This window comes from Lepus europaeus, chromosome 12, assembly GCF_033115175.1.
Source record: "Lepus europaeus isolate LE1 chromosome 12, mLepTim1.pri, whole genome shotgun sequence".
Lineage (NCBI taxonomy): Eukaryota > Metazoa > Chordata > Mammalia > Lagomorpha > Leporidae > Lepus > Lepus europaeus.
The window spans coordinates 33,207,077-33,495,434 of NC_084838.1; the positions used below are offsets into that span (position 1 = coordinate 33,207,077).

Sequence of the window (288,358 nt, forward strand, 5' to 3'; positions counted from 1 at the left end):
TTCTCCTACTCTGCTTGATCATCACCACCAACACAATCATGTTCTAATGACAAGGAAGGGAAAGGGGAGGGGAGGAGAGAGGAAAGAGGAGAGAGGAGAGGAGCTTTACCCACTGCACCACATGCTGGCCCCAGTTTTCATAATTTTTATTTTAGAGATAGCATAAATGAGTTGAAGAAACAGAGTTTACATGGTTACTACACAGCAGACCCAAGAGATAGGCCTATTGGTCTGATCTTGAGCCCCAACACATAATCCCTATGCTATTCTGAATTAACCAGCAAGGTAAGAACTGGCCAGATTCTCTCAGATAGTTGTCTCTGGATGTATGTCTCAATGGCTTAGTATATGTGGCTCCCAGTGTACCTGCCTGTTCTGAGATATTTAGATGGTTTACGTTTATTCCAGAGCTTTTACTATAAAGAAGTTTCTGCTTCGGTACTTACTCAAAGACCTGATATCCTAAATCCCTCCAAAGCTATAACAAATTTTGGCTGATGCAGGACTCGACTGTTTGATGCCAGAGCTCCCTGGTTCCCCGAGCTGGGTGCTCAGCAGCTGGGCTCTCCTGGCCCTCACTTGTCCCCCGCTCTGGTGCTGAGCTCTGGCTGAAATATTAGCATATTTCCAGTTCTTTGAACATGAAGAGCATCTATCTGCTTGGGGTGGAAAGTTAAAATGATTGCCTCATTGGATAGAAACATGGAGAGAATGACATTTCTTTTAAACACCATTTTCTAACCGCACATAAAATGCTCAATTACTTCATGCCCTATTTTGAATGGGCTATACTAGAGGACTATGATAGGGAACATGGATTTTCCATTCCATTTGGTAGACTCCAAATAGAAAACATGTCAACAAACGAAATAATCAGGTGCTTTCACTTCTTAATGCCTTCAACCCTGCAGCTCAGAACAAGATCATCAGTTGTGCTTTCTCAGAGGGCAATAGTGCCCTGGATCAGAGGGCAATGCATTTGTCTTTCTATGTTTTGGCATTGACATTTGGCCATTTACAACAAAGGAGGTGAAGGTAACAGGGATAAAAGAATGTATGGTTCTGCTCACTTTTTTTTCTACCAAAAAAATACTAAAATGTACATGTCCTCAAGGTCATATGTTTTTGCTTTGAGCTCACATTATTGGGATATTCAAAAGAGCCTGGGAGAAATCTAGCCCAGGGAAAGAGAAAGTCACCATGATAAGTCAGGATCACACTTTCAAGCAGATATCTTTTTTAAAAGCCAAATTAAAAGGCATACGAACAAGGAAAATGTTAAAAAGCTAGAAATTTGCATCCACATTCAAATCATTAAAATCTCCTGCCATATTAAATGTAGCACAGGTAAATTCCCAGACGGAGGACATGTAGCTTTAAGAAAATTAAGGCCCTAGACCTATTAGAAATAGAGCCAGTCACAACTATCAAAAACAATTCACATCTAGGTTGCTTAGGGCACAAGACATTGCTTATATCCAAAAAGAAATAATAGAGCTTTCTCATGTGGCGGCTCTTCACAGCCGTCAGGTGCCAGTTTCCTTATCAGTCCAGCAGGTGTAATTAAAGGCAACAGCCAGAACAACTGCATTGAAAAGCAAGTCATTTGTCTTCCCCCTCCCCCAGGGTTTCTGCTCACGTGGTTCATCTGAACAGAACATCAGCTCCATCGGTCAAGCCTTCTTCAAAAGGCAAAATAAAAGGAAACTCATCTGTTTCAAACTGTGGCTTGCAAACCTTAAAGAGATATTTCTTATCTTGCTATTATGTTATACAAAATGCAAGTAATTTAGGTCTAGAAATTCCAAAGTTTCTGAGATAGGGCAAGTTTTGGAGAATAAGAAAAATTATCTTCAGGGATGGAGAGAATCTAAAAAAAATGCTGCAAGCCCAGTGGTGTTCTAGAAAATGTTTAACAACAGACTTTCCAGGAGTAAAGCCCTGATTTGCAACATTCTCCGATTTCTGTGGCATAAATGCTCCCACAATGGCTCATTTCCGGATACCAGTATGGCAGCACTGAACACAGAGAATCTGAATACACACTTGGGGAACAGATGCATTGTAGATGCCAGCGTAGAGCATCTCCACCACACAGCTAGAACAGATGTAAATAACCTCAAGGATATAGAGAATAGTGAAACATAGTAAAATAACTAGGAAGTAGTGAGTTTTCAGGACCTGGCACCTCCGTTGTCAGTGTAACTCACTGAAGTGCCCTATAACTTAATGCTTAATAACAGCTATGCTTAATTACTGAAAACAATGATCCCTCAACAAACTAATACCAGTTGTCTCCAGCCCACTGATATCTATATCAAATTCTGGCTGGCATGTTATTAGAATTAATAAATAGCCTTCTAGTTGCAACATTTGAAAGAGAATACATAACAAAAATATTTTTTCAATAGTGGAATTTGGTCACTTAACAATTTTCCCAGGCCAACCTTTCCAGAATGATGTTCCTGAAGCCACAAAAAGACAAAGTCAGGAACACACATATGTGTTATTACTAAACAATGAAAATCCAAATTCTTTTTGTCATTAGGAGTGTTGAGACAGTACTGTGTAGCTCTTTTTCACATGTATGTAAGAGGATGGTAATAGAATGGTCTTTTTTTTTTTTATTTGACAGATAAGAGTTAGAGAGAGAGAGAGAGAGAGAGAGAGAGAGAGAGAGAGAAAGGTCTTCTTTCCACTGGTTCACCCCCCAAATGGCCGTTACGGCTGGAGCTACGCCGATCCGAAGCCAGGAGCCAGGTGTTTCCTCCTGGTCTCTCACACGGGTACAGGCACCCAAGTACGTGGGCCATCCTCCACTGCCTTCCCGGGCCACAGCAGAGAGCTGGACTGGAAGAGGAGCAACTGGGACTAGAACCCGGTGCCTATATGGGATGCCAGCGCCGCAGGCAGAGGATTAACCAAGTGAGCCATGGCACCGGCACCCTAGAATGGTCTTGACTAAAGCACTGAGACACTGTATTCCAAGTGCAAAGTTGTGCTGAGAACTTGAAGAAGAGGCAGCAATTTAAAAAAACCAATGATATGGACTTCCACTTCTAGGAAGAAGGAGATGATGTGATTTCCCATAGCCCTTCCACTAAGTACATCCAAAAACCCTGAAAAATGTAAATCAAATAAAACAAGATGCTGAATGGCAGAAAAAAAGGAGATAAACTAGGATATAACACAAAGGTGAGCTCCCTCAATCTCCTTTTTGCCTCATATACCTCAGACTAGGAACTGAGGAAGTCAGCCACCTAAAACCAGCAATGGCACTGTAAAAGGAAAATTTCCTTAGACCAATTAAATTTAATATAATTTACTAGTGTGAAACAAAGTCAATTTGCAGACTGAGCAGCTCCCAGAACCACAGCTAGTTCTCAGAACTCCAACCAATGTGATCAGACAACATTTCTAGGAAAACAGAAATGAGAACTAGAAAATAACCTCACTACAGCCTACTGAATCAATCAATTGGGTAGAACTTAATTCATTAATCACTCCCAGCCCAATCACTTACCTGGTTAGAGAGCCTCCTGCAACCAACCAAACCTAGTTACTACAATCAGACTCTATATTGGATTGGGCTGTTGGGTCCAGTGCAGGTGTCCAATCCAAGTCCATAGGCTGCCACAAATTATTACTTAATAGCACAGAGTAAAAAGGCCCCCTAGTTTGGGGCTCTCCAACCAAAAGATCTTATGATGATAAAACGGTTATGGTCTGCACTGTATTTATAGAAAATTCTAGCTGTGATCTTGCCATTATCACTGGAGGATAACTTGGTAAAGAATACAGGGATCTATTTCTTACAACTGATGTAAATCTATATCCAAAAGTATAATTTAAAAAAAAAGCCAGCTAAATATCTCCTACTCCCTCAGCAATACAAAGATATAAGAAGATCATAAATCAAACATTAGGAAATTCTGGAGAAAGCTGTTAAGTATATTAAGATGCCTTTTTTAAAGAAAAAAAAGAATGAAGTAGAAACTGTACCTTGTTATATCACTGACAAGAGCCTACTCAGTAGAAGACAAAGAAAAATATTGCTAGAGAAACCATTCTGGCCCTTTTTCCAACCTCCAAGTTGAAAGCTAGCTGTATGACAATGGTACCCCATTATTTTCTCATTTAACAAATATTAATATATCCAGTGGACCTACCATAAGTCTCTACCCACAGGGGCTTTAGAGTTACATCTACCTGTACTGGTTGGACCAAATAGTCAACATCTGAGTCATAGTAATAACAACACTTACTGGGAAATCACTGGGCACCAAACATTTAACATGAATCCTTGACTCAATCCTTCAATCACATGTACTATTATTATACCCACTTTACAGATGAGAGAAGTTGAGACCTATAGAGAGGTTGACACCTTTCTTGTGGTCATGTTGCTGGTGAACTGTAGAACCAGAACCAAAAGTCATGCCATCTTGACTTTAAATCCCAAACTCCTCCTCCATTCTGGGCTGTATTAACAGTCACATGTAAATTTCAAAGCACATAAGCTGAGGCATGAAGCCAAGGTAACACAAGGCCAGCAGCGAGAGGGACTGGACTGACATCCAGAGGTGCCTTATTCTCCTGGACATCAAAAGTAGCCTGATGGTAAGCTACCCACTGCAGAAACTGGCCTCAGGGAAGACACATTCAAAATCCAGCCTGAAGCAAGGTTTAATTCCGAGTTTCCCAAAATAGGGAGGCAGAGACTGCTGCTTCCCGTGTCCCCAGCTCAAATCTCAAGCATTTAACTGGTTCTGAGCTACAGAACTCCAACTGCAGAGAGTTGAGGGAGAAAATAGAGTTGGGGACCCTGTGTCCAGGGAAGGTATGAAACAGAGAAGCCAGTTACAAAGGTTTCTGATAGTTTTGAAACCCATTATCTAGTCCCCACTCTGCTAGAAAGAACGCACTGTGGTCTTGGGAAATGCCACCGCATTTTCTGGAGGACACGACTCCGTAACATTTATGTTTCCTGGAGAGTTAACAGAAGACAACTTCAGAAGATCTATTGTGTTGAAAGCACGAGAAGCTCAAGTTAAATGGTTTGAGGTATAAACTCCTGAAGGGTACTCCTAAGCTGTAAAGCAGATGGATGAGCAGTGCCAAAAAGATTCAAGGATATCTGCACCCACTTACTAGCAGACGCAATTTCTTCTAAAGAAAAGATATTTTAAAAACTCAGACCAAGTGGGCTCCAGTAAAATTATTACATCTAAATGGAGCGTATTATACAGAGAACAGCCTTAAAATCTCATTTTAAATGTTTATGCCACTGTTTGCCATGTATAAAAATTCTACCCAGAAGAATTAATACAAAAAATTTTACACATTCCTTTTTTATTTTTATGTCATGTGAGAGGCAGAGAGAAAGATGGAGACAAACATACAGAGCTCGTATCCACTGACTCACTAGCCACTTGCCTACAACAATCAGGGCTGGGCCAAACCAAAGCCAGGAGGAGGCAGAAACTCAATCCAGGTCTCCCCCATAGGTGACAGGGACGCACCTACAGCTGCCTCCCGACCTGCTGCCCCCCCCTCCCCACGGTGTGCATTAGCAGGAAGCTAGCATTGGGAATGGAACTGGGACTTTAATGCAAACACTCTGATGTGGGATATGAGTATCCCAAGCAGTGTCTTAACCACCGTGCCAAACGCCCATTCCTGTATACATTCCTTGATAACTCCTGCTCTTGAGTATTATGGAAATAGACATGATGTGATTACTAAACTATAGGATTATTGCCCGGGGTTGATTAATCTCAGGAGAACTCCAGACAAGGTGTTAATGAAGTCATGGCCAGGAGTCAATCGTTATGAAGGCTACCCAGGGTCACTGTGCTTGATAACTTCCACCTGACCCCTCACCGCAGCAGGACAAGGGAGGCAAAGAAAGAGGGGAGGAGGACAGGGCCCTCCTGACAGCAGAGTGACACTATCTATATATAGGAAATGCATCATTAGGTCATGGCTGACATTTACTAGGTAATTCACTCAAATGACATACCATTTCATACTCTGTAATTTGAAGTGGTTCTCCATTGAACAGCACTCACAGCAGACATTTGCTTCGTATTTGCATTAAAAAAAAAAAAAAAAAGTAGTTCTCTTTCTACCCATATGGCTCTTCTGAAGGATGAGGAAGGAGGAGGTGAGTACATCAGGCAAGCATGCTGACCTCTGGCCTCAGCTGTCTGTCACCTCAGTACTCTGCCCCCACCCCCCTCCGCCCTCTTCGCCTCCAGGAGCTCCGTTAGCCCCACATCCAGGCTTTGCCTGCCTTCCCTTCTATTTTCAGGCTACTGGCACCTGGATGCTTTCTTCAGGAACCTTTTTTCCCTTTGTGCTGCAGTATAGACTCTGCTTCCTGCTCCCTGTGATCTCCCAGAGCAAACAAAGGCACTTTGAAGGTGTGGCTGTTTACAAGAAAACAAACATGATTTAACCCAGCAACAAACACAAATCAGTTACAAACTGGAAAGGCTCTCCTGAAGTCCCCTAGTGATTGTGCTTTGACTGAAACACAGTTCCTGAGATAGAAAAAATTCCATACAGAGTTCCAGAAACAAAAACACTACCTATGAGTAGGTTAGGGAGTACATGTCTCTGCAAAGCTGGCGTCAAAAGGAGACGGGGGCCGGCACCGCAGCTCAATAGGCTAATCCTCCACCTTGCGGTGCCAGCACACAGGGTTCTAGTCCCGGTTGGGGCACCGGATTCTGTCCCGGTTGCCCCCATTCCAGGCCAGCTCTCTGCTGTGGCCAGGGAATGCAGTGGAGGATGGCCCAAGTGCTTGGGCCCTGCACCCCATGGGAGACCAGGAGAAGCACCTGGCTCCTGCCATTGGATCAGCGCGGTGCGCCGGCCGCAGCACACCAGCCACGGTGGCCATTGGAGGGTGAACCAACGGCAAAGGAAGACCTTTCTCTCTGTCTCTGTCTTTCTCACTGTCCACTCTGCTTGTCAAAAAAGAAAAAAAGGAGATGGGGAGGGAACCCTTTGTATATTTACATTTTACATGGAATGATATGACAGATATATTAAATGGAGAACAGATACATTGGTGTATAAAAGAGAGAAATATATTTATTTAAATGTATGTCTATAAATGCCTCAAATACCCCAAGAATGTTACGCTAGAAACAGGCCATGCAGGTTGCCTCCATGAGAGGGATCCTTGGCAAAATGACGTCTTCTTAGAATTCCTTTTATATTAGGGGGCTGGATTATTCTTTCCAGTCGCAGCCACTTCATATGTTAACATATATGAACTCACTACTCATCAGACACAGATGACAGACTTGACAGTAAAGAATCTGGAGAAGTCATCCAGTGCTCTGGCATGAGAAAAGTGACCTGAGAGAGGTCTTCCATCCACTGGTTCACTCCCCAGATGGCTGCAATGGCTGGAGCTGCGCCAATCCAAAGCCAGGAACCAGGAGCTAATTTGCCATGAATGGAGAGCGCTCATGAATGGGATTAGTGCCCCGGACAGAGGGGCCTCCGGAGAGCTGCCTTCCGCAGGATGAGGACACAGCAAAAAGATGCCATCCAGGGAATAGAAAGCAGGTCTTCTGCAGATACCAAACCTGCCAGCACCTTGATCTTGGACTTAGCAGCTTCCAGAACTGTAAGAAATAAATTCCTGGTGTTCATCATCCACCCAGTTTATGGTATTTTGTTATAGCAGCCCCAAAAGACTAAGACATGTACCATCAAGCACTCTTCTCCATCTATTCTCCCTGATGATTAAGTTGAAGGCCTACAAGACCACTTTCAGAGGAAAAGACGACAGCAGTCCCTACACATCGTGTTCCCCTTTCAGCACATTTGTCAAGAGACAATCTGATTCAAAGGAGAACAAATTACCACAGATAGTTCTCAGTTTGATGCTGCTTCAAAAACACACTTCCTGGATAACCCAAAAGTGGTCTGCTATTGTTAATCCAATACAAACTAAAACTCAGGCTGGTCATAGAAAATAGAGCAAACACAATATCTTGCAATTTTGCAAGGTTTGAATTGAGAAAGCACAAGAGAGCCCCTCACCACCAAAAAAAAAAAAAAAAAAAAAAAGGCACCGTATTAAAATACTTGTCAAGCAGCAGGCATTTGGCCAAGCAGTGAAGATACCAGGAAGGATGCTCATGTCCCACAGTGGAGTACCTGGGTTCATTCTTATCCTGGCTCCTGATTCCAGTCTCCTAAAAATGCAGAACCTTGAGAGGCGATGGTGATGGATCAAGTAGTTGAGTTCCTGCCATCCACGTGGAAGGCCTGGACTGAGTCCTGGCTTCAGCTCCAGCCAGGGGCAATTGCCAGCAATTGGGGAATGAGCACTCTGTGTGTGTGTGTGTGTGTATCCTTCCCTCTCTTTCTCTGTCTCTTAAATAATTTTTTTAATTTAAAATACTGTCAACTGCATGGTAGCTCATATTATCATTACCAACTTTTGCTTTCTAGCCTGCAAGACAATTATACATCCTTGTTGTTTATCGTGACTCCTGCAAGCATAGCCCATCTCACAGAGCCCACTTGCCAAGAAATATCAGCAGAAATGACAGCGCACTCTTATATAAGCTCTTGCTTATTTAAGAGCCCTGTTCTTGTTTTTTAATCTCCACTTCAAGAACAGTATGTCCTAGATGGTATGTACCTTCTGTCTGGATTCCAACATGAAGACTCATGGAAAAGAGCCACAGGGAATGGAGCCTCAGCCACAGGTACAACTGCAGGCCATGGCAGGAGGAGGAGAGCTCCAGCCGTCCACTGAGGACACGCAATGAGATAAGTCTTGGCTGTTATTAGCCTCTGAGATCTAGGGGTTGCTTTTTCTCATAAATTAGATGATCAGCACAACCAATCATCATGTGCCCATTCCAAGGATGAAGAAACTAAGTCTCTGTGTGCTAGGGAAAGAGGAAAATAAATTATTATTTACAGAACATTTGCTCTAAGCCATCTACTATTCTAGAAGTTGTCATAAAATCACCCTACCCCCAACTTCATGCAGGAAATAACTATTAGCATCTCAAATACAAAATGAGAGAGGATGGCTCTGCGGCCTCCAAGTAATTTTCCAGAGATGGCATTTTATTTTATACGAGTTCTACACCATAACCTTTCACAAAAGTAAAGTCCCCTGCATAACTTACAATCACCACACGGGTGAGTATCTGGCCTAGATTAATCCTTGTAATTTTTAATAACATGACTGGTGTCCCATAAATTATTAGTGCCATTTTCAGAGAAGATTGTCTTCCAGTTCATTAATGCCTGAAACTTTTCATTTCAGAGGAAAAAACCCTTTGTAATTTTCTATTTTTACATACTTGATACTGCCTAGCCATCAAAACATCTTGGAAATTTTCCATTTTTGTTAACAATCTTCAATTAAAATTTGGCTTCCTCCTACATTGTCATGTTTTTTATTAGGATGCCTATAATTGCAATTTATTAACATGCCTTTTCTAAAAGTGTATCGGTGATAACAGAGATATCTTCACAGGTTCACAGGATTTCAACTCACTGGAGTCTAATATTATTAAAGATCAATACTGTTGCTACCGATGACACACAGGCATTATTCTGGGAAAGGAAGTGCATGTGGAGTTTGATAAATGATTTTCACATAAAGGAAGAGCAGAAACCAATCTATACAGGGTGAGAGGAAGCTTTTAAAGACAGGCAAAGTTCAGTGTAATATTCTGAAGCAAAATTCTTCTTAGGTCTTTTCTGATCTGAAGGAAAGACTTCTATAGAAAAATACCAAGTATATCTTCTAATGATATCATTATTTTTCACCATTTTATATGTCATTTTAACTTTATACCTTTTAGACACAACAAGAAATCTATAAGCCTAATACTTTTAATTCTAGGTAATAATGGTAAGTTAATGAAGTGGACTGGAATGATACTCATGGTGTTAAGAAAAATATATGATGGGGCTGGATCTGTGGTGCAGTGGGTTAAAGCCTTGGCCTGAAGTGCCAGCATCCCATGTGGGTGCCAGTTCTAGTCCTGGCTGCTCCTCTTCTGATCCAGCTCTCTGCTATGGCCTGGGAAAGCAGAAGATGGCCCAAGCCATTGGGCCCCTGCACCCACGTGGGAGACCTGGAAGAAGCTCCTGGCTCCTGGCTTTGGATCGGCACAGCTCTGGCCACTGCAGCCATCTGGGGAGTGAACCAACGGATGGAAGACCTCTCTTTCTCTGTCTCTACCTCTTTCAGTAACTCTATTTCAAATAAATAAAATAAATCTTGAGAAAAATACATGGAGGCTGTTACCGGAGAATGGCAGGGTTCTTGTCTTCACGCAAGAAAGAATTCAGGCGTGAGACAGAGTAGTGGAAAGTAAAAAGCAGCTAAGTTTATTAGGGCAGGGACATCCGCAAGAACGGCTGGGCACCTCTCCAGACAGGACCTGAGAGAGAGTGCAGTCACTCGGAAGGGTGGGGGGAGCGAGGTTACATGGTTGAGTGGAGAGATTACACTTGGCCAGGCAGGCGGGCAACTCAGCAGAGAGGCAGAGGGCTGAGTGCGCAATCCGGTTGAGGCCAGGGTTTTTAAGGAGATGGGTCTTTGTCTTCACACATCTCCTCCTGAAACAAAGGCTTTTATGGATGTAAATATTAAGAATCTCCAATCTGAGTTTTCCCTTGAAGGTATCAGACAGGAGGAAGCCTAGCTGGCACCATCCTGGGTTCAGAGGAAGGGTAAGCAGGACCCCTTGGAGAATCAGGATCCGGAGCACAGTGTTTGAAATGCAGATACTGGGCTGCATCTGGGAGATTGTGGAGGATTTGTCAGGCAGAAGGGGCGGGGACCCCCACCTGGCAGGTTATCAGGTAGAAGGGGGCAGGGCAGGATACGAGGGCCAGGCTGCCCCTGAAACATTATCGGGATGCCTTTGAGATGCTGATGCATATGCTGGACATAGACATCTTTTCTTTAGGCCTGTTACGCACACATAAGCTCATATCTGACTTCCTACCTAACAGAGGCTACATTTCCTCAAAGTATTTCGTGAAAATTAAATGCTATGGACATTTCCTTATCATGGTCAGAGTTATATCAGTATAAGAAATAAAGGCACAGCCTAAAAAATTGTAAAGATGAAAGGATTTGAAGTGATTTATTGGCATATATATCTTTTATATATATAATATTCTTAATTACAAATAAATGCTGCTTTTAGTGTCAGTTCATATATTAATTTTAATGTCCTGTTTATAAGTGTTAATTTTAATAAATAATAGCAATTCATGTCTTTCTCAGAAGACATACATCAGTGCCGGCACTATGGCATAGCAGGTAAAGCCACCGCCTGCAGTTCCAGCATCTCACATGGGCTCTGGTTCAAGTCCTGGATGCTCCACTCCCAATCCAGTGCTCTACTATAGCCTAGGGAAGCAGTGGAGGATGGCCCAAGTCCTTTGGCCCCTGCACCCGTGTGGGAGACCAGGAAGAAGCTCCTGGCTCCTGGCTTTGGATCTGCTCTGGCCGCTGCGACCAAATGGAGAGTGAACCAGTGGATGGAAGACCTCTCTCTCTCTCTCTCTCTCTCTCTCTCTCTCTCTCTCGGTCTCTCCTCCTCTAACTCTTTCAAATAAAGAAATAAATATTTTAAAAGAAAAAGGCATACATCCAAGTGAGAAACAAAAGCACCCATAATTCTAGAAAAGTTCTCCATTCTTTGAGTCAATTATCTGTGAATATTTGTATGAATAGAGAAGAAAAGAGAAGTTCCACTTCCAGCAATGGATGATGCCTGCCATTGGAATAATCTTCCTGTAAGAACAATTAAGGATGAGTTAATATGTATGTTTGAAATATATGCAGGCCCCAAAGAACTAAAAAGGAAGTGAGAGATCATGGTACCAAGATCTAGGAGAAGGGATACCTGGAGAGGTAATTTCAGAACCTGGGCAACTTTTCCCCTGAAGGAAAATTGCCAGGTTTTTTTTTTTTAAAGGTATACAAGTTTCATGTATTTCATATATACAGATTTAGTAATACTTCCCACACTATCCTCACTCCTGCCCATGTTCCAACCCTTCTTCCTCCTCTCTCTCCTATTCCCACTCTTAATTTTTACAGAGATCTATTTTCAGTTTACTTTATATGCAAAAAGTTAACCCTACACTAAGTAAAGAATTCAACAAACAGTATGAAGGAAAAAAACACTGTTTCTCCACAGTAGAGACAGGCCTATAATATAATCAATTCTCAAAATGTCAACTTCACTCCAGTATATTACATTTTAGGTACACTTTAGTTGCCCCAGATCAGGGAAAACATATGATATCTGTCTTTGAGGGACTGGTTTATCTCACTAAGTATAATGGCTTGCAGCTGCAGTTATTTTATTGCAAAAGAAAGCATTTCATTTTTTATAGCTGAATAGTATTCCAAGTGTGTGTGTGTGTGTGTATATATATATATATATACACACCATAATTTATTTATCCAGTCATCAATTGATGGACATCTGAGTTGATTCCATACCTTAGCTGTAGTACACTGACCTGCAATAAACCTGGGGGTACAGATCACCCTTTCATATGCTGATTTCTTTTCATTTGGGTAAATTCCCAGGGGTGGGATGGCTGGGTCATATGCTAAGTCTATATTCAGATTTCTAAGGTATCTCCATACTGTCTTCCACAGTGGCTGTGCCAGTTTACATTCCCAAAAACAATGGGTTAGGGCACCTTTTCCCCTCCACCCTTGCCAGCATTTGTTGATTTCTGTATGAAAGCCATTTTTAACTGGATTGAGGTAAAACCTCATTGTGGTTTTGGATTGCATTTTCCTGATGGCTAGTGATTCTGAGAATTTTTTCAAGTGTCTATTAGCCATCCAAATTTCCTCTCTGGAAAAATATCTGTTCAAGTCCTTTGCCCATTTCTTAACTGGATTGCTTGGTTTGTTGTTATTGAATTTCTTACACTCTTTATAGATTCTGGGTGTTAATCCTTTATCATTTGCATAGTTTGCAAATATTTTCTCTCATTCTGTCAGTTGTTTCTTCTTTGCTGAGTGTTTCCTTTGCAGTGCAGAAGCTTCTCAGCTTGATGTAACTCCATTTGACAATTTTATCGTTGATTGCCTGTGCTTCTGAGGTCTTTTCCAAGAAGTCTTTTCCTATGCCAATGTCTTGCAGAGTTTCCCCCATGTTCTGTAGTAATTCAATGGTATTGGGTCATAAATGTAAGTCTTTGGTTCATGTTGAATGAATTTTTGTGTAAGGTGTAAGGTAGGATTCTTGTTTCACACTTCCTCATGCAGAGATGCAGTTTTCCCAGCACTATTTGTTGAAAACTGTCCTTGCTCCTGGGATTCATTTTAGCTCCTTTGTCAAAGATAGGTCAGTTGTCCTGGAACCAACCCAAATGCCCATCAACAGTAGACTGGATAAAGAAATTATGGGACATGTACTCCATAGAATACTATACAGCAGTAAGGAACAATGAAACCCAGTCATTTGAAACAAGATGGAGGGATCTGGAAAACATCATGCTGAGTGAATTAAGCCAGTCCCAAAGAGACAAATATCATCTGTTTTCCCTGATCAGCGACAACTAACTGAGTACCAAAGGGGAAACCTGCTGAAGTGAAATGGACACTATAAGAAACAATGACCTGATCAGCTTTTGTCCTGACTCTAGATATACAATGTAATACTTTATCCTTATACTTTGCATTTCTGTGTGGGCACAAACTGATGAGGTCTTTACTAATTATATATTGAAGTGATCTTCTGTATATAAAGAGAATTGGAAATGAAAAAAAAAAAACAACCTGGTGTTAAAATGGAAATGGCATAGAAAATTAATTAATTTGAAAAAAAATTATGTAGGTTCTCTGTCTTTAATGTGCTGTAGATTGCTATTTAATGCTATAATTAGTAATCCAATGGTAGTTTTTTCACTTTATGGGCAAAATGTTGAAATCTTTACCTAATATATACTAAACTGATCTTCTGTATACAGAGAGAATTGAAAATGAATCTTTACATGAATGGAAGGGGAAAGGGAGCGGGAAAGGGGAGGGTTGCGGGCGGGAGGGAAGTTATGGGAGGGGGGAAGCCATTGTAACCCATAAGCTCTACTTTGGAAATTTATATTCATTAAATAAAAATTTAATAAAAAAAAAAGATAGGTCAGTTGTATATGCATGGATTGATTTCTGGAATTTCTGTTCTGTTCCATTGGTCTACCTATTTGTTTTTTTGTTGGTGGTAATTTTTTTGCCAGTACCAGGCTTTTTTGATGATAACTGTCCTGTACTATGGCTTGAAATCTGGTATTGTGATGCCTCCAGCTTTGTTTTTGTTGTATAAGATTGCTTTAGCTATTTGGGGGTCCCATGTTTCCATATGAATTTTAGCGTCATTTTTTTTTTCTAGATCTGAGAAGAATGTCTTTAGTATTTTGACTGGGATCACATTGAATCTGTAAATTGCTTTAGGTAGAATGGACATTTTCTGAAAACAAAGAGGACAAACAAGAGGCCAAGAGAGTAAGCACAATTTTCTTCATTCTCACAGGGCTAGGGGAGACATTTGAGTTCAAGTTCTCCCAAAGAGAAGGGCCACAGTGAAACACTGCACCAAAAGAGTGAGGATACACTGGACACAGACCAGCTTTGCAAGCACGAAGCCCTGATTTGAATCCTCTCAACAGATGAAAGGATTCAGCTGACCTTTCCAGAGGAGCTGTCTGCAAAAGCTAAGGGAATCTTCCTTGGAGAAAAATAACAATGCCCAGAGCCTCAAATTTTCTCTAAAATCCATCAAAAGCAATCCCTGGCACTAAAACAGAAGAAAAAACATAAAAGAGGACAAGATTTATCTGAAAAAAAGAAAAAAAGTAATGGAAACAAACTCACAAGAGATAAAAAATATTGAAACATCTAAAGCATAAAAGAAAACCATTGTTAAGTTCAGTCAAGTAAATGAAAAGGTAGGCAATCTCCACAGAGAACTGGAACGTAGATAAAAAATGAAAAGTCTATAACAAAGATAAAACATCATAAAATGAGTGTATAATTGGTAGATTTACCAGGAGTGACACACAGCTGAGGAGACAATTAGTGAACTGGAACATCACAAGAAAGTACACAGGCTGAAACATAGTGAACCAAAATGATTTTTTAAAAATATAGAAAAGCACATCCAAGACACATGGGATATGATGAAATGACCCAAGGAAAACAGGAAATAAAGCAGAAGCAATATTTGAAGAAATTAAGGGAAAAGCTTTCCCAACAATGATAAAAAAAAAAAAGAAAGAAAATACCAATCAGTGCTACAAACTCCAAGGCAGAAAAAAATAACTACACCCAGGTACATCATGGTTAAAATGCTGAAAAACAAAGACCAGGAGAAAAATCTTAAAATTGGCTGAAATTTTTTTAAAAAGATAGATATATCATCTATACTAACTGACAGAATAAAAAAGGGAGAGAATGATCCAACATGGGAAGGGGGAGACACAGCAGAATGGCAGATGTCCTAAACAGCACTCTGGCCTCAGAATCAGCCCTTAAGGCATTTGGAGCTGGCTGAAGAGCCCATGAGAGTATTTTAGGCATGGAAAGCCAAGACACTCTGGCAAAAAAAAAAAAAACCTAAATGAAAGATCTCTGCGAGTGAGATCCCAGTAGAAAGAACGGGCCCTCAAAGAAGGAGGTACCTTTCTCTGAAGGGAGGAGAGTACCTCCACTTTGACTATGACCTTGTCTAAATAAGATCGAAGTTGGCAAACTCAAAAGGCTTCCATAGCCTTGGCAACTCATGACAAGAGCCTAGGGAGATTACTGATGCCATAAACAAGAGTGTCAATTTGTTAAGTCAACAACAGCACCTACTCCTCATGTAGGATCTCTGTCCTTAATCTGTTGTTCAATGTGAATTAATGCTATAACTAGAACTCAAACAGTATTCTACACTTTATGTTCTGTGTGGGTGCAAACTGTTGAAATCTTAATATATACTAAATTGATCTACTGTATATAAAGATAATTGAAAATGAATCTTGATGTGAATGAAATGGGAGAGGGAGCAGGAGTTGGGAGGGTTACAGGTGGGAGGGAAGTTATGGGGGGGGGGGAAGCCATTGTAATCCATAAGCTGTACTTTGGAAATTTATATTTGCTAAATAAAAGTTTTAAAAAAATCTTAAAAGCAACCAAGTAGAATAAACTTCAGTAAAGTTAAAGCGTAACACAGACTTATTATAACAATACTCACATAGGCCAGAAGATAATAGGGCATTATCTTCAAAGTAATGAAAGGAGACATTTCTTATAATTCTCTACTGAACTGCACTGTTATAATATATTATTAGTTCACCTGTGCTTGTGTATTTGTGTGTGCATATGTATATACATATAGCTGTAGAAATAAATATGAATATAGCTGTAGAAACATGGATACAGTCATGGGTATACTGATAATTTTTAATATAGACACACCTAGAATGTAGGCTGGAAGCAAAGTAATGGAAAAAGTCCTTATAAAAGACACTAGGCTAATCCTCTGCCTGCAGCACCAGCACACCGGGTTCTAGTCCCGGTCGGGGCACCAGATTCTGTCCTGGTTGCCCCTCTTCCAGGCCAGCTCTCTGCTGTGGCCAGGGAGTGCAGTGGAGGATGGCCCAAGTCCTTGGGCCCTGCACCCCATGGGAGACCAGGAGAAGCACCTGGCTCCTGCCATCGGAACAGCACGGTGCGCCGGCCGCAGCGCACCTACCGCAGCGGCCATTGGAGGGTGAACCAACGGCAAAAAGGAAGACCTTTCTCTCTGTCTCCCTCTACTGTCCACTCTGCCTGTCAAAAAAAAAAAAAAGAAATAGATATAGTAACACTAAATTATGACAAAATAGACTTTCATCAACAGACTGTAACAAGCCTGAACTGGTATGTAGCCAAATGAAAACAAAATTAGATCCATATAAATTTCACTAGTCACTAAAAATTAGTAAATATAACCATAGTGAAAAATGTAATATACCCTCCCTTATAACTTATACGTGAAGGTGACAAAAAATAGCAATAATAGAATTTGATACCATAATTTGTGTACTTAGGTAGGATCATGCATGAACCCGGCACAGAACAATTGGAAAATATTCAAGTTCAAATGGCTCATTTTAAAAACTGACCACATAACAAGTCTCCAAAGTAACTCTGATAACAATGCAATTACTTCCCCATTTCCAAATTTGATATGCTTGAAAGTAAAAAAAATCTGCTTCTAAATAAAATAACGCATCAGAGCAGAATTTATAAGGAAAAGTCCAGAATGTTTAAAACTTTACAAAAACATTACATAATAAATGATTTCAGATGAAGCTAAAGTTCTTTATAAGAAAGTATAGGCATACAAAAAAAAAAAAGAACAAGACTACAGTCAATTTATCAAAAGGACTATTGTTTGGAACAGTGTCACTTGGAACACTCACATCCCATATTAGAGTGCCTTGGTTTGTGTCTTGGCTCTACTTCTGATTCCAACTTCCTGCTAATGTGCACCCTGGTAGGCAACAGGTGATGGCTCAAGTACTTTAGTTCCTGCCACCCATGTGGAAACTCACAGTGAGTTCCTGAATCTTTGCATCCACGTGACCCAATCCCAGCTGTTGAAAGTCTTTGGAGAGTAAATCAGTGGATAGAATCTCTCTCTCTTCTCTTCCCCTCTCCTCTCCTCTCCCCTCTCTCCCCTAGTGTGTGTGTGTGTGTGTGTGTATGTTTAAAAAAATTTTTAAGATAGAGAAGGCATGAAAGGAATGCAAGGGGCCGGCACTTCAGCACAGTAGGCTAAGCCTCCACCTGTAGCTTTGCCTGCATCCCATATGGGTGCCAGTTTTTGTGCTGGCTGCTCCTCTTCCAATTCATCTCCCTGTGAAAAGTGTAGGAAGGCATTGGAAGATGGCCCAAGTGCTTGGGCCCCTGCACCCTCCTGGGAGACTGGATGAAGCTCTTGTTTAGGATCATTGCAGTTCTAGCAGTTAAGGTATTTAGGGAGGGAACCAGCAGATGGAAGATCTTTCTCTCTCACTGTCTTTAACTCTACCTCTTAAATAAATAAAATCAAAGAAGAAGAAGAAGAGGAGGAAGAAGAGGAAGAGGAGGAGGAGGATGAGAAAAGAGGAGAAGGAGGAAAGGGAGAAGAAGGAAGAGGAGGAGAAGAAGGAGAAGAAGAAGAAAGGGGAGGAGGAGGAGGACAGACAGACAGACAGAACAAATAAAGAACACAGACCAGTAGGAAAGGTAAAAATTAAGATTATACATATCGAGGCCAGCTCTGTGGTATAGCGGGTGAAGCCACCACTGGAAGCGCCGGCATCCTATATGAACGCGGGTTTGAGTTCCAGCTGCTCCACTTCTGATCCAGTCTGCTATGGCCTAGGAAAACAGTGGAAAATGGCCTTCCGGTAGTGCAGTGGAGGATGGCCCAAGTGCTTGGGCCCTGCACCCACACAGGAGACCAGGAGAAGCACCTGGCTCCTGGCTTCAGATCAGCGCGGTGCACTGGCTGCAGCATGCCGGCCGCAGCGGCCATTTGGGGGGTGAACCAATGGAAAAGGAAGACCTTTCTCTCTGTCTCTCTCACAGTCCACTCTGCCTGTCAAAAAATAAAAAAAAAAAGAGGTTGAGGAAATGCCAGAAACAGAATTCAAAAAACTAATCATTGGATTACTTAGAAGCAATCAGAAGCAAATTCATGAATTAAAGAAATCTATATATGATATGAATGAAAGTTTTTCCCATGAAATTGAAATATTAAAGAGAAATCAAAATGAAATGCTAGAAATGAAGAATTCAATAGACCAAATAAAAAATGCAGTGGAAAATCCCAGCAACAGAGTAGGTAAGGAAGAAGAAAGAATATCTGAGCTAGAAGACAAATTTCTGGAAATTTTAGACAAAAAACAAGAACAAATTAGAAAACTAACAAACACTGTTAGAGACCTAGAAGATACTATAAAATGACCCAACACACAGGTCTTAAGAGTTTTGTAAGGTGAGGAAAGAAAGGATTAGAAGGCCTTTTCAATGAAATAATAACAGAAAACTTCCCTAATTTGAAGAAAGAAAGGACATCCACTACAAGAAATACATAGAACTCCCAATAGATATGACCAGAAAAGATCTTCACCATTACACATCGTAATAACGTTCTCCACAGTAAAACATTTTTTTAAAAAAAGGTTATAAGATGGGCATGAGAGAAATGCTGGATTACATTCAGAGGAACCCTAACTAGACTCATAGTAGACTTTTCAATCAGAAATCCTACATGATAGGAGAGAATGGCATGATATATTCCAAGTCTTAAGAGGAAAAAAAACCCCAGAATGCTAGTCCCTGTAAAGCTCTAATGTATGATTGAAGGTGAAATAGAGACTTTCAGTAACAAAAAGAAATTGATTTATCACTACCAAGCAAGCCCCACAGAAGATGCTCAAGGATGTGCTACATACAGAAACACAGAAAGAGGGACATTATTATGAAAGGAGAAGGCAGAAAATCTCCCAGAAGTACAAAGGAAATCCAAAATAAAAATAGGAATATTAATGGAAAAATGGCAGGGCAAAGTCAATTCTTAACAATAGTCACCCCAAATGTAAATGGCCTCAACTCTCCATTTAAAAGACACAGAATGGGCCGGCGCCGTGGCTCAACAGGCTAATCCTCCGCCTTGCGGCGCCGGCACACCGGGTTCTAGTCCCAGTCGGGGCACCGATCCTGTCCCGGTTGCCCCTCTTCCAGGCCAGCTCTCTGCTGTGGCCAGGGAGTGCAGTGGAGGATGGCCCAAGTGTTTGGGCTCTGCACCCCAGGGGAGACCAGGAGAAGCACCTGGCTCCTGCCATCGGAACAGCGCGGTGTGCCGGCCGCAGCGCGCTACCGCGGCGGCCATTAGAGGGTGAACCAACGGCAAAGGAAGACCTTTCTCTCTGTCTCTCTCTCTCTCTCACTGTCCACTCTGCCTGTCAAAAAAAAAAAAATTTGACACAGAATGGCTGAATGGATTAAAAAACAAAACCCATCTATTTTCTGCCTACAATAAACACATCCCACCAAAAGATGCTCACAGCCTGAAAGTGAAAGGATGGAAGAAAATAATCCATGCTAACAGAAACTGAAAAAGAGCTGGTGTAGTATCCTAATATCAGACAAAATACACTTCAACACAAAAACTGTTAAGAGAAAAAGAAGGGCACTATGTAATGATTAAGGGATCAATCCAACAGGAAGATGTGACTATTTTGAATGTATATGCACCTAATTACAGGGCACCTGACTATTTAAAATAAATGTTAACAGATTTAAAGAGAGAAGGGCTCAAATAGTATTGGGGAGATTCAATACCCAACTTTCAGCAATGGGCAGATCGAATAGACAGAAAATCATCAAGGAAATGGATTTAATCAACATTATAGACAAAATGAACCTAACAGATATCTACAGGACTTTCCATCCTATAGTTACAGAATACACAAATACATATTATTCTCTCCAGAGCATAGCACTTTCTCTAGGATTGAACACATGCTAGGCCATAAAATAAGTCTCAGCAAGTTCAAAAAAACTGAAACCATACCATACATCTTCTCAGACCACAATGGAATAAAGTTGGTGACCAACAAAACAGGAATCTCCAAAAAATATGCAAACACATGAAGATTGAACAACATGCTCCTGAATGAACAGTGGGTCATGGGACAAATCAAAAGAGAAATCAAAAAATTTCTGGAAACAAATGAAGATGACAATACAACATATCAAAAGTTATGGGATACTGCAAAAGCAATGTTAAGAGAAAAATTTATAACAGTTGGTGCCTACAATAAGAAATTGGAAAGTCACCAAATTAATGAGCTATCAATGCATCTCAAACATCTAGAAAAACAACAGCAATCAACCCCAAAATGAGAAAATAAATAATTAAATTTTGAGAATAAACAAACTTGAATCCAATAAAATAATATAAAAGATAAGCAAAATGAATAGCTGTTTTTTAAAAAAAAAAATAAACAAAATTGACACACCATTGGACTAATTAACCAAAAAAAGGAGGGAGAAGATCCAAATTAATAACATCAGAGGTGAAAAAGGAAATTTAACAACAGACATCACAGAAATAAAATGAATCATCAGAAATTACTACAAAGAGCTGTGTGCCAACAAAATGGGAAACCTAGAAGAATTGGATAGATTCCTGGACATATGTGACCTACCTAAAATGAGTCATGAAGACATAGAAAGCTGAAATAGACCAATAACCAAGACAGAAATCAAATCAGTAATAAAGAACCTGCTAACAGAAGGAACAGGCCATCAAGGAGACAGGCGCCTTTCTCTGAAGGGAGGAACGAACCTCCACTGTGACATGGCCTTAACTAAACAAGTTTAGAGTCGGTGAACTCAGGGACTTCCATAGCCTAGACAGCTCATAGCAAGAGTCTCGGGTGATTGCTGACATCATAAATAAGAGTGCCAATTGTTAAATCAACAACGGGAGTCACTGGGTACATGCTCCCCACGTAGGATCTCTGTCCTTAATGTGTTTTACTATGAAACTTAAAAACACTACTAGTCGAACAATACCCTATACCTTGTGCGGTTGTGTGAATGCAGCCTGTTGAAATCCTTGCTTAGTATATACTAAGTTGATCTTCAGTATATGAAGGTAATTGAAAATGAAACTCGATAAAGGGCAGGATGGGAGAGGGAATGGGAGAGGGGAGGGCCACGGGAGGGAGGGAGGTGGGGAGGGGGAGCCACAACAATACAAAAGTTGCACTTTGTAAATTCACATTTATGAAATAAAAAATTAAAAAAAAAGAAATTGTAAAAGAATGAAAATTTTTTAAAAAGACCCTGCTAACAAAGAAAAGTACAGGACCAGACAGTTTCACTGCTGAATTCTACCAGACATTTAAAGAAGAACCAACTCTAAATCTTCTTAAGCTATTCAAAACAATTGAAAGGGAGAGAATCCTCCCAAATTCTTTCTATAAAGCAGCATCACCTTAATTCCTAGATCCAAAAAAGATGCAGCATTGAAAGAGAATTACAGACCAATATCTCTGATGAACATAGATGCAAAAATCATCAACAAAATACTAGCCAATTGAATCCAATAGCACATCAAAAAGATCATTCACCCAGATCAAGTGGGATTTACCCCTGGTATGCAGGGTTGGTTCAACATTCACAAATTAATATGATATACCACATTAACAAATTAAAGAGCAAAAGCCATATGATTATCTCAACACATGTAGAGAAAGAATTTGACAAAATACAACACCCTTTCATGATGAAAACTCTAAGCAAATTGTGTATAGAAGGAACATTCATCAACACAATCAAGGCAATTTATGACAAACCCATGGCCAGAGTCCTATTGAACAGAAAAAGTTGGAAGCATTCCCACTGAGATCCAGAATCAGACAAGGATGCCCACTCTCACCATTGCTATTCAATATAGTCCTAGAAATTTTAGCCAGAGCCCTCAGACAGGAAAAAGAAATCAAAGAGACACAAATTGATAAGGGGGAAGTCAAACTATCTCTATTTGCAGATGACATGATTATATATATAGGGCATCCAAAATACACCACTAAGAGACTATTGGTACTCAGAGAGGAGTTTGGAAAAGTAGCAGGATATAAAATCAACACACAAAATCAACAGCCTTTGTATACTATACACAGACAATGCTGTGGCTTAGAGCTCTTAAGATCAATCCCATTCACAATAGCTACCAAAAAAAAAAAAAAAAAACAACCTTGGAATAAATTTAACCAAGCATGTCAAAGATCTCTATGATGAGAACTACAAAACATTAAAGAAATAGAAGATACAAAAAAATGGAAAAATCTTCCATGTTCATGTATTGGAAGAATCAATATCATTAAAATGTCCATACTACTGAAAGCAATTTACAGATTCAGTACAATATTAATCAAAATATCAAAGACATTCTTCTCAGATATTAAAAAATTATGCTGAAATTCATATGGAAAAACAGGATACCCCCCAAATAGCTAAATCAATCTTACACAGCAAAAACAAAGCCAGAGGCATCACAATATACATTTCAAGACATACTACAGGGCGGTTATAATCAAAACAGACTGGTACTGGTAGAAAACCAGATGGATAGACAAATGGAACAGAATAGAAACTCCAGAAATTAATCCAACATCTATAACCAACCTATTTTGACAAACAAGCTAAAATCAATCCCTGGAGCAAGGACAGTCTCTTCAACAAATGGTTCTGAAAAAACTGGATTACCACATGCAGAATCATGAAGCAAGACCCCTACCTTACACCTTACATTAAAAGGAAATTTCACTAAAATCCACTCAAAATGGATTAAAGACCTGAAACTATGACCTGAAATCATCAAATTATTAGAGAACATTGATGAAATACTATAAGACATCAGCACAAAGAGTTCTTGGAAAAGACCTCAGAGGCACAAGCAATCAAAGCCAAAATCAACAAATGGGATTACATCACATTGAGAAGTTTCTGCACTCCAGAAGAAACACTTGGAAAGTGAAGAGGCAACTAACAGAATGGGAGAAATTATTTGCAAACAATACAATGGATAAAGGATTAATAACCAGAATATATAAAGAGATCAAGAAACTCAATAACAAACCAAACCACCCAGTGAAGAAATGGGAAAAGGACTTGAACAGACATTTTTCAAAATAGGAAATCCAAATGGCCAACAAATGCATGAAAAATGCTCAGGACTGCTAGCCATCAGATAAATGCAAATGAAAGCCACCATAAGGTTTCACGTAACCCCAGTTAGAATGGTTTTCATACAGAAATCAACAAACAACAAATGCTGGTGAGGATGCAAGGAAAAAGTACTCTAAACCATTTTTAATGGGAATGTAAACTGATAAAGCCACTATGGAAGACAGTATGGAGATACCTCACAAGTCTGTATATAGACCTACCATATGACTCAGCCATTCCACTCCTTGGAATCTACCCAATGGAAATGAAATCAGCTTATGGAAGAACTATCTGTTCCTCCATGTTTATTGCAGCTCAATTCACAATAGCAAAGACATATAATCAATCCAAATGCCTGTCAACTGAAGACTGGATAAATAAATTATGGTATACGTACACCATGGAATACTAAACAGCAGTAAAAAAAAAAAAAATGAATTCCAGGCTGGCGCCGCAGCTCAATAGGCTAATCCTCCGCCTGTGGTGCCGGCACACCCGGTTCTAGCCCCGGTCGCTCCTCTTCCTGTCCTGCTCTCTGCTGTGCCCAGGAGTGCAGTGGAGTATGGCCCAAGTGCTTGGGCCCTGCACCCACACTGAAGACCAGGAGAAGCACCTGGCTCCTGGCTTCGGATCAGTGAGGTGCGCCTGCCGCAGCACGCCAGCCACAGTGGCCATTGAGGGGTGAACCAACGGAAAAAAAAGGAAGACCTTTCTCTCTGTCTCTCTCACTGTCCACTCTACCTGTCAAAAAAAAATGAATTCCAGTAATTTGCAACAAAATGGATGAAATTGAAAAACATCATACTTAGTGAAATAAGCCAGTCCCAAAAGGACAAATGCCATATGTCCTCCCTGATCTGTGATAACAGATAGAGCACCTCAAAGGCAACCTGTAGAACTGCATTTGTCACTCTGAGAAACAATGTCCTTGAACAGTCCTTGTCTTGACTGTTGAGGAACAGTTTTTTTTTTCTTTTCCTTTATCATATTGTCCTTATCTTACCTCTTTCATACTAATCATTGAACTTTTACTTAACATAAAGTTAACTATATGTGTATAAAGTTAACAGAAAATAGATCTGAGAAAAAATAAGAGTGAGAACAAGAGAGGGAAGAGGATGGGGGGGGGGGTGAGGGTGGGAGGGTGAGCACAATGGGAAGAATCACTATGATCCTAAAGCCGTAATTGTGAAATATATGCAGTTTGTAACTATAAAGCCATATAGTTCGCATAAATTCCTACAGACTGATTTCTAAAAGTACAGTTTTAAAACTTGCCATGGGAACCCAAATCCCCTTAAGCTGGGTGGTGAAAATAACACTTTAAGTATTATAGAGATCATATGGATAGGATTAAGTGTTAAAGTGATCATATAAATAGGGCCAACTGTTCAGTAATAATAATAGAATTAAAAAGAAGTGAACATTCCAACATGAGAAGCAATCCATACAGCAGACTCATAGAATGACAATTGCTTTAAGCAGCATTCTGACCTCAGAATCAGTCCTTAAGGCATTCTGGCTTGGCTGAAAAGCCCAGGGGAGCATTTCAGGAATAGAAAGCCAAGACACTGTGGCAAAAATGTTCTACTTGAAAGATATCTCTGGTGAGACCCCAGTGGAAAGAAGCATCCACCAAAGGATGTACTTTTCTCTGACGGTAGGAAAGAACTTCGACTTTGCTTGTGGCGTTGTTGAAATACTGAAGTTTGTGGATCCAAAAGGCTTCCATAGCCTAGGCAGCTCATGTCAAGAGCCTTGGGTATTTGCTGATGTCATACATAAGAGTGTTAATTGTTAAGTTAACAACAGGAGTCACGGTGCACTAACTTCCCATGCAGGAACATGGTCCTCAAAGAGTTGTATTATGAGACTTAATAATAAAACTTGTTCTCAAAGAACTACTTCATTTTAGTGTATTAATTGGAGGATATTCTCTTGTCTCATAAGTGATAATTATGTCTAAGTGCTCACAAAATATATGTCATTCTTGCATTCTTCATTAAAGATAATTGTTTCTAAAAATAAAAAAGGCAAAATTACCTTGGAGATGCAATGACTTTGAACAACCCTTGTCTAGACTGTTGAAGAATAGTTTTTGTTTTTGTTTTTTCTTTCTCATACAAAGTGTTGAACTCTTTACCTAGAATAAAGTTAATATGCTGTGTATAAAGTTAAATGAAAATAGATCTTAGTAAAAAAAAACAAGACTGGGAACAGGAGAGGGAAGAGAAAGAGGGATGGGAGTGTGGATGGGATGGTAAGTATGGTGGGAAGAGTTACTAGGTTCCTAAAGTTGTATTTATGAATACATGCAAATAAGAAAATTTAAAAATTAAAAAATAGTATATGAAAGGGGTTAGCATTGTGGCATAACAGGTTAAGCCACTGCCTGCAGTGCTGGCATCCCTTATGGGCACGTGTTCAAGCCCTGGCTGCTCCACTCTTGATCCCAGCTCCCTGCTAATGCACCTGGTAAAGCACTTGAAGATGGCCCAAGTTTTTGGGCCCATACACTCATGTGGGAGACCCAGAAGAAGCTCCTGGCTTCTTCTTGGTACAGCCTCTACCATTGCGATCATTTAGGGAGTGAATCAGCAGATGGAAGATTAATCGATCTCTCTCTGTAACTCTCCCTCTCTCTCTCTCTCTCCTCCTCTCTTTGTAACTCTGCCTTTCAAATAAAAAATAAACCTTTTAAAAAATAGTAAAGGAAAAAATAGAAATAAATTCCATTATCACTGTAACAATATTGAGAGATACTGGGTCATGGCGCTTCCCCTCCATGAAGAAATCAGTGTTGCTCCCAAGAGAGTGGGTCATTTATTCCAAGAGCAGATGTTATAAAGCCCTTGGACCTCTCTTTGCTTCCATGTATACCCACCAAGCCACTCTCACACACAGGCCCTTCATGTGATTGCATCCTCCATGTGATGATGTGACATGAGGTTCTCGCCAGGTGCAGCCACCTCCACCTCATTTTGAACTCCCCGTCCTCCAGAACCAAAATAACTACCTTTCCAGTCTCCAGGATTGTGTTACAGCAATAGAAAACAGACTAAGATACCGTCTAGTGAGAAATAGTCAACTAACTGCAACAACTTGGAAAATCAAACTCACAAAAGTCAGCAACATACACAACTGCCAAAGGGAAATTATTATATACACTCTCCTGGCACCGTGACTCTGTCCGCTAAACAGCACAACTGTAAGAATCTGGGACACTAGCTTTTGTCAGATGCCACAGGCATAGAGAGTTTGGTTTTTTAAAATTTTATTTAATAAATATAAATTTCCAAAGTACAATTTTTGGATTATAGCAGCTTTTTGCCCCCATAACCTCCCTCCCACCCACAACCATCCCATCTCCCATACCCTCTCCCATTCCATTCACATCAAGATTTATTTTCAATTATCTTTCTATACAGATCAATTTAGTTTATACCAAGTAAAGATTTCAACACTTTGCACTCACACAGAAACACAAAGTATAAAGTACTGTTTGAGTACTAGTTATGTCGTTAATTCACATAGTACAACACATTAAGGACAGAGATCCTACATGGGGAGTAAGTGTACAGTGACTCCTATTGTTGATTTAACAATTGACACTCTTATTTATGATGTCAGTAATCAGCCGAGGCACTTGTCATGAGCTGCCAACGCTATGGAAGCCTCTTAAGTTCGCCAACTCCAATCTTATTTAGACAAGGTCATAGTCAAAGTGGAGGTACCCTTCAGAGAAAGGTACCTCCTTCTTTGATGGCCCGTTCTTTCCACTGAGATCTCACTCACCGAGAACTTTCATTTAGGTTTTGTTTTTTGTTTTGTTTTGCTTTTTTTGTTTGTTTGTTTGTTTTTGCCACAGTGTCTTGGCTTTCCATGCCTGATAAACTTCCATGGCTTTTTAGCCGGATCTGAATGCCTTAAGGGCTGATTCTGAGGCCAGAGCGCTGTTTAGGACATCTGCCATTCTATGAGTCTGCTGTGTATCCCGCTTCCCATGTTGGATTGTTCTCTCCTTTTTAAATATTAGCACTTTCCAAACTAACTCCCATGGGATCCCTAATGTCCTAGAACACATTCAACATTGGCTTCAGCAACCTACTTTGGAGTACATCTTGTAAAGGAATATTTATTGACATGCATACCATATATTTCCAAGTAATGCAACACTATATATAAGATTTTAATAATTATGTTAATATGTATTTTTATCTATTTTATTTATTTACATGTAATATAAAATGCATTTATATAGCATATTTTGTTATTGCATATTCGGGTACAATCAGTCCTCATTATTCATGGATTCCACATATGTCTATTTGTGAAAAATTTTTGTAATCCCAAAATCACTATTTAAGATACTACTGTACTCATTTGTCAATATATGCACAACAGTAAAAATTATGAGTTCTTCTGAGCTTTTGTCCTAGGTGAGTCCAGCATGGCAACATTCTGCCTTCATGTCTGAGTTCTCATACTGTAAACAAATATTTTTCCATATTGTATTTAGTTCCACATTTTTCACATTTGCTGTGCTTTTTTGTTGGTGATTTATTTCACTGTTCAAAATGCCTCCCCGCTTAGGGAAAAAGCAGCAGAAGATGGCCCAAGTATTTGGGCCACTGCCACCCATGTAGGAGACCCAGGTAAAGCTCCTGGTTTGTAGCTTCAGCCTTGCCAAGTACTGACCATTGCAGCCATCTGGGTAGTGAACCAGCAGATGGAAGATCTCTCTCTCTCTCTCTGTGTGTGTGTCTCTCCCTCTTTATGACTTTGAAAATAAATAAAACTTTAAAATATATATATATATATATACACACACAAAATGGCCACCAAGCGTAATGCTGAGGGACTCTCTGGTACTCTTAAAAGGATGGCTATGATACAGCTTATGGAGAAAACACTAATGTTACAGAAGCTTCCATAAGGCATAAGTGCTGTGGGCCATGAGCTCAATCCTAATAAATCAACAGTGGTATTAAATAAAGTGTCTTTAAACAGAAACACATAAGGTTATATATTGACTGGTTAGGCAGGAACCTAGCCTTGTAATTCTTATGGGATCAGTGGTCCAGTGTTCACTTATTCAGTGTTTGTAGCAACTTCCTAGACCATGACTACTGCAAATTACAAAGATCAGTGAGTCAAAAAAACTTTAGGAACTTTAGATTTTTTTAGTTGGAAAAATGAACCTTAATTAGAGCCATCTCAGCAGCATTCTTTTATTCAATCAATAAATATGCATTGTGTTCTTACTGAGCATAAAATATAGGCTCTGTTCCTACTTTCTGGAAGTTTGTGGTTTAGCCAGTAAAACTATATGCATAGCCTGAGTAGAGAAACAGACTTAATCATATAATCACATAATGGACTAATAACAGCAAACTTGGATAAGTGTTTTGGGGGAGGAAAAAATTTGGTTTTCTGACAAAGAAGACCCCCAGACAATTAGGGGGTGGAGAGTGTACTCCATTCAGAACAAGGTGTTTTCCAAAGAGGGAGAAAGTCATTCTGTAAAAAGTGAGACAGGACCATCGTTCCTGAAGCAAAGGAAAAAAAAAAATGATCCCAAACAAAGTCAGACAGATAACCAGGAAGTGAACATCCACCTAAGACCTTATAAGTCAAGCTAAGAAATATTTTTTTTTATTCTAAGTGCAGAGAGAGACCACTAAAGAAGAATGATTATATTATATACTTTAAAAGAGAAAAAGAGAAAGATCACTGGTACAGTATTTTCCCAAAAGGCAGAAAGGGGAGGTAAGAATCAATGTGGGAGAACTCAACCATCACAATCTCCCTCATGCATAAATACAAAGATTAATATCTAGGATCTACAAAGAGCTCAGCAAACTCAACAATGACAAAACAACCAACCCAGTTAAATGGACAAAGGACTTGAACAGGCATTTTTCAAAAGAGGACATTCATATGGCCAACAGACACATGAAAAAATGCCCAAGATAACTAGCCATCAGGGAAATGCAAATGAAAACCACAATGAGGTTTCGCCTCACCCCAGTTAGCATGGCTTTCATACAGAAATCAACAAACAACAAATGCTGGTGAGGATGTAGGGGAAAAGGTACCCTAATCCATTATTGGTGGGAATGTAAAATGATACAGCCACTATGGAAGACAGTATGGAGATACCTCAGAAATCTGAATATAGACCTACCATATGACCCAGCTATCCCACTCCTGGGAATTTACCCAAATGAAATGAAGTCAGTATATGGAACAGTTATCTCTACCCCCATATTTATTGCAGCTCAATTCACAATAGCTAAGATATGGAATCATCCTAGATGTCTGTGAACTGAAGACTAGATAAAGAAATTATGGGATATGTACATCATGGAATTCCACACAGCAGTAAAAACGAAAAAGAAAAAAAGAAATCCTGTCATTTGCGACAAAATGGATGCAACTAGAAACCATTATACTTAGTGAAATAAGTCAGTCCCAAAAAGACAAACACCATATGTTTTCCCTGACCTGTGATAACTAATACAGTACCTCGAAGATATTCTATGGAAGTAAAATTGATATTCTGAAATGTGATGAATTTGAACATCCATTTTCTCAATGGTTTTGGAACAGGTTTTTTTTTTTGTTTTGTTTTGTTTTGTTTTTTTCATACTATTTGTTGAACTCTTCGGTTAGTGTAGAATTAATCTTATGTGTATAACGTTAATTGAAAGTAGATCTTTGTGGCCGGCGCCATGGCTCACTAGGCTAATCTTCCGCCTGTGGCACCTGCACACCGGGTTCTAGTCCCAGTCAAGGGGCCAGATTCTGTCCCAGTTTCTCCTCTTCCAGGAAAGCTCTGCTCTGGCCCGGGAGTGCAGTGGAGGATGGCCCAGGTTCTTGGGCCCTGCACCCGCAAGGGAGACCAGAAGCACCTGGCTCCTGGCTTCAGATCAGTGCGGTGCGCTGGCCACAGCAGCCATTGGAGGATGAACCAACGGAAAAGGAAGACCTTTCTCTCTGTCTCTCTCACTGTCCACTCTGCCTGTCCAAAAAAATAATAAAAAAGTAGATCTTTGTAAAAAATAAGAATAGGAATGAGAGAGGGAAGAGGAAGAAGGGTGGGAATGTGGGCAGGACAGAGGTAGAATGGGAAGTACTATGACCCTAAATTCATATATATGAAATGTGTGAAGCTTTTATACTTAAAGTTTCTAGGTAATATATATGTGTGTGTGCACACGTGCGTATGTGTGTCTGTGTGTGTGTGTCTGAGTTTCCTTTCAGGGTGCACTTCATCTTCTTAGTTATTCCCTTGTTTTAAAGGTATGCTGGAGTCTCCCGTCTGCATACTTCATCTTGCTTTTCATTATTCCCAATCTGCACAAAGACTTTTTACATCAATTTTTAATGTATAAAATATGGATTCTTAAATTTTTTAAAAAGACATGTATATGTATTGTTTGTGAATACAAAGACTTGCCTTCTCTGTGGAGCTCAAAAGAATTTCTGGAAAGGATGGAGGTGGCAGAGAACTGAGTTATACTCGTGAATGTAAGAAAACTCCCACAACTCATGGCTGAAGACGTTTAACAATTGGTTGTGAATGCTCTCTCCCTCTTTCCTGTGTTCAGACTTATAAATCAATGATGAAATCTACATTTCAAACAAGGAGGTGGGAAAGGAGAGAGAAAGGGGGCTGGCATTGTGGCACAATGGGTTAAGCCACTGCCTACAATGCTGTCATGTCAATATGGGGTCCAGGTCGTATCCCAGCTGTTCCACTTCCCATCTAACTTCCTGCTAATTGTACCTGCTAATGGGAAAGCAGCAGAAGATAGCCCAAGTGCTTGGGCCCCTGCCACCAGCCAAGCCCTGGCTGTTGGGGCCACGTACAGATGAAAAATATCCTCTCTCTCTCTCTCTCTCTCTCTCTCTCCCTCTCCCTCTCCCTCTCCCTCTCTCCTCCCTCTCCCTCTCTCTCCCTCCCTCTCCCTCTCCCTCTCTCCTCCCTCTCTCTCTCTCTCTCTCTCCTTTTAAAATAAATAACTCTTTAAAAAAAGAAAGGAGTGGGAAAGTGAACAAACTGGAGCAGAAGGAATGAAGAGAAAAAGAAATTTCTATCCACATAACCTTGCATGAATCCTGATTTGACCAACAGCTGTAAACAGATATTTTTTAAGACAAGCAGAGATATTTTAAGGGAGACTTTGTATTACATAACATTGAGATTTTTTTTTGTTAAGTATGATAATGCCATGGTGCCATGTTAAAAAATAATCTAAGTTCTTACCAATTAGAGAGGTATATTTAAACATTTGTGGGTAAACCGACACGACACCCAGGATTTGCTTTGTAGAACTCCAGAAAAGGGGATGAGATAAATGAAATGTGATTAACAAGACTTCAAGAGTTGTTGGAGCTGGATGGTGGAACATAGGCATCATCATCATTTTCTCTTTTGCATTTGCTTGAAAACAGATGCAAAGGCGTAGGCGCTATTAGAGTTTAGGGTTCAAAAAAGGGAGGAGATGAGTGAAAGTAGATAAGACTTTATTTTAGGGGGGACAGAATGGGGAGCGGTAAAGGGAATGGGGTTTGAGCCTGCTCAGAGGATAGGGAGTTTGAAGCCAGGCTTCATTCTGTTTGGGGAGCAGGCAGAGTCTTTTCTTGCGCTGCTTGTTGGGGGAGTGCAGAATGCCACAAGGACCCTGAAAGGCTCCTGGATGCAGTTTGCAGTACATTGTTTTAGCAATGTACTCTACTCTGTTTTGGAATGTCCCAGGTGCAGGGCTTTCCCAAGCAATAAATGTCCCACTAGCATTTAGATTATCTATCTGCGCCCAGTTTCACTGGGTTTGGGGGTTTAGGTCTCAGTAGCCTTACAGGTTCTAACAGTTGCCAACTAGCAATAGGCTAGAGTAACAGGCAAATACTTTGTGTTATTGATATTTCAAAGTCTTCAGTACATTTTTATGAAATGCTAAAGCTTGCTAAGCTCCTCAGTGGTGAAATGAGCAACAGCCAGGGCCCTGCAAAACTTGGAATGCAAATAAAGGCTGTGAGTAACAACCCAGATAGATTGGAGCAACGCCTTTGAAAATCCTAGAAATAACTTGGGGCGATGAACCTGGCAAATGATTAAGCTTGCAGTGTTCAGCAGAATGAGTGCAGAGACTTAGTATCTGTGCTTTAATGGGATGGCTGTATCTTGAGACTAGACAACTAGGAAGCTAATACATTACAAATACAAATACAAACAACAGCCAACACTCACAAAGCACCAGCACCTTGAGCTTGTGTGCTGTTCTAAGCTCTTTACATATGCTCACTGAAACCTCAAACCCTTTGTGAGTTGATATTAACTATATTTGACAAATGTAGAAACTGGGAAACAAAGAGATCCTTTCTCAATATAGCTAATGAGTAGAAAAGCTGGGATTCAAATGCAGAAAATCAGACTCCACAAGCTATGCTTCTAATCTCCGTTCTATACTGCTCCTCACCACACAACCATACACACGCTCTTAAGGAAAAAAAGAAAAAAAGGTAGACATTCACTAATGTTTGTGGGTCAATAACTTTTACTTTGCACTTGTCTATTTTCCAGGTTTTATGAGTTGAATATGTATTATTAAATCTTTATATTTTCAGTTTCTCAATATATTTTAACTTAGGCCCTCCTTCTTAAAATCCTCAAAATATTAATATGAGAGTTTACCTCAATTAAATGCAATCTTTCCAGGAGCATTTTTTAATTCAAACTCATGAAAGTGCATTTCTCAAGAATAGGAAAGACCTGTGAGATAGAAAATATCAGAACAGGGAAGAACATCAAGAAAACCGTCACAGAGGATCAGCAATGAGAGCCTCAGATGAGATGAACAGAATGCGGTGAATTGCAAACAAGGCCACAGTTTTCCCTACTCTGGTATGTGTTGCAGCTCTTCCCATCAAGAAGGGGAGTGTGTTTCTCCACCATCTGGCATCTGGACTTGGGCATGCACCTTGACTCGGCTAATGAAACATGCAAATGTGACATAAGCAGAGACTCAAAAAGAACTTGGCCCCTGGGACTTGCCATTTTCTTGCTCGAAAAAGCGTGAGACAACCATGCAAAGGAAACCTTCTGGAAGATGAGAAGCCACAAATAACAACCCACAGCTCTCTGGCTCACAGACTGCCAGCCACCACACATCACACACTGTTGGTGAATGAAGCCCACCAACCAATCAAGGATGCAGGAGAGAGCTGGCCCAGAGCAGAACTGCCCAGCTGCCTCAAAGAACTGTGAGATAAACAAAATGGTTATTGTTTTAAGCCATTAAATTTAGAGTGGTGTGTTACATAGCAAAATCTAACTGACACAAACTGATAGATTATCTCCTATTCTTAAGCAAAGTACACTAAGGTATGTCTATGCGTTGCCTCCAAAAACTGTGTAACTGCATTGAAAAAGAACAAATCAATTAAGCCAGTCCCAAAGGGACAAATATCATTTATTCTCCCTGATCGGCAACAACTAACTGAGCACCAAAGGGGAAACCTGTGGAAGTGAAATGGATACTATGAGAAACAGTGACTTGATCAGCTCTTGTCCTGACTGTTGATGTACAATGTAATATTTTATCCATTTTAGTATTTTTTTTGTTCTAGTACTATTGGTTGAACTCTGTAATTAACACACAATTATTCTTAGGTGTTTAAATTTTAACTGAAAAGTGATCCCTATTACATGTAAGAGTGGGAAAAAGAGAGGGAGGAGATGTACAATCTGGGACATGCTCAATCGGACTTGCCCCAAATGGTGGAGTTAGAAACGTGCCAGGGGATTCCAATATAATTCCAATATAATTGGCATGTACCAATGCCATCTCACTAGTCCAAGTGATCAACTTCAGTTCACAATTGATTATAATGATAGGTCTAAGAGTCAAAGGGATCACACAAACAAGACTAGAGTCTGCTAATAATAACTGGATAGAATCAAAAAGGGAGAGAGCGATCCAACATGGGAAGCGGGATACACAGCAGACTCATAGAATGGCAGATGTCCTAAATAGCACTCTGGCCTCAGAATCAGCCCTTAAGGCATTTGGATCTGGCTGAAGAGCCCATGAGAGTATTTTAGGCATGGAAAGCCAAGACACTCTGGGGAAAAAAAAAAAAAAAAGAAGACCTAAATGAAAGGTCTCAGCAAGTGAGATCCCAGTGGAAAGAACGGGGCCATCAAAGAAGGAGGTACCTTTCTCTGAAGGGAGGAGAGAACCTCCACTTTGACTATGACCCTGTCGGAATAGATCGAAGTCGGCGAACCCTAAAGGCTTCTATAGCCTTGGAAACTCATGACTAGAGCCTAGGGAGATTACTGATGCCATAAACAAGAGTGTCAAATTGTTAAGTCAACAACAGGAGTCACTGTGTACTTACTTCTCATGTGGGATCTGTCCTTAATGTGTTGTCCAATGTGAAGTAATGCTATAACTAGTACTGAAACAGTATTTTTACACTTTGTGTTTCTGTGTGGGTGCAAACTGATGAAATCTTTATTTAATATATACTGAATCAATCTTCTGTATATAAAGATAATTGAAAATGAATCTTGATGTGAATGGAATGGGAGAGGTAGCAGGAGATGGGAGGGGTGCGAGTGGGAGGGAAATTATGAGGGGGGAGCCAATGTAATCCATAAACTGTACTTTGGAAATTTATATTTACTAAATAAAAAATAAATAAAAATTTTAAAAAATTAAAAATTTTTAAAAAAGAAAAGAAAAAGAACAAATCAAGTCTGAGAACTCTTTCTTTTAAAAAAAAATCCCTTCTAGGACCAGCGCTGTGGCGCAGTGGGTTAAAGCCCTGGCCTGAAGCACTGGCATCCCAAATGGGCACTGGTTCAAGTCCCGGCTGCTCCTCTTTCAATCCAGCTCTCTGCTATGGCCTGGGAAGGCAGTGGAGGATGGCCCAAGTGCACCCATGTGGGAGACCCAGAAGCAGCTCCTTGCTCCCAGCTTTGGATCAGCGCAGCTCCGGCCGTTCAGGCCACCAGGGGATGGAACACCTCTCTGTCTCTACCTCTCTCTGTAACTCTTTCAAATAAATAAAATAAATCTTAAAAAAAAAAATCCCTTCTGAGGGTGGGTGTTTAGCCTAGTGGTTAGGTCATCAGTTGGGACATCTGTATCCACTATCAAAGTGCCCAAGTTCAAGTCTCAACTCCACTCTTGATTCCAGATTCCTGTTAATGAACATCCTGAGATGCCACAGGTTCACGTAGTTAGGCCCCTGCCACCCGCATGGGAGAACAACACTGAGTTCCTGATTCCTGGCTTCAGCGAGCCTCAGCCATTCAGGGCATTTGAGGAGCAAGCCAGCAGATGGGAGCTTTGTCTCTCAAAAAACTGTAATCCCTTTGTTCTTTAGAAATTATGTTTACCTGCTTTTTAAGATGCTACAAAACGGTAGGGAAACCTGTCCTCTTAGTCTCAAATAAGGAATCATTATGATGGGGCGAGTGTTTGTGTGTGTCCACAACTTTGACCCAAAGAATATAAATAAATGACAATCTCCTTTCTTAGCTGAAATGGTTGTTCCTTACAAGAGCTCAACCGTAAGCTACAGGCGAACTCCTTGACTCACTAATCACCAACAGAACATAGTACTATAATTGATTTTATGAAAATATATGTAAGAAGTTCTTCTATATTTCTATTTTCTATTGGTTCTGTTTCTCTGGAAAACTTTCATTAATACATCCATCATCTTACAAAAAAAAAAAAAGTCTACCTCCACTCCTGCTCCATCTACTCCCTTCTCTTTCTTTGCTTTCATTATATGCATTCACAAATAATTTCTGTCCATCACTAACTCATTCCAATTTGAATTCTACTCCTGAAATGATTGCATATAAGATCAGCCCTGGCTGCTGTGGCCATCTAGGGAGTCAACCAGTGGATGGAAGATCTGTCTGTGTGTGTGTGTGTGTGTGTCTGCTTCTCTCTCTCACACTCTTTCAAATAAATAAAATAAATCTTTTTAAAATTTTTAAATTTAAAAAAACTATAAGCACCTAAACAAAAGGTTTATGGAATTATGGAGTTAAGTGGGGCGTTAATGGTAAAACGAAAAGACGGACTAGACAGGTGAAGAGGAAAGGTGTGGGAAGTCCCTCGAGCACACGCATTAACAAATCATGCTTTCACTTGTGTCGCATGTTCGAAGATGGCTGCTGAGACGTCGCTGGAGATGTGTGGTTTCACACAGTAAACCCTGTGGGAGCTCTCCCGCCAGCCTTGAGGTGGTCTTCTAAGATTCCAGTCATAATTTTGGTGTAGCTGGCTCTGTCCGGTTTATCAGGGGCCTTAAAACACAGCTCAGCAGATTTTTAGCAAAGACAACTATTGTGGGAAAACAAATTACTGTGTAACAGGCAGGGAAACAACTATCACGGCCATCAGAATGTCAGGCAGCTACGGAAAGGGTGCTGGGAAGCAAGGGGAAGGAGATTCTTCATTGTGGTTGCATTAACACAATCATGGATACTCCCTAAGCCCCTGCTGAGACCCCATTCTTTTGTCCTAATATTTGTGTGTGTATATAGGTACACATGTACAGAATAGCATACATATGATTCTCAAATTCTGACTCCTTCATTTTACTGTGAGCCAATGAAAACCTCAATGCTTCTGTTTTCTCATCTCCAAAATGAAGATAATTTGGTGAAGGTTTATTAAGATATATATTTATAATTATACCAGACACATTAAACACTAATGTCATTGTCATAGGAGAAACGTTGTTAAAAATATGGAAATTAACCAAAGAAATTACTAAGTATCTGTTAGCACCCTTCCAGGATGTATCAACCTTTCATTGTCTTTGAGCTATTTTACAACTGTGTAAATTATAGAAAACTGAGAATCATGCAAATTATTCTTGTCCATAAAAATGCAAATTAATTGTGTCTAGAGGAATAAAATTGATAATTGCATCATAGATAGACCTGTTTTGGATCTGTCTGTGAATTCATTACATTTCTTATGTGCCACTATAATGTGTGGTCCTTTGGATTTTCTTTTGAACCAACTGGAATTTCTTACTGGTTCCTTAATTAATGAGTTAAAAATATACAAATTTTCAATTTGTATGACAGCCATGATTTCATGTTTTAAAATATCCTTCAACGCTATAATTATAGTACCTTTACAAGAAAAATGGGTGTGATAAAAAATGTTATACCCAAACACTATTTTATGTGTGAAAACAATAAAATTCTCACACATGCAAGTATACAGAAAACATACAAAATATGTAACACATACTCCTTCATTATTAAAAGTTCTTGAAGACTGAAACCTAAGTCAAAACATTAAGAACTCTGGAACAGCAACAAACTGAAGCTAAAACTGAAATCCTTAAATATAAATCATATAAATACAGCTATGGTTTTAAAATATGAGAGTATTTTTAAATAACAATTTTTAAATTAATTTCAATACAATAATATGGGGGGTAAGGGGATTCTAGATAACCTGACCAAGTTTTTCTATCTCTGACGTAATTGAAAATGCAATTCCCTTCCCTAGGCAGACAGAAAAATCCTATTCCACGATTACCTTGGAATATAAAGAAGGGTTTTCCCTACATGCCTACAAACTTTCTGTAAAAAAAGGACCATTAAGAAGAGGGAAGGGGCCAGTACCATGGCTCACTTGGCTAATTCTCCGCCTGCGGTGCCGGGTTCTAGTCCCGGTTGCTCCTCTTCCAGGCCAGCTCTCTGCTGTGGCCTGGGAGTGCAGTGGAGGATGGCCCAAGTGCTTGGGCCCTGCACCCGCATGGGAGACCAGGAGAAGCACCTGGCTCCTGGCTTCAGATCAGCGCAGTGCCAGCCGTGGCAGCCATTTAGGGAGTGAACCAATGGAAGGAAGACCTTTCTCTCTATCAAATTAAAAAATAAAATAAAATAAAATAAAAGGGGAGACAGCAGCCCAGCTTTGCCCCCCACCAATACTCATCAACTGAGAATTCTTTCTGGGAACACTTTGCTGTAGTCCTTGCCACAAACAGCCCTGCCCACAGGCCGTGGTAATCGTGTTGTCTGAATGAAGGGGATCGAACAATGCCCACTTGACCTCTTTCTGTGTACACTCAAAAATAATTAGCTTGGTTCTGATTTCCGCTTTTACGAACACTAAGAAACTGTAAGGAATGTCCACTATCTCACTCAAAAGATTTGGCAAGAAGAGGACCTGTAGGAAGTATATTTAACTGCATGGGGTGGGCATTTGGTGTCATGATTGGAATGCTATTTGGAACACCCACAATATATCAGAGTGGCTGGGTTCAGGTCCCAGCTCTGCTTCCAATCACAGCTTCCCGCTAATGCCCATCCTGGGAGGTGGCAGGTGATGGCTCAAGGACTTGGGTCCCTGCCCCCCCCCCATGTAGGAGACCTGAACTGAGTTTCAGGGTTCCAGTTTTGCCTGGCTCAGCCTTAGTTATTGTGGTCATCTGAGGACTGAACCAGCATATGGGAGTGCATTCATTCATTCATTCTCATATTTATTCTCTCTCTTGCTCTCTGTTTTAAAGTGTTTTTAACTGCTTTAAATTGTAAAATGAGTTAACATGGTACTAACTCAGCAATGTATAAGCACTGAAAATCATAAATAAACCACACCATTCATCCCAAGAATATTTTTTGAATGAAAGGTAAATCGCTACAGCACCCATCTTGACAAATGAAGCCATCAGTACAACAGTCACTTAAAAGTCCCACTACGGGAATGCAAGCCAAGAAATTGTAAGGAATTCACATCATATTGTGCCCATTTTTCCACTTAAAAAATGGTAGAACACATTTAAATACGTAATTCTGGAAATGACCTGACAAGCATAATTCAGTCTTATATTTGTATTTCGAAGAAACCTCGAGGAATTCGTATAATTTTCCACAAAGGGTCAAATGACTACTTTTTTACAAAAAGTCAGCTAGCTAAACTCTAACCAGCCATCAAGGCTTCTAAAAAGGTCACATTGATCCAGACCAGAAGTCCCCAAACTTCATCTGTAAAGGGACAAAGAGTAAATACTTCTGGCTTTGCAGACCACGTGGTCTCTGTCACACCTACTCATAGTGACATGTGAAAAGACTGGGGCGTCTGTGTTCTGATTAAGCTTTATTTACAAAAGCAGGCAGTGAGCCAGATTGGGCGTTGGGCCGTGGTTGGCTGAGCCCTTGCTCTGGCCCAGTACACCTCACAGTCCATGCAAAAGAAAGTCTGAGCAGGAGCGGATGGTTAGCCTAGCGGCGAGGACACCCACGTACCCACATCAGAGCATTTGGGTTTGATCCCTGCCTCTGCTCCTGGTTCCAGCTTCCTGCTGAGACGGACCTTGGGATGCAGCGATGATGTCTCAAGGGACTGAGTCCCTGCCACCTGCATGGGAGACACGCACTAGATATTGGACTGGCCTGGCCCTTTTCATTTTGGGAACTTGGGGAGTGAACCAGCAGATGGGAGAGCTCTTATCTGTCTCTCTACCTCACAAATAAGGAATTAAAAATTTTAAAGAACAAGGGCGAGTGTTTGGTGCAGCAGCTTTAGTTGTTACTTGAGTTGCCTGAATCCCATATCAGAATGCCTGGTTCTACTACCAACTCGTCTGCTCCTGATCCAGGAGCGCTAATGACCCAAGGTGCTAATGTGCACCCTGGGAGGCAGTTGCTTGGGGGTACGGGATCCTTGCACCTTGCACTCACACAGGATACTTGGGTAGCAATCCAGGCTCCTGGCTTCAGCCTGACCCAGCTCCAGATGTTTCAGGCATTATGGGAGTGAACTGGTAGATGCAAGATCTCTCTGTATCTGTCTGTCCCTCAAATAAAGTGAAAATAAATGGAAATTTAAAAAGAGAACCAAAGACTGGAAAGAAGTGTGTAAACCATCCTCTCCTGTTCTCCAGTGTGATCAGAGCTCAGAGTTCTTAGGCTCTCCCTAAAGCTGTTCTCTAAAAGTGCACTAGCCCCACGGGCAGGCGCAGGGGCAGCTCTCCTTTGTCTTGCTAGTTAATATTCCGGGCTGCTCCTCCCAGCCAGTGCAGAAGTGAAGACGCGAGGCCATTTTCAGAGAAATCTGGAACATGTGACTCGCTCACTTCAAAGGATCCCCTTCTGGCTCAAAAGCATTTTAACCTGAAGCACCATTTCTTCTGCAAAGGAAATCGAGTACCAGCGTGTCTTCGCCTGCCATCTTGTGGCCAGTCGGGATAATGCACAAGGAAACCGTTTGACGGAGGCGGCTGAACAAGCGGGCCTGCCTGCCCCGGGAAGCACTTTGTAACAGGGGCGGTACACTGGGGCTATACAGGGAGCCCTGAAACCTGCAGTCCCTTGCCCTGGCTGCAGTCCTTGGAAGAAGAGATAGATCTTAATCCAAAAACATCCACAGGCATATGTAAAATTACAGCCACAATAAATGATCTGCTGGAGTCCTACAGAGTGCTCTGAAAATGAATAAAGGGATTCGACTCAGCCAGGGAAGGTGGAGAAAGACTGAGAGTGAGATGATTATACTGAGGCCTGAGGTGTGTGGGGACTTCCGGGGGGGATGATGGAAAATTATCCCAGGGAGAGGAGGAGCAGCACCTGTGAAAGCCCTGTGGGGAAAGCAACGTAGGGGGAGGAGTCTGGCATGGGATAAGCCCAGGAGGTAAGCAGGGGTGAGGTGGACCAGGACCTCAGAAACTATGAAAACAAGAGCTTTTTTCTTTATCCTACTCATATAGGCAGAGTGAAACCATAGGATGACTTCCAGGAAGGAAGAGTGACAGAATCAGATTTACAATTCAATAAAGTCCACCGTGTGGATCAGTCGGGGTTCAGTCAGGAGAAACCGGGCAGCAAGATGCCCAGGGCAAGTTTCATACCAATAATTATTAGTGATACAAGGCTGGAGTAACAAGGGATTGTCCTGTGAGAAATAAAGAAAACCAAAGAAATACAGGCAGAGCCAGTGTAAGGAACAGCCCCCACCCAAGGAGCAACCTCCTACTCCCAGGCCTGAGCGCTGGACCTCCTGGGGAGGGAACTGCTGTGCCACACCAGGTGGGGCAGAGAATTCTAGAACCCCAGGGACAGCCAGGTGGCTCTCTGGAGGCACTAAGCTACGAAACTCTCCAGGGTGGGGAGGCTGCCATGGGTAGATTCTGACCAGGGGGCGTTGCTGGCTATGGTGCATGGCAGGAGCTGGGCTAAGGCACCTGGTCCCCAGGAGAAAAAATGCCTTCCTCCTCCAGTGTCTCTCCAGTGCCCTCTGCTGGCAAAGCCCAGCCTCCTGCCTCTGGCAAAGGAAAAATATTCAGAGCTCAGCTGAGCAGGCAATGCAGCCTGGATGTGAAGCTGAAAGACCCTTAATTGGCAATCAGCCACATGTGGGCCTGGTAGGGACATATTTCTGGAAGAGCAAGCATGACTGAAAGTAAACCAGTTAGGAGGTAGCAGAGTAGGCCAGGAGAGTGATGAAGAAGTGGGAATAATCTATGGATACTGGAAAAACTACACGAGCAAGTTCCCTATGGCCTGCAGGAAGGACACAAACGTGGTCTATGTCGCGTGCTCCCTGGACCTGAAGAAGAGCTGCCTGGGAGGTCACGGCTAAGACAGCATCGAGGGGCAGCTCTCGAGGGTGCCCAACTGTACTGAGTCAATTCTTTGCGTAGGAAAGACACAGGCTTCGTGCTGCCCTGACAGGCTTGCCAGACGTGAGAACATCAGGCACACTCAAGCCACAAAACACTACCACGGCCAGACTGTGAGAGCAAGCCTGGGGGCCTAAAAAGTCGCCAAAGAAAAAAAGCATGGCTGGAGATAAATCATCACTCTATTTCTAATAAGTCAAAGGCCCTTTTTTTTTTTTTTAAGAGCAAGCAAGCCTGGCCTTCTGTGGCTTCATCCAGGACCCCAAGACTGAACCTCATCGGAGAGGAGGGTCCATGCGCGTTGGGCAGGTGCCGCAGCTGTCTCCTGGGAACATTCCCTCATTCCTCCCAACGTGGACCCCACCAAGGGGTAGAACTTGAGCACCAACCGAGAAGCCAGGGCCAAGGTGAATGAATGTGTCAACAACCATATTTGTACTTAAACACAGAAACAAGCACGCATTTGAAAATGGCTCCCTCTCAACTGTGGACCTGTAAGGTAGGTGAGTGCTGCTTTTTAAATAAACCCTTCCGATGTGGTTTGATGTTTTTGAATCACTTCACAAAAGTGAAGGTAGGGAGGAGCTTCAAGTTGGGTGAGAGAAAGTTGCCTGATAATGACACTGGAGTGGAATTTTAACAACCCGGATTAAGCTTTGTCTGGGGTCTGAAAGGACCAAGAGGGCTTTTTATTACAGTGACTAAAGGAGTTGTAGACTCTTCCTGAGAGCCTGCTGGCAGCCCTTCGAATTCAGTTCTCTTAATGCGATGGCGACATGGAATAGGCAGCTAGCTGCGTGTGCTGAAGTGGAAGTCACAAGCCCTCGTGTGATTCTGTCCTCCTACTCGTCAATCAAAATACACCTGTCCCAAGACACAGCTGCTTCCACCAGGACCTAAGGGAAACACCATGAAACATGGGTACTGGGCTCCAGGGGGAACTTGTGGAGGTGCCGTGTAATGCCCAAGTGACTGGAGAGGCACTGCTCTGACTTCATAAAGGAGAACGATTGGGAGGGGGTCTCTTCACTGGAGACCACAGCTGGAGGAGCTGTCAGGCTCTCGCTCTCCCCTTCTGTCTCCCCTCCCCTCCCCTTTCTCCTTTTGGGCAAATCTTCTGGCCTCTGCCTGTTCCTGACAGGTATCTCTCTCTGGGGGACAACCCATGCTCACACCTGAGTGTGTGTTCACTTTCTCACCTTTTAAATAAATTTTGTCAGCCTGTGCATCTTATACATGCCAGCACTTAGCACATTTGTCTTTGTGTATGGCAATAGCCTAGAGTAAAAAAATTGATCGCCCTAACCTACATCAGTGGTACCTACAGGATGCATGTGGGGAAAGAGCAACTTAAAATTCAGCTCTAATTGCTTGGTAAAACTAGGATTTGGACAAGTATAAAGGTAAGGGTAGCTTTTTTTTATGAGATAAGTAATATCTCTCTTTTTTTTTTTTTTTTTTTTTTTTTTGACAGGCAGAGTTAGACAATGAGAGAGAGAGAGAGAGAGAAAGGTCTTCCTTTTTCTGTTGGTTCACCCCCAAGTGGCTGCTATGGCCGGTGCGCTGCACCGATTCGAAGCCAGAAGCCAGGTACTTCCTCCTGGTCTCCCATGCGGGTGCAGGGCCCAAGGACTTGGGCCATGCTCCACTGCACTCCCAGGCCACAGCAGAGAGCTGGACTGGAAGAGGAGCAACCGGGACAGAATCCAGTGCCCTGACTGGGACTAGAACTCGGGGTGCCGGCGCCACAGGTGGAGGATTAGCCTAGTGAGCCACGGCGCCGGCCTCTTTTTCCTTTTTTAAAAAAGATTTATTTTATTTGAAAGAGAGAGAGAGAAAGAAGAGACAAAGAGAGAAAGAGATCTTCCATCAGCTGGCTTACTCCCCAAATGGCCACACGGCTGGGGCTAAGCCAGGAGCTTCTTCCGGATCTCCCACATGGGTTCAGGGGCCCATGGACTGGGCAACCTTCTGCTGTCTTCCCAGGTGCATTAGCAGGGAGCTAGATCAGAAGCAGAGCAGCCAGGACTTGAACTGGGGACCATACAGGATGCCAGTGTTGCAGATGGAGGTTTAACCCAGTATGTTACAACACCAGCCCCCAAGCCCTCTAATTCTGTGCAAGTTCTGCTTGCTTGTAGCGGGTTGGTTTTGATAATGCTGCAGTAGCAAATCAAAAGCCCTCCTGTTTTGGAGGTGCAAATCATCAATGTACCAAAACAACTAGTGACAAACTCACAGCCAATATCACATTGAATGGGACAAAGCTAAAAGCATTTCCCCTAGAATCTGGAACAAGACAAGGAAGTCTACTTTTGTCACACTTCAAGATAGTGTTGGAAATCTTAGCAAAAGCAATTAGAGGGGTCTGGTATTGTAGAGGGGCCAGATAAGCTGCCACCTATAGCCACAGCACCACTTATGAGCTCCAGTTTGAGTCCTGGCTGACCCACTTCTGATCCAACTCCCTGCTAACATATCTGGGAAACCAGCAGATGACTCAAGTTCTTGGGCCCCTGCCACCTACACAGGAGACCCAGTTGGAGTTCCAGGCTCCTAGTTTCAGTCTGACCCAGACCTAGTTGTTGTAGCCATTTGGGTAATGAACCAACAGAAGGAAGAGCAAGTGAGTTCATTCGCTGTCTGTCTCTCTCACCTGCTTTTCAAATAAATAATAATAAACAAATAGAGCCGGCGCCGCAGCTCAACAGGCTAATCCTCTGCCTTGTGGCGCCGGCACACTGGGTTCTAGTCCCGGTCGGGGTGCTGGATTCTGTCCCAGTTGCCCCTCTTCCAGGCCAGCTCTCTGCTGTGGCCTGGGAGTGCAGTGGAGGATGGCCCAAGTGCTTGGGCCCTGCACCCCATGGGAGACCAGGATAAGCACCTGGCTCCTGGCTTCGGATCAGCGCGGTGCGCCGGCCTCAGTGCGCCGGCCATGGTGGCCATTGGAGGGTGAACCAACGGCAAAGGAAGACCTTTCTCTCTGTCTTTGTCTCTCTCACCGTCCACTCTGCCTGTCAAAAAAAAAAAATCTTTTTTTAAAAAAAAGAACAATTAGAGAAGAGAAATAAATAAGTAGAATTCAGACTGGAAAGGTATCAAAGTATCCATGTTTACAGATGACTTGATTTTATACATGGAAAAACCTAAATACTCCATCAAAATGCTGTTAGAATTGATAAATCAATTCATTGAAGCTGCAAAATGCAAAAATCAACACACAAAAGTCAGTAACATGTTTATATACCAATAATTATCTTGCTAAAATAGAAATCAAGAAAGCAATTGCATTCATAATACCTAAAACAATTTACAAATATATTTAATCAAAAAATGAAGGATCTCTACAATGAAAATTATAAGACATTGATGACAAGGATCATAAAGAACTCCAAAAAAATGGAAAGAAATTCGTGGATTTGAAAAATTAACATTGCTAAAATGTTTCTACTACCCAAAGCAATCTACAGATTCAGTGGAATCCCCTACCAAAACACCAACGACAATCTTTACAGAAATACCAAAAAATCCTGAAATTCATCAAGAACACCAAAGACTCAGAATGAAAAATGACCTTGTACAAAATACGTCAAGCTAGAGGGGCACGTATTTTGCCTCGTGGTTACAGTGCTGGTTGGGACACTCATATCCCATCTGAGTGCTCGAGTTCAAGTCCTGGCTCCGCTCCCAAAGACAGCCTCCTGCTAGTGCACATCCTGGGAGGCAGGCAGCAAATGATGGCTCAAGTGATTGAGTCCCTGCCACCAAACAGGAGACCCCAGTGAAGTTCCCAGCTCCCGACTTGGCCAGATCCAGCCCCGGTTATTGTGGACATTTGAGGAGTGATCCAATAGGTGGTAGAGACCTCTTTATTTCTTCATGTCTCTCAAATAAGTGAAAGCTAATTTCAAAATTTTTAAAAAGAAAGTGGCACAGTAGGTTAACGCCCTGGCCTGAAGCACTGGCATCCCATATGGGTGCCGGTTTGAGACCCGGCTGCTCTACTTCCTATCCAGCTCTCTGCTATGGCACGGGAAAGCAGTAGAAGATGGCCCAAGTCCTTGGGCCCCTGCACCCATGTGGGAGACCGGGAAGAAGCTTCTGGCTCCTGGCTTTGGATCAGCACAGCTTCAGCTGTTGCAGCCATCTGGGGAGTGAACCATCAGATGGAAGACCTCTCTCTCTCCCTCTGCCTCTCCTCTCTCTGTGTAACTCTTTCAAATAAATATTTTTTTAAAAAGTTCATTGCAGCTCAATTATCAATAGCTAAGATGTGGAATCAACCTAGATGTCCATCAACTGAGACTAGATAAAGAAATTATGGCATATAAACACTATGGAATATTACTCAATGGTAAAAAAAAAAATAAAATCCTGTCTTTTGCAACAAAATGGATGCAACTGGAAACCATTATACTTAGTTAAATAAGCCACTTCCAAAATGACAGAAATCATGGTTCCCCTGATTTGTGGTAACTAATAGAGTACCTAAAATGTAATGTATAGGAGTGAGATTGACATTTTGAGATTTGATGATTGCTTACAGCTCTTGTCTACTGTTGAGGAACAGTGTTTTTCTTTCTTCATACTACTTGTTGAACTCTTTACTTACTGTAGGGTTAATCTTATGAGTATAAAGTTAACTGAAAATAGATCTTTGTAGAAATTCAGAATGGGAATAGGAGAGAGAAGAAGAGGGTAGGGTGAGAGGGAGCATAGGGTGGGAAGAATCACTGTGTCCCTAAATCTGTCCATATGAAATTTGTATGCCTTAAATAAAATTTTTTAAAAGAAAGTTGGAGGCATGAAACTCCTGACTGCAAAGCTATAGTAATGAAAGCAACTTAGACTGAGGAGTAGACTTGCTGCATTGTTGTTTTTATCCAGATTGTGTTTAAACTCTGAAAGATTAATTTTGCATTTTTTTGTTATTTACCATTTATCAGTTAATGTTCTCTGCTCAAGTACAGTACAATAGACAATGAACTAACATTTTAAATTTTCCAATGTGGTATATTTCAGAGACTGAAATTAAGCAAAAAAAAAAAAATCTCAAAAGAGTGAAGAACATATGTACCCTTTGGGCAATCTTAATAAGGGCCCAGGCCCCTTTGGAATTGGACTCACTGCCCTGCCTCCTGGTACTTATGTCCAGGTTGAGGTCCTGGTAAAAGTAAATAAAAACTGGAAGGGCCCTGGATTAAAATAGAATCAGCTTGAGAACTCCTTCCACGTTTGGGTTTTGTGTGGTCTCAGAGATTGGGGCAGCATTCACTAACTCACTAAATAACTCACTGTTTTATTGGGTTGCTGATTTGGACCGGCTCCACTCAGCAGCCTGGAAAAGGAACGAGGGGCTGTAAGTTCCACCTTTATGTACTCCTGCTAAATTACAGAGGTCTCGGCTCTGCCTCTAAATCCGGAGTCACTCATTCACAAAGGGGCATCGCCTGAGACTGTCCTTTGGGGAAGTCTCTGTGGTCATTTGTAAAGAAATATAAAAATGTTAGAAAGGGTTGAATTCTAAAATCTATGAAGATAGTCCACATTTCAGCTTTTTTCAGTGGCCAAACCATAGGCTTCTGTGGGCTTCATATGCAGGACTAAAAATAGCTCCCTGTTTTGAATTGCTTGCTGTTTACATTGTTTGCTGTTTACATTGCTGTTTATTTTATGCAAAAGAGGCAAGGTGTTGGTGTGAGGGGAGAGCTCTGCTTTTTCACAAATATTTCCGTTTATCCCTAATCTGAATATTTTGGATGATCACAATGCAGTGGCATTGGCAACAGGAACTTCCTGTGAAACCCTGAAGGGCCCAACCCAGGTGATGTATTTATCCTGGACCAAACTAATGCTTTGCAGTTTGATCCCTGACATATAGATGGAGCTCTGAGTAGAAAAGTGTGTCTTGTTCTAAACTGGACATAGAAACATTGGCTGGGGGTGGAGGGATTGACATTCATTGACTTTTTGTGTGCCAAAGAAAAGCAGGACTGTTTGGGAAATTTGTCTTTGATTTTTTTTTCTTCTTTTTTTTATTTTTTGACAGGCAGAGTGGACAGTGAGAGAGAGACAGAGAGAAAGGTCTTCCTTTTTCTGTTGGTTCACCCCGCAATGACTGCTGCGGCTGGTGTTCTGCAGCCGGCACACCACACTGATCCAAAGCCAGGAGCCAGGTGCTTCTCCTGGTCTCCCATGCGGGTGGCAGGGCCCAAACACTTGGGCCACAGCAGAGAGCTGGACTGGAAGAGGAGCAACTGGGACAGAATCCGGCGCCCTGACTGGGACTAGAACCCGGGGTGCCGGCGCCTCAGGCAGAGGATTAGCCTATTGAGCCACGGCGCCGGCCTTTGATTGATTTTTTTTTTTAAGATTTATTTCATTTATTTGATAAAGTTACAGAGAGAGATAGAGACAAAGAGGTCAAAGGTCTTCCATCTGCTGGTTCATTCCTCAGATGGCCCCAACAGCCAGAGCTGTGCCAATCCGAAGCCAGGAGCCAGGAGTTTCTTCTGGGTCTCCCATGTGGGTGCAGGGGCCCGAGGACTTGGGCCATCTTCTACTGCTTACCCAGGCCATAGCAGTGAGTTGGATTGGAAGAGGAGCAGCTGGGTCTAGAACCGGCATCCATATGGGATGCTGGCACTTCAGGCCAGGGTGTTAACCCGCTGCACCACAGTGCCAGCCCCGATTGATTCTTTATTAAACTGACAATACACAGAACTTGCTTGCTGAATGTGTTGCAGGTTCCCATCATGGAGTTTTGTGGATTTCTGACAGTGTCCCTTCAGTGTGTATATCATTACTACTATGTAGTTTGAAATATTTAATTATTCTAAGGTGTAGCAAAGAGTTTTGTTAATTACATAAAGGCCCATATTAGCCAAACAGTAAGTGGATTGAGTTGTGCAGAATAGTACATTTTACTGAAAAATGCCTTTATGGAAAGTGTGACAGTCTCAAATCTTATTTTTAATGGTGGCAGACATTGTGATCAAAATTTGCTCCAGCTCATAATTATGGGTCAAAACTGAAATACAGGGGCCAGTGCTGTGGCATAGCAGGTAAAGCTGCCACCTGCAGTGCTGGCACACCACATGGGCACCAGTTTGAGTTCCCACTGCTCCACTTCCAACCCAGCTCTCTGCTATGTCCGAGAAAGCAGTAGAAGATGGCCCAAGTACTTTGGGCCCTGCACCCACATGGGAGACCCGGAGTAAATTTCTGGCTCCTGGCTTCAGATCAGCTCAGTTCCAGCTGTTGCAGCCATTTGGGGAATGAACCAGGGATGGAATCTCTCTCTCTCTCTTTCTCTGTGTGTGTGTGTGTATGTGCATCTGCCTCTCTGTAACTCTGCCTTTCAAATAAATATATCTTTAAAAAACTAGCTAAGCTCTTTTAAAAAAACTGAAATACAAAGGTACTTCAAAAAGTTTCTGGAAAATAATATTAAAAGTAAAGTTTATTTTGGTGAGAAAAGTTCTGAAATCCATGCATAGTTTTTACATATACATTTTCCATGAACTTTAGATAACTGCTTATGAGCATGGATTTTGAAAATTCCTTTGCACAAAAATAATCTTTTCTTTTAATTTCATTTCCTCAAACATTTTCTTTCTTAAAGATTTATTTATTTGAAAGGGTTACAGAGAGAGAAAGAGGAAGACACAGAAAGATGTTCCATCTATTGGTTCACTCCCCAGACAGCCTCAATGGCCAGGTTGAACCCAGGATACAGGAGCTTCTTCTGGGTTTCCCATATGGGTGCAGGGGCCCAAGCACTTGTGCCATCTTCTGCTGCTTTCCCAGGCCATAAGCGAGGAGCTAGATTGGAAGTGGAGCAACAGGGACAGAAACTGGTGCCCATAAGGGATGCAGCACAGTAGGAAGCAGCTTTACCCTCTATGCCACAATGCCAACCCCTCGCACAAATTTTTTAAAGTACGCTTCTACCTGCCGGGACTCAGAAGGGGCTGATTGTAACTAGGAAATACATGATTTCTAAAGGAATTAATTTACTCCAGCTGATAAGAGATAAACAGAATTATATAGTATCAACTAATTTCCTAGTTCATCAGAAAAGTTTGGCAGTTTTACAAATTTTGACATTTAAATGTGGGTAAATGTTTTTAAGTTTTGTAAAAAATGTGTGGCTTCAACAATATGTGATGGGCTGAGATAGGACTTTCTGGTTTCCATCCTCTGGTGTCACTGAATTATTTTCTTGTTTTTGTGATTTGTTAAGAGGTGGCTAGTAACTTCAAAGCATCAGTGAAAGAATTCTAACTGGATTGAGAGTTTGCAAGAAAAAATGTGACCTAACTTAACGAGCTAATCTGAAGTGCATCTGCCAAGTAGAAGACCGACAAGGGAAAAACGGGTTCCTAGGAAGAGGCGGGAGGCTGCAGTTGCAGGGCAGGGATTTTGCCCACAAGAAGGTAACGCTACGACCTGCAGCCTTTCCATCTTAGGGCCTTACTATTGTGTGGTCACCTGTTTCCTTGCTGCCTTGCTTTGGTGCAACGTAGCTCTTCCTGGCAGGTTTTCTCAGCAATGAAAACATCGCAAGAATTCCAAAGACAGCAATGCATACAGCATGGTGCTGCCACTGATTACTGAAGTCAACGAATGAGAACTTGAAATACGTGAAGTGCACCCAGTTGCATGTGTCTGAACTTCAGGATCACTGGGAGGTCTGGAAAGCGTAGTTCTTGTGTTTTGGTTCAAGCTCCCCTTTCTGTGACCGAGAGACTATCAGCTCCTCCATTCTCTGTAGCATCTTTTATGCCTGAGAGAAAACATTCACCAAAACTGTTGAAATACTTTACTTGTCCCACACTGTGTTTGTAAGTATTCATCTTAGTAAGTTTCTAAGTTTGTTATCTGGGCTTAAAATTTGAGGCAGCTCTTAGGGTGTGGAAGTTGATAATTATATTGAGCTGCTTGTTATGGTATGTAACTCAGAGTCTGAATGTGCAGGAAGACTGTAAGGTCAATAAAATTGAAATGCTCTTCAGGGTAGTGAAGTTACTAAAATTAACTAAACTTCTGTATCTTTCCAATAAAATATTATATATTTTAAAAAACAACATGGAACTGGCATTAAAAACTGACACACAGATCGATGAAACAGAATAGAGAACCTAGAAATTAATCTATGTATATAGAGCTAGCTGATTTTTGGAAATGGTTCCAAGAACACACACTGGGAGAAAGGGCAGTCTCTTCTATAAATGGTGCTGGCAAGACTATACATATGTCAAGAATAAAATTAGATTCTTAACTCTCATCAAATGAAGAAAAACTCAACTAAGATCGATCAAAGATCTAAATGTAAAATCTGAAAATGAAATTTCTAGAAGACAACATAGGTGAAACAAGACATTAGTATAGGCAAAGATATTTTGGATTAAGACCCCGACTGCACTGGCAGCAAAAGGAAAACTAGACAAATGTGATTATATCAAGCTAAGAGTTTCTGCACAAAGCAAACAATCAATAAAGAGAACCAACAGGATAGGAGAAAATATTTGCAAGCTATTTATTTGACAAAGGATTAACATTCAGAAAAATATAAGGAGCCCCCCCCCCAAAAAAAAAATCCAGTTAGGAAATAGGCAAAGGATCTGAACAGATATTTCAGAAAAGAAGAAATGCAATGACCAAAAAATGCATTTTTTAAAATGCTCAGTATCACTAGCCATCAAGAAAACGCAAATCAAAACCATAATGGAATATCATCTTACTTCAATTAAAATGGCAATTATCAAAAAGCCAGAAAGTAACAAACGAAGTATGTGAAGAAAGGGAAACTCTTAGAAGTGTTTATTTCTTTTTTTTTAAAGATTTATGCATTTTATTCAAAAGGCAAAGTTACAGAGAGGCAGAGGGGAGGGGAGGGGAGGGGAGGGGAAAGAGAGAAGGAGAGAGAAAGAGAGAGAAGGAGAGAGAAAGAGAGGAAGAGAGAGAGTAAGAGAGTAAGAGAGTGAGAGAGTGAGAGAGTGAGAGAGTGAGAGAGAGAGAGAGAGAGCTGGGCCAATCCAAAGCCAGGAGCCAGGTGCTTCTTCCGGGTCTCCACCTAGGTGCAGGAGCCCAAGGATTTGGGTCATCTCCTGCTTTCTCCCAGGGAGCTGGATAGAAGTGGAGCAGCTGGGACTGGAACCAGCGCCCATACGGGATGCTGGCACTGCAGGCAGCGGCTTTACCATCTATGCCACAGCACAAGCCCCAATCTTTTTATTTACTTATTTAAAAGGCAGAGAGAGAGGAAGAGGGACTCTGCTTACTTACTCCCCAAATGCCTGCAACAGCTGGGGCGGGGCCAGGCCAAAGCCAGGAGCTAGGAACTCAATGCAGATCTCCCATGTGGGATGGCAGGGACCCAAGTACTTGAGCTACAAGCAGCTGCTTTGCCAGAGTGTGCATTAGCAGGAAACTGGATCAGAAGTAGAGGTAGGACTTGAACCCAGGCACTCTTACATGGGATGTGGGTATCCCAAGCCATAGCTTCACCTGCTGTCAGAACACCCACCCCAGAAAGGGGACAACATGTACTGTTATGGGGATGTAAATTAATACAGCCACTACAGAAAACAGTGTGTAGACTCCTTAGAAAACTAGAAAGAGAGCTGCCATGTGGTCTATCAATCCCACTATCAGTTTTATTGACAAAAGACATGAAGTCACTATATCCAAGAAATATTTGCAGCGCTGGCATTGTGGAGTAACAGGGTAAGCCTCCACCTGCAGCAGGGCCAGCATTCCATATGTTTCGAGTCTCAGCTGCTCTACTTCCAATCCAGCTCCCCGCTAATGCACATTGGAAGGCAGTAGAAGATGGCCCAAATACTTGGATCCCTGCACCCTTGTAGGAGACCTGGAGGAAGCTCCTGGCTTCGACCTGGCTCAGCCCTGGCTGTTGAAATCGTTTGGAGAGTAACCCAGTGGATGGAAGATCTCTCTCTCTCTCTCTCTCTCTCTCTCTCTCTCTCTCTCCCTTTCTCTGTATGTACCTCTTCCTTTCAAATAAATCTTTGTATAATAAATATAGAAATGATAAATAAATCTCCCTACATGGGAGCTCTGCATAAAATTTTAAAGATTTTACTTATTTACTTGAGAGGTAGAGCTACAGACAGAGAGGGAGAGACAGAGAATGGTTATCCATCCACTGGTTCACTCCCCAGATGGCTTTAACAGCCAGAGCTGGGCCCATCTGAAGCCAGGATCCAGGAGCTTCTTCCACATCTCCCACGCAAGTCCAGGGGCCCAAGCACACAGGCCATCCTCTACTACTTTCCCAGGCCATCACAGAGAGCTGGATGTGAAGAGGAGCAGCCAGAACTCAAAACAGCACATATACATGCCGGCTCCACAGGTGGAGGTTTGGCCCATTACACCACAGCACCAGCCCCAAATAAATAAATCTTTTTTTTTGTAAAAGCTAGAGATTTATTGTTATTTTATGATTAATAAATCATCAAATTGGTTATGACACTGTCCCACACTGTCCCATCATTCACCATACACAAGCTTTTAAACCAGACTGAGACATAAGGCAAAAAGAGCAAAGACACATGAATCCCTTCCTCAGCAACCTCCTCTCATCATGCCTCCACCCGGACCCTCACGCATGCCTTCCTCCTGGGGGAAGCATCAGAACAGTGCATGGACTGGTGGGCAACCCGGCATCCTAACCTTCTCAAATAGCAAGCAACTTATCAAAGTAATGGAATTCAACTTGTATTTTCCTTGATTTTATTGGTCTGACTCATTTTAGTTTAACATTTTAATTTTCTGTAACTGTACATGAGATAATATAATGACCTAAGAGAATACTGAACCAGAGTCAGCCAAGTATATTACTGACCCTGAAGTTATGTTTTCATTGGTCCTAAAGGAATGTACCACCCTGACAGTTTGAGAGTTAGGCAAACAGAACTGCTGTGGGGAGGGAAGAAAATGGCTATAGAACAGCCAAATGTACTCAACATTGCTAAAACGGCTCTTTGTTGTTCACCCCTGAATACTTCATTACTACACTATATGCACAGAAATCCTAACAGAATCTTGGTTGCCAGTGTTACTTAGGCTGGCCCAATTCAGGATAGACTCCGCCGCCCCAGCCCCACCGCACTCCCCCTTCTCTGAGGCTCTGAAAAGCACAATATTTAACTATTTCTTAATAGAACTACCCAAACACTTCCAAAACAAGTGGCTCACAAATCATTTTAAATTCATGTATTGCCTGTGCATGAGAAAACTGATAAACCAAAAGATAGTCCTATTTGTATATGGCAATTAAAAATAACTGAAACATCAAGACACTTTCAGTGAAAGCAACATTTTAATTACAAATTGTAATGCCTGCTAAACTACCTATGGGCGAGGCTGAAAAGTCCTAGGCAAATGCCCTAAATAAATAAATCTTTAAAAAGAAATATTTGCTCCACCATGTTTACTGCAGCATTACACCACTATTTACAATAGCTGAGACAGAGAATCAACCAAGGTATCATCAACAGATGAATGGGCAAAGAAAATGTAGCATAATATACACAGGTAATATCATTCAGTCATAAAAAATCAGTGCAATGTTGTCAACTGCAGCAAGATGGAGGACATTATGTCAAATAAAATAAGCTAGACAGGAAAGACAAATGGGGTGGGTGCTGTGGTGCAGCAGGTTATACCGCCATTTGCAACAACAAAAAGGTATCAGAGTGCCAGTTCGAGTCCTGCTGCTCCACTTCCAATCCAGCTTCCTGCTAATGCACCTGGGAAGGCAGTGGATGATGGTTCAAGTGCTGGGGCCCCTTCTACCCATGTAGGAGAGCTAGATGGAGTACCAGGCTCTTGGACTTGGCCTCACCCAGCCCTGGCCATTACAGCTGTTTGGGGAGTGAACTAACAGGTCAAAGTTCTATCTTTCTCCCACCCACCACCCCACCCCTTGCCTTTCAAATAAATAAGTAAATCACTGGGGACAAAAAGACAAACATAGCATGTTCTCTCTGATACATGGAAGATAGTCTAAGTCAGTCTGAACATAAGAGACTAATAACTAGAAGATGGCAGTGTGGGATAGGGGAAGGCTGGATAACAGATACCAAATCAGCGTTGGGCAGAGGAGCAAGTTCCTGCTGTTATACAGCACAGGAGAGTGACTCCAGGCCCCAACAACGTCTCATACATTTCTGAGCAAATAGAAGAGAGGCACTCCAAGGCTCAGTCGTACATTAATTGCAGAGCAGGAAATGTTAATTACCCTAACTTGATCAGTACATACTGAATACATGCATTGAAACGTCACATCATATACCAGAAATATGTGCAATTGTTGTTATTCAATTTAATGTTTTCAAAGAGTATGTAAGTAAAAAGTATTTGGGAAAAAAACATACACATTCACTCTACTGGGAATTAAGGGATTGTAACCAACAATAAGGACATTTGTTTACTGCATGGGAACATCTTTTTTTTTTTTTTAAGATATATTTATTTATTTATTTGAAAGTCAGAAGGAAAGAGAGAGGTCTTCCACCCGCTGGTTCACTCCCCAATTGGCCACAACGGCCAGAGCCATGCTGATCTGAAGCAAGGAGCTAAGAGCTTCTTCTGGGTCTCCCACATGAGTACAGGGGCCCAAGGACTTGGGCCATCTTCTGCTTTCCCAGGCCACAACAGAGAGCTGGACAGGAAGTGGAGCATCTGGGACCTGAACAGATGCCCATATGGGATGCCCACACTGCAGGCAGCTGCTTTATCCTCTATGCCACAGTGCTGGCCCCATCTTTTATTCTTGATAAATTACTTCTATTTCCATACAATCTAACACTTTACTGGAGTTAAAAACAATGAAAGAAATCTGCACATACTGATGCAAAAGTTTTCTAAGCAAATTGTTACTTAAGAAAAATTCCTAGAGCGGCACTTCCAGTTAAGCTGCCACTTGGGACACCAGCAACAGAGTCCCGGCTGCTCCACTTCCAATCCAGATTCCTGATGATGTGCCTGGGAAAACATCAGATGATGTCCCAACTGCTGGGACCCTGCGCACAAACAGGAACATGTGGAGTTCAGGACTCTTGACTTCATTTGGCCATTTGGGGAATGAATCAGCAAAGGAAAAACCAATCTTTCTCTCTCTTACTCTGCCTTTCAAATAAATAAACTTTTTTTTTAAAGAAATCTTCCTAATTATACACAATTATGTTAACAGCTATGTAAAACTTGCTCTTGTACACACGTCTGAATATATGCAAATATACCGTCTTAATTGGGTTCCAAAGGGAAGGGGAGAGATGAGCCATGAAACACTCATCAACCATGCAGGTGGATTTGCTGACAGACTTGACTAAAAACCATCTTGAATCCATCATCCAGCCTGTGAAGAAGCTACAAAAGGCTAAGAGTAGAGATGGGAGGGAGGTCAGGGGAGCATCCGTTGGAAATGTGCTGAAACCCCAAGCAAGTGTGTTGATGGAACTTCGAGCTTAGCAAAGGAGTCCTCCACAGGCCCCCTCAGGGAGCCTGCAGTCCAGGTGGAGGCCGTGGACGCCTGACTCCCGCCTGCAAAGCCTGAAAACAGTGCCCTGGTGGCAGGGCAAAGTCTTGGGCTGATTCTCATCCAGCCAAGCCTCTCCTTCAGCGCCCCTGACCACACCCCCTCTAACAGAATAGCTCCAGCCCCGTCCGGCCAGGTGGCCTCATCTCTGAAACTTGCGGGAAATTCTTTCCCACGCCAGCTCCCTACCACCGACATACTTGGTCCAGAGAAAGCTGCCGCATCGATGCCCTCCCGTCACTATCAGGACAGCTTGCTCCTAAATCCATTTCGACAGCAGAGAAACTGCTCTTGTCCCTCCCGCAAAGCTTTGTCTGAACGGCCATGAATCACACTGCAGTGCACGGACAGACTATTGGTATTTCTTCTATAAAGAGACCAAGGGAACAATTTAAAGTTCAAGTTTGCTGCAAACATTTCCCCCTTTGTACATAACTACATTCGTAGATGACTGGATCCCGACGGGCTTTCGTTGCTACTTAGCATGAAATCCTAGAAAGCAAACTGCTAACCTTTATAAGATTAAAGTCGAGCACTGGGTTTTAACAGATCCGAGGAGAAACGCCCCGCCTCGCAGACCACGCGCCTGTGCAATGCCGCGGGCTCGGGCACCTGTCGCTGCGCAGCGCGCATGCGTCGCACCCTCCGCGCTTTCTACGCCATTCCTTCTGGCCCCTGAACACCTTCTACGGACAATGCAGTCTTCACTCCTCCTTCAGTGAGGAACCGGCTACAACAGGGTGAGGAGGGGCTTCCAGAACTGCCCAGTCCCGAGTCTCCACACCCAGCCAGCCAGAAACATATGTTCCCCGGCCTACCTGGGAGTGGGCGGGGCTCGAGGCTGAGGCCCCGCCCCCGCCGCGCCACCTGCGCTGGACGCGTGGGCTGGAATTCTACTTGTAGGCTTGTTGTAGGGTGGCAAGTACTGAAAGTTCTTAACGCCTTCAAGAACATAATACATCCTGGCCGTTGTTGCCTACTAACGTGCCTACTCACCTTCCATCGGGTCCGGAAGTTCCTCGGGTCAGCTTTCACACGGCTAATGTCCGTCCGTCATCTCCCGCCTTCTGCAGAACTCAGGCCTGTTGTCACTCCTGCTGTCTGCTTTGCCCGGCGTTTACCAACACGCGCCTGCTCTCCGAGCTCCTCCCTGCCCATGTCTGCCTCTCTCTGTCCTTCTTCCCCGTCTCAGGAAAAGCAAAACGGCTCTCTCGTTTGCTTCCTCCTGCTCACCACTCCAGCCCATCCGCGCACTTCGCTGCCCTCGGGCTGCTCTATCCACGCCACGAAAACTGTGTGCAGCAAGGTCTTCAGTGACCCAAAGAGCACTTTTCCGTGCTGCATTCCCTCCGGCACCTGACACGTCTGTGTGCCGTGGCTGGAAGCCCCTCCAGCACTCCAAAATGCTCCTGGCTACCCCACCGTCTGGGCACTCACTCTACCTGCCGCGAGCTCCTCTGCCTTTTCTCCCCTCTGCTGCCTCCCAGACCGCGCTACACCTGTTCCTTTCGTTCTCCACACCTGTAGGTCATTGTGGCTGCTCGGGCTGTAGCTCTAGCTAGCCCTTGAAGTGAACTATGGCCTAACCTGAGTCACTCTATTTCATCTCTGGATGATCTCTAGTCACTCTGTCCTGTATGTTTCTAACTAGTTGCACAGCTACTATCTACTCAGAAACTAACCCTGTAAGAGTGTTATCTGTATATTAAGTGCTGGGAAAATGTGTCCATCTCCCCGCTCCTCCCAAGAAAAGGGTAACCTTGCCTGTTCTGGCTTCTGTAACAAAATCCTTGGCTTTGTAATTAACTCCCACAGGCTGTGGTTTTGCCTTTATGAGCTTACCCCTGCGCTCAATCAGGGCTGCATGATTTGGAGGGTACATGCCCCCGTGCAGCCGCTTTCAGGAATAAAGACTCCATAATTCAGCCCTGAGACGTTGGCGTCTTCTGTAACTCACTGTTCGAAGACAACAGCCCTCATCCTTCCTGAGCTTCAGGACTCTTGGCCATCCCAACTTGCACCCCCAAGACATTTTCCCCAGCAGGTTTTGCTTCCATTTCTATGCATAAACTTGCCCCTGGGTTCTGCCCCAAGTGCTGTCTCAAGCCATAAATCGAGGCTCTGCCATAGGCTCCTCCCATTCCATTATGGCCAGCTGTGGGCTGGGTTCCTGGGGAAGCAGGCTTGCATGCAGATGGATTGTTGAGGGTGTGCGCACGACAGCACCTGTGAGATCTGGGAGCGGCTGCATGGCGTGGAGGGTGGAGGAGAGTGGAACAGCTGGTGAGCTTCAGCAGTGGCCTCAGCCTATCCTTTGGTGAGCTCTGCTCTGGAGTGGCCCTTCAGAGTTGTTCCAGGGCTCAGACACACAGCTCCCAGCCCATCCCTGGATGTTTTCAGGAAGGCACATGATCTTAGGTGAGATGGCTCTTTGCTGAGTGCAATTCCTGGGGAGGAATGTGGCTGCCGAAGCTCCCGGATGGGATGAGGGAATGGGTGTCACTCCCCAGCACCCACCACACCTCTCAGTCACCAAGTGCTTTGCCTATTTCTATGTTTTTTTCAAAGAAGATCCCTCCACTTTCAGACTACTCTGTTATCCAAAAACCATCTGAGGCTGTGGCAGGGATGGAGTAATGAGCCACACACACACAGTCCAGCTCTCAAGATGTGTACAGTCTATTTGGCGAGCGAATAATCACCCCCAGTGTACACGTTCAAACTATAGTAAGGCTTGCTGAGATTACATGTGACAAGAGCAAGGTGGGGGTGGGGAAATCGTCCCCAAGGAAATAGCATTTGAGGTGAAATCTGGAAGATGACGGGGAGTTAACTAGGTGTGGGCTGCTCCCTGGGGTGGGGTGAAAGCAGAGCTCTGCGGACAAGGGGAACTGCCTGTGCTGAGGTCCCGAGACAGGCGGGGCAGGGCATTACAGGAATTACGTGTCTGGAATGCAGAAACTGAGGGCAGAGAATGGTAAGGTCCAATGAAGAGACAGGAGCTAGGTCCTGCAGAGCCATATGCCTTTTTTCCCTAAAGCCATCGAATGGTGTTTTTTAAAAGATTTATTTACTTATTTGAAAGTTACACAGAGAAGGAGAGGCGGGGCGGGGGGTCTTCCATCCGCTGGTTCACTCCCCAGTTGGCTGCAATGGGCAGAGCTGTGCCGACCAGGAGTCAGGAGCCTCTTCTGGGTCTCCCAAGTGGTTGCAGGGGCCCAAGGACTTGGGCCATCTTCTACTGCTTTCCCAGGCCATAGCAGAGAGCTGGATTGCAAGTGTAGCAGCTGGGACTCAAACCGGCACCCATATGGGATGCCGGCACTGCAGGCAGTGGCTTTACCCAATACGGCACAGTGCCAGCCCCCCGAATGGTTTTAATTTGTATAAATGATTTATCTTATTCAGAATATTCAACTACTCCCAATTAATGATTAAATTGATTATAAACAAAAATGACTTAAAATGCTGGGGCTGCTGTTCCAGCATAATGAATAAAGCCACAGCCTGCAACACCAGCAGTGTATATGGGCGCCGGTTCACCTCCTGGCTGCTCCACTTCTAATCCAGCTCCCTGCTAATGCACCTAGGAAAGCTGTGGAAGATGGTCAAAGTGCTTGGGATGCTACCACCCATGTGGGAGACCTGGATGAAGCTCCAGGCTCCTGGCTCATCCCTGTGCATTGTGACCATCTAGGAGTGAACCAGCACATGGATGGAGGATCACTCTCTCTCTGTCTGTAACTCTTTTAAATAAAATCTTCTTTTAAAAAGTTTAATGCTAACGCTAAAACTGAGGGCAGAAAAAAAAAAAAAAAACGCAGTGACTTCACTCCCAGGGACTTCTGCTCTATCTCCGAAGGCTGCTGCGCTTCCTGTAAAAGCATCCCTTAGCTGCTGCTGGCTGCTCACTACTGTGCTGAGTGTTTTACATAAATTACCTAACTTAATAAAATATCTCTATGAAGTGGGTACTATGTAGAACCCGAGAGTATAATCCACCCACGTTCTTGCATTCAGTAAGTAAGTGCCAAAGTAAGTTGTGAAACCAGATGTCCCATTATAAAGCTAAACTCTTAATTGCTACACTGAAATACTCCATTGAAGCTTTGGGAACGCCCAGCCTCATGTGAGTCTATTTCCCATTGCCTTCATAAAGCAGTGCCAACGTGACTCAAGCCAATTTGGAATGCACGCACATCCTTAGGCACTTTCTCCTGGTTGATCCCACCCAACGCTGACTTATTCTCTCATGATTTTGATGCCCCAATTTTCTGGCATCCAAACCCACCAGTTTAACAGATATATGCCAAAGAAAGGCAAATGCTTGAATTTTGGCCAAAGAAGAATAAGGCAAACCCACCATAACCTCCTTCTAATGAAATCCTGATGGTTCTATCATCCTGCCCGTGGTTTTCTGCATTAAAGTTTGCCCTCTATTCCTAATCAAGAGCTCGATGTTCCAAACTTCAAGTTTACAACTCTGAAAATATCCACTAGATGTCAGCCTTGAGCTACTTCTTAGGAAATGGCGAACAATCAAGAAGCTATTGGAAATTGAGCCCAGGCTCTCTAATGGAAAACATTTGGAGTTTGAACGATTTTCTTTGCAGTGTGAACTAAAACAGGAACTGTAGTTAGCTTTTTGTATGAGTGTAGTGATTTGATTTACCAATGAATAGAAACACAATAAATTAGAGGGCCAGCGCTGCAGCGTAATGGATTAAGCCATGGCCTGCAGTGCCGGCATCCCGGCTCCGGTTTGAAACACCCCCTGCCCCCCCCCCCGCCCCAACTCCACTTCTGATCCTGCTGCATGTTAATGCATCTGGGAAAGCATCAGAGGATAGCCCAAGTGCTTGGGCCCCTGCACCCACATGGGAGACCTCAATGAAGCTCCTGGCTTTGGTCTGGTCCAGCCCTGGCCTTTGCAGCTATTTGGGGAGTGAACCAGCAGATAATAATAATACTAACAATAATATATTAGAGCATGTCACTCCTTTGCTCCACACACTCCAATGATTCTCCCTTTTCATTGGGAATGAAAACCCAAGTCCTTTGACAGCCTATGGCACCCAACTCTGTCATCTTTACCCACATGTCTCAGTGTATCAGGAACACACGACAGTCTTCCCAGAAATACCCACAAGGTTCACTCAGAGCCAAGACACTGTGGCCACCTCATCAGAGACGCCTTCCCGAGCACTGCCCTCTGCTACCACCCTTGCCCTGACTTCATCGCCACCCACACTATGTTACATTCATGAGTCTAGTTAGACTCTATAATGTTGGCTCTGTCCTGTTCACTACTTCACTCCCCCAGGCCTAGAACAGTGTCAGGTTTATTAGAGCTGCTCCACAAATTCCCATCAAATAAACAAACAACCTTAACTCAAAGACACTCAGAGAAGGAACCAGAGTTCCAAGAGGCATTTACTTGTGTTCATTCAGTAAATACTTATAGAGCCATGGACAGCACAAGACATTACCCTTTCAATTTTTTTAATGTATTTGAAGAGCTATACAGATAGAGCTCCCATCTGCTGATTTGTTCCCCAAATGCCTGCAACAGCTGGGACTGGGCCAGTTAAAGCCAGTAGCTGAGAACTCAACCCAGGACTCCCACATGGATGGCGAGCACGGAAATCCTCGAGCCATCTCCACTGCCACCCAGGGTCTGCATTACAGGAAGCTGCAGGCAGGGGCTGGCCAGATACCAAACCCAGTTACTCCAACGTGGAATACGGGCATCCCAACGGGCATCTGAAACACCAGGCTGAACGCCTGCTCCTAGACGTTTTCTTATTACATGAAGTCTCTTGGACTGAGCTCACAATCTCAGACAGAATACATGCACAGTATCGTGAAAAAGCTTTACCAAAACCAGTGGTGCGTTGAACATGACAATCATGGCTGCCTACCGCGGAAGACTGTGGAACAAAAATAACTATGATGAATGCATTCCTCTCCAGGCACTCCATTTGCTATCCTGCCTCCAAGTAGAAGACTGTTCATTTACTAAACTCTCCTGGAAAGAGAGGGTTCTGCAGCTTGGGCGCCTCTCTGTGGATAAGCCATGTCCTTCCTCCTGCATCCTCTGTTGCTTTGTCCTCGGTGACAACACAGATCACCCAGCCACCTGCTCCAGTTTCCTCAACACTTAGAGTGCTCCTGGCTTTGATGCTTACTTCACATCAAGAAACTGTTATGCCTGCTTTCATGATTTCCATGTCCATTCTTACACCGCAGGCCACTGAGAATATATAAATCATTGTCGTTTCTGGGTGGAATTTTTAGAGGCAAGAAAAGTAATCTGTCATATGCACGTGGCTTGGTTTCCATCAAATTCTAGGCATAAATCTGAGGCTCCTTTGGAACGTAACCAATTTTCTTTAGCCTTCCTCCTTTCACCTCACCCTCACAGATGCTGTCAAGAGGAAAAATGGGGAGATGCTTAAGCAGAGTGTTCCTGGAAAGTGGTTTTTTTAATTGGAGAAAAAGTAGTAAATCTTAAGTGATTTTACTCTAACACAGATTTTCCTGAAATGCTGGGGATTTCTTTTTAATGTAATAAAGATGCAAGAGCCTCTAGGAGAGAATATTTTGGTTCATTTTCTGCATGAATCTACAAGCTATGGCTTATGCAGATATTTTCCCTCCTGTGGAAAGGTTTAATCCTATTTTTTGACAGTTGACAAGCTTATGAATGTTTTCCTCTGAAATCATCTCCATTGCTTTGAACTAAAATCAAGCACATCCCATGTATAATTCTATTAATTTACTTCTTCACAGTATAGAAAATTTCCAAATAAACGTGGCCACTTGAAAGGTGTTAATACAATTAAACCGATAGACTCACTTCAGTGGATTTTATTTTCCCCTAACACAACATAGCTACATAACCACAGTTTGAGAATTTAAAAGCTTGTTTGGATAAAAGGCCTAATGAGACTCTGATAAATCATGAATATTGGCCCATGAGATTGTTAGGCTAACTTGGCTGCTTTGCAATATTATGCTGCGGGCAAACTTCAGCCAGGAGTAATACCTTAATGGACTCATAGCAAGAAAGTAAGCCAAACCATGCAGGCTGTGGTGCTCAGCGGAGTTCTAAATTTCAGCTTGGAACAAAAAGTATTCTTGCTAAGTGAATTCTATCAGGGGGGTTGAAAATGAGACAGTGTTTGATAGAGAATTCTGCCCTTTAAAAAGCAATGGTTATCACAGACTGATCTGGAAAAAAATTATTCTTAAAAGGAGGGCCCTGAATAATCCTTAGAAGAATCCCTTAATTTAGAAGTTTGGCAACTAAACAATCCTTATCCAGTCCTTCCTTCAAACTGCCTGAATTTTGTCATGAAAACCCACAATCTCACCTCTCTGCACTTTATCCCACATATGAACCCAGCCCTCTCCTCTGGCCACCCGGCTGGCCTGCCCTCCACCTGGTCCTCACTGAAGATGCAAGCCCCTCAATTCAGTGTTCAAAACAGACCCCACAAGCAGCAGCACAGAGCTCACTGGGCTGAGTTAGACCTCAAAAAGCACAAGCAAGGCTGTGGACGCTAACTAGCACCTACTGCTCAGATGTGATAGGTCTTCTGGCTCGGGGGTGACAGCCTCTCTGCCTCCCACTACCTGCCCTACTAGGCTGGGGGTTACCCAGAAGAGGGGTGCTCCCTTCCTGCTGTGCTCCCCGAGTAGGCAAGGCAGGCCCATGGGCTTCACTGCCAGCAGACAAAACAGACTCCGCCCCTCTGCACACCTTGCTCTCTCTGCTGCGACGCCAGAGCCTCAGCTTCCCAGTGCAACAGGAGGCTCCGTCTCTCGAGTCACCAAGAGAATGGACCAGGTGCCTGACACTTGGGGGATTTATTGAGCCATGTGCCCAGCCAGTCATGAAGATGACCCTTTAATCTTCATTTTGGCTGGCAACTCCTTCGGCCAGAACCTTGGAGGGAAGGAAAAATGAGATGCATCAAACCCTTCTTGAGCCCCTAATACATTTCTGATGTCATGACTCAGATCTAGTATGACAGGCACCATGAGACAGAGGCTCTTGCTGCAACCATGGCAGCTGATGTGAACAGCTACAGGAACCTGGGCACTTGACCTTGGCCAGCACTGCAGATGACAATAGCCTTCATTGTGGTGGCAGCACAGCTTTGGCTAGCATCCTCAGGTGCCAGACAACAAATGAAGTGTGGGAAAAAAAAAAAAAACAATCCATTCTAAGCATCAGGAGCTTTTCTTTAGTGCACATAATGAACAAGCAGAAATCTGGCCTTGGGCAAAGACAGAAACAGGAGAGAAGCTTGCACAAGGGCCTCAGGCCTGCAAGGCAGTTCTGATAAGATGACCAGGGAGTCCTGGTGGAAAAGGCAAGGCAAGGTGCTTGCTAGGCCCAGGAAAGGACCCCTCCAAATCAGACTTTTTCAAGCACAGGGAAGCAGATTTCTAGCATGGGAACTTCTGGAATATAGGCATAGTTCCCTTGTTCCTCACGCGGTAATGAGGGGCAAGCAGCCACGCTGTCAGAGCAGTCGGGAGAATTGGGATGTGTTTCTCGGGGACCAGCACGGCCACTTGGCCAAGTCAGAAACCTGCCACCCATTTGCTCCCCCATCACAACGCACCTCCAGATTTACCCCTCTGTAGCTTGGTTATTACTTTTTTTTAGGTAGTGTTCTCTCAAGGTGGGGCGAGACAGCTCATAAAAAGGTATTGTATTTGTATAAATAATTAAGACAGGGGCTGGTAGGCACCAAACACAAGGAAAAGATAAGGAATTAACTGGAAAGCTGAGTTGCCTGGTATGATGAGTTTATGTTGCATATGTGTTGAAAATACTGCACTGTATTCCTTTAAAATGCACAAATATTACAGATTAACCCGAAAGCTGAAAAAAATACAAGGGCCCTACTAACTAGTGCCTCGGCCTCTGCTCTGTTAACAGAGATTCCTTTCTAAAACACAAAGCATGGCACTTTTCAGCTCAAAACATCTCCTTGGCTCTCTACGGTCTTTGACATAAAACTCACAACAGCTTCACACAACCTCTCCAGCTCCATCTTGCCTTGGATTCTTGCTGTGATTTAGCTGACTCTTGATTGGTCTTCAGATACTAACGTTAACATCACTTTCATAGCTTCTCTTGAGAGCCATTCCCCTGATTGTTAGGTCTCCTCCCTGATCATTCTTTGTTAAATGTGAGCGCAGTATGTCTACTCCTCCACCAGGGGGCAAGTTCTCCTCCACCAGGGGGCAAGTTCCTCACGTGCGATTTCTTTCTTGGATTCACAACACAGACAGCTATCACATGGGAGGCTCTCCAAGTGTTGGTGACCCTGAGATCGGTAAAAGCAGCACGGTCTAGAAGACAGTTACACAAAGAACTACAACACAAGTGTTAGGGCAGATGTATGAGCAAAATATTATATAAACACCTTCCATCTCTGCAGTTCCACTGTCTTACATGTAACACTAGTCACACTGCTGAATCTTTGTTCCACTATCTCCTAGTTCACTATAGGATATGGCTGGGAAACAAGGGGGCCTGGGGGGAGACCCCGTTCATTTGTAACTCTTCGGTGCTTCACAGCCTCTGGCTCATAAAGATGTCAAGTACCGAGTATATGCAGTCAATATTCATGCCTTCCCTAGTGGGAAAGGCAAAGACAAGGACACTGAAATTGTCATTGAACTTGAAATTCTTCATCCAGAATGAAAGGGAAGCTGGTATTCCCAAGCAGATGAACAGCATGAGCAATGGCATCAAGAGGTAGAGTAGTTAGGGGAGGGCTCTGACAAGCACAGCTGACTAGGAAGATGCCCGGTGTAGTCAAAGGATTCTCTGTCCTCGCAGGGATCCTGGAGGTAGCAGCTACCCCAGAGCTCCTATCCACTGCTGAAATGAAATACACCGAAGGATTCCGACCAGAGAGGAGATCCATAAATCCTCAGACAGGACATAACAGAGCTGGTCACTATGACACAGAAAATTCAGCATAAGCACTTTTCATTTTTTCATTCTTTATAGACCAGAATGCCTCAAATTCAAACGGAATTGAGGCCGGGACCATAAAGGTTATCAAACACTGCCCCCACTCCTGATTTTGGGATTGTAAATAAATTTTTTAGTGGGGTTCAATAAAGAAGCTATAGAAAACATGTCCCAGAACTTAAAAAAAAATGATTGGCCCAGTGGTTTCACATAGTGGAATAGCACAATTAACTGCAGTTCTGTGGAATATTTTCTATAACATGACCCATACTTTTTAGCTGACAGAATCACAATGACACTTCAGGCCTTTTTCTAAACCAAATCCTTTAATGTGCAGGGAAGGCAAAAAACGAAGTCAAAAGTTTATATTTTTAATTTATGAAAACTTGCTCAAGGGAATTCACACACACATCTCAAGGACACTCAGAGCGAGCGGATTTTCATGCACATTATTATTATTCCACATTTGCCTTAACAGGTAAGCCAGAATCAGGCCGTCATCCATCACAGAGGGAGCACCTGGATCACCCATGAGGAGACAGACTTGCCCTTCCTGCTCTACTCTGTCTACTCTGCAGAAGTGCTTGAGGGTAGGCTCCATGCCCCACGGGTCTGTGGATGCTGCACTGGGGGATAAATCCTGCTAATGGTTTCATCTGAATGAGTTATTTAAAATCTGGCACTTAGAACTTCCAAACATAAAAGAGTAATTTGTTCTGTTCTGCCTGAAATGGTAAAGAACACAGATTAGAATATGTCTTACATTAAATGACGTGTGTGATCCTGCTGCCCATTACCTCTATACCATGGAAGCAGGGTAAAAGCAGAGGAGATGATGAATGTGCAATTCAGAAATGCCCTAAATACTGGAAGAAATGACAGAAGACAGAAGGAAAACGAAGAGGAAATCCTAGCAGTACAGGCTTCCAACGCTTGGGGGGCTGCACAGAGCCTGTTGTGATAAAGAGCTGACTAGTTTCGCACTCTTTCCTCAGCAACATTCAAATGCATCTACACAGCAAATGTTCAAGTCTGGTTTATACAATGGATCCATAAGCAAACTGACTTTACGAAACGTCCTTGATAGTTTTGCGGAAAAATATATTAGCCCAATTAATACATATTTTACACCAGGCTGGAAAACAAAATCTTCTAACTTTACATTCTTCCTAAACTATAAGCATCTATTTCAAGGATGAGTATATTAAACTTTGCATGTTGTCGTTTGCATTCATTAGCAAAAATATTTACAGCTGGAACACTGACCTCAAACTTTGCGATGTCTTTTTAAGTTCAAATGTATTATGGCTCTTAATAAAATATGTGATTAAATATCAAGTTCTTTCTAAACTGCAATAAAACATTTTAAGTTACTTTTTAAAAGTTTTATTCAATGTTGTATAACCTTTATTTTCAATATAAAAAGATAATGATATGAACAACTTATGACTTTATCATGTATTCATGCAGAGTAAAGAGGAAATGCTGTTCAATCAAACTCCCAGGCCATACTCTCTGGGTTACTGAGTCAAATATTTTAAGGTGGGTTGTGTGTGTCTGAGTGTATATGTTTATAGTCATTATTTTCAAGTGTGACATGACTATCCAAAACTTATCTGAAAGTGGGGGGGGGGGTGAAATGAGATGGCTGATCATTGTGCATACTCTTCCAATTCAACCATGTCCTCATTTCTTCCCTGTTACAAAACTGTAAGATTTACATGTGCTACACATACAGAGCCAGCGTGACCATTGCTTGCTTCAGCAACCCCGTCTCTTTTCTGATTTGACTGACTGACAGCTAACAGATCGGTGAAACCTGACTTCCTGCAAAAGTAGCAAGGACGATGTGAACTCCTACACTGTTTTGTACAATTGAGTCCTGAAGGGTTCACTCTGGAACACAAACATTTGAGGTCATTTCCAAACCCGCTGCATCGGGGCTGACTTCAGAGAAGCCATTTGGTCAGTTCTACGCCTCATGCTGGTCAAGTCAATATTGCAGTAATCCACCATAAACCTCAAAGAACACTAGAGGAGGATTTTTCCAGGGAGCATTTTAAGACCCAACAAAAACTCTAGGTTTGGTTCTACTCTGATGAAAAGTCACCCAAATGTTTATTTTTCACCCGAGTCTGTGAAAAGGCTTCTGAAGACCTACTTTAGTTTCTGTCCAACCCAGGACCTCATTGCTTGGTGCTCAGAGCTTTTTCAGCAAGTGCAATTATTTTAATTCTCTTTTTGAGGTTTGTTTTCTTGTTCTCCAGAATGCATAATGTTTTCTTTGATCTTCAGAGCAGTCTTCGGAGAGGGCAAGGCGGGCTAACCCTCTCCATTCTTATCAATGAGAACAGGCAGATGACTTGCCAATTGCTTTTGCAAGAAGTAAAACTATGATGCTGCAGCCAAATGCTCCGGTCCAGAACTTTCAACTTTTTTTTAATGCAAAAGCATCAAAAAGGGGGCTGGGACGGCTAATTTATTAATGGATTTGTTGGTGTGAACTTCTGGAGAAAGTCCACCCATCAGTCATTTCCTTTTGAAGCTAATCTAGACCAAAATTGAGAGTGCACTTGCAAACAACAGCCACAAATACGTCCCTCATTTGTTTCAGATGACCAAACACCTAATTCGCCTGAGCTAGGCAAGTGGTGTTTGGTGGGCAAGAAAAGGAACTTAAAAATCCCCAGCTGCCATGAGAAAGGTTGACACAAGGGGAAAAGCTGCTAGAATCATCTATGCTCATGGGGAAAGAATGACTTCCCTAGGAAATGTACCTAGTATTTAGATTATCTTGAAGATTTTAAATGTAAGAAGAGATATGCTTCCCTAAATGGCATTTAAATGTAAAGGACTATCCTGTTCACACTGGACTAAGGAGATTTATATTTGCCGTAGCTGTAATTCCTCTTTAAGATGACTGCTTTAAATCCAACAAGAGAGATTCGTCATCCTCTACTCTGACCTGAGGTTTAAACGTAACCTTTAAAGGCTCGGGGGTTGGGGTCTCCCCTCCTTCACGGGGAGGGGACCCCGCCCTGGCCGCCTCCTGCTCTGCTTCGCTGAGCTCATCACTGTACAGCTCCCGGATGGGGCTGAGAGCCCCGCTCCTCGCGAGGATGTCCACGCCCAGTTCCCTGCCGTCTTCATGACTTTCAGCCGTGGCTGGCTCCTTAGCTTTCCTAAGGCTAGGCATCTTAAAAGCTTCCTTTGAGGGAGCTGCATTAGAAATAGATTTTTTAAATCTCTCCCCGGACTGCCTCAGCCTCTCCCCGGACTGCCTCAGCCTCTCCCCGGACTGCCTCAGCCTCTCTCTCCTCTCCGGTGTCACTATTCTAGTTCTAATTCTATTCACTTTCTTGTCAAAATTCTGCCGTGTCTTCTGCATGTTTTCTTTGGAAAATGCCTTTTTGATATTATCAATGCGCTCCTTGCCTGACTTCCTAAGCCTGGCAGATCTGCTTTCTTCAACATAATATTCTTCATCGGAAGAGAGCTCTATTGGGGGATCAAAGACGTCGTCCTCCACCTCCTGATTCTCAGACAGGTTTGTGTCTTTAACGATCGACAAGGATGTTGGACACCGTGTCTTCTCCTGAAGGACAGAGCAACAAAACACGTTAGTGCTTCCGCTGCTGCGGATTCCCTCATTCACCCTGTGCGGACACCCTGTACACCTCCCCCAGGGGCTGTTCACCATGAAGTGCTGGCAATTCTCAGGGTGTCCCGTTCCTTCACCCTTTTTGCTTCCCTCTGAGCAGCCTTACCTATCCACTTCTGTCATAGCCTTGCCTTTCCACTTCAGATCCAATTGTAAGCAAACTCACACCGATTTTACCTTCACCCTTCCCAACTCCCAAGGTGAAGACACAAGTCTAAATGATGTCTCTATCTAGAGCTAACACCAGCATCTCAAACTTAGCAAGTCCCATCCATCATCCACTCCAGCCCTACTTCTTTCCCTGTCCCTCTCGGCACCAACATACTTCCAGGTGCTACACAAGACAGAAATTTGAGTTATCATCCCAAATATTTCCTCTCCCCCCTCATCCAAAACCCAGCTGGTAATCAAAGTGTGTTTGTAATACTGCTTCATAATCCATCTGTTCCCTCATACCTCATGCCCTCTCTATCAATGTCCTTTTTCTTAAGATTTTATTTATTTGAGAGGTAGAATTAAAGACAGTGAGAGGGAGAAACAGAGAAAGGTTTTCTGTCCGTTGGTTCACTCCCCAGATGGCCACAACGTCGGAGCTGCGCCGATCCGAAGCCAGGAGCCAGATGCTTCCTCCCGGTCTCCCACATGGGTGCAGGGGCCCAAGGATTTGGGCCATCTTCCACTGCTTTCCCAGGCCACAGCAGAGAGCTAGATCAGAAGAGGAACAGCCAGAACTAGAACTGGTACGCAAATGGGATGCCGGCACTGGAGGCAGAGGATTAACCTGCACCACAGCGCCGTCCCTCTCTCAATGTCTTAATTCAGATCTTTATCACCTTGGGTCTGAACTTGTCAATTCTCATCACTGATCCCTCCACTTCCAAAATATCAGTGAAGTATTTCCTGAGAAATCTTTCTGAAGCACAGCTCTAGTTACATCCTTTTAGAACTTCTGGGAGCTCATCAGGACTCAAAGGGTGAAGGCGGAGTTCTCCAGCACGCTTAGAAGCTTCCTGCACCTGAGCTGAGCTTACTTCCCCACTCCTCTAGCCCAGCAACATGCACCATTCTCAGTTCCTCCAGCACAAAATGTTTTCACCCCTTGATGCCTTGTATATGTGAAGTCTGATATCTTAAATGCCTCCCCCACCTCTTTTAAGTTTTGTGAATGCAATCTTTTTTCTAGAATCAATTCAAATGCCCCATCTTCCCCAAGTAGCTAATTTTGTCTCTGACACCAAAAGAACATCTATTTTCCACCATTTATGACATCACAGTGTGAACAGAATTGGAACTCCACTCCTTTACTTATGATTCCCTGGGGCCATCACAAGATGAAAGCCTCCTTGAGGGGCTGGCACGCTGGCACAGTGGGTTCATGCCCTGGCCTGAAGTGCCAGCATCCCATGTGGGCTCTGGTTCTAGTCCCAGCTGCTCCTCTTCTGATCCAGCTCTCTGCTATGGCCTGGGAAAGCAGCAGAAGACTGCCCAAGTCCTTGGGCCCCTGCACCCACATGGAGGACCCAGAAGAAGCTCCTGGCTCCTGGCTTCGTATCGACACAGCTCCAGTCATTGCAGCCAATTGGAGAGTGAACCGGCGGATGGAAGACCTCTCTCTCTCTCTACCTCTCTCTGTAACTCTTTCAAGTAAATAAAATAAATCTTTAAAAAAAGCCTCCTTGAAAGCAGAGATAATGTGCCTTATTTATGTTTTATGCCCAACTTCTATAAGCACCTTATACATGGTAGGTAGACTCAATAACTGATGGTTGGATCCAATAAGAGGCTTGCACTTTTGTATAACAGTTACTAAGTACCTACCATGTTCCACCATCATGTTCAATGTTCTAGAAACTGAGAAACTTCTGACAAGAAATCAGAGTGAAAGAGTTGACATTCTTGGAAACAAGTAAAACATATAGCAGATTATGGCCGGCGCCACAGCTCACTTGGCTAATCCTCCGCCTGCGGTGCCAGCACCCCAGGTTCTAGTCCCGGCTGGGGCGCCGGATTCTGTCCCAGTTGCTCCTCTTCCAGTCCAGCTCTCTGCTGTGGCCCGGGAAGGCAGTGGAGGATGGCCCAAGTGCTTGGACCCTGCACCCACATGGGAGACCAAGAGGAAGCACCTGGCTCTTGGCTTCGGATTGGCGCAGTGCGCCGGCCTCAACATACCAGCTGTAGTGGCCATTTGGGGGGTGAACCAACGGAAAGGAAGACCTTTCTCTCTGTCTCTCTCTCTCACTGTCTAATTCTGCCTGTCAAAAAAAAAAAATATATATATATATATACATATAGCAGATTAGAGAGTGATAAGGGCCAAGGTGAAAAATAAAGAAGGGGAGAGGGATTCACAGCAACTGGGGAGGGCACCATCTGAACTACACCGGTCAGAAAAATCTCCGAACAGTAAGGTGACACCTGAGCCTAGACCCAAAGGTTGTGCATATATCTAGGAAGACAGAGAAACAGCAAGTAAGGCAGTGTGGCTGCCACAGAGTGACCAAGAGGCAGGAACAGAAGGAGAAAGCGTAAGAGACACTGCAGGCAGGCCAGCCTCTGTGTACTCTGTATTCAATAATAGGGACAGAGGCTCTTTGTCAAGTACGAAACTCTTTTAAAGGTGATCCAAGAAAACAAAGAATTACTCTGCTGAAAACAAGCTCTAGAGGCAAGGAGAAGAGCGAACAGCACTGATACAAGGCAGGTGAGGGAGGGACTGGGATGTTGGCAGAGGTGTAGTGAGAAGCTGCGATGTTTGGATGCAGAGTGGCAGAGGGTGTCAGGGATGGTTCTTAAGCACACGGTCTGCGCGACACAAGGGGAGACTTTCAGTAAATGAGATGGGGAGGACAGCAGGAGGAGGACACTGGAGGGGAAGGGTAAAGCATAAATCTTGCCTTTGAAATGACCACTAGACAAGCAAGCAGGGATGCTGAGCAGGCAGCTGAGAATCTGAGCCTGGCATTTAGAAGAGAGGACTTGGCTAGACACAGAAACTTAGGAATCCATAATATAAAAATGAAATTAAAAGTCATGAGACCAGACAAAAGAGAGAACACCAGGGGCTGGCGCCGTGGCTCACTTGGTTAATCCTCCACCTGCGGCACTGGCATCCTATATGGACACCGGTTCCAGTCCCGGCTGCTCCTCTTCCAGTCCAACGCTCTGCTGTGGCCTGGGAAGGTAACAGAGGATGACCCAAGAGCTTGGGCCTCTGCACCCGCATGGAAGACCAGGAAGAAGCACCTGGCTCCTGGCTTCAGATCGGCGCAGCGCCAGCCGTAGCAGCTATTTGGGGGGTGAACCAACGGAAGGAAAACCTTTCTCTCTGTCTCTCTCTCTCATTGTCTATAACTCTACCTGTCACGTAAATTTTTTAAAATTTTAAAAATAAAAAAGAGAGAGAACACCAAGCAACTGACTGAATTGGCAATACTCTATTACTCAAAACTCTTTGGGGCCAAAGTATGTATCAGAATTCCGAATACATCAGATTTTGGAAAACTAATATGATATAATATATAGCATTCCCTAAGAAATCCTTGAAAGAAACATTTCTGCAGTTAAAAAAACATAAACTGTATTTTGTACACTAAGTCACACTAATGCAATAAACTATAAAAAGCTTCATGCTAGTTTAGGTCAAGCTTTGTCAACAAATGATTTCAAGTCAAACTAGGCTGTTCTTATATTTGTATTTTTAGATTTCGGGGGGATTTTGGTGTTACAGATCTTGGATTCTAGACTGGTAGACAAGAAAGAAGAGATGAAAAAGAATTTAAAAGGAGGAATATAGCCCACAAGGACAGGAGGAAATGCAGAAGACAGTTGTACCCTTAGGAGCTAAGAAGAAAAAAGCTGCAGGAAGAAGAGGAGGGACCAACTATGCCAAATGTGTCAAGAGAACAAGGACGAGAATTGAGTTTGCGAACACGACAACATGACGGACATCAGAGACCTTCAGAGTCAAGCCAAGATCACAGCTCTTAAAGGGAACCCAAACTACTATTTAGATTATTTCTAAAAGTAAACAGGCAGAATTTTAAACATCATGAGATTTTCAACTGAGCCATCATTTAAAACTTCTAAAAGGAACTATGTTCCAACTCAAAATTCAGATTAAATCTATTCAATCAAAAATATGATAAATATGTAACAAACATTTATGCATATTCTAAAACTTATCAGCCTGATTGTCAAGAAGATATCCCAGCAACTTTATTTCTTTGGATACTTATTTAAAATTAAAATATTTGGCTACAGGATTGGAGCGTCTAGGAGCTAAAAAAGGCAGGGGTAGGCGTCTCATAACTCCCTGGTGAATCAGTCAGAAGTGGTTAAATTATTCCTCTCCTTTCCTGACACCTGCTGCAGGGAGTAGCTTCAACAGCATAGTGTGGGTTGGCATGGCCTGAGAAGGTATAATTAGAAAAGGAAGAAGTCAAAGTGTAATTACTGCTTGGTAGGAGAAAAAACCCTCACAATGTTTCTGGGAAGACATCACATACCCTTAACTGCATAACAAATAATATGAAGTCGGTCTTAAAGGCCAAATAAAACAGAGGTAGAGCCAGAAAAGTACTTGTTACATAGAGCATTTGGTTCCAACTCCTATGAGTCAGAGATAGCATGTGTTAATGGTGAATAGATTATAATAACTGAAGATTGGAGGACTTAAGTATAATTGATTTCAAAATACAAGTAAAAAGACTTTTTTTTGTTAACAGAATCAAAGTAATACGGCCAGGGGAATTTTGAATATATAGAAGTCTGGGACTTAGTAGGGTATGGCCAAGTGTCTCATTTGGTAACCATAGGCATATGGTTAGTAACTAAAATTATCAAAAGATATGCTAAGATTCTTGGCTTGCATAATAAGAGAGGCCATCAAGGTCAAAGGATGTTCAGAGAGAAACCATAATTGTAGATGAAATAGCAGATAATTTTTTAGTGTCAACCATTCAGAGTTTGATGAGAGTGTAGGCACACACAATTGTGGCATACAGTGTCAAAAAAGTAACAGCCAAAAGATACACCAGGGACCTTTTCCTAAGGAAAAAGTTGAATAGAAATGAAAGACAGCTGACTTGCTCAGTTTGAAATTAATTTTAGGGGCAATCTAAATATAAACATTTATACATACAAGAATTCATCATAACTAATTTTCAACACTAGGAATATTATATACAGTGTTCTAACATCTAATGTGAGTCCTTGAATCCAAGTTCTATGACAATTTGCCTTTTTTTTTGCCTTTTTCTTTTCTCTTCAAGCTTACAAATGGTAACAACTTCTTTTTGGCAAACTGCTGCTTACTAGGAACAATTTGATTTCACAGGATCTTCATGGCATTCTGTCTTACAAAAGGAGGGATCCGATCTAAACTGGTACCCCTCGGTTGCTTTAACTAACAATAGGGGCTTGAAGAAAGAAAAAACTATCAGTAAGTTACAGAGACTAAGCAGGTAAATACAGAAAAACCTTAATTTAAAAAAAAAAAAATATATCAAAAGACAAACAGCATCAGCTAGAACTTTTCAGAAACGTCTTTGCTCTAGCCTTTGAAAATCTTGATGGGAACTTGGTCCACTGCTTTGCACAAAGGTTTTCAGGAGAAATGGTGGATGCCAAGTATGTTTCCTGGTGGGCCCGACACAAGTGGAAGGTAAGAAATGCACACCACTGCTAATGCCCTAAAAGGTGAATGGAGGAATGGGTACTACATTCTCCAAAACCAAATCTAGCTCTCTACTACATAAAGAACAACACACAAAGATTACACACTTAGTCTTTGAAACTAAGGTGATTGACTTTTTTTTTTTTTCCAAAATTTTTAAGCCTAGAAAGAAGGACTTCCAGGAATTCATGGTGAAAGGTAAATAGTAAAGAACTTCCAGTGGCATAGTCCTGCCCATCTACCTTTGAAATTAAGCAATTTCTCTCTCCTTCCTATTGTTTTTTCCTAATCAATCTGTAAGGCTCTTTTAACGTGACAGGTTGAAAATACCACTCTGCCTTCAGTCAGTAAGAAATTGACCTATGTAAGGAATGATGCTGGGGGCAGTGAGTTATGGACCACATCCCTAGCTAGCTTACAAATACCTGCCTACACTACCCAACTATGTTGCTATTTCATTTTGTTGTTATTCTTCTACAGTTTTTTTCCTTATACACATGGGCATTCGTTTTAAAAATTACAGTGTGACAACATTTTCTTTAGCACCAGTGAACATACCTGCATATATTCCTGATTTTATGACTAAAACCAAATTTTTGGTATCAAATTTTGCACTCAGGTTTACAGACTTGTAAAGTTAATACATACTATCAAACTTTCACTCTATAAATAGTATACCAATGAATACTCTCACTAGCAGAATGTGATGCTGTTGTTTTCTCCTACCCTTAAATTCTGAGTCCACATTTTAGTAACTGCCAATATTGAAATGGCCAAAAGTTAAATTTTATTATTTAGTCTTTTGTGACAAATTTTATTATTTATTTTGTCTTTTACTATTTTTTTATTTGTTTACTAGGGAAGGAGAATTCAGCTTTTTCCTTTTGATTTCTAAGTTTTAAAAATATGTGACAAAGGGGCCAGTGCCGTGGCGCAGTAAGCTAATCCTCCACCTGCAGCGCTGGCATCCCATATGGGCGCCGGGTTCTAGTCCCGGCTGCTCCTCTTCCAATCCAGCTCTCTGCTATGGCCTGGGAAGGCAATGGAAGATGGCCCAAGTGCTTGGACCCCTGCACCCGCATGGGAGACCCAGAGGAAGCACCTGGCTCCTGGCTTCAGATCAGCGCAGCTCCAGCCGTTGCGGCCATTTGGGGAGTGAACCAATGGAAGGAAGACCTTTCTCTCTGTCTCTCCCTCTCACTGTCTGTAACTCTACCTCTCAAATAAATAAAATATTAAAAAAAAGTGACATGATGCATTTGCCACCGTCAAGTTCCATGTCAAAAACTGAGTGGCAAGTGCACAATAATGTGGGAACTTAGCTCTCAACACAGTTTTTATACTTAACTGTGAAGAGTCCCTTCATTTCCTGTTTTCTAAAACAAAGAAGTGTTTTAAATGAGAGGCTTCTTAGATTTCCTCTAGTTCTAACATTCTCAAAGTCTATGAGAGGACAACATGTTAAAATAGGGCTAATATGCCAAAACAGCCTTACTAATATTAAGTTTCAAAGGCAAGAAATAGCCTAAGCCATGAGCCACAGTTCATATTACAAGAGATGGTTGGGAAGCTCAGAATACCAATATAAGAGAAAGTACATTAGTTAACACAGAAGTGGTTTTCCTCCTGAGATCTCTGCTGACACAGAATTTCTTTGCATTAATATACATAATATTTAAGCTGCGAAACTGGAAATTGGAAACCTCTGGTATGACTTGTTGACAAAGAATTCAAGACTAAATTATAGTAATCAAGCTGAACACAAGCGCAAGCTCACCTGGAATATTACCACGCGGAATTTGTTTTTCTTCATTATTTCCTCTTGCTTGGCTTCAACTTTTGTAACATGAACCTGTTGCTTCTCCACCCGGGCCTTCACATCTTTAATATGAGCACTAACTTTGCGGGTTTTCTCAAACAACTTGTTAATGATATAGCCTGTATTGCTATGTGACTGTGAAAACTTCAGCAGGTCGATCTGGACAGATTTTATGGCATTTTCCATGTCCCTGTGTCTCTCCTCTATTCTCTTCTGGCTTGCCTGCACACTGTCCACGATGGAGGCTACCTTGTCCAACACAGTCACAATGGTAAGCGCGGCATCTTGGTCTTCATCCTCTGAGACACTTGACAAGCGATTCTGGTGGATTTTATCAGCATTTGAAGCAGACCCATTATGTTCCATTTTGCTTAATTCTCAGCAAAAGAGGTCCTACCACAATCAATTCTGGCACTAAGAACAGAAAGTCAGCTTGGTAACAGCACCCGGGTTGTTTAAAAGGCTGAAAACCCCACCCTTGGAGAGTGGTCAAGTATTTATAACTACAAATATCCCTCCATGACTGCTCTGCAATATGAGCCTTTGCAAAGCAGAGGGACCTGTTCCAAGCATGCTTGCTGACTGACTAAGGGACTCAAATAAGACTATATGGATAGAAGAGGAAATCTTTTTTTAAGAAAGTTCACTAAAGCCATCTTGTAACTATTAAGTCTAAAAGCCAAGTGACTAAAAAAGCAGACTCCAAATATTGAGTAAAGCTTTTGCCTTAATTTCAACTAGTATTTATAAGAGCACAGAGGAATTTTGCAAAGACATATACTTTTCTATTAATTTCATACACTAAATGTATGGATACATCAATATCAAAGAATGTAGTGAAAAAAAAAAAAACACACACCAAAACGGAGGCCATATAGTGAAAACATTATATTATAACATGCTTTTCCAAACAAAATATTAAAATTAATATTTAATTTTAAACATATTCTTTAAATTCTACATGCATACTTTTGAATATCTAAACTACAAGTTAAACAGCTGAATACATTCTACTCACACTTCAAATCTTTTAACACCAACAATCTATTAATAGAGTTATTACTACAGGACAAATTTGGATAGAGATCTTCAGTAATTTTTAAGCTCACTTTAAGAGCACCAATCATTAATAATCATTTTTGCATTTTATTCACAAACACTGATACAATTTGTTTATGTTAAACAAAGATTTTCTTTAAAAATGAATATGTATTAAAGTATTTTAACTGATAGAGTAAGCTTTATTCCAATCTGCTTATTAAACAGCCTATTTCCATAATATCTAAATCTACTGTTCAGTGATCTGTTCCATCATTACTTCCACTTTTTTTGAATTATTAGAATTGTTTTTCAAAGTGAATAATCAAATTCCAGTCCATACGTCTTATAAATATTTTACATCTAACACACACAGCTTCATAGTTCATGCGATAGGCAGTGTCTAAAAAATTGGTTACTAAATCTCAAAAACAGTTAAATCTCTATTTAAACACAGTGTCTTCTAGTTTTTTTTGTAAGAAAAGTAATCTGTAAACATTTTTACCTTTAGTTCATGCTTGGTCATTGGCTGTGGTCACTGTGGAAGAAGTGGTATGATTTTATAATCATTTGTGTAGTCCATCTTTGCAAAAATATTACATTCCATGGGGGAGGAACAAGTCTTAGAATTACCATGTGGTACAAATTCATGAAATCAATTTCCATATTTAAAAACATAAAACAAAGACTACTAAACAGTCCAAAACTGTTGTAGCTGAATATTCTACATACAAGCCAACAGACTACACTAAAAATGTCCAAAAATAAGGCCTCTGAAATAAATATTTCCATTCTTTAAAAAAAGACATAATAAATGTATATCACATGGTCAGTGTACATATATAAAAGTCATCAGTTTAAACCATCCTGGATGACGTATCTGAAGTAAAATGACCTAGGTTTTGCTTCTGTCGACGTCCTCTATTGTTTTTTGGGCATTTTCTGTTGTGATTAAAGAAGGAAAGAAAAATGTTTTGATCATTAGGTTTAGGAAACCTCAAAATTTTCCAAAGTAATATACATTTTACACATGAAGTGGAAACAAGAAGCTATTTGGTGCAAGACAAGATAAAGCTGAACACAATGTTGGGCTGCTACCCTCCCCAGAGAGCTGGGAGTTGAGAGGGTTGGTTATCAAATTTGGGTACACACAAAATTTCCTCTGGCCCAGCAGTTCCCCCAGCCACAGTGACTGAGAACATAGGACACTTGCTGACAGTAGAAAGAACCCTGGCCTTGTGAGCATCATGATACCCCCAAAACAACAGCTTAGAAATGAAGGGAGGAAGAGGGAAGCACACTTATTAACCTCAGACATAAACACATAGCTATGCTTACTGATTTTAGACAATGATTCATAAGAAGTCCTTCCTCAACCTGCTGGGGCAAACCACAGAACCCCAAAAGGAACTACCATGCTGAGGATAACCTTGCTCTCATTTCTCCATTGTTTTCCACGGTGGGATGAATCTGTACCACGACTGCCTTTGTGCCTTCGGCTGCAAACACCTGAGCTCTTATGATGCACGTGGTGCTGTGCTACACAATGTAGAGTCAAGCAGCTGTTGAGTTTGTGCTCTGCTAATAACTGTTCCATGCTCCTATAGGGGTTCAAGTGACCTCTAAAATCTCTGCCAGCAAGGAATTTATAATCTAATGGAAAGAAAGTCTCGTAATAACGAAAGCTCCTTGCTGTAGCACTCGTTATTTTCATTCCATTTCAGAATACTGTTTTGCCTTGATTTAAAGCCTTGATGATACTTCTATTTTCAGTATGGTTTTCACAAATCTTATCTCACTAATCCTCATATTAAGGATCTGAGTAGACAGAGCAAAAACCATCACCATTTCACAGCTAAGGAAACTAGCTGAGAGGTCAAGCAATCCTCATGAACCATTACTAATTTCACTACGACCTTGAAGAAGATCCAACCCCTTAGGTCTTAGTTTCTTCATCTATAAAATAGCGGCGTTTAGCTAGCATGATGTTCAAGGTCCACAACTTATCTGTCACTCTCTGAGTCTAAAAGCCTGAAGGAAGGATCACCCTCAAGCATACGAAGAGAAAATGTGACTCATGCAGTCTTGATACATGGGTCAGTGGAAACATCGTTTAAAGGAAATTTTCCCACATACAACAGCAACCATGGGATCAGTGGACAGCTACCCCATAATGGACTGTGTGGGAGTGGCACTCCTTAAACTGCAAAGGAGAAAAGTCCAAGTACGCAATTATAATGTTCTGAATCCACGACAGCAAGACATTCTAGGGGAGGACATAGCACAACAAGAAGAGGGTCTCGGGAGAAATCTTGTGATAAACTTGAAGAGATAACCCTAAATCATGCAGGCAGTAAGTAGTGAAGACACTTCTCAATTTAAAATATCTTGTGGGGATGGGCATCGGTTAAGATGCTGCTTGGGATGAGTCCAGTATCATGGCATAACTTCCGCCTGAGACACCAGCATCCCATATTGGTACCAGTTCAAGTCTCAACTGCTCCACTTTCTGATCAAGCTCCCTGTTAATATGCTTGGAAAGCATCAGAAGATGGTCCAAGTGCTTGGGGTCCTGGACCCTCATGAGAGACCCAGAAGAAGCTCCCAGCTCCTGGCTTTGGCTTGGCCCAGCCCCAGCTGTTGAAGCAATGTGGGGAATGAACCAGCATATGGAAGATCTCTCTCTTTCTGTCTCTCTCTCTCTCTCTGTAACTCTGCCTTTCAAACAAATAAATTAAATCTTAAAAAAAAAAAAAAAGATGCTACTTGGGATGCCTGCATTATATACTGCAGTGCTTGGGTTCAAGTCCCAGTTTTGCTCCCCATTAAGGTTTCTGCTACTGCACAGCAGGTTATAGCTCAAGTGATTGGCTCCATGCTACCCATGTGGGAGACCTGGACTGAGTTCCCAGCTCCTAGCTTTGGCCTGGCCTAGTCCCAGTTATTGTGGGCATGTTGAACTAGCAGACAGATATCTCTTTGCCTTTGTCTCTCTCTCTCCCTTTCAAATGACATAAACAAAATGTACTATAATGTCTAGGTGACTGTGAAGGATACAAATGGGTTTGGGGTACAAACTAGAGATACCTGCCAAGTAATCTTAATTTAGGGGTTAAGAATCACAGAACACTGAGAACAGAAGCACAGAGTTGGGCAACAAGCTCAATTAGGATTGTAAAGGGGCTGAAAGCCCCTTTAAGCTCTGTGACCCTGGGCAAGGTACTTCTCATCTTGGCGCATTGTTTCCTTACTTCTGTACAAAAAGGAGTTGAACTTAAAGTTGCTTCCTACTAACTCTAACACCCTTTGATTCTCTTAAATCACACAACAACAATGCCTCAACGGCTTTCCCTTATTTTTTTTCTTTCATCTTCTAAACCATTTATCACTCCACTTCTGCTTTACTCCAACAATGGACTGCTACATGGTCGCTATTTTATGCTACTGCACTTTTTCCCTACTCCAGTGAATTTTGCAGAAGACCCTCAGAATAATGCTCTAAAAAACTGGCTAATAACAAAATCTTCCCTTGCTTCAAACTCTAAGCTGTTACAATATCAACTCTGAACCCTGCTCCCAATGGCCATATTTGGCTAGAAGATTCAACATGGACTCTCCTCTTAATGATTCAGTCTAAAGAATTAAGAATTAGAAAATACTGAATCCCAATCATGCATCTCACTTACTAGTTGGAGGACCACAGGCAAATTACTTAAATTCTGGGCCTGTATTTATTGGTCACAGCTAGCTCTGCTATTAAATGCTTTTTTTCCCTATCTTCTCTTTCTGTTCACATTATTTGTTATATCATTTTGCCCCTACTTTGATCTACTGCCCAGTACTCAGCAGTCTTGCCTAAAGGCAGATCATCTGTTCTATGGAATAAAGCACACTGACTTTAGTGCCTGAATTTTATGAAAAATATGTTACTCAGAGGACATTTTTCAACATTTCTAGATTTATCATTTCAGCTCCAGATGGCTGAGACTACTGAAGGTCTGGCATCTACACAAACCTTGGAGAGAAGGGCCATAAATCCATTGTGGCCCGCCAATATCCATATCTGATGTGCTCCAACCCTTTGCCCAGAATAACGCAGAGATGAGGTTTATGGGTCTTGTGAATCAAACCCTCAAGGAGGTGGGAGGAGGTTATTAAGAAGAAAAGATATAAGACAAAGCAGCACAAAGACCAAAATGAACTTATTTGCCCTGAATTTTCAGAAGTTTGGTTCAGACTAACATGTTTCCATTCAGTTTTGAAAAAAACCTATTTTATGGCAATTGAATGCCTAGTAAGCCCTTTAATTCATGAGTGGTTTTGCTTATGATACATAATTTTAAAGCTTATTACTTATCAGTGTAATCCAGAAAATGAAGTAATGTTAATAGAATGATACAAGAATTATATTATCTTCACCCTCTGATTTTTTTTTCCTTTATTATATTTATTTTAGCTGAACTATATTCTTAGAGCATAAAATGTCTTATAGTTCTGTATGGATTAAAAATTTCTGCATGGTTCTTTCTGCAGACCATTATAGATTCTGCTGCCATTATTGTCCATGAATGCAATGCTCAAAGATAGCACACAGTTCTAAGATCCATAAATTCTTTTATGCCAGTGACTATTCTCATTCTCCCTCTGCCTGCAATCCAGATACACCAGTAACCCTGGCGATGTGTTCCTGCCCAAAATAGAGAGAAGTCAGCACACAAGGAAACTTCAGGAAACTGATCCTAGGTTGTTTCCTAAGAGTTCAGTGGACTTCACCCACCTTCAAGTTAAAGTCAAGCATTTCTGAAGTCATTACCTACCTTGTTATGCACATGACAATTGCTACTATAATGGCGATCTGTACAGCTCCAATAATTGCTGCGATAAGAACATGAGTGAGCTTTTGCCTACTTGGCACTACATAGAGAATACTAAAGTCTGTCTTGTCACAGTGCTGTCCAGTGTAACCAGATTCACATCTGAAAAGAGAAAAAAGAAGTACTGTTATAAGAAGTATAAGTTTTGACATTTCCAGGTTTTGAAATTAAAAGATATAAAAGAATGATAAAAATTAAATAGGAATAAAAATTAGGTACTTTCCCACCATGTGAAAAACAAAGTAATTATTTATTTCCCTACAAGTCTTTTTGGTATGCCTATTTTAGTGCTTCTTATGCCTATATTGCATCACGTTAATTTTATAGCAGCTAAATAGTCTATCACCATCATTTCAAATGTATACATAACATTCCATCCAGTGACTATATTATAGCACTTACCTGCTCCCCATTGTAAGATACATTAGTTATTTTCAAAGTTATAAATTAGGGTATGGTAAGTTTCTGGGTAAACATGCATTTTTCTATATCCTCCCTTACTCATGGTTTTGCATTCTGCAGTTTAACCATAGTCAACTGCAGTCTGAAAATATTACACGGAAAATTCCAGAAATAAGCCATTCATATGTTTTATATTGCTTATTGTTCTGACTTAGCAAGACGAAATCTCAGGCCTCATGCCTTCCCACTCCATCCACCTGGGATATGATTCACTCCTTTGTCTAGCATATCCATGCTGTATATACTACCCACCGGCCTGTTAGTCACTCAGCACTGAGACTGACTATTCTAGTAGAACGGTGCTTGTGTTCAAGCAAACTTTATTTTACTTACTAATGATAAAAAGCACTAGAGTACAGATGCTGGCAATTTTATTATAGAATATTGTAATAATTTTTAAAAGATTTACTTATTTATGTGAAATGCAGCATTACAGAAAGAGAGGGAGAAAGAGTCAGACCTGCCATCTGCTGGTTCAGCCCCAAATTGTTACAAAGGCCATGGCTGTGCCAGGCTGAAGCCAGGAGCTTCATATAGGTCTCCCACGTGGGTACAAGGGCCCAAGTACTTTGGCCATCTTCCATTGCTTTCCCAGGTGCATTAGCAGGGAGCTGGATCAGAAGTGGAACAGTCAGGACTCAAACCAGTGCCCATATGGGATGCTGGCATCACAGGCAGCAACTTAACCACTATACCACAAATGCCAGTCCCTGTTCTATTTTATTAGCTATTGCTGCTAATTTTGCTTAATTTATAAATTAAACTTTATCACAGGTGTGCATGTATAGAAGAAAACATAGCACACAGAATTCAGTTCAGTACTGTCTGTGGTTTCAGACATCTACTGGGGTGTCTTGGAACAAACACCCCACAAATAAAGGAGGACTACTGTACTTAGGGATATTCCTTGGGCTAGATATCTGGAAATGAGATTATTGAATAAATAGGTATAAACATTTACAGTTCTCTGAACATAGTGCCGAATTATACTTAAAACACTTTTCAGTGTACAAAATGTTAAGTATCTAAGATGGAAGGGGGAGATGAAAATAAGTTTATGTTAATGGCAGAAATGGAGCTAAGCAGTTAAGTAGGTGCTAATCTTAGAAATTAACTGAATTTGAATTAAAAGTAAATGAAAAGGCAATGATAATAATTTGACAGGGGTAAACATTTAAGATATTTAACAGAAAACTAATTTTCTTTAAACTGAGAGAGGTGGAATGTATAAATTAGCCAGCCTTCAGTTCAAACTAATAAAACATTAAAAGTGCAGAGATAGCACATGTGTTCACTAATATCACATACTTTACTACAAAAAAGGATTTGAGGCATCTTACAATAAAGCACACAAGGGGCCAGTGTTGTAGCATAGCAGATAAAGCCACCACCGGCAGTGCTGGCATCCTATATAGGCTTCAGTTCCTGTCCCAGCTGCTGTACTTCCAATCCAGCTCTGTCTTAATGACCTGGGAAAGCAGCAGAAGGTGGCCCATGTACTGAGCCCCTGCATCCACGGGGGAGACCTGGAAGAAGCTCCTGGCTCCTGGCTTCAGAGCTGCTGGCCAGTGTGTCTATCTGGGGAGTGAACTAGCAGATGGAAGATCTCTCTGTCTCTCTCCTCACTCTGTAACTCTGACTTTCAAATAAATAAATAACTCTTAAAAATAAAAAAAGGGGCCAGTACTGGGGCTCACTCGGTTAATCCTCTGCCTGCGGTGCTGGCATCCCATATGAGTGCCGGGTTCTAGTCCCAGTTGCTCCTCTTCCAGTCCAGCTCTCTGCTGTGGCCCAGGAGGGCAGTGGAGGATGGACCAAATGCTTGGGCCCCTGCACCCACATGGGAGACCAGGAGGGAACACCTGGCTCCTGGCTGCAGATCGGTATAGCTCCAGCCATAACGGCCATTTGGGGGGTGAACCAACGGAAGGATGACCTTTCTCTCTGTCTCTCTCACTGTCTAACTCTGTCAAATAAAAAAAAATAGGAAAGAAAAAAAGAAAAAAGCACATATGATAAGAACAAAAAGGAAACATAGATAAAGGGAAAGAGGGCAATATGAGTTTACCAACCTAGTGCCTGAGGTTCCTAAGCCCATGGCAGGAGGTGTCACACTGGGCTCTAAACTTTCTGACACACAAAAAACTAGTGAGGTAGATCCTGTTCACAAAGTAGAACTGAGAGCCATACACACATAGCTAAATGATTTTTACAAGGTGTGAAGCAATTCAATGGGGGGAAACAATCATCTCTTCAAGAAACAGTGCTCAGATGACTGGATACTTACATGCAAAAGGAGGAAGCTTACCAAAAATTACCTGAAAACACATCACAGATATAAGCGTACGACCTAAAACCATAAAACTCTTAGGAAAAAATAAATACTGGAGTAAATCTTTGTGCTCTCAGCTCAGGCAGTAATTTCTTAGATACGACATCAAAAGCAACAAGAAATATGTTCTGTACTAAATCAAAATGAAAATCTTTTCTGCCTAAGGACACTAAAGAAAGTGAGGGGGCTGCCAATGTGTTGCAGCAGCTTTAGCTTCAGCTTACAAAGATGGCAGCCCATATCAGAATGTCAGCTTTGAGTGCCAGCTGCTCTACTTCCGATCCATTTCCTGCTAATATGTCCAGAAAAGCAGCAAATAATGGCCCAACTACTTGGGTCTCTGCCACCCACACAGACACCTGGATTTCTAGGATTCTGGCTTCTGCCTGGAACAGCCCTGGCTATCCTGGACATTAGGGAGTGAGCCAGCAGATGGAAGATAAGCTCACTGGCTGCCTCTCTTATCTTTTCACTTTGTTTTTCAAATGAATAAATAAATCTTTTAAAGAGAAAATGCAAATGTAACATGAAAATATTTTTGCAAATTACATATCTGATAAGAGACATATCTAGAACATACAAAAATATACAACTTAATAATAAAAAGACAAAAAAAACACACTTCATAAATGTCAAAGGATCTGTACAGGCACTTCTCCACAGAAAATACACAAATGGTCAGGAAAAGCACACAAAAAGATAATCATAATTAGACATGGAAATGTAAATCAAAATCAAATAAGATAGCAGATAACACCCGCTGGGTTAGCCTGAATCAAAAAGTGAGATCATTACAAGTGCTGGTCAAGTCATCACAGCCAAAAAGCAGACAAAACTCAAATGTTTATGACTGGGCTAAAAACTATTGCATTATCCACTCAGCCATAAAACAGAACAAAGTATTCAGACACACTAACAACATAGATGAACCTTGAGAACAGCATGCATGCTAAGTGAAAGAAGCTAGACAAGTGAGAATACACAGTATAGGCTTCCATTTGTGTGAAATGTTCCGAACAGGCAAGTCTGCAGAGACAGGAAAATCCTTAGTGCCTGCCCAGGGGATGGGGAAAGCGGAACGGGGAGATTTGGGAGGTAAAGGGTATGGGACTTCTTGAGGTGATGAAAACGTTCTCTAGTTGACTGTGCTGGTACTTGCACAACTCTCTGAGTATGAGAACACCTGAAAAAGCTTGAAAAAAATGAAACTAAAAGACAAATTTGTCTTGAGGGCCAGCACTGTGGTGCAGCAGGCTAAGCTACCTCTTGCCACACTGGCATCCCATACTGGAGTACCAGCTGGAGACCAGCTGTTAGGCTTCCAATCCAGCTCCCTGCTAAGGCACCTGGAAAGCACAATAAAATGACCCAAGTGCTTGAGCCCCTTGCCATTCACCTGGGAGACCCAGATGAAGTTCCAGGCTCCTAGCTTTAGCCTGGTTCAGCCCTGGCCGTTGCAGCCATTTGGGGAGTGAATCAGGGGATGGAAGATCTTTTTTTCTCTATCTTTCAAGTAAACAAAACAATTTTTTTTTACAGAAGATAAACTTGTGGGGCCGGCATCGTGGCTCACTCGGTTAATCCTCCACCTGCGGCGTTAGCATCCCATATGGGCGCCGGGTTCTAGTCCCGGCTGCTCCTCTTCCAGTCCAGCTCTCTGCTGTGGCCCAGGAGGGGAGTGGAGGATGGCCCAAGTGCTTTGGCCCCTTCACCCACATGGGAGACCAGGAAGAAGCACCTGGCTCCTGGCTTCGGATCGGAGCATTGCCGGGTGTGGCTGCCATTTGGGGAGTGAACCAATGGAGGGAAGACCTTTCTCTCTGTCTCTCTCTCTCACTGTCTATAATTCTACCTGTCAAGTAAATAAATAAAATAAAGAAAAAAAAAAAGAAGAAAAACTTGTTTTGGTGTAAAACATTTTGAAATTCACATATAGTTTTTCATAATATGAATGTCCATTAACTTTTTGAAGACCCCTTGTATACTAAAAAGTACTGAATTATAAAAAGGTGAAAAGTTTTAAGATCACTGACATAAGAAAAAAAATATGCACAAAAAAACCATTCCAAACATAGTTACTACTATTAAACTCAAGAGAACTGTCTTGCATTGGAGCTCATTTAAAGAGAGACCTTCTGATACAGAAAACAGCATCCTCAACAGCACAGCTGCAGTAAATTCAGTAACACAATGAAGCCTCAAAGTATTTTAAAAATAATTCCCTTCATGGTAGGTTAATGGTCCAAAGTCAAAGCTGAGTAAAATCCAAGCAGTTCTCCAGGGAACTATAACCATGCCCTAGATATGCAGCTCTCCAGCAGTTTGGCTTAATCCAAAGATTAGAATCAGAATATCAAAAACAATTTTTAGGTCATTCATCATTCTAGCAATCCTCGCTGGATTATTTTCTGCAACTAGTTATACTCTCCAAATATCTAGAGTTTTACTTCTAGGTTATTACATCTTCTTCTGTTATCAATTAAAGGCAGAACCTGGGATTTGGTCCTCTATGCTCTACTTCTTTCATCCCTCATGCCTTCTATAGGTAATCTCATTCAGTACTAGTGTCTTATGGGTTGATTCATTCACTAATTCATTTAACATGTTTATTTGGGTACCTGCCATGCGTTAACACAAGCATTTGGGATGTATCAGTGAACAAAATGAACAAAGATCCAGGGAAGGGGCAGTCAATAAATATAAAAAATAAACTAAATGGCTATGTTAGAAGGTGATATGTAGGGGCCGGTGCTATGGCATAGCATGTAAAGCCTCTGCCTGCAGTGCCAGTATCCCATATGGATGCAAGTTTGAGTCCTGGCTGCTCCACTTCAGATCCAGCTCTCTGCTATGGTCTGGGAAAGCAGAAGATGGCTTTAGTTCTTGTGCCCTTGCACACTAGTGGAAGACCTGGAAGAAGCTCCTCTCTCCTGGCTTCAGATGGGCCCAGCTGCAGCCATTGAGGCCATTTGGGAAGTAAACCAGCTGATGGAAGACCTCTCTCTCTCTCTCTCTCTGTAACTCTGCCTTTCAAATAAATAAATAAATCTTTACAGGAAGAATAAGCAGCAGGTGATATGTAGCAGAGAGAGAGAGAATGTGTTATTAGAAATTATAAGTGCTACGTATGGACCAAGAACACTGCAAGAAAGGAGACTTCCAATTTCAAACACCGCAGTCAGTGGAGTGTCACTAAGAAGGTGACAAGTGAGTAAAGGCATAAAGTAGGTGTCAGAATTTGTCGTGAGGACAACTGGGAGGACAGCATATCAGGCAAAGGAAGAGCAGATGCAGGTTCCTGAAGGTGGGAGCACCCATGCACAGCACCCCCAAGAACAGCAGGGTGAGCTGGAGTAGAGGGGTAAGATGGAGAGGTGAAAAGCTAAACTATGTAGATGATTCTGCATTTGGTGCAGTGGAGGTGTCACAGGAAGCATTTGAGCGAGGAATGATGTGAACTGATCTTTGAAAAGGTTCACTCTAGCTCCGCTGTTGAATACAGACTGTAGGCAACCATTAAGGATGGTACTGCAATAACCCTAGAGAGAGAAAATGTTGACCTGGGCTAAGAATAGCGGAGACAATGGTGAGAAGTAATCACATTCGAGGAATATTCTTAAATTGAAAGTGCTGATAGGATTTCCCAACTGACTGGATATGGATAGGAGAAAGGTAAGCAAAAGATGTATCAGAGATGTTTTGTCTAAACAACTGAGAAGGTGGCAATGACATCAACAGAAACCCAGGAGGTTGCAGAATGTGCAGGTTATGGGAGGGGGAGAAGATCAGATCAACTGCAGTCCTGTTAGGACTCAGGTGTCAGACATCCACATGAAAAAGTAAGGAAGCAAAGGGATCTGAGACACAAATTCATGAGAGAGTCCCCTATACATGCCATGTAAAGGCCTGAGATGGGGTGGAATCACCGGGAAGAGGATACTACAACACTGACAGGCCAAGGGGTGACAAGCAACTATCCATGAAGACTGGAATGTCGGGCAAGATAGAAAAGGAAGAGAGCCTAGAGCAGTAATGCACAACACATAAGAGGGAGTGATAACTGTGTCATCAAATACCACTGATCCCGCGAAAGAAATTAACACCAACAACTGACCACTGAATTTAGCCGTGAGAACAGTCTCAGCAGCGTATCCAGGACAAAAGCTCATTGGAGGAGGTTTCAGAGAGATGAGAAGTGAAGAATGTGAGACAGACTGTAAATTCCTTCAAGTTCTTCCATAAACTAAGGGAAAGTAGCTGGTGGGGGGAAGAATTAGAGGGATTTTTTTTTCAAGATAGACAAAATTAAAATATATTTATAAATATATATAAACTTATTAAATCAAGATGTGATTTTAGGTGGAGAAAACAGGAGAACTGCTAGTAGGTAATAGTGAAAACCTGTGGAAGTTCTCTTCATATTGCTTCAGTTTTGCCAGTAAACTGGGAAACAAGACCACAGCCAAGACTGCAAGCAATGAGAGAGGAGGTACTGACAACTGGAGAAAGAGGAAGGTATAAGGTAGTCATTTAGGAGAGCAGGAGAATGAATGGATACAGCAATAGAGCATGAGAGCTGCAGGTATACATGTGAGTGAGACAGGTTAACCTAGCAGTGTGCTTTCCAACTGCAGCCATGCTCAGCTGCGTGGGTACAGGTATGCAATGGGGTGGGAAGCTGGAATGAACCAGGTGCGTACTTTCGTCAAGTCAGAGTGATGAAGCAAGAGAGGAACAAATACATTTGCAAGGGATAATCTACAATGAATGAACCAGGAAATGTAAACTGAATAAGGAGGGAATGAAGATATCCAGATAATGAAGGATAATGAAAAAGTGAGAGGTTCAGTGAGAGGCCTACTGGGGTAGAGACTGGACGGGATGTGTTAGAAATGGGATGAATCTCAAATGTACATCTTCAATCCGCATCTCTCATGAGTTCTTAAACTAAAATATAAGTGGACATCCCACACGCACCTCCACCAAGCATGTTAAACTGGACACACCATTCCCTTACCCCCATATCTCTTCGCTCTTTCCAAGGTATTTTCTACTCAACTTTGCCGTGGCCAGAAATCTGGAACACTCTCTTGTCTCTTCGTCTGTCTACCCTCCACTAATCCCTATGTTCTCATCTTCACACCCAAGTAGTCACCAATACCTGTGGATTCAACTACCTTTGTAATTCACCCATTTACCTCAGCCCTATGGTAACCCCTTTACTTAATTCAGCTATCACTTCTTACTAAGTCTCATTTCATTCTTCTAATCTGTTTTCCACAATGCTACCAGAGTGGGTTTCAAATTTGATCATATCCACTGCTACTTAAAGTCCTGTAATGGTTTCTCATAGTCTTTGTTTAAGGTCAAGCTCCTGAAATAGCACAAATATTCCCAAAGACATGACCTCCTTGTCCTCCAACAAGGCCTCCCACCTCCTTTCAGGTTGAAGTGCCTGCCTTTTTCTAAAGTCCCAAGCCATCTCATGTGTGTCTATGTGTGACAGCATTTTTCATGTTACCTAATTTTTATCAGTCTCTTCTACTACACTGTCTACTTCTTGAAGGCAAGATCCCTGCATCCTGTCATACTCAAATTTTATCCTCTAGTGCCAGAAAGAATTTGGTCCAAAGCAAGAAGAAAATAAATTAACAAATCAATCAATTATAGAACACTACTATGATATTTTAACCTGGCTAAAGGTTGTACATCCCTGCCTATTTACTGCAGGTACATGATATTATGTCCTGATTCTTGTAGGCATTGTAAACACTCAGAAAAAAGAAGAAAGATCAACTGCTTTTCAAGACTTGTAAATGTGCAGAAAAGTGAACTGTCAGCACTTACTTCTCTGCTCTAGAGAAGAAGGGAAAGTTGATAATTATCACATGTCATTCAAAAAAGTATTTACTTAGTACCTAGGGCAAGGTCCTACACCAGGCACTAGGAAGAACAGCACCTAGCAAAACAAAGAGTCCCCAACATAATGAGTTTACAGTCTAATAATATCAATTGTTATTTACTAAATATAAAATACATACCAGATAGTACGCTAAGTACTTTACATATATCATCTCATTTGATTTTAACACCACCATGAAGTTTAGAAAAGAGGAAAAGGAGGCTTATATATTTTCAGTCACTTCTCAAGGACACATAGCCCATAACTAGTCAGGTCAATATATCCTTACTGTAAAATACTACAAAATGATATATAGTCACATCATTTTTAGGACACCCTCTTCTCTGATCCCTCATTGAGCTGTTGTGAAAGATACCCTACCCTAAGAGAACAAACAGGATCTGAGCTTCCATTATGATATGGATGCTGCTATGGAACCAATACAAAGAAACCACTTTATGATTTAGTTGTAAAACTGGTCTGTTCTCTTTTATACAGTCATACTTTTTAAGTATTTAGGGGAAAAGGAGAAGGGAGGCAAGCTCCTTTAAAGACAAGGAGAGGGGCCAACACTGTAGCACAGAGACTTAAAGCCTTAGCCTGCAGCACCACCATTCTATGTGGGCGCTGGTTTGAGTCCTGGCTGCTCCAATTCTGATCTAGCTGAAAGCAGTGGAGGGTGGCCCAAGTCCTTGGGCCCCTGCACCCATGTTGGAAACCCAGAAGAAGATCCTGGCTCCTGGCTTCGGATCAGCTGAGATCCAGCCATCGCAGCCATTTAGCAAGTGAACCAGTGGATGGAAGACCTCTCTCTCTATTTCTCTTTGTAACTCTTTCAAATAAATAAAATAACTCTTTAAAAAAGAGAGACAAGGAGAATTTTCAGTGAGGATAAGGCAAAAGTTTAACAAAGAAATATCTGATTTGGGGCCAGCACTGTGGCACAATGGGTTAATGCCCCAGCCTGAAGAGTCGGCATCCCATATGGACACCGGTTCTAGTCCCAGCTGCTCCGCTTCCAATCCAGCTCTCTATGGCCTGGGAAAGCAGTAGAAGACGGCCCAGGTCCTTGGGCTCCTGCACCCACATGGGAGACACAGAAGAAGCTCCTAGCTCCTGACTTTGGATCAGCTCAGCTCTGACTGTTGTGGCTATTTGGGGACTGAACCAGTGGATGGAAGACCTCTCTGTCTCTACCTCTCTCTGTAACTCTGTATTTCAAATAAATAAAAATAAATCTCTAAAAAAAGTATTTAATTGTTAAAAGTTTATAGTGGTTTTTTTTTTTTTCTTTTTAAATCAGAAGACAAAGGAGAAAGAAAGAGTCCAGAGCAGGGAACTAAAGAAGCAGAGGACCCAAGGGACCTGATACCCAAGAGTTTCCTTTTACTTCTTGGTAAGCAAGACTGACTGGCTTCTAAGCTGACAGTACAAACAGCAAATATGGTATTTTTCTCCACGCTTTGATGTTTCTAAGAAAGGAACAAAAAAGGTTCAGGGCAACCTTGAGGAGGCAGGACAGAGAAGAATGACAGCAATGACCTCTTGTCTATAAACATGACCTGGCTAACACACCAATCTCAGGGACAGGATGAGCTCCTAGCAGCATCAGCAAGAAATGGTATGAATGTGGGGCCGGCTCTGTGGCGTAATGGGTTCAATGCTGTCGGTTTGAGTCCCAGCTGCTCCACTTCTGATCCAGCTCCCTAGTAATGCACCTGGGAAAGCTGTGGAAGATGGCCCAGGTCCTTTGGCCCATGCACCTACATGGGAGACCTGGAAGAACCTCCTGGCTCCTGACTTCAGATCAGCTCAGCTGTGGCCATTGTGGCCATTTGGGGAGTGAACCAGCGGATGGAAGATTTCTCTGTCTCTGCCTCTGTCAGTCTCTCTACGCCCCAGCTCTGCCTTTCAAATCAATCAATCAATCAATCTGGTTTTTTTTTTTTTTTAAAGAAATGGTATGAATAGACAGACACAAGCAGCAAAAAGCACTAAGACCATTCAGTTGCATGTTGGGAAATCAGAGATCTAGCTTTTCCACAGGTCTATTTCTAACATGCTGTTGACCTTGATCGAGTTATATAACCTCTCTGGAATCAGGAAGTTGAGCATTTACACCCTTCCCACTTCCACCTCTCAACTCACACCTGGTTTTCCATCTCCAACTCCTTATTTTTAGAAATCTATTTTAGCATATATTTTATTTGAGTTACATGTTCTTTATTCTAATATGTTCTTTCATCTTTCAACTACCTTGTGACAGACTGCCTAAAAAACAAAAGTGTTAGAATATGGCAAATTTACTTTTTATTTTAAAAAATACCAACATTATACCAAAAGTGTTAAGCCCATAATCTTAAAACCCTAACAAGACATCTGTTTTTGTTTTGCATATTACTTGCCAGTTTTTTTTTTTAAATTATGCTACTGATTTATTTTTACTTATCTGTGACAGATAAACACGACTTTCTTGTAACATTTAGTCCACATTTCAAGGCCTTCTGTAAGGCAATGACCAACAATGTAAAAAAACTTTCACCACCAATCTGGAAGTACTGACTTACCTACAAGAAGCCTTCTGAGTAGAATAGATGAATTCACATTTCCCATGGATGCAGAAACCATTCAAATTTTCAGGGCAAGGCATGTGGTTTCCAATATAAACATCTTCTCTTTGATCACTGGCATCTTAAAAGAACATAAAACAGGTCACTAAATAGTGAGGAACATACTGAAAAGTAAGAACTTTTCAAAGGTTCTGAGACAGCATATAAACTCCCCTTGTCAACCACCTATGGGGAGATTTGAAAAGAGGGACTTATCAGACAGGAGGTTGGATAAGATTCAAGGTCCCTTCTAATTCCTATTTTACCTCACACAGCAGGTAGGCTGTTCAGATTCACAAAATTTAGAAATACCTGCAGGATGTAACCACCATGCATTACTGTTGTTTAAAAACAAGCTGCCAAAGATAACTAAATATCTTTGCTAAGGAAATAAATGCTTGGTTGGAGGAAACTTCCCCTCTGTCACAAGAGAGGGTATCTACAAAGCAGTGGCTTTTAGAAAATAGACTTCAGCATTCACCTCAGTGCTACAAAGTTTATGTCTAAAGAACACTGGGATGTCAGAGAGCAAGTTATGAGATTCTCAAATTTTAGGATGAAACATTAATTTTGGGAGATGAAAGCTAACAAGAATAGTGGAGTTTATTTTTTTCTTATAAATTGTGTGATTTTATTTATTGTTCAAATCACTTTTTTTAGAAAACTTAAATTTAATAAATATAAATTTTGAAAGTACAACTTTTGGATTATAGTGGCTTTTCCCCCCCATAACCACCCTCCAACCCACAAACCATCCCATCTCCCACTCCCTCGCCCATTCCATTCTTCATTAAGATTCATTTTTAATTATCTTTATGTACAGAAGGTCAAATTAGTATACACTAAGTAAAGATTTCAACAGTTTGCACCCACACAGACACACTAAGTATAAAGTACTAAGTATATAGTACAACACATTAAGGACAGAGATCCTACATGGGGAGTAAATGCACAGTGACTCCTGTTGTTGATTTAACAATTGACACTCTTATTTATGATATCAGTAATCACCCGAAGCTCTTGTCATGCGCTGCCAAGGCTATGGAAGCCTCTTGAGTTCGCCAACTCTGATCTTACTTAGACAATGCCATAATCAAAGTGGAAGTTCTCTCCTCCCTTCAGAGAAAGGCACCTCCTTCTTTGATGTCCCCTTCTTTCCACCAGAATCTCACTCACAGAGATCTTTCATTTAGGTTATTTTTTTGCCACAATGTCTTGGCTTTCCATGCCTGAGAAACTTTCATGGGCTTTTTAGCCAAATCCAAATGCCTTAAGGGCTAATTCTGAGGCCAGAATGCTGTTTAGGACATTGTCCACTCTATGAGTCTGCTGTGAATCCCGCTTCCCATGTTGGATCGTTCTCTCCTTTTTAATTCTATCAATTATTACCAGCAGACACTGGTCTTATTTATATGATCCCTTTGACACTTAATCCTGTCTTTATGATCAATTATAAACTTAAACTGATCACTTTAACTAGTAAGATGGCATTGGTGCATGCCAACTTAATGGGATTTGGAGTATCATGGCAGGTTTCTAGCTTTACCCTTAGGGGTAAGCCCAAGTGAGCGTGTGCCGAATTGTACATCTCCTCCCTCTCATTCTCACTCTTATTTTTAACAGGGATCGATTTTCAGTTGGATTTAAACTCCTAAGAACAACTGTGTGTTAATTAAAGAGTTCAACCAATAGTATTAAGTAGAAAAAGAAAATACTAAAAAGAATAAAATAGTAAGCTGTTCCTTGACAGGACAAGAGCTCATCAAGTCATTGTTTCTCATAGTGTCAGTTTCACTTCCACAGGTTTCCTTTTAGGTGCTCAGTTAGTTTTCACAGATCAGGGAGAACATATGATATTTGTCCCTTTGAGACTGGCTTATTTCACTCAGCATGATGTTTTCCAGATTCTTCCATTTTGTTGCAAATGACCGGATTTCATTTTTTTTTACCACTGTGTAGTATTCTATAGAGTACATATTCCATAATTTCTTTATCTAGTCTTCTGCTGATGGGCATTTAGGTTGATTCCATGTATTAGCTATTGTGAATTGAGCTGCAATAAACATTGAGGTGCAGACAGCTTTTTTATTTGCCAATTTAATTTCCCTGGGGTAAGTGGGTATTTTTCCAAATGAAAATAGCTTTGCTGTTCTTTTCAAGTTTTTCTTTGTATATGTTCACAGAGAAAAAACAAAGAGAAATTTAAAATCACGAAATGCTCTATCAAAAGAGAACCACTATAAATAAATATGTTGATGGACATCTGTTCAGACTTAAGTATAATGATCTGAACTTATCTGAGTTGAAGTGAAGAAAATGGAAGCACAGTGAGTAATACCGTTGTCAGAAATGGAACAGTGACTCAGGAAGGACAGATGGAACGGGGCAGGGAAGGAAAGGACCTGGGGACTCAGTCTTCAAAATCAGTCACTCATTCTCACCCTATCCCCACCCCACCCCCTAAGTCACCCAGGCTTGCACACAGACATGCCCACACACTCTATAATGGATTTCTGTACTTCTTTCGTTGGCATAAACACCAATATATTAATCCTCAGCTCCACAGAGCAGAGTTCCCCAAGGTTTACAGGGCTTTACACTTCCCTACACTTCCCTACAATTCCATTCTACAGATTCTGTGTTTCTATCAGCTGTGTGACCTGGAGTATTCTTAAAACTGAGATTTCATAATTGCAGAGTCAGGATAATATAACCTATACTGCATGTGGTTTTGAGAAAATTCTGAAAAAACAAAACAAAACAAAAAAATATATATATATATATGTTAATACCACCAAAACAACCACTGTCCATGTGCCACATCACCTAAAACCAAGGGACTTATCTCTCCCAAATACAAATAAAGCTGTTAATAAAATTTGGAGATTGTTACCAGAAATAAATCAAGCAGGAATGAAGTAAGAGACTGTAAGTATACGTACGGCTATGGGATGAGGAAAATGAGGAGAAGGGGATTAGAGATACCAACTGCGAAAAACCTGAGAATTAAAAATGCAGATTTGGGACCGGCGCTGTGGCGCACTGGGTTAACGCCCTGGTCTGAAGTGTCAGCATCCCATATGGGCGCCAGTTCAAGACCCAGCTGCTCCACTTCTGTCTAGCTCTCTGCTATGGCCTGGGAAAGCAGTAGAAGATGGCCCAAGTCCTTGAGCCACCGCATCCATGTAGGAGACCGGGAAGAAGCTCCCGGCTCCTGGTTTTGGATTGGCACAACTCTAGCTGTTGCGGCCATCTGGGGAGTGAACCATTGGATGGAAGACCTCTCTCTCTCTCTGCCTCTCCTCTGTGTAACTCTTTCAAATAAATAAATAAATCTTTTTTAAAAATGCAGGTTTTTCTGGGGCCTATGCTGTGGCATAGCAGGTAAAGCTGCCAGGTACCAGTTCAAGACCTGGCTGCTCCACTTCCCACTCAGCTCCTTGCTAATGGCCTGGAAAAAGCAATGGATGGCCCAAGTACTTAGGCCCCTGCACCCATATAGGAGTCCCAGATGAAGCTCCTGACTACTGTTTTTGGCCTGGCTCAGCCATGGCCGTTTCAGGGCCTGGAGAGTGAAGCAGACAATGAAAGATTTTTCTTTCTGTGTCTGCCTCCCCCAACTCTTACTTTCCTTTTTTATTTTTCTTGATATCTATTTATTTATCTAAAAGGTAGACTTACAAACAGAGAGAAGGAGAGACAAAGAAAAAAGACTTAGACCCACTGGTTCACTCCCCAAATGGCCGCAACGGCTGGAACTGGGCTGATCCAAAGCCAGGAACCAGGAGCTTCTTCTGCATCTCCTACATGGGTGCAGGGGCCCAAGCACTTGGGCTATTTTCCACTGCTTCCCCAGGCACATTAGCAGGGAGCTGGATTGGAAGTGGAGCAGCTGGGATTTGAACCAGCACCCATATTGGAAGCCAATGTCATAGGCAGTGGCTTAGCCCACTGCACCAAGACACTGGCCTCTATTTTGGTTTTATGAGTTAGCAGGTATGAGATTGTAAGCTCAAGAATATAGGTGCTTTTGTTATTCATTTCTAACTCCTAACATTAAGAACATAGTATGTGCAATGGTTTAAGAGCACAGTTCTCAAGTCAGACTGCCTGGATCTGAATCTCCAGTTGTGTGGCCTAAAGGCAGTTACTTAACCATTTATAGCCTTCAGTTTCCTCATCTGAGAAATGCAGATAATTATGTCTACTTTTCATAGGGTTGTTTTGAGGACTAAATGAGATAATGTATTTAGTGAATTAAGTATGTAAACTTAGAACAGTGTCTAGCATAAAATAAGTAACTAATAAATGTTACCAAGTATTATTGCATGCTCAACAAATGTTAAATGAATACATTCCAATTATCAAAAATTCAGGGAAAGGCATTTGGCCAAGAGATTAAGATGCCACTTGAGGGGCCGGCCCTGTGGCGAGGTGGATAAGGCTGCCACCTGCAGTTCCGGCATCCCATCTTGGTGCCAGTTTGAGTCCTGGCTGTTCCACTTCCGATCCAGCTCTCTGCTATGGCCTGGGTAAGCAGTAGAAGATGGCCCAGGCACTTGGGCCCCTGCACCCACATGGGAGACCTGGAAGAAGCTCCTGGCTCCTGGCTTCAGATCAGTGCAGCTCCAGCCGTTGTGACCATCTGGGGAGCAAACCAGAAGATGGAGGACCTCTCTCTCTCGCTCTACCTTTCAAATAAATAAAACAAACCTTTAAGGGGAAAAAAAAAAGATGCCACTTGGAATGTCCACTGCCTGTATCAGAATACTGACTGGAGTTTTAGTTCTGGTATAGCTCCTGACTCCTGGTTTCCTATTAGTGCACACCTGGAAGGCAGTGCTGATGATTCAAATGACTGTGTGGGAGACTTACATCGAGTTCCTGGCTCCCAGCTTTGGCCCGGCCCAGCCCCACACATTTCAAGTATTTGGGGAGAAAACCAGAGGATGAAAGCTTTATCTTTGTCTGTTTCTTTGCTTGTCTGCCACGCAAAAAAAAAAAAAAAAAAAAAAATCCCTTACTGGGATACAAAAAACAATTATGAAACATATCTCTTTTGTATCACATTAACAAAATTTTCATCCAAATAAAAGTTTCTACCTTGACTCACCCCTTAATGAACTGAACTGCTTTTAGTAGCCCTATCCTGTTTCACAACAGAGGTGGAAATTTAATTAACAGATTCTTTATTTAGAAATACTTGTGATCAAAGCAGAAGACTCTCAAAGCCTTGATAAGAAACAGTTTCACAGAAGACAAATAAATAAAATCAAATGTTCTTGTCATGCTATGAATTCAAACTAAAAATGTCATTCTATGTTCCCAATCAAGTTATAAATAACTTGAAGAAAGGAGTCATCTCTCATAGCACTTACTATCCTACATCACAGCACTTCTCAGAAGGTGAGATTATAGGCAGAGGCTATACCAAAGCCCTGTAATGTGTACAGACTGGATAGGTCAGTAGTGGTGGGGGAATCTACTAACTACTCTAAGAAAACCCTACACATAGCAGGAAATTTCATGAGTAATACAGCCCGAGAGCTATGAGAGAATTCAGCTATGTGAAGGCAACATTAAAAAGTTAACTTAATTAAGAACAGGATACTGAGAAACTAAGTACAGCACCAATAAACATGTGCTGAATGAATTAATGAAAGAAGGTGCTTATCAAGCTGTAGACAAAGTGAAGCTGTAGGAAACACAGGCATGTCTACTAAGGCTTTGAAGTCTATGGCTGTTATAGAGCCCAAATTCAGCATTCCGCTCAGTGCCAATGCTATTCACTCTGTTAGATATACATACGATATGCTCAGCTAAGCTACCAAGGATATAAAGAAAAATCGTACATGGTCCTTGCCCTCAAGGAGCTGAAAGTCAATTTAGGGAATCCACATATACACATGAAAAACTGAACAACACAATGGAAGGGGTTTTACATGGCAGTTCACAACTAAATGCTGAAAGGTTCTATAATACCAGGTGCTATGGAAGTTCAAATTTAAAAAGAATTCCATACAGGCTAAATTACTCAGAGCAGAATTCACAGATTGGGCAGGACTCAAGATAGGAGGAATGATGGAAGCCAATGGGAAGGTATAATGTACACAGCATTCTCAAGAACTAAGAGTAGATCAGCCTGTCAAGAGCAGTGCATTCAGACTGGGGAAAGATGCTCAATCAAAGTGAGAAAAGACAAGCTGAAACCAGATTATGGAAGAATCTGAATTCCAAGTGAGACAAGTTTTTTAATCATACAGGCAAAGAAGACACTGAAGGCTTTCTGGCTGGAGAACAACATGATGAAAGCCATGCTGTCCATAAAAATCAGGAGTGGCTGCTAAGGCTAGAGGTTAGGGGGAATGGAAGTGACTGATTATTGGTGTGATGAAGATGTTCTAAAAACAGATTACAATATTGCTTGTACAACTCTGTAAATATAACTAACGCCATTGAATCATGTAGCTTAAATGGGTAAACTTAATGGTAAGTAAATTGTATTCTCAAAAAAGCTGCTAGAATAATTAATTGGAGGAGCCTGGAGTTTCCAGCTGCGCCACTTTTTTTTTTTTTTTTTTTTTTTTTTTTTTTTTGGTGACAGGCAGAGTGGACAGTGAGAGAGAGAGAGACAGAGAGAAAGGTCTTCCTTTTGCCGGTTTACCCTCCAATGGCCGCCATGGCTGGCACACTGCGGCCAGCGCACCGTGCTGATCCGAAGGCAGGAGCCAGGTGCTTCTCCTGGTCTCCCATGGGGTGCAGGGCCCAAGCACTTGGGCCATCCTCCACTGCACTCCCGGGCCATAGCAGAGAGATGGCCTGGAAGAGGGGCAACCGGGACAGAATCTGGCGCCCCGACCAGGACTAGAACCTGGTGTGCCGGTGCCGCAAGGCGGAGGATTAGCCTATTGAGCCGCGGCGCTTCTGATCCAGTTCCCTGGTAATGTGCCTGGAAAAGTAGCAGAAGATGGCCCAAGTGCTTGGGCCCCTGCAACCCATGTGTGAGACCTGGATGGAGTTCCAGGCTCCTGGCTTTAGCCTGACCCAGCCCCAGATGATTCATTCTCTCTCTCTCTCTTTCTCTCCCTCTGTCTGTATAACTGCCTTTCAAATAAATTAAATCTTTTTTTAAAAAGCTATTCCCTATATTAAAAAAAGATTAACTGGACACCAGCATATAAGATTAAGGGGCAGGGGGGACTAGGAACACAGGCGACCAATTCAAAGATAAATGGTACAGAACCTAAACTTGTGGCAATGAAAAGCTGACCTAGAGGCCACCAGCAGGAATAGATACTAGAGACACAGAAAAAAATACAGTTTGCAGATGCTTTGGGAAGTGAATGAGCTCAGAAACTCAGATTTAACCCTGAGAGTGCCTGTTTCTACCACTTCTAGGGATAAAGAATTCATCATAGTTCAACTTATTCCAATACCATTAGATTTCCCTTATGTTAAATGAATTATCCCTTTAAGTTTGTATAATTTCCCCATATTCTTTCATATATTCCTCCACTGCCCACCATCCTTTTACTCTTAAGGTCAAACTTCCCTGCCCCTTCATCCTTGTTTGAACAAATTTAGGTTTTAACTATCTTTAAGAATGGGGTTCAGTACTAACCCCATGGTATTTAAGTGTTTAGTAGGACAGAACGCTTCCCTTTCTTGAAGATGTTCTTAATACAGATTCATGTATAAATGGATCCCAGTGTGAATCTAATGATAGGGGTTTCAGCAGAGAGAATGTAGTAAGTGGTGTTTAAACTTAGATCTCCAGTCATCCAAAAAGTATCTGCTAAGCACCTGTTATGTTCTAGGCATTATGGTATTTCCCGAAGTTTAAGGCAAAGGCAAAATAAACTAAGTACAATGACCCACTATGCAACTGAATATGTGAAACTGCTACTTGGAAAAAGATCAAGGTAGAGAAGTGTGAGGGTTCCCCAAGGTAATAACTGAGAATAGGTTAATATTCTGAAGATCAAGAAAGCAAGCAAAGGAGAACAGAACCCTGGAATAGTCGTGGTATAAGCAAAAGATCACCAGGGCTTAGCAACACAAAGTCTGAATCCTAGTCCTTTTCTGCCATTTTACATTAACAACAAACTCCCTGGCCAGCGCCATGGCTCACTAGGCTGTGTGCCTGTGGTGCTGGCACACCGGGTTCTAGTCCTGGTTGTTGCTCTTCCAGTCCAGCTCTCTGCTGTGGCCCAGGAGGGCCCAAGTGCTTGGGCCCCTGCACCCCCATGGGAGACCAGGAGGAAATACCCGGCTCCTGGCTTCAGATCGGTGCAGCGCCGGCCATAGCGGCCATTAGGGGAGTGAACCAACAGAAAGGAAGACAGGAAGACCTTTCTCTCTGTCTCTCACTGTCTATAACTCTCTCTGTGTCTCTCTCTCACTAACTCTGCCTGGCAAAAAAAAAAAAAAAAAAAACTCTCTGATTTCAGGTTCATCTGCATATGATTGTTAAAAACAGCAAGTATACTACTTGCCCCCACTTTATAGATGTGATCAATGAGGCTCAGAGAAATGAGGCCACACAGCTTTAACATGTAGACCAAGTCTGACTCCAGAGCACAAGCTCTTAGCCATTACTCTATGATCACACTGAGCTACCCTAGGAGATGTGTATGGAATGAACAAAAGCAAAATGCGCAAGCAGCTGCTCTCTGGGCCAAAGAAATTAGACAACTTCAAAAAGGAAAGATAAAAAGGCTTTAAAGATGTTATAAAGTACAGCTTCTGAAAGAACAGCAGAGAAGAAGCCTCCACACAGTAAGAACTGGGTACAAAACAATCCCCCTCTAAACAATGCCCTTGGGCAAGTGGTGACAGGCTCTGGGAGCAACAACTGCACCACCAGTATGAACAATGCTCGTGTGTGTGACAAAAAGTACCCCTGGCTACCCAGTGGCTCCCGCCACGCACAGAAGCTTTTGGAAACATGCCCCAGCAGCCGCAGTTTCCAAATACAAAGGGTACCATGGTTCTAAGTGATGATGTGAGAAGAAAGCCCAGCGCCAGATGGCTTATCTGCAAAGGCTTGTTCCATGGGCTCTCTGTCTGGGCCTTCCCATGCACAATCTAAAGAGAATGTGAGGAGTTGCAACTGCACCTAGAAGGGAAACAGCTGAGGCCACAACTACATCAGCGCTGCAGTAGTAGCTCTAGGGCCCATTAGTTCTACAAATCCCTACAGAAATCCTAAATATTCTATTCTCCTTCCTCTATACAATTCTGCACCCAAACCTTTATCACTGAACCTAGTTCCTAAACCTAGTTTCCTCAGATTCCATTTAAGAATTGATCTAAATATGAATTCCTATGCCCTCCAACACCTCTCACCTGCTCGTGCTAAATGCCCTGACCTCCATTCCAACCCCTCGTCTCCTCACTCTGCCAGAAAATTACCTTTTCTAACATGAATCAACTCAGCCATTACTTTAGAAAGCAGATTTTTCATCTCCCTGAAACCATGACCACATTATTTCCTGGACCCCCTTTCCTTCCAGCTTCCTGTGATCTGCTTACTGTTCAGTTCAATGTTGTAAATTATACTCAAGAAAACCGTAGGGAGCAGGCATTTGCCCTGGAGGTTGAGATGCCACTTAGGACATCAATGTCCCATACTAGAGCACCTGACACAAGTCCTGGCACTAAACCCAAGGTTAGACTCTTGCTAATGCACACCCTGAGAGGCAGCAGTGGTGGCTCAAATGGCTCGACCCTCGTTACCCACATGGAAGACCTGTATTGCATCTCCAGCCCCCAGCTTCAGCCCAACCCAGTCCTGACCACGACAGGCATTTAGGAAGTGAACCAGTATATAGGAGCTTGCTCTCTCTCTTTCTACGTCCACGATCCCCCATCTCTCTGCCTCAAATAATTTTTAAACTGCATTTAAAAATCCGTAAAGTGAAGATACATATGGATGTATACAGAAAAAACAAGAATGAAAATGCTGATAACCACTGAAGGTGAGCATTGAGTGTTAAAGGGCTCACTACACTCCTGTTTACATGTCTTTGAAATTTTCTAAAATAAAGATTTTTCTAAATGGCACATACTCATCTCCCACATACTTCATGCTCAATCATCATATCTTATGATTTCAACACCTGCAACAGAGTTCCGACACCCAATTTCAATATTTAACATAAGTTTTTGAATAGCCCAAGAGGAGCTCTAATTTGGCCCCTATTCTGGACATTAGAATCCCCAATTCACAAGCACTCTGTCCAAGGAGTTCAATTCCAAAAGACCTCCTTTCACTGAGTACTACCTCCCAATCTTTCCAGCTTTGTATTGGTGTTGTATTCCTGCTTTTCAATCCGTGACCCCATCCCTAGATCCATGCTTCCTACCCAGTTTTGCAGACATGAATATTTACTAAGGATTCCTATAAATCTTGAGAAAAAAATAAATAAAATTTAATGGGTAAAAAAATACAACAAGAGTTTCCTTCTGACCTCTGTTTCTTTATTACTAGAACACTTCTTAATTCTTTATAATTTTGGGTTTCAACTTCATAACTTCATAGAAATTCCATGGTTCATGTTCTAAGATTGTTAATGATCTCCTCTTCTTCAGATTCAAAGCATGGTTTAGTCCCTGTCCACTAATATCCTTCTGCAGAAAATTAAATTATTATATACCTTTCCCTTGCAGCATCTGTGCTACCGTTCTCTTCATGGAATTTTTTTAAAGATTTATTTTATTTATGTGAAAGGCAGAGTAACACAGAGAATGATACAGAGAAGAGAAAGAAATCTTCTACCTGCTGGCTGAAATGGCTGGGGCCAGGCCACACCAAACACAGGAGCCAGGAACTCCATCCTGGTCTCACCACATGGTGGCAGGGCCTAAGTATTTGGGCCATATTCTGCTGCTTTGCTAAGTGCATTAGTGGGGAGCTGGATGGAATGCAGAGCAACCAGGACTCACCCCGTATTCTGATATGGTATGCCAGCACTGTGAGTAGCAGCTTAACCCACTGCACCACACCAGCCGCCCTGGCTTCCTTCTGGATCCTCTTTCTGCTTCATTTCAAGTTGGACCTTATTTCTTTCTTAAGTAACAGGGCTGCCCTACAGAACTTTCTTAAAGTTCCATATCTGTGCTGCCTCAATGGTAGCAACTGGTCACATGAGGCGACAGAACACTTTCAACAGGGCTAGTAGGATTTCATTTTAATGAATTTAAATATTCACATGTAGTCAGTGGCTTCTGTACTACACAGTACAGCTCTATAATCTCCCTCATTCATTCTCACAGCTTCAATTAACCAAATACAAGGATAGCCTGGCTCTCAAACTTATGCTAAACAAAGTCACCTAGATAAGATCCACAAATAACTCAAATTCCAAAATACAATTAATCATCTCCACTATCAACTCTTCTTTTTTTTTGGACAGGCAGAGTGTATACAGACAGAGAGAAAGGTCTTCCTTTTTGCCGTTGGTTCACCCTCCAATGGCCACTGCGGCCGGCACATCTTGCTGATCCAAAGCCAGGAGCCAGGTGCTTCTCCTGGTCTCCCATGCGGGTGCAGGGCTCAAGGACTCCACTGCACTCCCGGGCCACAGCAGAGAGCTGGCCTGGAAGAGGGGCAACCGGGATAGAATCTGGCGCCCCAACCGGGACTAGAACCCGGTGTGCCGGCGCCGCAAGGCGGAGGATTAGCCTAGTGAGCCACAGCGCTGGCCACCACCATCAACTCTTAACCTTATCTTACCCCCATACACTTCTCTCCTCCCCAGAGGCTTAGTTCTATAAATAAAATCCACCATCCAAGCCATCTGAGCTTAAATCTTAGTCACTTTTAATTTTCCATCTCTCACATCTAAACAGATGTCTTATCCGTTGTTTATTGACCTAACTGATCTCCCTGGATCCATTTCAATGTACATAATAAGCACAGTGTTCCTTCTAGATGCCACTCACTCAAATGGGTAACTTTGTAGCCTTGCCTTTTTCAAATATATAAGAAACAGGACTTGTACTTGTAAGTGCTATCCACAAAGAAAGTCTAAATTCCCTGAGAGAAAGTGGTATTCAAAAAATTACACAATCTAACTCCAAGCTGCCTTTCAAGACTTGTCTTCTACTTCTACCTCTTAAGTCCCCTTCTCTCCACCAAAAAAGGATACCTTATCATTGTCCTGTCACAGTGTTTATGTCCTCATCTCTGCTCAGGCTCTTTTCTCCTCTTTAAATATTCTTTTAACTCTGGTTCAGATCCTAACCAGGCTTCCAGCTTCACTCCATTTCTACCTCTCCCATGACATCTCTCAGATCCTCACTGTCCCCCAACAAGGAAGAATCTCATTTTTGCTGAATTACCATTATACTGTTTAACTGTACATTTATGACAATAATCAACTTAATTTCTGCTTTGTTAGAAGTTAGCTATATCCATTTCTTATTATATCACAAACTCTCTCAAGGTGCATATCATGTATTAAATAGCTCCCCACTCACAAATGGTGTCTGGTAAAACAGTATAAATTAGGCACATAATAAATAATATCTACTGATTATGACAATTTCATTTAAATTACAGGTCAATTCTTATGTGTTAAGAAATTCAGTCTCAAAAGTGACCTCAGCACTAAATTATCAACATATAATTATGTTATTTTATGACTTTATGATAAGCATACAAATGTTTGTGCATACACAGTTCCCCAAACTGCCTTAAGTATGAGATTCTAAATAGTGAAAAATGGTCTTGCTGGCTTACTCATGTCTTGCCAGTATAGAGAATAAAACTGTGCTCATCTATTGTGTCTCCTATGGGAATATAGAAAGTTTTCTATTTTAAATACAGATCTTTGTATCAACAAAAGAAAGTGGTATTTCAGGGGCTCTCTGGTTATAATTGATTCAGGTTTAGTATGTTTCAAATGAAGGAAGAAACAAATTAGTCAACAACAACACAAGTTGCCCTTCATGTCATACACCGTTCCAAGTAGTGGTATCTATTATCTCATTAATTTTTTTTAAATAGCATGGCTTTTCTGTTTTAATTTTATTTGATAGGCAGAGAAAGAAACAGAGGGACAGACAGATCTTCCATCAGCTGGTTACTCTCCAAATACCTGTAACAGGAAGGGCTGGGCAGGCCAAAGCCCATGCAGGGACAGGTACCCAAGTATGAATTGTCACCTGCTACCTCCTAGGGTGTCCATTAGCAGGAAGTCAGATCAGAGGCATAGAAGCTAGATCTCAAACCAAGCACCTTGACATGGCACGCAGGCATTCCAAGCAGCAATTCAACTGCTGCATCAAACACCCACCACGCATTTAATTTTTCTTAAACCCTACAACAGGCACTACTACCATTTTCCATTTTACATTTTCTTTTAGAAAGTGGCATAAAAAATAGGTCATGTCTTTTTAAAAAACATTCATTAGTATAACCAAACAAAATGGGTAGAGGTGCATTTGTGATAGAGCAATTATATAGAAGTCATGGTCTGGCCAGCGCCGCAGCTCACTTGGCTAATGCTCTGCCTGCAGCGCCGGCACCCTGGGTTCTAGTCTCGGTTGGGGCACCGGGTTCTAGTCCCGGATGGGGCGCCGGATTCTGTCCCGGTTGCTCCTCTTCCAGGCCAGCTCTCTGTTGTGGCCCAGGAGGGCAGTGGAGGATGGCCCAAGTACTTGGGCCCTGCACCCGCATGGGAGACCAGGAGGAAGCGCCTGGCTCCTGGCTCCTGGCTGTGGACTGGCGCAGCACGCCGGTCGTGGCAGCCATTTGGGGGGGGTGAGCCAACGGAAGGAAGACTTCTCTCTGTCTGTCTGTCGCTCTCTCTCATTGTCTAACTCTGCCTGTCAAAAAAAAAAAAAAAAAAAGTCATGGTCTAAGAAAACAAAGATCTAGACCTGCTTCAGTTAACTAGATATTATCTCGCTGAGTCTCAACATTCCCTCTAGTCTAGTGCTCTTCTTACTGGAGAAATTGAAAAAAATCAAATACAATAACATGTATGAAAAATAAGTATGGGGCACGGCGCTGTGGCGTAGTGGGTAAAGCCTCCCTACAGTGCCGGCATCCCATATGAGCACTGGTTCAAGTCCCGGCTGCTCCACTTGCAATCCAGCTCTCTGCTATGGCCTGGGAAAGCAGTACAAGATGGCCCAAGTGCTTGGGCCCCTGCACTCACGTGGGAGACCAGGAGGAAGCTCCTGGCTCCTGGCTTCAGATCGGCACAGCTCCGGCAGTTGTGGCCAATTGGGGAGTGAACCAGCAGATGGAAGACCTCCCTCCCTCCCTCTCTCTTTCTCTCACTCCCTCTCTTCTCTCTCTCTCTCTCTGCTTCTCCTTCTCTCTGTTTGTAATTGTGACTTTCAAATAAATAAATAAATCTTAAGAAAGAAAGAAAGAAAGAAAGAAAGAAAGAAAGAAAGAAAGGAAGGAAGGAAGGAAGGAAGGAAGGAAGGAAGGAAGGAAGGAAGGAAGGAAGGAAGGAAGGAAGGAAGGAAGGAAGGAAGGAAGGAAGGAAGAAAGAAAGAAAAGTATGAATAACTATGGACTTGCAATCAAAGGACCTGGAATCCAGCCTCTACTCTGACCTTTACTAGAAATGAGACTTTGTGCAAATAAATCCTATGGCTTCTTTGAACACCACTGATTCTTTTGACAAGAATGGAGCACCTGCCTACATGCCAGACATTTTGCTTGGCATTAGGGATACAAAGTGGATATGACAGATATGGTCTCTCCTGGCCTCACAGAACTCATAGCCCAGAGGGGATACAGACGAGTAAAAAGACAATCATAACACAGCAAGTTAAGTGCTCAGAGGAGTATATAAGTGGCACACAATCTAGATTTAAGGGTCCAGGAATACCTGAATGTAAGTGACTTCTCAGCTAAGAACAAAAGGATGAGTGGGAGTTACTGAGGCAGAAGGAACAAGTTTCAAAGACTGGGAACAAAGGTTAAGTGTTAATAGTAGATTCTAGGGAAAAAAAGAGATTTTTTTTTTTTAAAGAATATAAGGCTACCTCAAAAAGTTCATGGAAAATAAAATTAGAAGATTATTGTATTTTGGTGCCTAAAATTTCAAAATCATAAACAGTTTTTATAATACACATTTTCCCTTCACTTTTTAAAAAATTATTTGACAGAGAGATACAGAGAAAGAGCTTGAATGCAGTGGTTCATTGCCCAATATCTGCAACAGCTGGGAGCCAAGAACTCAATCCAGCTTTCCCTAACATAGGTGGCAGGGACCCAATTACTTGCTGCTGGGCCGGTGCCGTGGATCAACAGGCTAATCCTCCACCTTGCGGCGCCGGCACCCTGGGTTCTAGTCCTGGTCGGGGTGCCGGATTCTGTCCCGGTTGCCCCCTTCCAGGCCAGCTCTCTGCTATGGCAGTGGAGGATGGCCCAAATGCTTGGGCCCTGCACCCCATGGGAGACCAAGAGAAGCACCTGGCTCCTGCCTTCGGATCAGCGCGGTGCGCCAGTCGCAGCGCACCAGCTGCGGGGGCCATTGGAGGGTGAACCAACGGCAAAAGGAAGACCTTTCTCTCTGTCTCTCTCTCACTGTCCACTCTGCCTGTCAAAAATAAATAAATAAATAAAATAAAATTACTTGCTGCTTCCCAGGTTCACCTTAGCAGGAAGCTAGACCTGGAAACACAGCCAAGACTCAAACCCAGGCACTCCAATATGTGACATGGACAACTTCACTAGCATCTTAACTGCTAAGCCAAACACCCGCACTACCATGCCCTTTCTGAAATGCATGAGAACCTAAAATTACCTCAATACATTTTCCAATTTTAAAAAACTACATGAGAACACTCCATAAATGGAAGCACCTTAGCTGTTTCAGTCATAACCAACTGCATAACATATATTACTACCGAGAGCAAAGCGGGAAGAATTGCTACAATGGAAAGTACTAAGGATAGCTAGTAAGCAATAGTTTGTCTACACTGAGAAAATCATGATTCAGTACCTTTCACATCTGGTCGATATTGTAGTCCATCATCTTTCTTTCCCAGCAAACTAGTGTCATCTGTCTCTATAAGAGAAAACAGTTTTCAGATTAAGATGCATACAATGCTAAAGTCACATAATCAAACTCCCAATTATTACAAATGCTCCAGGTCTTTCTTAACTCTCTGCTCACCCTGATCCCATTTCCTGTCCCCCCTTTTTCTAATTGACAGTTAACAGTCTACATATGTATTGTGCTCAACATGATGCTTTGAAGCACATAAACACTGTGGAATGGTTTCCACCATTCTCTTGGTCAGCTCTACCACATCTGTCTCGGGTCTCAGCACATCCTGGGTATGTAGGCTCTCTGCATGATTAACAGTTTAATTTCACTAGACTTCAGCTCAAATTTCACCTCCTTTAAAAGTCTTGTCTGTGCAAACTACAATAACACACACCTTGAAAAGGCTGACCTTTTCTCCGAGGAACAATAGCCCCAAGATTTACCTTCTTTCCTACCAACGTTTCCTTGGAAACCTCTGATTAAGAGACATGTGAAATCACAGTTGTGTTACTGAACATTCACTACAAAAAAATGACCCCTGATTTGTGAATCGCACCTGAGCCACAAATACCTGTTAGTATTTGGCTTCAGTTTTCCAGCATAAAGTGATGAGGCAAAGAGAAGGGACAGTCAGTTTTGGATGGAAAAATGATAGTGGAAGTAAGATAAAACTTGAGGACCAACCACTCTAAAGCAGACTAAATCTGTATGAATTTCTATTAAAATTCTCAAACTTGGGAAATTACCGTGAATTGGAAATTACAGAAAGAACCACCATTCAAACATGTACCAGTTCCACAGAGAAGATATTCTTCTTCTCAGCTATTCTTATCACTGTAAGTCTCAACACCACAACATGAAAGAAAAGCAAACCATACTTTTCATGATCAAAACTAGGTGGACTATGTCCTGACAAGGGACCTCTGTAGGCAACCAGCTTCCTCTCTGATGCTCACACCCAACTCCTATCTGGAAATTCTCTGACGAACTTCTTGGGCACACTTTGGTAGCTTGGACCACAGGTACTGCCATCAGTTACTCAGCATGTCACAAATAATTTAGTTACCGACATAAAGTACCAAACTTTGGCTTACAATCTTTTTCCCTTAGCTCAGACCAAAAAAAAAAATCTTTTTAAAATTTTCACAGAAGGGAGGGTAGAGGCAGGTAGAAGTCGTAAAGCCGGAAAGTCATACAGATTTTCAATTCTAACCCACGAGAATGTCCCTGATCCTCCTGTGTTCTTGAGGAACTGATCCATTATTCCTGTCCATTTGGGAACTACTAAGGAAGGAAGGCTTGACGTAGCCTTCAACTTCAGTGACTATAGACATTTCTAGTAGCAGGGGAAAACAAAAATTCATAGGGGATTATGGTTTCTAGACTATTAAAAAAAAACAAGACAGACAAACAATTTTAAATTGAAGGTAATATTTTCCATTATACTCTGTAACTTCACTGCAAAATCTATAATTGTACAAAACACAGGGAAAAACTACAGAGAAAATGTGAAAACTAAGTACTATACAATATGTAAAAAAAAGCTTAGAAATATATGATAACACTTAAAGTTTTACTACAATTCAAATAAGCTAAGTCTTAAATAGCTATACACATAAATTTGAGATCACCTTGGAACTGCATCTATAACTGCATATTAGAATCAGCTTCGTAACTAAATAAATTACTAAGAAACGTGTTTTATGTCTTGAGAAGATGAAAATAAATGAAAAACATATTTAGATTAGTAACAGAAGAAATTCTGAAATATGTGGTAACAAAAGATAAACCTTCAGGGATTTGTTTTACAAATTTGGAAGACTGCCAAATAAGATTACAGAAATATAACATTAAAGACACATCTCTGGATGGGTGGAATGGGTTTTACCTTTGCAATAGCCAAGATGCCTTATATCAATTTGTTCTTGTTTTATACAAGATGCCTCTCGAACAAAACAGGGATTGTTATAGGAACTCCCATCAGAAGCACACACAGGATTAAGACTGTATCCACTGCAATCTATATTACATACACACCTGTTGGGAAAGACAACAATTACCTATATTTTACAATACAAGGTTTTACAGTTCTGTAACAACAGGGGGAAAAAGCAACTCTTCCTGTTTTTCCGCTTTCTGTAACAGAAGTCAATATTATGTTTTTAAGTCATTGATAAAAGTTTAACTAAAGTGAAAATTAAATCAAAATTTTCTTTCAGGACAGGATTTGTAGATAATTCAACTAGATATTATTGTTCCAATGGCTTCTCTAGAATTTTCTTATCTAGAAAAAATAATCAGGAGATGTCAATTAACAGTATTAATTAAAAAAGCAAAATGGCATTAATAAAAAAGCAAAATTATGAGTCAAAGGTTATGAGTCTAAATCCTATCCCTACTAAATTATCAGATTTACCAATCTAGATTTTTCTTCTCTTAGTCTTGTCTGTAAAATAGAGATGAAAATAATAATAGTAATTATCATTTTGTTTTGTCTGTAAAATAGATGATAATAATTATATGCATACCTCATCAAATAGCTGGGAAGACTACAAAAATCATAGATACTAAATATGTAAAAAAGAAACACGAAACACTCAATGTATTCTCTAGCTACAAATCCACCTATATAACTGAGTGTGCAGGCAACACTGATCACCCTACTATCGAGAAGCCCAACAAAGTCCAAGGCATATTTTTCTCTAAGAAATAGTAAAACCTAGCTGGGAATGGGAAAATAAAACCAATCCAAAAAAAGACCCCTGTTTCCAGCAACATCTTAAATTAGGAACCTTTACTAAAACTACCATTGAAAATAACAGAAAGTACTAGATAAACCATTCTCTTCAATGCATTCATAACCAGGTGAGAAAGCCAGGACTATTCAGGACAAAGCCAAATGAAAGCAGGTATAAAGAAAAGACAATTGAATGCTCCATAGGCTCTGATTTTCACTCGGAAGGCGTTTGCCAGACCTGGCAAATTCAATTATCAAACGTATGCCCTTGCAGGCCTCTGGGAACAGGGGACTACTAACACTGAACCACCTACACTAGGAAGTCTGGAGGGCTCAGAGGAGCTGGAACCACAAACGGCAGGAGGGCAAACAGAAATGAGCTGCCATTTCCCAAAGAGACTGTTTCAAAAAGAAAGAGACTATCCAGAGCCATGGCATTCATTGAAGAGAGCATAAAAGCACCTCCCCCAAGAGTTCAAACCCACAAGCCAGCCTTCACATGGGTATTTACAACTTAAAATACTATTTGGGGAACCAGCGGTGTGGGGTAGAGGGTAAAGCCAGCGCCTGTAGTGCATCTCATATGGGTGCTGGTTCGAGTCCTGGTAGCTTCACTTCCCATCCAGCTCTCTGCTATGGCCTGGGAAAGCAGCAGAAGATGGGTCAAGTCCTAGGGGCCCCTGCACCTTCATGGGAGAACCGGAGGAGACTCTTGGCTCCTGGCTTCGGATTGGCCTAGCTTTGGCCGTTGTGACTATTTGGGGAGTGACCAGCAGATGGAAGACCTCTCTCTCTCTCTCTGCTTCTGCCTCTCTGTAATTTTGCCTTTCAAATAAATAAATAAGTAAATAAATCTATCTTAAAAAAATACTATTTGGTTGTTCCAAAAAACCTCATGGCCTGGATTCATCTTAAGGGGTCAAGAACTAGAAGGGGCCAAGGCAACCGACAGAAGCAAATGCAACCTTTTTTGGAGAAACTTACCTTTGTCCAGACCTCAAAGATTTTCTACAGACAATTCTGAGAAAAATAAGCAGAGCTTCCTCCCTCTTCTCTCTCTGCCCCCCTCACTCTCTCTCTCTCTCTCTCTCACACACACACACAATCACACACACATACACAAATTGAAGAAATTTTTAAAAGAACCAAACAGAATTCCCATGAATGTATACTATGAGAAACAAAATAATTCAGTGAATGGACTTAATACCAGATAAAACAAACTAAGGGAGATGCAGTGAACTGGGGGACTGGAATTGTTGTCTAGGCCACAGACATCAAAGAAAAGGATCAGATGAAGAAAACATGAAGAGACATAAGAGACCATAAAAATCTGATTGAAATTCCAAGGGGAGAAGAGAATGAAGCAGGGCAATATTCTTGCAATTTCCTTTTGAGTTTTCTAAAACCTACCCAAAAAAAAAAAAAATCACTAATCTAAATTTCCAAGAAGTCCCAACAAGATTTTAAGAATGATCCCCATCACTAGAATATCAAGTAGATTGTTCTAGCAAAAAAGGAGAATTTTTTTTTTAAGATTTATTTATTTACCTGAAAGGCAGAGTCACAAAAAGGCAGAGGCAGAGAGAAAGAGAAAGAGAGACAGTCTTCCATCCACTGGTTCACTCCCTGGTTGGCCGCAACGGCAGAAGCTGCACCAATCTGAAGCCAGAAGCTTCCTCTGGGTCTCCCACACAGGTGCAGGGGCACAAGGACTTCAGCCATCTTCTACTGCTTTCCCAGTCCATAGCAGAGAGCTGGATCAGAAGTGGATCAGCTGGGACTCGAACTAGCACCCATATGGGATGCCGGCACTGTAGGCGGCGGCTTTACCCACTACGCCACAGCGCCAAGCCGGCTAATTTTTAAGTTGATATTTTGTATGGCCCACAAATGATAATATAAATATCCAATTGGCCCTTGGCAAAATAAAAAAGAAAAAGAAAAAGAAAAAAAAAAAAAAAAAAGGCTTCCCTGCTCTAAAGGCTGTAGAAAAATTATACCAGCGCCAGTTACACTCCCAGCTGCTCTTTCAATCTAGCTCTCTGCTAATGGCCTGGGAAAGCAGTGGGAGAGGGCCCCAGTGCTTGGGAGGCAGCAGATTATGTAGTTTGGTGTTCCTGACACCCCCCTGAGAGACCCAGAGTGAGTCCTAGGCTCCTGGTATGGGCCTGGCCCATTTTAGCCATTGCAAGCATTTTGGGAGTAAATCAGGGAATGGAAGAACTTTCTCTTTGTCTGTATGATTCTCTGCCTTTCAAATAAAAATAAAAAATGAACAATTTTTAAAAGAACTCAAAATCAACCAAAAGCCAAACAATGTATTACAAATGGATATATATATATATAGTGAAACTATAAAGAACAGAAAAGAATGAGTTTATACAAAATGCAGTATAGCACATGAGTGGGCAAAAGACTACAGTAGGAGACTAGACAAGACCCTGAAATGTTGATAAAATTCTATTTCTTGGCATGGGAAGCAAGATTCACAAATGCTCACATTATTTTTGTGCATTAAACCAAATAAGCAAGTTTTCATTTACCTTTGAATACATGCTATATACTTCACAATTTTAAAATTAAGCCATCACAAAAAAACCTTAAAATTCATGATAAGAATAATCACTAATGTTAAGTTAAATATAATGTACCAAAAAATTTAATTACAGGAAAACAAGAATAACCAGAGAATGAACTGGGAAGTTAGCTAATCGGAGAAGATGAGTTCAGGTAACACTTTGGTTAAGAGGAGGGGAGCACAAACAAATGGGGAAAGCAACAATCTACTCTTGTGTGGGTAAAAACAAGTGCCCAAACATTTAGTCATAGTTCCTCTGTATCTGAACAAACACTGAAAGAGTGCTACAGCTGAAAAGGAGCTGAGAAAGCCGTGGATTCCAGTCTTCAGGCAATGCAGGGCTCCTCTCAGCACTATCTGTGACCTCACTGACTCATAGCTCCTGCCGGAGCATCTGTAATGAAGAAATGCCTGATACCTGACCACGGCAGTACATTTCACAATGGAGTAAATGCCCTGGATTGAGCCAGAAAGCTGCATCCCAGTAACTCTGTTCAGATCAGATTCTACCCACTGTCTCCAATCTTGGCCTGTGAATCTATACATAATAAGCCAAAAATATCATCCAGAATTTCCCTTTAGTCAAAGATAATCCTCATATTGCATGTAATTTTGTGCTTATCGGGACTAGACCTCTCACGTTTATTCAATAATGCCTTATGTGTTGGGGCCAGCATTCTGGTGTAACAGGTTAAGCTGCCACCTGCAATGCCAGCATCCCATATGGGCACCGGTTTGAGTCCTGGCTGCTCCATTTCCAATCCAGCTCTTTGCTAATGTGCCTGCAAAAGCAGCAGAAGATGGTCCAAGTCTCTGGGCCCCGGCAGCCATGAGGGAGACCCAGATGAAGGTCCTGGCTCCTAGCTTCAGCCTGTAACCCAGCAGTTACAGTGATTCGGGGAGTGAACCAACGGATGAAAGATCTCTCTTTATTTCTCTCTCTCAATAACTCTTTCAAAAATAAATAACTAAATACTTTTAAAAATACCTCATTTGTTATAGTGCTCAAACGTCCCAATCTTATTGATCATGTTCCAGCTTTGGTATCTCTTAATATGTGAGGCCAAGAACGAAACAGTGATTACAAAAGAGTAAAATTATTATCTTAATGAATACCATGCATACAGTCAGGATTGTATTAATGTTTCCAGTAGCTACATCAAACTTTAAATCCATACTGAGGTTCTTAAATATACCTATCTCTGTATGTATGTATGGTCTGCAAAACATAGTTGGTTATCCTCTGGATCCCAACGTTAGAATTTTACTTTTATCTTTATCACATTTAGATTATCTAGAGGCCAGCATTGTGGCGCAGCAGGTTAAAGCCCTGGTCTGAAGCGCCAGCATCCCATATGGGTGCCAGTTCTAGTCTCGGCTGCTGCTCTTCCGATCCAGCTCTCTGCTATGGCCTGGGAAAGCAGTACAAGACAGCCCAAGTCCTTGGGCTCCTGTACCCGGAAGAAGCTCCTGACTCCTGGCTTCGGATCAGCACAGCTCCAGCTGTTGCAGCTATCTGGGGAGTGAACCAGCAGATGGAAGACCTCTCTCTCTGTCTCTACCTCTCTGTAACTCTTTCAAATAAATAAAATAAATCTTTTATAAAAATTTAGATTTTTTAAAATCTAAGTATGTTGAAATCTTCTGGACTGTAATTCTATCATCTAATATATTTCTTAAGTATACATATTCATAATTTCACATGAATACTTTGTGCTTTTATCCATTCATCAATAAAAGCACTGACTAGAATAGTTGATAAAGACAGAGCTATGTGTCATTTCCTTGGAAACCTACTTTTACCACTTATAAAAAAATTAATCCATTACTTTATTAATGTTCATTTTATTTAAAAAGCAGAGGGAGAGAGAGACAAGGATAAATTTTCCAACTATTGGTTCACTCCCCAAATACCAGCAACAGCAGGGGCTGAGCCCAGAATTCAATCCAATTTTCCCTCATGGGTGGCAGGGACCCAAGTACTTGAACTATTATCTGATACCTCCCTGGGTGCACAGTATCAGGAAGCTATGCATCAGAAGTGGAATTGAACCAAGCTCTCCAATATGGGATGCAAGCATCCCAAATGGCAACTTAACCATGTACCACATGCCCATCCCATTGAATTGCTTTTTTTATATATAAAAACTGTTGAGCTTTCCTGATTTTCTTTTAAAAATATTTATTTATCTATTTGAAAGTCAAAGTTCTTACCCCTAATGGTAGAGTTGGAAACGTGCCAGGGGATTCCAATTCAATCCCATCAAGGTGGCATGTACCAATGCCAACTCACTAGTCAAAGTGATCAGTTTCAGTTCATATTGATCATAATGATAGGATTAAGTGTCAAAGGGATCACATAAACAAGACTCGTGTCTGCTAATAATAACTGATAGAATTAAAAAGGAGAGAATGATGCTACATGGGAAGCAGGATACACAGCAGACTCATAGAACGGCAAGTGTCCTAAACACCACTCTGGCCTCAGAATCAGCCCTTAAGGCATTTGGATCTGGCTAAAAAAGCCCATGTATTTCAGGCATGGAAAGCCAAGACACTCTGGTAAAAAAAAATGACCTAAATGAAAGATTTCTGTGAGTGAGATCCCAGCAGAAAGAACAGGCCATCAAAGAAGGAGGTGCCTTTCTTTGAAGGGAGGAGAGAACTTCCACTTTGATTATGGCATTGTCTAAGATCGGAGTTGGTGAACTCAAGAGGCTTCCATAGCCCTGGCAGCTCATGACAAGAGCCTCAGCTGATTACTGACGTCATAAATAAGAGTGTCAATTGTTAAATCAAAACAGGAGTCACTGTGCACTTACTCCCCATGTAGGATCTCTGTCCTTAATGTGTTGTTCTATGAGAATTAATGGTATAACTAGTACTCAAACAGTACTTTATACTTTGTGTTTCTGTGTGGGTGCAAACTGTTGAAATCTTTAATTAGTATATACTAAATTGATCTTCTGTACATAAAGATAATTGAAAATGAATCTTGATGAGGAATGGGATAGGAGAGGGAGTGGGCGATGGGATGGTTTGCAGGTGGGAGGGTGGTTATGGGGGGAAAAAGCCGCTATAATCCAAAAGTTGGAAATTTATATTTACAAAATAAAAGCTAAAAAAAAAAAAGAAAGTCAAAGTTACAGAAAGGGGTGGGGGGAGAGACACAGATCGATCAATCTTCCATCTGCTGATACATTCCCCAGATGGCCACAACAGCTAGTACAGGGCCAGGCCAAAGCCAGGAACTTCATCAGGGTCTCCCATGTGTATAGGAGGGGCCCAAGCACTTGAACCATCTTCCACTGCTTTTCCAAATATGATTGGAAGGGAGCTAGATCAGAAGCAGAGCAACCAGGACACTGGGACATGAAAGGGCACCCATATAGGATGAGGGCACTGCAGGTGGCGGCTTTACTCATTAAGCCACAACACAGGCCCCCAATTAATCCCTTTTAAGGAAAGTTATTAACCAGCTGGAACTGCAAATATCACCTGCCCCGCCTTTCTATGTCACGTATACCAAATCAGAATGATGAATCTCTCGCTCAGAGTCATAGAATAATTACAGCTCAGCTAGGATCCTGTCATCTTATTATACAATCAGAAAATAAAATGAGGTCAGCTTTGGCATACCTTGTTCTTAATAATCCCACTAATATTAAAAAGCTCAACATGTGCCCACAGTTAAACAGAAAATTTAAAAGAAACTTAATGCTAAAAGGTTACTGGGGGTCAAAGATTGCAAATGGTTTTCCCATTACCAAAGCTGACAACATGCTTTCTGTATTCAACAATGTCCAAAGATCTCTCTCATTACGTAAACAAAACCTGAGGTATTAAATTAACTGTGAACCCACTCTGCTCACAATTTGTCAAGGAAATGCCCCACTTCTCCTCAGGTTTTTGCTGCTTTCCCATTTTCTTCTCAAGGCCCAGCAGAAAGGAAAAAAAGAAAATGAGACTTTCCTTTGCAGACTTTTTTGATCCCTACAATATGACGCAAGGTCTGTATAAAAAGTCCCATGACACTGCCCCCTAGAAATGGGCTTTCTAGGTTCAATCTACTTTTTCTAATTCTTTATAACAGGACTTGCTAAGATGGGGCCAGCATTGTGGCACTTGCGGATTATGCAGGTAAAGCCTGCAATGCTAGCATCCCACGTGGGCACTATTTGGAATCCAGCTGCTCCACTTTCAATCTACCTCCCTGCTAATGCGCCTGAGATAACAGCTGAAGAGGACCCACGTAACTGACTGCCTGCCACCCATGTTTGATACCTATATAGAGTTCCAATCTCCTGGCTTCTGCCTGGCCCAGCCCTGACTGTTTTGACTATTTGGGGACTGAACAAATCAGATGGAAACTTCCCTCATGAGTATAGATGCAAAAATTCTCAACAAAATATTAGCCAATGGAATCCAACAACACATCAGAAAGATCATTCACCCGGATCAAGCGGGATTTATTTTTTTTTTACAACTTTATTATTTGATTATATTCACTGTAGAAAACCATGAAGATACAGAAAGATTCAAAAAAAATAAAAATTAGCCAGTATCTCCTCTCCCAAATATAATAAAAGATTTTGTATACTTCCTTCTAGTCTTTCTGTACATTAACATGGCATTTTAAAACAAGTACTGTAAAATGCATAGTTTTTCATATTATAAAACAATCATTTCTTTTAGATTTCAAATATAATGTGAAAACATGATTTTCAGTTGACTGCTTCACAATTAAACCACAAATTATCTTCAATTGTTGGATAATTCATATTGTTTTGAAAATTTGCTATATTAACATACTGTTCAAAATTCTTATTTATACATGTATGTGATAATTTCTGAAGGAGAAATTCCTAAGATAATCTACATAACAAAATGCCTATTTTTTTTAAGATTTATTTATTTTACTTGAAAGTCAGAGTTACACAGAGGAGAGGCAGAGAGAGAGAGAGAGAGAGAGAGGTCTTCCATCCGTTGATTCATTCCCCAATTGGCTGCAAAGGCCAGAGCTGCACCAATCCGAAGCCAGGAGCTAGGAGCTTCCTCAGGGTCTTCCACGCAGGTGCAGCGGCCCAAGGATCTGGGCCATCTTTTACTGCTATCCCAGGCCATAGCAGAGAGCTGGATGGGAAGTGGAGCAGCTGGGACTCAAACTGATGCCCATATGGGATGCCAGTGTTTCAGGCCATGGCTTTAACCCACTGCACCACAGCACCGGCCCCCTTGCCTATATATTTTTGAGCTTGTTGATACATTTTATCAAACTGCTCTCCAAAGATTGTACCAATTTACAGTCACATCAGTAAGTAGTCAGAGTCCCATTTCTTCCTCAAAGTCCTTGGTAACACAAGAAACTAGTTAATATTTGCCAGCCTTTACTGCTACAAATTTAATAAACAGAGAGAAGAATGGTATCTTGTTTTATTTTAAAATGTAAGATTTTTACCCACATGTGGACTGGGCACTTGCTTTTTCTCTCATGTTGTGAAGTAGTCCAGGTCTTCCAGGAGGAGTCTTGAGCATTTGTAGTGTACTCTCTTTCCTACATGTGTTTTTCTCTCCCAGCCAAGTGCATGAAAGCTGCACATCTTTCTCAGGTATTTTTTCTCAGGTTAGGCAGAAATTCCCACAATGACTTGAATTACAAAGTCACCTTTTTTTTTAGGCAGCCGTGTTATTTTAATGTCTTGGTAATAAAATGGAAAACTGGGCAATATTCTTCAAGTTGTGGAGGGTTTTGGACATTCTGTGGACCTTATCTGAGGTATGGTGGTGAGGAATAAACTTTTGGCTTTTTTGGCATTTTCTTTCAGGGTCTTTAAAACCCGGTCCACTGAAACCACTTCCTTGTGCTCCTTCCAGCAATCGTAATCTGTTGCCAGTGCAAAACTTGCATAGCAAATTCCAGCATCTTTGGCAAGAACCACCTCGGGAACACTGGTCATATTGATAACATCCACTCTCCAGGTGCAGAACATGAAGCTTTCTGCCCAGGAGCTAAAATGAGGTTCCTCAGTTGTGACCACTGTCCCCTTCGAGTGGCACTGGAGTCCCAGCTTCGCAGTCTCTATGAGGACCTCTCTTGTTTTGGGACAAAACGGCTCAGCCATTGGAATATGGCACAGTCCACTGGCACAGGAATGACTTCCATCATAGAAGGTCTGAGGCCCTGTCATGGTCCTGTTGATGAACGGATGGATAATGATGATATTACCGGGCTGAATCTCCTCCCTCAAGGAGCCACAAGCTGTGGTCACTATGACATGTGTACAACCCTCCTCCTTCAAAGCCCAGATGTTAGCCTGGTAGTTGACTTTGGAAGGATGATGCTGTGCTGCCTCCCATGCCTGGAGAGGAGGACGCAATCAACATTTGTTATTTTCTCCAAAATTAAGGCATCAGATGGCTTGCCAAATGGTATATCCACATATTTTTCAGTTTTTCCTTCTAAAATTTCTGGATCATCCAGGCCTGCTGCACCAATTACTCCAATATTCACGGCAGTGGTGGTGGCAGCATGTAAGGCCATGTCTGCAAGGGGCAGAAGCTGCACACAGGGCCAGTGCACAGGGCAGCGCAAAGGCGGCAATGAGCAGTGCAGAGTCCTGGGCTGCCTGGCCCAGCCTCTTCTCTCAAGTGGGATTTATCCCTGGTATGCAGGGATGGTTCAAAATTCACAAATCAATCAATGTGACACATCACATTAACAAACTGCTGAACAAAAACCATATGATTATCAACAGATGCAGAGAAAGCATTTGATAAAATACATCGTTTCATGATGAAAACATTAAACAAACTGGGTATATAAAGAACATCTGTCAACACAATCAAGGTTATTTATGACAAACCCACGGCCAGCATGCTATTGAATGGGGAAAAGATTCAGAACCAGACAAGGATGCCCACTCTCACCATGCTATTTATGATAGTCCTGGAAGTTTTATCCAGAACCATTAGGCAAGAAAAAGAAATCAAAGGGATACAAATTGGGAAACAGGAAGTCAAACTATCTCTATTTGCAGATGACACGATTCTATATATAGGGGATCCACAAAACTCCAATAAGAGACTACTAGAACTCCTAAAAGAGTTCGGTAAAGTGGCAGGATATAAAATCAACACACAGGGGTTGGTACTGGGTGCAGCAGGTTAAAGCCCTGGCCTGCAGCATGGGCATCTCATATGGGTGAAGGCTCAAATCCTGGCTGCTGCACTTCTGATCCCAAGTGCTTGGGTCCCTGCACCCATGTGGGATACCCAGAAGAACTGGTTTCTGGCTTTGGATTGGCTCAGCTCCAGCCATTGCAGCCATTTGGTGAGTGAACCAGCATATGAAGACACTCTCTCTCTCTCTCTCTCTCTAATTCAATATTTAAAATAAATAAATCTTTTACAAAAAAAAATCAACACAAAAAAATCAATAGCCTTTGTACACACAGACAACGCCACAGTTGAGAAAGAAGTTCTAAAATCAATCCCATTCACAATAGCTACAAAAAAATTCAAATACCTTGGAATAAATTTAACCAAGGACATCAAAGATCTCTACAATTAGAATTAAAAACATTAAAGAAAGAAATAGAAGAAGATACAAAAATCTTCCATGTTCATGGACTGGAAAAATCAATATCAACAAAATGTCCATACTACAAAAAGTAATTTACAGATTCAGTGCAATCCCATCAAAACACCAAAGACTCTTCTCAGATCTAGAAAAAAAATAATGCTGAAACTCATATGGAAACACAGAAGACCCCAACGAGCTAATGCAATTTTACGCAATAAAAACAAAGCCAAAGACATCACATTACCACATTTTGACATACAACAGTGAAGTTATAATCAAAACAGCCTGGTACTGATACAAAAACAGAAGGATAAACCAATGGAACAAAACAGAAATGCAAGAAATCAACCCACACACATCTATAACCAATTTATCTTTGAAAAAGGAGCTAAAATGAATCATTGGAGCAAGGACAGTCTCTTCAACAATGGTGGTGGGAAAACCAGATCTCCATGTCTAGAAGTATGAAGACCCCTACCTTACACCTTAAACAAAAATTCATTCAAAATGGATCAAAGACCTAAATCTCTGACCTGATACCATCAAATTATTAGAAAACATTGGGGAAATCCTGCAAAACATTGGCATAGGCAAATAGCTCTTGGAAAAGACCACAGAGGCACAGGAAGTCAAAGCCAAAATTAATAAATAGGATTATACCAAACCGAGAAGTTTCTGCACTGCTAAGGAAACACTCAGCAAAGTGAAGAAGCAACCAACAGAATGGGAGAAATTCTTTGTAAACTATGTAACTGATAAAGAATATATTCAAGAGCTCAAGAAACTACAACAAAACAAACAACCCAGTTAAGAGATGGGTAAAAGACTTAGACATTTTTCAAAAAAGAAAATTCAAATAGCCAACAGATACTTGAAAAAATGTTCAAAATCATTAGCCATCAGGGAATACAAATCAAAACTACAATGAGGTTTCACCTCACTCCCCATTAGAATGGCTTTCATACAGAAGTCAACAAACAAATGCTGGCGAGGATGTGGGGAAAAGATACCCTAACCCACTTTGGGGAATTTAAACTGATAAAGCCACTATGGAAAACAGTATGGAGATACCTCAGAAATCTAAACACAGACCTATCATATGACCCAGCCATCCCTCTCCTGGGAATTCACCCAAGGGAAATAAAATCAGCATATGAAAGAGCTATCTGTACCCCCATGTTTACTGCAGCTCAATTCACAATAGCTAAAATATGAAATCAACCCAAAAGTCCATCAACTGGATAAAAAAAAAAAAAAACCTATGGGATATATCCCTCATGGAATATTACACAGCAGTTAAAAATGAAATTCTGTCTTTTTCAACAAAATGGATAAAACTGAAAAACATCATACTTACTGAAATAAGCCAGTTCCAAAAGGACAAATACCATATGTTCTCCCTGATCTGTGTTAACTAAAGAGTACCTAAAAGGTAATCTATAAAAGTGAAATTGACACTCTGAGATGTGATGACTTTGAACAGCTCTTGTCTCAGCTGCTGAAGAACATTTTTATACAATTTGTTGAACTCTTTACTTAGTACAGAGTTAAACTTTTGTGTATAAAGTTAATTGAAAACACATCTTAGTTAAAAAAAAAAAAAACAAGAATGGGAATCGGAGAGCGAGGAAGAAGAAGGGTAGGAATAAAAGTACAGTGGGAAGAATCACTATGTCTCTAAAGTTATATTTATGAAATACATGAAATTTGTATTTCTAAAATATAAAGTTCCTGAGAAAAAAATCATATGGAATATCTCTGTCTCTTTCCTCATTCTGTGTAACTTGTTTTTCAAATAAATAAAAGTAAATCTTTAAAATACATATATTTAAAAAGGAGTTGATACACAAATATCAGTGGCTTCACTGTTGACATGAAATAGCAGACTTCTAGTATAAATAAACATAGCCTGATCTGAATATACAGGCTACAATATTTCTAGTGAATCTATGTTCATTGCCATAGATATTTTTAACATATCAAAATAAAACAAGGCTTTTAAAAGCATACTCCAAATTCCTAATTACTGTACTGAACATTAAATCCAAATACATGTTTGTTCTAACTGGCGCAACAACAAAAACAATATTTGAGAATGATTATTCTGATGGTTCTACATAAGCTACTGTCACTGTGACAGTAAAGTGAAAAACAGGACCAGCAGAATACAGCTGTTCTAATCAAGCAAGGAAACATACAAAAGTCATTTCAAAAAGAAATGTGGTAAAGTTAACAGATTTTCTGATACATTCCTAGTAGTAAAGAAAAATGAGAAAATGGTAATTAAAAAAGATGACCCAAAGAAGGGAAGCTCTTCTTCCTCTTCAATATGCTCCAAGGAATGAGGAAAATTTTAAATTATATAAATAAAGTAATAAAGGAAAGGGTCAAAGTCAAATGCTTCACTAGCAAAGCAGACCTCTTGTTTGTAGAAATGATGGATAGAAAACAAAAATGTGAAGAAAATGAAGAAACAATGAAAATAAAAGTAATTAATAAGAAATAACAAAGGGAAAAAGAGCACAGTTTAATGGAATAAAGACACTACATGCTGCCACTTTAGGCCGTGTGTGTGTATGTGTGCATGTATGTGTGTGTTATATACATATAATTGATGGGTTGTTTAAAGCGAGGATTGGCAAGCTACAGCAGATCCAGACCAAGGACTGGTTTTGTACACTCACAAGTTAAGACTGGGTTTTACGTCTTTAAAGAGGTGGGTTTGATAGAGATCAGCCCATTTCAGGAAAAAAAAATTGCTCACCTTTGATTTAAGGGAGTAAAGTGAGCAAATTTCAGATGGGTGGAAAAAAAAAAAAAAACATGATTAACACAAGAGAATATTTAAAACTATTTCAGGAACAGGAAAAGGCTCAGCAACCATAGAGACTTACTGTACCAATCCAGAAAGGAGAAACCAGTAATTGCTGACTTAATGTGTGGCATCCCTTAATAGTAGCTCAGCCAGGAAATGCCACAATCAAGGGGAGGTAAAAAGACAGTGCTCCTCTGTAGGATGCTCCTCACTGCAGCCAAGACTAAGAACTCTGGGAACAACCCATCACTACTGTCTCCAATGGTATGTGTGGAAAGAAAATTAAATTAGCATCTCAAATGTGGCTCCAGGAGGAAAAGTTTCAACTCTACAGGCCACAGCAACTACAGCTCACAGTGATTACAGGTGCCTGCCAACCCATAACAGCAGCAGAGGGCCGGGTGCCCAAATCACAGAAGGGTGCACTCGAAAAGAAATCACTCTTTAGTGATTATGCCAGCTTCCAAACACTTTAACAAGCACTGACTTGGCACCTAGTGTGAGGGTGTAGCCACATTGCCTTCATTTAATCCTGACAATTACAAATTATCAATAGGAAAATGGAATATGAAAGCTTAAAAGCTAAGGGAGAAGTTGAGACAGTGTTTTCACTGTTTCGTACAACAAATATCTGAGCATGGATGCTGCCAAATGAAACAGGTTAAGGAGGTTATTTCCCTAATTGACATCCCCTCCCTTTTCTCCAACAAACCGGGGGCACTCCTGCCTCAGGGCTTTCTCTGCTCACACACCTCTTGTCCCCAGACACCCACCTAGTTCAATCCCTCACCTCCAAGTTTCTTCTCAAAAGAATGGCTAAAAGCTAAACCACTAACCTCTATATAAGAAGTGAGAAAAAAACAATTGGGGGAAAAAATTCAATGAAAACAAAAAGGAGAAGAAAGGTAGGATGGGAAGAATCATTATGCTCTTAAAACTGCATATATGAAATTTGTTCCCTTTATATAAATAAAAACAAATATAATTTAAAAAGAAAACAAGGGAAATATGAGTCAACAGAAATAAAAAAGGCAAAACAGAAGATCAATTAAGCGAAAAGCTGATTCTTTAAAACGACTTTAAAATCAACAAAGCAGGCTCTTTTATAAGTTTTCTTTCTGGGACAAAAAGTAAAAGAAAAAACAATATGGGGGACCAGCACTATGGCAGAGTGGGTTCAACCTTCGCCTGCGGCGCTGGAACCAGTTCAAGTCCTGGCTGCTCCTCTTCTGATCCAGCTCTCTGCTAATGGCCTGGGAAAGCAACAGAAGATGGCCCAAGTGTTTGGGCCCCTGTACCCACATGTGAGATCCAGAAGAAGCTCCTGGCCCCTGGCTTCAGATTGGCCCAGCTCTGGCTGTTGAAGCCATTTGGGGAGTGAACCAGTCGATGGAAGACCTCTCTGTTTCTGTAACTCTGCCTCTCAAATAAATCAATCTATATTGTATATATATATATATATATATATATATACACACACATATATATACACACACTCACACACACACATACACACACATACTGATAATACATATCAGGAATGAAAAAAGATGGAAAGTTTAATGGGATTATTATATAAAAGGTAATAAACTTCATGCCATCAAGTATGGAAATCTAGGAAAAACGAACAACTTTGAAAATATATTAATTGAGCAGGTGGCTCTTAAGATGCCGATATCCCACTTCAGAGGAGCTGGGTTTGGTCTCCAGTTTCAATTCCTGACTCCAGTTTCCTGACAGTGCAGACCCTGGGAGGCAGCTGTAATAGCTCAAAAAACTGGGTTCCTGCTGCTGATGTGGAAGATCTGGATTGCATTCCTGGCTCCCAGCCCAATCCCAGCTGCTCTGAGCATTTGAGAAATGAAGCAGTGGATCAGATCTTTCTTTCTCTCTCAAGTTAAAAAAATTTTTTTCTTTAATATTAATTATCAGGTTTGGCCAAAAAAAAAAAAAAAAGAAATAGAAGCTAAAGGATCCTATAATCATTAAAGACACTAAAGTAACAAGTTTTTTTTTTTAAGTTCCTTAAAATAGCATCAGATTCAGGCATTTTTTTTTTAATTTGAAAGGCAGAGAAAGAGGAGGAGACAGAGAGATATTCCATCTACTGGTTCACTACCCAAATGACCACAAAAGCCAGGGCTGGGCCAGACCAAAATCAGGAGCCAACAGCTTCTTCTGGGACTCCCACATGGGTGGCAAGGTCCCAAAGACTTGGGCCATCTTCCACTGCTTTCCCAGCTGCATTAACAGGGAGCTGGATCAGAAGTGGAGCAGCTGGAATTCAAGCCAATGTCCATATGAAATGATGGCACTGCAGGCAGTGGCTTAACCTGGTATGCCACAACACCAGCATGACAAGGATTCTTAAGGCAAAGTATATGAATATTTTCATGGCTCAAGAGGCTGTCATATTTTTTGAAGACTTATTTATTTGAGAGGCAGAGTTACAGAGACAGTGAGTGAGTAAGTGAGGGAGGTAGGGAGGGAGGAAGAGAAAGAGAAGGAGAAAGAAAGATTTTCCATCAACTGGTTCACTCCCCAAATGGCTACAACAGCCAGTGCTGGGCCAGGATGAAGCTAGAAGCTTGGAACTCCATCTGGGTCCCCCACATGGGTGGCAAAGACCCCAAGGCCATTTTCTGCTGCTTTCCCAGTTACATTAGCAGGGAAATGGAAAGTAGAGCAGCTGGGAGAGGTTAGAACTCAGCCTCCCCAGTTCTGCCCCACTGTGTCTTCTCTAGGGAAGGGAGATAGTCTGGAAATTGAGTTAAATCACTGGTGGTGGCCAATGATTGTTCCCTAAATAAGACTCAGTTAAAAAACTAGAACAAGGGGCCGGCGCTGTGGTATAGTGGGTAAAGCTGCTACCTGCAGTGCTGGCATCCCATATGGGCGCTGGTTCGAGTCCTGGCTGCTCCACTTCTGATCCAGCTCTTTCTTATGGCCTGAGAAAGAAGTAGAAGATGGCCCAAGTCCTTGGGCCCCTGCACCCTCGTGGGAGACCCGGAAGAAGCTCCTGGCTCCGGATTGGTGCAGCTCCAGCCATTGTGGCCATCTGAAGAGTGAACCAGCAGATGGAAGACCTCTCTCTCTCTCTCTCTCTCTCTCTCTCTGTGTGTGTGTGTATAACTCTTTCAAGTAAATAAATAAATCTTAAAAAAAAAAAAAAGCTAGAACAAGGAATGTTTGGTAGCTTCTGGGTCACCTGCTGGGAGGTTGGTGCACCCTGGCTCCATGGGGAGAGAGGCTCCTGGGCTCAGGACTTTTCTGGATGTTTCACTCTGTTTCTCTGCATCTGGTGGTTCATTTGTATCCTTTCCAAATAAAACAGTGGCAAGGGTAGTGGTTTTCTGAGTTCAGCACATCATTTTGGCAAACTATGGGAACCCTGAGATTTGTGGTGAGTTGGACAGAGTAGAATTCGCCTGTTTTGTTTTATTTTGTTTTGTTTTTGACAGGTAGAGTTATAGACAGTGAGAGAGAGACAGAGGGACAGGTCTTCCTTCCGTTGGTTCACTCCCCTAATAGCCACTACAGCCGGCGCTTTGCTGATCCAAAGCCAGGAGCCGGGTGCTTCCTCCTGGTCTCCCATGTGGGTGCAGGGACACAAGCGCTTGGGCCATCCTCCGCTGCCCTCCCGGGCCACAGCAGAGAGCTGGACTAGAAGAGGAGCAACCGGGACTAGCACCCGGCGCCCCAACCTGGACTAGAACCTGGGGTGCCGGCGCCGCAGGCAGAGGATTAGCCAAGTGAGCCACGGCATCGGCCAAGGTCGCCTGGTTTTAAAGTGGGGGTAGGATGTGGGATTTACACAGACCCCAAGTTGTGTCAGAATTTAACCTTACTTGTTGGATATACCTGGCAGGTGTCAGAGAATTGATTGCTGTTAGAAAACATGCAATATTGAAGGAAGATCCCAGGAGGACAGTTATAAAGGAGACGCAGAGGGCAATCTGTCCACAATGAAATAGTTTAACACAGTTAAATTCTGCAGGCAGCTGTGTTGATTGTCATCTTTGCCAGTGCCTAGTGCTCCTATACCCCCCTTCTAGCCACAAGACCCAGGTAAGCCTGTCCCAGATTCTTATCTGTACTTGGTTTGTCTTAACCAAAGGTGATCAAGTTCCTGCGCTCCCTTCCACATCCTGTGGCCTGAACCAACTCAGCACACTCAATTAGTTAACATACACTGGAGGGCTGCAGAGAGGCAATGGTGAGATTAAATAGGAGAAAACACAGAGTAGTCAATTCTCTGATCACATTTCTGTCAGTCACCCATCACTTCAAATCTGTCAGCTACCTCTGCAACTCCATGACTCCAAGATTCACAGCCCTGGCCATGGGCTTTCCCAAAAGAGAACCGTGTAAGCTCTTTGGGCAGCCAAAACTGCACACTCTGACCCCAAGGCTGTTCAGTGTGTCTTCTGCAAGCCTTCACCCAATAGTGACACTCCTGTGCCTTCCTTCTAAAGCTAGGTTCATGCTTGGTACTGAAAACATGTCAATATTCTACTTTATATCCTGGCTCTTAGGTACATAGATGCTTTCAAATTAGTATTTCTTAAATTATATGTATGCATTTTATTTATTTTTACTTTGATTTTACTTGTGAGACATAGAGAGATCTCCCCTCTGCTAGTTTACTCCCCAAATGCCTGCAGGAGGCCAGCCCAAAGCTAGGAACCTGGAACTTAATCTGGGTCTCCCAAGAGAATGGCAGTGACACAAGTACTTGAACTATCATACGCTGATTCCCAGGATGCACAGCAGAAGGAAGCTGAATCAGAAACCAAGGAGGCAGGATTTGAACCATATGGTCTGATATGTGATGTGGGTATCCCAAGTGGTGACTTAACCACTGTGCCAGGCACCTACCCCTGTGTATGTTTTATGCAATGTGAATGTTATAACAAAAACTTTAAATAAGGTACAGAACTATGTATATAGCATGCTGCCACTGGTTTAGAAAGAGGAAAGAGAGAGATACACATATTTGCTTGTATAAAATACCGTTGAAAGACTGAACAAGAAACAGATCACAGGGACTGCCTCTAGTGAAGGCAACTGAGTGCCTGGGAACAGTGGTGGGAAGGAGACCTTTCACTGTGCAGCCTACTAAAGCTTTTGAATTCCCAGCACTGTGAATTTCAAAGGAATGAATGCATATATATATATATAAATAAATGAATAAATCAAATGACTTCTAAGATTTAGCTTTATGATTTTAGCAAATCACAACTCCACACCTTTAAAACAACACTGCTGAGAGAATCAAGTAAAATTTGTATAAAGCCCTTCGAGATAATATATCAAATAATGCGAACTTCTGAAAGGTAGTATTATTATTGCTATTATTACTGAAAAACATCAATCCTTTCTCTTTTCTTCTAATTATACATCGAAAGTGCCATTTCTTCTCAATACGCTACGTTTATTTAGCAGTTAGAAAAATGCTGTTTAAACTACTTCATGTGAAGTTATTTAGACTTAACAAATACCTCATCAAACCTGCAACAAGTTCAATACCAGTCTTTTTCACACACACACATTAAATCCTCGTAACAATCCTCTAAGCAGCTCTCAGTAAATAATAAAGTCCTAGTGTTGACTGTCCTTCATTCAAAAAAGACCTACCCTAAGATACCCAACCTTAAGGAAAATCCACCCAGTACAGAAACCAGCAAGACAAAGTCCCTGGCCTCAGGGAACCCAAAATCTGCTGACAACCTTAACAGTGCAGTAAGCACTAGGCAAAAAGGTTTTTTTCAGGACCATGGAGGAACACAGAATATATCATCTAACTCACAGAGGTTGTGAAAGAAGGTAAGGTAGGCTTTCAAGAAGAGCTGGTGACATCTGACCTTAATCAAACTTTATATACGTCTCCAAGGAGGAGTAGGAGTCAAACAAGCAGAGAGAGATTGGACTCCAGGAAGAGGGAACAGGGACAGAGTGAGCAAGAAAGCATCAGAGTAACAGTGCATTTGAGAAACTGCAAGAGGCAGTGGAAATAAGGAGTCTTGTGCTTTAGAAACAAATCTCTTGGGGCAGGGATTTGGCCTCGTGATAAACACACCCAAGTCTCATATTCTGGGTTCTAGGTCAGCCTCCAGCTTCCGTTTCCAGCTGCTTGCTAATGGACACCCTAGGAGTCAACAGTAATGGCTCCATTAAGTGGGTTCCTGCTACCCATTGAAAGACCCGGGATGGAGTCTCCAGCTCGTACCCAGACTTAGCCACATAGGCATTTGGGGAGTGAACCAGCAGATGGGAGCTCTCTTGCATTCTTTCTTTCAAAAAAAAAAAAAAAAAAACAGAAAGGGAAAAAAGAAGGGTTTACTTACAGCTGTCAAGGAACTGTTAGGAAGACAATTCTGGACAAAAGAGCCTGTCCTGGGGGCAGGTGTTGTGATGCAGAGGGAAGCTGCCACTTGGGAAGCCTGAACCTCTGATCATGTTCAAGTCCCAGCTACTCTGCTTCTGATCGAGCTTTCTGTTAATGCATTCTGGCAGGCAGAAGGCGATGGCTCAAGTGCTTGGGCCCCAACTACCTACGTGGGAGACCTGGATAGAGCTCCAGGCTCCTGTCATTGGCCTGGTCTGGCTCTGGCTATTGGGAGCATCTGGGGAATGAGGCAGTGGATGGAAAACCAGCCTTTCTTTCTCTATCACTCTGCCTTTGAAGCAGATGAAAAATAAACTTTTTTTTTAAAAAAAAGGAGCCTGTCACTGCTAACATCTAGATTATGCTTCAGATAAAATAATTAATAGTTGTTTGTTTTCAAAAAAAATAATTTTTCAATTATAATCCTTGATACAATGGTTGAAATTCATTAAATCTAAATAATTTTCTAAGTCTAGTATTCAATATATTCAGAATAAGGCAATGCTAAATTCTGAAAATTACTGTCATCTCAGAAGGAGGAAATAAGAGTATAAAAGTATAATTTAGGGGCTGGTGCTGTAGCTTAGCAGGTTAGCCTTCATCTTTGGTGCCGGCATTCCATATTGGCACCGGTTCAAGTCCCAGCTGCTCCACTTCTGATCTACCTCCCTGCTAATGGCCTGGGAAAGCAATGGAGGATGGCCCAAGTCCTTGGGACCCTGCACCCATGTGGGAGACCCAGAAGAAGCTCCTGGCTTGGGGCTTCAGATCGGGTCAGCTCCAGCTGTTGTGGTCATTCAGGGAGTGAACCAGAAGATGGAAGACCTCTCTCTGTGTTTCTACCTCCCTCTTTCTATAACTCTGCCTATCAAACAAATCATCTTTAAAAAAAAAAAAAAAGGATAGTTTTTAAAAGGCACTTTTTTCATACTTTTTTCCAAAAAGTATATAAAGCTCCCAGAAAAAAGAATACACTGCAGTACATGAATGTATAGCACTATTCTGCTTAAACAAGGAAAAAGATTTCTTGTACCTTCTGAGAGAGAGATTCATCAGATTGTACCATGCACTAGGAATTTGTCACAACTGAAAATGGTCCCCCGAATGACAGCATCCAGCAGCGAGATTAAGCTGCTTCTCAGTGCTGTCTGTCCTTCTGCTCATTACAGGATTCTCTGAGGAACTCTCGGATATTTTCATCACTCGGGGAAGAAAATGGAGACAGCATCTCCGGAGGAGCCTGATGTCAAAGAGGCAGACACGCAGGGACTATTTCCATAAAGCACATCTCAGACAAAGTTCAAAAGGAATAATCTGAGGATTTCTATAGCTCCCCTGTTTAGGCATTATGTCAGATGATTCTACAGACTCCCCACACTATTTCTGGTCAGGGATTTAGGTCAGGTGTGTAAAATGAGCTGACAGGATAGAGTTCTACGGCTGTGTGGTACACTGTCCACAGAAAAAATGGTGGCTATCTTATAGCAAACAATCTCAGCCTTGGACAGACTAGAAATACTGTTTAGAAAAAACAGGCATGCGGTGCTAACAACACATGGTATAAGAAATAGAATTTACTAGGGCCGGCATTGTGGCCTAATGGGTTAAGCTACTGCCTATAATGCCAGCACCCTATATGGTCACGGGTTCAGGTCCCAGCTGTTCCACTTCCAATCCAGCTCTCTGTTGATGTGCCTAAGGAAGCAGCGGAGGATGGCCCAAGTGCTTGGGCCCCTGCACCCACGTGAGAGACACGGAAGAAGCTCCTGGCTTCTGACTTTGGACTGGCCCAGCCCCAGCTGATGCAGCCATTTGAGAGGAGTGAACCAGCAGACACAAAACCTCTCTTTTTTTAAAAGATGTATTTATTTATTTGAAAGGCAGAGTTAAAGAGAGGCAGAGAGAGACAGAGATCTTCCATCTGCTGGTTTACTCCCCAAATGGCCATAAAACCAGAGCTGGGTTGGTCTGAAGCCAGGAGCCAGGAGCTTCTTCTGGGTCTCCCATGTGGGTGCAGGGGCCCAAGTTCTTGGGCCATATTCTGCTGCTTTCCCAAGCTCATTAGTAGGGAGCTGGATCCAAAGTGGAATAGCCAGGACTCAAACTGCTGCCGATATGGGATTCAGGTAGTGCAGGTGGTAGCTTTACTCCCTATGCCACAACGCCAGCCCCCAAAACCTCTCTGTCCTCCCTCTCTCTGTAACTCTGCCATTCAAATAAATAAGATAAATCTGAAAGAAAGAAAGAAAGAGAGAGAGAGAGAGAGAGAGAGAAAGAGAAAAGGAAGGAAGGAAGGAAGGAAGGAAGGAAGGAAGGAAGGAAGGAAGGAAGGAAGGAAGGAAGGAAGGAAGGAAGGAAAGAGAGAGCAAGAGAGAGAGAAAGAAGGAAAGGAAAGGAAAGGAAAGGAAAGGAAAGGAAAGGAAGGGGAGGGGAGGGAAGGGAAGGGAAGAAAGGAGGAAGGGAGGGAGGGAGGAGGGGAGGAGAGAGAGAGAGAGAGAGAAAAGGAAAGAAAAAGAGAGAGAGAAAGAGAGAAAAAGAAAGAGAGAGAGAGAGAAAGAGAGAAAGAAAGGAAGAAAATAGCCATTGAGCAAATGAGAGACTATATATACAATAAACAAAATGTATGCATTTCAATCAGAAGAATCTACATACTTAACAACTTATTCCTACATTAGATACAGTTCCTACTAGTATACTGTTTCCTATTCCAGGGAAGTAAATTACAAGTAGGAGCATCTACAGTCAGGTTCATTGACAAAGTACACTGACAGCACACAGATGCACTAGCTAACAACCTAACAAGGAAGAAGAAAACTTATTTTTTTACTTAATGATTTACTTTTATTTATTTGAAAGGCAAAATGACAGAGAGAGAAGGAAAGGCAAAGACAAAGATCTTCCATCTGCTAGTGACTCCCCAAATGGCCAAGACAACCAGAGCTAGGCCAGGCTGAAGCCAGGAGACTGGAATTCCATCCACATCTCCCATGTGAGTGTCAGGGGCCCAAGTCATTGGGTCACCTTTGCTGCATTCCCAGGCATATTAGCAGGGAGCTGGACTGGAAGCGGAGCAGCCAGAATTGGAACCAGCACCTTGATATGGGATATTGGCATTGTAGGCAGCAGCTTAAACCCATTGTGCCACAAAGCCAACACTGAAAAACTTCAGAATTAAGCCTTAATTGTACTGGTGAAACAACCAGCACACATCGGTGGTTTGCACAACATGGTGACCTAAGACCTGCGTTCTCTTTCTGCTGCTGAGGAGCCACTTGGCCTCTTCTGAGCTCACCTTCCCCTGCAGAGGTCAAATAATCCTTCTTGCCCCACCTATCAGACAGAACTGATAAGAAGAACTGAAAGAAAAAACGTAAACATGCTCTGAAATCTTTAACAGAGTTTACGAAGCATAACATTACGGCTATACTAAAAACATATTCTGGGGCTGGCACTGTGGTGCAGCCGGTTAACGCCCTAGCCTGAAGTGCCGGCATCCCATATGGGCGCAAGTTCGAGACTCGGCTGCTCCACCTCCCATCCAGCTCTCTGCTGTGGCCTGGGAAAGCAGCAGAAGATGGCCCAAGTCCTTGGGCCCCTGTACCCATGTGGGAGACCTGGAAGAAGCTCCTGGCTCCTGGCTTCGGATCAGCGCAGCTCCAGCCGTTGCGGCCAACTGGAGAGTGAACCATCAGGTGGAAGACCTCTCTCTCTCTCTCTCTCTCTCTCTCTCTCTCTGTAACTCTGACTTTCAAATAAATAAATAAATCTTTAAAAAAAAAAAAAGTATTCTGTAGATTCTGTTTGAGAAGTATGCAATGTATTTCAACCCATTTCATTTTACATGGCTAAATAAAAAATATCACTAATTAACTGACATAGTACCATTTATTCATTCTACAAAAATACCACATGTTCTTAAAATTTAACTATTAGAAAGAGAATGAGCTTTACATCCAGAGAAAGATTTTTAGCTGCTCTTTGGAAACCACATTGGTTATAAAGCATTTTTTCTGACAGGAATGACATTTCCAAATGAGGAAAGATAAAATATTTTTATCTGAATACTCATACTTGAAAATATGGCAAGAAATATATATATATATATATATATATATATATATATATATATATATATATTACAGTTACAGTCTAAGTGCTATTTTCAAGCCATAGGTCATAATCACTAGTGGACTATAAAGTCAATTTAGTGGGCCACTACCAACATTTTTTAAAGGAGGATATATTAATATGGGGGTTTACTGCATTTAATAAAGGTAAGTATTATTCTACAAAAGTGTTTTTAACCTAATATGTATCAGTTCTACATGTGTATGTGCGGAGCACTGGGTCACTCTGTAAATGGATGTCATATAGTGTGTGGTCAGAAAGTCACTGAGAAGAAAACTGGTTTAAGTAGCCATTTGGTTTCTAGATGGTAGTCAGAGTGACCAGGAGATAGAACAGAAGCAAAGAAATCACAGCTGAGCCCACACTGATGAAGAAGAGCACAATGATTTTTAAAGAAGTTATTAGGCAGTAGTAACAGTTAAAGTAGGAAAAAGCTAGCAACATCCCTTCTAATAATAATTTTAAAAAGCTCATTTATAGAGGCAGGTGATAAGAAAAGCACTGTACGAGAACTATGGAGAACTGATCTCTATCAAACACTCAGTGTCGTCTGTGAAATGAAAGGATTAGACAAGAAGATAAATATCAACAACCCACCCATTCTTTTTTTTTTTTAAAGATTTATTTGAAAGGCAGAGTTACAGAGGGAGGGAGGGAGACAGAGAGAGAGAGAGAGAGAGAGAGAGAGAGATCTTCCATCCGCTGGTTCACTCCCCAGATGGCCACAATGGCCAGAGCTGTGCCAATCTGAAGCCAGGAGCTTCTTCCTGGTCTCCCACATAGGTGCAGGGGCCCAAGCATCTGGGTCATCTTCCATTGCCTTCCCAGGCCATAACAGAGAGCTGAATTAGAAGTGGAGGAGCCAGGATTCAAATTGACACCCATGTGGGATGCCGGCACTACAGGCAGCAGCTTTACCCACCACACCACAGCGCCAGTTCCCCACCCATTCTTAACACTCACTGATTCTGAAGGTTTTCAGACCTGAGTGCTTGGTTTGTAATTGAGAGCTTTTGTTTTTAGTAACTAAAAATGTACCTTTTAAAAAGAAAACTATAACATTTTAGTAATGGGTTTTATATCAAAATAAAGACTTCATTTATGTCATATTTCTGAATGTCTAAGGTTTCCATTCCTGAAAGATCTAGTTGCCTAGGTAAAAATCACTCTCAGACAAGCATGTTATTGCTCACCCTGATGGCAAAAAAAAAAAAAAGCACAGGGTAGAAGGAAGAGAGAGGGAAGGGAGGGAAGAAGAGAAAATCATCATGTTCTTAGGATTATATTCACAAATCACATTTAATCTGTTAAAAAACTAATTAAAATGTAATATAAAAAATTTTAAATGAAAAGCACACAGAAGGGGCCACACGGGAGTTACATAACCTCCATATAACTGTCTTGTTATCATACCTCATTTAAAAGTTAAAAACAAAAATACAATAATCACTGAGATAACTTTATACTGTTAAAATAACTGCAATCAGTAGTAAATATTTTATAGACCAAAAGATAAAATATTCTTAAAATTTCCTTTTGTCTCTGTCCATACTGGGATCATCTATTCTGGCTAAATAATTTATTATCTAAATACAGGTATCTTCTGCTTTCTAAATGTTTTCCTTCTGTTTCATCAATTTCCTTGCATGGAGTTGGCTGCTTGTCCCAGTCTATGTGCTTTTCTGAGTCCACCCTTAAGAGCCTACCTGCTCCTCACCACTGGAAAACCCTTCCGTGTGGTCTGTAAACCACTTCCTTAAACTCAGAGCACATATCTGCAAGAACAGGGGTTGCAAATTTTCAGATACATTGACACATAAAACGTTAATTTACTATATATAATAGAGTTGCTCTGATTAGGAATAGGCTACATACTATTTTTTTTAAACTTTTATTTAGTAAATATAATTTTCCAAAGTACAGTTTATGGATTACAATGGCTTTTTCCCCCCCATAACTTCCCTCCCACCCGCACCCCTCCCATCTCCTGCTCCCTCTCCCATTCCATTCACATCAAGATTCATTTTCAATTATCTTTATATAAAGAAGATCGATTTAGTATATATTAAGTAAAGATTTCATCAGTTTGCACCCATACAGAACATAAAATGTAAAATACTATTTGAGTACTAGTAATAGCATTAATTCACATTGGACAACACATTAAGGACAGAGATCCCACATGAGGAGTAAGTACACAGTGACTCCTGTTGTTGACTTAACAATTTGACACTCTTGTTTATGGCGTCAATAATCTCCCTAGGCTCTAGTCATGAGTTTCCAAGGCTATGGAAGCCTCTTGAGTTCGCTGACTTTGATCTTATTTAGACAGGGTCATAGTCAAAGTGGAAGTTCTCTCCTCCCTTCAGAGAAAGGTACCTCCTTCTTTGATGGCCCATTCTTTCTACTGGGATCTCACTCGAAGAGACCTTTCATTTAGGTTTTTTTTTTTTTTTTTTGCCAGAGTGTCTTGGCTTTCCATGCCTAAAATACTCTCATGGGCTCTTCAGCCAGATCCAAATGCCTTAAGGGCTGATTCTGAGGCCAGAGTGCTGTTTAGGACATCTGCTGTTCTATGAGTCTGCTGTGTATCCCACTTCCCATGTTGGATCGTTCTCTTTTTTTTTTTTTTTTTTTTACTTTTATTTAATGCATATAAATTTCCAAAATACAGCTTATGGATTACAATGGCTTTCCCCCCCATAACTTTCCTCCCACACACAACCCTCCCCTTTCCCGCTCCCTCTCCTATTCCATTCACATCAAGATTCATTTTCAATTCTCTTTATGTATAGAAGATCAGTTTAGTATATATTAAGTAAAGATTTCAACAGTTTGCACCCACATACAAACACAAAGTGAAAAAATACTGTTGGAGTACTAGTTATAGCATTAAATCACAATGTACAGCACATTAAGGACAGAGATCCTACATGAGGAGTAAGTACACAATGACTCCTGTTGTTGACTTAACAAATTGACACTCTTGTTTATGGCATCAGTAATCACCCTAGACTCTTGTCATGAGTTGCCAAAGCTATGGAAGCCTTTTGAGTTCACCAACTCTTATCATATTTAGACAAGGTCATAGTCAAAGTGGAAGTTCTCTCCTCCCTTCAGAGAAAGGTACTTCCTTCTTTGATGACCCGTTCTTTCCACTGGGATCTCACTCGCGGAGATGTTTCATTTAGGTTTGTTTGTTTTGTTTTTGTTTTTGTTTTTGTTTTTTTTTTTTTTGCCAGAGTGTCTTGGCTTTCCATGCCTGAAATACTCTCATGGGCTTTTCAGCCAGATCCAAATGCCTTAAGGGCTGATTCTGAGGCCAGAGTGCTGTTTAGGACATCCGCCATTCTAGGCTACATACTATTTTATGAAGAGGCATTCAAGCAAAGATGTATGTATCAGGGGCCAGTGTTGTGACTTAGTACATAAAGCTGCTGTCTGCAACACCAGCATCACACATGGACACTGGTTCAGCTGCTCCACTTCCAATCCAGCTCCTTGTAAATGGCCTGGGAAAAGCAGCAGAAGATGGTCCAAGTGTTTAGGTCCCTGTCACCCACATGAAAGACCCAGATAAAGTTCCTAGATCCTGGATTCAGCCTAGTTCAGCCCTGGCTGTTGTGGCTACCTAAGGAATGAACAAGCAGATGAAAGGTGTGTGTGTGTGTGTGTGTGTGTCTTGCTCTCTGTAATTCTTTCAAATAAATAAATCTTAAAAAAAAAAAACGAAGATATATATTTCATCACATACACATCATATTTGGGATCACCTCCGAAACTAGATAAAATCTTTTTCATTAGGGAGAGACAAAGAGAGAAGTCTTCCATCCACTGGTTCACTCCCCAAATGGTCATAACAGCCGGAGCAGAGGCAATCCGAAGACCGGAGCCAGGAGCTTCTTCTGGGTCCCCCAAGTGGTGCAGGGGCCCAGGGACTAGTGCCATCTTTTTTTTTTTTTAAGATTATTTATTTATTTATTTGAGACGTAGAGTTACAGACAGTGAGAGAGAGAAACAGAGAAAGGCCTTCCATCCGTTGGTTCACTCCCCAAATGGCTGCAGTGGCCGGAGCTGTGCTGATCTGAAGCCAGGAGCCAGGTGCTTCTTCCTGGTCTCCCATGCGGGTGCAGGGGCCCAGGGACTTGGGCCATCTTCTACTGCTTTCCCACACCACAGCAGAGAGCTGGATTGGAAGAGGAGCAGCTGGGACTAGAACTGGTGCTCCTATGGGATGCCACTGCCACAGGCAGAGGATTAACCTACAACACCACAACGCTGGTCTATCTCTTTCAATTTTAGCATGAAAACAGATAGCAACGAAATATATAAAAATACATCTGAATAGAAGTTCCAGCAAAGGAATATAAACAGATCCAACTAATCAATCACTGACGGCTATCTGCCTCTGAACACTGCTATAAAACTGCCCAAGGGAAAATTCTGTCTGCCTTTCAAATAAATGAAAATAAATTTTGAAAAATTTTAAATATTGAAAAGAACTAAGTATCTACGAACACACACACACAATGGTGTTTCATCAGGCCATATCATTAGTACAAAATGAGAGGAAGAGGCATCGTACTATTCCATTATGTGTTTTTTCTACAAATCCACATGGCCCATTATTTCTCTCTTGTTACAGAATACGGCCAATATCTACTTTGGAAAACAAATCAAACCACTCTGAATGAACAGGATGGAAACAGGAAAATCCAAATGACTAATATGCAGAAAGAGAGTAAATTCAGGTTTTGCTGTATTCACTTTTTACTGAATTTGCTTGTCTTCTGACAGTTCTTATCTATCTTGAAAATCACAACACACAGACTATCAGATATTTAATCTTGCCAAATATTATCCAAAGAGGTGATTTTATAACATAATTCTAAAAATAGAGTAATACTGATTTATAAAGCTCACTTTGTACATTAATGATAATTAGATTGTATTGCTACTACTCAGTGAAAGGCTCAAATATGAATTTACAGGCTGAATAAAATATGGAACTAGAAAATTCACACCAAAATATGTATGATTAAATAAGAAAGTAAAAATCTCTTTAAAATAAGTGTTTTAAAATATGTATGAAGGGGCAACTGAAGACATAAAGAAAATCTATTTGTGCCATCAGGTCCCAAAGTCAGCATTAAAGCTTTACAATCAAGTACCCAAAAAGCAAACACCACAGGAAAATGATAAAAAGATGAGACTAGGAATAAACAAATAGGGTATTGGCAAAAGGAAAAAGCAAACACAACTGTGATGATAAATTTCTGTATTATTACTATTATATTAAATAACACCATTTCTTACAGTGAGCAAATGGGAAACTGGACAATGTTGTCAGCTGCAAGACTCACCTTAAAAAGGACTGAATATGAATTAAAAACAGTCACCCCATACAATTAAAATTGTTATAAATAATGATGTATACATTTGAGAGGCATTAAGACAGAGAGCTCCTATCAGATGGTTTACTTCCCAAATGCCCACAATAGCTTGGGCTAAGCTGCCAGAGCCAGGAGCAGGGAACACAATCCAGGGCTCCCATGTGAGAGGCAAGAAACCAATTACATGAGTCTTCATTGCTGCCTCCCATGGTCTGGACAAACAGCAAGCTGGAGCAGAAGTCTATACCAGAAATCAAACCCTGGTACTCCAATGTGGGACACAGTACAGGTGTCTTAACTGCTAGTCTAAACACTGCTCTGTAGAAGTAATTTTTTAATTATATATTTACTGATTATAACTAAACTGAAATATTTTGATCATTTAATATGAAATATACATTGAAAAGTTTTTGAGCAAAACTGCCAGAAAAAAAAGAAGCAATTTACTATAGTTATGGATTCAAACTGTAACAGAATAATTCAGAATAACAACAGTTCTGATTAATATAATTAGCACTTGATATAAAACATAAAAAATTATCAATGGGAAAAAATGTACATGTAAAACCTAAAAAAAAACTATAAATGGATTCTCATTCTAAAATATTAACCCTTAAATTGATTTAAATAGCCACAGTTTTATATCAACTTAAGAGATAAGTCAACAGACTAGCCTTAAATAAAAAATACAGAATGCTCATACAAAATATACAGACTTGGGCAAATGATACCTTTCTATAATCATGCTAATGATGAACCCCTAAACAAGTTTATGTCTCCCCCTTAATCAACTCACCCGACATTTTCTGCGTCTTCATCACACTCAGCTTTATATTTGCAGGGTCCACACTTGGAGTGTTTTCTGTGAGCTTCTGCCCCTGACCCTTCCTCTTCTGTTTAAAACGAAAAAGGAAATTTTCAACCAAGAGTTGGGATTCTTTCTAGATAAGCTTCATGTTTTTAGTAACTATCATCCTGTTTCTGGGGAAAATGTACCAAGCACTGACAACAGTCACTTACAAAATCTATCAATTCTTGAGCCCAGTAAGTTGCCAATATTGAATACAGCATATTCTTTGAGGAAAAATAAGTATCATTGCTAGTAAAAACGATGCCTTTAACTATGCACCCAGGAACAGGATGGGATTTTAAACAACTCTTTTAAAAATGAATGTTCTCCAAAAGAACTACAATGTAACACTGAATTAGAGGAAAAGAAAAAAAAGCAAAAGAAGTAAATTTAATCATGGGATTACCAGACTACTGAAACAAGCCTGTACTCGCTGGTTAGCAGATAACTCCTTGGCTATCGCCTTTCCCACACCAGTTTCATACCTACCTTTCTAACAACAGAAAAATGAATTCCAAAGTTCAAAGAAATATTTCTCTTCAAATTTTAAAAAGGAAAGGAGTCTCTTATAAATGACTTTTCCTCTTTTTCTTCTTGGCCACTTAGCATAACCACAAATACCCAGATGCAAACATGTATATGAATCTCTTATGATCTAGCATCAAAAAATGGTGAATTTCACTGGCCTCCTACTGAGCTAGCATTCCACACTTAGTGGGATCCTACACATGTGGGTCTCAGCTAGACTGGATCTTATTCTGAGAACATGAAACCGGACAGAGAAATCACTTCTGAGGCCAATTTAAGAATTTCAGTTTATTCAAGGGATTTTCCAATTCTGTCTGGAAAAGAATATTATTCAGAGGGTGGCAACTGGGTAATCGTCTTCCAGTCTGCCATTTTTGGTGTTTGCCTGCACTTTAAGTAGAAATCCTCCCCTAACTCTCATGAACACTCCCAGATGCCAGGGATCCTAGTTCTAAGTAATTCTGAGACCTCAGACATACCACAGGCTCTACAGAAATACCACAGGCTCTACAAGCTCACTAAAATTTGCGTACTAGCTGAGCTAACAAAGCCTTTCTAATTCATACTCCCTATTGTAACAGCCAACTTACATCCTGAGGTCAAGGCACTGACTAGTACGCTACAAAAGCAAATCTTAATGTCAACTCTCAATGACAGGGTCCTAATTGCATATCTGACCAGTGGGGCTAGATCACATGATCTCTTAAATCCCTTTCTAGTTCTCATAGTCAGAATGTATGATCTGTTCCTTCATACATGATTATAAACTTCTGCTTGAATGTTTCTATTTAAACCAAATTCTATTGTTCAACAGCTTTAATCATTTACTCTTCCTTTTTACTGAAACTGTCATCCTTGAACTTCTTTCTCATGATAATTCTATTCTTTAGTGACCTTCAAAGATTCCACCTCTGAAATTTCAGGATTCTACAAAATGCAAACGTCTGAGATAGTTTGTGTACTAATGAAAGGAACATAACTATGGTTTTCATTTGCACAAATGTTTTACCAGAGTGAATGTTCCAGGCTTCATGGTGTTCTTATGGCATGTATCCTGACATTACTCAAACAGTATTTGCCACTGTAGATAATCACGAAGATTTACAGCCTCATTAGACCATGAAATAGATTAGTCATTCTCAATTCTGATCATTTAAACATTACCATATGCTAATATCAAGGACTAATTTTTTTAACTATCAGAAATAATTCACAGATTTGTAAGATAAAATAAAAAGCAAAGGAAATTTTAAAAGATTTATATTAAATTCTAAATCCCACTAGAATTGCCCTGCCAAGTCTTCCCTGATCTATGCACAACTCACTCTGGAGTTTTTTAACCTTGTACCTTGTAAATTTCATATGGTCAAAACTTTGGAAGAAAGGGATAGAGTTATAAACACTCTGGTCCAAGCTAAAATCACTGGTGGAGATGAACCTAAGAAGAAAAGTCACTTTGGTATAATCTCTGTTTCATAGGAGTAACTACGTTTTCCCCTTAGTTTGAGAGCAAACCTTTAGTGAAAAATGCCTTAAAAAAAAAAAAAAAAGAACACCCAAGACTGACTGAGAGAGACAGCTAGGGATAAATGGCTAAGGGGCACATGGTTTCTTGCTGGGTTAATGAAATGTTCCACAATTCACTGTGGTGATGAATTTACAACTTCGAATATACTACAGTCACTGATTGTATACAATCTCAAAGCTGTTTTTAAAAATGGAGGAAAAAAGTCCTTTAAGAAGTATTTGAAGCCGGCGCCGCGGCTCAACAGGCTAATCCTCCGCCTTGCGGCGCCGGCACACCGGGTTCTAGTCCCAGTCGGGGTGCTGGATTCTGTCCCGGTTGCCCTTCTTCCAGTCCATTTCTCTGCTGTGGCCCGGGAAGGCAGTGGAGGATGGCCCAAGTGCTTGGGCCCTGCACCCCATGGGAGACCAGGAGAAGCACCTGGCTCCTGTCTTTGGATCAACGCGGTGCACCGGCCGCAGCACGCTGGCCGCGGCGGCCATTGGAGGGTGAACCAACAGCAAAAGAAGACTTTTCTCTCTGTCTCTCTCTCTCACTGTCCACTCTGCCTGTCAAAAAAAAAAAAAAAGAAGAAGAAGAAGAAGTATTTGAAACTTACCTCCTTCTCCAGATCCAGAGCCATTATCTGAGAAGAAAAACAACAAATATGAATACTTTCCCTGGGAAAAATTCACCTTTTCAAATAATAAAATTTACTATCAAAAATAAAGCTATGATGTACATTATCATATAGATCTTTTATCATAGCTTTGACATCTACCAGCTTATTCATATAAACTATCTTAGTATTCTGTCTCAAAATCTAAATTACTGAGTTTCATAATCACCCATATCTTTATAGTCCATTCAGGAAATATCCAGATACCTTGTACAGAGTAAAGGCCAATAAATATTATAAATGGCTAAACATAAATAATTAATTCTAATTGACTTATTTAAAAAGTAAAAGAAAAATTTAATTTTATTAAAGCTTTAGAGAAATAATGATTAAGCTGCTTTAATTTGAAAGACAGAAGAGGAGCTTTGCACCTTGCTCTAAAAAATCTTAATAAAATCTTTTGAAGATCAAAAACCAAAAGGTAAGAAAAGCCCTAAGGTTTAGGAAGGGAAGAACCCTAGAACTGATGTTTTCATATTACTAACAAAATTAACTTCCTCCAAGAAATCAAATCAGAAGGAATTGTGGTAGGAGCCTTCCCAGAACAAAGCAGAGGTGACGTGGCATTACCAGTAACTGTGTACCCATGCACAACCCTCTCAACCCTGCAGCATTAGGGCACCAATCAGAATGTTACCACACCTGAGGACAAAGGGACTAACCATGTACAAGGAAGCTGATAAAAGGTATATAAGGCATTGCATATCACATGACATATAATGCATCCAGGGCTCAGTCTTTGGATGTGAATCACCGAGCCAGTGCCAGCAGGAATAAATACTGCTTCCTGCTAAAGACCTCAGTGTCCTGCCTCTGTTCACACATCCCGTGACATTTCTGGGGGTCATCCAGGATTCTGAGGCAGGGTTTTCACTTCCCTTGTCACTGGCATATGACCCCCCAGGACGCTGGGAGAGATAACCTCACCTGGCGCCAGTGGATCCTTGGATTTGGAGGGGAACTACCCCCCCCCCCAGCACGCTGGAGCAAGGACCCCAGAAGCACAAAGGAATCCAGTGAGGCACAAGAACCAGCCACAGGCACGCCATCAGACTGGTAAGACTCCTGGTTTGTTTTGGTGAGCCTGTCCCTAAGCGGCAGATGGGGAACCTGATCACCTGCCAAAACTGCCTGAGTAGTCTCACAAAATCGCAATCCTAAGGTGCTGGGCTGCAGGTTGGAAGCTGCATTTGAGTGCAAGTAAATGGTGACTGAATGAGCTGGGCTGAGTCCCCACTTAACTGAAGGCCAAAGCAAGTGCAGAGTCCTGATCCGTGGGTCCCTGGAGATCCTCATACAGCTCAGGGCAGCCCTAGGCTCTCCACAAGGTCTACAAGCCTGATCCAAGTCAGGGGTTTAAACTGACCTGCCAGTGCTAAGAGGTGCCTGAATATCTCCACAGGAACAGCCAGAAAAGGACGAAATGATTTCTCACCCCTTCCCCTTCCCTCTTCATGTGTGACTGTCTTGAGAGAGGGGAGCAGGGATAAGTGGCCAACAGGGTAAACCTTAGAGTGTATGATGAAAAATTTCAGAAAGGGACAATCAGGAGACTATGGTGTTAGACTGACTCTCGGAAAACTCCGGACTGTCTGCAAAATAGATTGGCCTTCATTCGAGGTGGGTTGGCCTTCCCAGGAGTCCCTAGATAAAGAACTAGTTAATAAAGTGTTCCGAGCTACAGGGGGGACCCTGGTCACCCAAACCAATTTCCCTACATTGACTACTAACAAGACATAGTCCTCTCTCAGCCACCGTGGCTAAAAACTTGTCTGGAAGAGAAATGTAAAATCAGATGACAACCCCTTCAAAATGCTGACCAGAAACTTAAGAAGCCCATTTTATCTGAAGAACCAGAAGGGGTTCACCCACCTTATGCACCACTGTACCGTCTGCCACCATCTGCACTTCACCCACCTATGGGAGAGACTACCCTGCAGCAGGAGCCTTGCCAGAGCCCACCCAGAGAGAAGCCACCCCCCTCACAAAGTCACCCAAGATGCCCCTGACGGTAGCCACCTCAGGGCTGCTAGTCCTAACCCCATATACTCCCAACTGGGAAGCACCAAGAGGACCCTATTGACAGCCTCCCTCCCAGTAGATGCCAAAGTGCCCTACAGATGTCACTTCTCAAGAGAAACCCAGGGGTTCATCTTCAATGATCACGATGGTCAGATGCAAGGGGACAATGCATCAGCCTTTTGCCACCACTGATCTCCTGAACTGGAAGAACCATAAGCCCTCACTCACTAAGAAACCCCAGGCCATGATTGATCTGTTGCAATCTATCATCCAGACCCACAAGCCCACCTGGACTAATCGTTGCCAGCTTCTTCAGACTCTGTTTAACACTGAAGAACGCCAAAATTACCCAGGCCACACTGAAATGGATAAAGGAACACGGCCCATCAGGGACTCGGAATGCACAAGCTTACGTGCAGAATCAATTTTCTGAGGAAGATTTCCAATGGGACACTAATGATGACCAGGAGTTTCAGAATGCTCAAATGTTACCAAGAGGTCCTTTTAAGCAGCATGAGGGAAGGAGGGGAAAAGGTCGTGAATGTGAGTAAATCCTCAGAGGTACTCCAAGGAGCTGAGGAAAGCCAAGTAAATTCTATGGAGACTGTCCTAAGCCTTCCATCTCTACACTCTTTGACCCAAAAGCGGCAGAAAATCAACGGATGGTCAACGCTGCCTTCATTGGCCAGGCCCAGGGAGACATCAGAGGAAAGCTACAGAAGCTGGAGGGCTTTGCTAGAGTGAATGCAAGCCAGCTACTGAATGTCTCCACCTAAGTATTTGTTTATTGAGATCAGAAAGCCTTCCGGGAGGCTGACCAAAAAATGAAATGAAAAGTAGCTCCGCTCGCCACAGCCCTAGTGGAACAGTCAGGACATTCCCAAAGAAGTGCTCCACTGGGTCTAGGATAAGATCAAGGGAGTGGTCGGCCAGAGGGATAGCAGCGCCTGGAGGCTAGACTGGGACAAAATCAGTGTGTGGTGGTCACGAGGAAGGTCACGGGAAGAATGAATGTCCTTGACAGTCAGCAAAATATCACCCAACTCCCTGGCCCCAAGGGAGAGGACAAGTGATCCAGGGATGCTACCAATCCATGCAACAACCATCCGAAGCTCCTGGGGAAGACTCTGCAGGCCTAGCTGCCATGGAGAACTATGAAGAAGACCAGGACAGAGTAGGCTCCATTGCTCCACTGTGCTATGCCTCAGGAAGCCCATGGTCTGAATGACTGTAGGGAGCCGGCCCACTGACTTCATGGTGGACACTAGGGAAGAGTACTCAGTGGTGACTCAACCCATGGGCCCCTTTTTGCAAAGTCAAGCAGCTGCTATGTGGGAGTCATAGGTAGCTGAGCCCGTCACTCCTTCTTACAGCCACAGCAGTGCAATTTAAGCAGCCATGTAGTCTTTCATGAATTCCTATACCTCCCTAACTGTCCTGTGGCCTTCACGGGTCAGGACCTTTTGGGAAAACTACAGGCCCAGGGCCAGCACTGTGATGTGGTGGGTAAAGCCACTGCCTGCAGTGCCAGCACCCCATATGGGCACCCATTTAAGTTCCAGCTACTCCATTTCTGGTCCAGTTCTCTGCTATGGCCTGGGAAAGCAATAGAAGATGACCCAAATCCTTGGGCCCCTGTACCCCCATGGGAGACCCAGAAGTCCCTGAATCCTGGCTTTAGATCAACGCAGCCCCAGCACCTGCAGCCAATTAGGGAGTGATACAGCGGATGGAAGACCTCTCTCTCTGAGTAACTCTTTCAAATAAATAAATAAAAATCCTTAAAAACAAAAGAAAACAAAAAATTACAGGCCTAGATAAGTTTCAACTCCCACGGCCAAGCAGCCCTGACCCTGAGAAAACCAGAAATGAAAGTCATGACTCTCACAGCTCCCCAAGGAGAGGAATGGCACCTCTATAACCTCCAGGAGGAGCCACAACAGAGACCAGAGCCTCCCTTTAAGCTGCCTGGAGTATGGACTGAGGACAATCCTCCCGGACTGGAATGGTCAGAAACATACCCCCAGTAGTGGTAGAACTACAACCAGGGGTCGGATCTGCCTGCCAGAGACAATATTTCATCCTTCACAAGGCACAAACTGGGATCCAAAAGCACCTGGAGAGACTTCTAAAGTATAAAATCCTCCAGCCCTGCCACTTGCCTTGGAACACTCCCCTCCTGCTAGTTCAAAAGCCACGGACAAAACAACTATCAGCAGGTTCAGGATCTACGAGCAGTAAACCAGGCTACCAGTACCCTATATCCAGTTGTCCCTAATCTCTATGCTCTCCTGGGTCTCATCCCTGCTGAAACTGCCTTCTTTACATGTCTGGACCTCAAGAATGCTTTCTTCTATATCCACTTGGCCCCTCAGAGTCAACCAATCTTTTCCTTCCAGTGGGAAAATGCTGAGACCAGAGACAAGGGCCAGTTGACCTGAACTAGACTGCCTCAAGGATTCAAAAATTCTCCAACCATTTTTGGTATTGTGCTAGCCTCTGATTTAAAAGTCTTCATAGTGAATCAACAGGGCTGCACACTACTCTAGTACATGAATGACCTCCTGCTAGCTGGACAGACACGAGAGAATTGCAAAGAAGGAACATGACTGCTCCTCCTCCTCCTGTGGGAAGCTGGCTACAAGGTCTCAAGGAAAATGGCTCAAATCTGCCAAGAAAAGGTAAAATACCTTGGTTTCCATCTGTCCCAAGGACAGCACCAATTTGGCCCAGAAAGGAAACAAGCAGTTTGCTCAATCCCAACCTCCTTGACCCAATGCCAGATTCAGGAATTCCTTGGGGCCTCTGGCTTCTGCAGGATCTGATACCCAATTTCTCCATTTTTGTGACTCCTGAACATAACTAAGCCTTTTTTTCTATATTTGCATGAACACACTGACAGTGGTCAGGGTACTAACCAAATGCTGGGATCCTGGCATCGTCCAGTGGCATATCTTTCTAAACAAAGCTGTCCACCCTGCCTCTGAGCTCTTGCTGCCATAGCCCTCCTCGTATCAGAGGCCAACAAACTTACTATGGGGCAGGATCTGTTGGTTCAAGTACCACACTCAGTCCTGACCCTAATGTAATATAAGGGGCAATACCGGCTAACTAATGCCAGAATGGTCAACTATCATGGGATGCTGTATGAAAACCTATGTATTCGCTTTGAGAACTTTAAAGCCAGCAACCTATTGCCTACTGAATCATGCATAACAGACCATGACAGCATAGTAGTCATGGATGAGATATTTTTAAGATTTCATTTATTTATCTGAGAGGCAGAGTTACAGACACTGTGAGAGGAAGAGACAGAGAGAAAGGTCTTCCATCCACTGGTTCACTCCCCAAATGGCCGCAATCACCGGAACTGAGCCAATCCGAAGCCAGGAGCTTCCTTTGGGTCTCCCACGTGGGTGCAGGGCCCAAGTACTAGGGCCATCCTCCACTGCTTTCCCAGGCCATAAGCAGAGAGCTGGATCAGAAGAGGAACAGCCGGGACAGCAACTGGCACCCATATGGGATGCCAGTGCCACAGGCAGAGGCTTAGCCTACTACATATATGCCACTGTGATGGCCCTGGGTGAGGTGTTTTCTAGCCACCCAGACTTGACAACCTCAAAGACCCAGATGTAGAGTATTTCACTGATGGCAGTAGCTTCATCAAAGAAGGGAAATGCCTCTCAGGATACACTCGAGTTGACCCCACATTCTACCACTGAGGCCAAACCCCTGCCCGCAGGAACCTCAGTACAAAAGGCAGAAGTCACAGCACTGACCTGAGCTCTCCAACTAGCAGCAGGAATCATGTCAACATATATACAAACTCAAAGTATTCCTTCACCACTCTCCATGTATATAGGACCTTATATAAAGAAAAAGGACTAATCCAGTCAAGGGGAAAAGTCATTAAATATGGAAAAGAAGTCCTAGAGCTGTTGGAGACTATATGGGTACCCAAAAGAATGGCTGTTATGCAGTGTTGGGGCCATCAAAAGGGGGATGCCACTACAGCCTGGGGAAACTAAAGAAACAACCGAGAGACTAAGGACATGGCTACCAAGGGAACAATAAAGTTGATCGCGCTGAATACTGCCCTGTCCCTCAACTCCCTAGTAGAATGGGACCCAAACTACTTCTAGCATGAGTTAACCTGGTTCAAGACTGAACGTGGAAGTTACATCCAGGGGGAATGGTAGAAATTTGAGGACAGCTGTGTTTCAGTCCCTAAGACCCTAGCACCAACTTTCATCCAAGAAGTTGTACCGAGAGACCCACATCAACTGGATAGCCCTGGATTTCACACTGGGTCAACATTTCTACAACCCTAGACTCTCCAGCATAGCCCAAGAAGTATTCGAAGAATTTGAGGTGTGTGTCTAAACAATTCCCACTGAGGGCCCAAGGTGCCTCCCCAGATACAAAGCGTAGGAGGAAGACCACTTGAAAACTTAATTGTGGACTTTACTGAGCTCCTTGGTGTTTGGAGTTGCAAATATCTATTGGTTTTTTCTCAGATTGAGTAAAGGCTTTCCCAATCCACACTGAGAAGGCCCATGAAGTGGTCTGGCTTCTGCTAAAGAAAATTATCCCATGCTTCAGAATCCCAGTTACTATCAGGTCCCACAGCAGGCCTGCATTCATAGCAGAAGTGGCACAGATGGTGACAAAAGGACTAGGAATTACCTGGAAGTTACAGACGGCCTATCAGCCCCATGGCTCTGGAAAAGTGGAACAAATGAAGCAAACTCTGAAGATACAATTGAGTAAATTGTGCCAGAAGACCCACCTACACTGGGATCAACTGTTACTGATAGCTCTGTTAAGCATTAGGTCTATCCCTACCACACAAACAGGGCTCTCGCCTTTTGAAATTCTTTATGGGCACCCCATCACCCAGGGAGTGCAGGGAGATAAAAAGAAATAGGCAACCTCAGCCTGAGGCAACAGATGCGAGCCCTTGGTTTAACCCCACCTTCCATCAATCATTGGATTAGGGAACGATTACCCATGAGCTTAGCCACAGATGCCCATCCCTTTAAGTCAGGAGACACAGTGTGGGTGAAAGAGCAATGATCAGCCCCTAAAACGCCTTTGGAGAGAATCGTTCACTATGTTTTGCCCAGCCCTACTGTAGTTAATATTGCCAAGGTGGTACCCTGGATCCACCACAGCAGGGTAAAACCAGCCTCTAGCAACTGGGAGTGCATCTCCAATCCAGCTGCACTGTGCAAGTTAACCATCAGGAATAAACAAGCCACGCCCCAAAATACCCAGAGGACAAGCAGCCCTGCTTTGGTCACTCCAAAAGCTGACCAATCTACACACAGTAGAAGCCTGAGGAACTGAAAGCCCCATGACCTACAAGATGAATCGTCTATTCTTAATTTTTGTGACTGTAACTATGTTCTTATATGGGTCCCCAATGGGCTCCATATCCCTATCTTGTGACTCATGTATTCACATAACTGGATCAGGCCAGGATGTCACCAAAACCCTACATTATTATACCCATTTCTCCTGCCAGGGAACAGTCTCAGGGACCTGCAGACATAGTAAGACCATTTATTCCATTTGCCAGCAAGGGGATCAGTACACTTATTTCAACCCACAGTACTCCCCAAATGAGAAGTGGCTAGAGGTTCAGAGCCTTGACATATGGGTCAAGTAATTAACGGAACCCAAATCACTAACTCAAAACAACCTATATAAGTCCTTTCTGATGTGTGTGCAGCCACAGGTGGCAACCCTTCACATGTTATCAAGTGTAGAACTCAGGTGAGGAACAAGAATACAGCTCAATGATAAATACATGTGTGATCAGTCTCAGACTGGCTCCAGTTAACAATGATAGCTGGCTTCACTGTCCTTATTGGAGCTGTGTTTCATGGGAAAATAAAACAGCCCTCCTCCAAAAGGTGTTGCCACATCAAACTGTCAACTGGGAACTTGTAATCTTGTTAACTTCATCATCCTTAACCCAGAGGATTCAAGATGGAAAATTGGCCATCAGATTGGTATATATATCTATGGATGAGGCATAGACCGTGGAACCATGTTATATTTCATGAGGGTTACGGTCCCACACCAGGCATCATCTCATGAGGCCTTTTATTCCCTTTACAAGGAAATGAAAAGGTAGGTTCTCCCCACATCTCTACTACAACAAAAAACCTGTACCTGGCCATCGCAGACACTATTGCTCAATCTCTAAATCTCTTCCTGCTATGTACGTGGGGGAACCAGTATGGGAGATCAATGGCCGGGGGAGGCTAAGGAACTAGACCCTTGGGAGCCATATAATGAAACAAAATCTCCCCGCTGAATTGCCGGTGTTTGGCTTCTCAAAACCTCAATTATTGGAAAGTACTGTCTCACCCAATAGAGAAGATAGTTTAATACCTCACTTGGAAACCTGACATGCCAGGGCCAAAAATCCTATGACAACTCAGAAAACCCAGTGGCAGGAATCCCCAAACCACACAGAACCAAATCCCCATCCCTTGTCCAATTTCTCTAACCTAAAAAAGCCTGGGACAACCTCACCACAAACATGGAGTGATGGGACCCAGGGCTACTATACTGAATACGCGGAAAGGCCATCTTTACTAAACAACCCGAATTCTGGTCCAGATCTGGTGTGCTGAGAACTATCCACCCTTCCTTCTTCCTACTTCCACTGGCTAGAAGAAACATTTGGGAGTCCCTGTATATGAGAACTGAGGGAGCCAGAGAGAGTGGCATACCCTATCAATTGATGACTGGAAAGATGATCAATGGTGGGGCCTATGCTGTTGCCTAGCGGGTAAAGCTGCTGCCTAAAGGCATCCTGGCTGCTCCACTTATGATCCAACTCTCTGCTATGCCCTAAGAAAGCAATAGAAGATGGCTCAAGTCCTTTGGTCCCTGTACCCATGTGGGAGACCCTGAGGAAGCTCCTGGCTCCTGGCTTGGGATTGGCCCAGCTCCAGTCGTTGTGGCCATTTGGGGAGTGAACAGCAGATGGAAGACACCTCTCTCCCTCTGCCTCTGCCTCTCTGTAATTCTGCCTTTCAAATAAATAAATAAATCTTTTAAAAAAGATGACCAATGGCCCCCAAAGTGAATAAGTTTCTATCATGGCCCCTGGCACCTGTGCAGAGGACAGGTCTTATGAGTACCATACTCTCATCTACATGTTAAACTGTATCATCAGCTGTATTATCAGCATATGGCTGCTGTTGATAGTACAACTAAAGAGCTCTCAATATATTGACCAAACAACATACTAAAATACACAATGCCATCTATCAAAACTGCTTAGCCCTAACCTACTTGTTTGCTTGGGGGAGACTTTGTGGAAAATCTAACCTGAACAACTGCTGCTTACAGATAGATGAGGCAAGGTCACAGAAGCAATCACAGACCAAACTGAGAAAGATCACCCACGTCCCAGTCCAGACCTGGAAAAGGTGGAACCCAGGAGAATTGTCTAGGGGATGGTTTTCAAATCTGGGGGGACTCAAGACCCTCATAAGTTTTGTAGTTTTAATTTGGGGGGCTTGCCTGATTCTACCTTGCCTGGTACCCCTGGTTCTAAGACCTGTCTCTAGCCTCATCAAGGCTACAGTCAAAAGAAAAGTGGCCACATACATCATGAAGTTAAAGAAGTATAAACCTTTAAACCAGGATGATCTGTCCAAGAGCATCAAAAGGGAGAATGTGGTAGGAGACTTCTCAGAACAAGAAGAGGTGACCTGGCATTACCAGTAACCAGGTACCCATGTGCAACCCTGTCTCAATCCTGTAGCATTATGGCACCAATCAGAATGTATGTTACCATACATGAGGGACAATGGGACTAAAAATGTAAACAGAAGCTGACAAAAGTTATATAAGGCAATGCCCCACTGCGTTTGGAGCTCAGCCTTCGGATGTGAATCTGCTGAGCCAATGCTGGCACAAATAAATACTGCTTCCTGCTAAAAGCCTCAGTGTCCTGTCTCTCTGTTCCTGCATACAACTAAAGAATCTCAAAAAGAAGTGGGTCTAGGCCGGCGCCGCGGCTCACTAGGCTAATCCTCCGCCTTGCAGCGCCGGCACACTGGGTTCTAGTCCCGGTCGGGGCACCGATCCTGTCCCGGTTGCCCCTCTTCCAGGCCAGCTCTCTGCTGTGGCCAGGGAGTGCAGTGGAGGATGGCCCAAGTCCTTGGGCCCTGCGCCCCATGGGAGACCAGGAGAGGCACCTGGCTCCTGCCATCGGATCGGCGCGGCGCGCCTGCCGCGGCGGCCATTGGAGGGTGAACCAACGGCAAAGGGAAGACCTTTCTCTCTGTCTCTCTCTCACTGTCCACTCTGCCTTGTCAAAAAAAAAAAAAAAAAGAAGAAGTGGGTCTAAAATGTAACTAATATAAAAATGTATTTTATGATTCTAAAGAATCAACATATAGCACAAAATATGTTGAAAAGATAGTAATGCTATGGTATCATCAGCATGGAGCTGTTGGGAAAAAAAAAAAAGCACACACACCTAGTAAAGGATTTGACACTTGATCCAGCTCTTTCCAGATCCTAGAGCACCTACTCCAGTTCTTCAGTTCTCTAGAGTAGAGCTCAATACCCAACTATACTGCTCCCCGCACTCATCAAACTCCTTCAGGCAATGACAGAATTCACAGATACGGTAGAAACCAGAGCTATATGTCATATGCAGCAACAACTGCAAAATCCTCATTGGCTTTTTTTTTTTAACTTTTATTTAATGAATATAAGTTTCCAAAGTACAGCTTATGGATTACAAAGGCTTCCCCCTCCCGTAACTTCCCTCCCACCCGCAACCCTCCCTCTCCCGCTACCTCTTCCCTTCCATTCACATCAAGATTAATTTTCAATTCTCTTTATATACAGAAGATCAATTTAGTATATATTAAGTAAAGATTTCAACAGTTTGCACCCACAAAGAAACACAAGGTGAAACACACTGTTTGAGTACTAGTTATAAAAAATGTACAGCACATTAAGGACAGAGATCCCACATGAGGAGCAAGTGCACAGTGACTCCTGTTGTTGACCCAACAAATTGACACTCTAGTTTATGGCGCCAGTAACCACCCTAGGCTCTGGTCATGAGTTTCCAAGGCTATGGAAGCCTACCAAGTTCGCCGACTCCTTCATTGGCTTTTATAGAGACTCTAAACTCGTGTTCAATTTTGACTAATTAACCATAAAATGACATCTCTGATTACAGAGGAAAAGAAGGAATGAAGGAGTAGGAACAAAGGAACTCAATTTAAAACTTTTCTTAGGAAAACACTCCTTCTTTCTATCCCACATACACTGGGTAGATGTGACAGACACTATGGTAAATGCTAGGAAAAAATAAATAAATAAGACTCATTCCTAGGGCAGAGATACTCCCAACCTTTTCTTCAACCCATGTCCAATTTTAATATAAATATCTCACACTTCCTTCGGCATTTGGGATTCCAAAGAAAATTAACTACTGTAACTACTCTGATAATGAGGTACAGGTCTTCCAATGGATTTTATTTTGTAGACCATACTCACACCTTCCCCAGACCATACAATCCTACCCTAGGATCATATTACACCTCTCTAGGCAGGACATACTGCCTTCCCATTGAAAAATGATCTGACTAGAGACAGAAATGTCAGATAAATGAAACACAGAATGGTATATGCATAGAGACACACACAAGGTGTGAACAAAATCTGTCTCCCAATGTCACAAAATAAAGATTTCAGAGGAGAAAATCCTTAAAGCCCAATCTTCAAGCATAAGAAAGCAGTTTGCAAGTAAGCAAAAAAAGAGTACTTCTATCTCATAGACTAGAACTTAAAAAAAGATCAAATAGAAAATATTGGCCCACTCAGCAAATAACAAAATCAATAAAGCATCCTACAGCTTAACTCATTCAAATTTTATTTAACAATTCCAGAAAATGACATCTATTTTATGATTTAGGAAACTGGGGCTCAGAGAGACCATACGGTAAAATAAATAAGAGTTGGAGTTCCTGGCCGGCACCGTGGCTCAACAGGCTAATCCTCCACCTAGCAGCGCCGGCACACCGGGTTCTAGTCCCGGTCGGGGCACCGGATTCTGTCCCGGTTGCCCCTCTTCCAGGCCAGCTCTCTGCTGTGGCCAGGGAGTGCAGTGGAGGATGGCCCAAGTGCTTGGGCCCTGCACCCCATGGGAGACCAGGAGAAGCACCTGGCTCCTGCCATCGGATCAGCGCGGTGCGCTGGCCGCAGCGTGCCAGCCGCAGCGGCCATTGGAGGGTGAACCAACGGCAAAGGAAGACCTTTCTCTCTGTCTCTCTCTCTCTCTCACTATCCACTCTGCCTGTCAAAAATTTAAAAAAAAAAAAAGAGTTGGAGTTCCTTTAAAGCCATGTCTTCTAACTCTAGTGCAATGCTCTTTCCAATTTACTACCCTTCCTTCTAATGTTTAATATTCACTACCAAGACTGACATTGTGACACAGCAGGTTGAAACACTGCCTGTAAAACCAGAATTCCACGTGGGTGCTGATGCGTGTCCTGGCTGCTCCATTTCCAATCCACCTCCCTGATAATGCACCTGGGAAAGCCCAAGTCCTTGCGCCCCTGCTCCCACATAGGAGACAAGAATGAAGTTGCACGTCCCCAGCTTTACTCTGGCCCAGCCCTGGCTGTTGTGGCCATTTGGGAAGTGAACCAGCAGACTGAAGATTCTCCCTAACTTTGCCTTTCAAATAAATAAATATTTTTTTAAAATATTCACTATCAAAGCACTTGGTGTCTTAAACACATGTACCTCATAAATAATGCATAATTATTTGGGGACTGCAAAGAATTCCATATTCCTCTTTAGTTTCTATATCAAATATGTGAAACACAACATCCTTAGAGAAGCAAATAAGAACTACACCAAATGATAATCTACTAGCCTAAGAACATAACGTCTCCAAGCACTTAATTATTTAGTAGTAAAATATTCATCCTTGGCCAAAGAGAAGTCTGACCTGTGCCCACAGCTTCTGGAAGATACTCAAGTCATGCCTGATAGCAGTGTCTTTACTAGGGGAGGATTTCTGACCACCTTATCTTTGGATAGATACAGCCACATACCATAGTCTTAGGGTACAGGCTGGACACACAAGAAAGAACAACATATAATTTAGAGTGGGGGCTTCAGGTCACACAGTGTTGCTAGCCCTGGCACCTGAGATAAACACATGGACAGTCAGTCATTGGGCATGAGACAGGCACTGTGGCACAATGGGTTAAGCCACCATATGTAAGCAGAGTTTAGGTTTGCATCCTGGCTACTTCACTTCCAATCCATCTTCCTGCTAATATATCCTGAGAGGCACCAGATGATGGCTTTCCGGGACGGGGAACATTTTTTTGGCCAAGGGCCATTGGAGATTTATAACATCATCTACAGGCTGTACACAAATATCAGCCTAAAAATGAGTCTGCTATAGACTAATTTTGAGTCCTGCCTGTATTTGCCTTGGTTGGAACAGTCTCCACATAACCTCAATACAAATAATTTTGCATGCCTTATACTGCTTATGGGCTGGATATTCCCCATCCTCCGGTTAAGTTCTTGGGCTCTTAACATGGGAGACCAGAAGAGTTCTAGGCTCCTGGCTTCAGCCTGACCCAGACCTGGCTGTTGTGGGAATTTGGGGATTAGACCATCGATGGAGAATTTTCTGTCTCTCTTTCTCTCTGTCATTCTGCCAAGTAGATGAAAATAAATAAACATTTTTGAAAGTTAAATAATGAAGACCCAAAAAAACTCAGAACTCTAAGGCCCAGGTGAGCTTTTCTAGTTGGCAGTAATCCACATGTATTGTCACACATTATGACCTGGAGGAGCTGACTCTGTCCCTGACTCCACAGGGAGAGGATATCCAGAAACTCCATCCTTAGGTTTCTCCTAGAATCTGTCCATACCTCTCTTCCCTTGGCTGTTGTTAACATGTATCCTTTCCCTGTAATAAACCAGAAGCACCAGTACAACAGCTTTCAGTGAGTTGTGTGAGCCCCTGTAGCAGACTATGGAACCTGAGGGTAGTGTGTGGATACCTCAGGAACTCAAGTGTCAGCAGTGAGGGCAGTCTTGGACACTGTGCCTTCTACCTTTGCAGTTGGCTTCAAAATCATCAGATCCAGCAAGAGAGAGAACTTTTACCACCATAATACTCAAATACAGAAAGAAAATCACATAGGAATAGTCTTCACTAACTCCTGTACAACAATTTTAATTGCAGTATCTCACCTGCAGCCCTATTCTCTAACACAAGCACAAGAAAGAAACCAATAGTAATGCTTCCCAAAATCAGTCACTACCAATTCAGGAGGATAAAGCAGAAGAAAATACAAACAGCTGGGTTGGGAGGGGGTTGGGAGAATAGGCAGGCAGTGGGAGGCAGCAGGGAGAAGAGAAGAAACACAACCTGAAATGCTACTAATGATTTTCTACACATACTCCTGACCACCTCCTTCCCCACACCAAACCAAGTCTACAACGTGGATCCCCTATCACATCCCACCCCAAATCTTATTCTGCCTCATGTTCGAACTTAAAGCCAGCAAGAGGCAAAGTCCCCACATAAAAAGGCTTTAGGCCTTAAAAATGTAGGGAAGTAACTCAGTCAATACAACCACTCAGAGTTAAAAGGAGCAACATGAAATGGCAGCAAAGACAACTCCCTAATTCCTCCACACAATCACCACCAATCCATGCGAGAGCTTTGGTAACGTACTTCTATCTAGAAATCTCCTTTTGGGTAGCATTTATCCAGAATATCATACGTACCAGAGTAGCATGGTCCTCTGGCCACTACTGTTATCTCTTTCTGGTGCTTACAAGCAGCCCTTCTGAGAAAGCATTCATTTTGGTAAGTGTCCCCATTTGATCCACAGACAGGAATGTAATTTGTATGGCACTGCAAAAGGAACAAAAATAAATTCTCAGAACTAGGTGTGAATATTAATAGTTTATTACACATTCATGAATACAATATCATAGTATTATGACATACTTCTACTACTGAATAGTTTGTACTTTTACTTGGTTTTTTTTTTTTTTTTTTTTTTACAGGCAGAATCAGAGAGAGAGAGACAGAGAGAAAAATCTTCCTTTTTCCGTTGGTTCACCCCCCAAATGGCCGTTACATCCGGCGCACTGCACCGATCCGAAGCCAGGAGCCAGGTGCCTCCTCCTGGTCTCCCACATGGGTGCAGGGCCCAAGCACTTGGGCCATCCTCCACTGCCTTCCGGGCCACAGCAGAGAGCTGTACTGGAAGAGGGGCAACCAGGACAGAATCCAGTGCCCCAACTGGGACTAGAACCTGGGGTGCTGGCGCCGCAGGCGGAGGATTAGCCTAGTGAGCCGCGGCGCAGGCCTTACTTGGTATTTTAAAAAAACAAGAATTATACTACTTCTTCACATTTTTTTTCATATTCATAATGGAAATGACACCAACTATCCATTAAAAATAAGAATGAAAGTCCCTATGCCAGCTACTTCATTTTCTTGCTGTAATAACCCATTGAGAGAATAGCAGGAAATTCCTGACAATATTTGTAAAGAGTACTACTTATATAAAGTCATTATTATCATAACTAATTTTCTCAATACATCTAAGTGGGCAAAATCACAAGGTAAATGCTATTGAAGACAAAAAGAAACATAAGATAAGCTCTGTCCTCAGAGACTTCACAATCATCTAAGAGTCCTACAAATAAAAAAAAAAAAACTGCAAAACTACAGAATGTAACAATCAATAGTACAGGCAAAAAGTATATCTATTATTTTAATCAATAGTACAGAAAGAAATATAATACCTATAACCTGTATTATAACTGGAAGTATTCAAGAAAAGCTCCTCAGAGAAAGTGAAATATGAACTGGGTCTTGAAGAACATGTAAGATATATGAAGAAGAAAACAGGTGATATAAATTTCAGAAATGACACTCGACTAGTATATTTGAAAAACTTAAAACTTCTACAGGTCAAATATCACAAATGACTAAAGTTTTAAAATCTAGGAGAAATGTGATAGCAAAAGGAAATAAACTACACTTTCAGCTTAATTTAGAAAAGTAAACATGTCTAAATTAAATTCCAAAAGAATTCTTCACATTACTTGTCTTCATGTTTTCCAATTTCCATGTTCATGATTTTCTGTCTGGCTCTATTTTTCTCCAATGAACAAGATTCTAAACGGTGGTTAGGCTTACCTGATGAAGCATATGCATGGCATGCTACCACAGGCCAAGTACTAGTAAAAACTTATTTTGCTAGATATTATCAACACAATCCTACATCAACTTTTATTAAAGAAGCTTTCCTATATTCCTCCAATTTTTCATGGATCACAAAGTCCTTTATTTTCTTTCCCTAAAATGTACACAGTCACTCCTATGATCTCTGTACCAATCATTACTTCATAATTACAAAGTACAATTTAGCAAAGAGGCCATAAGTTCCAATATGTCAAATGCTAAGTCTACCAAACCTCTCCCCTCAACAAATACTCAATGACTTTCTAATGTCGTGCTCTCAAGGTGCTCACACCAGGGTGGGCACTGTGGAATGAGCAGGTTAATGCATCTCTGAAAACCCCTACATTCCATATTGGAATACCTGGTTGGAGTCCCAGTTACTCTGTGCTTCTGATCCAGCTTCCTGCTCATGTGGTCTGGGAGGCAGCAGATATTGGCTCAAATAATTAGGTTCCTGTCATGTGGGAGACCTAGAGGAATTCCCAGGCTCCTGGCTTTGGCCTAGCCTAGCCCTAGCTTTTGTAGGCATTTGGTAAATGAACCAGCAGATGGAAGCACATGGGAGATATATCTATCTATCTATCTATCTATGTGTGTGTGTGTGTGCCCCTTTCTGTCACTCTACCTCTCAAATAAATAAATCTAAAAAGAAAACAAGGAACCAACATCACCACTAGAGGTGGAATGCCCTTGTGCGGGCATTTTTCACTGTCACAATGACAGAAAGACATTACTATAATTTAGCAGGTGGATTCCAAGGTTGCTAATGTACTACAAAAGAAAGGACAGTTCACCACACAGCAGACTCACAGAATGACAATTGCTTTAAGTAGCACTCTGACCTCAGAATTAGCCCTTAAGGCATTCTGGTCTGGCTGAAAAGCCCATGAGAGCATTTCAGGCTGGAAAGTCAAGACACCATGGGAAAAAAAAATGTCCTAAATGAAGGATCTCGGGAATGAGACCCCAGTGGAAAGAAGGGGCCATCAAAGAAGGATGTACTTTTCTCTGAAGGGAGGAGAGAACTTCCATTTTGCCTATGTCTAAATACTGACTGAGATTGTGGATTCAAAAGGCAGCTCAAGTCAAGAGCCTCAGGTGATCACTGACATCATACATAAGAGTGTTAATTGTTAAATTAACAAGAGTCACTGTGCACTTACTTCCCATGCACAACCTCTGCCCTCAATGAGTTGTATCATGAGTTAACTGTAAAAGTTGTTCTCAGTTTGTGTGTATGTGCAAATTGTTGAAATTTTTACTTAGTATAGAGTTGGTCTTCTGTGTATAAAGTTAACTGAAAATGAATCTTAACGGATAATGGGACTGGGAATGGGAGTGGGAGGAGGAGGAGGGATGGGGGTGGGGGTGGGAGAGCGGGTATGGTGGGAAGAATCATTATATTCCTAAAGTTGTGCTTATGAAATTTGTTTTCCTTAAATAAAAAATTTCTTTGGGAAAAAAAAGAAAGGATAACTCACACAACAAAGATGTACACAATTTCTGAATGGTTCTCTGGCCATTCATGTAGGAACTATGTAAGACCTACCATATACAAATAACCTCAGTGTATTATACCTTATCCTAATATTGGCTTTTATTCTAACTTCTACATTTTCATTTTTGTATACTTCTAGCATTGAAACTGCTTCTGTTTTATTAATTCAAACATTCATTTTAAGTAGATATAAATATCTGATTATTACATCTTTTAATATAACATGCCCAAGTATTTACACTCTAAAATATTTATTAAAAATTAGTTTTCTTTCTCATTTACACTGCAATTACACATTATATTCATTTCTTTAATTATATGTTTTTGTACATTGTTACATTATCTATGAATTTCATTTAAGGATAGTAAAAAAAAAAAAAAAGGCCTATAAACCATTTGTTATTAAAAAAGAAGCATTAGCGAAGGCTCTTCTGTGCTGAGACCTAAAGAGAAGGAGTCAATCATCTAAGTGGGAGGAAAAAGGGTTTTCTAGTAATAAGAACAGAAAATTGCAAAGATCTTGAAAGGGTAAAAAACTGGAATGTTTAATGACTGAAAAGGAGAATTCTCAAGGGATGAGAAGAGGGTGACTAGGACAGGACCAATGATAGCAGAGATGCACAGCAGTAATGAGATTTGAGAGCTGCTTTAAACTAAAAGGAAAAAAAACAGACTGTCCTTATAGGAAAATAATATACACTTCCCTGTGGCAACAGTAATAGAAAAGTTTCTGGGCATTAAAGCCAGAAATCCTCATGTAACCTTGGTTGAACTATCTCTTTGACTCCATCTCTACATCTTTAAAACAGAGTTAATAGTACTTCTCAAGGATGCTGTCATTTGGCTCAATGGTTAAGTCTTCTACAACCCATATCAGAGCGCCTGGTTCAAGTCCCAGCTCCTGCTTCTGATGTAGCTTCCTGCTAATGTGTACCCTGGTTGCAGCAGGTGACGGGAAAAGTACTTGGCTCCTTGCCAACCACAAGGGAGACCCAGTTTGACCTCTTGAGTTTGGCCTGGCTTAGTCCTGGTTGGGCATCTGAGGAATGAATTAGTGGGTGGAAGAGCTCTGTCTCTGTCACCTTGCCATTCAAAGGTAGCACTCCTCAAGGCCTGCATTGTGGCACAGCAGGTTAAGCTGCCAGTCGCAACGCTGACATCCCATGAGTGCCCATTCAAGTCCCAAATGCACCACTTCTGATTCAGCTCCCTGCTAATACACCTGGAAAAGAAGTGGAAGATGATTCACATGCTTGAACCCCTGAACTCATACGGGAGAACCGGATGAAGCACCTATGTGGCCCAGCTCCAGCCATTGTGGCCATTCAGGGAATGAATCAGTAGATGGAAGATTCTCCTGCTCACTCATTCTCACTCTCCCTGTCTCTGTAACTCTGCCTTTCAAATAAATAAAAAAAAAAAAAAAAGCAAAGGAGCATTAAGGAAACAGGTGTATAACCTAGCAGTTAAGATGCCTGTGTCCACATCAGAGTGCCTGGGTTAGATTCCTGGCTCTAGCCTATTGCTAATGAAAACCCTGGTAGTCAGCAGTGATAGTCCAGGTAACTGAGTTCCTGCTTTCCATGTAGATGTGAACTGAGCTCCCAGCTTTGGCCCCGGCCCCAGTCCAGCCATTTGGAGTATTAGGGAAGTGAACCAGAGGAACTAGGGGATAGTAATGATTTCTTTCGCTCTATCAAATAGTTTTTTAAAGGAACATTAAGGCTGATAGGGCTGAGAATCTTAAAATTTATTAACAGTTCCTACTAGTAAGCACTGGGCTACAGCTTTAAATGTCCTATCTAACTTAAAAAGCCCACCAGCCATGGCAAGCATGTGGTTTAATGCCTAGAGCTAGGAATCCTCAGCCCACCATCCCTGTGAACATGGGCTGCCAGCAGCACCATGTTCTGCAAAGTACCTACATAATAAAAGTTGTTCTGAAGATTAATTAAGAGAAATCCACCTTTAGCATGTATATCTGGCCACGATAGGTTCTGAATAAACATTAGCTATTTTTGCTACTGCTATTATCAGTTTAGGGTCTCAAGTATTTGCCACAGCTAATGAGTAGCCACAATTCCTCACAAATGACATACTTAAAAGTACTACACACTCAAATTACTCAGCAGAGTCTCACCATATGCCATTTGATGCCAGTGAACACAGCACTTTTGTCCCTGAACTACAACTCACAAGCACATACTTAGGAGTGAGCCTGAGATGGGAGAAGCAGTCCTGCTGTTTTTGGCCATTCTGTTTGAGAAGTCTCTGCTGGAAACCCAATGTCCAAATTAAAAGAACTGGATAATTTTAATTTTAATGACACACAGTTTTTGACTCAAACACTGATGTTGGAACCTAACTCTAACCTAAGGACCACCTCTTCCACACAGCCACCCTTTCTGGGGGAAAGAACTCTTTTTCTACAATTTTTCTTCAGTTGGAAGAATATGATGATACTACCAGGTATTTAAGTAATCTGGAAAGCTGCAGCAGTGTAAAACTCTAGAGCCACATCCATTCATGCACTGACCGTGCACCTGTGTGCCAGGAACTGTGTTGAATACAATACATAAGAAAATAACAAAGGTGTAGTGGTTAATGTTATGTGTCAGCTTTATCTCAAGCCCCAGCATATTGAGATTAAACATAATTTCTGGATGTGTCTGTCAAGGGAGTCTCTGGATGAGACAAGACTTTGAATCAGCAGACCAAGTAGAGAACATTAAGCTCCCCAAAGTTTACAAGTATTATCCAATCCACTGATGACCCCAACAGAACAGAAAAGCTGAGGAGCTGAAGAAGGAAGAATTCTCTACCTGACTGCTTGAGCTGAGACTTCAGTTATCTCCTGGTTCTTAAGTCTTTGGACTCAGACCATTGGATTTCTTGGGCCTCCAGCATATAAGGAAAGATTGTGGAACTCATCAGTCTTCCTAACTGAATGTGTGTGTGTTTTGGTGTGTGTGTGTGTGTGTGTTTTCTAGAGGTTCTATTTCTCTGGAAAACCTTGCCTAATACAAAGGTCTAATAAGAGAGCATGGTGCTAGAGCAGATAGCAGATACTAAATCCAGACAGACACATAATCCAGACAGCTCCAGACAGAAGAACAAAGAAGAAAGAAATGAGAAAAAGTGAGAGGCACAACCCTACATAAAATTTTAAGGGAAAGATGCAATATTGATCATCATTCTTTGTATAAAATTAATAAAAGCGGCTTTGTTTATATATGTTGCAAGATAACAGCTCTTACTAGCAAACCAAAACAACTTTTAGATTTTTATTAAAAATTTTATTATGTTAGAAGGCATTTACAATAGCACTGAAATGTGCTGAATCATAAGCAAGTTTTCTTCTTTAAATGAACTGAAAAATACTGCTAAAGTATCCAGCAAACAGAAGTGTTTAATAGGCATTGCAGGTCATTGTTCTTAAGCTAGCAATAATAATCTAAGTCCAACATGAACAAATTTATAAGCTTACAGGCAAGCAGAATGGTCAAGGGAAGGTTTGCTCAGCAGGAAGATCAAATTATGATGTAAGCCCGAAGGCAGTTTGCTCTTACAAGGCAATGAACCTGTCTTTAAACATCTTTACATCCTCAGCATCCAGCCTAGGACCTAGCAAAGTAAGCACAGGATAAATGTCTACTGATCTCAACTCCTAACTTAACTTTTTCTTTCCTTCTTTGACACAAGGAAAGAATGCAAGAGATTCAAGCAGATCATAAGGGAATCTTCTAGCTGTTCAACTATGTTTAAAAAGCCCAAAAGGTTAGTTCTTTATAATCCTAGGAATTTCAGAGAAAGACTTTCAAAGAACAAAAAAAGTAGGACCATAAAAACAAAGACATAAAGACAAGCACAGTGTGAAAATTTTAAACTTTTTATGTCAAAAAATATAAACAAAATGAAAAAGAAACTAGGTTATACAATTACTTGTCAATTAAAAATAATTTAAAAAGAGAAAGCAAAACAGAACTAGGGAAGGCGGGAATTTGGCCTAGAGCTTCAGATGCCACAATGGAATGCCTGGGTTCAAGTCCAGCTTCCTGCTAACGCATGTCCTGGAAGCAGCAAGTGCTGACCTGGGTAGTCGGGTCCTGACACCAACACGAGAGAGCCAGAAGGTACCAGGCTGCTAACTTCAGCCTGTCTCAGACCTGGCTTGTTGCAGGCATTTGAGGAATGAACCAACAGATGGGAGATCTGTCTGTCTCATTCTCTTCTCCCTCTCTCTCCCTCTCCCTCTCTCTTTCTTTGCTTCTCAAGTAAATAAATTTTTAAAAAATTTTAAAAGAAATTAGTATAACGTCTTTAAATACAGAACTCTTTCTTTGGTAATCTATATAAGTGGAAATGGAACAGTCACTAAAGTAAATACTATTAATTGATTTATGTACTTAAGAAGGTAATTAAAACACATGTGTTTGTAAATGCACAGGATATTTCTTGCAGAAAATATATGAAGTAACAGATGTTGCCCCTGAGAAAAGTAATTTTTAGTCTGGAGCAGAAGCAAGACATCTTTTTGTTTCACATATATCTTCTTGGGTCGTTCAAGCTGTTTACTGGAGGCATATATTACTCTTCTTAAAAATCCATCAGAACAGTAGGTTCTCTTGAGAGTTGATGAGTTAACAGATACAGAATGCTCAACACAGTAAGCACTATAAAATATTCAAATAGTATATTGAATATAGTGTATGCATACATATACGTCTTTTCAAATCAACATAAGGGAAAAAGAAAATACCCCAAAAAATAAGCAAAAACATGAGGAATGGTGAATAAATATAAAGCACATTTTAAATCTCTCGAATAATCAAATGCAAACAAAAATATTTTTGCTTTTCAGATTTACAAAATTTAAAAAAAAAGGACAAAATCTACTACAGAGAGGTGGGGGGGAAACAGGTAATCCAGTAAATACATGGCTTTTGGTAAGAATGTTAATTTGCACATGAGCATCCCATTGATCCAACAATTCCCTATCAAGGAATTCAACCTGATACCTAAGACAGCTGGAAGATGGGAACAGCCACCGGGTTCCTAATAATGGGTGGCTAGGTCTCCCACAAAAAAACCCACCGTCTTTCTGGATTGAGGAGAGGGAGGACAGAGTAAAGAGCAGGCATAGCCACTAGAAAGCAGGAGGGAAATCCCAGACAGGAAGAGTCATGGAGGAAAAGTCCCAGATTATGGATGTAAACTCAGGGCAAATTTCAGGCAGACCCTCAAACCACACATGGAACAGACTCCAAGCAGCCCCACTAAGGGCTGATGTTCATGTAATTGCCCACCACGGAGAAGACAGAATCTGCAATCTAAGTTCAGCCAATCTATGTCAAAAATAACAATTTGCTTCAAAGGAATGGAACAGAATGCAGATACTCTAAAACATATCATTCACAATGTGTTGGATAAAACAAAATCACTCTGCTATGAAGAAACAAAGAAATGCAACCCACTCTTAAATGAGAAATCTATCAATGAGAAATCTATCGATAGGAAGAATATCTGAGATGTCTTAAATGATGACACTGGCAAAGACTTTAAAGCAGCAATAATATTTATGCTCAAGAAAAATATGCTTGTAATGACTGGAAAATAAAAACAGAAAAACTCAGCCAATAAATAAACAATAAATACAAACTACAAATTCTAAAAATAAAAAAAAAATTAAAAACTTAACAGATCAGAAGAGCACACATAACAGAAGAAAAGGTTAGTGAGCCTAAAGACAGAGCAGTAAAAATTAACTACTACAAACAACAGAAAGAAATAAAATGAAAATAAATGAACAAAGCCTCAAGGACTTTGGGACCTTAACAAGTCTAATATATGTCATTCAAGCCCCAGACTAGAACAGAGAACTGGCAGAAAAATATAGTTTAGGAAGCAGAAAAACATAGTTTAGGAAACAATGACCGGGGCCGGTGCCGTGGCACAGTAGGTTAATCTTCCGCCTGTAGTGCTGGCAACCCACATGGGTGCCTCTTTTGTGTCTCAGCTGCTCCTCTTCTGATCCAGCTCTCTGCTATGGCCTGGGAAAGTAGTAGAAGATGGCCTGAGTGCTTGGGCCCCTGTACCCACATGGAAGACCTGGAAGAAGCTCCTGGCACCTGGCTCCTGGCTCCTGGCTTTGGATCGGCACAGCTCTGGCCATTGCGGCCATTTGGGGAGTGAACCAGTGGATGGAAGACTGCGCTCACGCGTGCGCTCTCTCTCTCTCTCTCTGTAACTCTACCTCTCAAATAAATAATAAAATCTTTAAAAAAGAAAAAAGAACGATCAAAATTCCTAAACTTAATGAATGACATAAAGTCACAGATTTCAAGAGCTTGGTCAATTCTGAGCAAGAGAAAATGAAAACAAACCTAAGCACTGCACAGTCAAACTACTAAAAAACAAACTATAGAGAATATGTTGAAAACAGCCACAGAAAAATGACCCATTAAAAGCAGGGGAAAACCAGTTCAAATCGCCACTGACTTTTTCATCTCATTCTGGGTAAAACCAGCTCCCATGTTGTGAAGAGCCCTGTGCAAAGGCACTCATGGAAAAGAACTAACAGCAAGCATCTATCTTAATCCAGCTAAAAGCACTAAGCAGTGTGGGAAAAAATGGCTATTGCAAAAATGCCCACAAGAAAGCCTGCTGCCATGCAATGTAATCAAACATTGTCCCTCTTTAATGATAAAGACCCTGGCTGGCTGGACAACAGTACACCCACCAGTCCTTCCTCCTTTACTTAAACTCTTCTGTTCATGAAAACATGATGGTTTAGAGTTTACAAAGAGATTTAAATGTAAGCTCTCCTTCCAATTCTGATTCTAACTATAGTATCATTTGATCTTAGCCAAAAGGCCAAGACAATTATACTAATTATAGTATAAGAAAGGATAGTAAATGTGCCATCTCTTTTCAGATGCAAAACTGATACACAGAAAATTACCTGAGATCATACAGAAATCTGCCTGAGGTCTTAGGGTTACAGGAAATATTAACTCTCCTAAGCTTTTCATCTTGATTTCTGAACTCTTTCTTCTCAAAATCCAAAATAGCGGGTAGGTACAGAACAAGAGTGAGAAAAATTCTAGCTTCTTCTTGGTCTCATCCTAAATCTCGAATCAGGGACCAGCTTATGGGAAACATTATGAAGTCTCATTATAATGTAGTCACAGAAAACGAAAACGAAGCACTAGATGAAACACTTCCCTCTCACTTTTTGAGGTTATTACTCACAACTAAAACAGCCTCTGAAAGCAAAAACATTCACACTCTTAGTCTGAGGGTACACATTTATTTCTAACCCTCACTACCTTTAGGCTCCAAGTCTGCCAAGTACTGTTGACCAAAGTCATGAGAGCAACAAATTAGAATGAAAGGGAAACTGGCAGACTAGCAGGAAAAGAAAAGGAAAAATATGGCAACATTTTAAAGGAGAGGCTCTATTCCAACTAGTACTGTATTTTCTTTCTGTGACAATTATAACTTAACATTTGGATATAACTTTAATATTTTTTTCCAAAGCATTTTCACATCTATCATTGCCAGTCCTAACATGGAAGGTACAAATAACAGGGTTTCATCTGACAAAAAGAATTGAGGAGCTGAAAAAAAACAAAAAAATTTAAGGGATTCAAGGCGTTTTAAGCTTCTTAAAGAATGCAGAATTATATCAATAATATAAAATTCTTGAACAAATAGGTTTGGTTTCCTCACCTGAAATTGGCATGCACATTTCAAACCATCTCCATCTTCTTTACACACTCCTCCATATTTACACGATGATTCATCACAGACTCTTACATCAGACTCCCTCACGTTTAATTCTGCAAAAGAGGAAAAATTGCTTCAAATATATGTTTGGCTTTTGCTTATTCACTGTGTGTGTATGTGTGCATATGTGAAAAATCCTTAAAATGTGAGCATCCTATTCACAAGAATAAGACACTATACAAAAAATTCTATAGGATGCAAAATGTTCTGTATTCCCCAAAGAGAATCTTACATAATAATAATATGCCTAAAATAACCCAAATTGAAATAAAACTCAAAATTTCAGATCTAACATAATTCCCAGAGGTAAACACATGGAATTTTTTCTATTTTGGCCTGCCCAGACCTTAAGATAATCTTTTTTTTTTTTAAGATGTATTTATTTATTTGAAAGTCAGAGTTACAAAGAGAGAGGAGAAGAGGTAGAGAGGCAGAGAGAGAGAGGTAGAGAGAGAGGTCTTCCATGATGGTTCCTTCCCCAATTGGTCACAATGACCAGAGCTGTGCCGATCCAAAGCCAGGAGCCTGGAGCTTCTTCCAGATCTCCCACGTGGGTACAGGGGCCCAAGGACTTGGGCCATTTTCTACTGTTTTCCCAGGCCATAGCAAAGAGTTGGATCAGAAGTGGAGCAGCCAGGACTCAAACCGGTGCCCATATGAGATGCCAGCACTGCAGGTGGCAGTTTTACCTGCTAAGCCACAGTGCCAGCCCAAGATAATTTTCTAACTGTTCTCTTAACTTTAGGTTATTTTTCTGCTGAATAACTTATTTTGAAGGGTAACAAGAATAACTAAAGAAATCTGAATTGTTTTGGCACTCAGAATAAATTTTAGGTGATTATTATTCATTCTAGACCACTGTTTTAATTATAAAATAATTATAATGTGAACTTGAGTTTCATTCAGTAGATACACATGGAACATTTACATTCACAGAATTAAAGATACTCAAAATATTACTAGATTTAGAACATATAAAATTGATTTAATTTCACTCTACCACTGGAAGCACACCCAATCAATTAGTAACAGCATTCTACAGCATTTTGTTCCTGATTTAAGACTGTCAGTCTCCCTTTGGAAGCATCATATTAGGCTTTCTCAGAAATCAAATAAATTGCTTAAAGGTTTGTGCTAAGTAAGGCTTCCAATCACGTGAAATGGGGTGAAAATCACTGTAATGCAATTTTCACAAACTCCCTACTGGGAATGAAAGCTCAATAACAAATGCGGGAGCCGGTGCTGTGGCGCAGTAGATTAATGCCCTGGCCTGCAGTGCCAGCATCCCATAAGGGCGCCAGTTCGAGACCCGGCTGCTCCACTTCCGATCCAGCTCTCTGCCGTGGCCTGGGAAGGCAGTGAAGGATGGCCCAGGTCCTTGGGCCCCTGCACCAGCGTGGGAGACCAGGAGGAGGCTCCTGGCTCCTGGCTCCTGGCTTCAGATCAGCACAGCTCCGGGTGTTGCGGCCAATTGGAGAGTGAACCATCAGATGGAAGACCTCACTCTCTCTCTCTTCCTCTCCTCTCTCTGTGTAACTCTGACTTTCAAATAAATAAATAAATCTAAAAAAATAATAACAAATGCAAACAACAAATGACTGGTTTTTTAAAATATTCCAGGGAAGCAATGAACATGTGAGTCTAGGAGCACAAAGGTCTAAGTTAACAAGAGTTGAGTGGTTCTTGGAAGAGCACAGGGTCTTCTGCATCTCCAATCATGATGAGGTCTTGACAAACAGATCTCAGGGAGCACTTCTTCAGCAACCCCCATCCTTGGTTACTATTTCTAGATTTCAAAGCAAGACCCAGAGGCCTGAGTCAAGAAGGTCCTATTTCTAGTGATATCCATCTTAGGGCATTTCACTGCCCTCTCTGTCCCATCTGGTCTCATGGCTCTGCAGTGGTGTCTTGAGTCTCTACTCCTAGCCAACCCTCCAAGGAGCTGGCAGTCAAGAACTTGAATACCCCAAGAGTTGATAATCAGTAGTTATTTATTTGAACAACCACTTTGAACCAAACACTGTACTAAAGTAAGCATACATCTGTGTAACTATAGGTTATATAATTCTTTTTTTCAAATGGATCTCAGATATAGAGAACTGGATTACTCTAAAGTTGAAAAATTCACATGATAAGAGGCAGGCATTGTGGCACAGCAGATTAAGTTGCCACTTGGGATGCTCACATTCCATACCAAAGTGCTGGTTCAAGTCCCAGCTACTCACTTTCCAATCCAGCTTCCTGCTAATACACCTGAGAATCAGCAGATGATGGCCCAAGTACTTGGGTCCCTGCCACCCAATGGAGTTCCAGGCTCCCAATTTCACCCTAGCTCAGCCCTGACTATTGCAGGTATTTGGGGAGTGAAACAGCAGATAGAAGATCTTTCTCTTCTGTCTCTCTTTCAGATAAACAAATCTTTAAAAAAAGACATTGGGGCAGGCATTATGGCACAGCAAATTAATCTGCCACCTTGTGATGCCAGCATCCCATATCGGAGTGCCGGCTCAAGTCCTAGATGCTATGCTTCCAATCGAGCTTCCTGCTAATGCATCTAGGAAAGCAGCAGAAGACGAGCCAAGTGTTTGGCCCCTGCCACCCATTTCAGAGACTGACAGAAGTTCCTGGCTCCTGGCTGCAGCCTGGCCTGGCCTTTGCTGTTAAAGGCATCTGTGGAATGAACTAGTAGATCAAAGAGTGCTCTGTCTCTCTCTTCTCTCTCCCACTCTTTTCTCTCGCTCACTTTTTCAAATTAAATAAAGCTTTATTAAAAAAAAAAAAAAGACATGAACAGAAACTTAAGAGGAAACTAACACAGCTGTTTTGTTGTTCTGTTTCACAAACTATTCCAGGTATAGAAAAGCACTTTTCTTTCTTTTTTTAAAAAAATTTATTTACTTGAAAGTCAAAGTTATACACAGAGAGAAGGAGAGGAACAGGGAGAGAGAGAGATCAGGATTCCATCCACTGGTTCACTCTCCAATTGGCCACAATGGCCAGAGCTGCGCCGATCCAAAGCCAGGAGCCAGGAGCTTCTTCTGGGTCTCCCACACGGGTGCAGGGGACCAAGGACTTGAATCATCCTCTACTGCTTTCCCAGGCCATACCAGAGAACAGGATCAGAAGTGGAGCAGTCGGGACTCAAACCAGCACCCACATGGGATGCTCACACTGCAGGCGGTGGCTTTACCGGCTACACCATAGTGCTGGTCCCGAAAAACAACCTTTCCAATTCCTTCTTACCCAGGCCATGAAGCCTTTATGTTCTTGGTTTTCCTTATCTCCCAAATTTTGCTCAATCTTCCATTTTCCCATTGACCATTTGCTTTAGGTTGAGGCTCAATCCTAGGAAGTAGAGTTTTCCTGGTTTGGGTTTTTTGGTTTCTTCCTATTCCTGCTAGAAACTTGAACCAAGGTACAGTTTCAAATACTATAAAACATACATCTTCAGACCCAAGGAAGATAACTAAATATTAACAAGAAACTGCTCTGAAAAAGAGTCTGTGTACAGTAACTTTGCTCAACTATAGGCTTAGCCAGTTTAAGGGCCATAGAAATGAGACTTGCACAATTCGTTAATACAATTCAGAGCATTTCTCTTGATAGTCTTTGCAGTCTTATTAGACTACAACCCATAATACAATCATAATTTAAAAAAAAAAAAAAAGCTTAAGTAAATGTTTTATTTTGTCTGTGGGTCAAGATCATGCTCTGAATAGTGATTACCAGAAACTGGGAAGGGCAGGGGGAAAGGGGATAGATGGAGTTTCAAAACAGTAGAACACAAAAGTTATGGGTTCCAGGGTTCCGCAGCACAGTGGGGTAACTATAGTTCAGAACAATTTAAAGAACTGAAGAACAGGATCTGGTAGGCTCCAAACATGGAGGAAAGTGAGGAGATGAGGATGCTGACTGCCTGACTGGATCAGTTTATACTGTATGTATCACTGAAATATTGAACTATGCCCCATAAAAGTATACATGTATTACATGTTCATGAAAAAAAATACAATAAAATTTAAATAAAGGTCAGACTCTGAGTTACACTTTCTATCTTAGTGTGAGATTTTTGAATTGTAATACTTCTTACGCATTACATTTTATACTCCAGTGGACTGCATGTTAGAACCTAAACCATTCCTGCCACTAAGAATCACACGTGTGGTGTCCAAGTTGTCTGGGTATCTGTTTGCATGAGGGACTACAGAATATTTTAGTTGGAAAAACTACTCTCACCGAAGTGAAGAAGAAATGTTTGGCCCAATAAACAAAGCCTTGAATATGAGGAGTGATTCCAAGCACAGCGTGGTGTCTTTCACATGAATTGCTCCCCAGCTCACCTTCCCAGAACTCATAACGCAGAGACAGAAGGGCTACAACAAGAAACTAGAGAAAGGCTTTCACTAAAAATTTTGAAATGACAAGATTCAAACAGGGCTCCACTTTGATGCTCACATGACAAGATGTAACAGAAGGGGATAAAAGGGGCTGAGGCACCTCCACAGCCCCTACAAATCAGCAGCACACCTGGCAGGGAAGCTCAAGGTCAGGAGACAATAGTGTCAGGCAAGGAGGTATACCTTTGATATGTGTTCAGAGGTACAAAAATGCACAACTGAAGCAAACTTCATAGGAAGAAAGGAACAGGTGCCACGTGACAGTGGCCAGACACGTTAGCGAATCCACAAGAAACAACCTTTGGTGACTCCAGGAATAAACCTGGGAGGGAGGTAGTATGAGGGTGCTAGAGGTTCTAATTAATAGGTGAGGGTAAAAGGCATGAAATTCTGATTTACTCTGGCTATTAGTCATGTTTTATTTTATGCCTACCTTACTAAATGTTTTCACGTGCTAATGTGTTGAATGTGATTATTTAGTTGATCATAATGTAATTATTAAGCATCTACTATGTACCTAATACTACATTGAGAATTTGGGACACAGGAAAATATCTTACATGGAGTTTATGATCTTGCATATGAAACAATCAGTGATGAATGCAACAAAGCCTGTAAAGGGATATGTCTTATACCGTTACTGCCCTAGGAATTTCAATAAGGGGACTAAAAAGAGAGGTTTTTGGCCTAGCATATACCTGGGTTCAATTCCCAGTTCCAGCTCCTGACTCCAGCTTCCTGCCAATATAAACCCCTGGAGGCAGCAGTAATGACTCAAGTAACTGGGACGATGACACCCACATAGGAGACCAGATTCTAGTTTCAGCCTCAGCCCACACCCAGCTGTGGTAGGCAATTCGGGAGTAAATCAGAAGTGGGAGCTCTCTCTGAATATGTCTTTCTTGCCTGTCTTCCTCTTTCTCTTTCTCTTTCTCTCTCTTTCTCTCTCTCTCTCTCTCTCTCAAAACAAGAAGAAACTAACACAGCTGTTTTGTTGAAAAAGATGGGCAGGCACTGTGGCACAGCAGGTTAAGCCACCACTTGGGATGCCCACATCCCATGTCAGAGTGTTGATTAGAGTCCTGGCTCCACCTCTGATCCAGCTTCCAGCTAACGCACCTGGTGGCCCCATTACTTGGGTTCCTGCCACTCAAATGGGAGACACTTACATCGGAGATCAGATGGAGTTACTGGTTCCTGGCTTTGGCTTGGCTTAGTGCTGGCTGTTGTGGGTATTTGGGGAGAGAACCAGTCAATGGTTTCTCTCTGTTTCTCTGTTTCTCTCTCTCTCTCTCTCTCTCTGCCTGTCAAATCAATTTTTTAAAATGGATTAAAATAAACAATAATGGATTCAAAGCATAGGGTGCAATGGTAAGAGGCAAGACTTGCATGGACTTTGAAAGCTTAATAAAGCTTTCATCTAATAATAAAATCAGTATTGGATCATTATACACAATTTAGAAATGACATTTTTTTTCTTTTTTTTTTTCTTTATTTATTTATTTATTTATTTATTTTTTGACAGGCAGAGTAGACAGTGAGAGAGAGAGCGAAAGGTCTTCCTTTTGCCGTTGGTTCACCCTCCAATGGCCGCCGGTAGCGCGCTGCGGCCGGCGCACCCCGCTGAGCCGATGGCAGGAGCCAGGTGCTTATCCTGGTCTCCCATGGGGTACAGGGCCCAAGGACTTGGGCCATCCTCCACTGCACTCCCTGGCCACAGCAGAGAGCTGGCCTGGAAGAGGGGCAACCGGGACAGGATCGGTGCCCCGACCGGGACTAGAACCCGGTGTGCCGGCGCCGCAAGGCGGAGGATTAGCCTAGTGAGCCGCGGCGCCGGCCAGAAATCACATTTTAAAACAAAGAATTTTTTAAAATTTTATTTGCGAAGCAGAGACAGAAAAAGAGCTAGATAGAAAGACATCTCCTGGGCCGGCGCCATGGCTTAACAGGCTAATCCTCCACCTTGCGGCACCGGCACACTGGGTTCTAGTCCCGGTCGGGGCACCGGATTCTATCCCGGTTGCCCCTCTTCCAGGCCAGCTCTCTGCTGTGGCCCGGGAGTGCAGTGGAGGATGGCCCAGGTCCTTGGGCACTGCACCCCATGGGAGACCAGGATAGGCACCTGGCTCCTGCCATCGGATCAGCGCGGTGCGCCGGCCGCGGCGGCCATTGGAGGGTGAACCAACGGTAAAGGAAGACCTTTCTCTCTGTCTCTCTCTCTCTCACTGTCCACTCTGCTTGTGGAAAAAAAAAAAAAAAAATCTCATTCTAATCCTCCACCTAGCGGCGCCGGCACACCAGGTTCTAGTCCTGGTCGGGACACCGGATTCTGTCCCGGTTGCCCCTCTTCCAGGCCAGTTCTCAGCTGCTGCCTGGGAGTGCAGTGGAGGATGGCCCAAGTGCTTGGGCCCTGCGCCCCATGGGAGACCAGGAGAAGCACCTGGCTCCTGCCTTCAGATCAGCACGGTGCACCAGCCGCGGCGGCCATTGGAGGGTGAACCAACGGCAAAGGAAGACCTTTCTCTCTGTCTCTCTCTCACTGTCCACTCTGCCTGTCAAAAAAAAAAAAAAAAAATCTCAGAGCAGTCAAGCACTAGACTAGTAATGTTGACTTCGAGTCCCAGTAAATGAGAAGAATCACAAATTAAATTATCTTCTATGTTTATTAAATTAACTGTATTACATTATTTAACTTCTAGTATTAAAGATATGAGGGGGGATGCAAACTTCACTTGATATTTCATGACACAAAACCAAAAGCAGTTTATATTAATATCAATAGCCAAGATGACAAAACTTCTTTATGCTATATTGAACGAGAAAAGTTTCACATATGCCACACGATTATCTGACTCCAATGATATTTTTCATTCCATCCTGCATACTCCTGCCAAACTACCCTTTGTTAAACAACGCTTTGATCCTGTCAATCCTCCACCCCCATCCCTGATCTTCCCCCGCTGCCTACTCCAACTCTAAATGCCTGTGTCAGGCGCTTCAGGCAAGGTGACAGAGAGGACAGCTACTGCAGGATCAAACGAAGAACAGACCTGGATGATGTGCTGAGCACAAAAAGCACCCAGACCTACCCAAAGATACCAAATTGTGATACTCGCTCCTTCACATCTAATTCTGATTTCTGCGGCTTTGACACCAGGTTGGCAAACCTGTGTGTTTCCCTCTCACAGATCCATTAACTGAATCTATCAGGGTGTTCTTCAAAATAATGAACAGGGCAGAGTTTGTAGAGCATCCCTTATAGGAGACCCTGGGGTACAGTCTGGCTGTGCTGCTGATTCCAGCCTCCTGCAAATGTGCACCCTGGGAGGCAGCAGGGTAGCTCAAGTAGTTGACTCCTGGATTGTGCTCCTGGCCTCTCAGCCTGGCCCAGCCACATCTATTGCTGGCCTTTGGAGGGTGAACCAGTAGGTGGAATACTTCAGCCTCTCCCTCTCTCTGCTTTTCAAATAAATAAAACAAAATAAAAATTAAATATTAATTTAAAAATCTCTACAAATTTCTTGATATGATTTAGTGTTTTTAAGACACAGATTTCTAAAAATATGTAACAAACTTTTTTAATGCCTATAAAGATATCTGGAGGGGCTGGTGCTGTGGAGTAGTAGGGACAGTCGCTTCCTGTGCTGCCAGCAACCCATATAGGGGCCAGTTCAAGTCCCAGCTGCTCCACTTCCAATCCAATTCCCTGCTAATGAGCCTGGGAAAGCAGTGGAAGATGGCCCAAGTCCTTGGGCCCATGAAGCCACATGGGAGACCTAGAAGAAGCTCCTGGCTCCTGACTTCAGATCAGCCAAGCTCCAGCCATTGTGACCATTTGGGGAGTGAACCAGCAGATGAAAGATCTCTCTCTCTCTCTCTTCCTCCCTCCTTCTCTCTAACTCTGCCTTTCAAATAAATACATAAATATTTTTTAAAATTTTGGAAGCTATATACACCAAAATATGAACTACAACTATCCTCGGTAGATTTTGAACTTTCTTCATTATTCTGTATTTTCCTGAATTGAGTTTTATGATGAATTTGTATTACTTCATTTTTTTAAATTAGTGGAATTTGTTCTTTTTGATGATTTACTTACTTGAGAGGCAGAGTTATAGACAAAAAGAGGCAGAGACAGAGAGAGAGAGGGAGGGAGGGAGGGAGGAAGGGAGAGGGGGAGAAGGAGAGAGGGAGAGAGGGAGGGAGGAAGGGAGGGGAGAGGGGGAGATAGAGAGAGAAAGAGAGAGAGAGACGTCTTCCATCTGCTGGTTCACTCCCCAAATGGCCTCAAAGGCCAGAGCTGGGCTGATCTGAAGCCAGGAGCCAGGAGCCAGGAGCCAGGAGCCTTGTCTGGGTCTCCCACATGGGTACAAGGCCCAAGTACTTGGGCCATCTTCCACTGCTTTCCCAGGCCCTAAGCAGAGAACTGAATAGGAAGAGGAGCAGCCAGGACATAAACCAGCATCCCACACTGCAGGTAGATGCTTAACATACTATAACACAGTGCCGGCCCCAAATTTGTATTATTTAAATCAAATAAAACAATTACATTCTGTATCATATAAGAACCTTTAAAATATCACGCTAAGAGAAAGAAGCCAGTTTACATGCTATATGACTCTGTTTATATAAAATTGCAGAATAAGTCAACCCAGAGCAAGCCTCTACATTGTTGCCAAGGGATAAGGCAGTGGGTAGTAGAACTGATGCTTAACAGTTACAGATTTGGGGCTGGTGCTGTGGCATAGCAGGTAAAGCTGCTGCCTGTAGCCCAGCATTCCATACAGGTGCCAGTTCAAGTCCTGGCTGCTCCACTTCTGCTCCAGCTCTTTGCTATTGATTGGGAAAGCAGTAAAAGACAGCCCAAGTCCTTAGGCCTCTGCACTTGCTTGGGAGACCAGAAGAAGCTCCTGGCTGGCTCCTGGCCCACTCAACTCTGACCGTTGCAGCCATTTAGGGAGTGAACCAGTGGATGGAAAACCCCCCCACCTCGATCTCTCTCACTCTCTCTCTCTCTCTCTCAACCAGTGGATGGAAGATCTCTCTCTCTCTCTCTCTGCCTTTCGAATAAATAAATAAATATTTTTTAAAAATAGGTACAGATGGCCGGCGCCATGGCTCACTAGGCTAATCCTCCGCCTGCGGCACCGGCACCCCAGGTTCTAGTCCCGGTCGGGGCGCCGGATTCTGTCCTGGTTGCTCCTCTTCCAGTCCAGCTCTCTGCTGTGGCCTGGGAGTGCAGTGGAGGATGGCCCAGGTCCTTGGGCCCTGCACCTTCATGGGAGACCAGGAGAAGCACCTGGCTCCAGGCTTCGGATCAGCGTGGTGCGCTGGCCGCAGCGCGCCAGCCACAGCAGCCATTGGGGGGTGAACCAACGGAAAAGGAAGACCTTTCTCTTTCTCTCTCTCACTGTCCACTCTGCCTGTCCAAAAAAGAAAGAAAGAAAAAAGAAAAAAAAATAGTTACAGAGATTCTTCTTGGGAAGATGAAAATGTTCTGTAATTAGAAGTGAAGATCGTACAATATAATGAATGTACAAAAACCACTAAATTGTACACTTTCTTTTTTTTTTTCTTTTTTTTCTTTTTTTGACAGGCAGAGTAGACAGAGAGACAGACAGACAGAGAGAAAGGTCTTCCTTTGCCGTTGGTTCACCCTCCAATGGCCGCCGCGGTCGGCGCACTGCGGCTGGCGCACCACACTGATCCGAAGGCAGGAGCCAGGTGCCTCCTCCTGGTCTCCCATGTGGGTGCAGGGCCCAAGCACTTGGGCCATCCTCCACTGCACTACCGGAAGGGAGACAGAGACAGAAAGATCTTCCAACTGTCGGTTTACTCCCCCAAATGCCACCAACAGCTGGGTTGGGCCAGGCTGAAGCCAGGTGTCAGGAACTCTATCCTGGTGTCCCAGGGATTCAACTACTTGAGCCATCACTGCTGCCTTCCAAGCTGTGCCTTAGCAGGAAGCTAGATCAGAAGCAGAGCCAGGACTCCAGCCCAGGCACGCTGATATGGGATGCATCCACCCCAAGCATTTTCTTCAACACTGCACCAAACACTTGCCCCTAAACTGTGTACTTTAAAATGGCAATTTTTACATTATTTAAATTATATCAATGAAAATAATAAAACTAAAAATAACTTTGAAAATAAAACATTCATGCTACCTGCATTTTGGGAAAACTGAAACAAAAAGAACAAGCTCTGTAATCTGGTCTTTAAAAGGCATATACCCTAGCACCATGTCACGTTGGTCAGCATCCTGATTCTACCACTGGATGACCTTAACCACTGGGTTATACCCTGTGCCTCCATCTCCTCATTTGTAAAATAGAGACAGTAACAATACCCATCTCATAATATTCAAAGATACAGAAAACATTCAGAGCGGTGTGAGACATATATGAGTGATGTATTAAGTACTGGCCACTAAGATGTAGAGAAATGAATGATCAAATCTACTGTGAGCATGCATATTGGCACAAACTCTCATGTGTCCAAATTCATTGAAATTCTACCTGTCTTTATCTTTTTATCCAATAATCTACTTCTACAAAATTAGAGATAAAAAAATACAAAAATGTATGTACAAGAATGTTATTAACATCTCCATTTTTTATAACAGCAAGGGGGGAAATAAGTACGTAGCTGTTGGGAGGTAATTAAGTTATTGATGAAATATCATGCAGATATTAAAGTACATGGAAGAAACACACATACTACTATGGAAAGAGAGCCAAAACCCATTGTAAGGTGGAAAAACAGCTTATAAACCTATTTTCATTTTGAAATGTATGTTTGTTTACACACATATTTTAAGATTTTGCAAATATCAATACTCTGCTTCCATCAAACTTTTTTTTAAACCAATAAATTTAAACACAAGAATAATGTCCTCTAGTTCTATTTCTTTTTTTTTTTTTTTTTTTTTGACAGGCAGAGTGGACAGTGAGAGAGAGAGACAGGGAGAAAACCTTTACAGTTGGTTCACCCTCCAATGGCCGCTGCGGCCAGTGCACCACGCTGATCCGAAGCCAGGAGCCAAGTGCTTCTCCTGGTCTCCCATGCGGGTGCAGGGCCCAAGCACTTGGGCCATCCTCCACTGCACTCCCGGGCCACAGCAGAGAGCTGGACGGGAAGAGGAGCAACCGGGACTAGAACCCGAGGTGCCGGCGCCACAGGTGGAGGATTAGCCTAGTGAGCTGCAGCGTCGGCCCCTCTAGTTCTATTTCTAACCACTATTTCTTAATGTCAGAAGGACTAAGGGGACTGAGAAGTAGCCAGAACCCAAGAAATCATTCACAAAGACAAAAATCTACAAAACCTGCAAATCAGTGCTGGGAAACCAGATATTAACTGTTGTAAAAGAGAATTTTAAGAAGAGTTCACAGGATTCTAGTACATTAGTTCCAGACTTGGAGTTTCAATTTGATTAAGTAACTACATGATCTCGGTCAAGCACTAAATCTGAGAAACCCCAGTTACCTGGAGTAAAGGAAAAAAAAAAATTGGGTACAGTAATTCCTTGTAGGATTGCAAGAATAAGTGAGATCCTCAGGGAAGAACACTGGAGCCTATACTTCTCCATTTTGGCTGAAATCTCCAAAACCAAACATAAAATACTATCACAATGTCAAACTCCAGAAAACTGTCATAAAATAGTAAAGAATTTTTGGGGAAAGTAAACTAGTTTTAATTAAACGGGAATCAGAAAATGCTCATGGTATAAACCTGAAGAAGTAAACAACTGGGGGCCAGCACTGTCACACCATGGATTACGCTGCTGCTTGCGTCCCGTCTCAGAGGACTTGTTTACGTCCTGGCTGCTCCACTTCAGATCCAGCTCCCTGTTATGGTCCTAGGAAGGCAGTGGAAGATGGCCTAAGAACTTGGGTCCCTGCCACCCACATGGGAGTCCTGGATGGAATTCCAGGTTCTCAGCTTCACGTGGACCAGTTCCAACTACTGTGGCCATCTGGAGAGTGAACTAGAGGATGGACAAGCTGATCTCTCTCTCATTCTCTCCCTCTCTATCACTCTTTTAAAGAAATAAATCTCTTTTTTTTATTTAGTAAATATAAATTTCCAAAGTACAGTTTATGGATTACAATGGCTTCCCCCCTCCCATAATTTCCCTCCCACTTGCACCCCCCATCTCCCGCTCCCTCTCCCGTTAAAAGAAATAAATCTTAGGCCGGCGCCGCGGCTCAATAGGTTAATCCTCCACCTTGCGGCGCTGGCACACCGGGTTCTAGTCCTGGTCGGGGCGCCAGATTCTGTCCCGGTTGCCCCTCTTCCAGGCCAGCTCTGTGCTGTGGCCAGTTAGTGCAGTGGAGGATGGCCCAAGTGCTTAGGCCCTGCACCCCATGGGAGACCAGGATAAACACCTGGCTCCTGCCTTCGGATCAGCGCTGTACACTGGCCGCAGTGCACCGGCCGTGGCGGCCATTGGAGGGTGAACCAACGGCAAAAAGAAGACCTTTCTCTCTGTCTCTCTCTCTCACTGTCCACTCTGCCTGTCAAAAAAAAAAAAAAGAAAGAATTCTTATAATTTTCTTAAAAAGTGATGCATGTAGTGAGTAGAAACCAGAAAAATGGAAAGGGAAAAAAAAAAAAGTAAACGATAGTAAACACAAGTTTACAACCTAAAAAATGTGTTTTTAAAAGAAAAAACTATGAAAAATGAAGACTAAAAGAGCTTACTGGGAACAATAGAAAATCTAAACATATCAATGAGCCTACAAACAACAGGATTAATAGAGCAATATCAGTTTAGCTTCACTTGCAAACAGTATTAGATGAATGCTGACAAGGCAAAATAAGCTGAACTTAAAAATCCCAAAAGGAGATATGATCCATTAACAGTGACTCCAATATTAACAGAAAAGCCAAAGCAAACATAAAAAAAAAGTTCAAAACCTGGTATACAATGATCTCATCATAAACATTAAGACAGAAGAGAATGGCAATCATCACAGATTTCTTCTTTATATTTTTCTATATTCCTCAAATTTTCTACATAGTTCACAAACTGCTTTTATAACAGAAAAAAAAAAGGTGTGAGAGTCTTTTTTTTTCCTTTTTTTAACCATGGAAAAGAGACTCAGAATATCTGCACAAAAATGAGAGAAATGGAGCTGTGATTGAAAACATAATATTTGCCTCAGTTTTTCAAGGCAGAAGAATGTTAAGAATTTTAGAACTTTAAATGACTTTTGAAAAAATGATGAGACAACTGAGCCATGGCAAACACATGACACTTTTAAAAATAACATAGGCTTGAATAGTGACAAAAGATTAACAATAAATCAAGTCATCTAATAAACCAAGAGCATATACTGGGAGAAGTCTAAGATTTAAACAGGATTTCAAAGTGCATGAGAAGTATACCAGGGCTCCTAAATGCCTCATTTCTCCCATCAGAGAAGCTAATTATTGAACTAACAAAAGGAATAATGGAAAACACTTCTGTGAAAACAACATTTCTAACAATGTAAAAAAGGGAAGAAGGAGAGTAAATGAGTTAAAGGTGTCCTCCAAACCAGCTTTAAAAAAAACTGAGAACTTAAATTTCATAAAGAAAACACATATTGTAGGGAAAGTGAGGGCTAAGAAATATTAACTTAAATGAAGATGATTGGTTATAATTTTAAAATATGAAAGGTATTGGTGGGGAGGTGGAAAACAGATGGGTTATACCTCAAAATGTTACAGACAGTTATCAGGTGACGCAGCATTCAACTCCCAGTATATACCCAAGAATTGAAAACATCTGTCTACACAAAAATTTGTACATGAATGTTACAGTGACATTATTCAACATGGACAAAAAGTGGAAACAACCCAAATGTCCATCAACAGATAAACAGTAAACGAATGAATACAAAAATATGGCATTATACATAGAATGGACTATTATTCAGTCATAAGAAATGCAATTTTTTTTTTTTTTTTTTTGACAGGCAGAGTGGACAGTGAGAAAGAGACAGGGAGAAAAGTCTTCCTTTTCCATTGGTTCACCCTCCAATGGCTGCCGTGGCTGGCGCGCTGTGGCAGGTGCACCGCACTGATCCGAAGCCAGGAGACAGGTGCTTCTCCTGGTCTCCCATGCGGGTGCAGGGCCCAAGCACTTGGGCCATCCTCCACTGCACTCTCGGGCCACAGCAGAAAGCTGGACTGGAAGAGGAGCAACCAGTACAGAATCTGCTGCCCCAACCGGGACTAGAACCCAGGGTGCCGGCACCGCAGGTAGAGGATTAGCCTATTGAGCTGCGGCGCCAACCAGAAATGCAATTCTTACATATACTACAATTTGAATCAGCCTTTAAAACATCATACTAAGTAAAAGAAGCCATTTATCAAAAGTCATATAATTCCATTTATTTGAAACGTTCAGAACAGGTAAATCTACAAAAAAGAGTGAATTAGTAGTTGCCTAGGTAGGGCTGGAGCGTAGGGGAAGAGATTAGAGAATGACTGTTAAAGAATATGAAGCTTCTTATAGAGAAGATGAAAATCTAAAATTGACTGTGGTGACTGTACTAAAAGCACTGACTTGTATACTTTTCTAAAAAGACAATGGAGGGTATCACAAAAAAAGCACTAGGATCTGTAGCCTGGAAACAAATCTCAACAACTGAGAACAAAAGACAGGGCAGGCACTGGGCCTGGTGGTTGAGATACCAGTAAAGACACCTACACCCCATATCAGAGTACCTGGGTTTGATACCCAGCTCTAGCTCCTGACTCCCATTTCCTGTTTATGTAGGCCCTGGCAGGTAGAGGTAATGGTTTAAGTAAATGGGTTTCTACCACCCAGGTGAAGACCTTAATTGAGTTCTTAGCTCACAGTTTCAACCCTGACCTAGTCCTGGCTATTGCAGGTAATTGTGAAGTGAACCAACAGAGGTAAATAAATAAGCAAATTTTTTCACAAAGGTAAAAGACAAAATGATGGGTACTATTATGACTTCAATAGATCCTTTAAATCTACCCTATGCAAAGGTAAAAAGCACAACAAATTAAGAGACAAAATTATACTCAGTGTGTATGTCCTAAATAGAATAACAAAATATAAGAAAAACAAAATTTATGGAAAGGAAACCTGTATGTTGATTTGTACAAATAGCATACGAAGTTATCAGCCCCATGAAAACAGGAGGCCAGGGGTCACACCAGTCCTTCTGTCCTTGCACTGGCAGACAAAGGCTGTTACTACAGAGCCCTCAGCCTTCCTGGGGGCCTATGCACCTCTGGGAGGAGACTGGGCCAAACAGGGATGGCAAGTGCAGGCGCAGACTGGATCTGAGCCTTGGGCTTGGTGGGAGACTGGGCCTTGGGCCTTCGTTTGAGCATTGGCCTCCACCTTGATTTGAAGCTCTGCCTTGGCCTTTGCCTCGGTCTTTGGCCAGGACAGCCTAAGTAAGACCCTTGGCAGTACGGGCACAGCACACTCCCCAAGCTTGGGGCTGACACCCTTTGGGATCGTGGGCTTAACTTCCTTATGGTTAACAAGGGCCTTGACAGCTTCCGCATGTGCACTCAGAGCTTTGGCCTTGTTGGTCTGCATCTTCTTCAGGCCCTTCTTGTTGTGCTTCTTGGTAAAATGCATGTGCCTCAGGAACCTGACACCCACCCTCTAAAACATTCATATCTTTGTGACGGGTTTCTTCGTGCCACCTCTGTGCCATTTTTGTTGTGTGGGGTGTGGTACTTGGACTTGGTCATGTCTGCACCCTAGCCCGTGACTCCCAAAGCAACTGGCTATACCACTGTATTTGAAGGTTTCAATATTTCATTAACATGACATGACAGAACAAAACATTTAAAGAATAGAACCAATATACAGGCCAGTGCCATGGCTCACTAGGCTAATCCTCCACCTGCGGCGCCGACACACCGTGTTCTAGTCCTGTTGGGGCGCCGGTTCTGTCCTGGTTGCTCCTCTTCCAGTCTAGCTCTCTGCTGTGGCCCAGGAAAGCAGTGGAGGATGGCCCAAGTGCTTGGGCCCTGCACTCGCATGGGAGACCAGGAGGAAGCACCTGGCCCCTGGCTTCAGATTGGTGCAGTGTGCCGGCCGTAGCAGCCATTTGAGGGGTGAACCAATGGAAGGAAGACCTTTCTCTCTCTCTCTCTCTCTCACTGTCTAACTCTGCCTGTCAAAAAAAAAAAAGAACCAATACACAGCCTAAATTAAACCTTTCCCCCTTGGTAAGAGCCAGCTTAGCGTGAAAAGCTAGACACAGAGTAGATATAGAAAGACTATGATAAAGCAAATGTGATAAAATCTTAACTAGAAAATCCAGGCATACTACTGCAACTGTTCCCTAAGTTTGAAATTATCTTGAGTTTTTTAAAATTTAACTAAAATTAATAGCTAATATGATACAGAGACTGAGAAGTAAAGGAAATAACTTTCCTGGAATATAAGAGACTTTCAAAAATATGACATTCTCCAGCATAATGCAAAATCATAAAACAAACTACATATAATATGTCTAAATTATGTGTTTTACCACAACAAGAGGAATTTTAACATAAATGCTTATGGTGTTACAGAAAAAGAATCTATTTCCACCTAAAAAATTCAGAAAGGAAAAAAAAGAAAAGCTAAAAATGAAAGTACTGAAACTAAGAGAAAATTAAGAAAATAAAGTTAAAAAATAGGTATCATAAAAATACCATTAGAGTGGTTCAAGGAAAATGATATAATCAGAGAGAAAATAGGGTAGAGATTTCAAACACAGACACTACAAGGCAAAACTGAGGGAAATGCTTAAGAGGAAAGGAACAGAATGCAGTGCAAATTTCAAGGAATGGTGTTCAGCCCAAAAAGGCAGAGCACCGCAGAAAGATCTGCAATCAGCTTGGTGATGTGAATAACGGGGATGAGGAAGGAATGTACACCAGTCTGATCCTCCTCCCACAGTCAAGCTCTCCATCCCTAATTAGGAGCATCACAATTTACCCTACTTCCAACAGTGACAGATCCAAGAGGCAAAGGCAGAAAGAGATCAAGGAGGCTGGTTGGACATGGATCAGCAAAGTGAAGAGCTCACGCCTCATTAGACAGCTCTGGATGATTCTGGTTATGTGGAAATGGAGCCCAGTGTCATTAGTACCATCAAGTTTAGAAGAGAAGGTAGAGGGGGCCAGCGCTGTGATGTAGCAGGTTAAGCCACCACCTGCAGTGCCAGCGTCCCATACGGGTGCCAGTTCGAGACCTGGCTGCTCCACATCTGATCCAGCTCCCTGCTATGGCCTGGGAAAGCAGCAGAAGATGGCCCAAATCCTTGAGCCCCTGCAACCGCACAGGAGACCCAGAAGAAGCTCCTGGCTCCTGGCTTCAGATCAGCACAACTCCGACCATTGCAGCAAATTGGGGAGTGAACCAGCAGATGATGATAGATCGATCGATCGATCGATCTCTCTCTCTCTCTCTCTCTCTGTGTAACTCTGACTTTCAAATAAATAAATAAATCTTAAAAAAAAAAAAAAAAGAAGAAGAAGAAGAGAAGATCGAAAGCCAGATTTTTAGGTGAACCTCCAGATTTTTAATGGTTAACAAACAATGCAATTCTTTAAAACACTATGCAGGACAAACAAGTATTTCAATTCTATTTCCACTGTTAATTTTCACCAGGCTGCTAGTCTCCCCTTTTCCATTTTATCTTTTCCAACTCTAAACTTTGCTTTCTAAAATAACAATGTCACTCAAACCCTTTAAAAGCTTCCTTTGTCTTTAGAGCAAATGCCAAAATTTCAGAGGGGCCGCCAAGGCCCTCACTAATGTGGCAGCAATATGCAACTCAGCTCCTGCCCAACACCCAGATCCAGCCTTCCCAAAATACTCCCTTCAATTTCTCACCTTTGTGCCTTTTGGAAAACCATTCCCAGTCTAGAAGACCCTCCCCAGGGTTTCTGTGTTCACTGCAATACCATGTCATTAAATCATTCCACAAATAAATATTAATAGGCATCTAATTTTATGTTAGACACCTCCCAAGACACTGTGATACAGCAGTGTGACAGACAGACATAAGGAACTACAAAGAGTAAGGGAGACGGAAAGTAAAACATGTAGGAAGGAAGTCGCATGGGGAAAGATTTTTGGAGCAAGAAAAATGTATGAAGAAAGGTCTGTTGTAGGGAAAGGTGGAAGGGAAGAAAGGGTAAGTTACAATTTAAAAAATGTGAAGGTGACATTAGAGCAAAGACCTAAAGGAGCAGAGGCAACAAAGGACTGGGACAGGAAGGTTTCAGGCAAACAGAATAGCAACACCAAAGACCTCAGGCTAAAGTGGGCCTGGTGTTCTCTTCCTGTAAAGCCCAACTCCAGTGGTACCTGTCATTCATTCCCTCAATGCTGTATCTGAATCTTCCTTAGGGCACCCTGCACAGTGGAAAACCTCTTTTTGAGCATCTCCAGGAGTGAACGCTGATCAGTTACTCAAGGCAGAAAGGGCCAGGCGTTTAGCCTAGCAGTTACAATACACTTGGGTTGTACAACCCACCTGTTCCAGCTCCTCTGTCAATTCTAGCTTCCTGCTAATGCCCACCTAGGGAAGAAGTAGGTGATGGCTCAAGTTAGATTCCTGCCACCCATGTGGGAGACCCACATAGAGTTCCTGGCTCCTGACTTCAGCTTGGTCCAACCCCAGTCATCACGGCATTTGAGGAGTGAATCAGCAGATGGAGCTTGCTCGCTCGCTCTCTCTCTCTCTCTCTCACCTTCTCTTTAAGTAAATAAAATTAATTTTCTTAAGATTTATTTATTTGAGAGGCAAAGTTACAGAGAAAACGCAGGAGAGGCAGAGAGAGGTCTTCCATCCACTTGTTCACTCCCCAAATGGCCGCAATGGCCAAAGATAAGCCAGTACGAAGCCAGGAGCCAGGAGACTCTTCCAGGTTCCATGTGGGTACAGGGGCCCAAGCATTTAGGCCATCTTCTACTGCCTTCCCAGGCTATGAGCAGAGAGCTGGTTCAGAAAAGGAGCAGCTGAGACACCAACCAGTGCCTACAATGGATGCCCGCGCCACAGGCGGGAGGCCCAACCTACCATGTCACAGTGTAGGCCTCAAAATTAATTAATTTTAAAAGTCAATTAAGCAGCCGGCACCGTGGCACACTAGGTTAATCCTCTGCCTGCGGCGCGGGCATCCCATATGGGCACCAGTTCTAGTCCTGGTTGCTCCTCTTCCAGTCCAGCTTTCTGCTGTGGCCTGAGAAAGCAGTGGAGGATGGCCCAAGTGCTAGGGCCCCTGCACCCACACGGGAGACCGGGAGGAAGCACCTGGCTCCTGGCTTCAAATCGGCGCAGCTCTGGCTGCTGTGGCCACTTGGGGAGTGAACCAAAGGAAAGAAGACCTTTCTCTCTGTCTCTCTCACACACTGTCTGTAACTCTGCCTGTCAAATAAATAAATTTTAAAAAATCTTTAAAAAACAGTCAAATGGCCAGCGCCGCGGTTCAATAGGCTAATCCTCCATCTGCGGCACTGGCACACCGGGTTCTAGTCCCAGTCGGGGTGCCGGATTCTGTCCCAGTTGCCCCTCTTCCAGGCCAGCTCTCTGCTGTGGCCCAGGAGTGCAGTGGAGGATGGCCCAGGTGATTAGGCCCTGCACCCACATGGGAGACCAGGAGAAGCACCTGGCTCCTGGCTTTGGATCAGCGTGGTGCACTGGTCATGGTGGCCATTGGAGGGAGAACCAGTGGTAAGGAAGACCTTTCTCTCTGTCTCTCTCTCACTGTCCACTCTGCCTGTCAAAAAAAAAAAAAAAAAGTCAATTAATGGGGCTGGTGCTTTGATGCAATGGATTAAAGTGCCATTTGCAGTGTCCGCATACCATATGGGCACCAGTTCCAGTCCCGGCTGCTCCAATTCCTATCTAGCTCCCTGCTAATGCACCTGGGAAAGCAGCTGAGGATAGCCTGGGTGTTTGGACCCCTGTAGCCCATGTGGGAAATAGGATGAGGCTCCTGGCTTCAACCTGGCCCGGCCCTGGCCATTTCGGCCATTTGGGGAGTGAACCAGCAGATGAAAGATATCTCTCTCTCACTGTAAATCTTACTTTCAAATAAATAAATAAATCTTTAAAAAAAAAAAAAGACTACTTCAGAAAGCTCACAGAAAATGTAAATTTTTTAAGTCAATTAAAAAATAAATTATTTTAAAGTGACACATATACATTTTAACTTCAAATATACAAACATACATTCACTTCCCAAAGACCTCTTCTATGAGTATAGGACTGCTAATGTAATTCCCCACTTTCTTGGGTAAACCACAAACATAATTCATTAACTATGAAGTCCATCTTCCTTTCAAGTAGAACAGGAACTTAAAAATATTTCTGAGGAATTCTTCCAAAACCTTATAGGATTTCCCCCACTCTGTTTTCAGCTGTCTTGACCCCAAGCTAATGCATTCAATAGCAATTCTTTTAGCTTTTTTTTTTCTAAGATTTATTTTTTTTATTTGAAAGAAAGAGACAGAGGAAGATATAGAAACATCTGCTGGTTCATTCCCCAAATAGCCACAATGGCTGGGGGGCTGGGCCGAAATCAGGAGCCTGGGATTCCATCCAGGTCTCCCAGATAGGTGCAGGGGCCCAAGCACTTGGGCCATCTTCCATTGTTTTCCCGGGTGCAATAGCAGGGAGCTGGATCAGAAGTAGAGAAGCCAGGACTCAAACTGGGGCTCATTTGGGGAAGTGAACCAATGGATGCTGGCATCACACACAGTGCCTTAACCCACTGCTCCACAACACCATCCCATCTTTATCAAATATTTCTAAAGCATTTCATCAAAACAATTCTTTGTATATTCATAGTTCATTGATTTGAGTGATTTCTATTAATTCACACTCACAAGTACCACTGGTATACTCATACATTTCAGAAGAAAGACAACGACTCTTTCTTAGTAAACAGAGAAATCAAATGATACATAGAAATACTAGTGCTAACCTAACAGTATGAGCATCTGTGTGCTTGCTATAGAAATTGGTTAGTATGGCTTACTAAAGGGAATGGTAAACTCAAGATGTCAAAATCAAGCCCAGCAAAGGACCTGAACAGACATTTCTCCAAACAAGGAGTACACAGGACGCGGTACCATGGCACAGCAAGTTAAGCCACCACCCTATACGAGGGCCAGTTTAGAGTCCAGCTGCTCCACTTCCGATCCAGTTCCCTGCTAATGCACCTGAAGATGCTGCTAATGCAGCAGAAAATGGCCCAAGTCCTTGGGCCTCATGAACCACGTCGAAAACCTGGATGGAGGCCGGCGCTGTGGCTCACTAGACTAATCCTCTGCCTGAGGCGCCGGTACTCCGGGTTCTAGTCCCGGTTGGGGCACCGGTTCTGTCCCAGTTGCTCCTCTTCCAGTCTAGCTCTCTGCTGTGGCCCGGGAAGGCAGTGGAGGATGGCCCAAGTGCTTGGGCCCTGCACCCGCATGGGAGACCAGGAGGAAGCACCTGGCTCCTGGCTTCAGATCAGCGCAGCGGCCGGCCGTAGCAGCCATTTGGGGGGGTGAACCAATGGAAGGAAGACCTTTCTCTCTCTCTGTCTCTCTCACTGTCTAACTCTGCCTGTCAAAAAAAAAAAAAGAAGACCTGGATGGAGTTCCAGGCTCTTGGCTTGGGTGAAGCCCTGGCCTTTGCAGCCATTCGGGAAAGTGAACCAGTGGATGGAAAATCTCTCTGTCTCTGCCTCTCTGTAACTCTGCCTTTTAAATAAATAAATCTTTAAAATTAAAAAAAAAAAGTACATAAAAAGATGCTTAACATTAGGAAAACACGAATCAAAACCACACTGAAACACAATTTCACACTCATATGACAGCCATAATCAAAAAGGCAGACAGGGGCCGGCGCTGTGGCTCACTTGGTTAATCCTCCGCCTGCAACGCCAGCATCCCATATGGGCACCAGGTTCTAGTCCCGGTTGCTCCCCTTCCAGTCCAGCTCTCTGCTATGGCCCGGGAGGGCAGTGGAGGATGGCCCAAGTGCTTGGGCCCCTGCACCCTCATGGGAGACCAGAAAGAAGCACCTGGCTCCTGGCTTCGGATGGGCGCGGTGCCGGCTGTGGCGGCCATTTGGGGAGTGAACCAAGAGAAGGAAGATCTTTCTGTCTATAACTTTACCTGTCAAATAAATTTAAAAGTAAAAAGGCAGACAGAGAAACAGGCATTTTCCCTAGCAGTTAAGCAGTAAAGACACCTGCATCACATACCAGTGTGCCCAGCTCACTTCCCAGCTCTGGCTCCTGACTTCTGCTTCCTGCCAGTGCAGAACCTTGTAAGCAGCAGTGATGGCTTAAGTAACTGGGTCCTGCCTCTCACATGGGAGGCCTGGATGGGTTTCTAGCTCCCATCTTCACCCTTGGCCCAGCCCCTGCCTCCAAACACCGTAAGCATTTGGGGAGTGAACCAGTAGAAGGGGGAGTACTCTCTCTTGCTCTTGCTCTCTCTCCCCCTTCCACCCCCCAAATAAGAAAGAAATGTAAAAAAGGAAGAGACAATAACAAGTGCTGGAGATGATTTGAAGAAACTGAAACCCTTAAATGATGTTAGTGGAAATATAAAATGGAACAGCCACTTTAGAAAACAGTTTGTCAGTTTCTCAGTGTTAAACACAGTGATCATGTGACTTGGCATTTCCATTCTCGGATATACAGATGCTCCTGGACTGACAATGGCCTTCTATTCGATAAACCCAAAAGCAGCAGAAAATAATGTAGGTTGAAAATGCATTTACTACTTTAAGCTAGTGAACATCATAGCTTAGCAAAGCAGCACAGTGGAGTGTCGGCTACTCCATTTCCTGATCAACTGTGAGCTATGGTTTGATGCTGCTTCCCAGGGTAACAGACTATCATCATATCAAATATCACTAGCCTGGGGAAAAATCAAAATTCAAAATTCAACATACCATTTCTACTGAACATGTATCACTTTCACACCATTATGAAGTCAAAAATATCTGAAGTCAAGATATCATAAGTTGGAGACCATCTGTATACCAAGAGAATAAAAAACAAATGTCTTCACAAACACTGGTAGATGAAAGTCACAGAAGCGTGATTCACAACAGCCAAGGAGTCTATTCATACAAGGGAATATTATTTGGCCAAAAAAAGGAATTCCAACAGGGACAAACCCTGAAAACATTATGCTAAGTGAAGGAAGCTGGACACAAAGACCACACTTCATATCATTTCATTTACATGCATATCCAGAATAGATAAATCCACAGACAATACATTAGTAGTAGGCAAAGGCTGAAGGAAGGAGGAAGGAGGAGTGACTGTTAATAGGCACAGTTCCTTTTGAGCTGAGAAAAATGTTCTGGGGGCTGGCGCTGTGGCTAGTGGGCTAAAGCCTCCACCTGTGGCACCAGCATCCCTTGTGGGTGCTGGTTCAAGTCCCAGCTGCTCCTCTTCCAATCCCACTCTCTGCTATGGCCTGGGAAAGCAGTAGAAGATGGCCCAAGTGCTTGGGCCCCTGCATCTATGTGGGAGACCCGGAAGAAGCTCTTGGCTCCTGGCTTCAGATCAGCCCAGCTGCAGCTGCTGCAGCCATTGGGGGAATGAGCCAGTGGATGGAGGACCTCTCTCTGTATCTCTCCCTCTCTCTGTCTGTAACTCTATCTCTCAAAATAAATAAATAAAAATATTAAAAAAAAAAAAAAACAGAAAATGTCCTGGAATTAGTAGTGATGGTTGTATAACTGTGAATATACTAAAAGCCACAGAACTGTACAACTGAAAAAATTTTCCAATGCTGTTAATGTTCAATAAATGCTTGGGGAGTGGGGGGAGCAAGTCCAAATACTTTAAACAGAAATGTCCACTGTATTGTTTTTAAGAGGCTAACCAGTTGCCTGAGAATATAAGGCACCTGAGGGCAGAGAGGGCCTCACATATATTTTCCTTAACATCCAGGTGCTGTTAGATTACACTAAGCAGTTATTCAACCAAGGCTCACTAAATAAATAAATAACCACATTTTTCACATCAAAGATTAAAACAAAAATGTGCTGACCAAGATTCCACACTAATTCTAAAAGCTATCTTTTTTTATTCCACAGAATCCTGAATTGCCATGTCTCTTAATCTGACCTTCATTCTATCCACTGACACCACTCTTCAGAGGACCCACTTCTGACTTCCGTGACAGTTTTAAAACATAGTTCAAATTGTCCAGTTATGTCTACCAGTAAATGCCACTCAGTGGTCTCTCAACATGTTTTCCTACCTCTTAAACCATACAGCTAAGACAGAAACGGCTCACAGGTTACGTAAGCCTCCTTTGTTCTCCTCAAATACCCTAACGCCAAAAAGATCGTCATCATCTTCATGTGACAAATGGGGAAGAAAAAAGTCAAGTCTAAGGTTACCCAGTCTCCTGAATTCAAAGCCCATTTTTCTTCACAAATGTCATCTATTTCCAAGCTTTGGATGACCAGAGAACTTCGTTAAGATTTAAAAGAACAAATAAAAATTTATAAAGTCAAAGATTCATAAAACAATTGTAAATCTAACATACAGAGTGAGTGAGGGGGAACTGGGCCAAAAGAATAACAAAAAGGGCTTGTTTAGTCAAGAAGGGAGAAAACAAAGGGTCCACTGCTGGGGAGAGGGTGTAGCATCAAGAGATGGCAGAGACAATGCAGATTCACCCAGCTTCTCCATCTCCATCAGGGAGCGTGTCCTTCAAAATGGGAACCTGAATAAAAGGGTGCAACCATCTAAGTGGCAAGGACAGTGGGCAGGAACAGAATACAGAGAGTTCAAAATAACTTGCTTCTAGATCCAAACAAAATTCTCTATGATACTGGAAAAACTTTATATGTGATTTTAAAAACTGCTGATGAACCAAGCTATCTGTACAAGGTGCCAGAAGACCAGAAATAATAAAGAACACACTCTCATTTTCAAAAGGAAGAACATACAGATCAAGAAAAGCATTTATTTACTGGCCGGCGCCGTAGCTCAACAGGCTAATCCTCCTCCTAGCGGTGCCAGCACACCAGGTTCTAGTCCCGGTCAGGGCACCAGATTCTGTCCCGGTTGCCCCTCTTCCAGGCCAGCTCTCTGCTGTGGCCCGGGAAAGCAGTGGAGGATGGCCCAAGTGCTTGGGCCCTGCACCCCATGGGAGACCAGGAAAAGCACCTGGCTCTTGCCTTCGGATCAGTGTGGTGCGCAGGCCACAGCGCGCCGGCTGCGGCAGCCATTGGAGGGTGAACCAATGGCAAAGGAAGACCTTTCTCTCTGTCTCTCTCTCTCTCACTGTCCACTCTGCCTGTCAAAAAAATAAATAAAATAAAGAAAAGCATTTACGAGTAAACCTGCCACATATCTGCCGAAAATTCTAGAATGAGTAATGACAAGTTTTTAATACAGTAAAAAGAGAAAGCAACTATGAGTTCTTTACTGAGGAAGGCTACACAACATTTGCTTTTGAATAAGGATTACTAACCTGGAAAAAGGGGGAAAACACAGACATACACCACTGATCCTAACAAGATGATCTGAAAGAATCTTTCAATGATAGGCTAGTGAACAAAATGAGAAAGTGGTGAAGAGAAGCTTGAAAACCTGTTAAATTCAATCAAGGTAATGCGGAACTGGCAGAACACCTGATTGACTAACGTATCAACATCATACAGCCTGGTTGGACGTCTCCAGTAAAAATCTCACAAGGTTCCATCCTTTTCTGCTATCTAGACAATGCACATTAATAAAGCCACAGACTGCTCTTCACATTTCCAAGTGTCACAAAACTGTGAGTGACCCAACACACAAACCCTGACCTCAAAAAAGTTTGTGAAAAAACTGAATTAAACGTAAGTTTGGAGCCAGCACTATGGCATAGCAGGTTAAAACCTCAGCCTCAAGTGCAGGCATCTCATGGGCACCAGTTCGAGTCCCAACTGCTCCACTTCTGATCCAGCTCCCTGCAAATGCGCCTGGGAAAGCAGCAGAAGATAGCCTAAGTCCTTGGGCCCCTGCACCCACGTGGGAGACCCATAAGAAGCTCCTGGCTCCTGACTTCGGATCATCTCAGCTCTAGCCATTGCAGCCATTTGGGGAGCGAACCAACAGACAGAAGACTTTCTCTCTCTCTCTCTCTCTCTCTCTCTCTCTCCCTCTCTAACTCTTTCAAATAAATAAAATAAATCTTTAAATAAAAGGTAAATTTATTTTGGTACAAAAATGTTTGCAATCCACACAGTTTTTTCATAATACATCTTTCCAATAAACTTTTGAAGACTTTGTATTCCAGCATCCTACTTCCTTTCTGTAAACTTGTACTATGTGCAAGTTAAAAATCACACACAGAAACACCGATCAACACACACTACATTTTGCTAAGGACCAATTAGCAACTAAAATATTTTGATGATGTGATTTGTTACCAAAAAAATACACATGGCTTTTATTCTTAAAGATTATTTATTAAAGCACTATCTCATATTAGTGGAAAAGCACACCATTGTTAACTGTGCTTAAAAGCCCTCGCTCATAAAACATACCGTGTGAAAACTTAAAAGATTTCAGGCCTTCAAAGCCAAACAGCAGGTCAAAGGTTTTCTTCATTCAGGGCAGCATAAGCACCTGTGCTGAGGCCGCTTGCTCATTCCTCAGTCTCCCAGAACCAGTGCCCCTTCAAGATTTCAAAGGCTGGAAGGCCATCCAGCAGGCAGGCCATTGGAGTCCCAGTGGCCTCTTGTCGATCCTTCCCTCTCCTCCCCACTAGCCCTCAAGACAAGTGGACTGAAAACTGACAAAAGGGCAAGTTAGAAGGGATGTGGTTCATGATCACTAGCATCTGTTCAGCCAGCTGCGGGAGGACCCACCCACCCACCCCAAAATGAGACCTGGATGCCCCTCCTTGCCCCAGGACCTGAATCCTTGGGCTCCTCTGGGACCCCTTTAGAAAGGAAGAGAAAACTTCACAGCTGGGTACCCTGACCCCCGCCTCAGGGCCCCCACCAGTGTCATCCATTAAAGCCCCAGCAAGCTCTTTGTTTCCAACAGCTGTGGGGCGCGGGGGACGAAGGCGGCCTTGGAGAGAGGGGAGAGGTCACTCCCTTGCTCCCTTTGCTGCCAATCTCCAGGCCCTGCCACAAAACAACACGGACACAGCACAGCTCCTGCAGAATCTAATCTCTCTTAATAATCCAGGATCACACCTTGGTACAGAGGCATTCCCTGAGACCTAATTACCTCTTTTTATACCCAAACCCTACCCAGGATGACTCCCTCCCTCTGACAAATGGGGTTCATTCTAGGACAGCCATCCTTTCTCCTCCTTCCTCCCCCTCAACGGACACCCCAGGATGGCTACCTGAACCCCAGGCTTCAGCCATACAGAACACACACAAAAGACCCTGGGACTTTCACCTGCCCATATCCACAGACCCGGGGTCACTCCAAGTCTCCACATCCCACCTCTAAACCCAAACCCTAAGGACACACTCGAGCGCGCGCGCACACACACACACACAAGTCACTCTGCGCGGCTAACCCGCATCCTCACCCCCCCCCCGCCCCGTTCCCTTTACCCACACGACCACTCTGAGACCCCCACCCCCACCCCAGCACACGGCCACCGCTCTGACCCTCAGCCCCGGCTCCCCAGCTCCTCACGGTCTCCCACCCACAGCACCACACACACACACACACACACGGAGACCCCCGCCTGCGGCCGTCCTTCCTCCCCCGAGCCCTAACACTAACACGCGCTCCTGCCAGCGCACGCCCCCGACCCCACTGGGAGCCCGGGCCGGCTGCTCCGCGGCTCCCGGCCTCACCTCCTCCGCCGCACGCGGGGCCGCCCTCGCTCAGCCACTCGACACACACGGACGCACGTACGGCCACTCCCCGTCCCCAACGCCGGTCCCCAAGCCCGCACCGCGCCCTCGCTCACCCTGGGGCCCGACTCTCCGGGACTCCCACGCCAAGGGCTTCCCCAGCCCTGCCGCGGGGGCCGGGACGCGGGCGGCGGCGGGAGGGAGGGGCCCCGGGGGCGGGCTCCGGCCGGTCTCACCTGAGCAGTTGATGCTCTTGCCTTTGCCGCCGGGACAGTCCCCGCCGCCTCCGCCGGCGCTGCCGCCGCCACCGGGGGGCTGGTTGGAGGCGCGGCTCCCGGGCAGAGAGAAGGCGAAGAGCAGAAGCACCGACGTGTAGCAGCAGAAGGCGAGCGGGGGCGCGGCAGGCAACCGGAGCGGCGCCTCAGCGGCCGCGGCGCCCATGGCTGGCGCCCCTAGACGGCGGGAAGTGCAGGGAGCCGCAGGCCCGGGGCATCCAGCCGCGCGCCGAGAGCCCCGCCGCTACCCCGGCGCCTCCTAGCAGCAGCGCCGCTGCGCCCCGGAACAGCCCCTCAGCATCCCCGTCCCACCCTCGACACCCGCCAGGCCCCGGCCCGCCGCGCTCGGGACGGAGTCTGTGGGTCCGGGTGCGCGCGAGGGTGCGAGCCCGCGTGGGGGAGACCGAGGCTGGCGGGCGGGCGCGCGCGCGCGCGCGCGGTGGGCGGGGGTCGCGGGGCGGAGCCAGGCCCAGCCCCTCGCTCGCCTCCTCGCCTTCCCTTTGTGTCCGCGGTCGTCGCCGCCGCGTCACAAAGACCCCGGCCCGCCCGGCGAGGGGCGCGTGACGGAGCCGCCCGCGGTGGGGGGGGGGGGGGGGGGCTGCGACCCCGCCCCGCGCACACCCCCGGCGGCCGCGCCGACAGCCCCGCCCCCGCCCTGGCCGGCGCCGCCTCCGGGGGAGCTATTGTTCCTGCGGCGGGGCCGGAGCGCGGCCCGGGGGTCGCGGCAGCCCCCCGCTCGGGCAGCCGAGGGCTGCGTGGCGCCGAGGATGCTCCGCGTGCGCTCTGGCCACAGACGTGTCTGCCGCCCTTGGTCAGCGATTTTGAACCGTTTCCTCCGCGCGGCAGCCGCACCGGGAAAGCAGAGCAGGTGGTCTATTAAGAGAAATCCGTTTTCTAGGTGAAGAGACTGAGCCACGCAGAGGCAAAGGTGACTTGGCCAAGGTCACGTACGAAAAAAAAAATGGGCCGGACCGGGATTGGAACCCAAGCTCTGACTCCATCTGTGTAGTTCTGTTTGGGGTGAATGGCTAAATTTCCAGAACCTCGCCCCGCGTTCTGTATGTATACTCACATACAGAAACCGAATATAAACACTGTTTTTAAAAGCCTATAACAGCTGAGAGGTAGAGAGGATTTGCTTTATTGGTAGGAGCTCTTTGGATGTATTTACAGCCGTCCAGGGAGTTTTCAGCCTTGCCTCCATTCTATAAATGAGGACGGCTGGGACCCAGAGAAGACAGATGACCCGACTCCCAGGCCGGCGCGCTCTTGGTACCCGTACACGGCCAGCAAGATCATCATCTAAACTGCTGGACAGTCCTCTGCCGGTGTCATTCTTACTACACTGCCTCACCTCAGAAGGAGTTTTAACATTCCATTGAAAAACTGATCGACTTCACTCATAAAATTAAGAAATGTATGGAAGGTCACCACAAGCAAATCTACGATAGGAAAAATGTCTTCAGTGCAAATATGAGACGATAATAGAAAGAAATAATATATGTCAGGAAGAAAAAGTTGCCAAAACAAAGGAAAAGCTGACAAGTCTTATTTATAAGTACAGACAATAAATGGTGTTCAGAGAGATTTAAACCCACTAACAATAAAAGGTAAGATAAAACCATAAGATTTTTGCTCTGTTTGCATGATCAATAAGAATTAAAAGAATTGACCTGGCACTATTTATTTATTCATTTTAGGAGGCAGTTTGACCATTTGTCAAAAACTTTTCAAAGGTGTTGGCTCTTTAGCAGTTCCACTTATGGAATTTATCCTAAAGAAATAACTGGACAGCCACACAAAGATATATAGATACTGATGTTTATCACAGCCTTTTCATACTAATAAGATACAAACTAAATGCCCATCAGTGAGAACTAGTTAAGGGATGACGGCTCTTTGTACAATGGAGTATTATGCAGCTTTAACAATGATGATGATTAGCTCACTGTTCACTGACATGGGAAAAAAACAGGACACTGATGAGTATATATAAGAAAATCTCATTTTTTGTAAAATACATGTTTATACACAACCATAGGAAAAAGGGAAGAAAACTATACAGCAATATATCATCTCTGGAAAGTTGAGCTCCTAAGTAAGTAGCTCTTGGATATTTTTCAATTCAGTCTGATTTTTTCCAGTGAAAATTTTTTTACTGTTACAATTTTTAAAAGCTACTTCCTTATAAGTTATATGTTCATCATGTTTTGCATCTGAATAAATGTACATGTTTCTAATATTTCACTAAGATTTTCCTCCAACCTCTAAACTGTTAGCAGTGGCATGGCAGTTGTTACAACTGAAATTGAACTTGTGACTGTCCTTAATCAGGTGGAGTGCCCGCAACTGCTAAGCCATGGCTGAAGGCTCTTTCTCAGGCCACTTTCTCACTAGCGCCTCTGCTAAGCTCGATGCCTCTCGTGCTTTTTACCTGACCTTTTCTCCAGGTGACTCACATGCACTGCCAGGTTTGGAAACTCCTGACTTATCAGTCAGCCATAACCATAGCATCTCGCGCATTCTACCATAATCATTCAGTCGTTCAAAGGTCAGGTTACTTAGGGGTTGACTAGTCTTGGATGGGCCTGGATGGATGGTTCTGCTTCAAGTGCAGGTCCAGCTGAACTTGGCCTGTGTGTACAGGTTGAGCCCTGGTCCACTCCACCAGTATGCCCTGGCTTACAGGACAGCAACTACCCAGGAAAAACTCTCATGGAGATGGCAGGGGCACAGGGGAGCACACTGCTGCTTGAACATGTCTACAGATGACCACTGGCTAAAGCTGAGCCAAACACAAGTTAGTGAAGTCTATCCTTAGGGAGGTGAGATTTGCTTTATGATTATTTAGTTTTTCATCTACTTGAAAGGCAGAAAGAGAGAGAGAAATCCTTTGTCTGCTGGTTCACACCTCCAGCTGCCTGAAACAGCAAGGGCTAAACTAAGCCAAAGCCAGGAGCCCAGAGCTCCATTCAGGTCTCCCACTTGGGTGGCAGTGACCCAAGCACTTAAACCAACATCTGCTGCCTACCAGGAAGCACCAACAGGAAGTTGGGTCAGAAGCAGAATAGCTGGGACATGAACCAACATTCGAATATGAGATACAGGCATCCCAAGCAACCAACCCCCACTGCCACAACACCCACCTCAGGCTGAATATTTTTTAAAAAAGATTTATTTATTTATTTATTTGAAAGAGTTACACAGAGACAGAAGGAGAGGCAGAGAGAGAGAGGAAGGTCTCCCATCTGCTGGTTCACTCCCCAGTTGGCCACAATGGCCAGAGCTGCACCAATCCAAAGCCAGGAGCCTCTCCCAGGTCTCCCACACAGGTGCAGGGGCCCAAGCACTTGGGCCATCTACTGCTTTCCCAGGCCACAGCTGGATCAGAAGTGGAGCAGCCAGGACTCGAACTGGCACCCTTATAGGATGCTGGCACTGCAGGAGGCGGCTTTACCCGCTACACCACAGCGCTGGCCCCAGGATGAATATTGTTGAACATCAATCTATCAGAGATCCTGTACTTGAACATCATCAGTTATGCTCTATCAGAAAGTTTTCAGTTCCAAGTAACAGAATCCCAAACCAAATTAACCTGAACAAAAAGGGATTTCCTGGGGCTGGCGCTGTGGCATAGCAGGTAAAGCCACCAGCTACAGTGCTGCCATCCCACTTGGGTGCTGGTTCAAGTCCCGGCTGCTCCACGTCCCATTCAGCTCTCTGCTATGGTCTGGGAAATCAGTGGAAGATGACCCAAGTGCTTGGGCCCCTGCACTTGCATGAGAAACCCAGAAGAAGCTCCTGGCTCCTGGCTTCAGATCGGCCCAGCTCCAGCCATTGCAGCCATCTGGGGAGTGAACCAGTGGATGGAAGACCTCTTTCTTTCTCTCTCTCTCTCTCTGCCTCTGCCTCTCTGTAACTGCCTTTCAAATAATGAATCTTTTTTTTAAAAAAAGGGATTTCTTGGATCAAGTTTAAAATATAGATATAAATATATAAGTATAGATAGACATAGACATAGATATAGATATACTTAGTATGCCAGAAGTGTTGCCCTCTCTGTGAGTGGGTTCTCGTCCTCAGAAAAGCCTTGCTCATGGAAAACATTTGCAGTCCTCTAAGAAGCCTTTATGAGCCTTTGCTGCATGCTAGGCACTACAGTAGCCTCTAGGGGCAAGAGCTAATCCTGCCCTCACTGTGTAGGAGGGTGGGGAGACATCTGAAAATTAACAATTGCAGCGCAGTGTAATAAATGCTAAATATAAATGGAGCAAGGTTTGGGGAGGAGTTATGGCAAATTCCCAACCCTGCCAAATCCTGGCTTCCCTGGACCTCCAGCTGGAAGGTCTAGCTACATAGTGAAATCCTGATAACACAGTAAAGAGACTGTTTGGGGCTAACAAATTGGCTCTCAGGAGAATGTCACAGTGCTCTGGCCAAAACTGAAGAGAGGGACCATTGATGCAGCACTGGCATGAGTCTGAGATTGGCCACTGTTACAATTTAAGACATTGGACCCCAGGGGCCAGTGCTGTGGCGTATTGGGTTAAAGCCCCAGCCTGCAGCGCTGGCATCCTGTGTGGGTGCCGGTTCAAGTACTGGCTGCTCCTCTTCCGATCCAGCTCTCTGCTATGGCCTGGGAAAGCAGTAGAGGATGGCCCAAGTGCTTGGGCCTACACCCACATAGGAGACCTGGAGGAAGCTCCTGGCTCCTGGCTTTGGATCAGCTGAGCTCTGGCCATTGCAGTCATTTGGGGAGTGAACCAGCAGAATGGAAGAACTAACTATCTGATTCTACCTCTCTCTGTAACTCTGTCTTTCAAATAAATAAAAATTTTAAAAATTTCTTAAAATTTTTAAAAATAAAAAAAAAGACATTGGACTCCACTTCCTAAAGAGGGTTGTCTTTTCTTTTTAAAAAATGATGAATGAGGGCCCGGCACTGTGGCATAGCAGGTAAAGCCACCACCTGCAGTGCCAGCATCCCATATGGGCGCTGGTTCATTTCCTGGCTGCTCCACTTTTGATCCACCTCTCTGCTGTGGCCTGGGAAAGCAGTGGAAGATGGCCCAAATCCTTGGACTCCTGCACCCATGTGGGAGGCCCGGAAGAAGCTCCTAGCTCCTGGCTTCAGGTCGGCCTAGCTCCGGCCATTGAGGCCATCTGAGGAATGAACCAGCATTTGAAAGACCTCTCTCTCTGCCTCTCCTTCTCTCTCTGTGTAACTCTGACTTTCCAATAAATAAATAAATATTTTTTAAAAAAGATGAATGAATAAAGTCATTCATTTACTCAGCAAATTTGTAGTAAACGTCTATTCCTAATGGAATACAATAGTGAGTATAATAGACCTGGTCTGGTCCCTGCCTTTATGAAGTTTACAGTCAAATATTAATCAGTTATACAAATAAAAAAATCACAACATTATTAACAAATGCTCGGAAGACAAAGGCCAGAGAAGGTTTCCCTGACAGAGTGATGCTTGTACTAAGACCAAAAGGATGAGTAGAATTTTTTTTAAAATATTTGTTTATTTATTTTAGAGGCAGAGGAACAGAGAGAGAGAGAAAGAGTCAAACAAAGAGATTGTCCAGCTGCTGGTTCACTCCCCACATGGCCGCAATGGCCGGAGATGGGCCTATCCGAAGCTAGGAGCCAGAAGCTTCCTCCAGGTCTCCCACATGGGTGCAGGGGCCCAAGTATTTAGATTATCTTCTGTTACTTTCCCAGGGAGTTGGATAGGAAGTGAAGAAGCCAGGGCTCAAACCAGCATCCAGTTGGGTTGCTGGCACCCACAGGCAGAGACTTAACCTACTACACCACCGTGGGTGAGTAGAAATTAACAGATAAAGAGGGAGTATTCCCTGGGAGGGACCATCATTAGGAAAGGGTCTATTAATGAGAGGATTCCAATGCCAGCCAGAACAGTAAGGACCTACGAGAACAAGATCAGCTTGTTTAGAACTTCGTTCAGTGATCATACAAACACTGACTGAGCACCTACTATGATCAAGGCATTGCTCTAGATACAGAGAAACAGCCCTGAACAAAACAAAGTTCCTAATTCTCATAGAACTTGTGGTCTAGTAAGAGATACCCAACAATAATAACGGTTTGGGGCAGGCATGAGGCACAGCAGTTAATTCACCACCTGGAACACCCGAATTCCATATCAGAGCGCCTCATTCAGTTCTCAACTACTCTGCTTCCACTCTAGCCTCCTGCTCATTCATACCCTGGGAGGCAGCAGATAATGGCTGAAATAGCTATAGAGTTGCTGCCAACCATGTGAGAGATCCAGACTGAGTTCCAGGCTCCTGAGTTGGGGCTGATCCAGCCCTAGCTTTTGTAAGCTTTTTGGAAGTGAACCAGCAGATGGAAGATCTCTCTTCATCTGTTTGTCTCTCTATCTCTGTCTCTGCCTTTCAAATAAAATGAAAATAAATAACATAATAATAATATTGGTTGGAGAGAATAATTCTTGGATTGAGCCATGATAATAATAACTATAATATGCTGAGAACCTGCTACATCCCAGGTACCACGAGGCGTTTCATATTTCTTGTCACTAATCTTCCCACCCACCTTGTTAGCAGATATGATTTCCATTTCATAGATGGAGAAACAAAGGCCTCATAGGTTAAGTACCCAAGGCCAACAAATCCAGGAAGTTAGAATTGCCCTGTTCATTATAACTCTAGCCAGAGCCTCACCATCATTAGCATGGGAATATGTAGAAGCATCTTCATCTGATACAAGATAGAGCAGAGATGGGCACTGTTGAAACTGCAGCCACCAGAGAGCACGCACAAGTCATCCCGAGCATCTGCAGAGGTGTCAAGAGATGTTGTCAGGGCTCTTGTGACTGCATGATGCAAGGATTCTTGTGATTATATTGGTGGAGACTCTGGTTGAAAGCATTTTTATTCTTGCCCACATTCCTTAATAGTCCTCACTTATGTAGATAGGGCAAAAGCCAAGGAAGCAAAGGTTACAGACATCTGAATAAAAAAGCGCTATGGGGTTCCAAAGAGGTAGCCTAACTCTGCCTAGAGGAGAACAGGCTTCTCCAACTATAATTCTGTCAGTCTGAGAGGCTTTCCACCCAAAAAGTCCCTGTGAGTGGGAAGAGAGACTGAGGAGGCATCTCTGGGTTTTTTTCCTGCACGTTTCCTTGTCATTTAATTGTTCAACACTACTCTGAATACAGAATTAAGATTGGTCTTGATCCTCCAGCAACTAGAAGTTTTCAGCTGCAATTTAAAATGTTTTCCAAATGTTTTAACTGATAAATGATTACGCCAAAGAAATGGTTTCTCTGAAAGACTACCACACATAAATGGAAGTAGTTATAAATAGTATAGGCTCTGGAACCTAACCTTCTAGGTTGGCATCTTGGCTCTGCCCCTTACGAGGTCTATGACCATGGGCAAAATAGCTCTCTATGCCTCAGTTTCAGAATATATAACGAAGAGGTAAATATTCTATATACTTCATATGATTGTTAAAAGGATAAAATAGACTCTTACACATAAGTTAATTAGAAACATGATTACTACCGGTGCTGTGGCGTACTGGATAAAGCTGCTGCCAGCAGTGCCGGCATCCCGTGTGGGCACCGATTCAAGTCCTGGGGGCTCCACTTCTTCTTCTTCTTCTTCTTCTTCTTCTTCTTCTTCTTCTTCTTCTTCTTTTTTATTTGACAGGTAGAGTTATAGACAGAGAGAGAGAGAGAGAGAGAGAGAGAGAGAGAGAGAAAGGTCTTCCTTCCGTTGGTTCACTCCCCAAATGGCTGCCATGGTCAGTGCTGTGCTGATCCCAAGCCAAGAGCCAGGTGCTTCCTCCTGGTCTCCCATGCAGGTGCAGGGCCCAAGCACCTGGGCCATCCTCCACTGCTTTCCCGGGCCACAGCAGAGAGCTGGACTGGAAGAGGAGCAACCAGGACTAGAACCCGGCGTCCATATGGGATGCTGGCGCCGCAGGCAGAGGATCAACCAAGTGAGCCACGGCGCCGGCCCTGGCTGCTCCACCTCTAATCCAGCTCTCCGCTAATGGCCCGGGAACGCAGTAAAAGATGGCCCAAGTGGTTGGGCCCCTGCATCCACATGGGAGACCTGGAAGAATCTCCTGGCTTTTGGCTTCAGATTGGCCCAGCTCCAGCCTTTGCGGCCATTTAGGGATTGAACCTGTGGCCATCTGGGGAGTGAACCTGTGGATGGAAGACCTCTCTCTCTCTCTCTCTCTCTCTCTGCCTCTGTAACTCTGACTTTCAAATAAATAAATTCATCTTTAAAAAAAACTAATGTTAGAACCATGGTTACTACATCACAAGCAGACAATAACTGGCTAGAAGTAGCAGTGGCATAGTGAGCACTGGTAAATGTTATTGTCAGTGGCTGTTGTCATTAACTGCACTTATATACAAGCCAAGAGCTCCACATGTATTCTTTAATGAAATACTACCAAAAGGCTTACAGAGAAGGTGCTGTTATTATCTTCATTCTATGGATGAAAAAACTGAAGTTTGGAGAGGTTAAGCAGTTTGTCCAAGGTTACCCAATGGGCTGCAGGAGTGGGGCCCAGTCTGTCTAACTCCATAGCCTTTAGTCTGAATTAAAACCTAAAGAGTTAAAGACAACAGCTAAAAGAGCTCATCTGGGCTGGTGGCTTAGTATAAAGACCTGCAGGAGGGCAACCTGCTGACTGGCAGAGACAGCCAAGCTGCTGGGAGGAAAAGTTGTGACAAATATCCAGGTGAGTCAAAGGCAATGACACAAGTTCACAGGTAAGAGTCTGGGAACTGAGAGTGGTATCTGCTGAGCTAAGAATCATGAGAGAGAGAGGCCAGCGCCGTGGCTCACTAGGTTAATCCTCTGCCTGTGCAGTGCCAGCATCCAATATGGGTGCCGGGTTCTAGTCCCGGTTGCTCCTCTTCCAGTCCAGCTCTCTGCTGTGGCCCAGGAGTGCAGTGGAGGATGGCCCAAGTGCTTGGGCCCTGTACCCGCATGGGAGACCAGGAGGAAGCACCTGGCTCCTGGCTTCGGATCGGCACAGCTCCGGCTGTGGTGGCCATTTGGGGAGTGAACCAACGGAAGGAAGACCTTTCTCTCTCTCCCTCTCCCTCACTGTCTAACTCTGTCAAAAAATAAAAAATAAAAATTAAAAATAAAAAAATAAAGAATCATGAGAGAGAAGGCAAAGGCTAGATACATGAAGAAATCAGAGTCAAATGGAACTAAATAACTCTATTTTACCACTGTATGTGTTTGAATATGTCAGCTTGTCTCTGTATGTATACATATGTAGTGAGCATATGTCATTCGCCTGTGTGTGTACATATGTAATAAGTATATCAGCTTGCCTCTGTACATATGCATAAGTGCCAAGCATATGTCATTTACTCGCTGTATACATATGTAAAGAATGAGACTATGTCATGTAGCTTCTGTGAGCATGTATATGCAGGCATATTTGAGTGTGTCAGCTGGCCCCTATGTTTATACATGCACATTTACATGTATCCATGCATGTACTACTTTGAAAACTGATTCACCTGTATATGTACAGTTGAACTGGAATTGAGTCAATGGTTTTTTAATTCTTCTCCCTTTACTCCCAGCTCAAAATTACTCCCTGAACTCTAGTGGCCTAGGAGCTTGACGTCAAGGTCAATACAGTTGGACTCAGCACTTAGTCTCGATTTTTAATTAAGGCAATTGTTAAGGTGAATCAGGAAGACCATATTTGAAGCTCTTTCTCTCATCATGAAACAATAGTTTTATAACATAACTTTGGCAGTGGTGACTTCAGCAACAATGAGAGCAGGGGTCCGAGCAGAGCATGGAGCATGGTGACAGAGGCCTCATTCATCCAACAGTATTTATAGGTTGCCCCTTATGTGCCAGGCATCTGTGTTAGGCAATGAAGATTTCAGAGGTGAACAGACAGACATGCTCCCTATCCTATAGTTTAACAGGGAAGTCAGACGTTAAGCAATCAATTACAATTACAAAGGGCTTTTCAAAGGATTGTGGAAGCATCAGACTCCTAAACTTTTAAGGAAAGCTTCCCAGAAGAAGTGATATCTAAGCTGAGGCTAGAAGACTGCTGAGTTAGAAAAACACAGAGTGAATGCTATTCTACAAAGAAAGTCCAACATGCAAAAGCAAATACCACATGATCTCACAGAGGTGGTGGTGGCTAAGGGGGAAGGGGACTGGGGAAATGTTGGTCAAAGCACAGGTAACTACAGGAAGGAGGAGTATGTTCAGCAGATCTGTTGCACAGCATGGTGACTCTAGTTAACGGTGACCCATTGTATTCATATATATTCTTTTTTTTTTTTTTTTTGACAGGCAGAGTGGACAGTGAGAGAGAGAGGCAGAGAGAAAGGTCTTCCTTTGCCGTTGGTTCACCCTTCAATGGCCGCCGCGGCTGGCACGCTGCGGTCGGTGCACCACACTGATCCGATGGCAGGAGCCAGGTGCCTATCCTGGTCTCCCATGGGGTGCAGGGCCCAAGGACTTGGGCCATCCTCCACTGCACTCCCTGGCCACAGCAGAGAGCTGGCCTGGAAGAGGGGCAGCCGGGATAGAACCAGCACCCCGACCGGGACTAGAACCCGGTGTGCCAGTGCCACAAGGCAGAGGATTAGCCTAGTGAGCCGCGGCACCGGCCCCATATATATTCTTGAAAAATGCAGAGTGGACCTTGAGTGCCCTCATAACAAAAATAGTAACTATGTGAGATATGTATTTGTTAATTAACTAAGTGTAACTGTTCCACAACATATATATGCTTCAAAAAATCATGTTGTACAAGATAAAACCACATAATTTTATCTGCCAAATATAAAAAAAAAAAAGAGAGAGAGAGAGAAAAGGCAGCTGTGGGTAAAGCCCACAGAGTAAGGACAGAGAGTAAAGCTGGAGACTTCAGGAAGCAAGGGGCAGATCATGTGGGCCTGTCTATCTCTGTCTCTGTCTCTCTAAAAGAATTTAAAATAAAATTTGTAGATTTTTTAAAAAGGTCATTAGGTGGGGCCAGTGCTGTGGTGCAACGGGTTAACTCCCTGGCCTGAAGTGCTGGCATCCATATGGGTGCCAGTTCGAGTCCCAGCTGCTCCACTTCCAATCCCGCTCTCTGCTATGGCCTGGGAGGGCAGTGGAAGATGGCTCAAGTCCTTGGGCCCTTGCAGCCACGTGGGAGACCCGGAAGAAGCTCCTGGCTCCTGGCTTCGGATCGGCGCAACTCCAGCTATTGGAACCATCGGGTGGGAGGCCTCTCTCTCTCTCTCTGCCTCTCCTCTCTGTGTAACTCTGACTTTCAAATAAATAAATAAATCTTTAAAAATAAATAAATAAATAAAAGGTCATTAGGTGAGGCCAACGCTGTGGCATAGCAGGTTCAGCCACCGCCTGTAGCGCTGGCATCCCATATGGACATCAGTTAGAGTCCCAGCTGCCCCACTTCCAATCCTGCTCCCTGCTAATGTGCCTGAGAAAGCAGCATAAAATGGTCCAAGTGCCTGAGGCCCTGAACCCACATGAGAGACCCAGAATAAGCTTCTGTCTCCTGGCTTTGGACCAGCCCAGCTCCGGCTATTGGGGCCATTTGGGGAGTGAACCAGTAGATGGAAGAGATCTCTCCCTCTATATCTATCTATCTATCTATCTATCTCTGTCTCTATCTCTGTAATTCTGCCTTTCAACTAAATAAATCAGTTAGACAGTGAGAGAAAGTCAGAGAGAAAGGTCTTCCTTTTCCGTTGGTTCACCCCCCAAATGGCTGCTACGGCCAGCATGCTGCTCTGATCTGAAGCCAGGAGCCAGGTGCTTCCTCCCGGTCTCCCATATGGGTGCAGGGCCCAAGCACTTGGGCCATCCTCCACTGCACTCCCGGGCCACAGCAGAGAGCTGGACTGGAAAAGGAGTAACCGGGACAGAACCGGCACCCCAACTGGGACTAGAACCCAGTGTGCCAGCGCCGCAGGTGGAGGATTAGCCTAGTGAGCTGCAGCACCGGCCAATAAATCAATCTTTTAACAAATCATTTGGTTAAATGAATAAACTCTAAATTATGTTGAGTATCTCTCAATGAAGCTGTTAAAAATAATCACTTCAGCTACAGTATGCAGAATGGATGGGAAAGGAAATGTAGACAGGAAAACCAATGGACTATTGTAGAGTCAAAGTGAGGGGCTTTGATGGCTTAGCCTAGGGGATAGGGAAAAGTAAATTGGAGAGGTAAAATCAATAAAATTTGGTGACTGATTAGATAATGGGAGGTGAGGGAGAGAAAGTGTCAAGCAAGGGTTATCCCCAGATTCAGTGGCATTTATTGAAAGAGCCAATGCTGAAGGAAAGCAAGTTTGAAGAGAGTATAATGAGTACAGTTGTAGGCACACTTTGTTTGGGGGGCCAGTGAGGCATTGGCATGGGGCATCCAGAGCAGTTGAATTTATGAGACTGGTGTTCATAAGAGAGATGTACACTGGGCATATAAATGTGGGAGGCATTGGAGGATAAATTAACTGAAGTCAAAGAAGTGAGTATGATGACCATGGAATGTTCTAAAATGAAAGAAGAGGGCCTGTGCTGCGGTTGAGGAATTCCAATGAAAGGAGCCATCAGAAAAGTCAGAAGAAAACCTGGAAAGAACAGCGTCACAGTAATGCATTTGAAGAAGCAGAACATGGCCAATGAGTCAAACGCTGCTGAGGGGTCAAGAAGATAGAGTATGACTTTGAACAGCCCTTGTCTCAACTGTTGAGGAGCAGTTTTGTTGGTGGTGGTGGTGGTTTTTTTCATGCAAATTGTTGGCTCTTAGTATAAGAGTTGCTCTTCTGTATAAAATTAATCAAAAATGGATCTTAGTGGAGAATGGGACTGGGGATGGAAAGAGGGTGGCTGGGAGGGCAGGTATGGTGAGAAGAATCACTATGTTCCTAAAGTTGTACTTACAAAATGCATGAAGTTTGTATTCCTTAAATAAAAGGTTTCCTTGGCGGGGGGGGGGGGGGGGGGATATTGAGTAGTGCCTAAAGGATATAGCCACTTGAAGTCATCAGTAATCTTAGCAACAACCATTGGTGAAGTAGTAGGGGCGAACTACAGATTAGAGTTTATTAAGACATGAATAAGAAGTAAAAGTGGGGACAGAACATTTAGAGAACTCAGCTGTGAAGGGAAGACGAGAAATAAAATGCCTCTGGGTAGAAGAAGACCTTTTTAAGATGAACCTGTAAAATATTTAAATGATCATGATAAAGATCCAGTAAGTGAGGGAAAAGGATAATGAATTGTATTATGAGATTCTTTCTTACTAATTTTTATGCATTAGAGAGACAGAGATCTCCCGTTTGTTGTTTCACTTTCCAATTGCCCACAACAGGCAGGGGTGGACCAGGCTGAAACTAGGGGCCAAAATCAGGCCAGGTCTTCCACCTGGGTAGCAGGGATTTAACTACTTGAGCCATCACTGCTGCCTCCCAGGGTGCACATAAGCAGGAACCTGGAATCGGGAGCTGAGCTGAAACTTGGACACAGACACTCTGATGTGGGATGCAGGGTCCAAGCGCCATCTTAACCCCCAGACCAAATGCCTATCCAGTTGTATAAGATACTTGAGAAGACAGGAGGGAATGGAATTCAAAGTAGAGAAGGAAAGATTAACTTTTGATGGAGGATGTTTTGAAATGAGAAGGCAGGCAGGAAGAATGGGGCTGATGCAGGAGGGCTTGTAGGTCTAGTATTGGGAAACTGAGGAAATTCCTGGCTCACTGTCTGTATGTCGGCTGAAGAGAATGGGGGTAGGGTGAAATGGGGATAAGGGTTGGACGAGTGTAGACTCCCTCAGCACTCAGCCTCCACACCCCAATCCTCATCACCATGTTTGATCAAAGCAATTGCATTTCCTCTTACATCATCTTACATAAAATGTTACTGTTTTTAGAAAACTAGTCTGTAATAAACCATCTATATATAGACACCACTTCAAGACAGTGCCCTGGCCCCTTCTAGCCGGATTGCTGTCCCAGTCCCTACTACATAGAAATTTGGGGTCAGATTTGAAAAGGGTAGGAAGAAATTGAATCTCATTATCATTCATGATAATGAGATTTTTTTTCTCTGTAGCAGAGCCAAGGAACAATTGAGGGCTCCAAACACGGACATCAGAGGCAACCTGGAGCCAGAATGCTTAGGAAAGGGAAGTTGGGAATCTTTTCTCTCAGGTAGGATTTCCTTGGTACAAAAGCAAACAAACAAAACCTACTCCTGGTACTCCTCACCCCCAGCAAGGGAGTTTGAAAGGAGATGGCCTCTTAAGAAAGGCGGGGCTAAGTGGATCCTTTGCGTAGTCAGCATCACTTGAGGTGATCTATAATTCAGATTTTCTTAAGCCCAGCACACTTTCTTCCCATATGAGTGCTGAAAATAGTCCAGACTGATTCAATCACCATTTTGCAATCTTCAATGACATAACTGATTCGGGTAACAATATTCAATGGATGCTAAGAACCACTGGGTGAAAGGTCATGAGGAGACAGGATATTTACAGAATCTTAAAGCATCACCCACAGAGAACTTATTAACTATGAATGAAAGAATATAACTTTCTAGTGGAGAGATCAGATAGCTACTGCCTTCACCAGATGATCAAACCTAGCACCATCAGTGTTGGGACAGTTTTCGACAATGTGTCCCTTGGAATGATGCCATAGGAGGTATGTGACATTATCTGTATGACACTCTTGACAGAACAGTTTAACCAGAATCTAATCATGAGGGGGTAAATAAATCCAGAATGTGGGTCACTTTACAATGCCTTTGATGTTAAAAGAAATTCAATGTCATGGGGGAAAAAAGGAGAGAGGTTTGTTCTAGATTATATAAATGAAAGAAACAAAACAATCAAATGTAATAAACCATGACTGGATCTGAGAAAAGTAACAGCAATAAAATACACGAAGTAGAAAAATTTGACTATAGACTACATATTGAAGGATATTATTGAATTAATGTTAATTTTCTTATGTGTGATACAGATTTTCATGTTTTTAGTACATGTATGCTAAAGTATTTAGGGGTGAAGTGTCAAATGGTTGAAAGAGAAAAAGCAAACCATTAACAACTGGTAAATCTGTGTGAAGGGTGAACAAATTATTTTTTAAAAACTCAAGGCAGGGGCCGGCGCTGTAGCATAGTGGGTAGGACCGCTGTTTGTAGTGCCAGCATCCCATATGGACGCTGGAGTCCCGGCTGCTCCACTTTCAGTCCAGCTCTCTGCTATGGCCTTGGGCCCCTGCAACCACGTGGGAGACCTGGAAGAAGCTCCTGGATCCTGGCTTCGGATTGGTGCAGCTCCAGCTGTTGCAGTCAATTGGGGAGTGAACCAGCGGATGGAAGATCTTTCTCTCTCTGCTTCTCCTTCTCTCTCTGTGTAACTCTTTCATATAAATAAACAAATAAATCTTAAAAAAAAAAAAAACTCAAGGCAGTTTATTTCATCAAGCACTCTTTTTTTTTTTTTTTTTTTTTTTTTTTGCCATGACCTTGGATAGCTTTATGCTCATAAGCATAAACCATGCTGCTTAGGGTGTTAAATTAGATTGAAACCTTTAAAAGCATCATAGCAAGAAAATTGTTCTGCAAGGCTTTTTAGACATAAAGAACTTCCAATTTGTGTAGGAGTCTAAGTAAAGTGACAAAGTGGGAGAGTGAGCCACAAAGCAAGAAAAAGAATGCTTTTGGGAGATTTTGGATCCAACTCTTATAGATTGCATATGTCAGTTTCCTTATCTGCAGAGTGGGGTCAGTGGCCATCTTCATTAGCCTGCTGTACAGATACAAGGCAAGCAAGATTTGAGAAGCCTGTATAAACTGGAAATGGGAACACAAGCAAAATGATTTCCGTTATGAAGACATTGTGAAGGCCTGTTAGCAAGAGTTCTCAGGTGCTGCTATTTATAACAAGCAAACAGGAAGCTTGTAAAAAGTATGAATTCCAAAAAAAAAAAAAGTATGAATTCCAGCTCTGCCATCAGAAACCCTGACTCACGTGGCCAGGGAGGGGGCACTGGAAACTGCTTAGTGAAAGTGCCCTGGGTTCTTTGGTACAAGTGGGCAAAATCCACATTTAGAGAACCACCTTGGAAAAGACAGCTGTGATCTAACTCCCTGCTACTACTCAGCATTTGGTCCATGAACCAGCAACATCACCACCACCTGGGAACTTGTTTGGACTGCAAAATCTAGCCTCTCTCTCCCCAGGTTGACTGAACCAAAATCTGCATTTTTAGTAAGATGCTCCGGTGATTCCTGTGCGCATTAACGTTTGAGAAACACTCATTTGATTGGCAAAACTGATTGGCGGCCTCTCTTTTTGGCCTCAGTCACGTGTTTTCAGCCTGCTGGCAGGCAGAATTGGGGTTGCCACGTTTGCCGTGGTGGACACCTTCAGCCTCACTTAGTCCTGCTCTCTGCTTCTCTTTGTTTTTATCTCCTCCGCCTCCCCGTAGATCTTTGATCAACAGAACCAGTCTATCAGAGTGCTTATTATCTCCCCTGCCATAAATAGATTAATCAAAGCACACTGACGTGGGCTCTAAAGCTCATTGAGCTATGTGATTTTATTCTCTCTTGTTTTATTGCAGTAAAACACAAGATTTCCTATTTTAACCATTTTCCAGTGTACAGTTGAGTGGCATTAAGTATATTTGCATTGTTATGCAATCATTGCCACTGTCCAGCCATCTCCAGAACGTTTGGCATATGATTTTTTTTTTCAATTCTTTTTTTTTTTTTTTTTTTTGACAGGCAGAGTGGACAGTGAGAGAGAGAGAGAGACAGAGAGAAAGGTCTTCCTTTTTGCCGTTGGTTCACCCTCCAATGGTCACCGCGGCCGGCGCGCTGCTGCCGGCACATCGCGCTGATCCAAAGGCAGGAGCCAGGTGCTTCCCCTGGTCTCCCATGGGGTACAGGGCCCAAGGACTTGGGCCATCCTCCACTGCACTCCCGGGCCATGGCAGAGAGCTGGCCTGGAAGAGGGGCAATTGGGATAGAATCCGGTGCCCCGACCAGGACTAGAACCCAGTGTGCCAGCGCCACAAGGCAGAGGATTAGCCTATTGAGCCGTGGCGCCGGCCCGGCATATGATTTTGAACGAGTCACTTAACCTCTCCAAGCTTCATTTTCTTACAAAACACGAATAATATTACCTACACCTTCAGAGTATTTAAAGCATTGAATGGGGACTGGCACTGTAGTATAGTGAGTAAAGCTGCCTCCTGCAAGGCTGGCATCCCATATGGGCGCCAGTTCGAGTCCCAGCTGCTCTGCTTCCAATCCAGATCCCTGCTAGTGAGCCTGGGAAAGCAGTGGAAGATGGCCCAAGTGCTTAGGCCCCTGCACCCACATGGGAGATGTGGCTTCTGGCTTTGGATGGGCCCAGCCCCAGCTGTGGTGGTCATTTGAGTATTAAGCCAGCAGATGGAAGATCTCTCTCTGCCTCTCCCTCTTTGTCTGTAATTCTGCCTTTCAAATAAATCTTTAAAAAATAAAAAGAATTGAATGAGTACATGAACAGGCCTAGAACCCAAAGAGGATGTTCAATAAATGCTGACATCCTTCCTTCCATTTAAAGTAGGTTTCAGACAGCTCTGGTTTTGTAATACATATCTACTAAAATCAAGAATAAGAGTGACATAAAATATGTAAGAATGAAAAATACACAAAATCTACAATGTCCGGGGCATTGTTGCCTTACAACACAGGAATCTGTATAACAGAGTAATCCTACAACCTATAGAATTAGGCAATTTGAAACAAACAGCAGCTGTGGTAGGCTTTTGCTGTAGTAGTTAAGATGCTGCTTGGGATGCCTATGTCCCATATCAAGTGCTGAGTTTCAAGTCCTGGTTCAGCTCCTAATGTACACCCTAGGATGAAGCAGTGATGGCTCCAGTAGTTGTCCTGCGACCCATGTCAGTTCCCAGCTCCTGGCTTCAGCTTGGTTCAGCCTTGGCCATTGCAGGCATTTCGGGAGTAAACCAACAGATGGGAGATATCGCCTTCTCTCTCCTCTCTCCCTTTGCCCTTCTCTCCCTCTATCCCTCCCTTTCAAATAAATAAAATTTTAAAAAATTAAAGCAACAATTACATTTGGTTGGGAAAATTAAATGTTAAGAAGTGTTAGCCCTTTGGTTCCCATTATATTGATAGAAATTCTTGTATTGACTATGCTTAGATTGTGTTATCCTAATAGCAGTAATATTCATAAATGGTGTTTTCAACTTTGGTGATGATTTATATGGATGCAGTATTTGTGTTTATGTATACATTATCTTTTTTAAGATTTATTTTATTTATTTGAAAGAGTTATCTGGTTCACTCCCCAGATAGCCACAACAGCTGGAGCTGTGCCGATCCAAAGCCAGGAGCCAGGAGCCTCCTCCAGGTCTCCCACGCAAGTGCAGGAGCCCAAAGACGTGGGCCAACTTATACTGCTTCCCCAGGCCATAGCAGAGAGCTGGATCGGAAGTGGAGCAGGCAGGACTAGAACTGGTGCCCATATGGGATGCCGGCGCTTCAGGCCAGGGCTTTAACCTGCTGTGCCACAGTGCTGGTCCCCACATTCTCTTTCAAGGAGAGTGCTAAACTGTAAACTTGGGTTACAGGCATTAAATTAAAGATTAGTTTAACCACAGAGTTAGACTAATTGGAGCATAGGAAAGGAATTTAGAGATCCTCTTCTCTTATTTTACAAACAAGGGAATTAATATCCAGAGGGACCTATTAACTTGCTCACAATCACATGAGGGGTTACCAGCAAGGCTGGGACCAGAGCCCAACTTCTAGGAGTGTGTCCTGGTGTTCACTTGACCTTGAAGACTGGGTGGCACTTCAGCAGGAAAGGCAATGGGAAGGGATTGCAGAAAGACTCCAGGCAGAGAGATCAACAGATGTAATTTCACAGGGCCTGGCTCTGAAGCTGAGAAACTCTGGTTGTGTTCAGGCAGTGTCACAGAGTGAGGAGGCTAGAAGAAATTTACATGAGGCTTTGCAGTGGGATCAGAGGTAGTCTTGGACTCTTATGACACAAAAGATCAAAAGAGAGGCTTTGGGATTTTTTTAAACATGGCTGTTCTATATTTACATTCTTATGTAATCATTATTGCAATCCTGTTATATTCTCACGTAACCAGTATAGCAATTTTGGGAAGTGGGTATTTTGCAAATGATTGCCTAATACACAGGAGTTAAACCTTCTTTGCAAAATTAAGATTTGCAAAGACCTCACATACATAGAAAGTATGTGCATGCAGACTTTTGAAAGCATCAGCTCTGGAGTTCAAATCTTTCCACCTCCAAGTAGATGCTACACAACCTAGATGGTGGGGGTGGGGGGTGGAGACTAAATTAGGTACTGTTCTAAATCCATATATTGTTCAATCCAGGGGTGAGGAATGTCCAGCCCGCAGGCCATCTAAGGCAGGGAAATCATTTGGTTTGGCCCTGCCAAGGTAACCACAGGCCAGACTCAAAATTCAATAAATCTATAGCAGGCTAATTTTTAAGTTGATCATCTTGTAAGGCCCACAAATGATGTTACAAATATCTAAATGGCCCTTGGCAGGAAAAAAAGTTTCCTCACCCCTTATATCCAACAATTGTATGAGGTATATCATGTTATTATTATCATTTTATTTATTATTTTTAAAACAGTAAGGTTCTATTTTTTAAAAAGATTTATTTATTTAATTTGAAAGGCAGAGTTGTAGAGAGAGACTTTTTATTCCCCAAACAGCCACAACGGCCAATTTTGGAAAAGGCTGAAGCCAGGAGCCAGGGCTTCCTCAGTGTTTCCATGTGGCTGACAGAGCCACGACAGGGCATCTTCAGCAGCTTTCTCAGGCACATTAGTAGGGAGCTGAATCAGAAGTAGAGCAGCTGGGACTCAAACCAATGCTCCTATGGGATGCCAGCTTCGCAGGCGGCGTTTTAATTCACTATGCCACAATGCTGTCCTCTATCATCACCATTTTAAAGCTTCACCCTGCCTCCCAAAAAATGAGAGGAAGGAAAGAAGGAAGGAAGACATTGCAGTGAATGATAAGAAACATGTTTCTCCCCTAGATTCCCTGTTCCTTGATTTGTATCAACTCCTTGGTATCCCATTATTCACCTGCTCCCCTCCCCTTGACTTCAGGCTCAATCATGCAACTTGCTTTGGCCAAAGAGATGCTAACACCGAATCTTGAAACATTCTACAGTTGGGCTTGCCCTCTTGTACAGCTGCCCTGAGAAGGGCTTCCCCTGGATAGCTCCTGCCTCTGCAGCCTGGGACTCTGTGACCACTGACAGCAGGTCAAGCCCCTGCCCCCTGGATTCTCCAAAAGCTGAATGACAGGAGTGACCACCTCCCAGTCTTGCAGAAATGCTAATACCAGCCCATTCCAGGAAAGTCCCTGGAGACTCATGGATAAGAAACTGAACCCTATGTACCTCATCAGCAGAGCAGCAATCTCTGAATTTCTTTCTTGGTTATGCTGGTAGCTGGACCAGATGATGGGACAGAAAAGGGAACTGGAACCTTACCTTCTACTGCTACTTAGAGTAGTCCCAATACAGATATACTTTTCACTAAAAAGAATCAATCTCTTTTTTTTTTTTTTTTCGACAGGCAGAGTGGACAGTGAAAGAGAAAGACAGAGAGAAAGGTCTTCCTTTTTGCCGTTGGTTCACCCTCCAATGGCCGCTGCGGCCGGCGCATTGCGCTGATCCGAAGCCAGGAGCCAGGCGCTTCTCCCGGTCTCCCATGCGGGTGCAGGGCCCAAGCACTTGGGCCATCCTCCACTGCCTTCCCGGGCCATAGCAGAGAGCTGGCCTGGAAGAGGGGCAACCGGGATAGAATCTGGTGCCCCGACCGGGACTAGAACCTGGTGTGCCGGCGCCTCAAGGCGGAGGATTAGCCTGTTAAGCCACGGCGCCGGCCAGAATCAATCTCTTAAATAATAGGATTTGGATTTAAAAAAAAAAATAAAGAGAAAACAGAGCAGAACCTGATTATATCTCTCAGCAGTCACCAGGCATTAAGAAAGGAAGCCCATGATTATGAATAGGGATCCCCTCGCATGCTTGGCCCTTTGGTGTACATGGTTGGTCCTTCCCCACCCTCCAAAACTGTCAGTGCTGTAAGGGTGTTTTCCAAGTGAAACTAATGCTTTGGATCCTCTCATTCAGAAGTAGTGGGATCTGCGTTCTGTGCCCCCCAATCAGTACTAACAGGTGAGAGACCCTCCACACAGACTGGGCATCTGGGTAATATAGAAGCAGGAGTTTTCCATCCTGCACTGTTTGCTTAATAATCAGTCTGGAAACCCAACAGTTATATTGGGTGAGAGAGGTTCAACAGATGTGCTCTTTTAATATGTTGCATAAATCACAATTCTATAAATTCATTCTCACTGTAAATGCACCAAAAGACTATTTTAAGAAATGCTATGTTGAAATGTGTCATAAAGTAATCACACCCTTGTATTTGTTAGGAGAATTTTATACACTGGGTCCTCCTAAATGAAGCGACATCTGGGACACTTCTTTGGGGGCAGCATCTCTACAGAAGGGCATCCAAATCCCAATGACAACAATAATGTTAAAATGCTTTACATCATCCTTTATTTTAAAAAGAGCATTACCAACATGTACTGGTCTTTACAACATTCAAGGGAGGTAGATAAGTATTACACCGCGTTCACAGATGGAGAAACTGAGGCAGAGATGAAAAAGCATATTATGAAAAGCATAATAGCTGGCACAATTAGGAAAAGAATATGTTGTAGTCATGGATCGCTGACGACCTTTCCTATTGCTGCCGAGTTCCACTAACCCAAAGCAGCAGGTGCAGCATAGAAGCAAGTCATGCATACTTTGGTGAGTCCAAGGTTAACCTTTACCTTATGGACACCAGATGTTGAATACGTTGTTCTTTGACCAGCGTTCCCCTCCTATGCACCCTCACATGCTCCTACCTCTAAACAGGGAAGAGCAGAAGCTGTTGTGAGTGCAGGGAAGTTAGAGAAATGACTGGGAAGGAGGAAGACAGGAGAGAAAACACAAACTGATACCAAGGACAAGGAGGAACAAGAGGACAAGCTGGGAACCAGCCCAACAGAAAGGAAAGCCGCGGCCTCAAAGAAGTGCCATTCATTTAAAAAGCTCAGACATCCAGAAATGCTATTAAAGGGTAATTCTTAGCAGTGACATTACAGAGCCACTCTTCATAGCTTTGCCAAATATAATTATCAAGTCCTCCTGACATTCCCTGGAGGCAGAATCATTTCTTTCCTCTGGTCCAGACCAAGTGCTGATGTAATTGACCTGACACTGCAGAGGCTGTTGACAACTCAAATACACTCTCCCACCACACCATCTCTTCCTCCGCCATTCTTGTCTCGTCTAAAATAAAACACAAATGCGCTGTAAGCTTCTCTCTGCAAAAGTCCTAAACATTTCCTCAGTTTTTGATGCTTAATAGGATAGGATTCCTTATTTGATTTTTCTAAAGCAGCCATGATAGGTAAACAAGGGAATTAACAGCCACTCTCAACCAATGCTCTTTTATACAACATGAGACATTTAAGAAAAAATCTGAAATTTGTGGATACCAACTTTCTGGTGAATCACTGCAGCCCAACTGAAAGAAAGAACCTTGGGGCAGGCATTGTGGCACAGCAGGCTAAGGCACTGCTTGGGATGCCAGCATTCATATCAGAGTCCTACCTCTGCTCCCAATCAAGCTTCCTGTTAACGCACACCCTAAGCGGCTCAGTACCCTGAGTCCGTGCTTGCTACCTACGTAGGAGACTCGGATGGAGTTTCTGGTTCCTAGTTTCAGCTTAGCCCAGCTCCGCCTGTTTTAGGTATTTGGGGAATGAACAGGTAGATGAAAGATCTCTCTCTCTCCCTCCCCCCCCTCCTCTCTTTCTGTGTTACTGCCTTTCAAATAAAAATCTTTTATTATTATTATTTTTTAAAAGCGTTTTCTGATCTTCCTAGTGGGACGTCAATGTAAGAGAATGGTGACTGACGGGCCACCAACTTCACTGCAGATTAATGGTGGCAGAGGCAGCACCAAATGAGTGTGGTATCCACGGAGCCAGCAGGAAGGGGCTCAGTGTCAGATGAACAGGTGGAAGTGGCAGCACAGACAGCTAAAGAGGTAGATGTCAGGGCAAAGACATGACAGCCAAAGAGGAGATGGGTACAGAGGTGCCAGTGCTTAAGACAGAAAGGGAGGTGGTAGCAGTAGCTTGTGTTTAAGCCCCTCCTAGAACAGGTCAGAGCCAGAAACCTATATTTTTCCTTTATTTTATTTTATTTTATTTTTGATAGGAAGAATGGACAGTGAGAGAAAGAGACAGAGAGAAAGGTCTTCCTTTTTTTTCCGTTGGTTCACCCCACAATGGCCACTGCGGCCGGCACGCTGCAGCCAGCGCACCGCGCTGATCCGAAGCCAGGAGCCAGGTGCTTCTCCTGGTCTCCCATGGGGTGCAGGGCCCAAGACTTGGGCCATCCTCCACTGCACTTCCGGGCCACAGCAGAGAGCTGGACTGGAAGAGGAGCAACTGGGACAGAATCTGGTGCCCTGACTGGGACTAGAACCCAGGGTGCCGGTGCCTCAGGCGGAGGATTAGCCTAGTAAGCCACGGTGCCAGCCGTATTTTTCCTTTATTTTAATTAGCAGCATCATTCTTTAGGCATCTAGCTTTAAAACCTTACCCCTCTTTTCCAAAGAAAGCAATCAACCAGCAACCCTTCCTGCTTGCAACGCTGGCCATGACCTTCACACTGGTCTCTTCTGTTTTTACTAAGCATCCTCTGGGTTCTCCTATTATCTCATTCTAACCAGAGGCAAACCTTCCTACCTGGTATCCTCAACTCCTCTTCTCCGCGCTAAGTTCAGTCTTCTCATCTTCCTGCTGGAGTACCATTCTGATCAGGTCACTGATCTGGAAACTCCCCATGCCCTTGCTACCCCCCAGTCATGTGTCTTTATCAGGTTGAATCTTCAACAGGACCCAGCATCTGGTGACATTCCTCTGCTCTGAATCTCCACTTGCCAAAATGCCACCTCCTCCACAAGGCTTTCCTTCAAGCTTCTCTGCTCTCTGCTCCAAGTGCACTTGAAGACACACACTGATCAAGTACTTGATCGCTGTATATACAAGCCTTACCCCTACCACAGGGCTGTGTCCATGACTTGGCAGGGTAGATGGTGAATTGTGTCTGAGTATTTATCAACCTATTCCCTGCCACACCTACGAAGTAACAGTTACTGCATTTCCACCTCAGTGTAAGGAACTGCTCAAAGTCAACTGAAGTGGGATGCACTCTAGATGTTCATGAACGAAGACACTACAACAAGTGCCCTGTAAATGTGGTCCAGCTCTCAGGATAAACTAATCCATGATACAATTTCAAGGAAGGAGGCAAGGGCAGGGAGGTGGAACTGTATGTTGCACAGTTAAGGAGCTGTGATTGATGGTCTGCTGCGCCATTCATTCTCAAGCTATTGTCCTTGCATCAACAGGTTCTTCTTTGAGCATCATTTTCTTACAACTGCATGGCTTCATAGGCTCAAGAATCACTCTACGAGGGGCCAGAGCTGTGGCACAAGGGGTTAATGCCCTGGCCTGAAGCGCCAGCATCCCATATGGGCGCCGGTTCTATTCTCGGCTGCTCCATTTCCGATCCAGCTCTCTGCTATTGCCTGCGAAAGCAGTGGAAGATGGCCCAAATCCTTGGGCCCCTGCACACGTGTGGGAGACCCAGAAGAAGTTCCTGGCTCCTGGCTTCGGATCGGCGCAGCTCCGGCCATTGTGGCCATCTGGGGAGTGAACCATCGGATGGAAGACCTTTCTCTCTCTCTCTCTGCCTCTCCTTTCTCTGTGTAACTCTTTCAAATAAATAAATAAATCTTAAAAAAAAAAAAAAGAATCACTCTACATGCCAGTGTTGTGGCACAGTGGGTTAAGCTGCCACCTGCAATGCCAGCTTCCCATGTGAGCAGCTGGGTCAAGTTCCAGCTGCACTACTTCTGATCCAGCTCCCCACTAATGTGCCCAGGGAAGTAATGAAAGATGGCCCAAGTACTTGGGACCCTGCCACCCACATGGTAGACCAAGATGGAGTTCCAGGCTCCTGGCTTCAGTCTGGTCCAGTCCTGACTATGGTGGCTATTTGCAGAGTAAACCAGTGGATGGAAGATATCTCCCTCTCTCTGACATTACTTTTCAAATAAATGAAATAAACCTTAGAAAAGGGGGGGGGGGGCAGGCAGTGTTATGGTATAGCAGGTAAAGCTGCTGCCTGTGACATCACCATCTCATATGGACACTGGTTCAAGTCCTAGCTGCTCCACTTCCAATCCAGGACCCTGTTAATACACCTGGGAAAGCAGCAGAGAATGGGGCTGGGGCCATGGCACAGTGGGTTAATCCTCTGCCTGTGGCACCGGCATCCCATATGGGCACTGGTTCTAGTCCCAGCTGCTCCTCTTCCAATCCACTCTGCTGTGGCCTGGGAAAGCAGTAGAAGAAGATGGCCCAAGTGCTTGGGTCCCTGCACCCACATGGGAGACTGGGAAGAAATTCCTGGCTCCTGATTGGCGCAGCTCTAGCCGTTAAGGCCATTTGGGGAGTGAACCAACGGAAGGAAGACCTTTCTCTCTGTCTCTCCCTCTCACTGTCTGTAACTCTACCTCTCAAATAAATAAATAAAATCTTAAAAAAAAAAAAAAAAAGCAGCAGAGGATACCCTACGTACTTGGGCCTCTGCATCCATGTGGGAGACCCAGAAGCAGCTCCTGGCTCTTGACTTTGGCCTGGCGCAGCCCTAGCTCTATAGCCATCTGGGGAGTGAACCAGGGAATGGGAGATCTTTCTCTCTCTCGCTTTCAAATAAATAAATAATTTTTAAAAAAAATCTAACTCTACACTACTGGTCTCAGTCCCAATTATGCATCATAATGGCCTTTAAAACTTCCAACAATACAGATTACCAGGTCCTAATCCAGGTTGACTGAACTGGCATGCTCTCGAAGTTGGACCAGGTGGGATTAATGATTTATAAAATACCATTTCTAATGCATAGCCAAGGTTGGGAACTACTACTATAAACTCATAAATACCATTAACAGTAGAGCAAGGTGCTTTAAGCTGCTGGTTTAATTATATTTGTTCAGTTAGGAATTAGTTCAATTAAAATGCACTATTGTGTGTGAGCATTTTTTGCTCTAAATTGTTGCTTATGTGCTTAAGTCATTAAGTTCTGAGAGAGAAAAGAATACCCAATATACTACTCTACACAAACATGTACCTAGCCACAAGTGTTTTTTTTTTTTTTTTTTTTTGAGAAGACTAAATAAAAATATCATTGGGTGCTCTAAAATCTTGTTCCTCAGAAGTGTGATGACCATCAAGCCGAAGTGGCATGGAGCTTATATGAAATACAGAATCTGCCTATTAACAAGGTTCCTAGAGATCAGTGGTGAAGCAATAGCAAGCTTTTCTCAGCTCACATGTGTGTTCTGGGCCTGCGACTTCCCTGTCTTCACCCTGAAGGGGTGGGAAGGTTTGGAGTTTCAAGTTCTGTCTTCCACAAACCTTTCAAGCTTGAGACTTTATCCTGATGCATCGTTGTTTAAAGGGTCTAATTCATAAAAACAAAAGACTACAAATCCTTATAGGAAAGATCCTTCAACTTCCAAAGATGACTCATCTTCCCAGGCTTCCTTCAATTAATAGTTTCCTCTAGGAGACTAAAAATGATTCCAGGGTCAGGTGTTTGGCATGGCAGTCAGGCTGCTGCTTGAGACACCTGCATCTTATATCCAGGGTGCCTGGTGCCAGTCCTGGCTCCTCTGCTTCCGAGCCAGCTTCCTGCCAGTGTACACCCCAGGAGGCATCAGGTAATGGCTCAAGTATTTGGGTCCCTGCCACTCACATAGGAAACCCTGATTGAGTTCCAGGCTCTCAGCTTCAGCCTGGCCCAATGCTGTATACAGACATTTGGAGATGAACCAGTGGATGAAAGACCTTTGTCTCCGCCACTCAAATAAAATGAAAATATTTTAAAAATATGATTCAGAGAATAAAACAATATCCATTTAAGTTTTATACATTATGCAAATGATGAGGCTATGTGTATTGTACAGAACTTAGAATCGCCAGGACCCAAACTCCAAATGAAGGAGGGAATCTCAGCCATTGCAGGAAGCAGTTGCTCCCTGCTGGCCACGCCTTGCAGACAATGAGGATGTCAGCAGTACTGATCCAAGACTGCACAGAGCACACCTCAGCCAAGGGTTGGAGCAGACTCTCAGTACCTCCAGCCCAACTCCCTGGCTGTATGGACAGAACACACCACACCAAGGATTGAAAGGAGTTACCCAAGGTCACGTAAGAACTTGAAGTGGCGCCAAGCTTAGCCTTCAGGTCCTAAGAGTCCTACCTTCCCTTAGGTAGCCTCTGCCATGTACACTCCTCCTTCCCCACCACATGGCCTTGAAAACTCGATCTCAAGAACTGCCGATCTGCTTTGGCACAACAGTGTCACACTGCTGCTTCAAGCTACTGCTTGTTCCAACTCCCAGGAATGTTTTTAACACTAGGCTACAGGAGAAACTGGACCCATATCACAGCTCCAGCACAGTATCCACTGATCAATCGCATTTCCAACCATGTTGGTGATGGATTCCTAAAATGGCCAATGCTGACTATGTGATGCCAACTGTACAGCACTACTATTAGTCCCCTGAGCATGGTGAGGGAAGGGCCTTTCCTTAGGTGCCTAGCAACTAAAGTAAAGGTCACATATTAACTCAGAAGGAGGAGTTCGGGAGGAACTACAGAGGGAAGGCAAAAACAAGCACAGTTGAGAAGGCAGCACCTTTAAAAAACATACACAGTGTGACTATAAAATTGCAATTCTTTCTCTTTAATAAAACAAACAGAGAATGTAGAAATCTAAGTGAACATTTCTCCCTCCAAGTAGTTACACCCTTGGTTCCAACAACGAACCACTGCCGGGACATCATCTGGAGCTCCTCTTTGGGGACAGGCCTTCACAGGCAGTTTATGAGCCACACTAGAAAATATCCTTCCAAATGCTGGGCTGCTTGAAAACAGAACATCCACGCTCAGACGGAGACACTGAAAAAGCGAAAAACGGTGCTGCGGCGCTCGTGGAGGTTTCCCTAAAGGCCTCAGCAAGTTCTCAGCAACACCAGCGCCAAAGGAGAAACACGCGGCCTCCAGGACAGCCACTGTCAATGGGAGGACATTCATTTGGATAGAAAAGTTCTGTTGTCTGTTTTAAAAAAAAAAAAACAAAAAACAAAAAAAACAGCCACACTTCTTTATAGTCACACTTGCATTTGCTTAAAAAAAATACAACACTCGCACATGGTTCTTGTATGAATTCTAATTAAGAGACATTACATTCAGAATTATAGCACTCATAGTGATAATTTTCAAAGACTAACAGCTTCTTTGCCACTTAAGGGATACATGGGGTGCAGCTGTTTACCTGAATGTATTCTTAAATAAGTCACTACTACCACTCTAAATTTCCTAGTTGTAGCGTGTTACAGGTTACTGACCACAAGTTCATGTTCCAGACTTTGCCCACACAGATTAACAACCAAGGAGCCAGCCCCAGAGTCTCAGGGTGAATTGGGAAAGGGCCGGTTAAATGAGGAAACAGGCCATTCCTTGGTAAAAGTTTGTAGTTTTCTTTCCCAATACATCTTCTTTTTATTGAGAACTTCCATTTTTATCCTGTGTTCCTCCTCTGCCATCTCACACTCTCGCTCTATCTGCTGGATTTTGGCCACATGCACCTCATTCATTTGTATCAGTTGCAGTTGTAAGATGGACATTTGTTGATGGTGTTCTTCCTCATGCATCTTTTTTAAAGCACCTTCCTGAGAGGTTTTGCTCCTGTAGTTTTTATTGGCTGTTATTCTGACAGCTGAACACGAGGGTTCAGGTTGAGAGGTCCCCTCACACACTGGAAAATGTATGAACTCTTTCTCATCATCGCACAGTTCTCTATTTGAAACAGCAAATGATTCTGAAAAACAGTAGCAGAAAACATGTTCAAAGATTTTACAGGCAGAGAAAAAAAACAATCCTACTTCAAATGACAGGGTCCCTCATTATAGGATGTTTCTAAAATAATGTGCTTTGAGCTTGGCACCCTTGTCACACTTGACTTTTTAAAAACTCATAAATCAAAAGCAATTTTCCCTTAAGAAATAATGAGAAAGGGTTTCATTATATCATTTCTAGAACCAGAGACTATGTTAACAGTGGTCAGAGACCATGTGTGTCAAGAATCAAAGACCTTGTTTTGTTGACAGAAACTCTAAGCTGACATGTGCCCACCTCTGACAAGCGTTAAGACCACACACCATGAGGCCAGCAGCCTGTCTTCAGAGGAACGTCTCTGTTGGTCTTATCATCACCCTCTGCCAGTCTTCACCAGAGTGCTGGGAGGTTCCCGGTCACAGGTATTAACCCTCACGTTGGATGGCCATCTCATTAACGTTCTCCCTTGAAAGATGAGACTACACTCTTTGGCTTAACTTCCACACATGCCATTTCTTCCACCACCACCTCCATCACGACCATTTGGGGCCAAAACTCAGACCCAAGAACACTGTCAGCTGTCCCCCTTTGCTTAACCTCTCGTTAGCATGTCACAACCCTTCCTGGAATTTCTATCCTCCATGAGCTTCTGCACCATTGCTCTCCTTGTTCTGCCATCACCTCCCTCCTCATAGACTGCTCCTTCTCAAGTCCCCTGGAGGAACTCAGGCTCCTACCCCATCCACTTGGTTCATTTTTCCCATTCCCCTGGGGTTCCCATCTCTGGCTTTGTTCTGAATCCACCCTAAGTAACTTCACAAACTGGTTCCCATCTCCCCTTATCCTTCTTGTCTTATTCTTCAAAACACCATATGAGCCTATCTCACTGTCTCCTCAGCTAGAAGTTGGGCTATGTGTCCCCCGCTCACCCTAATCTCCCTTTTTCAACCTCCCTCCTAACTCCTACTCATCCTTCAGGACTAGTATCACTGGCTCTGAGAGCTCAGCTCTCTCCTTTCTCTGGACAAATTCTTTTTTTTTTTTTTTTTTTTTTTTTTTTTTTTTTTTTTAAGATTTATTTATTTACTTGAAAGGCAGAGTTACATAGAGGCAGAAGCAGAGAGGGAGAGAGGTCTTCCATCCGCTGGTTCACTCCCCAAATAGCCACAACGGCCAGAGCTAGGCCAATCTGAAGCCAGGAGCCAGGAGCTTCTTCTGGGTCTCCTATGTGGGTGCAGGGGCCCAAGGACTTGGGCCATCTTCCAGTGCTTTCCCAGGCCATAGCAGAGTGCTGGATCTGAAGTGGAGCAGCCCGGACTCGAACCAGCACCCATATGGGATACCAGCACTGCAAGCAGCGGCTTTACCCACTACACCACAGTGCCAGCCCCCTAGACATACTCTTCTGTTACAGCACTTAACAGATAGATACCAACATTATTTTGGCAACATGGCTTACTAATTTCTTTTATCCTTGGGTACCAATTATGTTGCCTGGTACATAGTGGACGCCTAGTGGTATTTACTGGCTGAGCCCTTGAATACAACAGGAAGAGAACATATGGATCCAAAAGGATGCCACTTTTGGTAGGTGCCACACTTACACTGATATTCTTATGTGGCAATAACAGTAGTGTCAATTCAGGAGTTTCACGAAGGAAACTACTAACTCCACTAACCCATGAAGTCTTGTAACTGTGACTCCATGCTTTCTTGGGAAGCTTTATATTTTCAATAATTAGAGTCTTCTCCTTGGAGAAAAAAACACCAATTTATTAATAGAGTTGATTACATTACTACAACCACTCCATTATTCTAGAAGATGGGATGCCAGGAATGTTAATGGCTACTGGGGGAACCAAATTCATAATACTGTTATAAAAGGAAAATGGCCATTGCTTAGATCATTTCACTCCAAAGAGTAAGGTAACAACCATCACCAGTCCCTAACTCAGGTTAAAGAAAAAGTAAAAATCTTACTTTTAGAAAAGAAGGTTAACAACAACAACAACAAAAAAATGCGTTACTACAGCAACCAAAGGTAATGAAATGTCTCCCTAGGAAACTTTGCCAACTCCAACAGGTCTGGCCTCAATTCCACATCTTTCATTCTTGTTCCCACTGCCTCCTGGGCCCACCTTCAGCAGAGCGCTTGTTAAAATTGGTTTTCGGGCCGACATTGTGATGTAGTGGGTAAAGCTGCCGCCTACAGTGCCGGCATCTCATATGGGTGCCGGTTTGAATACTGGCTGTTCTACTTACAATCTAGCTCTCTGCTAATGTGTCCTGGAAAGCACTGGAAGATGGCCCAAGTGTCTACCACCCACTTGGGAGACCCAGATGACTCCAGTCAGGCCTAATGCTAGCTGTTGCAGCCATCTGAGGAGTGAACCACTGGAAGATTCTCATCTCTCTCTCTTTCTCTCTTTAACTCAGCCTTTCAAATAAAAAAAAGCAATCCCTTAAAAGAAGAAGAAGAAGAAGAAAGAAAATGGGTGGTTTAACTCCCTTCCCTTCAAATCTGTGAGGCCTCTGAGACAGCGGCAGCCTTCTACAGAACCCAGCAATGAGGCTGAGACAGCTCTGCACACACAGAATCGAGTTGGGGGTGAACCGGCTGCAGCGGACCATATCTTCCTGACATGGCACAACTATGCAGGAACAGCAGTGTTTTTTTGTTTTTGTTTTTGTTTTTTTAACAGGCAGAGTGGACAGTGAGAGAGAGAGACAGAGAGAAAGGTCTTTCTTTTGCCGTTGGTTCACCCTCCAATGGACGCTGCAGCTGGCGCACCACATTGATCCGAAGCCAGGAGCCAGGTGCTTCTCCTGCTCTCCCATGAGGTGCAGGGCCCAAGGACTTGGGCCATCCTCCACTGTACTCCCAGGCCACAGCAGAGAGCTGGCCTGGAAGAGGGGCAGCTGGGACAGAATCCAGCACCCCAACCGGGACTAGAACCCGGTGTGCCGGCACCTCAGGCGGAGGATTAGCCTATTGAGCCGCGGCGCCGGCCAACAGCAGTGTTCTGAATGGGAACACAGGCACAGGACAAAGGCATGGCAGAGGGTTCACAGGAGGACGGGGGCCTCAGATGTGAGGTCAGTTGCAAAGAGCATTACCTCACCTGCTTCCTTTCTAGCTTTCGATCTGAAAATATTTCCTTGGAAGACTGGAAATATTAGACATTTTTTGCTACCTCTAGTCTCTTTTCTCTGATTTCATTCCAGGATAGTTCTGAATACTCCTCTGAGTCTTTAAAATTCATCCTCTCACGATACTGTTGTCTCTCCCAATTTCTAAAAGTTCACTTTTATCTCAATAACTCTAGGCTTTTAGGAACCTGATGCTGCTGCTGCTGCTGATAGTGGCCATCAAGTCCTACGTACCTACCCAGGTACAAGGCCAGTGCTGTCTTTACAGCACTGCTTCATCTAATCCTTAACATTATCCTTTGAGGGAGATATTATTAAAGAAAACAAAACACACTAGCCCAGGTCACTTAGCTAAATGAAAGAAACAGGATTCTAATCCAGGACTTTCTTAAAAAAAAAAAAATCTAAGCTCAACCACCACAGCCTCACCTCCCATGACTCATCTGCTCAGCTGATCACTTATATATTTTAAAATGTAGCCTCTAAGTTGTCTCCACTACAAAGCCAACTATTATTTTTTAATTTTTTTTTTTGGACAGGCAGAGTCAGACAGTGAGAGAGAGAGAGAGAGAGAGAGAGAGAGAGAGAGAGGTATTCCTTCCGTTGGTTCACCCCCCAAATGGCTGCTATGGCCAGCACACTGTGGCCTGCGCGCTGCATCTATCTGAAGCCAGGAGCCAGGTGCTTCCTACTGGTCTCCCATGCAGGTGCAGGGCCCAAGCACTTGGGCCATCCTCCACTGCCTTCCCAGGCCACAGCAGAGAGCTGGACTGGAAGAGGAGCAACCGGGACAGAATCCGGCACCCCAACCAGGACTAGAACCCAGGGTGCTGGCGCCACAGGTGGAAGATTAGCCTAGTGAGGCACGGCGCCGGCCCAAAGCCAACTATTATTAAGAATATGGCTATAGGGGCCAGCGCTGTGAAGTAGCAAGTAAAGCCACTGCCTGCAGTGCCGTTATTCCATATGGGCGTCAGTTTGAGTCCCAGCTGCTCCACTTCCAATCCAGCTTTCTGCTATGGCCTGGGAAAGCAGTGAAAGATGGCCAAAGGCTTGGGACCCTGCACCTACATGAGAAACCCAGAAGAAGCTCCTGGCTCCTGGCTCCCGATCAGCACAGCTCTGGCTGTTGTGGCCATCTGGGGAGTAAACCAATGGATGGAAGACCTACCTCTCTCTCTCTGTCTCTGCCTCTCAAATAAATAAATAAATCTTTTAAAAAAATAAGAGGCTGTATATTCTGGGGTGGGCATTTGGTATAAAGGTTAGGATGCCACATTCTCTATCAGAGTGCCTAGGTGTGAGTTCTAGCTCCACTCCTGACTCCAGCTTCCTGCTTATGTGCACCCTGGGAGACAGCAAGTGATAGCTCAGGAGGCTAGGTCCCTGCCACCCACATGGGAGACCTGCACTGAGTTGCCAGCTCCTGCTGCAGGCATCTGGGGAATGAACCAGCATATGGGAGCTCTGTTTCACCAACTCTCACATTAAACACTTTAATAAGAATATGGGTGCATATTCTGAATTTTGACTTCCATTTCTCTCCAGAGCTGTGAATATTAATGCAGTACCTTCAAGTCTGGAGAATAGAAATGATTCTATTTTAAAGCTATTCTTTTTAAAATGTGTGCTAACATACATATTTTAAATAAAAAGAGCCATGACTCTTAAGAAGACTGGCAGAAGTTGCAGCTTAAAAAACCAGAGAAGTCTGATACAGTAATTATCTTTCACATAAACATTACCTCCAATCAACAGAAGCCAGGGTGCAGATAGAAGAATCTTCTCTTAATTGAAAAAGACCAGCCTGGGAATAGCAGCCTGCTGTGCACACATACCGTACCTCTCTCCCCCAGGTAAAACAAAGCCACCCAAAGCAACAATTCAGTTTTATACAAAAGGACAGGAAGGCCTCTCAGCTTTCCTGGGACAGAGAACTCAGTCAGGGGGGCACTGCTTCCCTTGGGCAGTTTGAGTAAGTTTAGTAACAGCACAGAAACCCTACTATGGCAGGAAAAGGATACTGCGGAAACTATGTACAGGTCAAACTCCAGCTCTTCTCAATAAAATGAATGCAATAGTTTGGATCTGGCTGAAGAGCCTATGAGAGTATTTTAGGCATGGAAAGCCAAGACACTCTGGGAAAAAAAAAAAAAAAAAAAGATGAAGAAGAAGAAGACCTAAATGAAGGATCTCAGCAAGTGTGATCCCAGTAGAAAGAACGGGGCCATCAAAGTAGGAGGTACCTTTCTCTGAAGGGAGGAGGGAACTTCCACTTTGACTATGGCTCTGTCGGAATGGGATTGAAGTCGGCGAACCCTAAAGGCTTCCATAGCCTCGGCAACTCATAGCTAGAGCCTAGGGAGATTACTGACGCCATAAACAAGAGTGTTAAATTGTTGAATCAACAACAGGAGTCACTGTGTACTTACGTCCCATGTGGGATCTGTCCTTAATAGGTTGTCCAAGGTGAGGTAATGATATGGCTAGTACTGAAACAGTATTTCTACACTTTGTGGTTATGTGTGGGTGCAAACTGATGAAATCTTTACTTAGTATATACTGAAGCGATCTTCTGTATATAAAGATAATTGAAAATGAAAAAAAAAAAAAAAAACAAAAAACACCTTGGTGTTAAATTGGAAATTACATAGAAAAGTAATCAATCTTTTTTAAAAAAATATCATGCAGGATCTCTGTCATTGATGTGATGTACACTGTTATTTAATGCTATAACTAGTAATCCAACAGTATTTTTTCACTTTGTGTTGCTATGTGGGGGCAAACTGTTGAAATCTTTATATATACTGAACTGATTTTCTGTATATAAAGAGAATTGAAAAGGAATCTTGATGGGAATGGAGGGGGAGAGCGAGTGGGAAAGGGGAGGGTTGCGGGTGGGGGGGGAGTTGTGGGAGGGGAGCTGTACTTTGGAAATTTATATTCATTAAATAAAAAAAAAAAGAATGCAATAGGACGGTGAGAAAATGGATACAAAAGATGTGGGAGATGTATACTACAAAAGATAATGCATTAAGTAAAAGCAGCAGGTTAGATTTACACACTGTGGTTGGAATGGATCTTAATAATATTATTCTGGGGGCTGACATTGTAGCATAGCAGGTAAAGCCGCTGCCTGCAGTATCAGCATCCCATATGGGTGCCAGTGAGTCCCAGCTGTTCCACTTCTGATCCAGCTCCCTGCTAATGTGGCCTGGAAAAGCAGCAGAAGATGGCACAAGTGCTTGGGCCCCTTCCACCTATGTAGGAGACCCAGAAGAAGCTCCTGGCTCTTGGCTCTGGCCTGGCCCAGCCCTGGCTGTTCAGTCATTTGAAGAATGAATTGGCAGATGGAAGATCTGTCTTTCCCTCTCTCTGTTACTCTGAATTTCAAATAAATAAATCAATATTTTTTCTTTAAGGTTTTATTTATCTTACTTGAAACACACACACACACAGAGAGAGAGAGAGAGAGAGAGAGAGAGAGAGAAAGAGAGAGAGAGAGCAAGAGAGAGAGAGACTTCCATCTGCTGGTTCACTCCCAAATGGCCGCAACTGCTGGAACTGGGCCCATCCGAAGCCAGGAGCCAGGAGCTTCTTCCAGGTCTTCCACACAGGTTCAGGGGCCCAAGGACTTGGGCGATCTTCTACTGCTTCCCCAGGCCACAGCAGAGAGCTGGATCAGAAGTGGAGCAGCCAGGACTCAATCCGGAGCCCACATGGGATACTGGCACTGCAGGCGGCGATTTTAACTGCTACTCCATAGCGCCGGCCCCATAAATAAATATATCTTTTTAAAATATATATATATATATATATAATTCTAAGTCAAAAAAGAACAAAAAATGTATCTAGGGACAGGTGTCATGATGCAACAGGTTAAACCTTTGCCTGGGATGTCCACATCTCATGTTGGAGGCCTGGGATGAAGTCTCAACTCCTTCTGATCCCATTTCCTAACAATGCACCTTGGAGGCAGCAGATAATGGTCCAAATACTTGGGCTCCTCACCAACATAGAAGACCCAGATTGGTTCCCTGGCTCCTGGCTCCTGGCTCCGGTCTGGTACAGCCCCAGCTTCAGCAGGTATTTAGGAAATGAATCAGTAGATTCTTTTTTTTTTTTTTTTAAAGGTATCTATAGGGGCCGGCACTGAGGCGTAGTGGGTAAAGCTGCCACCTGCAGTGCCAGCATCCCATGTGGGTGCCAGTTTGAGTCCTGGCTGCTCCACCTCTAATCCAGCTCTCTGCTATGGTCTGGGAAAGCAATGGAAGATGGCCCAAGTCCTTGAGCCCCTGCACCCATGTGGGAGACCTGGAGAAAGCTCCTGGCTCTTGGCTTCAGATTGGCATAGCTCCAGCCATTGTGGCCAATTGGGGAGTGAACCAGCGGATGGAAGACACTTCTCTCTCTCTCCTCTCCTCTTCTCTCTCCCTCTCTCTCTCTCTCTCTCTCTCCCCCACTGCCTCTCCTTCTCTGTGTTACTCTTTCAAATAAATAAATTTTTTTAAAAAAAGGTCTCTGTAGCATAAATTTTAATCTATATAACATAAAAACATGTGCATGGAAAACATGTGAGAGAATGCACAAGCATATTTGAATGATTTGAGTGGGGCCAGCGCCGTGGAGCAGTAGGTTAGTCCTCCACCTGTGGCACCAGCATCCCATGTGGGCGCCGGATCTAGTCCCAGCTACTCCACTTCCAATCCAGCTCTCTGCTATGGCCTGGGAGGGCAGTGGAAGATGGCCCAAGTCCTTGGGCCCCTGCACCCGAGTGGGAGACCCGGAAGAATCTCCTGGCTCCTGGCTTCTGATCAGCTCAGCTCCTGCCATTGCGGCCATTTGGGGAGTGAACCAACAGAAGGAAGACCTTTCTCTCTGTTTCTCCCTCTCACTGTAACTCTACCTCTCAAATAAATAAAATCTTAAAAAAAAAAAAAAAAAAAAAAAAGAATGATTTGGGTGGCCAGCACTGTGGCATAGTGAGTAAAGCCACCGCATGCAGTGCCGGCATCCCATATGGGTGCAGGTTTGAGTCCCAACTGCTCCACTTCTGATCCAGCTTTCTGCTATGGCCTGGGAAAGCAGTGGAAGATGGCCCAAGTTCTTGGGCCCCTGTACCCACGTGGGAGACCCGGAAGAAGCTCCTGGCTCCTGGCTTCGAATTGGCACAGCTCCGGCCGTTGCGGCCAATTGGGGAGTGAACCAGTGGATGGAAGACCTCTCTGCTTCTCCTCCTCTCTCTGTGTAACTCTGACTTTCAAATAAATAAATAAATCTTAAAAAAAAAAAAAAAAAGAATGATTTGGGTCTAGAAAAAGAGAATGAAAATAGAGCATGGGAATTAAAAAGGTTTTGAACAAACACATAGCTAGCAACAAAGAGGGGCTGTGCACAGCCCAGGGAAGCCTGTGTACTGGGACTGGAAATACAACTCCTTCTGTATCCAAGTTACCACCAAGCCTTCTGTATCCAAGTTACCAACCCAAAGAATAGGATTGGATTAAATGGTGATAACTATGGAATTTATTAAGACACGTTCATGTTATAAAATTCTAGCTTTATAGTAAAAACCAAGAGCATTTGAAATTGAATGCAATTGAATGTAAGATATCTGAGTGATATGTGAAAGCTTTGTTTTCTTAAATGTATTTGACCTTCCATTATCCTATCCTATCCTGCCAAATTCTGATGGCTTCACGAGTATGTTCTGCACACTTGTTCCTCAAAGATAATGGAACACATGTGTCAAAGCCAAATTACCACAGATCATAAATCTGCCAGGTGTAATTTGTTCTAATATATTTATAGGGGGAATACTAGTGTTAAACTTCAAGACTACCATGTTGAAATGCAGATGAACATTTGGGGAAAGTCACTGATGAAGTTAAGAATGTCCAGAGATGAAGATCAAGATGGCCCAGTGAAAACCAGCTCACACCAGAAAATAGGGGGAGGGAGGCCTCTAGTGGAATACCAATAGAATTCACCTTGTGTAACACTTTTTCTAATAAATTCTAACAAATCTCAGAGCACAGAATTCTGTTAAGAACCCTATGCAAGAACAATAGCACTGCCCAACAGAAATACTGGGGAGGGGATCTGCCTAGCAGTTACGATGCTGCCTAGGACACGTGCATCTTGGAGTGTCTGGGTTTGGGTCCCATTCTACCCCGCATTCCAGCTTCTCGCTAATGCACAGCCTGGGAGGCACTGGTGATGGTTCAAGTAGTTGGATCCCTGCCACCACACTGAAAACCTGGATTGGGTTCCAGGCTTCTGGCTTCAGTTTTATACTGGCTGTCACAGAATAAACCAACAGATGAGAGCTCCCTCTGTTACCTGTCTCTCTCTGGTTTTCAAATAAATAAAATAAATTTTTAATTCAAAAAAGAAATAGGGGCTGGCACTGTGGCATAGTGGGTAAAGCCGCCACCTGTAGTGCTGGCATCCCATTTGGGTGCCCGGTTTGATCCCTGGCTGCTCCACTTCTGATCCTGCTCTCTGCTATGGCCTGGGAAAGCAGTGGAAGATGGCCCTAGGACTTGGGCCCCTGCACCTGCCTGGGGGACCCGGAAGAGGCTCCTGGCTCCTGGCTTCTGATCAGCGCAGCTCCGCCTGTTGAGGCCAATTGGGGAGTGAACCAGTGGATGAAGGACCTCTTTCTCCCTGCCTCTCCTTCTCTCTCTGTGCAACTCTTTCAAATAAATAAATAAATCTTAAAAAAAAAAAAAAGAAATATAATACAACACTCATAGTCACTTAAATTGTTCTTAGAGGGGTCATTTTTTTGGCACAGTGGGGTTAAGCCTCCATTTGCAATGCCAGTATCCAACATAGGAGTGCTTGTGAATCCGGTTGCGCTACTTCCAATCCAGCTCCCTGCTAACGCATCTAGGAAGGCAGCAGGAGATGGTGGGAGTACTTGGCTCCCTGCCAACAATGTAGGAGACACAGATGGAGTTTCAGGCTCCCAGCTTTGGCCTCGCCCAGCGGCAGCCCCAGCCCCAGCCCTAACCATTGCAGCCATTTGGGGACTGAATGAGCAAATGTAAGATCTCTTTGTCTCTCCTTCCCTCTCTGTCACTCAGCCTTTCAAATAAATACATCTCTCTTTTATTTATTATTTGAAAGAATTACACAGGGAGAGAAGGAGAGACACACAGAGAGAGAGAGAGAGAACTTTTATTCACTGGTTCATTCCCCAAATGGCTGCAACGATGCAAGCAGAAGCCAGGGACCAGGAGCTTCTTCCAGGTTTCCCTGACATGGGTGCAGGGGCCCAAGCACTTGGGCCATTCTCTGGTGCTTTCCCAGGTACATCAGTAGGAAGCTGGATTGGAAATGAAGCAGCCAGGACTTGAACCGGCACCCGTAATGGAGACCAGTACTGCAGGCTATGGCTTAATCCACTGTGCCACAGCACTGACCTCAAAATATATCTTTAAAAAATAAATGTTCTCATAGCTACATTTTAAAAAAAGGAATAGGTAAAATTAATTTTAATCAGTATGTCCAAAATACTATAATTTAAACATATAATCAATATGAACTAGGTAATGAGATATTTTACAGCCTTTTTTTAGTACCAAGTGTTCAAAATGCAGTGTGGACAAGTATAGCACCCCTCTGTCTGGTCCACCTACTTGCCTTCAAGTGCTTATTTACTTCAAGTGGCTTGTGGTTCCTGTACTGGACAGCGTGGTGTTAGAAATATGAGAGAGAACAAATCTACAGACAGTCCAGACATCAAAATACATACAATGTAATGAGGGCCTTTATCCTTGAGCAGATTTTTCCATCTTTTCCCACCAAGTCCCCAGGAGGAATGACTGACAATTCCAGACCTTTTTTTTTTTTTTTTTAAATTTTCCTTCAAAGTAAACTGAAATTCAAAATGAGTGATATGAGACAGCCTCCAAAGAGTTCTAACACCTTACCTACCAGGATTAACTAATTACCTTGGTCATATTTTCCAACTGATAAAACACTGAGGTTCTCTACTGCCCTCCAGATTGGACCTGGAGACAAAAGCAGGCAGCACTGGGATGTTTTAATCATCACCCACAAGCAGGGAATTCTCCTGGGCCACACACGCACAAACATCTTATTGAGAGTAGTCTTCTTCTACACGTCAGTCTCTAGCAAACGTCACTACAGGAAGGACACTGAGAATAAAAACTTCCTCCCTATTTGACTGTGTTTATGAATAAATGAATTGCATCATTTCTTCCAAAAAAGAAAGAGGTTAACAGAAACTGTCCTAAAACTTGAAAATGGGAAATTAAGTCTGTCCTCTAAAACTAATCCTACGAAATCAATACGGAATAATCTAGATCCCACATTTGCAAAATGGACTGAAAGCAGCGCATGGAACAGAGGCAATGTGAAAAGAGACTGGCCCTCTCTCTCTCCTCCACCCACCCCCTCCCTACACTGCCTCACAGAGAGCCAGTGGCTCCAGGGCCAGCAGGAGATAGAGGAAGCCACAGTCATCTCCAAAGCAAGGACACTGTCTGTTAGCAGCAGGGCCCCACGCAGCAAAGCAACAGCTGTGCAATAAGGAGTGTTAAGAGAGGGGGCGGGCGGTGCCCATTATAAACACTGTCTGCTTGCTAGGAAATGGCCTGCTTGGGAAGTCAGGAATCAGGTTCCTACGGTAGAAAATGATGCACTGAGGTTCGTGACATTAACCACTATGGTTACCCAACTGGCTCCCTGGACCTAACCTTGACCAAATGGTCAGCAAACAAATATTTGATCACAAGTTAGTTTCCCAATATATTCTGCTTACAGGGAAAACAAAAAGTGCTAAACAAAAGCTTGCCTTTGGTTCACTTGGTAATTATCCTTCATTCTACAAAGATAACACTCTTGGTTTCAGAGAGTTCCTTGTGACTTTTAATTAACAGGAGACAGTCCCTCAGAGCTCAGTCTACTCTAGGGACACTGATAAGTTAATTTCTTATCCGGTGAGCCAATAAGGAGATTTTCTGGAGCAAGTGTTTGCTCGGCCCATGGAATGCCTTAAGACCGTCTGGCCTCTCTAGGAACCTTCCTTTGCTTCCTGTGCAACCTGCAATGAACCTTTATGTACACTACCACTTCCTGTCTTAAAAGAGGCAGAGATTGCCCAGAGCTTTCTCGGTGTTCGTTTCCACCCACCCTTTTCCGGGAGACACTTCAAAGGCCCCTAAGTTTGAAGCTGGGACACCCTATCACCACATCCTTGACTGTAAGAGTCCTTTCCTTCCCCAAGAATTACATACAACATCTTCTCATATTAAAATTAATTCTTCCAAGATCCCTGGGATGCTACAAACCAAAACCGTGGATCACAATATTATAATGGGTAGATGCTGATTTTTAATCTGGGTGAATGTTATATGTGTATTTGCTATATGGGTCTCTGCTTCTTTGTAAGTCTGAGATACTTCACTCTTAATAGGATCTTTTGAGGAACTTAATGCAATGCCTTGTACGTAACAGGCACTCTGAAAGTAGTTTTTGGAAAAAGATAACTGAATGAACATAAATCCTCACCAAATTCCCTTTTCTATGGTTGACACAGGTCAAGATAAGCAACTGAATTATCTCATTAATAACATCTCCATTAAGATCCCCTTATTTTCTGCATAAATAATAATATGTATCTCTAAGAGAGCGATCACAAGGAGCTAAACAAGCACTTCTGTTTTTATGTTCTATTTGACTTTGAATGTCCTAGGTCATCCTGAGATTTTTGAAATAAGAAAACCAAGTTTAATATGAAAGCCTCTCTCTTTGGAATTCTCTCAAAGTGAAGGATCTGCAACTCAGACTGTGAAAGAGGTCCCCAAGGAGACCGTGCAGAGGGCCCGGGGCACAGGTACCTTGGGCTGCAGCGTCAGGGCGGTACTCGGGCTCCTCCTCGGGAGGGCTCTGCAGGAAGTAGAGCTGCTCGGGCAGCATGCTGGCAATCTTCTCCTTCCCCAGGACGTGCGTGCCCAGCAGCGGGCTCACGCTGCGCTTCACCTTCTCCCTCCTCTCGTGGGCCATAATTTTTTTGGTCCGAGCCTTGATGTTCTCCCAGCACTTCTTCAGCTGTTTGAAATCCCGCAGGGACACGCTGGGCTGAGAGTTGTACTCGTGGGCCAGCGCCTGCCAGGTGCGTTGCTTGAGGGCGATGGTTCTCGCATCGCTTTTCTTACACTCCAGCACATATTTGTACTTTTCTACCAAGGCCAGCAAGATGCTCTTTTCCAACTCGGAGAAGTATTTGGCAGGTTTTATGATTTCGTTGTTTTGCATTTTCCACTAGATTTCACCTGGCCGTTCGCTATTCTGTAAAAGGAAGTTTGAAACAATTATTACCAACCCTTAGCAAAGAACTATGGGTGAAGTCTGATAAGCCTGATTCCTGACTCGAACCTCTTGTCTGAAACACAGCACTTGCTTCTCCACTCGTGTTGAATTAGGACAGTCTCGGGAAAAGACCATGAACTCTGCTAGGAATGGGGTTCTACTCCAAAGTAGGTTGTCAGCAGGTTCTTTGTCTTGGCCTTACTGTGACTACCTGGCATATAACAGAAAAGGTTGAGTGCCTATGTGGAACTCTACTTTGTAAATTTACTTCCACTTAGTGTTGGGGAACCAGTTATTCCCATAAACATAACATTACTCAGCTTTGGAGCTAAACAGTTTTCTCACATTTTTGTCAGAGCTGAAGACAAGAGAAGCCACAAAGCAGGTGACTCAAACACCACCAAGGGTTCAGAAACATCAAGACCTCACTGCAAAAGATCCAACATGTCCACCACAATGCCTGTGACCTTCAATAGTCAAGCTCCCGCACCAGCCAGTTTCTTTGTCCTTAATTTGAGGGGCTATAGTCTGCAATCCCTCAGGTGTCAGGGCCACTTTCTCTTTTTTAAGATTTACTCATTTATTTGAAAGGCAGAGTTATAGAGAGAAGGAATCAGAGAGAGAGAAAGATCTTCCATCCACTGGTTCCCTCCCCAAATGGCTGTAACAGCCCTGGACCAGGCAAAGCCAGGAGCCAGAAACTTCACTTGGGTCAGGGGCTCAAACACTTGAGCTACCTTCTGCCACTTTTCCAGGCGTATTAGCAGGGAGCCAGATCATAAGTGGAGCAGATGGGACTCAAAGTAGTACCCATAAGGTATGCCAGTGCTGCAGGAGATTACTTAACCCACTGTGCCACAGTGCAGGTCTCACTGCCACTTTAAAAAGTGTAGAATTTTAATTTTTTTTTGAAGGATGTATTTATTTATTTGAAAGGCACAGTTACAGAGAGGCAGAGGCAGAGAAAGCGAGGTCTTCCATCCGCTAGTTCACTCCCCAGATGGCCATAACAGCCGGAACCAGGCCGATCCAAAGCCAGCAGGCAGGAGCTTCCTCCAGGTCCCCCAGGCGAGTACAGAGGCCCAAGGACCTGGGCCATCTTCCACTGCTTTCCCAGGCCATAGCAGAGAGCTGGATCAGAAGTAGAACAGCTGGGACCCAAACTGGGACCCAAACTGGCACCCATATGGGATGCCGGCACTGCAGGCAGTGGCTTTACCCACTATGCCACAGCATCAGCTCCAAAAAATGTAGACTCTTATGCAAACAATCTGCATAATTTCAGAAGGAAAATGGCTTGGGAACTCACAGATCCAGTCTGATGTCCCTTTGACTCTTGAAGGAACTAAGGGCCCAGAAAGGCAAAGGGAATTGGCTGCCCAAGATCACAGACAAGGATCTAGAAAGTTTAAAATCTAAAGTACTCTAGTCCAGAACCACAATCCCATTCCGGAATGGATTATACCATTCCAGAGCTATCTCCTGGGCTCTCACCTTGGGTGGCTCTGTATTATTCATTCATGACTCCCTTCAGTCACTGGGTCACACTCCACAGGTACTTAGTAAATGTCTTATTCCACCGAAGTGTCTGAAACCCATGTGCATTTTGGGGACCTCACACCTTCTAATCAGAAGCAGCTTCTTGTAAGAATAGTCTCTTTAACACATGATGGCAAGAATGTCACTAAGCAACACTGATGCAGTGATATGGCGGGTGTAAGATGGGAAAGAGCCCGCATGCTCTTAGTCCTTCTTGTGCTCTCCCGGCCTTGGACCTTCCGAAGAACAGGAAAGCATCCAGGTAACGATGATGGCAAAGCAGTCCACTTAAAACTGACCAACCCACATCAAAAGAATTAGGAACCAACTTGAAAGGGTTCTACTAGCCAAAAATGGGATGTTTTGAATATCAAGAGGGATGGGTTATTTTATCGGTGTTTGTGTATGCGTGCAAACATCCATTATTAAAGTTCAGGAAAGGAGGAAAGCACTGTGGTATAGTGGGTTCAGCTGCCACTTGCCATGCTGTCATCCCACATGGGTTCCCAGCTGCTCCACTTCTGATCCAGCTTCCTGCTAATGTGCCGGGAAAACAGCAGATGGCCCAAGTATTTTGGGTCCCTGTACCCAATGTGGGAGACCTGGATAAAGCTCCTGGTTTCTGGTATACACCTGGCCCTGGCTGTGAACCAGGGATAGAAGTGAACCAGCGGATAGAAGACCTCTCTCTGTGTTTCCTTCTCTCTCTGCAACTCTGACTTTCAAATAAATTAATAAATAATACATCTTTTAAAAAATGTTTGAAGAAGAAGGCTGTAGCTTTTTAATTTATGGTGTACTTTTTTCAAAGATTCATTTTATTTATTTTTTATTTTTTTATTTTTATTTTTGGACAGGCAGAGTGGACAGTGAGAGAGAGAGACAGAGAGAAAGGTCTTCCTTTTGCCGTTGGTTCACCCTCCAATGGCCGCCGCGGTAGCGCGCTGCGGCCGGCGCACCGCGCTGTTCCGATGGCAGGAGCCAGGTGCTTCTCCTGGTCTCCCATGGGGTGCAGGGCCCAAGCACTTGGGCCATCCTCCACTGCACTCCCTGGCCACAGCAGAGAGCTGGCCTGGAAGAGGGGCAACCGGGATAGGATCGGTGCCCCGACCGGGACTAGAACCCGGTGTGCCGGCGCTGCTAGGCGGAGGATTAACCTAGTGAGCCGCGGCGCCGGCCCATTTTATTTATTTGAAAGGCAGAATTACAGAGAGACAGACAGACAGACATCTTCCATCCACTGGTTCACTCCCCAAACGGCCACAACAGCCAGGACTGGGCCAGACCGAAGCCAGGAACCAAGAGCTCCTTTCAGGTCCCCCACATAGGTGCAGGGTCCAAGGACTTGGACCTGTGCTCTCCAAGGCACATTAGCAGGGAGTTAAACGGGACGTCATGCAGCCAAGACTCAAAGTGGCGCTCATATGGGATTCTGGCATCACAAACAGCAGCCTTACCTGCTACACCATAACACCAGCTCCTATGGTACACTTTTTTCTTTTTTAAAGATTGACTTATTTATTCGAAGGGCAGAGACATAGAGAAAGGGTACAGAGAGAGAGAGATCTTCCATCCACTGGCTCAGTCCCCAAATGGCTGTGACAGCCAGGATTGGGCTATGCTGGAGCCAGGAGTTTCTTTCAGGTCTCCCACATGGGTGCAGGGACCCAAGGACCTGGGCCATCTTCCGCTGCCCTCTCAGGCACATCAGCAGGGAGCTGGATTAGCGGAGCAGTCAGGATTCAAACTGGCACCTAGCAGCTTTACCCACTACACTACAATGCCGGCCCCAAATTGTTATTACTTTTTACAAGAACAAGTTAGTGATGTAACATCAGTCCTAACTGTTTATCTTTTGTGGCAGCCATTCTGCTTCTAGGGTTTCCTATTAAATAATCAAGACAGGAAAATTTTATTTAGAAAGATTATATGTATATATATATATAAAATATATGAAATAGCATTGCATATAACAGAAAAAATAGGGAGTAACTCCTTTTTCCATTTGTGAGTCAAAATTCTGAACCCTTATAGCAGTGGCTCTGGAAAAGAATGGGGGCCCAGGGAAAGTGGGCCCTTCCACCTCTCCTGGGGGCAGAGGAGCTGGGCTGCAGGAGCTGGAGCATCATCCACTCTGGGAGCCGCGCAGCTGAAGAAGATCCAGTGCGCCTACTGCTTCCTTAATATATACCACAGAAAGTGTGTCGGACACAGACATCTTGGCAGACAGCGATAATGCGGAACTAATAGAATGCACAGGGCGTGGGTCAATAAATTTCAGCTTGGGGAACACTGATTTACAGGGAATGGAGGTATTGATGGTGAACAATTCATTTTAGGCCTTTGGAGAAGAAAACGTCTGGACTGGGTATCGTCGCTGGTCTTTTAGAGCAACCTGACTGAAGTACAGGCCTAGAAATGAACTTTTGCAGGGACACATCCCCAAAGATAAGGGCTCCCTCACTTAGCTTGGCTAAGGGTCCGCTCTCCAAACCATTCTGACAAAAGTTCTCAAGCCCTGATAGCTTGACATGCCACGTGAATGTACCCAGTATGTGGAGAGTGCTTCCACTAGCACTTCACTGTGATCCTAACTTTTGGGATGAGGCAGTGCAGAGTGAAGACTCTGATTAGGTTCCGTCATCCTCGTGGAAAGTCCACACTCCCTTCCAAACAGGTCTGACGTATTTCAGCCATTCCCAATAGCAGCAGGCCCTCCCCAGTCGTATTGTGTGACTAGTTGACTTGTAGTAGTGTGATTTTTTAGAAGTGTGCCACAGGGGCCAACACTGTGGCACAGCGGGTAAGGCTGTTGCCTTTGACACCGGCATTCCATATGGGTGCTAGTTTGAGTCCCAGCAGCCTCTGCACCCACGTGGGAGACCTGAAGAAGCTCCTCACTTCTGGCTTCAGATCGGCCCAGCTCCAGCCGTTATGGACACTTGGGAAGGGAACAAGTGGATGGAAGACTTTTCTCCCTCTCTCTCTCTCTCCCCTTCTCCCCCCCCCCCAACTCTGCCTTTCAAAAAAAATAATTAAACCTTTAAAAAAGTACAACAATTTACATGTCTCTCTTTAACTTTTATTAATATAAGGATAACAGATTTTGTACATTTCACAAGTAGTTCCAAGAAGACAACCACACTTCTACAACAGTAGGAACAGTCCATTTCCCCACTTGTTTTACTCTTGCTATTTTTTTGTTTGTTTGTTTTACTTGACAGGTAGAGTTACAGACAGTGAGAGAGAGAGAGAGCTAAGACACTCTTCTGGGCCGGCGCTGTGGCCCACTAGGTTAATCCTCTGCCTGCGGTGCCAGCATCCCATCTGGGCACCCGTTCTAGTCCCAGCTGCTTCTCTTCCATCCAGCTCTCTTCTGTGGCCTGGGAAAGCAGTGGAGGATGGCCCAAGTGCTGCTTGGGCTCCTGCAACTGCATGGGAGACCAGGAAGAAGCACTTGGCTCCTGGCTTCAGATTGGTGCAGCTCTGGCCGTTGTGGCCATTTGGGGAGTGAACCAAAGGAAGGGAGACCTTTCTCTCTGTTTCTCTCTCTCACTGTCTGTAATTCTACCTGTCAAATAAATAAATCTTAAAAAAAAAAAAAGACACTCTTCTATTTCAGCTATGGAGGTAACAACGTCACCTCCTTGTTTAATGATATGTCAATTTCAGTACTTGGGCAAATAAGACACACTGTGAAGAATGAAGTACCAAAAAAAAAAAAAAAAAAAAAAAGTACCTGTGAGACTGGGTGGAGTTGAAACCAAATGGAATTCATTTCAAGCCATTTGGTAATTCTTCCTCACAATGCATGCAGTACTTCTAGCTGCCACCAGATGGTGGTGGACTTGACTGGGAGTCTAAATTTCACAAAGGATCTTACCCTGAAAATGGCCAGTTGAAGCTCAATGTAGTAGTAGCAATAATAAAAGAGCAAATAACTTTTATTGAGCCTTTACTGTGTTAGACACTACACCAAATGTTTCATAAGCACTACATCATTTAATCCTCCCAAAGGAAGTCCCTGAGAGCATTTGTTTCACTGCAATATTTTCTGTTAAAAAAAAATTACCAGAAGAAATTATACAACTGCTCTCAAAAGCAACTACTCAGAATTACCAACACCTGGGGACCATTAATTGCCTATTAACTAAACTGTTATTTAATCATTAGCTGAGTAAACCCACAGTTACCAATTTACTCTGCTTAATTTCGTAGAACAGCAGGCCTCCCTGGGCCATGTGGTGGCATTCTGCAGGGCTGTAAAGGGATTCTGGTATGCGGCACCAAGCCAGGAATCAGAAGTCCCTGATGGGCTCTCAATAGCCTCATGAAGTGGGCTGTTTATCTCCACGAACCAATTATTATGCCCATTTCTCAGACAAGAAAACTGAGGCTCAGTAACTTGCTACAGTCACACAAATAGAAAGTGGCAGAACCAAGATTTAAACTCAGGTCTTGACTCCAGTGCCCATGTTCTGCTCTGCTCTGCTCAGCTCCCTTATTTCAGACCTAGTGACAGTCGCCAGTCCCCTGTCAGTTAGTGAGCACTCCAGATGTCAGCTGGGTGTGGTGGGGGAACTGTGCCTGTTCTGTGTCCTCCATTCAGGCTCTGCCCTGCCCTCCCCTTCCCCAGCTCTCCCCAACTTCCAGGACCTCCCTCTTCAAACCTACAGCCCATAGCTCTCCAAAAGGTGTGCCTCCCTCACCCAAACCAGAGCCCTGGAGTAAGTTCTATTGTTGATCTGCTCAGAATGAATGCTCGGAGAGGAGCCGCACGGGGCACAGGGAGCTTCACTGGTCCACACTGCACGGCAATGCTGCCGGTGTGTTTGAACACCTGACCATCAAGACTTGGTAAACCTACACCAAAGGAAAGTCTCTCTCAGACAATGCTTATTAACAGACATCTGGGGGCCAGAAGGCACGTTCTAGCTGAAAACCATTCAGCAATACCCACAATGGGTGCTAGGTGACAAGCCTTCCCTGCTGCACCAGCTGTTAGCAGAGATGGACCGGCCTTCTCTCCCCCAGCTCCACTCCATTGCGTTCAAATTTAGGTTCACTGTTCTGCCAGGCAGTGTGCTACACATATTCTATGTGTGGTTGTGGTCCAACAAGCGACCCAAAGACCCTCACAAAGTAGGCCCCCAGTAGATGCTTAAAGAATACACACATTTTTTCTATGTAGGGGTAAAACGGGCTACCATTTTTAGACTAGCACATTCAACAAAACAGTGAAGTCACAAAAAAACCATAGTAAAGCTAAAATAGCAAAACCCAAATGCAATGGACATTCCCCTAGGGCTTGGCAAAGACCCATAGACAGGTCTACATAACAGAGCAGAATTCTAATACCATCAAAGAACAGAAAGAAAATGATTAGCATAACTCCCAATACACTAACATTGTTTAAACCACCAAAGACTGTGATAAGTACATTTAATATCCACCTAAGGGCCAGCGCAGTGGTTCAACAGGCTAATCCTCCGCCTTGCGGCGCTGGCACACCGGGGTCTAGTCCCAGTCGGGGCACCGGATTCTGTCCCGGTTGCTCCTCTTCCAGGCCAGCTCTCTGCTGTGGCCCAGGAGTGCAGTGGAGGATGGCCCAAGTGCTTGGGCCCTGCACCCCATAGGAGACCAGGAGAAGCACCTGGCTCCTGCCTTGGGATCAGCGTGGTGCGCCGGCTACAGCACGCCAGCCGCGGTGGCCATTGGAGGGTGAACCAACGGCAAAAGGAAGACCTTTCTCTCTCTCTCTCTCTCACTGTCCACTCTGCCTGTCAAAAATAAATAAATAAATAAATAAAAAGATTAAAAAAAAATCCACCTAAAACCAACACCCATCTGTTTATAAACTGAATCTCTGTGTTCTCCCCAGATTCAAATGCTAAAGGCCTAACCCCCAGAGTGGCTGTATTTGGGGATTAGGCGTCTAAGGAAGTAATTAAGGTTGAATGAGGTCATAAGTATGGAGCCCTGGTTTTATGCCTTCATGAGAAGGGACATCAGAGCACTTGCTCGCCCTCTCCACATGCACAAAAAGAGGCCCTGTGGTGCCGGCGTTGTGGTGTAGCAGGTTAAGCGTTCACCTGTGGCATTCCATACATATGCTGGTTCGAATCCCAGCTGCTCCTCTCCCGATTCAGTTCCCTGCTGGTGGCTTGGAAAGGCAGTAGAGAATGGCCCAAATGCTCAGGCCCCTGCATCCACATGGGAGACCCAGAGGAAGCTCCTGGTTCCTGGCTTCAGGTCAGCTCAGCTCCAGCTGCTTCAGCCATTTGGGGAGTGAACCAGCGGGTGAGACTTCTCTTTCTCTCTCTCTCTCGCTCCTTCTGTAATTCTGCCTCTCAAGTAAGAAATAAATATTAAAAAAAAAAAAGAGGTCCTAAAGAGGTCCTGTGAGTATGCTGAGAGACAGTAGCTACCTACAAGCCAAGAGAAAGGGCCTCAGAACGAAGCAGTCCTTGTCCTCACCTTGGACTTACCAGTCTCCAGAACTACGGGTAACAACTTTCTATTGTTCAAGCCACCTAACCTGTGACTTAACAATCTTGAAGTGCACCAATAATGAGACTAAGTCTGGCACGATTTCACTTCACTGCCTTTTGGGGAAAAGGGAGTTCTTTGAAGTTAATACTCAGATTGAACATGAAAGAGCTGTAGCACGGAGACCTGGGACAGGAGTCGCGACACTAATGAACTGCTGCTCCCATGTGCTGACACCTGAACTTACACCCTACCTGCGGCACTCACTGAGCTGTTTAGTCCGTATGGCTCCATCTGTCCATGGGCGGTAGTGCCCCTGAACCGGCCTTGTTCCCTCTGCACAGCAGTGCTGCAAGGTGAGTGAAGCAGCAGCCTGGATTAGGGCTTCAGACATGGCAGCTCCTTCTACTCCTCCCACCCACAGGAAACCGCATCCAAAAGTGAATAGAGGCCTCTACAATATTCACAAGTCTACGCTTAAGGGAATTTCAGCTCATACATACACAAGTCAACAAACTCGCAATGAACTCCTGCCAAAGGCTCAGCACTGTTTGAGAATGCGAGCTGAACCTCATAGCTGGAAAGAGCACTGACACACATAAACTGACTAGTGAAACGGGAAGCACACTGAGAGTCGTCCCAACAGAGGACACAGCCCTGTGCGTGTTCAGGGAAGAGGTGAATCTGCCTTCCTCACAAAAAAGAGGAGATTTGAGCTAGATCTTTTAAGAACGCATAGGATACAGGGCCAGTGCTATGGCATAGCAGGTGAAGCCACCACCTGCAGCACTAGCATCCCATATGGACGCCAGTTCAAGTCCCAGCTGCTCCCTGCTAATGCGCCTGGGAGAGTAGCGGAGGGCACCCCTGTACCCAAGTGAGAGACCTGGAAGAAACTCTATCTCTTTGCTTCAGTCTGGCCCAGTCCTGGCCATTTTGGCTCTTGGGTTGTTAACCAGCAGATGGAAGACCTCTCTGTCTCTCCTTCTCTCTCTCTCTGTGACTCTGCCTTTCAAATATACAAAATAAATATTAAAAAAAAAAAAAAAAAAAAAACCAGGCCGGCACCGCGGCTCACTAGACTAATCCTCCACCTGCAGTGCCGGTACTCCAGGTTCTAGTCCCGGTTGGGGCACCGGTTCTGTCCTGGTTGCTCCTCTTCCAGTCCAGCTCTCTGCTATGGCCTGGGAAGGCAGTGGAGGATGGCCCAAGTGCTTGGGCCCTGCACCCGCATGGGAGACCAGGAGGAAGCATCTGGCTCCTGGCTTCGGATTGGCACAGCGCACTGGCCGTAGCAGCCATTGGGGGGGGGGGGGGTGTGAACCAACGGAAGGAAGACCTTTCTCTCTGTCTCTTTCTCTCTCTCACTGTCTAACTCTGTCTGTCCAAAAAAAAAAACACATAGGATGTGAATGGAGAGAGCTGAAGGATAGCACTCAGAAAAATAACTGATGAGAGTCCTGGACTCAGGAGGACTACAAAAATGGTAGTGAGAAGGGACACACTCAAGACTGTTTCAAAGGAAGAAATGACCAAGACATGCACGTGGGCGTCTACAGTGGGGTCAGAATCCGAGGAAGCACCAGCAATGGGGAATGCAGGCACTAACGAGCACCTACTCTGGCGGGCATCAGAGAGAACAGTATTCCTGAAGATGCAGGGGATCCCACTCCTCGGAGTCCCCAGCCACGTGAGGACACAAGGCCGCACAGTGACTGGGACACAGGCTGATCATAACACTGTGACAAGCATGGTGACAGAGTTGCACCCAGGGACACTACTGCAGTTATTGTGTCTGGAATAGAAACCTTCCTTCGTATAAGAACAGATTGGAATTAGAACTTGCGTTATAACAAAGCAGGCCACAGCTTGGAAAAGACCTAGAAAATGACACAGAAGTGGGGGGTGAGCTGAGGAAAGTGGCACCCATTTCCCCCCCAGGGAGGCCTGCCAAAATCTTGGGGTGGGTAGCTTGTGCTAAAGAGATAATGGCTGTTTCCTATCTGGGTCTGGCAACGCTATCTCCTGAGTCAACACCTCAAAAAAAAAAAAAAAAAAATTTCTTTGAAGCCATGCAGACCCTGGTCCGTTTAATGAAGGACTTCAGTCCTACCTCTCACTTTACAGAAGAGGAAACTGCAGCTCAGGGCAAAATGTGGTGCTCGCTGCAACCCTAGTGACAGAGGCTGGTCTCAAATGGAAGCTTCATGCTTTGCTCTGCACCCCTGCACCCACAGCTCCTCTTCTGGAATCTTCTTTCCCCTCTTGCAAGGTACCCTCAAGCCTTTCCCACCAGCCACCGGCACACTCAAAAGCACTGCTCTCAGGGGCTCTTGCTGTGGCATAGCAGGTAAAGCCACCATCTGTAGCACTGACATCCCATACGGACCCCGGTTCGAGTCCCAGCTGCTCCACTTCTGACCCAGATCCCCGCTAAAGAGCCTGGGAAAGCAGCAGAGGATGGCCGAGGTGTTAGGGCTCCTGCACCTGCATGGGAAACCAGGAAGAAGCTCCTGCCTTTGGTCTGGCCCAACTCCAGTGGTTGTGGCTATCTGGGGAGTGAAGCAGTGGACGGAAGACTCTCTCTGTGTATTTCTTCCTCTGTCTCTGCAACTCTGCCTTTCAAATAAATAAATCTTAAAAAAAAAAAAAAAAAAGCACTGCTCTCAACTCTGTCACTCATTTTGTGACACCAGGCAAGACTAGGCAAGTCCTCTTTCTTCCCTGCCAATGCATTCCTCATCTCTCAAGCGGAGCTGAAGTGGTGCTCTCTGAAGCCCCACGCAGTGCTGGCAATCTGCATTTGCACTCCTGTCAAAGTGGTTTTCCTGCAACCTCATTTCCACAGTTCACTGCCAAAGACACCTACATGATTATTTATGAGGCTAGTGGAGCCACTGGCCAATGAAAGAGAACACTGCAACAGAACAAGATGATCTCAGCACTTTACACAATCTTGCTGTTTCAAGGCCCACAGTCAGGTTGGACGCTGGCGGGTAAGTAATTGCAGGTGACGATGACTGAAGCAGGCGATCCAGTCTCCTGTTCACTGCAGCTACTTGCAGGCTGCCTGGTACACAGTAGGCACTTCATAAATATTTAAGGAACGCGTGTTGAAACCAACCTACTTGCCATTTGTGTTTCTGTTTTTTTCTACTAATTGCAGCTGCATGTTCCACTATTTAAAATGTCTTCTCTTATAAAGGATCTAACCATTAGAAAGAATCATTTCCTAGCTGCTTCTTGTAAATACCATCACTGTGCAAAAGTAGAAAGGCCCGTGGTTCGCGAGCCTCCTGGGATGCCTTCAGGACTTCTTCCATCCAGAGGCAGGAGTTCTCAGACGCCACGCTTACAGGTCCAGATCTGCCTACCCAGATGACCACTCACCTCCCACCTTCCTTCTTTCCCTTAGAGCGTTTCTGAGCCTTAAACCTAGCGCTGAAACACCCCCCCACCCTCTGCCCCCTCTCAGCAGCCTTGTCCCTTGGAAGTGTTTATTTTTACCATCTGTGTCTGAGTGTGACTGTGAGCAGAAGCAGCCTTGTGTTGAAGGCAAAGTCCCCTGCCACCCCCTCCCCTGTCCTCCCACCCTCATGGGCCCCTTTATAAACGAGATGAGGGGTTTTTAAAGTCCTAACCCCTTCCCTCGCCTCCTCCCCAGCTCCATCTGAAAGCACCCCCTGCCCAGGGGCTTCCCTTTGGAGTCTCTGTTAAAGTACCCTCCATGGAAGGCACTTCGGAAATACAGAAGCTGCCCCTCCGTAGTCGTCCCCTCTGCAGCCTGCTCCGGTCTAGGCAGGCCACTCTCCTCCTCTGCCACCACCTCAGCTCCTCCCACGGCCTCTGAAACCTCCTGTGGGCCAAGGGCACCGAGTGTTTACCTCTTACTGCGGCCCTCTGAGAGTTACTCCGCACCGCGACCTATCGGCATCCTCGAGGGTCTCCCGTAACTGAGGGTGAGCTCCTGAGGCTTGGAATGACATTTTATCTGTATCTTCAGCACACAGCAGATGCTCAGTAAGCGTCTGTTCAAAGGAAAGCATGGGTGTCAGGGAGAACCACTCTGTCCAGCCATCTAGCAACCACTCCATTCAGCGGTCTGTGATGGGCACTTCACACACCTCCATTTCTTCAAAGCCAAACTTAGTACTCCCCAACCCCAAATCTCCCGACTTCTGATGACTTCGGCCACACCAACTTGACTTGCCAGAGCAGAAAGCTCACTGTGCTCTTGGTCACACACAACCGGTTAATCACACCTATTACACTTTTCGCCTGCATACCCATTCTCTCCCTTCCATTCTCATTGCCCACGTCTGAGGTCAGACCCTAACCTTCAAAACGGTTTCCCCAATTTGCAGGCCCTCTTCCAGTGATCACGCCACAGCCCTGCACCCACACCTCTGAAGGTGTGCCTTGGATGTCCTGTCCACTGCTTGAGTGATACGTGAGGTCCAAATCCCTCCAGAGGCACTCAGGGCCTTTCTGGGTCTGGACCCAATTATAGCACCCTCTCTATCCCACCATCTCCATGTATTTTTCAACCTAACCAGACCAAACACACTCTCACGCCCTTGAATCTGCTGTGTTTTCACTTCCCTGTGCATACCAGGCTTCCTCTGGCTGCAATCCTTAACCCAAGGTCTACCAAAGGCTCATCTTCATCCTTTAAGGAACAACTCCCACTCAATTTTTGTGATGCCTTCCTCCATTAACACCCAGGCTGTTGTGTTTATTTATAACTGCTTTCTTCTAAAGTGGGTTTGAAGCAGCTTAAAAATTGTATACATAACTGCAAGCAGTTTTGTTGTTAAGAAAGAATATCAGGGCAAAGACTAGACAGGGTAAAAGATATAAAAGCTGGGGGGTAATGGAGCATTCAAAACCTTCGTCATAAGGTCTCAGAGGCATCTTGGTAGCTCTGAGTCTCTGTTTAGAATGACTGAGTTACTATTCTATGAGCTGCAGCCAATTGCATATGCCTCTAGTTCTGTCGCACTTCCCATATTTTTTGTAATTTGCTCTTCGTGTCTGTCTCTCACTGGCCTGGGAAATTCCTAAGGGAATGCATAATTTCTGACTCATCTCTGTGTGCCCGGCATGTAGCATATGACTCAGCACACGGCTGGTGCTCAGCAGACCTTTGCTGAATGAACGTTCTCACAGTATGAGGGAGTGCTTGTTGCGCTCCCTGGGAGGTATTTGAAAAACAAAAACAAAAAAAATCTCATCCTCATCAGAAAATTACAAAGCTAAGGAACAGCAGGGCTAGGATTTGAACCCTCAACCCTCTATCTCTCCAAAGCAACTGCCCTTTTCACTGTGTGTGGCACTGAGTCGCTGAGAACTGACATCTGCTGGGTTTTCTGCAGACCACACAGTTATGTGCCAGCGACTTACACTGCACTCCTCGCAGGTGCAGTACCTGAGCCTTTCCTTCTTCAGAGCTCAAAGCCTTCCAGTTGTCCCCAAGCCAAACTGAACCCCAGAACAATCTCCTCAAGTCACTGCTTCTCTAACCCGGTGAGCAGCGTTGAATGCACCCTCCTCCACCACACCAGTCAAGCCTCTGTATCTGAAAAGTTCACCTTCGGGGCTGGTGAGCATGCCCACTGCCTGAAAAGAACTGCAGGTGCAGCCCGAGGAAATATAAGGACATTTTGAGAAACCCAATTTCCAGGCCCCAACCCCCCCCCCCCCCTTCTGAATGCTCTCGGGGTAGCCTGGCAGTGGGAAGAGGTAACAGTGGGCATCCTTTGGCCTCTAGGGGCAGGGTGAGATCCCAGTTCAGACAGCTGCCCCCACTCCCTTCCTCCAGGGCCTTAGACTATTTCCCCTCCCCCACCCTACCCCCAAACTCTCATGGCAGTCCTCCATCCCAACTCAGGAGTTCTGTTCCGGAACCCCTATTGGACATTTCCTAGGTAACACAACCATCCTTCCTAACACAGTGAATGCACACTCTCCTTGGCCCCCACAGGATCCTACCTCCAGTTCTCAATGTGTGACAAATCTATTGCAGCTCCCCACAACTGGCTCTCCTAAACCCGGCAGGAACATGTGTCACCTTAAACATTACCATGTCTAAGAAACACACAACCTCCCCAATTCCGGGGCGGACACTGCTTCCTACTCCGAAGGAAAGATTATTCACGCAATTTACAGTAGCAGGAGACGGCAATGATAACTCACATCCCCGCTGAGTACCCAGAACCCGGTGCATAGAAAGTACTCAAAATTTAGCTATTATCATTTACATATATTATCTTTCACAATAGGACCTGGGAGTAGCTACTACATCACGGCAACCCCCCCCCCCCCCAATTCGCTTCCATTTACGCAAACAGCAGCCCAGGCTCCGAGTAAGCTTTCCCAAGGTCAGGGGATGGGATGCTCTAACCTTTGCCTCCCAGGGAAGGCCCCCTCCCATTACGACCTGGGACGAAGCTCAGGGGTCTTAATGGAGACAAGTATGAAAAAGCGCCCAGCACGGTGCCCGGCACACAGTGGAGGACCCCGGGGCCGCGGATCACCTGGAATCCTCCCAAGCGGCTCCCCCGGCCCCAGGGTCCCGATCTCCCCGCCCGGGCGGCGTCCCCGAGTCTCCAGAGGCCCGCGCCCTGGGGCTTTGTACGCAGCAGGCCGGCCGCGCTCTCCCAGCCCCACAGCGGCGCGCGAGAGCGGCCGGCCCGCGCCCGGCCTCCAGAGCGGGGGTCGCGGCGGCCCGGCCCCGAAGACCGCCCCGCCGGCCCGCGGCCCACGCACGCCCGGCCCGCGCCCCCCACGCGGCCCGCCCGCCGCCGGAGCCTCCTACCTGCAGCGGCCGCGACGACCGGGGGAGGGGCCGGCGAGGCGCGAGCGCGGGCGGCCTCCGCTCCTCTCGCGGGCAGGGCGGCCGGGAGGGCCGCGGGCTCCGGAGCGCCGGGCGGCGGCGGCGGCGCGCCCCCGGCCGGCCAGGCCCCCGCCGCGCGCGCCGCGGCCACAAAGCCCAGGCGCCGCCGCCCCCTCGCGGGCCGCCAGCCGCCTGCCGGTCGGTCGGCGCCGAGGAGGGCGGGAGCGCGGCCCCGCGCAGTCCCCCCTCCCCCAGCCGCGGCCGCCGGCCTCCCTGGGGGGCTGGGCGGGGCGCGGGGTGTCCGCCGCCCACCTTGAGGGCCGCGCTGACCGGGCCGCGGCCGCCCTCCGTGTGACCGCTTCCATCTGATTCCGTTCCCTTTTCCCAGTTTGGCCGTAGAGCCCCCGAAGGGCCCTGAAAAACCGTGTTTCCAGAAACAACAAAAGAACGCGTTTGTCACGAGGGACGCAGGCCCTGTGCTTTGGGGACTCTGGGATGCTCGGAACAGCCAGCGCCTCATGAACGAGTTCACCACAGACTTTCGGTGTTTGAATTTGTGGGTGTGCGCTCCTGCAGGGCCGGGCCTGTGCCCCCGGAGCCCAGGAGCTGGCTCAGTGGGAACTGATGCGTGTGCAGATGAACGCGGTCGGACATGGCACCCTTCCCGCTCCTCCCGCCAGGATGCTGGCTGGGTGTTCCTCTGGCCCTGGCTCCGGGAGGAATATTCCAAGCCCCCAAAAAGGGCAGAACGGGCTGTTTTTTTTGCTGTTGTTTTGTTTTTACTGAGGTGAAATTCACATCACATGAAATGAACCACTTCAAAGGGAACAATTCAGTGACATTTTTACACTCATTATGTTAAGTAACCACCGTTCTGAAACGTTTCTGTTACCCCCAAAGGAAACCTGACACCCATTAAATTGTCAGTGCCTCCCTCTTTTCTCATCCCTTGGCAACAAGTATTTTTCTGGATGTATAGGTTCATATTTTCGGATACTTCGTATAAGTGGAATTAAACCATATGTGCTCTTTGGCTTCTGGCTCCTTAGCCTAATATTTGCAAGGTTCATCCAGGTCCTAGCATGAATTAAGACTTAGCCCTTTTTATGGCTGAATAATATGCCATTGTATGGAAGAGCACACTGCAAAAAGTTCATGGTAAATGGAATGAAAAGGTAAGTTTATTTGATGCAAAAAAAAAAAAAACAAAAAACAAAAACCAACAACAACTTTGAAATCCATGCATAGTTTTATCCTAATGGGCATGTTGTACAAACCTTTGGAAGTACCCTCATATATACCATAATCTGTTTCTCCATTTATCCAGTGATGGATATTTGGGTTATTTCTACCTTTTGGCTCTTGTTAACAAGTGCTGCTCTGACTATTCCTGTGCATGTGTTTATCTGAATACCTGTCTCAGTTAAAGACCTAGGAGTGGAATCGCTGGGTCATATGGTAACGCGATCAAATGCATAACTTTCCAAAGAACCACCAGAGTATTCAGTGGCTGAATGAATCTTTCACCTTCCCAGCAGGGATGTCTAAGGGTTCCATCTTCTCCACGTCCTTATCAACACTTGCTACTTTTGCTACTTTCCATTATTTTCTTTTGTTCCTTGAACATCTTTGAGGTCATCACCTGCCTCTCTAGCTCTCACCACAAACAGTCCTAAAGCAAAGGCTGAGATAGATCTCTAACTGCAAAAAAGCACCAAAACACTTCTTGGAACAGAAACACCAATTAAAAAATAAAGACCCTCCCCGGGTGAGGAATGGTCCACTTGCGAGCTAAGATCCACAAAGTCATTTGGTCTGGCCCTGAAAAGACGAACACATGTAGAACTTGAAATTCAATAAATCTGTAGCAGGCTAATTTTTTAAAAAGATTTATTTAGTTATTTGAAAGGAAGAGTTACAAAGAGAGGGAAGGAGAAAGAAGGAAACGGATCTTCCATTTGCTGGTTCACTCCCCAGATGGCCACAACAGCCAGGACTGAGCCAGGCCGAAGTCAGGAACCAGGACCTTCATCTGGGTCTCCACATGGGTGCAAGGGCGCAAGGATTTGGGCCATCTTCCACGGCTTTCCCAGACACATTAGCGGGGAGCTAGCCTGGAAGTAGAGCAGCTGGGGTGCTGCAGGCCACAGCTTTAACCCACTGAGCCACAGCACAGGCCCATGGGCTAATTTTTAAATTGATAATTTTGTAAGGCCGTAAGTGGCACAAAAAAAAGTTCTCCATCTCTGCTAGACTAAGAACTATATGGCTTCTTGTATATTGTCTTATATTCATAGTATTTTATATTATTATACTTTATATTATTTTAACAATAATTTGGTAGCCAAGCTTTGGAACTATCTGGCAAGCCTGGAAACTAAGACCATCCTGAAGGAGCTGCTATTGGTAAGCAAGCTTTCAGTCAGCTCCACACTGCAAGCCAAGGCTACACACCAGTTCCTCCTGGCCACTTAGTGCCATGTTGGAAGTCCACAAAAATTTCCTTCTTAAATGAGGACACGGTCAAGGAAAAGTATTGGAGTGGAAATTAGACGGTCAGTTCAGACCAGCAATTTGATCAATAGCTGGTACAGTGTGGGAAAAGCACTAGAGTTAACAGATAGACTTGGGTCTAGATCCTTTTCTGTACTGCGAATTTCCCCATGAACTAAGTTTACCTCCATGAATCATAGTTTCCTCATTTTTTAAGTGGGAATAATAATGCCTACTTGCAAGATAAATGGAAGTTTTGAGTCTAGTTTTCAATAAATGATCAGTATTGTTATTGATTTAAAATAATGATGATTGGGGCTGACTTTGTGGCACAGTGGGTTAAAGCCATATGGGTGCTGGTTTGAGTCCCGGCCGCTCCACTTCCAATCCAGCTCCCTCCTGATGTGCCTGGGAAAGCAGCAGAGGATGATGGCCCAAGTACTTGGGCCCCTGCATCCATGTGAGAAACCTGAAAGAAGCTCCTGGCTTTGGATTGGCTCAGCTCCAGCCACTGCAGCAATTTGGGGAGTGAACCAATGTATTGGAAGAGTTTGCTCTCTCTCTCTCTTTCTCTCTCTCTCTCTCTCTCTACCTCTCTCTGTAACTCTTTCAAATAATAAAACAAATCTTTTTTTTTTTTTTTTTTTTTTTTTGACAGGCAGAGAGGACAGTGAGAGAGAGAGACAGAGAGAAAGGTCTTCCTTTGCCGTTGGTTCACCCTCCAATGACCGCCGCAGCCGGCGCGCTGCGGCAGGTGCACCGCGCTGATCCGATGGCAGGAGCCAGGTGCTTCTCCTGGTCTCCCATGGGGTGCAGGGCCCAAGGACTTGGGCCATCCTCCACTGCACTCCCGGGCCACAGCAGAGAGCTGGCCTGGAAGAGGGGCAACCGGGACAGAATCCGGCGCCCCGACCGGGACTAGAACCCGGTGTGCCGGCGCCGCAAGGTGGAGGATTAGCTTATTGAGCCGCGGCGCCGGCCACAAATCTTTAAAAAAAATTGATGATTGGCATGAACCACATAAATGCTACTAAGGAGACATGGAAAACACATTTAGACATGTATCTCTTCAAATCAAAAGGGTGGACTATCTCTAAAACCAATGTGACTGAGGGGGCCTGTGGCTACAGGAGGTTAAGCCTCCACTTGGGATGTGCACTTTTCACATGGGAGTGTCTGGGATCAAGTCCCACCTCTACTTCTTTTTTTTTCCCCCAAGATTTATGTTAATTTTTTAAAAAGCAGAGTGACAGAGATGGTGGGGTTGGAGGGGAGAGAGAAAGAGATCTCCCATCTCCTGATTCATTCTCTAGATGGCCTCAATGATCAGACCTGGTCAAAGTCAGGAGGCTGGAACTCCATCTGTGTTTCCCACGTGGGTGGCAGTGGCTCAAATACTTGGGCCATCTTCTACTGCTTTCCCAGGCACATTAGCAGGGAGCTGGATCAAAAGCGGAGTGGCCAGGACATGAACCGGCCATTTGATATGGGATGCCATCATCCCAAGCAGCAGCTTAACCCACTGCACCATAACACCAGCCTCCCACCTCCACTTCTGATAGTGTCCTGCTAATGTGACTGGGAGACGGCAGATGATGACCCAAATCCTTGGGTTAATATTCCCCACATGGGAGGCCCAGACAGAGCTCCTGGCCTTGTCCTGGCCCAGCCCTAGCTGTTACAGGCATTTGGAGACTAGAGATAAGCAGGTAGAAAATCTCTCTCTCTCTCTCTCTCTCGCTTTTCAAGGTAATTAATTAATTAATTAAAAAAAAACTTGATATGGTCAAGATCACTACTCAGACCTGTAATGAGGTCACTTCCCACCAAGCTATCCCCTCAATCTTTTACTTAGATTGGCAAATTACTCATCTGTAAAGTGGAGTAACTTGATGAGATATTGTATGTAAAGGTCTAAGCACAGTACAAATCACACAGAAAATATTCAATGAATGTTATTATTTTATTATCAATAATAATGCTATTATAACTCCTTTAGAGGAAGAGTTGATGGACTCGAGAGGGAGAGGGAGAGGGAGTCACTCATGTGACATGTCTCTTCCCTAAGAGTATGAGGCTTCCCTTAGGAGATCCATTTGATGTGGGCCTGATATCTAATGTTAATTCCAGTTCTTGCCTCACACAAAGATAAGAATTCTAAGTGGAGCATTATAAAGTACACCAGTAGGAATATGATTTATTTAATATTGAGAGAGAAAACACACATTCACAGGGCCGCTGGCATCCCATATGGCTTTAGTCCCATATGCTCCACTTCTGACTCAGCTCCCTGCTAATGGTCTGGGAAAGCAGCAGAAGATAACCAAGGGCTTGGGCCCCTACACTCATGTGGGAGACCCAGAAGAAGCTCCTGGCTTCAGATCAGCCCAGTTCTAGCCATTGCGGCCATTTGGGGAGTGAACCAGCAGATGGAAGACCTTTCTCTGTGTCTCTGTCTCTCTCTGTCTGTAACTCTGCTTCTCAAATAAATATTTAAAAAAAAAAGAAAGAAAAAGAAAACATACAATCATAGGTGAGTGTGGGCCTCCCCACACAGAGAAATACTCATCATGAATGGGCCAGAGAGTTGCCCATGGAAGAAAGAAGAAAAGCCTGAACAGCACCACAACCAAGGCCCAGGGCAAAAAGAGGGTTCTCCCTAATTCTCTGCCTCTTTTATGAGTCGGAGATGATGCCTTAGTGTGTGTGATGCATCTGGAGATTTTCAGGCACCTCCATGTGGTTTATGGTGATCATGGCATCTGCCCTTTTTGGTCCTGGAAGCGACACAGGGACATCTTGGGAAGGTGGGCATTTTTCATTGACAGGTGAACAGATAACATCATATTGTGGGAATGCGAGTCTTCCAACTCACTCAGGCCTAACTATCTGCCTACCTATTCACACCATATCCTCCCCTCAGAGATTTCCATCCCTTAATCTTAAAGAGAGGCTGAAGGAGGATGGTCTGACTTCTGAAGTTTCTTCATGTTGACTCATGGTCATAGGCCCTACATATACCAAGAATGGAAAACTTCTGCCTATCTGAACTGGTGGGTCTCTCTTAAGAGCCAGAAGAGTTCCATCAGTTACTGCCAGTGGTCATGGTCCCTGCGTGAGCATTATTTCCCCAGGAAACTGTTGAACTCTGAGAGAAACAAATGTGTCAGTCAGGATGAGCACAATTGGAAAAAGACAGATCATGGATGGGACCCCTTTTAGGAAAGGGATAGACTTTCTTTGCCCAAATTATAGAGCCATTTAGCATGGGTATAAATCCTTTCAATGCCTCTTTCTGTGAACATGTGGTTGTTAAAGTGAATGTGACAGATTCCATTAGTTACTGCACACACTCCACCTTGTCCTACCAAGATGTATTCTAGGGCTCGTTGATTGTCTGTGACTACTTTAGCTAGGGCATCCACAAACTTGAGAACTTACTCTAAAATCTGGCCTGTAGGCTGAGCTAAGTTGCCCAAGGCAATATACAGGTGTTTCAAAGTGCTATACTTCATTAGCTATAGCAGGATTTTCTTCTATTATGGTGAAGAACTCACCAGGTGGTTTTCCCTCCAACAGCAGCTTTCTGAGAGAATCAGGAGAAGATAGTCAAAATATGTCTGCCAGAAAGTTCATGACAAAACCAAAGACTTTACTTTTCTCTTTGCTTTTTGAAGAGGTACTTGAGGTCTTTAATTGGCTCACAAATTCGGCAGATTTATGCTCTGCGTGCACCTATGAAGATTCAAGAGGTAAAGTTTTAAATTTGACAGCTGTGCCCAGCTAGACATTCCCTGTAATTTAATTGCAGTAGGAGTACTAAGTAATACCTTGTAAGGCCCCTTCCATTTAGGCTATAATTGGTCAGAAGGGAATCTTTCCTTCCAAGTTTTTAGCAAAACTGGATCTCCTAAGGAGACTGAGATCTCCTAAGGAGATCATAACTCCTGGACTCTGACACTGGGAGAATTTGTTACCATACTCCATGAGAGCCTCTTGCATCTGACTTAGATTGATAATATGGTTTATGTGATAAAAAATATATCAGGGGTGACAAAGAGTCTCTCATATAACATTTTAAAAGGCCTAAGTATTAAAGTAGCTTTAGGTGTGATTTTCATCCTGAGGCAGGCAATAGACAATAGCTTAAGCCATGATTCTGAGGTCTCTTTTCAAAGCTCAGCCAGAGTCCTTTTAAGACTATAATTAATTAGAAGCAACAACTGCCCTTAGGCATGCAGGTCATCTTGCAGTCACTGAATCTAGTTGCTTAGAAAAGTAGGCCATGGGTTGTGAAAGTAGACCAAATTTGTGAGTACATCCAAATTTTGAGTGACTATTCCCTGCTTATTTGCTACAGAGTGAGAGCAAGGTTTGCCTAAGTCCCATAATAATATAACCTTTTGAAGATGGTGTCCTGCATGGGAAGTAAGTGCAGAGTGGCTCCTGTGTCAATCAAAAATTAACATTCTTGGGGCTGGCATTGTGGTGTAAAAGGTTAAGCCACTGCTTGCAATACTGGCAACCCATATGGGCACCAGTTCAAGTGCTGGCTGCTCCACTTCCAATCCAATACCCTGCTAATGTACCTGGGAAAACAGCAGAAGATGGCCCAAGTGCTTGGGCCCCTGCCACCCATATGCAACCTGGATGGAGTTCCAGGCTCCCAGATTTGCGTTGTGGCCATTTGGGGAGTGAACCAGTGGATGAAAGATCTCCCTCTCTGTTTCTTTTTCTCTCTCTGTAATTCTGTTTTTCAAATAAATAGAATAAATCTTTTTTAAAAAATTGACATTCTCACCTGTGGTGTCAGTAATAACCTAGGGCTCCTGGCTTGAGATGCCGGGCTATGGAAGTCTCCTGAGCCCTCAGCTTCATCAGTCTTCAGACAAGGCCACAAGGAAAGTGGGAGCCCTCTCATCCCTTCAGAGTTGAGGACAATCTCTCTTCAAATGGCCATTTCTCTTGCACTGGGGGCACAGACTGTGGAGAGGGGTGGTCCTTTCACAGAATGACACCCCTTGTGCCAGTGTCCCAGCTATCCATACCTGCCACACTCTCCTGTGGGCTTTTCAACCAGACCAGAATGCCTCCCAGGCTGATTAAGCAACTATGCCCCATGAGCCTGATTCCCATATTGGAGTATCCTTTACTCCAGCTCTGTCCCTATTATTAAACACCTTAAATGCTAGTTCTGCTCTCTGGCTCATGGGAGCCTGGGATTCCATAGCCAGTTTCCAAAATTGTACCCTTAGGAGTAAGTCCATAGGAATAGATGCAGAATCACCTACAGCTAAAAATCTCTCCAGAACCTGGGAATACATGAGCTGTTATGTTCAAGTATGTGGCTCGAATTCCTAGTATTAAGTGAGATCTGTCCCAGCCCATTTCAGGGCTCCTAACAGGTTGATCTAGATCTAGGGTGATCTCCAAGACCAGAGATACAACTTCTCAATACCCCAAATATCTCTGGGGACTTTTCCCACCACGTCTAAGATTCTTGGACTCTAAAGGCACTGCTGTGCCCGAGGTCCCAATGATGTAGGCAGGAATACAGGATATAATTGATCAGGTTTGTGAGCTGGAAGACCATGCCTTCACCATGCCCCTGTGTGACCTCATACCTGACCACACCTGTGTGCCCACCGGCCAATCAGGTTAATTCATCACTCTCCTTTGAAAGTGGATTAAAAGCCTGGGACATGGTGTGCCTGCCTTTTTTTCTTTCTTTCTTTTCTTTGGCTTTTTGCCATTGCGTGCCCATGCTGCCCTGTGCCTCCAGGGCACATGACCTTCAGGCCATCCACCCCATGCTTCCTGGCCTACATGCTCCTCCATGTGGCTGGCCTCTGGTACTTGGTATGAATCCAGATTCCTCTCTCAGGTAGGGCCTTCATTCTCCTATGCATCTTCCTCACTGAATAAAAGCTTAAAACATATCACGCTGCCTTGTTCATTTATGCCAGTATTCAGAATTCTTCTCTGAATATTGGGCAAGAACCGACACAGGCTTATTAATATCAGGAATTTATTAATAAGCACACAGTGATATCATATGACACCCCATATTCCGATATCACCAAGTGGATCCGAGAAGGCACTTGACCAGCACCTTAAATGAATATGTATATGTCAAAGAGCCTTCTCTATCACTCTGAATATATTTGGGGACGTGTACTGCTGTGGCTAAGGCTTCTGACCTCTAGGGGACATTGAATCCAAGCCTAGAGTCTATTCCCAGGATGATGTCCCCATCCAAACATATTTGGACCTGAAACCATCAATCAGAGTTCAGCTTGAACCCTGAAGCTCCAGTGCCTCAAGTATATTTGAGGGCTTATATTATTACTTCTAGGGCTATTGACTTCTAGGGAGCATCAAACCTATGCCTGGGGTCTATGTCCTAGGGTGATGCCAGCATCTGAGCTAGAAACCCCAGCTTTCAGATTTCTCCAAGATGATCACTGCAGTGAGGAGGTTGGGGCTTGTTTATGGAATAATGGGCCCTAGCTGGCTAGAAGAAGCCACACCTATATGTTGGAGGCTAGAGTCAAATGTGTTTAAACCTGCCTTCCTTGGGGCTACATCCCTCCCAGAGCAGAGGTTGCAGTAGTCATCATGCTTCTGGTGGATCGTGAGTTGGGTAGTTGCAATAAGAAAATGGGGTGGCCCACCACTCACACATTCTGGGCACCAGCAACTGTCTAATCCCCCAAATAGAGAGTCACTGTCCATCTTCCACCAAAAGAGGATGCCCTGCCCCCAGTGGCCAGATGTAGGAACCTCCATTGGAGTAGAAGTCTCACCCTCACAACAAGAACCTGCTCCTACTTCCTCTCCCTTGGGTTAAGCAAAGCGGAGGAGTTGGGAAGAGGTTCACTCTGATATGGAGAAAAACACCTGAGATGGCCACATGGAGTCTGACAGAGGTGGCTCAGTGTTAACAGCCAACCTGTCCCACAGTGGACATGAGCCCCCAAAACACTGCAGCTAGAGAATGACCAACCATACATCATGGACAGGTGGCCAGGAAACAGTATTCTCCCTACATGGGCTATAGCAATCACAAAGACAAAGAACAGAAGTAGCCAGATTTGCATTTTAAATGGACTATGCAAGACTCAGAGTAGAGAAATAAACTGTCTAGTAAACTCTTTTGTGACCAAAGAGAGAAGTGGGAGGTTCATAATTCCATTGGGTATTTCTGGGGTTATAGTCCTTTTCTTTCTTTTTTATTTTTGACAGGCAGAGTGGATAGTGAGAGAGAGAGAGACAGAGAGAGAAAGGTCTTCCTTTTTGCCATTGGTTCACCCTCCAATGGCCGCTGGACCGGCGCATCGCACTGATCCGAAGCCAGGAGCCAGGTGCTTCTCCTGGTCTCCCATGCGGGTGCAGGGCCCAAGGACTTGGGCCATCCTCCACTGCCTTCCTGGGCCATAGCAGAGAGCTGGCCTGGAAGAGGGGCAACCGGGATAGAATCCGGCGCCCCAACCGGGACTAGAACCCAGTGTGCCGGCGCCGCAAGGCGGAGGATTAGCCTGTTAAGCCACGGCGCCAGCCCAATCCTTTTCTAATTATTTCAAACTCTTGGCTAGCTCAGCTCTGATCATGTGGGGTAGTATTTTAATTTTCAATCCAGGTTCTTGCCTCACACAGAGATAAGAATTCTAAGCAGAGACATCATAACATGCACCAATAGGAACAGGATTTATTTAACAATGAGAGACAAAACACACATTCATGCATGAGCATGGGCTACCCCACTTAAAGAAATACTCATCACAATTGGGTCAGAGAGTTACCTATAAAAGAGAGAGGAAAAGCCTAAATAGAACCCAAACCAGAGTCTAGAGCAAAAAAGAGGGCTGTCCCCATTCTCAGCCTCTTTTATAAGGTAAGGGGTGGTATCAACATGTGTTGCCATCTGGGAATTTTACAGCACCTCTACGTGGAGTTTACTGTGATCATAACATCTCCCCTTCTTAGTTCTGGATGAAGATGAGACACAGGGGCATCTTGGGAAGGTGGCCATTTTTGACTGACAGGTAAAGAGATAACATTATATTGTAGAGCTGCAAGACTTCCAACTCACTTAGACCTACTAGCTGGCTGCCAGACCATAACACATTCCCTTGATGGAGATGAATGATACACTATACCCCAACAGGTTGTTGAGACTATCTCTAAATATGGTCTCCCTTTTGTATGGATCCAGGCTCATCAAGCAGTCTTGACTTAGATGTTGGTTTCTACAGCCCAGAGTCAATTAAGTAACCTCCTCCTTGTAACCTGGTTCATATTTACACAGAAAAAAAAAAATTTCTGGCTTAACTTAGTGCATCATGTCAAGCCAGGACATAAGCTAGTATCTTATGAATTGACTGCTTTGGATTAGAAACTCACTTCTGATCAATTTAACAGTTACAGGTTGGAAGGAAGGTTACATCAAGGACAAAAATAGCCACCTGGAATAGTAGAGACCAGAAGTGGGAGTAATCACCAGCAGTCGGCATAGATGGTTGGATACACTGAAACTATTCTGTTAGCATGGCCATATTTTCTGAATCAAAAATTGGACTAAAGCATATAAAAATTATTTGGCATTCACTTTCTGGTGTTACAAGCAGTCTGGGAGATGCGCTTTGAATGATGAAATATTGAAACTTCTAAAGTACTTCTATGCCTAATGTCAAGATGTGTTAAGGTTAAGCCACAGCCTGTGATGCCGGCATCCCACATGATTTCTGGTTTGAGTCCCAGCTGCTCCATTTCCAATCCAGCTCCCTGCTAATGCACCTGTGGAAGATGGCCCAGGGCTTCTGTCATCCAAATGGGAGACCCAGATGGAATTCCAAGCTCCTGGCTTCAGCCTAGCCAAGCCCCAGTCATTGTGGCCATTTGGGGAGTGAACCAATGGTTGGAAGCTCTCTCTCTCTCTCTCTCTCTCTTTCTCTCTCTCCCTTCTCTCTGTAACTCTGCCTTTCAAATAAATAAATTTTTTTATTTTTTTTATTTTTATTTTTGACAGGCAGAGTGGACAGTGAGAGAGAGACAGAGAGAAAGGTCTTCCGTTTGCCGTTGGTTTACCCTCCAATGGCTGCCGCGGTAGGCGTGCTGCGGCCGGCGCACTGTGCTGATCCAATGGCAGGAGCCAGGTGCTTCTCCTGGTCTCCCATGGGGTGCAGGGCCCAAGCACTTGGGCCATCCTCCACTGCACTCCCTGGCCACAGCAGAGAGCTGGCCTGGAAGAGGGGCAACCGGGACAGGATTGGTGCCCCGACCGGGACTAGAACCCGGTGTGCCGGCGCCGCAAGGTGGAGGATTAGCCTAGTGAGCCGCGGCGCCGGCCCAAATAAATAAATCTTTTTTAAAGAAAATCATTTTTGAAACTGAGACTCTCCTAGGAAAACTTAACCACTATAAAATAGTAAGTGATCTTATAAAGCAGAGTATCTACATCATGGAATTGTTGAGAGGATTAAATAAGTGTGTTTATATAAATCAGTTTGAGTTTCTATAAAGTATTAACTACTATGGACTTACGGGTAGAACCATGACTGCAGAGGCCTACGTCTGGGGCAGGTTCCCGGTAACAGGACCTTTCAACAAACTCTAACCCTGATCAGAGAAACATCTGCTGTACTTTAAGGAGTGAGCTTTAAGTTGCAGGGTCACTGTAGGAAGAGTAGTTAACAACCCCACTGTTTGACTCTCCTTGCATATAGATAAAAGCCAGTGTATGACTATAATTTATCCCCTTTAATTAATAATCAAGCCTGCTAACCATTACCAGCTGTTTTGTTTTTGTTTTTGTTTTTTTTTATTTTCAGTGAGGTACTCATTGATCTTCCACTACTTTCCCAGGCCATACCAGAGAGCTGGATTGGAAAGTGGTACAGCTGGGACTCGAACTGGTGAAAATGGCTGAATTTCCAAGATATTGTTCACTGGGCTTCCTGGCGCCACAACAGTTTAATGCTGAGGTGGTTTTTATAAACATATTCCAAGCCCACACAATACATGGACATTGAACTTTTTACTATTTTTATCTGGAGTTCTTGATTGGTACCTAAGTGTGTTAATTACTCATTGATGTGTAGCAAATTACACTAACATGCAGAGACTTAAATCAACAAACATTTATCACCTCACAGGCTCTGTAGATTAGGAAATATAGCTAAACAGTCCTGTCTCGGGATCTCCCAGATGGCTGCAGTGCAGAAGTCACCCGGGGGAAGGGTCATGCGAAGTTCTGCCTGGGATGGAGAACATACTTCCAATAAGGCTCACACACTAGGCTGTCACGTTAGTGCAGCTTTTGGCAGGAGGGCTCGCTTCCTGCTGTGTGGGCTTCTGTGCTGGCTGCTCGGATACTCACAAAATGGTGAACGTCCGTCCCTCATAGCAATGTATTTAAAGACACACCTTTATTATTTATTTATTTATTATTTGTATTCATTTGAAGGCTGGCTTACCTCATTGCCTTGCTTCTGATCCTGCTGCTCCTTCAGCTTCTGTGGGTCCTGTCATGATGAAAGCATGAGCATTGATGTTGGAGTTGATAAGCAACTCAGGCATGTTCTCATGTGTCTTCATGGGTGCCAGCGTTTGACCACACAGGTTCTACTTTTACCTTGATCTCATCCCTACCGTGACTTTGGGCTCAGCGCTAGACTCAAGAACAACAGCAGGCTATGTGGACTGTTCCACTATCTGCCATGATTGCATGCTGGCTAATCCCTCAGAAACATCCAAAGACAATGTGGAAAGCTTCTGCTATTTTTCATAAAACTGCTTGAAATTTCTATACTTTTTATTTTTTGACAGGCAGAGTGGATAGTGAGAGAGAAAGACAGAGAGAAAGGTCTTCCTTTTTGCCGTTGGTTCACCCTCCAATGGCCGCTGCGGCCGGCACATCTCGCTGATCCGAAGCCAGGAGCCAGGTGCTTCTCCTGGTCTCCCATGGGGTGCAGGGCCCAAGGACTTGGGCCATCCTCCACTGCCTTCCCGGGCCATAGCAGAGAGCTGGCCTGGAAGAGGGGCAACCGGGATAGAATCCGGCGCCCCAACCGGGACTAGAACCTGGTGTGCCGGCGCCACAAGGCAGAGGATTAGCCTGTTAAGCCACGGCGCCAGCTGAAATTTCTATACTTTTGAATCTTCCCTGCCACTAAAAGGCTGTGAAACCTTGAGAAAGACGTTTAGTGTCTGAAAAGTGAAGAGTTTGGCTTAGATCCCTAACGGCTATTTCACCATCAGTTGCCACTCCCATTCATCCTTACACTATTAAATTTCCAATCCACGGCTAGACATTGTGGTGCAATGCGTTAAGCTGCCTCTTAGGACGCCTGCCTTCCTTATCAGAGTAGCTGGTTTGAGTTCTAGCCACTTAATTTGCTTCCAATCCAGCTTCCAGCTAATGTGCCTGGGAGGCAGCAGATGATGACCCAAGAACTTGGGTTCCTGTCACCTATGTGAACAATAAGGATGGAGTTCCTGGCTCCTGGCTTCAACCTGGCCTAGCTTTGGCTGTTTCAGGCATTTGAGGAATGATCCAGTGATGGAAGATATCTTTATCTGTAACTCTTTCAAACAAATGAATAAATATTTTTTAAAAATCTAATGCAATAATTCCACTTCATAATATCTCCTCCAGAAAAGCATTTTCTTGTGATTACACAGAGGCAGGTTCACTGCAGTTTTGATCATGGACACTAATGGAAGGCAGGAGGGGTGTGTGTTAAAAACAATTTAAATGTCATCAATAGGGGAATGCTTCCATAAACCATAGTAATTTCTAGGAGTGATAAAGTATTGTTCTTAGGGCTTGTGGTTGCTTGTTTTTTGTTTGGTTTGGTTTTGATCCCATAGTTTTATTTACTTATTTTAAAGATTTATTTACTTATTTGAAAGGAGAGTGACAAAGGGAGAATAGAGAGAAATCTTTCATCTGCTGGTTCATTCTGCAAATGGCCACAGCAGCCAGCATTGGACCAGGCTGAGGTCAGGAGCCAGGAAATCCATCCTGGTCTTCCCTATGGATGGTAGGGACCCAAGTTCTTGGACCATCTTTTACTGCCTTCCCAGGTGCATTAGTAATGAGCTGGATCAGAGTGGAGCAACCAGGATTCACTCTGATATGGGATGTCAGCACAGTAGGCAGTGGCTTAACCCACTACACCACAAAACTGGATCCTCCACAGTTTGAAACTTGGTGAAAATTTTTAGTCCTGGGTATGTTCTCAGGGTCAAAGGACATTTTTTTTTTTTTTTTTTTTTTTGACAGGCAGAGTGGATAGTGAGAGAGAGAGAGACAGAGAGAAAGGTCTTCCTTTTTGCCATTGGTTCACCCTCCAATGGCCGCTGCGGCCAGCGCATCTCGCTGATCCGAAGCCAGGAGCCAGGTGCTTCTCCTGGTCTCCCATGCGGGTGCAGGGCCCAAGGACTTGGGCCATCCTCCACTGCCTTCCCGGGCCATAGCAGAGAGCTGGCCTGGAAGAGGGACAACTGGGATAGAATCCAGTGCCCCAACCAGGACTAGAACCCGGTGTGCCGGCGCCGCAAGGCGGAGGATTGGCCTGTTAAGCCACGGCGCCAGCCTACAATGTATTGCTCTTAACTCTAGCACAAATATGAGCAGTTACTACTATAGACAAAGCAAAAGAGCATCTCTAATGGGAGATTATAAAATAACGTGATTCCTCTGAAGCATCTGAAAAGATTTTCTTACATTGTCCTCATACATTAAGAATTAAGTATAAACTATCAGTATTTTATCCATTCACAGTAAATATTTCTGGTAGTAACAATTAATACAAGATAAAACTGACAATGACTTAAGCTACACATGATCAGTGTAAGATCTCCTAACTCTAACTTGGGAAAACAGGACTTACTAGAAATACTGACCACAAATAGAAATCACAATAGCAGAAACATTATTCAATTACATTTAAAATAGGAAATTTTCTTAGAAAATAACAGATCCTATTAATTCGATTGATTATAATTATGGTAAAATATGTCTAAAAATTTGGAAATCATTTAACTGTGTTAGTTGATCAAGGAATTAAACAAAGGTAATAGAGAGTTGACTCCAGAAAATACATTGTCAACAAAAATTTGGAAATGTTGGCATAATCTTCAGTGATATTGTTATACTATTAAGCTTAGATTTAAAATGCCAATAAACAAAATAAATAAACAAAAGGGTTAAAAAATCAAGGCCAAAATCCTGGTGTTAAAAAATTCTATTTCTCAGGGCTGGCATTATGGCATAGTGAGTTAAGCCACCACCTGCAGTGCTGGCATCCCATATGGGTGCCAGTGTATGTCCCAGATACTACACTTTTTCTTTTTTCTTCTTTTTTAAGATTTATTTATTTATTTGAAAGGCAGAGTTACAGAGACACAGAGAGAGAGAGAGAGAGAGAGAGAGGTCTTCCATCCACTGATTCATTCCCCAAATGTCGGCAACGGCTAGAGCTGTGCCGATCGGAAGCCAGGAGCCAGGAGCTTCTTCTGGGTCTCCCATACAGGCACGGGGACCCAAGGACTTGGGCTATCTTCCACTGCTTTCCCAAGACATAGCAGAGAGCTGGATTGGAAGTGGAGCAGCTGGGTCTTGAACCTGTACCCATATGGGATGCCGGCACTGCAGGTAACAGCTTTACCTGCTACGCCATAGCACTGACCCCAAAATACTTCACTTTCAATCCAGCTCCCTGCTAATGCACCTGGGAAAGCTGAGGAAGATGGCCCAAGTGCCTGGGCTCCTGTACCCATGTGGGAGACCTGGATGAAGCTTCTGGCTCCTAGCTTTGTTCTGGCCCAGCCCTGGCTGTTGTGGCTATTTGGGGTATGAACCAGTAGATGGAAGATGTCTCTGTCTCTGTCTCTCTCTGTGTCTCTCTCTCCCTCACTCTCTCTCTCTCTTTCTCTAACTGCATTTCAAATAAATAAAATAAATCTTTAAAAAAAATTCTATTTTTCTCCCTGGATCCCATGCTCTACCACAATTATTCTTCATTCCAAGAGTTAATTCTTGTAATTAGTTCTGATGTTTTCATGGATCTGAGTTGGAGATTGTCTATTCTCCCAGGAACCATACACCAAAGAGTAAAATTCCACAATCAGGCAGCCCTTCCCAGTGTTCTGAAGTCTTATTTTCCTGGACTGGTGTTTGAGATTACTTCTTGGATCTGATTGGATGCTCTTTTGGCCATCTTTGGTAGAGTTTCTTCATGTATTGGGCACTGTGTTTATTTTTAGATGGAAGGTCTCCTCGTCTGTTATGCAGAAATCTGGTGCCCATAGTTTCATCTTCAGCCAACTCACTTTTCAACCTACACCTCTACCATTTCCACAAGTGACTCCTCAAGCCTTAGTTATCCACAGGGGCTAATCCTCAGATGTCTTGGGAATAAAAGTCCTTATGGGTGGACAATAAAGAGAAATGACTACAATTTATTGTGTCCCTCTCATATGTCAAATACTGTTCCACATACTTTATATACATTGTCATTTAATCGTTAGACTGTATGCAAAGCCAGTAAGAATGAATGAAGTCATCAAGCCTCTATACTATACTATACATAGCGGTTCTCAAAGGGTGATTCTGGACCAGGAGTATCGCTGAGCTTATTGGAAACACAAACTAAATTCATGAGTCCCCCATTCCCCCAGCTGGAACCAACCTCTGAGCTGGACCCCAGGAAAGCGCATTTTAATAAGCTCTCTGGTGATTCTTTTGTACGTCAAACTTGAGAACCAGTGCTGTTAGTCTTAGGATAAGAAAGAAGGGGCCAGTATACATCAATCAAATTTCCAAAAATATTTTTCATGAAATTTGACTAACTGATTTAAAAGTTTATCTGCCAGAGAAAATGTTCAAGAACAGCAAAGAAATTTCTGCAAAACAGCCAAGATAACACTTGCTCTACTAGATAACAAAATATTCTACAAACACATAGAAATGAAACCACATGTTACTATACATGAATGCACAGCTAACTCCAAAGAATTAAAAACAGAGCCCAGAAAAGACTCTTGGATATGTAAGAGTAACTGACATTTAAACCACAGAGGAAAGGATTGATTAGTTCACAAATGGGGTTGAGATGATTAGCTATCCATTTACAAAGGCATACATTTCTATTCTCCATCATGTGAAAAGAAAGATTTCAGATGGATCTTATTTTATTTAAAAGACAGACAGAGACAGACAGAGATTCTCTAAGCCACTGGTTCACTTGCTAAATGCTCACAATAGCCAGAGCTGGGGAGGCCAAAGCCAGGATCTGAGAACTCAATCTGAGTCTCCCAGCTGGGCAACTGTGACCCAAATACTTGAGCCATTATCTGCACCCAGGGTGCACATTAGCAGGAAGCTGGAATTAGAAGCAGAGCCAGGACTTGAACCCAGACACTCTGATTTGGGATGTGGATGTCCCAAGCAGCATCTTAACCACTGTGCCAAATGCTTACCCCAAGATGGATTTTAAAGCTTTATGGAAAATATAGTAACACAGGTAGCAAAATAAAATATAGAACTTGTGGGGCCAGCACAGTTGCTCACTTGTTTAATCCTCCACCTGTGGCACCAACATCCCATATGGGCTCCGGGTTCTAGTCCTTGTTGCTCCTCTTCCAGTCCAGCTCTCTGCTGTGGCCTGGGAAGGCAACGTGGCGCTGCACCCACATGGGAGACCAGGAGGAAGCACCTGGCTCCTGGCTTTGGATCAGCATAGTTCCAGTCGTAGCAGCCACTTGGGGGATGAACCAACTGAAGGAAGACCTTTCTCTCTGTCTCTCTCTCTCACTGTCTAACTATTCTATCTGTCAAAAAAAAAAAAAAAAAAAAAAAAGAACTTGTTTGTATTATCAGAAAAAGTAATACTTTCTTACGTAAGATACAAAAATCTCGCCCATAGAGGGCAAGACGGACAAAATTAACTACATAAAAATTCACTTTAGGCTGGCGCCGCGGCTCACTAGGCTAATCCTCCGCCTTGCGGCGCCGGCACACCGGGTTCTAGTCCCGGTCGGGGCACCGATCCTGTCCCGGTTGCCCCTCTTCCAGGCCAGCTCTCTGCTGTGGCCAGGGAGTGCAGTGGAGGATGGCCCAAGTGCTTGGGTCCTGCACCCCATGGGAGACCAGGAGAAGCACCTGGCTCCTGCTATTGGAATGGTGCGGTGCGCCGGCCGCAGCGCGCCTACTGCGGCGGCCATTGGAGGGTGAACCAACGGCAAAAAGGAAGACCTTTCTCTCTGTCTCTCTCTCACTGTCCACTCCGCCTGTCAAAAATTAAAAAAAAAAAAAATTCACTTTATACACACAGTGCCCAATTCTTGATTTCAAATACAAAAGCCCTTCAAAAGGTTCTTGGAAAAGGGATTAAAAGGTAAGTTTATTTTGGCACAAAAAATTTTGAGATTCATGTATAGTTTTTCATCACACATATTTTCCACAAATTTTTTTACGTCCCACCATACAAGTCTCCAATAAAAGAAACCAGTATTTCTTAAATAAATGGCTAATTCTAGGACTGAGAGAGTAAATAGATAAGATGAGCTTGGAGCATTTTGCAATTCCAGAAAGTGGGGAAAAACTCACATTACATACACACACAATTATGGGAGTGTATTTAGGAGACACAGGAGCCAACTGAAAGTGCTCCCAGTAACCAAAGCTGGAGGAATCTGAGCAAATATTAACCAAACTATAAATCAAATAACTATTGCTTCTGATTAAATAATCAGAATATATATGGTGTATGGTTAAATAAATGAATGAAAAAGACAACTCTTCCATGCAGAAGAATTTCAAGTAATTTGATGATTTTCCATCTTCAAGGAGGCAGAGTGTAACTCTTTACTCCTTGAGTATGGGCTGCACAATGACTTCCTTCCAAAAGGTGCAGGGAAAGGGAGAGGGTGGAGGAAGAGAAGCTTCACAGTGGAGAACCCTGGGAACTGCCTCTGCTGGCATTCAAGGTCAGGGTCACAGGTGACAAGTCACAGTGACTGTCTACACCCTTGAAGTGATGTGACAAGAATGGCAGTTTACCTCTGGGGTTTTCCTTCCCAAAACCTAAAGCCTAGTCCAATCATTAGAAAAACATCAGACAGGCCGGCGCCGTGGCTTAACAGGCTAATCCTCTGCCTTGCGGCGCCGGCACACCGGGTTCTAGTCCTGGTTGGGGCGCCAGATTCTATCCCGGTTGCCCCTCTTCCAGGCCAGCTCTCTGCTATGGCCTGGGAAGGCAGTGGAGGATGGCCCAAGTCCTTGGGCCCTGCACCCGCATGGGAGACCAGGAGAAGCACCTGGCTCCTGGCTTCGGATCAGCGAGATGCGCCGGCTGCAGCGGCCATTGGAGGGTGAACCAACGGCAAAAAGGAAGACCTTTCTCTCTGTCTCTCTCTCTCTCACTATCCACTCTGCCTGTAAAAATAAATAAATAAATAAAAAGAAAAACATCAGACAAATACCAACAGAGGGACATTCTATAAAATATCTAACCAGTGCTTCTCCAGACATCAAGGTCAACTGGAAGCAAGGAAAGTCAGAGAAACAACCACGAGGACCACAGGAGACATGATGATGTTGAATGTGGTATTGAGAATGGATTGTGAAACAAAATAAAGGGAATTAGGCAAAAACTAGTGGAATCAGAATAAAAGATGGGCTTTAGTTAATAATAATGCATTAATATTGTTTCATTAATGTGACAAAGGTACCTTACTAATATACAATTTTACAATAGAGAAACTAGGTGTGGGGCATACGGGAACACTGTACTATCTTTACAATTTTTCTGTAAATATAAAACTGTTCAAAATATAAAGACTCATTTTTTGAAAAATTGAATTCTATCTGATAGATACAAGTAATAATTTTTTAAAGATCCACGTATGTAGTGGAATGAGAAGGCCATGCGAAGGTGGCCACTGGCAAGTGAGCGTCAGTTAGTCAGGAATGGCTTTGAAACCCACCTGGCTTTGGAAACTGCCTGGCAACAGGCTGTGATTGGATGGATTTGAAACTGCCTGGCGACAGGCTGTGATTGGATGGCTCTGGAAACTGCCTGGCAACAGGCTGTGATTGGTTGGGGTATAGACCGCCCCTTGACCAGATTGGCTGGTCTTGGCTATATAAGCTGTTGTACCAACTGTAATAAACGAGTCTGCGGGCTGCTCGCCTCAAGCCTACTTTCACCCGACTCCCGGGGTCTGTGTGTTGACTCCGCGCCTCTTGCCCCCACCACGCTGCTCCTCTCAAAAACGAACCCACTGCAACATTGTGGAGAATTCAACGGCAACACACGTATTGATTTATTTGAGAGGCAGAGCAACAGAGAGAGAGAGAGAGACAGACAGACTGAGATCTTCCATTTGTTGGTTCATTACCCAAAAGGCCAGAACACCCAGGCCAGGTCAGACCAAAGACAGAAGCCGGAACCTCCATCCTGCTCTCCCACACAAGTGGGAGGGGACCAAGCATTCAAAAAGAAGTGGAACAATCAAGACTTGAACCAGCACTCTGATATGGCTTAACCTGCTATACTACAATGCCAGCCCCTGTAACAAGTTTGAAAACACAAAAACAATGAGGTACTATTTTCAGACAACAGATTCCCCAAACTGTTTCTTTTATTTATTTTTAAAGATTTAATTATTTATTTGAGAGGCATATACAGATGGAGACAGGAAGAAAGAGAGAGAAAGGTCTTCCATCGGCTAGTCACTCCCAAATAGCTCCAACGGTCAGAGGTAGGCTGATCTGAGGCCAGGAGCCAGGACTTCTTTTGGGTCTCCCACATGGGTTCAGGGGCCATCTTCCACTGCTTTTCCAGGCCATTGGCAGGGAGCTGAATCAGAAGTGGATCAGCCGGGACTTGAACTGGCACCCATATGTGATGCTGGTGCCACAGGCAGAGGCTTAACCTACTACACCACAGCACCAGTCCTGAAACTTTATTTTTTTTATTTTTATTTTTTGACAGGCAGAGTGGATAGTGAGAGAGAGAGACAGAGAGAAAGGTCTTCCTTTTTGCCGTTGGTTCACCCTCCAATGGCCGCTGCAACCAGCGCATCTCGCTGATCCAAAGCCAGGAGCCAGGTGCTTCTCCTGGTCTCCCATGCGGGTGCAGGGCCCAAGCACTTGGGCTATCCTCCACTGCCTTCCTGGGCCATAGCAGAGAGCTGGCCTGGAAGAGGGGCAACCGGGATAGAATCCGGCGCCCCAACCAGGACTAGAACCCGGTGTGCCGGCGCCTCAAGGCGGAGGATTAGCCTGTTGAGCCACGGCGCCGGCGAAACTTTATTTTTTTAAAAAAAGATGTATTTATTGGAAAGTTGCTGGACCATGCCGAAGCCAAGATCCAGGAATTTCTTCCACATCTCCCACGTGGGTGGCAGGGGCCCAAATACGTGGACTATCTTCTGCGGCTTTTGCGAGTCATTAGCCAGGAGTTGGACAGGAAGTGGAGCAGCTGGGACAGGAACTGGCATCCATATGGGATGCTGGCCTCACAGGTGGCAGCTTTGCCCATTATGCCACATGTCAGCCCCTCTTACCAAACTTTAAAACTTATTGAAATTTTTTTTTTTTTTTTTTTTTTTTTTTTACATTTTGGTGGGAGCATAAGCTGGAAGAAACTTTTTGGATGGCAGTTTGGTTTAAAATGTACAATCCTAGGTATCTTGAGAAACATTACTTGCACATATGGAAAAAAGGCATGAAAAAGTCTTTTCTGAAGCATCATTTTTTGAAGAAGCAATTAAAAACTTAGCATCTATCAAAAGGGAAATTGTTAAGCAAGCTACGGAATATCAAACTACAGAGTGCGATAGTTGATTGGCTCCAGGATTCATCAACTATATACACCATTATTTTATCTGTCATTAAGGAAAAAAATGTTCCTAATTAAACTATAACACAAAACTTTCTTACATTTGTCATTTTTATTCTTTACTTTTTGAAGAAGCTAATCAAGGTTTGAGATATAGATTTTTAGTTCCATGTAATGCTTGTGCATATGGAAAGTACTCATGAAATGCTGATAAAGCCATATCTAAATCCTCTTCTCAAATCTCTGAATACTATTTAGGCTCAGAATCATCAATAACCAGGCTGCTAACCTGCATTCTGCAAGTTTTGGTGCATATCAAGCACATAATAGTAACTATATCCCCATCGCTGCCTAGCTGACAGCAACTATGGATGTGCACCAAACTTAGATGTGTACTAATTTTAGAGATCATAAACTGTGAATGAGAAAGAATAATAAAGCAAGGGAGTTACACAGATGCCAAAGGAACCAAGAAATTTCATGTATGCCACCATGAAAAGTTATGATTCATATTGCTAAGAAAAAAATAACAAGTTGTAAAAAATCAGGCAGTACAGTACAGATATATGTATGGAGAAAATGCAAAATAAACCTTTTACATTTCTGTAGCAGATAATGAAAAATTGGCTGCTCTAGAAGGCTACCCATTCCTTTGCTACACTATACTTTAGACACTTGAAAGGTAACTTTCCCAGAGTCACCACTGAGACATCATGGGATAACGTTCTGATAAACCAGTTGCAAGCAGACAGTCCTGTAGGCTTCCTTTCCCTAGTGAAAACGTGAAACCTCAGGGCAGGGGGCTGCCGCTGTGGCATAGCAGGTAAGGCCCTGCAGGTCCATCCCATATGGGTACCAGTTCGAGTCCCTGCTGCTCTGCTTCCAATCCAGCTCTCTGCTATGACCTGAGAGGGCAGTAGAAGATGGCACAAGTCCTTGGGCCCCTGCACCTGTGTGGAAGACCTTGAAGAAGTTCCTGGCTCCTGGCTTCAGACTGGCTCAGCTCCAGCCATTGTGCCCATTTGGGGAGTGAACCAATAGGTGGAAGACCTCTCTCCTTCTGCCTCTCCCGCTTTGTAACTCTGCCTTTCAAATAATAAATAAATAAATCTTTGAGGAAAAAAAAAAAAGAAAACAAAACTCAGGACAGGTATTTGGTGCAGTGGTTAAGATGTGGCTTGGGATGCCTGTATTCCATATCAGAGTGTCTGGGTTTGAGTCTTGGTTCACTCTCAATTTCAGCTTCCTGATAATGCACATGTGGGAGGCAGCAGGTAATGGCCGAGTACGGAGTCCCTGCCACCCATGTCAGAGACCCACACTGAATTCCAGGCTCCTGGTTTAGGCCTGGCTCAGCACTGGCTATTGCAGGTACCTGGAGAGTGAGCCAGCAGATAGAGGCTCTCTCTGTCTCCATCTCTTTGTCTTTCTCTCTGCCTTTTAAACAAATTTTTAAAAAAATAAAACTATTTTTAAGAAAGAAAATATAAAACTTCACAAGTTTTACATTTTTTTTACTGGCCTTTTTGTGTAGATAAGATTCCTAGTGATCTGCCCTCAAGGAGACCCAACAGGCCAGTCCACTGCAGTGGCTTTCAATGTGGTAAGCCTGGGCTTCAGCAGAAGTCAGCTTGTGAAGAGCCCTGGCAGCTCTGCCAAGAGTTGGATCACTGGAAATGGACCTGCCCTGGAATCGAAGGATGCCCAGGTCAGAGCCACAGATCTTATTGGCTCCAAGCTGAAAAGCCCTTCACTCAGCCCAACTTCCAAAGTGACCACTGCAGCTGAGGGTATGGTCAAGTAGGGTCAGCAACATTGCAGGCAGAACTGTAAATTTCTTGTTAGAGATGCCACCTGCCTTTACCTGGCCAGCTCTCCTCCCAGGCCAGCCAAGTAATGAAAGTCAACAGAGTGCCTTCCCCTAGGAGGTTCACACCTCCCTTAGGATATACCCCATGTGAAGAGATAGATAGGTCTGGGCCTCTTAACTTACAAGGCCTAAAACCCAACAGATTATTATCAAGCCCCTTCTATCAGGTTCTATTTGCCTCTCAATCAGAAAAATTACTTGTAGCTTAGACAGCACCTTTCTTAGCTCCTCTAATAATGACTCTGTCCTTTGTTCTAGACCCTATCTAGTGCACTTGAGCCTCATTCCTTTGTAATCATAACCTCTACTCTACCACCAATGGCTCTACTCCCAACCTGTGTGTACTGATGGTCCTCTTCCCCACTTAATGCTGTATAATTGTTCAGACCTGGTTAAGGCCACTCTAAGGATCATTGGTTACTATCCTCACCCTGTCTTTTATGACCTTGTCTAAATATGATCAGAGTCGGGGAACTTGGAAGGCTTCCATAGCCTTGGCAACTCATGACGACAGCCTAGGGTGGTTACTGGCGCCATAAACTAGAGTGTCAATTTGTTGGGTCAACAACAGGAGCCACTGTGCACTTGCTCCTGATGTGGGATCTCTGTCCTTGATGTACTGTACATTTTGATTTAATGCTATAACTAGTACTCAAACAGTATGTTTCACTTTGTGTTTCTATGTGGGTGCAAACTGTTGAAGTATTTATACTAAATTGATCTTCTGTATATAAATAGAATTGAAAATGAATCTTGATGTGAATGGAAGGGGAGAGGGAGCGGGAGAGGGGAGGGTTGCGGGTGGGAGGGAAGTTATGGGAAGGGGAAGCCATTGTAATCCATAAGCTATACACTGGAAATTTATATTCATTAAATAAAAGTTAAAAAAAAAAAAAGATTCCTAGAGAACAAACCATCTACTCATGACTGCAAGAACAAAAGCCAAATAGGGACGGTGAACTGAAAGACAAAAGGAGCCTGAGCTCCTGGTGAATCTGCTCTGGGCTTCTTTTCTTTGTTTACTAAAATGTACATGACACAATACTTACCATTTCTCAGTGGGACTGAACGCATTCACTGTGGAACTACCATCACTCTCCATCTCCAAAACACTTTCTGTTTCCTTTTTAAAGATTTATTTATTTGAAAGGCAGTTACAAAGAGAGAAGTTGAGATGGAGAGAGATCTTTCATCTACTGGTTTATTCCCCCAATGGCCCCAACAGCTATGGTTGAGCCAGGCAGAAGCCAGGAGCCAGGAGATTCATCAGGTCTCCCGTGTGGGAGGCAGGGGCCCAATTCTGATACCAGCGAAGCAATACTATTATCATTTGCGACATTATAATCCATTATAATGAAGGTTTTGCATGTATGGCAAAGATGAAACATTGGTGTTAATAGTACATTTTTAATGAAGTTAATAAGTGATTCATTATAGAATGACATAGGTAATTGTGATGTATTGGTTGTAATGGAAATGTTTTGTGTGCTGGTGTCTACATTGCTGTTTGCAGTGTTTCCTTCCTCATAACAATCATACTAACTCATACAAACATAGTACTGTTTTAATGTGGTCCAATCACATGGCTAAATGGTATATGCCTTTAGATGAAACTCAAGGTACCATTCTCATGGTCTATGTGTATAAGGTTCAGGTTCAACTGAGGTAATAAGCATTGTCATTTGGTTTCTGACTGTAAGTAAAAAGTATTTCAAGACCATCTTTAATAGTGAAGCATTGTGGCATAACATCATCAGAATCTACTAGTCAGGAGTAAGTATGTGCAGTCTCTACTTTTTATATATTTAGACTATCTGGTGTGATTCTACCAGTGAGGTATATGAAAGTTTCTTCTAGCCATACACTTCATTCTCTCATAGTAAGGGAAGTTAAAGTTAAACGAGGGTTTAAATAATCAGGGTTGAATTTGTCTATATGGGATCTAGTTAATATTGCCTAACCATGCTTATTTAATGCCAAAGAAAACCATGTTTCTTTATATTTTGGCAATGAAGCCAAGGGGCTGGCAGTATAGGAATAGTAGTTGACATAGCATTGGTCTTAATTAGTACCAGTAACACTGGGAGTGCTAGTACCATAATCCACTTTTTAAAAAAGTGTAAAGAAGAAAAGGGTTCCAGAGGCCATTATTGTAGATGGGTATTTATGACAACATTTAGGAAGTCCTAAAAGAAGCACCCCGATTCATAGGCACCCAACTGAGCAACAGCCACAAGCTATTGCATGGCATAAATAGTAGGGGAAGTTGGTATGACATTCGATTGTGAAACACCTAGATCCCATTCTGCAGAAAACACTGCAGCTGTTTGATAGAACTCTGACACAACATTTAACAAATCAAGGATACAATCAGGGTGGAATTCACATAAGCCTTGAGTAGTATCCAAGTTGCATCTAATTCACAAAGCCAAGTGTCAGAAAAAATAGGGTAGCTAGTAGCTGGTAACAGAGCTTGTAGGTTACACCAGGGGAGGGTGTAGACATTCTCATCATAGTTGTTTTCTTCCAGATGCTCATGCTCTTTGAGTTGATATTTGAGTGACTTCCCCACATTCTTGTAGGCCTCTATCTCTTCACTGGTGAAAAGTTTTGCAGGAGGGACAAATGGCCTAGCAATTAAAATGCTGCTTGTGATACCCAAGTCACATCATGGAATACCTAATTTTGACTCCTGGCTCTGTCTATTGACTCTAGCTTCCTGCTAATGGGACCCTGGGAGTTAGCAGGGATGGCTCAAGCAGTTGGGTACTTGCATGTAACAATGGGAGTTTCCAGTATGGGCCTGGCCAGGCCAGTTGTTGCAGATATTTGGGGAATGAACCACTGCACAAGAACAGTGTCTCTTTCTCCCCCTACCCCGCCTGCCCCACAAACAAAGGAAGTTGCCCATCTTATGGGTAGTGAGAGCAGTAGAGTTGGGATGAGGATTAGCTGGTTAACAAGGTCAGAAGATGATGTCAGCAGACCTATAGAGGCTACTCTTGTATTCTCTCCAAATTTCCAGTTTGGGAAAAAGTAAGACATTTGAAGTGTCACAGAAATTCTCAGTGTTGGTATTCATTAAGGCCATCTAAAATTCTATATATTTCTACAAGTTACATTAATTTCATTAGAAGCAAATCCAAAATATTTGTTGATGGAATTTGTAAGTACTTCAAATTCATCAATACTGATTTCACTAGGAGGTAAGAAAGTTAACATTGTCTTTAAGGTCATTTTATGATAAGTTTCAAAATGAGTGTGGCTTTCATCTTGTGAATCTATAAACACGTGATATCTATGTGTTTAATTTGGTGTACAGAAACTTTATCTATTGTCACTCAATATCTTTTATTACTAGCAGGTATATTAATTTCACCTGTAGGAAAGGTGTTATATTTTCTGATTAAGGCTTTTCCTTTCGGGTATGGTATTTATGATTATCAGCTATAATCTTATGGACAGTAACAATTTTACATTTTTATTTATTTAAGAGGGAGAGAGAAAGGGAGAGAGGGAGAGCTGGGGCGAGCATTGTGGTGCAGCGGTTTAAGCTGCTAGCTACAAACCCAGCATTCCATACAAGCTATAGTTCAAGTCCAGGTTGCTCTACTAAGGCTGGGAGTCTGGGGGCCCCTTCAGATGTAGATAGAATGTCCTTCACAAGCAAACTGCAAAGTACACCGGTTCGAGTCCTGGCTATTCCTGGCTGCTCCACTACTGATCCAGCTCCCTGCTAATGCACCTGGGAAAGCAGAAGAGGATGGCCCCAGGGCCTTGGGCCCCCTGCTGCCATGTGGGAGACCTGGAAGAAGCTCCAGGCTTCACATCAGCTCAGCTCTGGCCCTTGTGGCCATCTGGGGAGTGAACCAGTGGATGGAAGACCTCTCTCTCTCTCTGTAACTCTTTTTTTTTTTAAGATTTATTTTATTTATTTGCAAGACAGAGTTACAGAGAGAGGTAGATACAGAGAGAGAGGTCTTTCATCTGATAGTTCACTCCCCACATGGCTGCAATGGCTGCCATCTGATCTGAAGCCAGGAGCTGAACTGATCCTAAGCCAGGAGCCAGGACATTCTTCCAGCCTCCCACATGAGTGCAGGGGCCCAAGGACTTGGGCCATCTTCTGCTTTTCCAGGCCCCGGTAGAGAGCTGGATCAGAAGAGGAGCAGCCGGGACTAGAACCGACACTCATATGAGATGCCAGCGCTTCAGGCCAGGGCTTTAACGTGCTATGCCACTGTGTTGGCCCCTGTAACTCTATCTTTCAAGTAAATAAGATAAATCTTTAAAAGAGAGAGAGAACGAGAGAGAGAGTGAGAGCCTCCCAACTATTCCCTAAATGCCTATAATGGCCAAGAGCAATGGCTGGGGCAGGCTGGGGCTAGATCCAGAAGCTGGAAAATCAACCCAAATCTCCTAGGTGGGTGACAGGAACCCAACTATCTGAGCCATCACCACTGCCTCCCAAGATCTGAATGAATAAGTTGGAGTTGGGAATTGAATCCAAGTACCATGGGACATAGAGAGATAGTAATATTTGTTAGAGGATAGCCATTGGGTTTATATTTATTGTATAATGATTTAGTAGCCTGCCATAGAACTTAGTTCCTAACCAATCTGAATTTTTGTTTAAGTAAGCCATTAAAGCATTCAATAAAGACAGGTAGTAGGATTGTAAGAAATAAGAAAATTCCATGAAATACCTTGTTTATTAGCCTATGGGTATATGTTTCTCTGTGAATACTTTGATAGAATTCAATTGTTACAAGGTTTCTAAAACAAGTAGTCCACATTTCCAATGACTTCAAGTTAGATTGTTAGCTATTTTTCTTACGAGCATATGGAAATCCTAATCTTGACCAAGTATCAACTGTGGTGCATATGAAAGCATTATTCTCAGATAGAGGGACCCTTTACAGTTTTTCTGTACATTCTGAAATGTTCCATCTGCCTTCAACTTACTAGTTAGAGTAAGGAGAGATTCCATGGTTTAAAGTTTCTTCAGTTTATGCTTCTTCTGACTTGAAGCCTGTATCTAAGTAGAAGACAGAAGTTTGGGGCCAGTGCTATGGTGTAATGGGTAGGGCTGCTGCCTGCAGTGCCCGCATCCCATTATGGGCAGTGGTTTGTGTCCCAGCTGCTCCACTTCCAATCCAGCTCTCTGCTATAGCCTAGGAAAGCAGAAGAAGTTGGCCTAAGACCTTGGGCCCCTGCACCTATGTGGGAGACCTAGAAGAAGCTCCTGGCTCCTGGCTTCAGATCGGTGCAGCTCTGGCCATTGCGACCATTTGGGGAGTGAACCAGCAGATGGAAGAACTCTCTCTCTGCTTCTGCTTTTCTGTAACTCTGCCTTTCAAATAAATAAATAACTCTTAAGAAAAAAGTTCATTTTTCTAATCATAATCTCATGCTACAAATACCTGCATGATCAGGATGTTCGTGTGCCCACATTATGATTTTACCATTTGGATTTTCCAGAGTGTTCTGATTGGTGATACTCTACACATGATGGTGGTTTTGCAATAATATTTTTATGAAGTTTTATGTATTTTGAAATCCAGTAGTTGAAGTCTGTAACTCACATTGGGTCTCATAAGGTTTGATGTAACATTCTATTACTTAAATATGTAAAATATTATCAATATATGTGAGAATTTGCACTTTATCAGACTCACATATGTGGTCTGATAAGATGTCCTCTCTCTTTTTTAAGATTTTTTATTTGAAAGTCAGAGTTACAGAGAAGGAGGAAGAGAGCGAGCGAGAGAAAGAGAGAGAGAGATCTTTCATCCACTGACTTACTCCTCAAATGGACACAACGGCAAGGACTGAGCCAGGAGGAAGTCAGGAATCAGGAGCTTCATCTGGGTCTCTTACTCGGGTGGCAAGGACCAAACAATTTGGGCCATCTTTCATGGATTTCCC

General features: G+C 43.3%; 3 protein-coding genes and 1 pseudogene across 4 annotated transcripts; all 4 read right to left on the reverse strand.

The window, feature by feature from the left end:
• Positions 1-68,442: 68,442 nt before the first annotated feature.
• CAVIN4 (caveolae associated protein 4) lies at positions 68,443-78,601 on the reverse strand. The gene is made up of 2 exons (XM_062206953.1): positions 78,154-78,601; positions 68,443-70,636 (listed from the first exon to the last, which is right to left on the reverse strand). The coding sequence occupies exons 1-2, from the start codon at positions 78,559-78,561 to the stop codon at positions 69,953-69,955; spliced, it is 1,092 nt and encodes a 363-aa protein (XP_062062937.1). The 5' UTR covers positions 78,562-78,601; the 3' UTR covers positions 68,443-69,952.
• A 558-nt stretch (positions 78,602-79,159) lies between these two features.
• On the reverse strand, positions 79,160-200,871 carry TMEFF1 (transmembrane protein with EGF like and two follistatin like domains 1). The gene is made up of 10 exons (XM_062207868.1): positions 200,667-200,871; positions 172,158-172,267; positions 161,455-161,584; positions 146,560-146,586; positions 143,855-143,951; positions 113,323-113,471; positions 111,387-111,452; positions 95,371-95,494; positions 84,051-84,209; positions 79,160-80,175 (listed from the first exon to the last, which is right to left on the reverse strand). The coding sequence occupies exons 1-10, from the start codon at positions 200,869-200,871 to the stop codon at positions 80,091-80,093; spliced, it is 1,152 nt and encodes a 383-aa protein (XP_062063852.1). The 3' UTR covers positions 79,160-80,090.
• Positions 122,444-123,293, reverse strand: LOC133771220 (S-methyl-5'-thioadenosine phosphorylase-like; annotated as a pseudogene).
• A 28,211-nt stretch (positions 200,872-229,082) lies between the features above and the next one.
• On the reverse strand, positions 229,083-258,284 carry MSANTD3 (Myb/SANT DNA binding domain containing 3). 2 transcript variants are annotated; one of them, XM_062207869.1, is made up of 4 exons: positions 258,197-258,279; positions 255,264-255,407; positions 242,880-243,330; positions 229,083-229,840 (listed from the first exon to the last, which is right to left on the reverse strand). In XM_062207869.1, exons 3-4 carry the CDS (start codon positions 243,295-243,297, stop codon positions 229,431-229,433), a joined length of 828 nt encoding a protein of 275 aa, XP_062063853.1. In that variant the 5' UTR covers positions 243,298-243,330; positions 255,264-255,407; positions 258,197-258,279; the 3' UTR covers positions 229,083-229,430. The 2 variants fall into 2 exon arrangements, with proteins under 2 accessions (XP_062063853.1, XP_062063854.1); XM_062207870.1 differs by lacking the exon at positions 255,264-255,407 and having other exon boundaries at positions 258,197-258,284.
• Positions 258,285-288,358: the final 30,074 nt, after the last annotated feature.

Bases quoted from the DNA above. Each gene is read 5' to 3' on its own strand.
- CAVIN4 (XM_062206953.1), bottom strand. From the start codon at position 78,561: ATGGAACATAATGGGTCTGCTTCAAATGCTGATAAAATCCACCAGAAT. The intron at 70,637-78,153 runs GTGAGCTTGCGC...TCTGTCCTTCAG, and splicing joins TCCGCGTGGTAATATTCCAG to GAGAAGACACGGTGTCCAAC.
- TMEFF1 (XM_062207868.1), bottom strand. From the start codon at position 200,871: ATGGGCGCCGCGGCCGCTGAGGCGCCGCTCCGGTTGCCTGCCGCGCCC. The intron at 113,472-143,854 runs GTGAGTTGATTA...CTTTCCCAACAG, and splicing joins GAAGACGCAGAAAATGTCGG to GTGTGTATGTAATATAGATT. The intron at 80,176-84,050 runs GTAGGTAATGAC...TAATCACAACAG, and splicing joins ATTGTCATGTGCATAACAAG to AAAATGCCCAAAAAACAATA.
- MSANTD3 (XM_062207870.1), bottom strand. From the start codon at position 243,297: ATGCAAAACAACGAAATCATAAAACCTGCCAAATACTTCTCCGAGTTG. The intron at 229,841-242,879 runs GTACCTGTGCCC...ACTGTTTTTCAG, and splicing joins CCCTGACGCTGCAGCCCAAG to AATCATTTGCTGTTTCAAAT.